Below are 257,272 nucleotides of genomic sequence, written 5' to 3'. Positions count from 1 at the left end.
TGCCAGATCATTCTAGACTTGAATATATGTTTCTTCTGTTGGCTGAGTGAGAGTATGGTTTAACGCCGCTTTAAGCAATATTCCAGCAATATCACGGCGGGGGTCACCAGAAATGGGCTTCACACATTGTACCCAAGTCAGGAATCGAACCCGGGTCTTCAGCATGACGAGCAAACCCTTTTACCACAAGGCTACCCGACTGCCCCTCTGTTGGTTGACAACCGTCTTATCATGACACATGTCCAAGTCTTTAACATGATCAATACTTCAACATGTTCAAGGCTTCAACATGTCCAAGGCTTGGCTTCAACATGTCCAAGGCTTCAACATGTTCAAGGCTTCAACGTGTTCAAGACTTCAACATGTCCAAGGCTTCAACATGTACAAGACTTCAACATGTTCAAGGCTTCAACGTGTTCAAGACTTGGAAATGTTCAAGGCTTCAACATGTCCAAGGCTTGGCTTCAAAATGTCCAAGGCTTGGCTTTAACATGTCCAAGGCTTCAACGTGTTCAAGACTTCAACATGTCCAAGGCTTCAACGTGTTCAAGGCTTCAACGTGTTCAAGACTTTAACATGTTCAAGACTTCAACACAATCTCATTAAAATCAGATCTTAGTTCTCGCTACCGCTAAACAAAGATCTGAGGACATCCGATTACAGGTCACATCAGAAAGACCTTTCATCCAACCAATCAGAGTGTCGCTTACCAGATAATGAAAGTTACAGTCGGAATGTGTTTTCTAATCATGCAACCACGAAATATTTAACACGGGGTATTCCGAACGACAGTTACGGGTTTTAGGATTATATCCATACAATCTAGGCCATCAATAAGCCATTCTAGAATGTTCTATTTATCAGTTTCAATTTTTTTATTCGAGAATATGTCTAAATATGTTTTTGAAGCGTAGTCGCCTGTTTGAAACTAGTGTCGTAAAGCTGGAGAAAGCTGCCTTCTGTTTGGCTAATGTCATTTCATTCGTCGGTCAAAATTCACGAAAGGTCGTTCTGACGTGAGCCGTAATGGGATGTCCTCAGATCTTTGTTTAGCGGTAGCGAAAACTAAGATATGATTTTAATGAGATTGGACTTCAACATGTTCAAGACTTCAACGTGTTCAAGACTTCAACATGTTCAAGACTTCAACATGTTCAAGACTTCAACATGTTCAAGACTTCAACGTGTTCAAGACTTTAACATGTTCAAGACTTCAACATGTTCAAGGATCCAACATGTTCAAGACTTCAATGTGTTCAAGTCTTCAACATTTCAATAGACAATGGTATCTCCACTAAATGCTGGGTCACTAAAACACCCACTACACACACACACTCGCCTCACTATATGTTGCTTTGTCATTATGGTGAAATGGGGTTTAATGTCGCGTCCAAGATTATTGCACTTACATAGTGACATGCATGCACATGTGTGTGTGTGTGTGTGTGGCTGCTTGTACTAGTCCGGACTGATGCCGATTTATAGTGCTAACCCACTGAGATACCATGCCGCAGTTTAACATGAATACCCCACTCAGACACTGTCTACTGACTCCGAGCCAACCCGTCAACGGTACAACAAGTACCATCTTTTAACATCTTTTGGTATGATGCGGCTCTCCAGGCGGAGGCTCTACCACTAGACCACGGAGGCGGTCACTTTGTTATGGTGTAATGTAGACATTATAATGCTTATGTAACAATATAATGATGAATTACAGGTGGTCTAAATAAGCGTAATCCTTAGCCAGGAACCTACGTAACCACAGGATCATATGTAACTAAAAATACCGTATTTGACGTAATAAGCGCTCAGGGCGCTCTCAAAATTAGAAATAGTGGGCTCTTATTCGAATATTATTTTTGTGAAATAAAAGAGTTGAAAGGTAAATTTCGTGGTTTATGCTGACAGCCTGAAATGTTTATATACGAGAGATATATTTTTCCAGAATTTAATTGCCCATAATTAAGGGTGCATATAACACACGAGTGCGTATTATACGCGAATAAATAAGTCTTGTGTACATTGATCAATCGGAAGGGGTGCTAATTGGGATTGTTCACTAGCCAATATATTAGCAAATATCGGCGTGGGCGCTTATTAGAGCGGGGCGCTTATTACGTCGAATACGGTAATATCAAACTGACAGACTTCTGCCTCGACTGTGAGTTTGTTAGTATTATTAGCTACATGTTCCTATGATGTAACAAATATTCTATACCAACGAGATCGCATTCTAGGCCAAGGTATAGTATCTCAGTTACATAGCCCTGTGGTCATTCGTATTGAATGCATTGAAAAGACACAGGAAAATTATTAATGTCATTCAATTTTTTCAGTGAAGATCAATCCTTTCACGCAATATTACATCGTATTGAACGGTTGATCTACATGACACCTCTATAACACTACCCATCTTGTACATTGGCTTTCAAATGAAAGTCGTTGGGACATAAGGGTTAACTGTATTTTAGGATATCTGTTTTAATGAAACAAACTAGAATCTGTTCGAAACGCTGACCTACCTGGAGCCTCGTTAGTGAGCTATTTTTAAGTCTCTGCCTCGACTGACAGCCGCTTGATCCTGCTTCTCTGCAAGACGTGGTTCCTGAAAGTTTCCACTCGTTTCACTTCCTCAAACAGTCTTCTCTCTGTCGCTGCCCTGCGAATTCCCCGGGCATATTTATCATTGTAGCGATCATTGCTAAATATAGAACATACCTGGTTGTTATTGCAGTTATCGCCCGTGTCGCCTCCCATATATGGTCAATAACAATCTACCTACACATTGACAGGCAATCTAAGTGAAGTTATTGCACCACTAATGACTCAGTGCAATTAGAGTTACGTCCCTTGGACCTTAGCACAGTCACTAACACTGACTGTGAGGATAAAAATAGGCCATACTTGGGGAAAGCCTACAAAATATGAGGAGTATTATTAGGGACTATCTGTCCAGAGTAGTTTGATTTTGTTGGTACCGAGCGCCTTGGTGCGAGTACGCTTCAAAATTAGGGCGGCTTAGACATTTTTATTTTTTTTAAATAATTGTTTGTTTTTGTTTCTTTTTTTGTTTTGTTATTTGTTGTGTGGGTTTTTTGTTTCTGTATTTTTGGTGTTTTGGGTTTGTTTTTGTGTTGTTGTTTTTTGTTTGTTTTGCTTTTGTTTTGTTTTGGGTTTGTTTTGTTTGTTTGGTGTTGTTTTGTTTGTTTGGTGTTGTTTTTGTTTGTTTGGTGTGGGTTTTTTTAGGGTTTTTTTTGTTTGTTATTTTTTGGAAAGGGGTGTCCTCTTCATATTCTTGTACGTTTTTTTCATGATTCTCGCCGAAAGGACAAAATGCAAAATCACTATATATTTTATTATATAATGTCAATTTTATTATGACCCGCCACAAATATGTGTATTACCTTTTTATAACCCTCCCCTAGAGACTGTCATATTTGTTGGTGAACAACCTGACTCTCTCTGACCCCCCACCCCACACCACTTTATTCTTTGAAACCAAATAGAAACATCAGGCGAATATTATTTACGCATTAGCAGTGGGCGGTACATAATTTCTCTGCCGCCCATAAATCATGGTAACAAACAGTGGTCTGTTACACACGTGTCTGTGTGTTCCCTTTCTGTGTGATTAACAGTAGTTGTCTAGCATATAGCACACATACATCATCACACATATGTATACACTCCTGCACTTTTGATAGGGATATTTGTATTTTTCCGAGATACACACGAACGCTTCTCATAAAATGTCAAGTGTATGTTCAAATAGAACGACGTACATAGCTGATTATCCTTGTGAAAAGTTGAGTAATATGTTGTGACTAACACACTGCCTGTGATGAATACGACCCGTGGAGATCCGGGCTAGAATAGGTCTTCAGCAACTCATGCTTGCCGTAAAAGGCAACTATGCTTGTCGTAAGAGGCGACTAACGGGATCGGGTGGTCAGGCTCGCTGACTTTGTTGATGCATGTCATCGTGTCAAAATTGCGTGGATCGATGCTCGTGATGGCAATCACTGGATTGTCTGGTCCAGACTCGATTATTTACAGACCGCCGTCATATAGCTAGAATATTGCTGTGATGAGTACACCATACGTGGTATTATTTTTAGATCCGCTTGTTTTGGTAATGATTCAATAGCTGTTTTGAAAAAAACAAATGCCTTAATTAGTTTTTCCTAAGTTTGATATTCATCATAACATCACAAGATGCTAACACAATAACCACGCTTCATCAATCCGCTACGTACGCACAAGCCATGGGTCGTCAAATGTTATACGTCATCTAGCGCTGCGCTCAACAGCAAACAATAAAGGCATGATTATATGGCTGCTTCTATGACTATGATGTCATAAGCAATAATGCGAACTCACCAAGACTGGAGGCGCCTAGCATGGATTTAACACAGTGAGTGAGTGAGTGAGTTATCTTGAACAGTATTTCCGTTACAGCACGTGGTATTAGCTTGTCGTGGTAGCAAGTCTGAAGGAACGGTCGAAGACCACTTTTATGTCGACCGCGAGCATGGTTTTGATGTTGTGAAATACAATGCTCATTATCAGGGCCAATCTATGATTCGATACATCTGCGCATCCTGGCACGGCCAAGGGATGCAACTCTAAGCCACTGAGTCAGCCGTGTCTCCATTACGAACTGCTGGGAAAAGAAAGTACTTTGTATGCACAGCCATGTTTGATGGTGGCTGAAAATGGAACAAACAAGGAATGGCTATTTAGGTGTCATTTTGGATATCACATGCATCATATCAATGAGTATATCACAACGGGTCACGTGCACATGACGTCTCAAGGAACATGTGGATCGCAATATCGGCGACTGTTTACAATTGTCTACTTTCTTTTGCCCGACAGTTTATTTCAAGGTTGATGCTGCTACCCATCCTCTTGTGAGTGAGTGAGTGAGTGAGTATGGTTTTAGCAATATTCCAGCAATATCACGGCGGGGGACACCAGAAATGGGCTTCACACATTGTACCCATGTCGCGAATCGAACCCGGGTCTTCGGCGTGACGAGTGAACGCTTTAATCACTAGGCTACCCGACCGCCCCTTTTAGGCCACTTTTAGCAATATTCCAGCAATATCATGGTGGGCTTCACACATTGTACCCAATTGGGAAATCGAACACGGGTCTTCGGCGTCACGAGCGAACGCTTTAACCACTAGGCTACCCCCCATCCTCTTTAAGAAAGGTCATGTGTCATGTACCAATTCTTAATCAAATGAAGAAGAAATCTTTTTGAAGATTACATCCGTGTTTTGTTTGTTTATATATTATACAATGATGTAAGAAATACTTTTATTACTCCGTATGTACGTAATTTAGAAAAGCAAACCAATTTAATCAACATCTTTAGAAACAAAAATGTGGCCTATATGTATTGGAAATAAAATGACGACCAGTAACAAAAATGACAATCTCATTGGTATGACGCGGCCGGAGAGAGGGGGTTCTAAGTCTCATAGGTACTATATAAGTGCCTAGGTTACCTAAAACAAATACTGTGACACATCATGTGATACCATCGATACATCCAGGAACAGGAACACTGTATGTTCCTCCAGGTGGTCGTAAGTACTGTGACACATGATGTGATACCATCGATACATCCGGGAACAGGAACACTGTATGTTCCTCCAGATGGTCGTAAGTACTGTGACACATGATGTGATACCATCGATACATCCGGGAACAGGAACACTGTATGTTCCTCCAGATGGTCGTAAGTACTGTGACACATGATGTGATACCATCGATACATCCGGGAACAGGAACACTGTATGTTCCTCCAGATGGTCGTAAGTACTGTGACACATGATGTGATACTATCGATACATTCGGGAACAGGAACATTGTATGTTCCTCCAGATGGTCGTAAGTACTGTGACACATGATGTGATACCATCGATACATCCGGGAACAGGAACACTGTATGTTCCTCCAGATGGTCGTAAGTACTGTGACACATGATGTGATACCATCGATACATCCGGGAACAGGAACACTGTATGTTCCTCCAGATGGTCGTAAGTACTGTGACACATGATGTGATACCATCGATACATCCGGGAACAGGAGCACTGTATGTTCCTCCAGATGATCGTAAGTACTACCCCGAGCACCAGCGCAGCAAACCCAGGGAACCAGACTGCGCATTTAGCTGTGCAGAGTTGCGTCCCTTGGCACGCCAGGAACCTATGATTGTGGGTTCGAATCATGTTTCTAGTTTTGTCGGCGCCATACCAGTGTTCGTGGTATGGTCTGAGACCTGCGACTGAGAATTGTTTCATTTCGGGAATTCCTCACTTCTCAAGCTGACACGCCGTGCGAGGTAGCACTGGGATACTGTAGGAGGGGCGTTAAACCCTCTGACTCACATTATATACTACTCAAAAGAAGTGAAGGAACACCCGATTCTTTCATATTGGTAATGTTAATCTGTCATGGCATGAGAGATTAACTATTCTAATATGAAAGAATCATGTGATCCTTAACTTCTTTTGAGTAGTATATGTTGTGAACAACGTGATTTGTATAATCAGTTTGAGTGAAAGCGTAAATAATGGACACTTTAAAAGGAGCTAAAGCTTTCACCACTAGGCCCAATACAACTCGACATGCTATCATTGTACATCTACCAGACATGCTATCATTATACATCTACCAGACATGCTATCATTGTACATCTACCAGACATGCTATCATTGTACATCTACCAGACATGTTATCATTGAACATCTACCAGACATACTATCATCGTACATCTACCAGACATGATATCATTGTACATCTACGAAACATGCTGTCATTGTACATCTTCCAGACATAATATCATTGTACATCTACGAAACATGCTGTCATTGTACATCTTCCAGACATGTTATCATTGAACATCTTCCAGACATGCTGTCATTGTACATCTACCAGACATGCTATCATTGTACATCTACCAGACATGTTATCATTGTACATCTACGAAACATGCTGTCATTGTTCATCTACCAGACATACTATCATTGTACATCTACCAGACATGCTATCATTGAACATGTACCAGACATACTATCATCGTACATCTACCAGACATGATATCATTGTACATCTACGAAACATGCTGTCATTGTACATCTTCCAGACATGATATCATTGTACATCTACGAAACATGCTGTCATTGTACATCTACCAGACATGCTATCATTGTACATCTACCAGACATGTTATCATTGTACATCTACGAAACATGCTATCATTGTACATCTACCAGACATGATATCATTGTACATCTACCAGACATGATATCATTGTACATCTACCAGACATGCTATCATTGTACATCTACCAGACATGCTATCATTGAACATCTTCCAGACATGATATCATTGTACATCTACGAAACATGCTGTCATTGTACATCTTCCAGACATGATATCATTGTACATCTACGAAACATGCTGTCATTGTACATCTACCAGACATGCTATCATTGTACATCTACCAGACATGTTATCATTGTACATCTACGAAACATGCTGTCATTGTACATCTACCAGACATGATATCATTGTACATCTACCAGACATGCTATCATTGTACATCTACCAGACATGCTATCATTGTACATCTACCAGACATGTTATCATTGAACATCTTCCAGACATGATATCATTGTACATCTACCAGACATGTTATCATTGAACATCTTCCAGACATGATATCATTGTACATCTACGAAACATGCTGTCATTGTACATCTACCAGACATACTATCATTGTACATCTACCAGACATGCTATCATTGAACATCTACCAGACATACTATCATCGTACATCTACCAGACATGATATCATTGTACATCTACGAAACATGCTGTCATTGTACATCTTCCAGACATGATATCATTGTACATCTACGAAACATGCTGTCATTGTACATCTACCAGACATGCTATTATTGTACATCTACCAGACATGCTATCATTGTACATCTACCAGACATGATATCATTGTACATCTACCAGACATGATATCATTGTACATATACTATTCATTTGAAAAAGGATAAACTACGATTGATTATGTATGAATGTGGTAACGTATTGCATATGTCACCACTCACATTCTGTAAACTGTTATTTGATGCACACAGTGGCCTGGAGCCTTCGTACGACAGACAACGCACTATGACACAAGCTCACGGCAACATGTACTACACGTCATACCAAAAGACGTTAAAAGATGATACTTGTTGTTACCCAGTCTGGCGCTCGGCATTAAGGGGCTAAAACAAGGACTGGTCGGCTCGGAGTCAGTATACTGTGTCTGAGTGGGGTATTCATGTTAAACTGCAGCATGGTATCTCAGTGAGCTAGCACTATACATAGGCATCACACACACACACACACACACACACACACACATACACACACACACACACGTGTATGCATGTCGCTATATAGGTGCAATAATCTTGGACGCGACGTTAAACCCAATTTCACCTCACCTAACTCGGACGGAAATCATAGACATATTTGGTGCAGTCACTGAAATCTGTCTATTCATAACTTCGTCCAAGCTGTTGCCCCGAATAACAGTTTGTTAAATTATATTTTTTTGCATGTGGAGCAAACTGGTAATTCAGTATAAATAAAATACATATATCATTGCTTTCTGACAGGTGTTTCGATCTGGCGGCGACGTGTGGTGTTCACGAAGAATGTTTAGTTGGGGACGTCAGAGTTGGATTTGCCGCAGTAAATGAGTTGGCTTAACACTGCTTTGAACAGTATTTCAGATATATCACGACGTTTCAGATCGATGTGAGGGGAAAGCCGGAAATGATGCATGGTAGAACATGTTAACATTTGGTACCAAATTAATGTCATTCTTGGATTTGTTTGTTTGTTGTTAAAAGTCGCACTCAGCAATATTCAAGTTATATGACAGCGGTCTGTAAATTATCGAATGTGGACCAGATAATCCAGTGATTGACATCATGAATATATATCTACGCATTTGGGACACAGTGACATCAACCAAACACCCGATCGCTTTAGTCGCCTCTTACAATCATGGGTTGCTGAAGACCATTTCTAACCCACGGGTCTTCACGGGTTGTCATTCTCTGAAGCACCCAATGCAGCAACGATCAAATTGATAACCCAAACGTAACGATACGGGACTATGGGATTATCATGACGAGGCCTGTGGAAGTGTGTGCGTGTGGGTTCTCGGTTGAAATGTCGTGTGTGTGTGTGTTTGTGTTTGTGTTTGTGTGTGTGTTTGTGTGTGTGTGTGTGTGTGTGTGTGTGTGTGTGTGTGTGTGTGTGTGTGGCTGTACATAGTCCATGTGGAACAGTACAATACATATAATCTGCCCAGCACAATACAGCATATATACAGTCCACATAATACAGTCAATATAGTAGCTTATAGTCAAACTAGTTTTGTATAATATGTACAGTATTTTTTAACCTAATACATATATATGGCAACGGATGCCTTGCCCAATATTTTTTTCGCTGACATAATATGACACTGTGTATGTGAACTTAAGACGACATAACTGAGAGTATAGTTTACATAGTACAGCACAGTCTTAAAACAGGCCTAAGAGTACAGCATAGTTCCTATACAGTCCATATTGTATGGTAAAGTTGTATTGTCAATAGAGTACAGTATAGTTTATATAAAGTTCATATAGTACACTATGCAGTATATAGAGTCCATATAGTCATCTAAAGTTTGTATAGCTGAGTATAGTTCCTAATGTACGGTATAGTTATATTGTCAATATAGTACAGTATAGTGTATATACAGTCAATATAGCACAGCAATATATTGACTATATATAAGCTATACTAGTTTCTGTGTAGTCAATATTGTACAGTATAGTTTGTATAATAGTCCTTTACAGAATAGTTGAAAGTCAATATAGTATAGTATAGTTTATGCAGTACAGTATAGTTTATATATAGTCAATAAGAGTACTGTAGTGTATATATAGTCAATATAGTACAGTAGGGTTGATATAGTACAGTATAGTTTATATATAGTCAATAAGAGTACTATAGTGTATATGTAGTCATTATAGTACAGTAGGGTTGATACAGTCAGTATAGTACAGTATAGTTTACAAATAGATAATAAGAGTACTATAGTGTATATATAGTCAATATAGTACAGAAGGGTTGATACAGTCAGTATAGTACAGTATCGTTTATATATAGATAATAAGAGTACTGTAGTGTATATATAGTCAATATAGTACAGAAGGGTTGATACAGTCAGTATAGTACAGTATCGTTTATATATAGATAATAAGAGTACTGTAGTGTATATATAGTCAATATAGTACAGAAGGGTTGATACAGTCAGTATAGTACAGTATCGTTTATATATAGATAATAAGAGTACTATAGTGTATATATAGTCAATATAGTACAGAAGGGTTGATACAGTCAGTATAGTACAGTATCGTTTATATATAGATAATAAGAGTACTGTAGTGTATATATAGTCAATATAGTACAGTAGGGTTGATACAGTCAGTATAGTACAGTATCGTTTATATATAGTCAGTAAGAGTACTGTAGTGTATATATAGTCAATATAGTACAGTAGGGTTGGTACAGTCAGTATAGTACAGTATCGTTTATATATAGTCAATTAGAGTACTGTACTGTATATATAGTCAATATAGTACAGAAGGGTTGATACAGTCAGTATAGTACAGTATCATTTATATATAGTCAGTAAGAGTACTGTAGTGTATATATGGTCAATATAGTACAGTAGGGTTGATACAGTCAGTATAGTACAGTATAGTTTATATATAGATAATATGAGTACTGTAGTGTATATATAGTCAATATAGTACAGTAGGGTTGATACAGTCAGTATAGTACAGTATCATTTATATATAGATAATAAGAGTACTGTAGTGTATATATAGTCAATATAGTACAGTAGGGTTGATACAGTCAGTATAGTACAGTATCGTTTATATATAGATAATAAGAGTACTGTAGTGTATATATAGTCAATATAGTACAGTAGGGTTGATACAGTCAGTATAGTACAGTATCGTTTATATATAGATAATAAGAGTACTGTAGTGTATATATAGTCAATATAGTACAGTAGGGTTGATACAGTCAGTATAGTACAGTATCGTTTATATATAGATAATAAGAGTACAGTATAATTTAAATATAGTACAGTATATGATGGAGTAAGTATATACTCCGACACGTTGTGATCCTCATGAGAAAGAAGTTAACACTGATAGATTCTCTTCCTTATGTGTATCACTTCCAAATGCCTTTCGGGGCGGTCGGGTAGCCTAGTGGTTAAAGCGTTCGCTCGTCACGCTGAAGACCCGGGTTCGAATCCAGACATGGGTACAATGTGTGAAGCCCATTTCTGGTGTCCCCCGCCGTGATATTGCTGGAATATTGCTAAAAGCGGCGTAAAACCATACTCACTCACTCACTCCAAATGCCTTTCAAAGACTAGTACAGTATAGTTTATATAAAGTCAATGGATTACTGTTTAATACATACAGTATGGTGTATATACAGTCCGTCTAGTACAGTGTGATATACAGAGAGTATATAGATGCTGTCTATACAGTACAGTATCACATATTCATAGTGGTTTGCTATAGAGAGTTCATATGGATCAGTATATGCATAGAATACTAAACCAGCTCCTTCATGTTGTACTGATTTAATGAAACAAGTTTTATTTATTACTTGCCGTTGAAACCTTTTTATAAAATTTCACTGCAGTGTCTAAAATAGCGCCAGACATAAACGCTATGCACAGCATGATCTAATTGAGTTTAACTGAAAAATACTTCAAACACATTTAAAGTTGACACGTATTAACTCAATACCATATGTGATGTCAGCCCAGCAACAGGATTGATGGGGTCATCAGTGTACACAGCCTCCTCTCAGTGATCTGGTGTGAGTGAATTTGGTTTTATGCGGCTTTTAGCAATATTCCAGCAATATCACAGCGGGGGACACTAGAAATGGGCTTCACACATTGTACCTATATCAGGAATAGAACCCGGTTCTACGGCGTGACGCTACCCGACCGCCACTCTCAGTGATCCATCATCTCCACAATAATAAGCCCAGGGATGTTGGGAGTTTTCAAAATTTCCTAGTGTCTAGTTCCAGCAGTACATTAGCATGGGCTTTTGTCCTAAACACTGTGTACTCCCAGTGAATTGTTACAAAACAGTGGTATCTTCACAGGCCAGTAATAAATAATTATAGTGTCTACATATGATAGTACAACACAATGTACTGTATTCGAGGATATAAGCGCCCAGGGCGTTCTCAAAATTAGAAATAGGGCGCTGTTATTAGAATGTATTTTTGGTGATAAAAAAAAACAGAGTTGAAAGATCGTAAATTTCGTTGTTTATGCTGACAACTTGAGTTGATACAAAAGAAAAGTCTGTGAGTATTATACACGAATAAATAAGTCTTGTGTACATTGATCCATCTGAAGGGGTGCTAATTGGGATTGTTCTAATTGGTTGCTTATAATGGCAAATACGGTATATGATTTATATACATGCAGCACAGTACAGCTGATCAGCAACAGACAGCTGTCAGCCCTAGTTGTTTAACAGATATCAAATTCTGCTCTGGTATGACTGTGAAGCTGATCAAACAGCAGTCAGCGCTATTACAGCAATATCATGGCAAGCTGTAAATTCCCCATCTGGAGGAGATAAGACTGATGGAAATAGCCTGCTCAGTGGGCCATGAAGCTGAAGCAAGAGACATGAGCCAGATAACCAAGTTCTCCTGCATCAATCCTAATGACATATTTTGGCACCGGGGAATTCTGCTGTGATGTTAGGGAGTGAATATTCTTTTACACCACACACAGCAATATTCCATCTATATTCTTGTTCTTAAAAGCCAATAGAGTGCCCTTTTAACTTGACTTTTGCATTCTTAAATTTGAGCCGAAATTACTACGAAAACTATATTGAAAAACTAGTCCATTCATGCAGCTTGTACACTGGCATTTATGGTTGAAAAGGGACAAGGGGAGGTGTTTGTCCATGACAAGGAGTGAGTGAGTTTGGTTAACACTGCTTTTAACAGTATTCCAGTTATATCACGGCGTGTCAGAATAATTTGGGAGGAAAGCCCGAAGTGATGCAGGTCTCGGATGTTTACCACTTCGGTGAAACCCACAAGCACGGGTATGGTGCTGACAAACCTAGAAACATAATCATGCGAACCGGGATTCAAACCCACAATCATAAGTTTCTGTGTGCCCAAGGGATGCAACTCTGCACAGCGAATCTTGGCGCCTTTGACGACTGAGCCACCCGTTCCCCCTCCACGACAAGGAGCAACAATATTGCACTTATACTGCAACATTCACGAACCTGTGTTTGCCCACGCAACCATGCAACTTTTGAACATGGATTCCCACTCAGACACAGTATACTCAATCTGAGCTGACCTGTCCTTGTTTCAGCCCCTGAATGTAGAGAGCCAGGCAGGGTAACAAAAAGTACCATCTTTTTAAGGAGATCCAACCGACAACCTTCCACTCTCCAGGCAGATGATCTATCCACTAGCCCACTGTTAGGATAAACAGAATAGTTTCATAAAAAACAAGAGACAAACTGAAGAAATATTATTTATTGCCTATTGGGTTTACAAAATGCATTAAAAACATGATATCAAAGAGATCTAAATAAATATAGTTCCACTGTATACACAAGTAGTAAAAGAGAGCTGTAAATACCGTCTCCCATCCAACTACTGATCCTAATTACCGGTATTATGACAGGTAGCACTCAAACAGATTATCCCAGGCGTCTGTCACAATGAACTGATGCCCAAATAGTGTTTTTTTGTGAAACAAATCAACAATATATTTATTTCAGCCACTCTTTCTGGGACTAAAGTCAGCAAGCCAGATCTATGAAACCTACCTGGAGCTTGCGGCCTGACACGGCAGACAAACAAGCAGTAAGTAATAGTGTACAGCCTCAGGTCCCAACAAACACACTACATGTTCCATGGGTAGACTGCCTCTCAAAGGATTTACTTACTCTAAGTAGTGTGGGTGTGGTAGGGTGGTAGGTGTCTGGCTAGCAGTATCGGTTGATCACACAAGAGTAACACTTATCAGCAAACATTTCTGTTTTTTAAGTTTGTTTAACAACTAGTTGTAGGGGTATTGGAGGGAAGAGTGAGCAAAGACAAGGGGAATGTGAGGACAAGATGATTGACGCTGTGATGATTGACAGTGACGATTGACAATGTTATGATTGACAGTGACAATTGACAATGACAACAGACACTGTTTCGATTGACAGTGATGATTGATAGTGACAATAGACACTGTTACGATTGACAGTGACACTGTTACGATTGACAGTGATGATTGATAGTAACAATAGACACTGTTACGATTGACAGTGACAATAGACACTGTTATGATTGACAGAATGATTGATAGTGACAATAGACACTGTTACGATTGACAGTGACAATAGACACTATTATGATTGATAGTGATGATTGATAGTGACAATAGACACTGTAACAATTGACAGTGACAATTGACAATGACAATAGACAGTGTTACGATTGACAGTGATGATTGATAGTGACAATACAGTGAGTGAGTTGGGTTTAACGCCGCTTTTAACAGTATTCCAGTCATATCACGTCGTGTCAGCTTAATGTGGGAGGAAAGCCCGAAGTGATGCAGGTCTCAGACGTTTACCACTTTGGTGAAACCCACGAGCACGGGTATGGTGCTGACAAACCTAGAAACATAATCGGGGCGAACCGGGATTCGAACCCACAATCATAGGTTTCTGGCGTGCCCAAGGGACGCAACTCTGCACAGCAAATCACGGTGCCTTCGACAACTGGGCCACCCGTGCCCCCAGTGACAATAGACACTGTTATGATTGACAGTGACAATAGACACTGTTATGACTGACAGTGACAATAGACACTGTTACGATTGACAGTGATGATTGATAGTGACAATAGACACTGTTATGATTGTCACTGACAATTGACGGTGACAATTGACACCTATGATTGACAGTGATGATTGACAATGACAATGTTATGATTGACACTTATGATTGACAGTGACGATTGACACAAGGATGATTGCAAGTAAAGATGCATAACAAGACTGAGGATTTCAACAAGAAACTGGACCTGTGGAAGTACTACACATTGACTGGGGCTGTTCCCCTCAGTGAGAACCATGACAATGTTTGGATTCAAAGGTAATAGTTTTGTCATCCTTCCTTCAATGCCTACAGAACTAACCTATCTTACATCCTCCAGCAACAACCAACAATGGGGGAATTCCGTACATGTCAGCACACACTTCTCCTCCTTGAAAGGCATATTATCTTACCAGGATACTCAAAACTGATTGTCACGTTAAGTGTATAGTATACTTTTAGTTACATCAGTACGCACAATAATGGTCATGGTGAATGTAGTCGTCCGTCATTGCCTGTATCAAAAGATATGTACATGCATTTATTAGATTAGTCAGTGTGATAAATCATGCAGATTTTAGTACGTGACTGGAAACAGTGCTGTACAGAAAATATATCACAAAAATAAAAAACTATCTGGAGTGATATTCATCATTCATCAAAAGGTTCAGAAATAATAACTTTCTGGGTGTAAATTCTTTTCAAAAGAGTGAGTGAGTGAGTATGGTTTTAAGCCGCTTTGAGCAATATTCCAGCAATATCACGGCCGGGGGACACCAGACATGGGCTTCACACATTGTAGCCACATCAGAATCGAACCTGGAATCTTAATAATCAAGCCATTAACGTCAGAAGCATTAATCAAATATCTATCACTAAGATAAGTCTGCCAAAATGGCAGATGCTGTGTCATGTCAGACCTTCATTGGTTTGGCTGACAAGCTCACAGCACAGCAACTATTATTATTTCCTTCGTGTTGCCGCTATGATTGTGTTCTGCAGACTGGTGCTAGATAATATTTGTTACGATTGTGTTGCCGCAAGAGTAAAGCAGTTGACATTACATGGTATCCATGTGCCACTGCACTGAGATCAAAGATGGGATTGAGCAAAGAAAGCAGTTTGGTCATGGGCTGGGTGATTACATTCAAGGGCCCCAATCCCCAAAGCGTTCGCAGTGCTACGACCTATATAATGCCATAGTTAGATTACTGGAAGAGTGAGTGAGTGATTTTTGGTCTAAAACCTCTTTGGCCAGTGTATCAGTTCAATAATGGCACGTCAGCTTGATGTGGCCTAACCACATGCAGATCCAAAGATCCTGCCCTTGGTGATGTATTAAAGACCATGTTCAACAAATATCCCCATTAATCATAAAAGCATCCCAACCCTCTAACCCCATTCTAAAAATCTGGATCTGTGCTTGTAAAATGATGCAGACAAGCCAAGTAACAATCTGGACAAATCTGGTATTGACCCAGGGGTTCAGAAACTGTCATATGCGCCGGACATGTCCGATTGGGAATCTCAAATGTCCGGTTTAAAATATTGCTTACCGGACATTTAAATTTTTCTGTCCGGACATTTTAAAAAGTATTGTCCGGACATTCTTAAATTTTGACCGGACATGATCAACAGTTAGGACTGAGCAGTTTCTGTCTGCAGTTGTAACACAATGAAGATTATCTACACTGACAAGCTTTGTTTGTTTTGATTGCTGTAAATACATCGTACCTACATGATAGTCCAAGCGGACAAATCACTGTAATAGGCAATAAGTATTCAGATATATAGAACAATTAACAGTCTGAAGACATTAGTGGATTCACACAGGTAACAATTATCTGGCCAGGGACACTAGTTGATTCACCAGGTAACAATTACCTGGCCAGGGACATTAGTGGATTCACACAGATAACAATTACCTGGCCAGGGACACTAGTGGATTCACACAGGTAACAATTACCTGGCCAGGGACACTAGTGGATTCACACAGGTAACAATTACCTGGCCAGGGACACTAGTGGATTCACACAGGTAACAATTACCTGGCCAGGGACACTAGTGGATTCACACAGGTAACAAGGCTGCTGAAGTAGTCAAGTTTCTGGGACTGACAACACATCAAACACACAAAGTTTGGATAAATAGGTTCAGGAATCACAATGCTTACCACGCAATGAAGAGGATAACATATCTTTTTCATTTTACCATTTTTTTCATTGGTCCCAGTGACAGCAGTCCCCAAACAAGGCCTTGACATCATGCACTATTGGCCAGGAGATAAACAAGCCTGAGCTTCATACAGAGTGCACAATTTTCAACTTACGATATGTCCCAGGACATCCAGATGTCCATGTTATCTGTCAGTAGGCTGTAGTAGACTTCTATGACTGGCCCTCCCAGGACATCTGGATGTCCATGTTATCAGTCAGTAGGCTGTAGTAGAGTGACATATGCATGACAACTGCAGAAACACATCCTCTGAGATTTACAGTCACCATCTGATCTTTCAGAAGACATGATACAAAAGGTGTGTGAGGATAAAGGTATCGTCCAAAATCAGTTTATCCTACCTAGACAAGAACAGTACATGTTCCTGTGTGAGGATAAAGGTATCGTCCAAAATCAGTTTATCCTACCTAGACAAGAACAGTACATGTTCCTGTGTGAGGATAAAGGTATCGTCCAAAATCAGTTAATCCTACCTAGACAAGAACAGTACATGTTCCTGTGTGAGGATAAAGGTATCGTCCAAAATCAGTTTATCCTACCTAGACAAGAACAGTACATGTTCCTGTGTGAGGATAAAGGTATCGTCCAAAATCAGTTAATCCTACCTAGACAAGAACAGTACATGTTCCTGTGTGAGGATAAAGGTATCGTCCAAAATCAGTTTATCCTACCAAGACAAGAACAGTACATGTTCCTGTATGAGGATAAAGGTATCGTCCAAAATCAGTTTATCCTACCTAAACAAGAACAGTACATGTTCCTGTGTGAGGATAAAGGTATCGTCCAAAATCAGTTAATCCTACCTAGACAAGAACAGTACATGTTCCTGTGTGAGGATAAAGGTATCGTCCAAAAACAGTTTATCCTACCTAGACAAGAACAGTACATGATCCTGTGTGAGGATAAAGGTATTGTCCAAACACAGTTTATCCTACCTAGACAAGAACAGTACATGTTCCTGTGTGAGGATAAAGGTATCGTCCAAAAACAGTTTATCCTACCTAGACAAGAACAGTACATGATCCTGTGTGAGGATAAAGGTATTGTCCAAACACAGTTTATCCTACCTAGACAAGAACAGTACATGTTCCTGTGTGAGGATAAAGGTGTCGTCCAAACACAGTTTCTCCTACCTAGACAAGAACAGTACATGTTCCTGTGTGAGGATAAAGGTATCGTCCAAACACAGTTTATCCTACCTAGACAAGAACAGTACATGTTCCTGTGTGAGGATAAAGGTATCATCCAAAAACAGTTTATCCTACCTAGACAAGAACAGTACATGTTCCTGTGTGAGGATAAAGGTATCGTCCCAAAACAGTTTATCCTGCCTAGACAAGAACAGTAAATGTTCCTGAAAAACTCTGATTCTGCTCATTGCTTTCAATCTTTACATTATTTCAAATCAAATCAGATCAATCCTTCTAAGGCTCTGTACTCAGTGACTAGCTTCGATGCAACAAATTCTATTGTAAGGTGCTAACAATTAACAATGAAGTTGCCTATAGCACCTTCTCAAAGGTAACGTCGAAACCTGATGATGACCATAATTTCAACCCACTTTTCTATTACTAATGCCCCTATGATAAGACACTTTGTTGTCTTGGCAAGGTAACAATCTTACTAATATTCACTAATATGAATCTGAAATCAGATGTTCTTTTTTATGTTTAATTTAGAACCTTCAGTTGGTGCCATTATTTTACACTGGTTACAAGGAAAGAACATTGAAACAAACCAATTCAGTTGAATAAAACTAATGCTTTAATCACTGACACACAAATAGGGATATAACTCAACATTCCCAACGTACCACATGACATTAAGTACTCAGAACATGGACCTCCTATCTGACATACTGTTATTTCAACAGATTCATCACCACAGTAGTTACTGAAACGTAACCATGGCAACTGTTTTCAACAAAGAGGTAAACGACAACAGACTGCGCCATCTGTCACCGTGCAACCAGTGAGACGTCGGAGGGGGGGGGGTGTCTATATAATCCTAAAAAAATTATTTCAACAGAAGTTGAAAATTCGCTTTCTCTTACAAATGGTAAAATCACATGTGTGAAAGACATGCTACATATCATCCATCAACAAATATTCTCTGACAATCTGAATGAACCAAATGATATTGGTGATATTCCAGAGTACAGACAGGAACATAAGAATTATATTATAAAAAAATATCGATGATGATGGTATGGCCAATGGCAGCAGTTTTTGGGGAAATATTTTCATTGAATACAAATTATTAGTTCTCTGACTCATGCCAATTTGTTTTCTGGCAGAATATCTTATTTGCATTTTTATAAATTCACATGTGACAATTAGTCATATTTTCCCTATCGAGCATATACATAAGTTAATGTATATGACATGAACTACATGTGAATGAACCAGATCATTGACTTTGTATTACTGAGCAGCAGTCATTCAGGCACCAGGGTATTCTGTGACCCATAAGCAAGTATTCAAATTATTCTGAAGCAGAGAATATAAATGATTTATAATACACCTTTTTCATTCAGCTTCATCCATCAATATATATGTTCGGGAGTAGTTGAAAATGTAAAATGTTCAGAAGACGTCGACTGACTCAGATATTCGTTCTTCAAGCCCCTTTAACCAGATTTGTAGTTGACAAACATGAAGAAATCATTGATGTTGAAAATACATCGAATAATGGATATAAATGCAATAAACTAAAAAGTCTTCATATTACCATGATTACAGCAGGAGATTCCTAAAAAGGGTGTTTCAGTAACCATTTTGAAGAAGCCCTGAATTATCCATGCCATTTTCATCACACACATTAATGAACAAACTCGAACGAGTAATCATGGACTAACATAACATATTAGAAAAAAGTGATAAAATACAACAACATTATCCAGTCTGTTCTTTCTCTAAAAATGTAACAATCATTCCTTAATTACACACTTTCTGCTTTTCGCCATTTTCTTAAGTAGTTGACAATGCCAAGAGCTCCACCGACGCCAAAACGAACAAAGTTGTCACTGACCAGAGGTCCTAGGGCAAAAAGTCCAGGTTCATAGACAGATTCGTATGTGAATGGGTTGATCTGAATCGGGTTGTGTTTACTGTCAATTTGCCAGTTCTGAACCACCCCCAAATGACGCCCACCGTTTGGCAGAAATGACAAGTCCGACCTCGACCCAATCATGACAACAACCATTGAGGTTTCGAACGAGGAAATTGTGTCGCCCTGATCGGACTGTATCAGCACTTTCTTGTCATATTTAATTTCCACAACTTTGTGCTTGGAGTATGGCCTGTACAGTTCGGTTTCTGTTTTCCCTCGCATCATGGAGTGCACGCGGTGGTACTCAGGATACATGGACGATGGCAGCTTCCTGAAGATCAGAGACGGGTCATTGGGTCCGCGGCGGAACACATGAATTACCGGAATATTGTTCTCAGTTGCCATGAGAATAGTGTCCGCTGCACTCAGACCGGCACCAATCACCAACACAGGATCACACGATCCTATCAGCTCCCCCGACTTCATGATCTTCTCAAAGTCCGGTAAGGAGTGAACCACGTGGGGCAGGGTCTCGCCCGTAATTCCAAGACGGTTTGGAATGTCGTACGTCCCGGTGGCCAGTATCACATAATGAGACACGAAGCAAAACTCCTCTCTTATTGTGTTGCCATTTTCAAAATCACCATCTTCAGCACTAAGTCGGTAGCCTCGAACCTCCCACAGGAAGCCATGATTCTTCTTGACGTTCTTACAACATGGTTCCACCTCCCCACTCTCGCTGTCGGCACAGGTTCGAACCTGGAACACCTTCTGGACTGACGTCACAGTATGATAGTCATAGAAATGGCGTTGCAGACGCTTTTCCTTCACAAACTCGGAGTAATAATCTTTCACGTCTCCGACCGTGGCTCTCCCTGAGTGATTACCCATATGTAGAGATGAACACTTGCGGTTGGCCAGCCACTCTCGGAAGGGAACTGTGGGTAATTCCATCCAGTTGTTCTGACTCACCGTTTGCATGCTGCCATCCATTCGCTGAGGGATAAAAATAAACATTTTAATGATAATGATTTGGATACAATCAGAAATATTCTTGTTTTCTAGTTTTAATTTGCAGAAAAAAACCTGAACTGTCATGTTAAGGAGTTCGTCGACAACTGGCTACTGTTACGAGATTTTACATGTACCAGTACCTTCTGGAATTATGCCGCTCAAAATAAGTTAAGAACACCCAAAATTGGAAGGCTTTGTGTTGCAATACCCACTAGACATGACAGATCAACTAAAGTCATATGACAAAATGGCTGTCCTTTAACTTGATTTTAGTTGTATGTACTGATGAAGTTTGATTATTAAACCAAGTGCAAACGTACCTGCCATGATCCCCCTGCACGAGTCTTTCCTAGTACTACATGAGGTATTTCATACTGCTCTTCGTGCTTCCAGTCCAAAACAGTGGAGTTATCTGCCCCTAGATCTGCTTCAGGATGACTCAGGGCATCGAAGAGTAAGGCCACAGGGTTGGGGGATCGGCCCTCTAGACCCTCACATAAAAACTCCAGGTCCTGCAAACAGAAAATGATGGTAACACTGAATGATCAAAAAGCACATGATTCCGTGGTATTATATTGAAACCATAAACACACAAAAAAAGGTCAGCCCACTGACAGCCTACTGTCTGCTGATTGGCTGAGAGTAAGGGTGGATCTAGCATTTATAAAAGGGAGGGATTTAAGATTTCAAAATCCAAAATCCTCTCTCAGTCAATTTTACTGCTTACTACATACCACATTTGGGGATCATAGACTTGGCTGTCATGCCCATAATAAGGGGCGTTACAAAGATGGTTGATCACAGACTGGGCTGTCGTGCCCTGGATAAGGGCTGTTACACAGATGGTTGATCATAGACTGGGCTGTCGTGCCCCGAATAATGGTTGTTACACAGATGTTTGATCATAGACTGGGCTGTCATGCCCTGGATAAGGGTTGTTACACAGATGGTTGATCATAGACTGGGCTGTCGTGCCCTGATAATGGTTGTTACACAGATGGTTGATCATAGACTGGGCTGTCGTGCCCTGGATAAGGGGTGTTACACAGATGGTTGATCATAGACTGGGCTGTCGTGCCCCGGATAAGGGATGTTACACAGATGGTTGATCATAGACTGGGCTGTCGTGCCCCGGATAAGGGCTGTTATACAGATGGTTGATCATAGACTGGGCTGTCGAGCCCCTGATAAGGGCTGTTACACAGATGGTTGATCATAGACTGGGCTGTCGAGCCCCGGATAAGGGCTGTTACACAGATGGTTGATCATAGACTTGGCTGTCGAGCCCCGGATAAGGGCTGTTACACAGATGGTTGATCATAGACTGGGCTGTCGAGCCCCGGGTTAAGGGCTGTTACACAGATGGTTGATCATAGACTGGGCTGTCGTGCCCCGGATAAGGGCTGTTACACAGATGGTTGATCATAGACTGGGCTGTCGAGCCCCCGATAAGGGCTGTTACACAGATGGTTGATTATAGACTGGGCTGTCATGCCGGATAAGGGTTGTTACACAGATGGTTGATCATAGACTTGGCTGTCGAGCCCCGGATAAGGGGTGTTACACAGATGGTTGATCATAGACAGGGCTGTCGAGCCCCCGATAAGGGGTGTTACACAGATGGTTGATCATAGACTGGGCTGTCGAGCCCCCAATAAGGGCTGTTACACAGATGGTTGATTATAGACTGGGCTGTCATGCCCGGATAAGGGTTGTTACACACATGGTTGATCATAGACTTGGCTGTCGAGCCCCGGATAAGGGGTGTTACACAGATGGTTGATCATAGACTGGGCTGTTGTGCCCCGGATAAGGGATGTTACACAGATGGTTGATCATAGACTTGGCTGTCGAGCCCAGGATAAGGGCTGTTACACAGATGGTTGATCATAGACTGGGCTGTCGTGCCCCGGATAAGGGCTGTTACACAGATGTTTGATCATAGACTTGGCTGTCGAGCCCAGGATAAGGGCTGTTACACAGATGTTTGATCACAGACTGGGCTGTCGTGCCCCGGATAAGGGATGTTACACATATAAGTTGACAACAGATGGGGCTGTGGTGTCCAAGACAAAGGGTATTAACCAGATAGGTCGACAATAGACAGGGCTGTGTGCCCAAGATAAAGGGTGTTACATAGATGGCGGACTATACCTGTTCTACGAGGGAGATGTCCTTGGTATTCTGCAGCTTCTTGGTGAGGATGTCATTTGGATGTGTTGCACCGTTGAAGTAAGGCCGGTTCCCCGAGAGCATAAAGGACAAGCTGATGGCAGACGGTCCATTCCCTGAAAGAAACAAGACATCCGTCTTGGGGTGAAACGATTCATTGACCCATATTGACATTGCAATAAGTAAGCTGCAATCCCTTGCATTCATGTACGAGTCAGTCATACCAAGCCTTTTTATTCAGAAACCACACACTAAAAATTTCAGTTTTCTTGTTAATTCAAATAAACTCATCCACATGCAGTAATCCTCTTTTTTACCCAACACATTCATTCTGACTTGCATTTTAAGTTTTCTTTCCCTCTGAGGCACATATCCCAACCTCTACTTTTGTTTCATTTGTACACAATGCCAATTTCTTAGCAGCATATGTAATATCAGCTTAAATGGGCAGAGAGAAAAAACCCAACAATGACTAAGCATGAAATGATGCAGAAACCGGAGTAAGACATGACTCGACAATTACCCAGTTGCACAACACACCAGGTACGGCCACAGCATTGCTAAGCATTGCAAGGAAACTAGAGCAATGTATATACCATGTCCACAGCATTGCAAGGAAACTAGAGCAATGTATATACCATGTACACAGCATTGCAAGGAAACTAGTGCAATGTATATACCATGTCCACAGCATTGCTAAGGAAACTAGTGCAATGTATATACCATGTACACAGCATTGCAAGGAAACTAGAGCAATGTATATACCATGTACACAGCATTGCAAGGAAACTAGAGCAATGTATATATCATGTCCACAGCATTGCAAGGAAACTAGAGCAATGTATATACCATGTCCACAGCATTGCAAGGAAACTAGAGCAATGTATATACCATGTACACAGCATTGCAAGGAAACTAGAGCAATGTATATACCATGTCCACAGCATTGCAAGGAAACTAGAGCAATGTATATACCATGTCCACAGCATTGCAAACTAGAGCAATGTATATACCATGTACACAGCATTGCAAGGAAACTAGAGCAATGTATATACCATGTACACAGCATTGCAAGGAAACTAGTGCAATGTATATACCATGTACACAGCATTGCAAACTAGTGCAATGTATAAACCATGTACACAGCATTGCAAGGAAACTAGTGCAATGTATATACCATGTACACAGCATTGCAAGGAAACTAGTGCAATGTATATACCATGTCCACAGCATTGCAAGGAAACTAGAGCAATGTATATACCATGTACACAGCATTGCAAGGAAAATAGTGCAATGTATTTACCATGTCCACAACATTGCTAAAGAAACTAGAGCAATGTATATACCATGTACACAGCATTGCAAGGAAACTAGAGCAATGTATATACCATGTACACAGCATTGCAAGGAAACTAGAGCAATGTATATACCATGTCCACAGCATTGCTATGCATTGCAAGGAAACTAGAGCAATGTATATACCATGTACACAGCATTGCTAAGCATTGCAAGGAAACTAGTACAATGTATATACCATGTCCACAGCATTGCTAAGCATTGCAAGGAAACTAGAGCAATGTATATACCATGTACACAGCATTGCAAGGAAACTAGTGCAATGTATATACCATGTACACAGCATTGCAAACTAGTGCAATGTATAAACCATGTCCACAGCATTGCAAGGAAACTAGAGCAATGTATATACCATGTACACAGCATTGCAAGGAAACTAGAGCAATGTATATACCATGTCCACAGCATTGCTAAGCATTGCAAGGAAACTAGAGCAATGTATATACCATGTCCACAGCATTGCTAAGCATTGCAAGGAAACTAGAGCAATGTATATACCATGTACACAGCATTGCAAGGAAACTAGAGCAATGTATATACCATGTCCACAGCATTGCAAGGAAACTAGAGCAATGTATATACCATGTACACAGCATTGCAAGGAAACCAGTGCAATGTATATACCATGTACACAGCATAGCAAGGAAATCAGTGCAATGTATATACCATGTACACAGCATTGCAAGGAAAATAGTGCAATGTATATACCATGTACACAGCATTGCAAGGAAACTAGAGCAATGTATATACCATGTCCACAGCATTGCAAGGAAACTAGAGCAATGTATGTACCATGTCCACAGCATTGCAAGGAAACCAGTGCAATGTATATACCATGTACACAGCATTGCAAGGAAACTAGTGCAATGTATATACCATGTACACAGCATTGCAAGGAAACCAGTGCAATGTATATACCATGTACACAGCATTGCAAGGAAACCAGTGCAATGTATAAACCATGTCCACAGCATAGCAAGGAAACCAGTGCAATGTATATACCATGTACACAGCATTGCAAGGAAACCAGTGCAATGTATATACCATGTCCACAGCATTGCAAGGAAACTAGAGCAATGTATATACCATGTACACAGCATTGCAAGGAAACTAGTGCAATGTATATACCATGTACACAGCATTGCAAACTAGTGCAATGTATAAACCATGTCCACAGCATTGCAAGGAAACTAGTACAATGTATATACCATGTACACAGCATTGCAAGGAAACTAGAGCAATGTATATACCATGTCCACAGCATTGCAAGGAAACTAGAGCAATGTATATACCATGTACACAGCATTGCAAGGAAACTAGAGCAATGTATATACCATGTCCACAGCATTGCTAAGCATTGCAAGGAAACTAGAGCAATGTATATACCATGTACACAGCATTGCTAAGCATTGCAAGGAAACTAGAGCAATGTATGTACCATGTCCACAGCATTGCAAGGAAACCAGTGCAATGTATATACCATGTACACAGCATTGCAAGGAAACTAGTGCAATGTATATACCATGTACACAGCATTGCAAGGAAACCAGTGCAATGTATATACCATGTACACAGCATTGCAAGGAAACCAGTGCAATGTATAAACCATGTCCACAGCATTGCAAGGAAACCAGTGCAATGTATATACCATGTACACAGCATTGCAAGGAAACCAGTGCAATGTATATACCATGTCCACAGCATTGCAAGGAAACTAGAGCAATGTATATACCATGTACACAGCATTGCTAAGCATTGCAAGGAAACTAGAGCAATGTATGTACCATGTCCACAGCATTGCAAGGAAACCAGTGCAATGTATATACCATGTACACAGCATTGCAAGGAAACTAGTGCAATGTATATACCATGTACACAGCATTGCAAGGAAACCAGTGCAATGTATATACCATGTACACAGCATTGCAAGGAAACCAGTGCAATGTATATACCATGTCCACAGCATTGCAAGGAAACTAGAGCAATGTATATACCATGTACACAGCATTGCAAGGAAACTAGTGCAATGTATATACCATGTACACAGCATTGCAAACTAGTGCAATGTATAAACCATGTCCACAGCATTGCAAGGAAACTAGTACAATGTATATACCATGTACACAGCATTGCAAGGAAACTAGAGCAATGTATATACCATGTCCACAGCATTGCAAGGAAACTAGAGCAATGTATATACCATGTACACAGCATTGCAAGGAAACTAGAGCAATGTATATACCATGTCCACAGCATTGCTAAGCATTGCAAGGAAACTAGAGCAATGTATATACCATGTACACAGCATTGCTAAGCATTGCAAGGAAACTAGAGCAATGTATATACCATGTACACAGCATTGCAAGGAAACTAGAGCAATGTATATACCATGTCCACAGCATTGCAAGGAAACTAGAGCAATGTATATACCATGTACACAGCATTGCAAGGAAACCAGTGCAATGTATATACCATGTACACAGCATAGCAAGGAAATCAGTGCAATGTATATACCATGTACACAGCATTGCAAGGAAACTAGTGCAATGTATATACCATGTACACAGCATTGCAAGGAAACTAGAGCAATGTATATACCATGTACACAGCATTGCAAGGAAACTAGAGCAATGTATGTACCATGTCCACAGCATTGCAAGGAAACCAGTGCAATGTATATACCATGTACACAGCATTGCAAGGAAACTAGTGCAATGTATATACCATGTACACAGCATTGCAAGGAAACTAGTGCAATGTATATACCATGTACACAGCATTGCAAGGAAACCAGTGCAATGTATAAACCATGTCCACAGCATAGCAAGTAAACCAGTGCAATGTATATACCATGTACACAGCATTGCAAGGAAACCAGTGCAATGTATATACCATGTCCACAGCATTGCAAGGAAACTAGAGCAATGTATATACCATGTACACAGCATTGCAAGGAAACTAGTGCAATGTATATACCATGTACACAGCATTGCAAACTAGTGCAATGTATAAACCATGTCCACAGCATTGCAAGGAAACTAGAGCAATGTATATACCATGTACACAGCATTGCAAGGAAACTAGAGCAATGTATATACCATGTACACAGCATTGCAAGGAAACTAGAGCAATGTATATACCATGTACACAGCATTGCAAGGAAACTAGTACAATGTATATACCATGTCCACAGCATTGCAAACTAGAGCAATGTATATACCATGTACACAGCATTGCAAGGAAACTAGAGCAATGTATATACCATGTACACAGCATTGCAAGGAAACTAGAGCAATGTATATACCATGTACACAGCATTGCAAGGAAACTAGTGCAATGTATATACCATGTACACAGCATTGCAAACTAGTGCAATGTATATACCATGTACACAGCATTGCAAGGAAACTAGTACAATGTATATACCATGTACACAGCATTGCAAGGAAACTAGTGCAATGTATATACCATGTCCACAGCATTGCAAGGAAACTAGAGCAATGTATATACCATGTACACAGCATTGCAAGGAAACTAGTACAATGTATATACCATGTCCACAGCATTGCAAACTAGAGCAATGTATATACCATGTACACAGCATTGCAAGGAAACTAGAGCAATGTATATACCATGTCCACAGCATTGCAAACTAGAGCAATGTATATACCATGTACACAGCATTGCAAGGAAACTAGGGTAATAATTATAATGCAAGGCACCAATTTTTTATATCAGTCTTGACAAGTATCTCTTAGATAATCAAGCAAACTGTCCTTCATAATGTAACGTTAGTAGTTTCTGAGAAAGGTTGTCCCCTTTGCAGACAGCCTGCACTAAATTGACAGCATGGAGCAAGGACCATAACTATGTCAAGAAATAATTTACGGCACCAATTATCAAACTTAGTCTTGACAAGTATCTAAGATACACATGCTTCCATTGCTTTAACTTCAGCACTTTCTGAGAAAACTTGTCCCCATTGCACACACTATGCACAAAGTTGAAAAGCACAGAACAAGGGCCGTAACTTTGTAAAACATGAAGTTCACACACACACACACACCTCTGCCCCACAGGATAAAAATAACACTGACTTCCATATAAATGAAAGACCGCCTTATCTATTCCTATCTCATATGACTTAGCATATTTTTGTATAGCATTTTTCAACTACCCAGGCTGAATGAACAAGCAGCATTCTTGATGACTCAGTACAAACACACTTAAATGTACGTCCAACCCTATAGATCCTCTGTGGTTTCTATCATAACAAAGGCCTATTTGATATGGTAGTTATTCCAGCTGGCAGACCACACGTGTTGACTGTGGACACGTGCTACCAAACATACACTACAGCTGTAAAACATGGGTTCCACTGGGTGGGTTTTATCAATGCTTATGTCTTTTTATAAGTCAGGACCAGCTGACTGGTTAAGCGAAGCATTTCTTCTTATCTTATCAAATCCAGACATCATACTTGCCTTGTCATATTTCAGAACACTGCAAACAAACACATAATTATCATATGCCGTTTACTGGCCCCAGCATGTAATTCTCTTTTCAGCTATTTCAATGGGTTGTTTTTTTACATGGACAAAGAAAGTTGGTACATTTAAATTTCTTCATTCTAACACTGCTGAGTCAGAATGACTTGCAGCGGCAGGATTACTCAGCATTCCACAGCCAACTTGAAAGGTCGTTAAACACACATCTGTGTCAATCACACATCACCCATACCCTTGTCATGTAATTAAACACATGTCTGTGTCAATCACACATCCCCAGTGCTTCCACACTGGTGATGGACGTCTCAAACTTTACTTCTCTAATATTGAAGTCTTTACACCATGGCAAGGTAACACTTTCTTCTATCATATTTATGGTTGGTTAGTGAAAAGAAAAGATAAAAAGATATTTAAAAAAAGAAGAGAAGAGATTTGCTGATCTCAAAGTTTTTTATTTGGCAGGTTTTTGTCAGTCCATTTAGGTTGGTAAATATTAATGCAAAATGTAGTATGTTTACAGGCATTTATCAACAATTCAAAACTGAGTTTCCTTGGAACCAGAGAACCAAGGACCCTGAGAACCAGAGAACCATGGCACCAGAGACCCAGGGAACTAAAGAACCAGAGAACCTAGGAACCAGAGACCCAGGGAACTAAAGAACCAGAGAAGCAGGGGACCAAGGAACCAGAGAACCTAGGAACCAGGGAACTAAAGAACCAGAGAACCAGGGGACCAAGGAACCAGAGACCCAGGGGACCAGAGAACCTAGGAACCAGAGACCCAGGGAGCCAAAGAACCAGAGACCCAAGGGACAAAGGAACCAGAGAACCTAGGAACCAGGGAACTAAAGAACCAGAGAACCAGGGGACCAAGGAACAAGAGAACCTAGGAACCAGGGAACTAGAGACCCAGGAAGTAAAAAACCAGAGAGCCAGAGAACCTAGGAACCAGAGACCTAGGGAGTCAGAGAACCTAGGAACCAGAGACCCAGGGAGCCAAAGAACCATGGGGACCAAGGAACCAGAGACCCAGGGAGCCAAAGAACTAGAGAACCAAGGAACAAGAGAACCTAGGAAACAGAGACCCAGGGAACAAGGGAAATCAGAACCAAGAGATACTTCAAAGTTTGTGTGTGTGTGAGTGTGTGTACACTAGTCAGGAGCAATGCCCATTTATAGTGCTCGCCCAATGAGATACCATGCTGCAGTTTAACATGAATACCCCACTCAGACACAGTATACTGACTCCGAGCCGACTTAATGCTGATCGCCAGACAGGGTAACAACAAGTACTGTCTTTCAAACCCTGGACCTCCCGCTCTCCGGGCAGACTCTCTTCCTGCACATCGGAAGAATGTTGAGTGAGTCATAGTTCCAGACGAACGGAGTGCTGCTGATATATATATAGCTGATACAAACTGCTGAATAATCTGTCCATCAACCAACCAGTCTATCAGCAGTGGCAACTGAAAACTATGTTTAAACTGCACATTTTATAAAGTTAACATGAGGAGCATTCACTAGACTGTGGAAGTGGGAATATGCTTTCTCAGTTGCCATAGGAACCCTAATTACAGCGTAATTTTCCAATCTATTACCACAACACATGGTAGAAGTTTGTGTTCCTTTACTACAGACAAGTCCCACATCTCCTAGCCCTGATGAAGATACAGGTTACAATTAATCTTCAGCAACTCATGTTTGTCGTATGAGAAAATGAACAGGATTGGTTGATCAGGCTCGCTGACTTGGTTGACATCGTCATCACAATCCATCGATGGTCATGATGTCAATCACTGGATTGTCTGGTCTAGACTATTTTTTACAGACAGTAATACAGCCGGAATATTGCTGAGTAAGACATCAAACAAACAAACAAACAAACAAACAAACAGTTCCTACACTGCCAACAGGTAACACTTTTGCAGCATTGGCTCTTACATAAAACCAATCAAAACTGAAACTGTTGCAATGATCTGCCTGGTTCCAACAAGACGACAATGAATACACAAGGGAACAGATCTAAAATAGTTGTACTGAAGCTGACATGTTCCCCAAGAGAGGAAACACTAAACCCAATGTAACATACTGTTCATTCAGTGAAATCAGTCATCCAGGCTTAAAGGAGATAAACAGTAACTTAACACTGGTAGCTCCCGCCCCACTTGTGAAGCGGCATGTCAGGGGGTACTTTCTGTGTCACATGGCAAACAGTGATCTGTTTATTGCATCATAAAGCTCAGTGTACGTAGCAGCTATCTGCCTTTAATATTATCTCTGGTGTCAGCAGGCCATGTTATACAGGCTATATTACCCCTCAGGTGTCATCGGTTATACTATCCATGATATTATCATGTTAGGTGTTGGCTGGTTACACTAGGTGTTACAGGCTATACTATCCAAGGCCATATTATCCCATGCCAGGCGTTACAGGCTATACTATCCTAGGCCTTATTATTCTATGCCAGGTGGTCCAGGCTATACTATCCTGGGCCTTATTATCCCCTGCCAGGTGGTCTAGGCTATACTATCCCAGGCCTTATTATCCCATGCAAGGTGGTCCAGACTATACTATCCAAGGCCATATTATACCACGCAAGGTGGTCCAGGTTATAATATCCAAGGCCATATTATCCCATGCCAGGTGGTCCAGGCTATACTAGCCCAGGCCATATTATACCATGCCAGAAGGTCCAGGCTATACTATCCTAGGCCATATTATCCCATGGCAGGTGTTACCGGCTATACTATCCCAGGCCATATTATCCCATGCCAGGTGGTCTAGGCTATACTATTGCAGGCCATAATATCCAATGCCAGGTTCAGCAGGCAAAGGGTTAAATCGACCTACTGAAGTTGAAATGTCATTAGTCTGATTTATTGGCAATACACTTCACCTATCACGTGTCCCTTATCTGGTTCAGGTGTTTAAGAACATCATTTTCTTGACCCATGATCCAGTAAATCCACAAAACTGTACATTAGGAAGATTAAACTGACAACCCTAAACCTTTGTCAACCTAAGCCTCTGTAGGGAGCCTGGATACACGATATTTGCATTAATTTGAACAGTGTGCAATGTTAAAAATGTCCATTGATAGGCAACTAAATCTGACATAAATCCAAAGTCAACATATAACTGTCATAAAATGTCAGAGTGAGTGAGTGAGTGAGTTGGGTTTAACGCCGTTTTTAACAGTATTCCAGTTATATCACGGCGTGTCAGCTTAATGTGGGAGGAAAGTCCCAAGTGATGCAGGTCTCAGACGTTTACCACTTCGGTGAAACCCATGAGCACGGGTATGGTGCTGACAAACCTAGAAACATAATCAGGGCGAACCGGGATTCGAACCAACAATCATAGGTTTCTGGCGTGCCTAAGGGACGCATCTCTGCACAGCGAATCGCGGCGCCTTAGACGACTGGGCCACCCGTGCTCCCTAAAATGTCAGAAAGCACCTCTGGCATCTTACTAATATTTCATTGGTTAAGAATCCACCTTCTCACATTATTTACAAATGTAAAATAAAACTAACATAAATTCTCTTTTTTTCTTTTCCACCTTGTCTGTTCAGTGAGAAACTTTAAAGCGAAAAGAGCAACCAAACCTTATACTTGTTATTTTAACAAATGTAACAAAAATAATATTTTTTCATAAAAATCTATTTCCGAAAATGATTGAAAAATAGATTGTCCTCAGGTTGGACCCAATAAAATATCTTTCCCTGAGCACTGGGCATGTGAGATGTCTTGAAAAATAAACGTTGTGAGTCCCAAAATGGCCACCTCCTTTCAACATGTTGAAATGTATTATTCAGTACATTGTGTTTTGAAGCACCGACAAAAAAACAGGCCAAAAATGTCAAGGACTCCCCATCTAAAACTAAAAGCTTGTTCCCCATTAAACACCTAAAAAGAAAAACGTAATAAAATCGACCCCTGACCTGTAATCTTCAAAGCAAAAAAGCTCCAACCTATTTCATAAGAAAGTCAATGAAAAGGTCCCTGTAGGTTATCTAGGGTTCACCATCAGCTCATTTATTATTGCCTTGCATGGACTGGAAATCGAAACAATTTTAAATCAATACATACCGACAATGACGACATCCGTGTGGACAGCCCCACTGACACAGCAAGGCGTGGACGAGGTCATCTTGGTTCACGACTACCCACAATGCATCAGCAGAAGCAGCAGCAGCAGCAGCAGCACCTCACCACTCAGCACCACCACTGAGGCCCCAACGACAGCTGAAACAATCCAAACTGGCATAAGCTATTGGTGAATGTTATGAGCTCTGCACAAGCGAATCAAACATAACAAGCAATGTTGATCCAATAACCTCACCCGCCTTAATTTGAGCTACAACTTTAATGGGTTTTTTATAGTGGCACTCAGTGTTAGTCATTAAAAAACAAAGCACATATGAAACATTTATCAAACACAGGAAGTTTACAGTAGTTTTCCAACATAGCTACAGTGTTACAAAAATATTTAAAAAGACATACGGAAACTGGGTGTATGTAAAAACAGATGCCAAACTAGATTGGAATTTTTGGGTTCGATCGTAGTTTACTTGACTTCCTCAAGAAGTTGACATCCATATATCACCTGATGAAGGAGTAAGTATATACTCTGCAACGTTGTGTTCCTCATGATAAAGAAGTTGACATCCATAATTCACCTGATGAAGGAGTAAGTATATACTCCGCAATGTTGTGTTCCTCATAATAATGAAGTTGACATCCATAATTTACCTGATGAAGGAGTAAGTATATACTCTGCAACGTTGTCTTCCTCATAATAAAGAAGTTGACATCCATAATTCACCTGATAAAGGAGTAAGTATATACTCTGCAACGTTGTGTTCCTTATAATAAAGAAGTTGACATCCATAATTCACCTGATGAAGGAGTAAGTATATACTCCGCAACGCTGTGTTCCTTATAATAAGGAAGTTGACATCCATAATTCACCTGATGAAGGAGTAAGTATATACTCCGAAACGTTGTGTTCCTTATAATAAAGAAGTTGACATCCATAATTTACCTGATGAAGGAGTAAGTATATACTCTGCAACGTTGTCTTCCTCATAATAAAGAAGTTGACATCCATAATTCACCTGATAAAGGAGTAAGTATATACTCTGCAACGTTGTGTTCCTTATAATAAAGAAGTTGACATCCATGATTCACCTGATGAAGGAGTAAGTATATACTCCACAACGTTGTGTTCCTTATAATAAGGAAGTTGACATCCATAATTCACCTGATGAAGGAGTGAGTATATACTCCGAAACGTTGTGTTCCTTATAATAAAGAAGTTGACATCCATAATTCACCTGATGAAGGAGTAAGTATATACTCCACAACGTTGTGTTCCTCATAATAATGAAGTTGACATCCATAATTCACTTGATGAAGGAGTAAGTATACACTCCACAACGTTGTGTTCCTCATAATAATGAAGTTGACATCCATAATTCACCTGATGAAGGAGTAAGTATATACTCCGCAACGTTGTGTTCCTCATAATAAAGAAGTTGACATCCATAAATTCCTTCACTATCATCACTGTTCTATACACACACCACTTGTAACATAGATTGCTTGACTAAATTACTGAGATGTCTTTACTGCATACCATATTCAACATAATAAGGACCCAGGGCGCTCTCAATATTAGAAATGGGGGGGGGGGGGAGAATATTATTTTGGTGGAAAACAAAGAAAGTTAAAAGATAAATTTTGTGGTTTATGCTGACTGCCTGTTTAAGACAGATATATTTTTCCAGAATTTAATTGCCCATAAGGTGCATATAACACATGAGTGTGTATCAAAAGCGAATAAATAAGCCTTGTGTACATTGATCAATCTGAAGGGGTGCTAATTGGCATTGTTCACAGCCAATATATTAGCAAATATCGCCATGGGCGCTAATTAGAGCGGCACGCTTATTACATCGAATACGGTACTATACATGTGTATTGAAATTAACAAAGTATGTGAGACAGATTTGTTTGCTCATAGCGAGTTCTCAAGTCGTAAATAACAGACTCGGGTTTTGCTAAAACCGACACAGTCTTGAGTACCTCAGTAGTCGTTGGAGCTCTGATTGGGACTTAGATAAGTATGGTTGACCGACATGATTGTATGGTACATAAACCTCATTTCATACAAAGATATGTTTAGATAGTTTTTCCTCTCTAGTGTCAGTGCTGTGGACACCAATGCCAGTGTTATATGGACACGGTGACCCATGAATAACATTACTGACCAATATCCACAGTAGAACGGAGAAGTATTCCAATGTGTAGCAATAAATCTGGATCTGTTGGAGATGACATATCTTCTGCCCACAGGGTCATGGATATTGGTGACATTATGAATATAATTCTCAATGAGCATCATATGTCTGCTTCATGGTGATTGGCTACTTACTGATATTTGCTCCTTTGTTATTTTAAGAGGCCGAGCAACATGAAGTAATATCAACATGTTTGTCTTGTCTGTTTGTTGTTTAAGGCCACATTCAGCATGTATACATGTATATGACGGCTGTCTGTAGGTTTTCGAGTCTGGACCAGACAGTCCAGTGATCCATATTGTCAACAACACTCACGTCATCGGGTACATCAAAAACAAGTCACCTCTTACTTTGGGCATATATTGCTAGGGACCAATGAGCATAGGTTGCTAGGGACCAATGAGCATAGGTTGCTAGGGACCAATGCGCATAGGCTGATAGGGACCAAGGAGCATAGATTGCTAGGAACCAATGAGCATAGGTTGCTAGGGACCAATGAGCATAGGTTGCTAGGGACCAATAAGCATAGGTTGCTAGGGACCAATAAGCATAGGTTGCTTGGGACCAATGAGCATAGGTTGTTAGGGGCCAATGAGCATAGGTTGCTAGAGACCAATAAGCATAGGTTGCTAGAGACCAATGAGCATAGGTTGCTAGGGACCAATGCGCAAAGGTAGCTAAGGACCAATTAAATTATTAGAAACAGAAATCTTTTTCATTCTTACCTTGTATTATTCTCTAAGTACCCATAAAACATATTGTTTTCAAGCATTATTGACATTTTATTTTTACATATTGAGAATAAGAAAACACTGAATTTTTTAGACCAAAACAATTGCATGTTTATGAATAAAGTGATGTTTGAATTCTTTTTTAAAAACAAAATATTACTTGTAAGCATTTTGAAATTTCAATTAGACAATGAATGAATATTTTTTAATGCAAAATTTGCAATGTTACAGTTATTTGCAATAAGGAAGAATTGATATCTTGAAAAAGAAACAACTGCAATACGTGACGTGGCCCCTATCACAGTCTGCATTATGACCAGGTGAGCTAGGTTATCACATCCAGCTGCCAATATGCTGACAAATCCCATGTAAGTTGTCTGTTGCCGTGATAACCTCGCTCACCTGAAGTAGTTGTTATCATAAACTGCGTCAACTTTGTAATAATTAATTCTTCATACCAAAGGGCAATTGCTTTACAAGGCTGTGGACTCACAGAACTAGTCTACCCTGAACTGACCATCAATAATCCTCCATTGTTTTCCCTCAAGTTAGTTCCCAAAGAATGCTGAGTCCCAAACCCACGACCCTGCAGATGGAATCAACATGGTAGAAACGAATGTAATAACTATAACCAATTACCCCATCTCCATGCATCCTGGCTTCCACAATAAGAGGGGTGAACATCAAGCTTTCATTCAGCTCCATCATCTTTGTAATTGGACCACCATCTGGTTGCTAAGAGCATTGTTTTCGGACTGTTATGTATTCAAAGATATTACCAATACCCACAAAGGTAGAAGGATCAAGTGTGGTGATGATATTTGCACATATGCATTTTAGCAACACCAGATGCTGATTGGTCAGTTGAATCGAAAAGACGTCAGAATGATTCATTGTTGAAACAATACCATGACTTAATCCACTGTTCATCAGACGTCACAAATTGATAAAACCATGCAGGGCTCGATTTAGCGATTTAAAACATGCACCAGTGCAGCCCATTATTGAAAAATGTAACCTAAGATATGTCAACATGCACTAAGTGCATGTAAAAAACATCACTCATCTGTTACGTGTCATTTGTTATGCTTTCATGGGCTTGACGTTATCAAACTGTGGGTACTTCAAGATAATGTACACATGTTCCTGTTACGTTTTACAGCAATGTTTCGTAAATTAATGTGACACAGGCAGCAGACCAGACTATGTTTCTACTTGGATAAATTACTGGGACCAGGGTGCAACTGGGTTTTGTCTAGTGCAACTAGGTTTTGCCTAGTGCAACTGGGTTTTGTCAAGTGCAACTAGGTTTTGTCTAGTGCAACTTGGTTTTGTCTAGTGCAACTGGGTTTTGTCTAGTGCAACTAGGTTTTGTCTAGTGCAAATGGGTTTTCATGTCAACATGCACCTGGTGCAATTTAAATCCAGTTCCTTAAATCGTGATCTGCTATAAGAACACAACTATAGACTGACTTCAGCAGAGTTTCTTGTGGGATTAATTTTCATACATCTTCTTCATTTTTTCTCATACATTAAGTAAAAAATAGAATAAGCCATTGAAACTCATCATCAAATGTTTCTCACCAATGAATGCTTTCATGTGGAGGTGTTCATTTATGATTGACTACATACATAATAAATGTAAATTAATGATGACTATCTTAATAAACATGCATGCATTCTTACATAACAATTTAATTACTTAAACATCAACAACTGTCAAAACTTGTGGTTCACATTTCACACCATCAGACTTAACAAATACACATATACATTCTGAATGCTTTTCCAAAACATTTTCAAATATGTTATATGCAGTCAACAAGCCATTCGTTAAATTATTTATGAGTGATGTCTGCTACATTACATGAATATTACAAGCAGTTACTAATCACCAGGACAACATTCCAGCATAATCAATCTCTATATCTATAGTCTCCTTTCTACCTCTGCTATAAGAATACCTTCGTTTCTACTTTGAGCATGAGCTGGGGTATAAAGCTGACATACAATAAGGTTTCAGGGGTTTGGGTAGGTTTGCATTCAGGTATGAGACAATTTCATGATTGGCAAAAGAAATTTAATATTTTCTTCATTCAGGCAATAATATTTCATATTTCCCCTCCAGGGAGTGTTTAACAGGACAAGCACAGAGTAAAAGGTTTGTATCCTGCACAACTCTTTTGCATTAAATGCACTGCTAAATTTCTTTTTAAAAATTCTCATTCAACGATGCTTTTTACCCATTTGTCTGTCATGACCCATTAATTTTTTTTTTTTGAGTTTATCTGTTAATAATTAAAAAACAATTATATCAAGAATGAACAACCAAAATTACTTCGAAAAGTATCTTAATCACACTTATCTGGATACTAATAAATGCTGTTGATATTTCTCAAAGAAATATCTTACCTTAAACACAAGCGGAGTTGTGTGTCTGGGAAGACAGTCACAATATGAGGACAAATTAGCAGCAAATGACGAATTCTCTATGATAAACAGCATGTACCCAACTCCCTCAGCACACACAGGAATCCTGTGTCTGCCAATCAATGGCTGATGCCAAGCAACAAGCCCCGCCTTCAAACAATGATTGACATCAGCGACTGACCCACCCTTCAGGCAAATGTGCTTACTCATGTTGTAAAAGTACATGTGGTATACACTGAACATTAAACATGGATAAGCCAGTCTGTTTGGGTAGGCTTCACTTAATTTGTAGATGAGGGTTAGACTTAAGAACCAGTCACTGTAGCATGACAAGAGGAAATCTGTAAGCATTAAGAACAGCTCATTTTCACAAAATCCATTTATGTTACATAAACTATAAGTCAAAACTGAGCTGTAGACCAGACGGCTGATTTGTATGTTTGTTTCTTGTTTAATGCCGCACTCAGGAATATTCCAGCTGTATGACAGCGTCTGAACATAATGCAGTCATGACCATCGATCTACGCAATTAGGATACGATGACATGCATCAACAAAGTCTGCGAGTCTGACCACCAGATCCTGTAAGTCGCCTCTTACGACAAGGATAGTCACCTCTCACGACAAGCATAGTCGCCTCACACGACAAGCATAGTCGCCTCTCATGACAAGCATAATCGCCTCTCATGACAAGCATAGTCGCCTCTCATGACAAGCATAGTCGCCTCTCATTACAAGCATAGGTTCCTCAAAACCAATTCTAACCCGGATCTTTATGGGTCACTAGATAGATGAAACTTATTGTGACCACCAATATAAAAAAATTAAATTCATTTTTATTGATTGGTTAGTGGATGTCGTAAAGTAAGCAAATAAATGTAAATAAAATGTTACAATTTAACAGAATAGAACTTGGTTCCACCCAATACTATGCTATAAAGTGTATTAACATGTTGATGTTACCATGTCAACAGAAGAGCATTAGTTATACTCACCCTACATGTATGAGCACGTTTCACATCACCCACACATGAATTCACATTCACATTCACATTCACATTCAACACACTGTGTAAATAATACAAAGTTAAAATAGTCATGTCAGCTAAAACAACAGATTCCAGTTCTAATGCTTAACCATGACTGTTTTAGATCAATATAACAATGTAGCCACTGATTATCAATGACAAGAATATAATGAGGCTTGTTTAGAACAGAAAATCATTCATGAAATTATAATAATGCATCCTTTCCATTTCTTTCAAAAATTGGGCCAAAAGTTTCTATCTGCAGGTAAACTTAATTATGGAGAAATAAAAGCGGCCATGTTTAAAGTCAGAATAGAATTCAATGTGCAAATTTTCAAGAGACCAGACTGGGATCGTTCATACAAATTTCAACTCCATAAGCAGAACACTAGAAAAATAGGGTAATGTGAAGGTTAAAAGTCATAGCTTGATGGAAAATCAAAAGATAAACATTCAATGTTATGTCACATCCTTCCTGCATATCAAATTTCATAATGATACATGCAGAATTGGCTGAGTAAGTGGCAAAACTGACATTTTCAAGATGGCAACCATGGCGGCCATGTCTAAAGTCAGATCGGAAGTTTTAGAGACACCAAAGCTGGGATCATTCATACAGTTAGTAGTTTCAGTTTTATGGGCATTGTAGCAATAGAGGAGATGTAACAAATGTAAAATTTCACAATGGACGTAAGGACAACTATTTCAGCCTTTCATATGACTTTCATAGAGCAAAATGATCCATTTTATCATGGCACTAGTCCAAGAATTTGAATCTGTGCCCTCGTATAAATAGATTGGGTACGCTTCATACAACAGTAATTATTCAGCCACTTCTGCAATGTTGAGTCCCTCTCAAGGCCTATTGAGTCTTACAATGTCCATCTTCCAGAGCATGAAATATCAAGTTAACCAAAATACTATACTATTACTGCAGTCAACCTCACATTTAGTGCTGCTCAACGAAGAATTCTCAATGACATTCAACAACATTCAATTATTGAAGGCTATTCGATATTTCAAAGACTGTCCCAGTTCTCGGTAAAATACATTTATTCAAATGTAAACATATTCATTCAATGTTTACAACAAAATAAATAAAACCTTTTTCAAGCGTACTCTGATCCAGGAAGAAATAGAATCTTATATCTCTTGGATAACACAGAAACCACAGACGCTGGTTTTGCTGTATCATTGTTTAAACAGCGTCGGCCTTGGTGGGGTAGAATGTAAACAGGTGCAGCTCTTGGCTTCCTTCACTTCTCATGGCTTGCATATCATTATTTTCAACATGGTTACTAGTAGGGCTGGGGCGAGTCCAAATTTACTGCCCGGGTACCCCCCCTATTACTCGACCCTACCTGGGTACCCACTGTAGGTCTCAAGAGATAGGTAAAACATGTCCCCTTGGGAATAGTTTGACCGTACTCCTGTCAAAATAAATTTAGATACACATATAATCCGATCTGGTCATACATACACTGACGTTGACTGATGTTTTATCATTATGCAATCATATAAGTTCAAAAGGAATGTGTGCAAAGTAAGAAAGAAATGAGTTCATTTATCACTTATAGCGTAACCATAGAGTTCTAGATAATTTGTGCCCTTAAACAATATAATCACGTGACTAACCACAGGTCCGGGTAGTCCTGTGGGTACCCGGGTCCTACTCAGTACCCACCCGACCCGGGTGCCCGAGTTATCAATCCCAGCCCTAGTTACTAGGCCATGCTAGGCTAGTTTCTTGTTATTCTTATCACATTTCTGAGAAATGTCAGGTGTCGCATATTTACAGCGGCAATGCTGACACCTAGTCATGCACAGATCAAGGCACTCATCCAATCAGACGTCATCATTACAGCACGTGAGGCTATTTCTATTTTAAAATAAGTACTGACATGTTTATCATGATAAGGAGGGCATGCTGAAAGTGATTTTCCTGCTAATGATAGATCTGGTTGTGCTTTTCGACATGGGGTATGATGGACTGACAAAATAATCCGGTCATCGTGATTCTCAAAAGCGTGACATCATTTAAAATGCTTACCTACAGGTTCTAGTCTCACGAGTTCGACAGTTTACAACATTGTGACAATTTACCTATTAACAAACTACCACATTTTGTTATAATGTTTAACAGAATAAATTACTAAGACCATGTGCAAATTAACAAGATGTTTATAACATCATGACTACAGTACAATAAAAGAAACCCTTTCCATATTCATAAGAAATCAGTGTTTAAGAAAAAACAGTTTCGTTTTTCCACCCAAACAGATTCCATGGGGCATAAAGTGAAAAAAGGAGTGACAATTATATAGATGGATAACTAAACATCAGTGATGACACCAGGGCACCGTTCCACAAAGCGATCTTAGCGTTAGGACTATCGTAAGCCAGTGTTAGAGTATGGGAGTTATGATCATCTTAGCGCTAAGATGGCTTTGTGGAACGGGGCCCAGGTGTTCCCCAAAAGGGTAAGCATGTCCTGCCCTAACGGCAGCACCTGCCCACTCGCCACTAAAGAGCATCAGTGTACAATGCTATAACTGACATGGTGAGGTTGAGGATTAACATTCAGTGATTATTCAATAACAGAGTTGAGCAGGTTTAATTGTCCTATTGAGTGACTCACCAGACACTGAGAGTTGTACAAGTTCAGGACTCGGTGGTCGTCAGAGGGTCCGTTGGAAGACTCTGAAGCTCTCTACCCAGTGCTCTACTCCTCTAGACACCATGTAAATATAGATCACTATCTGACCAAAGGCCTCTCTTCAAGTCCCTGACCTTCCTTATACAGCCCATCTTGACATGATCTAGTTTATACATAAATGTCCTGCCTCATTTAACCAAACCTGTGGTTTATATTCAGGGACATCTGCAATGGACATTAAGGTTGTGTATTATTCATTGTTCATTGTCTTCTTGATCACAGGTTGGCCCAAACTGGTGACCCAACATGAATACGTCCCCATCTGTGTGTGTTATAGTGAGGGGGAACCTGCTGGATTGACATAAGCAGTGTTGTAAAGGGTAAGCATGCACTGGCCACTCAGTGAAGAGGTATCCATGGTCATTGACTCCATTGAGGTCGCGGGACAGGTCAAAACTACCTCAGGTGTAACAAGTCTTCAGCACACAACAGCTGCTCTAGTTTCTGTGAGTGAGTCAGTTCAGTTTAACACTGCTTTGAACAGCATTCCAGTGATATCATGGCTAGTTGGTTTAATGTGGATGGGGTGTTTGCTTAAGTTGGGACGAAAGCCTGAACGTTTAATACTTTGGGAAACCCATGAGCACTGGTACTGTGCGGACAACCTAGAAACAATAATTGGGACGAACCAGGATCATAATCCACAATCACAGGTGCCTGGCATGTTCAAGGGACATAACTCTACACAGCGAGTTGCATTAGATGACACACCACCACCCACGTAGCGGTACACGCATGTGGGAAAGAAACACTATTTTCTCAGAGAGTTAGGTAGTCCTCTTAACGAGTTATCTTAAAACTTGATGTGATTATGTGAATTTACTTATCTGATCTGTTATCAGTGAAACAAATTAGACATTTGCAAGAATAAAACATTCCTTATTAATATGTAAGCCTAAATTACAGGGATAATAAATTCCAACCAACCTGTGCTGTACAAATGGGAATGAACATCGGCCTCAGTCACTGAGAACCAAGATAAATCCCTAGATGTGCAACCAGACCTCCACACAATGAGGAGAGGTGAAATGGGCTAGCTCAGTGAGATACCATGCCCAAGTTTAACATGAATACCACACTTAGACACAGTACTTAGTCCCTTAATGCCTTGTGCCAGACAGGGTAACAACAAGTACCATCTTTTAATGTCTTTTGGTATGACGCGGCCGGGGATCAAACGCCAAACCTCCGGGTGGACGCTCTACCACTAGACCACGGAGGCGGTCTCCACACAATGAAGTTAGACTGGAAGTTTCAGAGGGTTGCGGGTAGGATGATATTGATGATGGAGTGAGTGAATGTTGTTTTATGCCACATTCACTATGTCAGCAATATTGCAGCTAAGCTACCACTGAATGTCAGCAATTAAGTCGGGGACTCAGTAAGGCAACCAGTGACTGAAAACATGAGCATAAATCACCAACAATACTACAAACAGCAAAGTGTTGCTATGGACCAACCATAACCCACATCCATACAGAGAAATAGAGGGATTCTACCAAAGTTGATATCATCTGAGATTTTTTTAAATAGCAATGCCAAAGAAGCTAATTCAAAAACATAGGCCCCCTAAAATACGTCTTTTTGGGGGGTTTTGGCAGAGATTTCTTATGAATATGAACTTCCCAAAATATTGTTGGTTGGTTGTTTTTAGGGCGAGGAAGGTACGTTTGTTTTTCTTTGAAAAACTATAATTTGCACCACATCAGAAGAAGACTCCTTTCAAATAGATATAATGACTGTTTGATCTTGGAAGAAGTGCAAGCAATTTACACTAGTGAGGTGAAATGGGCTTCAAAATTATTGAACTTATATTGCGACGTGCCTAGGCCGGCCTGATGCCAATTTATAGTGCTAGTCCACTGAGATACCATGCCACAGTTTAACATGAATACTAGGGCTGCAACGAATACACTATGAGGCGAATACGATTCATATCACGAATATAGAATACGAATATTAATTCACAACTACAATAACAACTCAGCACTTTAAGTATTATTCATTATATTCAGTGACACAAAAACATCATAAATTATTTGACATGGTTTGTTAATTATACATTGATATACTGCACTTATCCAGGTACTAGTATCTGCTCAAATGCGACAATGACCAGTGAAAACACTACTATCAAATTTAATATTATAAGAGTGTTGTCATTGAAAGAAATCTCATCTTCCCTAGGCAAGAGAGTTAACTGACTATAAAAGTCCAGTTTCCACCCTTGCCGAACTAGGCACAACATAGATCTTGATTATCGATCAGATCGTCTTGACTGGGCGACACCGTTTTGTTTGAAACAAATGCAAGTGATAGAATCTGATTGGTCCACAGGAGAGGCTTAGAAGGGACATAACTCGTAATAACCACTGGTGGCGCTACGATCGAGCCCAGGAATTCCAGCCAACTTCGACAAGGGCGGAAACTGGACTTTTAAAGTCAGTTAACTCTCTTGCCTTAGGAAGATGAAGAAATTTATGCATATAATATGTTGTTATGGATATTTTTAGGTACAGGGTATGTAGATATACATGATAGCATATTCATAGATATTCGATTCTAGTGGCCATGAATAACGAATTCAATTCATGAATTGTTACGGTTCGATTCATCGAATATGCGAGTGATTCGTAACAGCCCTAATGAATACCCCACACAGACATAGTATACTGACTGGGACTGTTTTAGGGGGTGAAATGCAGCACTATGCTATACTGATCACTGTGTAATCATCGGTTACCATGACACCCCAATGAAATGACATCACCAATCTCTCTGCCCCTGAAACTGGTTAGTTTTACTTTTCACTCAAGACACTGGTTATTACTGTTAATAAACAGAAAAAGTTGGAAGAAAGATTTTGGATGATAAACAAGATCTCCCCCTCATGTTTATTGGAGTTTCTGTATATGTGCAATCAACTTTGAGTACCACTTACGACAAGAATTACAACTATCCAGATCCCAGGTGACTCAGCAGCACATGCGAAATAATGTGACATGTTGCACATTGTATAATAACTCATATTCAGGTCTGACCTCACACTGCCTAGCATAGCTACAATCAATATTCAATTCATAGTTTGTATCCCACTAGACATGCTTGATAAAGCATATCTTTCACCCTATGAAATACTACATATCACAATGCTTATTATCAACCATCCATTAAGGGTGAAACGATACACCGATATTCCGATGCATCGCGATACTTGACCCACGATACGATATACGATACACGTGGGCCCATTTATCGATACGCCACGATACGGAACGCAAATCTCAAGTAAAGCGTTTCCTCGCTATTGTGCCTTTCAATAAACCGCTAACTTGGTTATAGCGCGCGGTAACGCATGGCTCCCCAAAACGTACTTACATTTTTAATAAGCTCAGGTTTTACACCGACATGTTTTTCCCCATCTCAAAAAACATTATCAGCTGATCCCCGCAAGCACATAACACCGGAAATACCTGTCAGCAAATCCGAACTGAAGTACGCAATTAAATACCGTTACTATACTATCTTGTTATTAAAACGTGTTCATTATATATCTGGAGTTGTGTTTGTAATATATTTTATTAATTTTATTCAAAATTTCATTTAATATTGTTTTCATTAACAGGGGGTTAATCGTGAAATCGTGTGTGAAGAGATACTGCAACCACGGTCAGATTACCGCTTTTGACGTATTGAAACGAACTTTAGTTGCTAGAGAATGGATACATATATTATAAATGCCATACTTTGACTCCTTAAAAGTCATGTGTGTGGCAATTTGGCGAATATATGTCAACATAACGTTTTCGCAATCGAAATACATGTAGCACGGGAAGTCCCTAGGGTGACTGATCAAATTGTTCCATACGTAAAAATATCCTGCAACAGCAATCACCAGTACCAAAATGCTACACTTGTGGTTCTTATAATTTGAAATATATATATATATATAGTAAAAGCTACAGCTAAGGTAACACGATATTGAAATATATTATTCCTGATAAATAGCTTTGGAGTTGTATCACCGGTGGAGTACATTAATTATTTTCTGGTGCTTGAACTTTGAATTGTTTTTAAGGAAAGTTAGAGAAAGTTCCAACTTCAGTAGTCTTGTTATTATAAAATAATTTTGACTGTTCCAAAATCATGAAAGGTTCCATCTTGACATGCTTTAAGTCTTGTTTTATTTATCATTGCGTATCGAGATACGTATCGTATCGTGACCAGAATATCGAGATGCGTATCGTATCGTGACCTTCCTGTATCGTTGCAGCCCTACCATCCATTATGAAGCAAAATGGATGTCATTGGATAATAAACCAATCTTGTTCAATGGACGCACATTTATTTTCAAAATAGCTGCAGTTGCATGTAATTTTTGTGCCCGGAAACAGTTTTGTTTGTTTGTTTTTTGTTTTGTCTGTTGTTTAACGCCGCACTCAGCAATATTCCAGCTATACGACGGCGATCTGTAAATAATCAAGTCTGGACCAGACATTTTAGTGATTGACATCATGAGAATCAATCCATGCAATTTGGATACGGTGACATGCATCAACCAAGTCAGCTAGCCTGACCACCCGGTCTGGAAATAGAAACTGGAGACTAAACTATGATGTGCAGACATATTCATCAAGCACCCTTAAGCAAAAGATAAGGGAGATATGGGTAGGGCAAGTGGGTTAACGTCCCAGACAGAGTTGTCTCCCTGAACTGCCAGGATCGACTGGTCACATGTTCAAATCCCAGACCTGTTGATGATGATCCTTTCTTGTGAGCAACATAGTCATGACAGCTGCGATGAATGTCCACTGTACCACTTCAGGCTTCCACAGACCCGTGATGATCCCGGGGTAGAAAAGGTCTTCAGCAACCCATGCTTGCCATAAAAGGTGACTATGCTTATCGTAAAAGGCGACTAACAGGATCGGGTGGTCAGGCTCGCTGACTTGGTTGATGCATGTCATCGATCCCAATTGCGTGGATCGAAGCTCATGATATTAATCACTGGATTGTCTGGTTCAGATTCGATTATTTACAGACCGCCGTCATATAGCTGGATATTGCTGAGTGCGGTGTTAAACAACAAACAAATCAGGCTTTCACAAAGTGTTAGAAATTAACTGGATATTAGCTGGATATTGCTGAGTGCGGTGTTAAACAACAAACCAATCAGGCTTTCACAAAGTGTTAGAAATTAAGCATGAGTGTTATGGATCATTATGATAACTTTTAAAGGTGCCCTAACATTTAATTGAATACTATAGCTCCAGAACCCAGAAGTCTCCTTACAACTCTTAACACTGCTCCCAAATTAAGCCTATAAGATTCTTAAACAACTGAAATACTGTTCAAATACATCCACTCATTTAAATGAATTCATTATGAGACTTACAAACCCAGAGATCAAATAATGAATTAAAAATGGAAAAGGGATTCTTAAATATTTGCGCTAACCTCTTGACATACTTAAAAACTCAGGCATTTTTCTAACTAAAATTGAAAATTTGTTGTTATTAGGACAGTCATAAATAAGGAACTATTGTGTTTCATGACACAGGGAGGGAAAATGCTTTATTGTTTCAGCTTATTTCCATTGTTGATTACCCATTAATCATCTTAATAGAGCTCCAGATAAGCTGCGTAACTGCGTAAAATACGCATCAGAAATGCAGAAATACACAGTAAAATATAATCCAAGCGTATCAAATACGCAACGAACATTACAGATACGCTACAAAAATAAAACTTGTGCGTATCATCAAAATATTGTGAAGTAACCCTGCGTATTCGATTAGCAAATCAGCAACCTATTTTGAAAAAAACGGGCATTCCGTCAACCTTGCCAAACTCCACGATGACAGTTACATCATGATCATTTGCCATCACACTTTCTTGTGGAAGTATCGTGGTATTTTTGAGTCCTATAAAGCTCTCGAACCCACACGGCACCAGTTTGCAGGGACTAGATGAATAGTGTTTTTTAATATTTAACTTAAATACCCACATGTGTAAAAACTAGTGGGTAACAGAAATTTGAATACGCAGATAGAATTACTGATACCCAATGATTTTAAAATGCGTGGGTAAAATACCCACAACACCAAAAGCTTATCTGGAGCTCTGTCTTAATAGGATCCCCTGCAAATCTGACACACAACACAATGACAGGTAGTGTTCCCGTTTAACGGTAAATACCTGTTTTTTACTGGTGAAATTGGGCCTGGACCGGTAATTCATGTGACTGCCAGTCCCTGTGGACCGGCAAATAGAGTACCTTATAAATCTTTGTTGTTGAACAAAACATCAGCGATATTCATATAAGTATATTTTTCAAATGAAGTCAGCTTGTCTTTTACCTTCAGGGATTCCCCTTGTCTATTTCTAGTGCAAGGAAATAACATTTTGCTTAGATTCGAGGTTAAATATTCATTTGAAGCAACTTAGTCTTGAAAAAGAAAAAAAAAGAAAATTGCCACTGAATTTTGTGTGAATGATGTGTAGATCTAACTAAGTAACTTCAGAGATGGTGTCATGTTGAGTGAATTAAAACCATATAATTTTTATACGTTTATTTAATTGTTGAAAGTTGGGAATGACAAAAATTAGGAGGGGACTGGTTTAGCATTGCCAGTCCACCAGGACTGGCAGTTTCAAAAGCCAGCGGGAACACTGACAGGGATAGCGTACCCAATAAAAGGTCGAATCTGATGCCAAAAGGACAATTGAGTTGAAAATTTCATTTGTGACTAATGGCTAAAAATATTCCTGGAAGGGATGATTTAGAGACTCTGACTTGAGAAAGCAAAAAGTTAATTAACAAGCACTATACTTAGTTTGGGGTATGATAACTCTGGTTTTGGTATGATTTCTTGTGCGTTTGGTCAAACTTATCTCCTCATCAGTCAGAAACCTGTGGTCTAAGACTCGTGAAGCTCCTCCTCATGTGCAATTCATCATCGAACCATTTTCTCTCTGAAGATGCTTAAACCATGCCAGTCTTATGTAATCAGTATGTATGACTATATACACACCAAGATCTAAGTTACAAACAAGCCTAAAAACAAGTCAGTTGCCAACGAACGGAGAACAAAAAAATAATAATGTTCCAGCTATTGGATCATTGTCATTATTGATGGGTACACCGTTAATTCCTCGTCAAAAGGCGACGGCCCCAAAACGGGTAACGGTCGAAGGATCGAAATTTACATCATACTTCTTACCGCGAGGGGTTACCTCCAGTTATTACATACGACGCAACTTAAAGCCAAACAATTCTTTTTCACTCTTTCAATTACGAAAAAACATAACCATTGACAGGACTGAGAAAGCAGTGATTACATGCGACGACAGCACATTGGCAATCATCCAAGTCAAAACGCTCGACTCACTGCTCGTCATGTCTGAGAGCCACACGCGTGTGTTCATGTGTAGCGCCTTATATACATGTCAGATTACGTACGATGCTGTCTAAACCTTACCCGCGAGTCATTCGAACCCTTTGTGTCCGTCAGCGTCACATTATGCTATATAGCTCCATCCACCCGACAAGTAAAGAAACGCCGCACATCGGAACATTGCCAAGGACCAGGTAGGAAGGATGACATTGCAACATTTATCACTGTCGAGCGCGATGATTGGTCGGTTTGTGACTGCCGGGTTGTATCGGAGTGGTTGATTGGCTGATATGCGGTGCTTATTTTCTCATATCGCTCGGCGTGTCGCTCTTACATAAGTTCCTTGTACCGCTGTTATATATAAGTTCCTTATATTTTGATCTGAGAGAATAAAATATCGTTCACATATGTGACTGGTACAGTTAGTTTGCATTCAGACATAGCTTTGTATGGATTTGTGAATTATAAGTAGAACGATTGTGTGATGTCACATACATAACCATTTCGTCACATTCGGCAACACAGTCAGGTCTCATATAGCACTGTTGCCAGTTATGATAATACACAACCATCGTCAATATGCATCGAAAGCCAAAGTAAGTTTATATGGAATAATATAAGTATGTAACGTCTTGATTTTATTAAATGTATTTTGAATCCCCTTAACAGAAAAGTTGATTCGGCAACCCTTAGTCCGGATTTGAAATGGTGACGGGTATACTTTATGGACGCTATATCGTTTTGTTTTGGTTTTTGTATTGTTGAGAGTTGGGTTTTTTTTTTCTTTTGTTGGTTTTTGAGGGGATGGGTGTGTGTGTGTGTGAGGGGGGGGGGGGGGGGGGGGGGTGTTGGTCTTCAGCGTTATCCTGTCTATTTCAACAACAGCGTCGTTCTGGTAAACCATGATTTAATGACATATCTTATATTGAAATAAAGTCGCGATTGTGACTGATCGTAAAGAAAACGCTTTATAGAGAGGTTGGATGACGGTGACTATTTGTAATCTTGGTATATGCGAGGTACATTATTTAATCGATTAATTTTACTTCTGCTCGTACGAATACAACACATGGATGGAGATTGAGGTCACCTTAATTCAAACATATTTAATTAAGAAAAATGAATTGGATTAGTCACAAGCGAAACACTGTGAGGACTTCTCCTATGAATTCACTTAAATTGTGGCTCCAGAAAAAGCTGTAAATAATGCAGATGAAGACAAGACTGTGATAAGCATGCATAACCGGCCCGAATGTTTATATATATATACATACATAATTATACACGTGGCTTCAAAGCCCTCTTAAAATTGAACACATGTATTTACAAAAAATATGAACTTACAAATACGATGTACGTAACTTTGGATGTTTTTTCGCTGACTGCGTCTTCTAAATATGGGTATGACATTGTTGCACCTCAATTGGAAATAGACGGCAATCCTTCACGTGACGTGTTGGTGGATACACATGCTCTTACTCTATAAATAGATCACAACAGCTGCACTGTGTATCAAGTGATTCCATTACAGTTTCGTCTAATGAGGTTGCAGTCAAATCATCTCCGAACGTTTCCCTTGGGTCAATAAACTACCCAATGTAACCGGGGAGAAAGAAAATATACAGACTCGCTTTGATTGTGAATCAGAATGAAAAGGTACATTTCCTTTAATGAAATCGAATATTTTTTATAGCAGGCAGGCATAGAAAGAATCACGCCAGATAAAAAAAATACCAGAAAAGACTTTCCACCCACGATGAACAAAAAAAACCGGATTTGTGAACTCGACTTTACCTAAACTCCAGTTCTTCGATATATCCATTAAACACTACGAATACACGACCTAGATATATACATTAAACACTGCTAATTCACGTCCTTGGTATACACATTAAACCCTGCGAATTCACGTCCTTGGTATACACATTAAACACTGCGAATTCACGACCTTGGTATACACATTAAACACTACGAATTCACGACCTAGATATATACATTAAACACTGCTAATTCACGTCCTTGGTATACACATTAAACACTGCTAATTCACGTTCTCGATATATCAATTAAACACTGCTAATTCACGTTCTCGATATATCAATTAAACACTGCTTATTCACGTTCTCGATATATCAATTAAACACAGATAATTCACGTCCTCAATAAACACATTAAACACTGCTAATTCACGTTCTCGATATATCCATTAAACACTGCTAATTCACGTTCTCGATATATACATAAAACACTGCTTATTCATAGATATCATAGATACAAATATGAAATTCTGGAGCTCGATAGTCACATGTTCGCGTTGTACAAAGGCATTGCAAACTGTCACATAAGGCCACAAGGTGGTGCTGAACTCAGGATCTCGTTTGACCGCCCCGGGCAGCAATCACGGCTCTGTTTTTCCTCGGCACTGTCTGGATAAGTGTACGAATTCTGTCCTGCGGAATTCTGCGCCGTTCGGCTTGTAATGCGTTGGTCAGTTGCGGGAGTGTCTGCGGCGTGTTCTGACGTTGACGTACACGTCGATCGAGTTCATCCCAAAAATTGAGTTGAGATCTGGAGATCTCGACGGCCAGGGCAAGACGTTGATGTTGGCATTATGAAGGTAGTCTACCGTGACACGAGCTGTGTGCGGTGGAGCGTTGTCCTGTTGAAACAGCTCCCTTTGGCGGCCAATGTTTGGAAGAAGGTGAGGTTGAAGAATTTGATTCATGTAGCGATTTGCTGTCAAATGTCCCTCAACGACACACAAGTCAGATCTCGTGGTGTAGGATATGGCCCCCAACACCATGACACTACCGCCACCGAAACTGTCGAATTCACGTATCCAATGTAGGGCAAAACGCTCATTTCGACGACGATAAACACGTTGTCCTCCATCTCGCCGGTGAAGAAGTCGTGATTCATCGCTAAACCACACTCGTCTCCAATTTCTCCAATTCCAAGAACGTAAGGTATGGCACCAACGCAAGCACCGCTGTCGATGGATCTGTTGCAAAACAGGGACGATAACTGGTCTTCGCGAAGATGGTTTCTGACAGTCTGGTCCGATATCCTCCTCAAACCAGGGATGCGTCCTGAAGTCTCCGTGGCTGTGGCATTGCGATGACGTAGGTGGAACAGTCGATTGTAGCGATCCTGTGCAGGGATGGTAACTCTTGGTCGACCGGATCTCGGACGGTCTGCAGTGGAATTGAACTGTGTATATCGGTCCCAAAGGCGGCAAATGTTGCTGTGGTGGACGTTGAAGTGGCGTGCAACAGAAGACTGCGATTCCCCTCTTTGGATACGTCCTGTGACAATGTTCCGATCGGCAGTGCAGAGTCTCAGCATTTTCGAAGTTGAAATATGTTGACAATTAAATGACAAATTATTGGCTTATGCTTGCCTTTTTACAGCCACTACCACGGGTTACGAATGCCATAACTTGCACGTGCATTTTGCTTTACTGTTTTCCTCCATGAAATTTGTGAACAAGTGTGAAAACAATGCCGTTTAAGACATTGTAAATCGACAGTGGCTGCGTTTTGACGCACCGTTTGTCGAATATAAGGCCACCAACCTTTTCCAATAACATATGTCCTATTTATATACGGGATGTTTTGTGTAGTCAGGTTCGATGAACTACATACTACCTGTGCGTTTCATTTTTTGAAGAGTGTATACATTATAATCATGGCATAAAATCGATAGATGCGTCAATGATCTGTCAATGTTAATTACAAAACTGCTGAATGTTTCCTTCATATTATATATATATGTGAATCGAATGTGCATAAAATGATAATTAAACTAGCTTATCAGTAACATATGTTTGAAACTATTTATCATGTTATGGTCAATGGTGTATCCTATCTCACACAATAACATAAAAACATCCTATCTCTCACAATCACAAAACAACATCCTATCTCTCACAATCACAAAACAACATCATATCTCTCACAATCACAAAAGAACATCCTATCTCTCACAATCACAAAAAATCCTGTCTCACAGTCATAAAAAAAAACATCCAATCTCACACAATCACAAAAGAACATCATATCTCACACAATCACAAAAAAACATCCTATCTCACACAATCACAAAAAAACATCCTATCTCACACAATCACAAAAAACATCCTATCTCACACAATCACAAAAAACATCCTATCTCACACAATCACAAAAGAACATCATATCTCACATACTCACAAAAGAACATCATATCTCACACAATCACAAAAAACATCCTATCTCACACAATCACAAAAAACATCTTATCTCACACAATCACAGAAAACATCCTATTCTCACACAATCACAAAAAAACATCCTATCTCACACAATCGTCCCGCCAGCAGGCTCATTTTGAGGATTCATTGTAACAGGTAGAGAAGTGGTAAACAGAAGCTGTTAACTGAAGTAAGTCACTCTATCAGGTAAGCTGCGTATTTGTGTTAGAGAATTATATGGAGCCCCTAATTATTTATCAATATTATTAGACCGCCTCCGTGGTCTAGTGGTAGAGCGTTCGCCCGGAGAGCGGAAGGTCCGGGGTACCCTGTCTGGTGCTCGGTAGGGGCTAAAACAAGGACTGGTAGGCTCGGAGTCAATATACTGCGTCTGAGTGGGGTATTCATGTTAAACTGCGGCATGATATCTCAGTGAGCTAGCACTATAAATCGGCATCAGTCCGCACTAGTACAAGCAGCCACACAAACACACACACGTACATGCACGTCGCTATATAAGTGCAATAATCTTGGACGCGACGTTAAACCCCATTTCACCTCACCTATTAATATTATTAATGCTGTATATATGTAATGGGTTGTGTCGTTGCAATAACCAAGTCTGATAAACTTGGTATCACGTTCCAATAAATATGCAAATGCAATATCCCGGCGGGGGACACCAGAAATGGGCTTCACATATTGTACCCATGTAGGGAAATCGAACACGTGTCTTCGGTGTGATTCATATCTCAATCGGAATGCTAAACGCGGTGATCAGTTTGAGAATGTGCTATAACAAAGATTTTATCCATGACAACCACAATGTCACTTTGACAAATTATAATACGGAAATTAAACAAAACAAGTTTACACCTTCATGACAAACATATAGGGCCAATTTGACATTTTAAAGGACGGAAATTGTTGATGAAACTACTTTTACCTTAAAATACAATGGGGTCAATTTGACAATTCGAATGACGTAAATTAAAGACAAAAGCAAGTAGCTGAACTTGAAAAAATTGACCGATATTACCTACCTCGACAATGAATCGCCACGTGCTTTGTGTTCATATACCTTTAGGCGGCCGCAATAATTGTGTCAGTGCATCTGAACCTTCCAGAAACAGTTCGAAAACAAGAACGCTTTCCCCCGAATCGGTAATAAAATAACACGTGACATCGCAATTCGAAGAATATAATCCGGATACGTATGACAACAGCCGGAGGTAGTTTGTCTTATATCTTAGGAAAAGGGGATTTCCCGTAAGTGGATGATGTAAGCAGTTTACTGTGGCGTCGCTACAAACAGAACATGCTGTAAACTACAAGTATAACGAACACGCTGATAACGAACTGACTGATATAACGAACTGGTTTTTTTTTTGTCTCGACATGTAAACCATTCTACGGTCGAAACGGCGTGAATGTCATTATTTGTCGTGTTATATTTCAATGGAGGTACAAAGTTCTTCTAAAGTTTGGGAATTGTAACGTCATACTTTAGGCAGTGGTTCCTATATCAAGACAGAAGCATGACAGTTATATGACACTGAATACAGGCCACGCTTTATTAATTTTTTGTTTCACGGATATATTCCACACATGGTCGGGCGAAATAAAAATATATAGCTATGTCATTTATTTATTTATTTATTTATTTATTTATTTATTTATTTATTTATTTATTTATTTATTTATTTATTTATTTATTTATTTATCTATCTATTTATCATTCTGCCGTAGAGTTAAATTGCAACTGGCTTCTTGAATCACTGATAGTGATGTCAACATGATATTTATGTATAACAATTTAATTATATTGTATAAAACGGTCTATATTACTAGCGGGGATTTAATAAAAATACATATTTTTATGTTTAATTTATTTCCTTTCCAGCTGCTTTTCAGAAGGGTCGGCGGGTCCGTGAAACGAAAAATAAAATTGTGTGGCCTAAATGTTCCGATTTTTTATGTACATTATATTCTACGTAGTATGAGGGGGTATGTGTCTCCTTGATGAATGTCACGGTACAGTTCAGGACATCATGTACGTGTATATTCATATACCTTTAGGCGATTCTTTAATCTGCTATAAGTCTCAATATGTGTCTTATTCATTGTATCTAAAACATGAAAAGGGATTATTCCGCCATTCCAAAGTCCGCGTTGGTTGCTGAAACAGTGTAGCTATTCCCGTTTGTAGCCTGCTATCAACAAGGTGTAACGGCTGCTGAAGACATAAGTAATTACTTATATACATGAACGAGTTACCTGACACGCAGTTAAACAAACTGGGATGTACTGACATACCACATGTTAAGAGATCGGGGTCATATTGACATATTATTCTCTATGTTTAGAGATCGGGGTCATATTGACATATCACCCTATGTGTTGAGAGATCGGGGTCACATTGACATGTCGTCCTTTTGGTTTAGAAATCCGGGTCATATTGACATATCATCCTCTTTATTTAGAGATCGGGGTCATATTGCAATATCGTCCTATGTGTTTAGAGATCGGGGTCATGTTGACATATCATTCTACGTGTTGAGAGATCGGGGTCATATTGACATATCTTCCTTTTGGCTTAGAGATTGGGGTCATATTGACATATCCTATGTGTTTAGAGATCGGGGTCATATTGACATATCATCCTATTTGTTGAGAGATCGGGGTCATATTGACATATAATACTATGTCTTTAAAGATTGGGGTCATATTGACATATCATCCTATGTGTTTAAAGATTTGGGTCATATTGACAAATCTCCCTATGTGTTTAGAGATCAGGGTCATGTTGACATATCACCCTATGTGTTTAGAGATCGGGGTCATAGTGACATATCATCCTATGTGTTGAGAGATCAGGGTCATAGTGTCATATCCTATATGTTTAGAGATCGGGGCCATATTGACATATCATCCTATTTGTTGAGAGATCGGGGTCATTGCGACATATCATCCTATGTGTTTAGAGATCGGGGTCATATTGACATATCGTCCTTTGTGTTCACATATCTAGGTTACACCGTCGTCCTTTGTGTTTACATATCGAGGTTATACCATCGTCCTATGTGTTTACATATCGAGGTTACACCGTCGTCTTATGTGTTTACATATCAATGTTATACCGTCGTCCTATGTGTTTACATATCAAGGTTATACCGTCGTCTTATGTGTTTACATATCGAGGTTACACCGTCGTCCTATATTTCACCAGAGACAGTGCTTATATTGACTTCTATAGGTATGGTTTCACCGGGAATTACTCCACACACAAACTGACTAGAATGCCTTGTACTTTCTTTTAAAAAACTATGTAATAAAGAACAATCTAATCGCTTCCTGGTATCCGTAGAGAGGATTGGGTGGAAGACCTGGCACCCGACGGTGCCGAATGAACGACTTGTCGCAGCGAGTACCCTTGAGCGTTGGAGTAACGCACCAGTGATGGGCACTCCACCTTCTGACCTGTTATACAAATTTTAAAATAGAAAGGCTTTCATCACTATATCATTTTCTTTGAGTTAGTATTGTTTTACGCCGCGTTCAGCAATATTTCAGCAACATCACGGCAGGGAACACCAGAAAAGGGCTTCACACATTATACATATGAGGGGAATCGAACCCGGGTCTTCGGCGTGACGAGTGTACGTTATAACCACTAGGCTACCCGACCGCCCCTTTATCAAATGCGAGAGCCAGACTTCAAGTCTACTTTGCCCCGTTGGGGTCACGGGTCGCCCAGTCGTCTAACGCGCCGCGATTCGCTGTGCAGAGTTGCGTCCCTTGGACACGCCAGAAACCTAGGTTGTGGGTTCGAATCCCGGTTCGCCTCAATTCTGTTTCTAGTTTTGTCAGCACTAGAACCGTGGTCATGGGTTTCACCGAAGTGGTAAACGTCTGAGATTTACATAACTTCGGGCCTTCCTCCCACATCAAGCTGACACGCCGCGATATGACTGGAATACTGTTAAAAGCGGCGTTAAACCCAACTCACTCACTCACTCACTATGTCAAATACGAGAGCCAAACTTTAAGTCAACTGTGCCTTGAACAGCTGATAAACACAAGTGACACACGGTGGCATAATCCCTTCATATACGTGTACCCTGCGCGAGTGGCAAGACCTGACCTCATTGCAAGCTCAAACGTCTTCCACATTTATAAGACTACTCGCACTGTATGCTGATGATCCCTCCCGACATTTGTGAAATAATAATAATAATAATAATAATAATAATAATAATAATAATAATAATGAGTATGGTTTTATGCCGCTTTTAGCAATATTCACACATTGTACCCATGTTGGGAATCGAACCCGGGTCTTCGGCGTGACGAGCCAACGCATTAACCACTAGGCTACCCCACCACCCCTGTAATAAGAAGAAAGACAATATCCTTTGTTCCGGTGTGTAGGCTCATTTCAAAGCTATATTGGTTTTCATGTTGGTCGGATTTTTTAAACAGTTATTTGATAACTATTTCTTGGGAAATGTATGGATTCCTTATAGTTAACAGGATTTTCTTAAACAGGATGGATATTTGTGTTCTTAATTTCACATTATTGTCCCCTGCCGTAATATGGACCTGGGTTATAGGAATGGGTGCTGTCCTTCCGTCACGTTTCGTTTCCGGAGCAGAACTCAAAAACCATGACAGCTTATCTTAACCAAACTTGGCACATAGATAGGACTAGAGGTGAACTGGTGCCTTTTGATTGTTTGTGATTTTTGGTGTGTTTTGGTGTGTGGTTATTGTGTGTTTTAGTTAAGTGTGTGTATGTTCTGAAATAGTTTAATGTTTAATAAACTGTTGTCATGATTTCGAACGTTACAAATATTCTTATGAGTTATCGACATCCTTATTCATCGATACGTAAAGCTGATAGTACTTTAAAATAGATATCAGTACGAAAAAGGATATTATTCAATGTCCTTGTAAAATAATCAATTAACCAAGTGAGTGACTGTTGTCAAATGCCGCTATCAGGGACATTCCAGCTGCCAGTAGCACCCCGGCCTATATGTTAGTTAATTGCAAGAAAAGTGTAATTTTTAGTCCAACATCAAGTCTTCACATACTTTTTTTTTTGTTGAACTGTCTCATGTTCTCAAAACACAAATTATAGAAACACGTTAATGTTACTTCATGAGTTCTCAAGCACATATTATAGAAACACATTAATGTTACTTCATGATTTCTCAAAACACATATTATAGAAACACGTTAATGTTACTTCATGATTTCTCAAAACACAAATTATACAAACACCTTAATGTTACTTCATGAGTTCTCAAGCACATATTATAGAAACACGTTAATGTTACTTCATGAGTTCTCCAAACACATATTATAGAAACACGTAAATGTTACTTCATGATTTCTCCAAACACATATTATAGAAACACGTTAATGTTACTTCATGAGTTCTCAAAGCACATATTATAGAAACACGTTAATGTTACTTCATGATTTCTCAAGCACATATTATAGAAACACGTTAATGTTACTTCATGAGTTCTCAAGCACATATTATAGAAACACGTTAATGTTACTTCATGAGTTCTCAAAGCACATATTATAGAAACACGTTAATGTTACTTCATGGGTTCTCAAAACACATATTATAGAAACACGTTAATGTCACTTCATGAGTTCTCAAAGCACATATTATAGAAACGCATTAATGTCACTTAATATGTAACTATTTTGCCATTTTCATTTAGAGTTTTGATTTTGCAGCATATTGTATTACCGACATTTAGCAGAAAACAGTTGGTCCCAAGGTAAGTGATACTTCGATTCTATAGGTTCATAAAAAACCTTTTATGCCTAATGTTTCATATATATTCATTATTTGTGACTATAAACACTTGCGAACAACAATTCATCATAAAAAAGTATAGTATATTTATCTATATGTTGTAGTGCGCCATTTGCTCTATTATTCCTTAAAAGAAATGTTGATGTTTGATAAACCCACATGTAAAAATGCTATTTGGGCTATTTACTACTTTCTGTTATTCAAATTGTTACTCAGCTTTGCCTAAGTCAACAATGCAGTGTCACAGTTGCAAGCCCTTAGTCAAATTAATCCCTTAAGCAAATGGCCGCCTTAATTAGCAAACCAAATATTTCATAAAATAAAGAAGGGGTCTTGTTGATTTGATTTAACATTAAAGGTGAAACTTGCAGTTTCAGTAAATGTATGGACACATGTTTTTCGAAATTAGGCAAATTATCAAATACGAACATTTTTTTACATGTTTTTGCTTCTGTAAAATGCCATTGTTAAGAAACCCAAACAATTCTTTAAATTCTGAATGGGAAAAGATATGTATTTTCAACATTAACATAACAACATGCAGTTTCAATAACAGAATGGACAAACATGGCAACAGGAAGCACAAAAATAGTAACAGTGTGGGCAAAAATGGTAACAGTAGGGACAAAAATCGGCAACAGAATGGACAAAAATGGTAACAGAATGGGACAAAAAACGTAACAGTGTGGACACTAATGGTAACAGTATGGATAAAAATAAGCAAATAATTCAATAGAAGTATGTTTGTTATGTTTTTGTAATGTTAGTAATCCTTAATGTTTTGAAAACGATGATATATAACATTCTATATGATACATGACAGCTTTATGTTTTATTAAAACCATACTCAATTCCACCACAAACAGGGGCGGTCGGGTAGCCTAGTGGTTAAAGCGTTCGCTCGTCACGCCGAAGACCCGGGTTCGATTCCCGACACGGGCACAATGTGTGAAGTCCATTTCTGGTGTCCCCCGCCGTGATATTGCTGGAATATTGCTAAAAACGGCGTAAAACCATACTCACTCACTCCACCACAAATACCACTGATGAGCCGTCAGCTGCCAGAAATGAGTATGGCACGGCGAAGACATTTCACGATCTTACGGCGTTATTACCAACGCCAGATGACCTACAGGACACATGTGTGCTTGCATTGTATGAGGGTACGCCAGATGACCTGCAGGACACATTTGTGCTTGCATTGTATGAGGGTACGCCAGATGACCTGCAGGACAAATGTGTGCTTGCATTGTATGAGGGTACGCCAGATGACCTGCAGGACAAATGTGTGCTTGCATTGTATGAGGGTAAGCCAGATGACCTGCAGGACAAATGTGTGCTTGCATTGTATGATGGTACGCCAGATGACCTGCAAGACAAATGTGTGCTTACATTGTATGAGGGTACGCCAGATGACCTGCAGGTCACATGTGTGCTTGCATTGTATGAGGGTACGCCAGATGACCTGCAGGACAAATGTGTGCTTGCATTGTATGAGGGTACGCCAGATGACCCGCAGGACACATGTGTGCTTGCATTGTATGAGGGTACGCCAGATGACCTGCAGTACAAATGTGTGCTTGCATTGTATGAGGGTACGCCAGATGACCTGCAGGACAAATGTGTGCTTGCATTGTATGAGGGTACGCCAGATGACCTGCAGGACAAACGTGTGCTTGCATTGTATGAGGGTACGCCAGATGACCTGCAGGACAAATGTGTGCTTGCATTGTATGAGGGTACGCCAGATGACCTGCAGGACAAATGTGTGCTTGCATTGTATGAGGGTACGCCAGATGACCTGCAGGACAAACGTGTGCTTGCATTGTATGAGGGTACGCCAGATGACCTGCAGGACAAATGTGTGCTTGCATTGTATGAGGGTACGCCAGATGACCTGCAGGACAAATGTGTGCTTGCATTATATGAGGGTACGCCAGATGACCTGCAGGACAAATGTGTGCTTGCATTGTATGAGGGTACGCTAGATGACCTGCAGTACAAATGTGTGCTTGCATTGTATGAGGATACGCATAGCCTGGAAAGGTTGTGATGAGAGAACTGGCCTGTGTGTTGAATGCACGCAACATATCATCGACAAAAGCAATCGTTTCTTTTGCCCTGGAATGAAGGATTGATCCTGGTACTCCCATGGCACCGGTATCTTATGTGTCATTCCTGAACAAAGAAGGAAATACAAATTCTTGGTTTTAAAGAAGTGGAAATAATTTTGGGTTATTGGCGAAGTTCTTCATAAATTTCTCATTATCACTTTGCGGGTTAATTACACATTGCTCTTAGTGGAAATCTTGTTTAACTGTTCACTAACATCATGTTTATTCGGTTTTTGTTGTGAGTTTACAAATTCTTGATTACTGGAATTGTAAAAAGCATTTAACACAGTTGTGCTATAAAGTATTAGTTACAATAAAGTATTTGCAGTCTGATCATATTACCTTGAGCATAAGGACTAAATGCTGAGTGTTCATACAGATATTGAGTACGTTCAAACTGGATGTTGCTTAAACAGTTGTTTCTATTAACTGTTCTTTTCTATCCAAGGGTGATATGAAAAAAAGTCCAGGCTCTTTCATATTCAAATAACTGTTTTCCTGTATGATTTTGCAATAAAAGTTATTTGTTTTAGTAACTTCAGATGTTTTAATGCATTTCACAAGAAAGCGCATAGCAAGATGCACTATTAAAGTGTGGTTTCTTAGCACTGAAATAGACCATGTGCATTGTCGTATGTGTCATTCAGCCCTAATGAAACCATTCTTAAAATTATTATTGCACCCCCCACCCCACCCCCCTCTCTCTCTCTCTCTCTCTCTCTCTCTCTCTCTCACACACACACACACACACACACACACACACACACACACACAAACACACAAACACACAAACACACACACACCAATACAAATAAAATATGTTCAGCTTTACTTACTTTGTAAATTACTTGCTTCGTGAAATTGACTCAAATACTATCTATTACTGCCCCGTAAGAGATCACCCATATAATAAACTAACAGTTGTATTGCACATTGTGTAATGCCAAAGGGTGTGCTTATGTACAACGAGAACAAGTTTCACGAACAATTATTGAAAACTCTCAACATCCCTGGGCTTATTCAAATTCATTGCGTGTAGAGGTGATAGATCACTGAGAGGAGCTTTTGCCCACTCGATGACCCCAGCGACACTGGAAATACAATCCCGCGTCCCACACAAGCCAGCGTCCCACTTAGACGTCCCACACAATCCAACGTCCCACACAATCCAGCGTCCCACACAATCCAGCGTCACACACAATCCAGCGTCACACACAATCCAACGTCACACACAATCCAGCGTCACACACAATCCCGCGTCCCACGCAATCCAACGTCACACACAATCCGCTTCCCACACAATCCAGCGTCACACACAATCCAGCGTCACACACAATCCAACGTCACACACAATCCAGCGTCCCACCAAGTCTGACCACCCAAACTAATTCTTGTTTGACCAATTCTTCTATGAGCAAAATATTAAACTTCTTTTCTTTCTTTTTTGATGTGCGTGTGCGTGTGCGTGTGCGTGTGCGTATGTGTGTGTATACCGGCTATATTTCATGTGCTTATATACCAGGTATTGTTCCATAGCGATTCACGCAAACATGAAAACGCTAAAATTAGACTGGCTGTACATGGTGGTTAAAAGCAGGTTCGCCCTATAGCTTGTAGGTCGGACATCCGCTGTTTAGCATGCATTATGTATTGTTCGACGAGAATCACAAGGCGAACAAATATAAAAAAAGGTCCTATTATGTATATCGCTCCAGGTTTATCGTATATTTACATCCGACACATTTGCTCGTCATTCATAAAGATTGAGTTGGCGAGTTTGGTTTAACACCACTTGAATATTATCCCCGTTGGATTCGAACCAATGACTAAGGTATGAAACTCTGGAGAACATTATGAATCATTGACATATGCTAGGAATAACAAACAATACAGCTGGCTTTGAATGAATTAAATATTCCAAACCTTTTGCAACACTGGGGTACATAAATTGTTCCATTAAGTTGAGTGAGTGAGTTGGAAATAACACGACGTCTTAGTTTAATGTGCGAGGAAAGCTCGAAGTGACGCAGGTCTCAGACATTTACCTTTTTGTGAAACCACGAGCGCGAGACATCTTCCCGAGGCAAGAGAGTTAACTGACTATAAAAGTCCAGTTTCCAACCTTGCCGAACTAGGCTGGTATTATGGAGTTACATTTTGGCTGGACTAACGAGTCTATGTATAGTCCAATCAAAATCGCGCACCAAAATCGAAATCAGGTTCGTAAACTGTGGTGCAGATTTCGGTCGGTTGCAGGATTTGCAGAGCTTGTGCACCGCCAACTTATTGTCAACAGATATTTTCCAAACCTTTTCATGTTTTTGATCAAGGTGCTCTCGTGATTTGATGCACTTAGCGATATTAGACCCGTTTTATCACAATATAGATCTTGATTATCGATTAGATCGTCTTGATCGGGCGCCGCCATTTTGTTTGAAACAAATGCAAGTTATGGGATGGAATTGGTCCATAGGAGAGGCTCAGAAGGGACATAACTCACAATAACCACTGGTGGCGCTACGATCGAACTCAGGAATTCCAGGCTAGTTCGGCAAGGATGGAAACTGGACTTTTAAAGTCAGTTAACTCTCTTGCCCCGGGAAGATGGTGCGAATATGGAGCTGACAAACCTAGAAACATAACTCAACCAGGATTCGAACACACAATCTTAGGTTTCTAGCGTGCTCAAGGGACGCAACTCTGCACAGCGAATTGCGGCGCCTTAGACTACTGGGCCCCCGTATCTCCTCATAACATTGTTTACACATATACTACTCAAAAGACGTTAAGGATCACCTGATTCTTTCATATTACAATAGTTAATCTCTCATGCCATGACAGATTAACATTACCAATATGAAATAATCGGGAGATCCTTAACTTCTTTTGAGTGATATATTTCAACTCTACAGGGGCGGTCGGGTAGCCTAGTGCTTAAAGCGTTCGCTCGTCACGCCGAAGACCCAGGTTCGATTCCCGACATGGGTACAATGTGTGAAGCCCATTTCTGGTGTCCCCCGCCTTGATATTGCTGGAATGTCGCTAAAAGCGGCGTTAAACCATACTCACTCACTCCCTCTACAACGGACGTTGATGATGATTATGTTGTAGATTTAACGAACGATTCCGGAGGTGCCGATTTTGCACTCGGGAAGTTAATATCTGCCGTGTGCACGTGGTAATGTTCAATTCACGCCAAAAACAAGAATTCGATTTTTTAGAATTTGGGAGGTACTCCACACCTTCATATTGCTAGAATATTTCGAAAAGCTGCGAAAATGTACCAAAACCTACATCACTCCATGACAACGTTTTTATGAACCACACCCTTCCACAACAACGTCGACATGGACACCAGCAGTAAATCTGATGCTGATCCCGACTCGTTCACGCATCGGGGAAGACGACTCGCTTGAAGCTTACATTTAATGATATAATGAAACAAACATTCCAAGAGATACACGTAAAAAAACAAATATTATTAAATATAAAAAAGCATATACAATTAAATAAACTGTGTTATTTCCATATGACTGATTTCTAATATGAAAGAATCAGTCAATTATCATATCCACATTTTTTTCAAATTGCTCTTTGTGACTCAGCCCTTGTGACGTCGTACCCGAAAATTGTATGATCACATTAATTGGTGTTAATTCAGAATAACCACATAAAAATTGAAAAACAATTTCTGTACTTCGAATTATACAAGTATAAATCTATTCTTAACTTACAACTGATCATTTCATATTTTTTAACGTTGCGGTGTATAAACCTGCACAAAATAGATCGATGAAGGTTTATGGACAACCTGTAGTCCCTGCCTACGCGGACATGTCTGGTTATGAGTGAGTGAGTATGGTTTTACGCCGCTTTTAGCAATATTCCAGCAATATCACGGCGGGGGACACCAGATATGGGCTTCACACATTGTACCTGTGTCGGGATTCGAACCCGGGTCTTCGGCGTGACGAGCGAACGCTTTAACCACTAGGCTACCCGACCGCCCCTTGTCTGATTATGAATATCGTGGATGGGTACCACGTGAATAGATATATCTCCACCAGTTGTCAACGCGTATGTTGACGGGGAAATTAGCTCAGATTGAAGACGAAGAATACGTTGAGTCCAAACTTCTTTAGTCGGCAATAAAACAAACAAATACAATTACTAATAGAAATATTTCGAGCGGAGATTCCAACTCATCAACTACAAGCGAAGTCCAGCAAGGAGGTGTACCCTGCTCGATGCTGTACGGAATACCAGACTAACTAACAATAAAGATGTAAACATATATACACTATTGGACAACAATAGACAGATAAAGAGACAACGGCGTTGCATTGGACCTATGGATGTGATAGATGAGTGAGTGAGTTAGGTTTAGCGCCGCTTTTAACAGTATTCCAGTTATATCACGGCGGGTCAGCTTAATGTGGGAGGAAAGCCCGAAGTGATGCAGGTCTCAGACGTTTACGACTTCGGTGAAACCCACGAGCACGGGTATGGTGCTGACAAACCTAGAAACATAATCGGGGCGAACCGGGATTCGAACCCAAAATCATAGGTTTCTGGCGTGCCCAAGGGACGCAACTCTGTACAGCGAATCGCGGCGCCTTAGACGACTGGGCCACCCGTGCCCCCTGTGATAGATGAAGATCTACTTGTTAATAAGACGTCCGTGTTGAAAAAGGGTCGGGTGCCCTCTCCGTCGAATTGAAAGAGTCGAGCTTTCCTGAGAGTGACAATTGAAGCTTTCAAAAGGATTTATTTTAGACATGGAAGGAAATTCAAGATTTGACGTCTCAGTGGCAAATAGGATGTCAAGTACAATTCCCTATTTTGATTTGTACAATACGTTCCCGTGTGTTTTTCAGGTTCATTTTGCATGACTTTGCATGTGTTTGTGACGGGTGCCACCGGTGGAGCAGGATACGCTCACCTTTTCGCGAACACCTGGTATCATTACTCCTTGATAGTGATTCACAAACATATGCTCATGATGTAGCCGGAATCGTACTATCAACTCTTCTTTCAGCATATATTTCTTATGCTTATGGAAAGGGTTTTCTTGCTTGCATTTATACCTTGGTGTAGTTCATATGGGCGTTCATTTTGTAATTACATAATATTTCCTAGAGTGTGCTTGAAATAATACTCTCTCCGCGTGCTCGTTTATGAATTCCATTAGCTGTGACATCATAGCTAGGTACTGCTCCTCGTTTACAATCAGACATCCAGTGGTCGCCAATACATTAAGCTAGGATTCACGCCTTCTGATTACAACGTCTTAATTACGCCCGACGCTGTCTTTGCACCGGCCTTCATAAGTTCCTACAAATTACAGCAATATCGGGGATTTTATACTCCTCCCTTGTTACAAAACCGCTTATCTTTATATCTTGCATGGTATGGACTCCACAAAGTTCACCGAATGCCTTTTGTCGTGCAGAACAGATTACAGACTATGTGATAAAGATGCTGATGACTTTGCAAGAGTGTGTGTAAAATATGTCAAGCCAATGTTTAAAATTGTGTTCAATTAAATCTGGCTCAATATATCGACATAACCATTCTGCATATTTAATGCAAAATACTATGTTATTCTCGTAAATGTTCATCTTTTTTTGTACTCTTCTTTATGGACGAATAACAGGTTATATATTGGTCTTGTTTATTGGGTCATGTTTCAGAAAGGTTTGCCTGTATTCAAAGGTGAACAGGATTGGGAACAAGGCAGATACACACATTTTCACGATATTCCGTCACTTTCATTTCACACAGTGTATTGTTATGAAGGCGTGAATGGTATATATACTAACGACAAAAAATAAGGGAACCGATGAAATGATAGTAAAGTGTAATGACGATACATGTCTGTGTAAAATTAATTTCGCGCGTGTAGACCACTTTGGTGTGTCCACCATGTTGGGCGATACATGCACGGAGCCTTGTCGACCTTGGTATTCCCTACCATTTTGCCTTGAGAGATATTCCTAGATGGGCCACGTTTGTGGATGCTTGGCATCTTGCGTTACACTCTCCGTTGGAGTGAGTGAGTGAGGTTTTACGCCGCTTTTAGCAATATTCCAGCAATATCACCAGAAATGGGCTTCACACATTGTACCCATGTTGGGAATCGAACCCGGGTCTTCGGCGTGAATAGCGAACGCTATAACCGCGAGGCTCTCCGTTGGAAAACATCCCACAGATGCTCTATTTGGGATATGCAGGGGAATTAGCGGACCAGTCTAATGTCCGTATGCCTTCTCGTCGGAGATAATCGGTGTCGAAATTGGTACAATATGGTCTGGCATTGTCATCTTGCAGTTAAAAAATCCTACGGATAAATTCTAACGAATGGGTCAACGACAGGACAGAACATTTTGTCAACATATCGCTGGGAGGTCAGATGTCCATCCACAATAACCAAATGAGTTCGCCTGTCATGTATGATACCGTCCCACTCCATGGAACTACTGCCCCCATACTGATCATGGCCGAGAATTAATGCACTTGAATACCGCTCGCCGCTACGTCGCCAATGGCGTTTTCTGTCTTCTGTGAATCGTAGGCAAAACCTTGACATAGTGTAACATAAACATAGTGTAACGCCATTGGCGCACAGTCCGTCCCTGGTATTGCCCACCCTAATCTTTGCCGCCTATGGTAACCCGTTAGGGCCAATCCTTCACAGGACGCCATGCCTTCCGACGGGCTGTACAGAACCGGGTTTGACGGCAGATGTTGAAATGCGCCTTCCTGTTATTGTCGGAATTCTCTATTGATAACTCTGAATTGTATATATTGCGTAGTGAAATTAATGTTATGATCCGATCTTGTCTAGGTGTCGTGTTTAGGCCTGTCAAGCCCAGGTCTCACTGCAACCCCATCCGTTTAAGACCCTTGAAGATTCCGGGGTAGAATAGGTTTTCAGCAACCCATGCTTGCCGTAAAAGGGGACTATGCTTGTCGTAAAAGGCGACTAACGGGATCGAGTGGTCAGGCTCGCTGATTTGGTTGATGCATGTCATCGATCCCAATTGCGTGGATTGATGCTCATGATATTAATCACTAGACTGTCTGGTCCAGACTCGATTATTTACAGACCGCCGCCATATGGCTGGAATATTGCTGAGTGCGGTGTTAAACAACAAACAAACAAACAAACCCATCCGTTTAACGGTACTTGTACTACAGTCGAGAAATTACATTTTAGCTTTGCCTCACCCTCTGTAATTGTGTATGGCAGGCGATCTTTCTACAAGGCAGGTGGACGCTTTCCTCTGCGACATGCAAGTTTGAAAACATCGTTTCGTGTAGCATTAATTTCGAGGGGGGGGGGGGGGGGGGGGAGGGGGGGATGCACAAGTATCACTTGTCCCCAACTTGTATTTTCATGGTTTTCATGATGCACATGGTGTGGCTTCTGTAGTTGTCATGTCTAAAATTGGAATTGGGCAATTTTCACGACATTACAGCTTGGATCATCCATACCAAGTTTCAGCTGGATACTGTTTAAATTGATTCCTGGTCAAAGGTCATTTAAACCCACTAACACAGGTGTGTTGCCGACAAGCAACAAAATCAAGGCTCATCTGTGGGTAAAAGATGCAACTCATCAAAAACTAAAATCTTTTAATTTAATAGGGGGCACAGTCGTCTAAGGCCCTGCGATTCGCTGTGCAGAGTCGCGTCCCATGGGCATGCCAGAAACATATGATTGTTGTTTCGAATCCCGGTTCGCCCCGCTTTTTTTCTAGGTTTATCAGCACCATACACGTGCATGTTTGCATTGACATGTCAATAAACTTCGAGTTGATACTATGAAGGCGCGGCAACAACAAATTGAATATTTGATTTTTGGCTAAAGAATACCATATTCTTTGTTGATGATTTTACGATTGAGCTTAAATGACTTTAATTAACTAGTACTTCTACAAATAGAAGGGCTAAAAGATCTTGATTGTAGATTCAGATTCTTGAACCCCAAATGGATGATGTATTGTCAACTTCATATACAGTAAACTACGGTTATAACGAACTCAAAGGGACCACTGGTTTTAGTTCGTTATAATCATAGTTCGTTATAAGCATATATATAGCATATCGACAGCAAATAGTCGGGACAAAAAGTAGGTTCGTTATATCCGTCAGTTCGTTATAAGCGTGTTCGTTATAAACGTAGTTTACTGTATATATATTTGTGTTCATACATATTCGTTCTAAGAAACAGGGTTATTCTTAATTCAAAGCCACAAGAGACACAATTGTGAAGCGTGGGACCCCCTTGCACTCGACAATACAATCACACACCAGTTAGCATAGGTAGGTATCATAATATCAGGCATCAGGTATTAGGGGTGACTATTGGGGCATTTTTGACTATTGCGATACTATTGCGATAGTTAAAACAACTATTGCGATGCTATTGCGATAGTTTTCACTTGCAATTATCGCAGGCTTTAGCAGCATATATTTCAGCATTTTGACTGACACCATCAAAATAATTATAACTTTCTGATACTATTTGTAAAGAAAACAAGAAATGAGAAGAAAACAAGTTCAAATTGACCTCTCAAAAACATTTTAATACAAAATTTCACTTCATGTAACTTATAAAGTCTTAGGTTACTGCAGTATTTTAGCACCAATGTGAATGAATGTGATTGAATGACTAGTATTTGACTAAACTGTCAAACTAATTGTCACATTGGCATTCACTGAATGACTAAATGCGATTCAACATATCAATTAGGAAACAAAGTTGACAAAAACTGACATGTGGCTTCCGCCATCTTGTCAATGTTGCATAGCGACGAGTAGCTAAGGGACGTAATTCTAAATCAAGCAGACAAAGTAGTGCAATCCAAAGGAAAGCACGGCAGAGGTTAGATGATCATAGGAGTTGTTTCTATGTGTTTTAAGAAAGTAAATGTACCAAACAAATTAACTATCGAAACTATCGATAGTTAGACAAACTATCGCCAATAGTATCGATTGTTTCAAGTTGCAATCGATAGTGTACTATCGTGAGACAAGCAATCGCAATCAATCGATAGTTCGATGTATCGTTACACCACTAGCAGGTATGGTGAATCCAAGTTTCACAAGTGTTGACAAGATTCAGAAGTAGTGCACACTGACCTTTCATTTGACGAAAATAATAATTTACCTGAGATTAACATTGAAATAATCGCACAGATTTTAAGAGAATGTATGGACTGTACAAAACTGTCGGCACATGAATTACGCCCTCGTGGTCCCCACCAACAACCACCCGCCCCCGTTCCCAACCCCAAAGGATTGATTGACGGGCCAGAAAGATTATATTATGAATGACATGCTCTTTGTAAGAAAAGTGTAATTTATACATATAAAGAGTTAATTAATACTTAACTCTCTCTCTCTCTCTCTCTCTCTCTCTCTCTCTCTCTCTCTCTCTCTCTCTCTCTCTCTCTCTCTCGCATATGTAAATATATCAATTGTGTACCTTGTGCAAGTATAACGTCTCTCGTGGCGTATGTGTTCTGTCCCCTCTGTAGAGTTCACGACTCTGTAGAGTTCACGACCCGCACGTCAGACGTTATGGTGACACACGTCCCACCTGTTGTCATGGGTAGTTCAGTTCGGGCCAGTTACTAGAGACACTCCCCATATATCTACATCGTGATGCAAGACCTACTACACACAGCTTGGGACATTGGCCTTGCATTGGCTTATCGACCGAGCGTCTTAACCATGGTCAAGGCGGGCGCCATGCATCAACTGAGCACGTGGACGGACTGTGAATAGCTTCTGTACGACCACAGTGTTATATTTGTCAATTACGCCGCTTTTCACAATATTCCAGTCATATCACGGCGTGTCAGCTTCACGTGGGAGGAAAGCCCGAAGTGATGCAGGTCTCAGACGTTTACCACTTCGGTGAATCCCACGAGCACGGGTATGGTGCTGACAAACCTAGAAACATAATCGGGGCGTAGTAATCATTGGATCCATCCCTTCTTAACGTGCATACTTCTCTATATGTTCCTATGGTTAGCGTGTCTTTGGCGGTAAGTATTGTCAACGCGCATGTTGACGGTGAATTAGCTCTTGGGAGAATAAAGGACAAAATCGAAATCACTGTCCCGGAACGCTTTATGCACAACATGTAAACAATAATTGCACAATGAGCGGAATATCTGCTCTGACAACACAAACACAGCGTTGAGCGGACCTTCCAACTCAGGTGTACAAGAGGTGAGCGGAGCTCCAGCTCACCTCAGGGCGTTTCCTGAGGATGCTGTCATGATGTGTACCGTCAGTCCAACAATCAAACACTGAATGTCTCTATCCGTAGCAAGCTGGGCTTGTGAATTTCATTCTCTAATGTCACAAAGTGGGAAAATACAGGAAACTAGTAGTCGGTACACATATATATCAAAATACATATATGCTATCAATATTCGACTTAATTATTTGTCAGTAGACCTTTGGCCAATATATATATATATATATATATATATATATATATATATATATATATATATATATATATATATATATATATATATATACAAGAAATGCAATGCCAATAATGCAATGGGAAGCACATTTCGTGGATTTTACGACTTCATGTCTTTTTTGTATGCATAATACACATAAAATTGCAGACGTTTTAATAACTCATCCATAAACTTTTGAATTTAAATATAGTTGCACATTTCCAATACAATCCTGGCAAATAAACTTTACCCAGTTCAGTGTAATGTTTACGGATCAATATGAAATGATATTTATCTTCAACAGACATATTGCAATCAGGACACATACGTAAACATGATTCAATAGATTGCCATTTACCCTCGTTCTGTCGTAAAGGTTAAGCATTACATCTTAATTTAATGAAAACACTGCGAACATGATTGCTATTGTAAATACTCAAATATCTTTCAGGTTCAAACAGTCTTTTATATTCTTTATACATCACATATCGGGTACTACTGTTAAGTGTTGACATCCAGTTTTGACGAAATTCATCTACAAGACACGTTTTAAGCACCCCAATGAAAGCTATAGTGTCCCCAACAGACTGGATTTACCATACAAATCCCAAACCATGCGAAAATAAAATGTTACGACCAGATGCTACCCAAGTATTATGACCTATGTTGTCGAGTTAAATCTATTCATTAAAACGCTTAACCAGTGGAGATCCGGTGTAGAATAGGTCTTCAGCAACCTATGCTCCCATAAAAGGCAACTATGCTTGTCGTAAGAGGCGACTAACGGAATCGGAATAGATTTTGTATATATATATACGTCTTTTGTCAATCAATGTGTATCGCATATCAGTTACCCAGTGCTATCACTGGTCAACTGGGGTTATACTTGGTCAACAGGGGTTGACTTGGGGTTATGAAATCCAACTGAAGCACTGCATTGCACAGAGGCAGCCTTCTTGCGTTATTATGGATACAGGCGTGGGTTTTGTATATAGGTCACAGCACCGTTCTAGCTCAAGCCTTGACCTGGCTGGGCAGATATTACACAGTGACTGTGCAGTTTGAATGTAAACATACCTTCCCTAGAACGCCGTATCATAGTTACGGCACAGCACATTGTTTACTTGTTCAAGGGCTCTCATGTGTTGCAGACGTGCAGCCATTTTGTTATCTTGTAGAGGTAACGATACGTTCAGATATATTGATATCTGTATATTTTAATACTTTTTAATCTATTTTATTTTTCTATTAGGTAAGAAATTACAAGTGTACATCTGTTTTAAAATAGTGTCTCATAAGCCTAGGTAGGCTGGCTGATAAATTTAATATGATGTAATCTTATTGTTTCATGCCATGTGACACTTTATTAAACTATGTCTGTCTGTCCGTCCGTCTGTCTGTCTGTCTGTCTGTCTGTCTATAAATATTCTCCCTGACGATACGAATGAAACACGTCGGAGGAAGTAGTTAACTTTGTGTTTTGTTTAAATTTTAAATATATTGGACTGGACACTTGAATTGCAACCAAGCAAGTCAGCTAGTCTGGCCACCCGATTCATGTTCTCAGAAAATATGATTTGGGGTATATATAAAAGTATAACCCTATCGCAACTCGGAATTACGGGTGACCTGTCCCTCGTCAATCATTGATGAAAGTTCATCGCCAAGGCTCCAAAATAATTCAGTCAGGACAGATAACCCGTCAGTTCTCGTAGTTCGTAGGTTAATCCATGTAGTTTATATATACTACTCAAAAGAAGTTAAGGATCACCTGATTCTTTCATATTACAATAGTTAATCTCTCATGCCATGGCAGATTAACATTACCAATATGAAAGAATCGGGTGATCCTTAACTTCTTTTGAGTAGTATATTATTCAAAACTAACGACGATGTCGCTTTAACTCTTACAGGAGTGTTGATCGTTATCGTGGTGTTCATAAACCAGTTCTGGAAGTGACTGTCAGCGCATGTCTGCGTCGTGCTCCTGTGAAGGTGAAGGTCACACTTAATGTAAATAGCGTAAATCTTTTCTTGGCGAAGTATTCCTGGTGACAGGTTAATGAAGGAGTCATAAACGACTGGCCCATTCTTTGTGTGGAATTATTAAAACTGAAAGCTGTACTTTGTCCATGAAATACACAATTTATACTGCGTTCTTTGGACCAGTACTGTCGCTAGGATCTCAATAGGATTGATATGTTAGTTTGTTACGTAATGAGCATCGATCTACGCAGTTGGGATACGATGACATGCATCAACCAAGTCAACAAACCTTTTACGGCAAGGATGTGTTACCCCGGATCTTCACGGGTCCAATCGGATTCATGAGGCACAAAGAGTGCGCTATAGGTCACGTCATAAACCCCAATACAGTGACTTACATTCCACCCCGTGGGGATTCCGGGTTAGGATAGGTCCCCTCCCAACTAACACGAAAATGTTATAAAAACACCCATAAAACATTTCAAGTAAAGTTCCGGAAATGTTTTAGTCACGTGAACTTGTATAGTTCCAGAAACGTTTCAGAAACATTTTCTGTTAACATTCGGTTATAACGTTCAAAGATGTTTTTGCGAAATGTTCATCAAATGTATTTGAAAACGTCATATTAACGTGATTTTGTATAGTTCCATAAACGTTTCAGCAACATTTTTCTGTGAACATGTAGTTATGACGTTTCAAAAATGCTTTTGAAAAAAATACCAGAAAAGCTTTTGAAAAGGTTTTATTCACGTGAATGTGTGTTATTCTGGAACCGTTTTAGCAACGTTGTCTGTAAACACTTACCTGTAAAGTTTCAAAAATGATTTGAAAACGAACCAGGGCGTCGAAATAGCCCAAACTTATAAAACTATACAAATGTATGAGGATCGGGTAGTCAAGCCCGCTGACTTGGTTGAAAGGACAGATTCAAGTTTACTGGCAGCGGTCATATAAACTGGAATATTGATGAGTGTGGCGTTAACGATACATCCAGAGGTTTGAAACACAGCTGGTTGCGGCCTTGATCCTTGAATTGATCTGTCGACACAACGCGACTGCTCATGACTTTCATGTCTGGTGTTGCAGAGAGAGGTTTGTCACTATAAGTGAAATATTATATCAATCATTCAAGTTATACAGGTATTTCGATATTAATTGAAGAATTTACTAATTTACTTTATTGTAGCGTTTTCTAATATTTTCATTTTTATGAACTACTACTACCACTACAACTACTACTACTACTACTACTACTACTACTACTACTACTACTACTACTTGGTTGCAATTCATGTGTCCAGTCCAATATATTTAAAATTTAAACAAGACACAAAATTGACTACTTCCTCCTGCGTGTTTCATCCATATCATCCGGGAGAATATTTATATTTGAATAGATATTTACCTCCACAAGATAACAAAATGGCTGCACGTCTGCAACACATGAGAGCCCTTGAACAAGGAAACAATGTGCTGTGCCGTAACTATGATACGGCGTTCTAGGGAAGGTATGTTTACATCCAAACTGCACAGTCACTGTGTAATATCTGCCCAGCCAGGTCAAGGCTTGAGCTAGAACGGTGCTGTGACCTATATACAAAACCCACGCCTGTATCCATAAAGCGCAAGAAGGCTGCCTCTGTGCAATGCAGTGCTTCAGTTGGATTTCATAACCCCAAGTCAACCCCTGTTGACCAAGTGTAACCCCAGTTGACCAGTGATAGCACACGGTAACTGATGTGCGATACACATTGATTGACCAAAGACGTATATATATATATACAAAATCTATATTCGTGTTTGGATTGACCTAACTCTGATTAGCCGACTCAGGTGACGTCATCATTAAAGCGAGTTTCATTGATTCAGTCGTGAGTGAGTGAGTTTGATTTTACGCCGCTTTTAGCAATATCCCAGCAATATCACGGCGGGGGACGCCAGACGTTCAGTCGTGAATAACAGCGTTTTAATGAATAGAATTAAATCGGTATTGATAGCATATATGTATTTATATGCCTCAGGGTAATTTAACTTTCGGTCGTTGTTATAAATACTTTAGGATCTATAACGCAACAGTGATGCATCATGGCTGCCAGGTGCATCACTCTCGTCGCTCAGGTTTACGCGTTATTTCAAACTTGGCATTAAATAGTTAAGATACAATGGCAATCTTGTCAAACAATGAACAATGAACACATGGCTGTTGTGCTTCCCCCTCTCCTGGAAGCCATGTTGTATTTATCTAAGGCTGCGTTCATAAGACAAACGGAATGTTTCTCTGCAAGTTACAACTGATTTTGATTTGAAGAATTTATTTCGATATGAAAAATTCTATTCCTCGTGTGGAAAGGCACATCACCCGCGTTGTATATAGTTTTTAGAAATAAGTTGTCTGAAGAAACCAATCGCCTGACAGAAGAGAGTTATGTAAGAATATATATAAAACATCTTTAAGTTCTATTTTCAGCTGGGGGCACGGGTGGCCCAGTCGTTTAAGGCGCCGCGATTCGCTGTGCAGAGTTGCGTCCCTTGGGCACGCCAGAAACCTATGATCGTGGGTTCGAATCCCGGTTCGCCCGGTTCGCCCCGATTATGTTTCTAGGTTTGTCAGCTCCATACCCGTGTGTGGTAAACGTCTGAGACCTGCATCACTTCGGGCTTTCCTCCCACATTAAGCTGACACGCCGCGATATAACTGGAATACTGTTTAAAGCGGCGATAAACCCAACTCACTCACTCACTCATTCACTCACTATTTTCAGCTAAGTCCTTGAACTGAAAGCATGAAGGTTCAGTAGTCATCCTGGCTCACACCATGTACCCGAGTGTATACACACAAATTGCATCATACATCCTTGATTCAACAAGTTTAAGTTTAAGTCAAAATTTGCTTAGCCACGAAGGGCGGTGTTATGTTGGTATTTCGGGAAATAGGACGGTTACCAAACTCGAAAAAGACAGATGAAAAACGTTTTTATACCATCGTAAACTGAAGTGGCACCTGAAATTATCGCGGCGCTAGACAGTGTGGGGTATGTCGTGATATGTTTAAATAACGACACCTATTTCAACAGTTTCCATGTACTTTGTAAGATTAAATTTTAAAACTCCTGCAATCTCAACACGCCCACACACAATGAATAAATGTATTTGTGTACAACTATCTCCCTTCTGTCGTTAGTCCTAGAGTAATCCCTTGCTGAAAAAAAATAATCATATTTTATTTGTGTTTAAAGGTCATTGCCCTCCGAGTGGAAATGATGTGTACCGTCAGTCCAACAATCACACACTGACTGCCTGTATCCGCAGCAAGCTGGGGCGGCCTCACGAGGTTACTTATCTCTGACATACATGGTGTACTTTAAGACCAATGGCAATGCTCGTTTTATCATCTTAAAAGCTTGTTAATTTCATTTTTAAAAGTCTTAAACTTTGAAAATGCAGGAAATAGCAGTAGGTATATAATCACGCGGATGCAGCGCCTTTTCACAGGAAATAAGACCAATGGCAATGCTCGTTTTATCATCTTAAAAACTTGTTAATTTCATTTTTAAAAGTCTTAAACTTTGAAAATACAGGAAAATAGCAGTGGGTATATAAACACGCGGATGCAGCGCCTTTCCACACGAGGAAAAGAATTGTTTATATCAGAATGAATCCTACAAATCAAAATCAGCTGTTACTTGCAGAGAAACATTCTCTTTGTCTTATAACGTTATCCATTAATAATAAACATGCCAAGGTTATATTAAGTAAATAATAGTCTTTTGTTCAACTGTCGTTTTCCCCACGATTTTCATCACGTTTGATCCACTTAAAGGGAGAATCTTCTGAGTTATAACTGTGAGCTCTAAGTTGTAGAGAAACATTCCCTTTGTCTTATAATGCAGCCTTAGTTAATACAGCATGACCGCCATGAGAGGGTTGGTTGGTTGGTTGGTTGTTTAACGCCGCACTCAGCAATATTCCCGCTATATGACGGCGGTCTGTAAATAATCGAGTCTGTACCAGACAATCCAGTGATTGATATCATGAGCATCGATCCACGCAATTGGGATCGATGACATGCATCAGCCAAGTCAGCGAGCCTGACCACCCGATCCCGTTAGTCGCCTTTTACGACAAGTGTAGTCGCCTGTTACGGCAAGCATGGGTTGCTGAAGACCTATTCTACCCTGGAATATTCACGGGTCCCATGAGAGGGAGAAAAACAACAGCCATGTGTATTGCTATAACGCACAACTGGAGGTCATTTCATTGTTTGACAAGGCTGCCATTGTACATGTTCTATTTAATGCAAGTAAAACGACAAGTTTGAAATAACGCGTAGAACCTGAACGACGAGAGTGATGCACCTGGCAGCCATGACGCATCACTGTTGCGTTATAGATCCTAAGGTATTTATAACAACGACCGAAAGTTAAATTACCCTGAGGCATATCAAAATACATATTTGCTATCAATACCGATTTAATTCTATTCATTAAAAGGCTGTTATTCACGACTAAATCAATGAAACTAGCTTCAACGATGACGTCACTTGAGTCGGCTAACCAGAGGACTTCGCCCTTGGGGTCAACAAGTGTGTACACCTAAGGTTAATGCAAACACGAATATAGATTTTGTATATTCATTAAACATTATACGTCTTTGGTCAATCAATGTGTATCGCACATCAGTTACCGTGTTCTAATATTGGTCAACTGGGGTTATACTTGGTCAACAGGGGTTGACGACTTGGGGTTATGAAATCCAACTGAAGCACTCCATTGCATAGAGGCAGCCTTCTTGCGCTTTATGGATACAGGCGTGGGTTTTGTATATAGGTCACAGCACCGTTCTAGCTCAAGCCTTGACCTGGCTGAGCAGATATTACACAGTGACTGTGCAGTTTGGATATAAACATACCTTCCCTAGAACGTCGTATCATAGTTCCAGGACTTAGCTGAAAATAGAGTGAGTGAGTATGGTTTTACGCCGCTTTTAGCAATATTCCAGCAATATCACGGCGGGGGACACTAGAAATGGGCTTCACACATTGTACCCATGTCGGGAATCGAACCCGGGTCTTCGGCGTGACGAGCGAACGCTTTAACCACTAGGCTACCCGACCGCCCAGCTGAAAATAGAACTTCAAGATGTTTTATATATATTCTTACGTAACTCTCTTCTTGTGTCAGACGATTGGTTTCTTTAGACAACTTATTTCTAAAAACTATATACAAGGCGGGTGCTGTGCCTTTCCACACGAGGAATAGAATATTTCATATCAGAATAAATTCTTCAAATCAAAATCAGTTATAACTTGCAGAGAAACATTCCGTTTGTCTTATGAACTCAGCCTTAGATAAATACAATATGGCTTCCAGGAGAGGGAGAAGCACAACAGCCAAAACAGCCTCTTATAGAGGTGATGCACCTGGCAGCCATGATACATCACTGTTGCATAAAATATTCTAAAGTATTTATGACAACGATGTCCGGAGATGCCCCATTTTGCGGACAGATATGAATACCCGTGTTTGCACATGGATGTATGTATTTAGCGCATGGAAAGACAAACCAATTACATTATTATGTAATAGCAGCGTAACAGTTGGTGCTATGATTACCGTAGTCACCTGTATAATTATCTTGAAATGTGTACGAGCAGATTTCTGTTAGGTATTATACCACTTTGAGTCCTCTACGATCTGTTGTTTTCCGACTTAGATCAGTAAGGTAATGCATGATATATGAAACAGTTGATTGATCAAGTCAAGTAGGAGAGGTGAAATGGGGTTTAACGTCGCGGCCAAGATTATTGCACTTATATAGCGACGTGCATGTACGTGTGTGTGTTTGTGTGGCTGCTTGTACTAGTCCGGACTGATGCCGATTTATAGTGCTAGCTCACTGAGATACCATGCCGCAGTTTAACATTAATATCCCACTCAGACACAGTATTCTGACTCCGGGCGTGTGGATCGAACCCCGGACCTTTCCGGGCGGACGCTCTACCACTAGACCACAGAGGCGGTCCTGTCAACTAACAGTGGAACGCAAATGGCCTTAAGAGCCACGGCAATGAACTGACTGCACTCATCAAAAAACAGGTAATGGAGCCGCATGTCATTCTAATACAGGAGACAAAACTCAGTGAAAAAGCCAAATTCATACTACCTGGGTACACCCAATATAGAAAAGACAGAAAAAGACTTATGCCTGGCGACAAGAGAGGAGGAATAATCACCCTTGTCCACGACAGCTGCACCTCCAAAAATACCGAATCAAACGTAGGAAACCTTGAAACCCAAGTAATCTCCCTAAAACTGGCAAATGGCAACGAATTACGGATGGCTAACATATATCACTGGGTAACCCATGAAACGAACATGGAAGAGCTAACAAGACTAGCTCAAATAGTAGGCAAAACAGGGGATAATCCTTGGTGACTTTAATGCCAACAGCCCTCTTTTGGAAGACAGGAATGTTCATGCAAAAAAGGCATTATGGTAGAGAAATGGGTTGAAGACGAGAATCTCATAACTCGAAACAACGGCAATCACACACGTTATGACCAAGTCCACACGTGGAGTTCAATTGATCTCACAATTGCCACCAACAATCTCGCCTCACATTGCCAATGGCAAGTCCATGACGACACTTGGGGAAGCGATCACCTTCCTATACTCACCTACATAGGTAGCCCAATACAATTAGAGGAACAGTCCAATCCTCAGCCCACATGGGACTATGTAAAGGGTGATTGGAAGGAATGTATATCATTCAAATCCTCAGAAATTGCCTCGGATAATCCTGATCTTTTTGCCAAAATCTCACCTTAGCAATTATTGCATCAGCTGAAAAATCAATTCCGAAAAAAAGACCACAAAACTGGCAAAGCTCCGGTACCATGGTGGAACAGGGAAATAGCAAAAGCTGGGAGAGTGAGAACGAAAGCCCTAAATAGGTCAAAAAGAGATAAATCAGCCTTCGCCCAAGTCCGAGCACCAGGACAAAAGTAAGACAACTCTAAAAAAGACGATTCTAAAAAAGAGTCATGGCAGACCTTCTGCAAATCCCTTAAGGAGAAAACAAATGCTGAAACAGTCTGGAGCAAAATACACACAATCAGGGGTAAGCGTAAACCCACAAAAATTACCAAGTAAGCCAACGCCACTACAGTCAAAGAAAAGGCCAACATTCTAGCTGAGCACTTCTCATCTGTCAGCAGCAACACAAAATGCAGCAAAGAGTTCAAACAAGAAAAAATGCTTATGCTTAAGATCTCAAAACGGCCGCAAAACAAGCATCTGGTATGCAATATACCATTTACTGTGACAGAGTTTGACGATGCTATACAACATCTGGTCTTGACACAACCAGTTACAAGATATTGAAAAACCTACCTGATCAAACCAAAAGCTTACCCACTGAGTTGTATAACACGATATGGTCCAAAGGAGAAGTCACAAAAGCATGGAAACATGTTGCAGTTATCCCGCTTCTAAAGCAAGGGAAAGACGAAGCCCTACCAAACTCTTATCGGCCGATCTGGTTACGAAAAGCCATGGTCATGAAAAGGCTCATGCATCACCTTGAAACTGGCAACCACATGAAACCTGACCAAAGCGACTTCAGGAAGGGACACTCATATCTAGATCATATTCTAAGACTGGAAAATGTAATTTAAAAAAGCTCAATTAAACAGACAAAACCTAGCCGCAGTATTTCTGGACATGGTATGGCATGACTGACTCCTCACAAAACTAGCACAAAACGGAGTAGAAGGGAACATGTCGAACTTCATAGACAGCTTCCTGCAAGACAGGTCGCTAACAGTTAAAATAGGGAACACTCAATATGATCCAATGTCACTGGACAATGGCACCCCACAAGGCAGCATTATAAGCCCAACCGTTTTTAACATCATGATCAATGATCTTTTTGATCATGTCAACTCTCCAACCCAAACTTTTAAATTCGCTGATGACGGAGCAATATGGCTAAAGCACAGAAATATTTCACAAATCCGACAAAAAACTCCAGTCAGCCCTGGACGGAGTAGAACAATGGTGCAATAAATGGGAGTTTACCCTTTCAAGTGAAAAGTGTTGGAGTTCTATTCAAACGCAGGGGGAAAGATGGTATTATACCCCGTGTCTCCATAAAAGGCAAACCAATCAAATTCGAAAAATCCGCAATATTTCTTGGGGTGATCCTTGATCAACACCTCATCACTTGGTGCAAACATATAGAATATCTGGAAAACAGATGTCAAAAAGATCTGAACGTATTATGGGCAATTTCGGGCACATCTTGGGGCACATCGACGGACCCTCAGCTGGACCTCTACAAATCACTTATCAGATCAAACATAGACTATGATTGTGAGGCCTTTCACTCAGCATCAAATACTATTTTGAGCCGCCTCGACAGAATACAATACAAAGCCCTAATGCCGGCCACAGGTGCAGCAACAGGCACTTCACTAGAAGCACTACAAGTAGAAACGGGAGAACACCAATTGAAACTAAGAAGAGAGCAGGCAATATTATCGTTTTGGGGACGAACATCAAACCCTTTGGTTAAACAGATATGGCAACACAAAAACACTCGAGATGAAGCCCTAGCTCGGAAAAATCCCTCACTAAAGCCATCTGGGATATTAGTACAAGAACTCATCCAAAGTCACAATTGTGATGACATTCAGCCACCAGAAAGTCACTACAAAGGGTTACACCCTCACTGGACTTTAAAAACTCCCAAAGTTGACACTGCTTTAACATCAGAAGTCACTAAAAAGGAAAACCCAAACCTACTATGATCAGTAGGTATCACTAGACTTCAAACCACCAGGGACAGCTGGGCCCATATATACATTGATGGATCCAATAATCCTATCAACAACAGTGTGGTCACGGGATCTATATCCACAGCTGCAAACCCCAAGCACATTAGGTTCGCCTGCCTGATCGTCAGTCACTATTCACTGCGGAATTAGAGACAATTCATCATGCACTCAAACTCATACCGAAATTTCCGGAAGCAAAGGCAGTCCTCCTATCAGACTCGCTAAGTGCACTTCAAGCCATCAGCGGCAGAAACTCAAACTCCAGGCCAAACACAGTCAATAATATTCTATACGAATGTACAAAACTATCGGACCAAGAGAAACAGGTGGAGCTGTGTTGGATCCCCTCTCACATAGATGTTCATGGAAATGAAAAAAGCAGACACACTGGCGAAGCTAGCTCCAGACAAAGCGGAGATACAGCCTATTTCCTTTAGTAATCTAGAGATAAAAATCAAAATCAAAGCCTCTATAGCCCAAAGATGGCAAGCCCAGTGGGACGCAAGTAAGATCGGCAGATGGCTATACAAAAGTCAACGCAAGATCCAACAAAAACCACTCTCATACAAATGAAAGGAAAGTTGAAATTGCCATCTCACGCCTCAGACTCGGACACAAAAAGCACTATGACAAGGTTTGTCCATCTTGCAATCAGGCTGAAACCATTGACCACGTGTTACTGGAATGTCAAGACCACACCGCAGCCCGGGCTAGGTTAAAACAAGAATTGCAGTTAGATCCGCTATCTGTCATAGATCTCCTAAAGCCAAGTGATGCAATAACGAAGGCCAAACTAACTCTATTTCTGAGAGATGGACAGCTACTCGCACGTATATAAAAAGAGCAGCCAGGGATACAAATAAAATTATATCAATCTACGAAGACAGACTTGTCAACACTGGAAATGCATCCATAAAGCCTGCAAAGGAGAATGTAAAAAAGTCTGAGACTTTGTACGGAATATCACAGACCACACCCATCCCTGTGAAGATGCCGACCGTCTCGAGTTTGTGAGCAGTTTGAGGAAGAGGGCCAGAGAGGAGACAACCCACATGGATGAGTTGTACAAGATCAGGCAACTATTGCCCTACTGTCCTCCTTCAGCAGTATGAGCAGTTCACTATACAGGCATCGTCAGAAGACCATTCCAATGCTGACTGAGGTATTGGACAAAGATCATGCACAGCCAGCCCTACCTTCTATTCAGTGACGGGAAGACAATAAAATCATGGCGTTCTCAACACAACGTCAACTGTGGGCACTTCAGTGTGGAGACCGCCTCCGTGGTCTAGTGGTAGAGCGTCCGCCCGGAGAGCGGAAAGTCCGAGGTTCGATCCCCAGCCGCGTCATACCAAAAGACGTTAAAAGATGGTACTTGTTGTTACCCTGTCTGGCGCTCGGCATTAAGGGGCTAAAACAAGGACTGGTCGGCTCGGAGTCAGTATACTGTTTCTGAGAGGGGTATTCATGTTAAACTGCAGCATGGTATCTCAGTGAGCTGGCACTATAAATCGGCATCAGTCCGGACTAGTACAAGCAGCCACACAAACACACACACGTGCATGCACGTCGCTATATAAGTGCAATAATCTTTTACGCGACGTTAAACCCCATTTCACCTCACCTCGCTTCAGTGTGGAGGATGACACAGGATCTTGGCTTAGGTGTCCCCTACGAAGGAGATCCCCATGTGAAGCAATGGATATGGCACTGCCACACCTCCCTCTTGGACAAGTACAAGACACCTGGTTGGACGCCATGGATGAGACACCTGAAGTTCCCTGTGCTGAGGGCTTCAATGACTATACAGTGATGAACTGGGTTGACTTCGAAGCCAGTTTTCCCCTTCGTCTTTGTAACCATCACCAGACAACAGGACCGCACACCAACAACGATCTTGAGGGATTTCACAACCGACTCAATCGAGAACTACCCCACAACCATACGCACATCATTGAAGTTATCCAGAGAATTGAAAGGGCTGACCGCTCTAAGATGTCCCAGACTGATTTTGGAGCCGCTCAACCAAAACGCAAGGGAGTCTACAGAGAGTCTGAAAACCATCGCGAGAGGTTGAAAGTATCAGCTTCGCCGGGGACTCAAGACTCCACTCCAGTTGCTCCAACTCCAGGGTTGGAGTAAACAAAGACTATTCAAAGACATTCAATTAAATTAATTAATCACCAGGGCTAATAAAGAATTTTAATATATTTATGGCATGATATGTCTTTGTGTGAATATACTTCACATAAATAAAGTACAAGTTTACTTTTCTACTTTTCTTGGATCACTCCATTCTGATAGTTAGGTAACATAGGGTAGACCAGTCAGTGCCTTCAGCCATGACCTATGTTGTTTTAAGGTGCGTGACAAATGGGACGTGTAACTAATAGGAGGATACCGAGAATTACGTACATAAAAACTTACCCGGCGTTTAACGGAGATCCTAGCGTGTATTCGGGGAAATACGGTACGTTGTGTGTCCTGAGCGTTGTGTTTGCCCATATTGCCCATGTTGGAATGTCTGTTGACCTTTCGAATGTCTGTTGACCTTTTGGAATGTCTGTTGACACGTAGACAGACAATGTCCCAGTCAGCATTAATTTGTGTAAATGAAAGTTGTACGCCGCAATCAATTCTATCTATACTGGAGCGACATGTAAAGAATCGAGTCTGGACCAGGCAAACCAGTGGTCGATGACATGAGCAACAATTCACGCAGTCGATATATGTGACCCACCAGGAGAAAAAAGGCCTTATTGGTTCTAGGATATAATTGTGCTCTGACGCCGTACAGAAAGACGTTTGGCGTCTACTAACTTCCGTAAATATTGCCATGTGTGCGGATACTACAAACATATCCTATTTTTCTCCCGTTAGTTCCTAATGTAATAAAACCATTTCAAAACATTTCAGCATCATGTCTACTTTCAATTAAGCAGACATTATATTTAAAAACTGCAACCATTACATAAACAGTTATAGGTCTGAAAATGGGACTTTCCAAAATATGAGTCCAAATATTTGATGCCATGCTTCTCAGTAATAAACATAAATTGAAGCTTCTGTATTATATATTATGGTTCTAGGATACCGGAGATTTAAAATATATTAAGAAATCTGATTTTTCACGCATAAGGTCCCTTTCTCATGGTTGGTCAAACATAATGAAAACACGCGATCAGCTAGGTCTACATTACACCAATATAGGGGCGGTCGGGTAGCCTAGTGGTTAAAGCGTTCGCTCGTCACGCCGAAGACCCGGGTTCGAATCCCGACATGGGTACTATGTGTGAAGCCCATTTCTGGTATCCCCCGTCGTGATATTGCATGAATATTGCTAAAAGCGGCGTAAAACCAAACTCACTTAGACCAATATGTTCCTGTGTGAGGTTATGGCAGGAAGAGGGGGCATGACAGGCACAGAGTAACCCATCTCTAATTCACACCCTCGTTCGTAAACCCCAAATCAGATGAGGGTGGCGCAAGTAAGAAGCACATCCCGCACGTTTCATCAGAATGCACCTGACGTGTGGCCGGTTTCCTCTAAATATATGTCTATATTCAAATATGCTTTGTGTGTACACATCACTGTACTGGGTACTATGTGTGAAGCCCATTTCTGGTGTCCCCCGTCGTGATATTGCATGAATATTGCTAAAAGCGGCGTAAAACCAAACTCACTTAGACCAATATGTTCCTGTGTGAGGTTATGGCAGGAAGAGGGGGCATGACAGGCACAGAGTAACCCATCTCTAATTCACACCCTCGTTCGTAAACCCCAAATCAGATGAGGGTGGCGCAAGTAAGAAGCACATCCCGCACGTTTCATCAGAATGCACCTGACGTGTGGCCGGTTTCCACTTAACATATGTCTATATTCAAATATGCTTTGTGTGTACACATCACTGTACACATTAAGCCCGAAAATCTGACTCTGATAGCCCCAATGTGTCACGTGATCGAGGCAGCTCTCCAGGCAGACGCCCTATCCACCAGACCACGGAGGTAAAGATCACTTAACAAGAGGTGTGCGCTCATAATTATATATGACGTTGCCTGCATCAATTATCTGTCTGCCAGACGGCATATCTATGTTGTATGACTCGATCATGAAAACCTGACACTCTCAACTTTGCACATCGAATCGCGACGTCTGAGACAACAGCATGTACCCCTGCGCGACGGTTTTCAGATCGGAACATAATACAGAATACATAGAACAGGTTTTTGTCAAATATGTTTTTATCACTTTGCCCTTCTTTTATGTGAGCAGTGACAGCTTTTATAGAGAATTAAAAACGCTGTGCACAGTAATTTATACCAGCCATATATAACTGAGGGTCGCATTTATAAAGCAAACATCTCAACAAATTTAGAAATAAGTTGTCTGAAAAAACAACAATCGTTAGTTTAAGTTAATATTTGCTAAGCCGTGAAATGCGTTTTTATGGTGGCATTTCGGGGAAAAGGACTGTCACCAAACTCGAAAATGACACATGAAAACGTGTTTATACGTGGCACCTGAAATTATCGCATCGTTAGACATGCATGGCCTAAACCGTGACATGTTCAAATACCGACACATACAGTTCAATATTTTTTATAGCGGTCGTGTTTACTTTGTAAGATTATATCCTTAAAATAAGTTGTCTAAAATGTTTTTTGCCTGATTTGATCAATAAAAGCGACAAAACTCTTTCCATATTCAATTGAAATCTCTGCTAAAAGCAGTATCAAATTACGATTCTGACTATATCATGAGCATGCGTTTATGAATCACTATCAGATAGTGATGAGTCCAGGTGTTCGCGAAAAGGTGAGCATATCCTGCCCGACATATGCCCCAAACTGCCAAAACAGGTTCTTGAAACTATGTCCGCGAAACGGACTCAAAGCTCGCTTAATCCAAGAAAGGCATCTCTCTAAATGTAGTTAAGATATCATTAAACAATTACCATCCTACAGTACATAAATATATTAAAAATAAATTCAAGATATCTTAAATTCAATTCAAGATATAAGCTATACATAATCACAAATGCATTACAGACATCTTTAATTCAATTAAAGATATCTTTAATTCAATTCAAGATATCATTAATTCTGACCGTTACTGATATAAAAAATCCAATTAAAGATATCATTTATATTTTTGATGATATCTTTATATCAATTATTGATATCAGTTATCTAATTTAAGTAACATTAATGTAACATCTTCAATAATGGCAACAATTGAAGATATCAATAATTAATTATTGATATCTGTATTTAGTTTCAAGATATCAGGACTTGAATTATTGACATCATAACAAAACATGACATTTTGATATCTTTAAATCATATCTTGATATCAATAATCGAATTTCAGATATCTGCAATCAATTTTTTTCAAGATATCAGTAATACGCTTCGTCAAATCCTTAATTCATTTCGTGATATCTTACATTTTATTGCAGATATCTACAATTATCTGCATTTAAGATATCTTCAATTCCATTCAAGATATTTCAATTCGATTCAAGATATCTTCAATTCAATTCAAGATATCTTTAAAACAATTGAAGATATCTGTAATTCCGTAAAAAATGTGAAAACGGCTTGCCATAGTTTCGTCTGCTTCCTGCGTCGGGTGATTCTTATATGACACCGCCTTACCTAGCCCAGGGAGTGATAGTAAATGCCAGGTGCGCATGCCTCTCTTGGGTTAAGCTTAAGAGAGCGTGGATTTCGTTTCAAGGACATAATTTTGAGAACCTGTCTCAAATCAGGCAAAAAATATTTTAGACAACTTATTTTTAGAAATTTTATCTTACAAAGTAAACAGGACCGTTATAAAAACTAGTGAAATCTTTGTGTTGTTATTTGAACATATCACGGTATACACCAGCACTGTCTAGCGCGGCGACGATTTCACGTACCACTTGAGTTTACGATGGGATAAATACATTTTTAAAAGACTCTTTCGAGCTTAGTAACCGTCCTATTGGACGACATATTTTTTTTATATGACACCTTTCATAGCTTAGCAAATATTGACTAAAACTGAACCAAGGATATATAATCCTATTTGTGTATATACACAGTGTGTGTCAGAGATGTTTACTAAACCTTAAATTGCTGTGTAGTAATGTGTTTTGAGTTTCAAACCTAGTTTTTTTTATAATTCAATTGTTGATTGTATACCATTTATTGCTTGTTTTTTTGGGTTTCACACTAAATTCTTTTACGTACATATTTCTGGGTTAACTTATTGTTTCAAATCGGGAATCGACAAGTAACAATATTAATGTGCTTATGCTTATAACTGGTACCCATACTTATATATATTGCTGTAAATACATCTTCCCGAGGTGAGAGCGTTAACTGACTATGAAAGTCATGTTTCCTACCTTGCCGAACTAGGCTGGAATTCCGGAGTTACATTTTGGCTGGACTAACGAGTCTGTGTATAGTCCAATCAAAATCGCGTAACGAACTAGACATCCGGTTCGTAAACACCATGGATTTCAACGTACAGAATTCAGTCTACTGCAGAATTTGCAAAGCAGGTGTACCATCAACTGGGCGTCGACAGATATTTTCAAATCTTTTCACGTTTTTAATCCAAGGTGCTCAAGTGATTTGATGCAATTCGCGGGGTAAAACCCGTTTTATTACAATAAAGATCTCGATTATCAGTTAGATCGTATTGACTTGGTGACTTTCTTTAAGGCATGCAAATGGTATAGAGGGTGTTCACCAAGTTTGAAAAGAATCTATGCAGTGGTTTTCAAGTTATAGCTAGCACGAAATAATGTCATCGGAAGGACGGAATTCCTTGGTATAACAATATACCCCCGCCCTTTTAGGTCTGACTGCACCTGCTACAAAAGCCACTAAAAAAAACAAAAATCATAAAATCAAAACAACTGACAGTAATAACCAAACTACAAACAGACCACACTAAGTTAAACTCCCACCTACACCAAATTAAAAAAAACACCAAACCGGTAAATCCCCACTGCAACTTAAAAGAAACTCCTGAACACGTACTACTAGATTGCACACGTTACAAGCAACAGAACAACACTACATTCCACACTAAACTGCAACAATCAAATGACACTAGCAACGCTAATCAAAACAGGCATAATCGGCCGCATCTAAAAACTACAACAGACAAGCTGTCACTAACCCTAAAAATCTAAACCTATAAAAGCACACAGCCACACAACCTCACAAAAAACTCCATTTAGTTTCCTCCACCATCTGCATGGCATATTTCAAAATTCCAAATTTGTTCTCCACAATTAAGTAAGCAACCCTAAAAGCCCCTTGGGTTGCCTCACCTTTTCGGGCATACCCTTTTCGACCAATCATTAAAAGGCCTGGCGGGCCCGTGCGCCATATACGCATATGTCGGAAAGCACACGTTAAATTCCCAATTTAAGTAAGTCATTATTCATGCTAAGGATCTATACCGAAACGTCGCCTTTTCAGTAAATAAAGGAGTTGTTATCCATAAACTGTGTCTACTTTGTCATCCGTCAACTTCAAAGTAATGCCTATCAAACACTTTCTTTGTATATTCTTCATTAAGCTATTGGTCTTCAGTTAACCCATTTTTCCAAAAGGATAACTTTGAACATTACCCGAAATAAAACACATAAATTCAACATTAGATGTCATTTCCAATTTCTGGTATGGGAATTTGACCGTTCAAAAAAAATGATGAAAAAAGTAAATATTGCAAATATAATTAGTGGCTTTCGGTCTTGTCTCGGCATGTATTATGAAGAACAAAATATTCAACAGGCACATGAAATACTAAATGGCAATAGTCATGTATAATTCTCTGAATATGATTTAGCCACTTCGGGGCACACTTACACAAAGCGATCTTAGCGCTAAGATGATCTTAACTCCCATACATTAACATAGGCTTAGCGCTAAGATCGTTTTGTGCAAGTGAGCCCAGGACATTTGTTGCGTTTACCGAAAACGACAACAAAGAGATTCCGCCAGTCTTTCGTACCGACTGCTTTTAATCTTATCAAACAGCATTACATGTTCAAATTAGCTACCAATCAACTATTGTATGCCATGTTACCAAATACTCTGTCATAAATTCCTATTGTGTATTGTTTACCACTAGACCTATCTATGTGCTAAATTTGGTGAAGAAATATTGTACGGTTTTATTAAAATAAATTCATTTTAATAATCGAACGCCCATACCGTTGAGAGGGTTCGACACACTGTCCCAGTTCGGCTTGTCCAGGTTCCGTGTGAAAGGAACCACGTGACTGCCGGCGCCATCAATCTCCTTACGTTTGCTTGGAGGTATATTTCTGCGGCGCTTCAATCACTCAAGTTGGGAGGGTGCAAGAATTAATTGTTGGCGCATTCTTGTTCACCCGTGTCAAACAGGAAGATGCAAAACATTCTGAATAACACTGCGATGAATGTTACTATCTGTTTATTTGCACATGTTTCGAATTCAAAAGAATAAAACGTTTAACTCTTATGTTTTAAAATCCAAATACTAAATAATTATCAATCACGCGAAAACTGTAACCTAAACATATGCAATCCTAGAAGGGACATTGTCGCTCTGTCACATTGTCACTTGTCGCCCTTATGATATCACGCAAAACTTTAAGTGTCAAATTAACCAAAGCCCGACAATGCGACCTTTTGACGATTTGTAGCATTGTTGCGTTTTAAATAGTATTTTGTATAAGGAAAAGAATATATGGATGTCAACTTCTTTATTATGAGGAACACAACGTTTCGGAGTATATGCTTACTCCTTCATAAGGTGATAGCATATACTTCGAAACGTTATGTTCCTCATAATAAAGAAGTTGACATCCATATATTCTCTTCCTTATTTGAATCACTTCTAATGCCTTTCAAAGACCTAGTATTTTGTACTTTTAACAAACGGCGACAATGCGAAAATGTCCCTTCTAGGATTTCATATTATGAAGCATATCGTATCTGGTGAAATATTCTTGACGTATATATATTTCTCTCCCTGTGTACACACAACCGAATGGCGACCAATCGAACTGAAACCATAACGTGGAAAGGTGGTATATCTAAGCAAAAGGTCTTGTATTAATAAGATCGGATATCGACTCGTCCCAATCTCGTGTATGTGTTATCACTCAAGTCAGTCTGACATTCTCAAGGTCGTTAGGCGATCCTTCACGCAGGTTATCGAATGGGCTTTTGGGGGTGCGGAATGTCGGTGGTGGGTCGAGGTGACCTCATCAGGGTTAAGCAACCACGGAAACCTGTCAACGGTCTGGTGGAAAAGATAAATGAAAAGACTAAATGGAGTTTACATTTTATGTGGAAAATTGTTTTAGATCTGATTATATCATCTATTCTGTTTTTATATATTAACCCACTGTCCACTCATACAGTATTCTCTGTCACGGACGATACGATAAATATGCAAATGAGGTAATTTAGCAGGAACCATGTTCAGTAGGCTCTAAAATAATGCCATGCCCACATGCATAATGTTCCGATAGAGGCTTCCCGATGTGTGAATGCGTATGTCAACAAACAACGCAGATCATTTGGAACTATATAATAAATGGGGCGGATCACTCACTTGTTATATCTTTACGCGAGGTCAAAATTTACTTTAGTGAATTAAACAATGTCTTTAACTTTGATTATTTCAAGAATGACATCAAATTATGTTGTATAATGGATACAGGAAATGCAGAACAAGGGTTTTAATTCACACAGATCACATGGCATACATGCAGGCAGACATATTGGAACTCCCTCTTTTCTTACTCCCTAACTGAAGAGTACATTTTATAACATAAGCTGTCCGGAGTTATCTCCCCTAGACCATACCATGAACACATTAAGCCGTCCGGAGTTATCTCCCATAGACCACTATATTGAGTGTACATAAAGTCATAACATATTATGACGAGATTATTAGCCGAGCGTGTTTCCGTTTGGTAAATTGATAGTGTAGGCTATGGATACATCCTTGCATGATACAATATGTATCAACAATCAATCAATCACAAATCAATATTATAATTACTTAATCACCAACCAATCAATGGTACTTTACCTAAAACAACAGCATCATTCAGAGATATGATGGAGTGAATGGCTTAAGAACATATATAGGAGACTAGTGCCTCTCTAATGTCATAAGAATGTTCAGAAAAAAACGAATTTAATTTACAAAGAAGTGTTTCGTAAAGTAATTTTTATCAATATACACTGGTAAATATTTAAAATAATAATTACAAAGTATAATGTAACATTCATAATGTAATAAATGATACTTATGACACTAAGGCACACCATGCATGCTGATAATATCTTTGTATCGCTTACGTTATGGCGATGTAACTTCATGATAGCGGTAGTGTTAATCCTATGATGAAACTAGATTCACATCATTAGCAGACTGAAATTAATTTAATTCAAAATAATACTGCATTCATTTAGAATATTTCAGTAGAATCTGTACATAAACGACGCTGGGATTAGAAAACAGGTCAGCGAATAGGTTATAGTTGACGGAACTTTCACAAGGCTCATGCATGCGTAACATTAAAAATGAAAGCTAATATTCCAATAATTCACAGCCTAATTGAAGAACTGATTTTCTAAAATAAAATCGACTTCCGGGCGATACACATTAGTTTTGAGTGCTGCGACGTTCGCTTCCTCAAATTTTCTAGCGGCTGGTATCGTAAAGCAACAGGTCGCATAGAGTGATCTCCCTTAGAGCGACTGCAAGCTCCTTCCCAGCGTGTGACACCTTCATTACACTCTCGGTATACAAAGCTCTGCGAACGGGGTATCGCTATGAGGAGCTTGAGTTGACAGTTCGTTATTTGGAGTATGTTTCAGAAGCAAATATTATGTTATCTTTTGAACCAAAGTGATAATGACTGATGGACCATCTTACGGTGTTGTAGGCCCATATCCGATAGCCGGGAGGGGTCCAACAGTCAAGACAATACCCTGCCTCACGTGAACTCGTTTGAGCTGTTGTTGGCAGCTTGTCTTGACTGTTGGACCCCTTCACGACTCTCCACTTGAGTGATTAGTTATGGTTCGTGTTGAGAGTATCACTACGAGTCTAAGTCAAACGCTGTTGAACAGACTACACTGATCACATGGTTTAATACTATGAGATACAGTTTACCTGTAGGCAAGTCAAACACCATATATGTAGATGCATCAGTTTACCAAGGAGGAAATGTGGGAAGAAAGCTGTTTAGGGTCCTGTTGGGGTATACTGTTTAGCAAAAAGTGACTAAAAACAACTGTCGAAAACGTAAAATGAGTCAAATTTAAAATGTAAAACATAACCCTCCTCTATAATAACTATATCTATATTGTTGATCATAATCGTGCTAAATTCCGTCTTTAGTGCAGACTCCATTATTACAGACTGCTGTCATATAGCTGGAATATTTCTGAGTGCAGCGTTAAACAGCAAACAAACAAACATAAACTCTCGATATGATTTCATTTCGGACTAATTTTTTTTTAAGGGGCATGCGAGGTGAGCTGCGATCAATGACTTTATGAAGCTGACAGATGAAGTTTTGCAAGGAGCAAAAAGTTTATGAGTCAAGAACTTGTTAAATTAGGTTGCATTATGGGCACTGGGTGATGCTCCAGTTCTATTGACCATGTTTCCACTTCCTCAATATTTTATGACTTCATGCTTCATGACTTCATACCAGTAGTTGGAACATTCTGGAAAATTAAGCGATATACAATGTCCTCCCACATCTTAGTTATTGCACCCGTGAACATCCGGGGTAGATTAGATTTTCCGCAACCCATGCTTGCCATAAAAGGCGACTTTGTCATGAAAGGCGACTAATGGGAGCGGTTGGTCAGGCTTACTGACTTGGTTGATGCATGTCATTGTATTCCAATTGCGTGGATCGATGCTCATGACATCAATCAGTGGATTGTGTTGTCCAGATTGGATTATTACAGACCGCTGTCATAGATCTGGAATATTTCTGAGTACGTGTTAAACAACAAACAAACAAACAAACAAACTTAGTTATTGCATCTCCTTTCTAAACAACGTGTTGTCTATTTAAAGAGGAACTGCTATAGAAACTAAGAAACAAAGCCAGCCTAGGTTTAGCTACCAGAACATGTAGCGCAGTACATGTTACATAGCCAAATAAAAAAGTTTTTTTTTTTTTAAGTTTGACAGCTTACAATGTTTTGTTTGTGTTTCAGGATTTGGACATGGATGCATTGCATAAAGCTATATGTGCTGGGCAGATTGATGCAGTAAAGAAGCAGGTTGAGGCGGGTGTTGATGTCAACCATGTATATGGCATGCAAGGAACAGCTCTGTGTAACGCCATTGCCTCGCATCGAACACACATCGCTGAGTATTTGGTAGGGGCTGGTTGTGATGTTAACGCTACTGATTTTGATGGAGAGCCGCCACTGTTGCTGGCCTTAAGGAAAGATGACTTAGCAGTTGCAAAGACATTAATCGATCATGAACTTTGTAATCTTAACAATGTCGACCCTGTGACAAAACAGACTGCTCTCTGCTATGCCTCATCGAATGGGTTAGTTGACATTGTAGTTAAACTAGTTGAAAGTGGTCGTTGTGATGTGACGAAATCTGACACTGACAACAATACTGCGATGCATCTGGCTGTGTTGAAGCAGCACCAAGATGTCCTGAAGATTCTGTCAAGAATTCCAGAGCTGAAGACTCTGTGGAACAAGGGTGGACTTGCGCCGCTCCACATCGCTGCACTGAATGGGGATATTGAAACTTTAGACCTGCTGTATCCTAGCAACACAGGAGCCCAACATACTCTGATGGAGCCATTATTTGGGAAAGTGGACTTTGAGACTAGCAGTAAACATCCAACCAAAGATCTGAGCATAAGAACTCGCTACACTAATGATACCCCGTTACACTACGCTGTGAGAGAGAGTCATCGACAAATGGTGGAAACACTCATCAAAAGAGGGGTTAACATCAATGCTCAGAACAACGTGGCTCAGACACCATTGCTAATTGCATGTGGGAACAATGACCTTGACATTGTTCTGCTGTTATTGGAAAACAGAGCAGAACCAAACACACCGGGCACGCTCAGCAACATCACAGACTCCGTGACCATCCTGTTGCTGAGAGATCGGCAGATCAGTCCACTAGGTGCTGCTGCATACTGTGATAACTTGCCTCTAGCCGAGACTCTGGTCCATCATGGAGCGGACATGAACAGGAAGGATGATCGGGGCCAGACCCCTCTCTTTGTTGCCTTCATTCAGAATTCTCCTGACACAGCCATGTTCCTGCTGTGCACGGCTCTGGAACAAGCCGTGGACATCTCATCCCACAACTACTGCGGTGACACCCTGCTCCATGCTGTTGTCCGGTGCACGGAGAAAGCGTATGAGTTGTCATGTTTCCTTATAGGGTTGGGATGCCCAACAGGTGTCCGGAATCGCCTAGGTAACCTGCCAATCCACGAAGCTATTGCTCATGAGAATGAAGATGTAGTCCGAGCTATTGTTGATGAAGGTGGTGACGTTACAGAACTCGACAGGAGTGGGACGTCACCCATGCATTTGGCAGCCTTAGTCGGAAATATAGAAATTGCAAAACTTCTCTTAGCTCACGGCGCTGACATCAATGAATTGTCAGACTGTGGCAAGACTCCTCTCTTCATGGCTCTAGAATCAGAAATGGTGACATTTGCCCAGTTCCTAGTCAGGAGTGGATGTAAACTGACAATGGAGAGGTACCTGTACCAGGATTTTGACTTTGATCATAGTGACGAGGAAGACCTTCCGATGATTCTCCTGGACGAGGAGGGCTTCCATGAATGGCTGAAGGTCCAAGCAGGGACTCCGCAGAGCCTGCTGACTCTGACTCTTGAGAGTATCAGGGATGTCTACAGGAAGAATCCAAGCACCTTCATCAACATATCATCCCTTCCACTCCCAGCCAAGCTGATTGACAAACTGCTGTACAGGGACCTTGTGGTGGAGGAGGAGATGTAGATCTGATGTCACTCCCAGCCACGCTGGTTGACAAACTGTTGTACAGAGACCTTGTGGTCGAGGAGGAGATATAGATCTGATGTCACTCCCAGCCAAGCTGGTTGACAAACTGTTGTACAGGGACCTTGTGGTGGAGGAGATGTAGATCTGATGTCACTCCCGGCCAAGCTGGTTGACAAACTGCTGTACAGGGACCTTGTGGTGGAGGAGGAGATGTAGATCTGATGTCACTCCCGGCCATGCTGGTTGACAAACTGTTGTACAGGGACCTTGTGGTGGAGGAGGAGATGTAGATCTGATGTCACTCCCAGCCAAGCTGGTTGACAAACTGTTGTACAGGGACCTTGTGGTGGAGGAGGAGATGTAGATCTGATGTCACTCCCGGCCACGCTGGTTGACAAACTGCTGTACAGGGACCTTGTGGTGGAGGAGGAGATGTAGATCTGATGTCACTCCCGGCCATGCTGGTTGACAAACTGTTGTACAGGGACCTTGTGGTGGAGGAGATGTAGATCTGATGTCACTCCCAGCCACGCTGGTGGACAAACTGTTGTACAGGGACCTTGTGGTGGAGGAGATGTAGATCTGATGTCACTCCCGGCCAAGCTGGTTGACAAACTGTTGTACAGGGACCTTGTGGTGGAGGAGGAGATGTAGATCTGATGTCACTCCCAGCCAAGCTGGTTGACAAACTGTTGTACAGGGACCTTGTGGTGGAGGAGATGTAGATCTGATGTCACTCCCGGCCATGCTGGTTGACAAACTGCCGTACAGGGACCTTGTGGTGGAGGAGGAGATGTAGATCTGATGTCACTCCCGGCCATGCTGGTTGACAAACTGTTGTACAGGGACCTTGTGGTGGAGGAGGAGATGTAGATCTGATGTCACTCCCAGCCAAGCTGGTTGACAAACTGTTGTACAGGGACCTTGTGGTGGAGGAGGAGATGTAGATCTGATGTCACTCCCGGCCACGCTGGTTGACAAACTGCTGTACAGGGACCTTGTGGTGGAGGAGGAGATGTAGATCTGATGTCACTCCCGGCCATGCTGGTTGACAAACTGTTGTACAGGGACCTTGTGGTGGAGGAGATGTAGATCTGATGTCACTCCCAGCCAAGCTGGTTGACAAACTGCTGTACAGGGACCTTGTGGTGGAGGAGGAGATGTAGATCTGATGTCAGTTCCATCCATGTTGAAATATATGAATTTAAGTTACCTATTTATCGTTGAGCTTAAAAGTGTTGTTCACAATTTTGTTGTTAGAAGTGTGAAGTTTGCTTTGTTTGGTTTGATGGTAAGATGATTTATCATGTTTATGACCTTGTTTTGATAGATGTGTTACAATGTTTGTTTTGTTTGGTTTCATGGAAAGGTGCTTTATCATGTTTATGACATTGTTGGACATTTACAATTGATATGCTGTGATATTTAGTCTAGCATGCCTTATTTGGACATCTTAACCCATTATTTATTATTTTTTTCACTTGCGAAGTTATAAAATCCCTGTTTGTTGAAGATTTTCAATCCATTGTCATGATTGTTGCCACTGTGACCTATTGAGATTATGGTAACATGGTGCTTCCATACATTTCTGTCTCTCTGAGTCTTCACACTCTCTGCCTCAGATTTTAAAATCTTATCACACACTCATTGGCCATTGGTCAGAATCACCCACACAATGGCGCATTGATGATTTAGTATTACACCACTGCCACAGGCTAATTTGCATATCATGTGACCAAACGTTTCTCTTGTTTGTAAACAAACACATTTATTCTGAAATTAGAGCAGACTGGCCTAATGCAAGCCTTTCAGTGCACTTTTCATATTGTTTCACATAATTATACAGATATATTACAACAGTGAGTGAGTGAGTGAGAAGGGTTTAACACCACTTTTAGCAATATTCCAGCAATATCATGGCTGGGGACACAAGAAATGGGCTTCACACATTGTACCTAAGTGGGGAATCGAACCTGGGTCTACCGTTTTATGAGCGAAAGCTTACCCCACTGCCCCTTGACCAGAACAGCAAAATGGTGAGCATGACTTTATGTCGCTGTACATCAAACTGACCGTATTGCAAACTCTCCCTAAGACTTTGACTGGACGTGGAACCGTACAACTAAGGCTATAATGGTCTTGGTTCTCAGGCACTGCCCACATCATCATAAAGTTCAATGCACGTGTCGTTTTTGTTTCCATTTTCATTTTTTTTGTGCATTGTGTTTAAGTATTAGGATTTTTAAAAATTTTTTAAATGGAAATAAAAACAAAATGTGCAGCAGACTTTATGATGACGCAGGTGGCGCCTGAGAACCAAGACTATTATTTTTTTTTAGCCTAAAGTAAACAGAATCAATACGCACATGGATATAGCATATTCTCAGGAACAGATAACCATTTAATGACATTTATTCATCTAAATGGGTAGACTTTTAAAATGTGGCAGAAGTATGAAGTTGACCTTGAGGAACACCATCTTCTTTTGTTTTGAATGATGTTTTCCATTGTGATTTTATTCTATAACTACAAGATTGTGTCTTGGGTGAGAATACCACCTCCATTGCCTTGTGGTAGAGTGACCGGCCAGTGAGCGCATGGTTCTGGGTTGGATCCCTGGCCTCGTCAGCCTAAAAATGCTAAAACTGATGCGCTCTTAACCCATTTCACCTCACCCCTGGTGAGACTCACTCTTTCCAGGATTCACAAGGATGAGGAAACCTAGTATTGACACTGCCTTGTGCCTTACATCATGTGTGCCATAAGTTCAGAGGAACTAGTTAGATTCACACTTAAAGGAATGTGTCGACAATCTGAGGCCAGCAAATCCTGTTGGACAAGACACTGATTTGTTGTGGCCTATTGTGAGACTTGTTACAAAGATTTAACCCTCTCAACTGTCTTCTTCCATTGTTCTCATATTTTGGGGATATGCCATATCAGCATTTACATGTGTAGAAAGCATGATTTCTTCTTGTGTTTTGTGGTGCTACATGGACATCTGTGTGCCAAATGTATTAAAAGTTATTTTTAACAAGTTGTGACTTTATTTTCAGTAAATATCTACATGGCTCCACTGTGGGGTACAAAACATATACAGTGTTGCCATGGTGAGAATGAATCTGGCTCCACCTTTTGGGAGAATGTGGTGTTGCCATGGTTATAATTAAACTGGTTCTACTGTTTCGGAGAATGTGGTGTTGCCATGGTAATCATTGACCTGGCTCCTATGTGGGAGAATGTGATGTTGCCATGGTTATTATCCACCTGGCTCCACTGTGTGGGAGAATGTGGTGTTGCCATGGTAATCATTGACCTGGCTCCTATGTGGGAGAATGTGATGTTGCCATGGTAATCATTGACCTGGCTCCACTGTGTGGGAGAATGTGGTGTTGCCATGGTAATTATTGACCTGGCTTCACTAAGGGAGAATGTTGTGTTGCCATGGTAACAACCCACCTGGCTCCACTGTGTGGGAGATGGTGGTGTTACCATAGTTATTTTAACCCTGATTCCGCTGGTATTAATGTTGTAATACACAAAGTTTGTTGCAACAAGGTGCAAACCACTTACTGGACGTTCCCATGTTCCATGGTATGCCAAAGACAACACAGGCTGAAGATCTTCACATTTTATTGCAGTGTCTCTCAACTCTGATACATGTTCAGCATTTATCGAAGGTAACTGCATCTCACACACTGAATCAAAGTGCAGGACATCACTGTCAATTATTGAAAGGTATCTTGGAGGGATCAGTGTCAGGAAAACCATCAATGATATTTAATACACACGCCATGATGCAGTGAATGGCATGATGGCCTGGCTTGTGGAATGCTGACAGTGAAATCCTTGAATCATACATTTGTCAAAAAGAGACAAAGATTCAATGATACTGACATGATAAAACCATGTCTATCACAGATAAGGGTCATTTAAAATGATGCTAAGCTAAGCCACTGGTTCATGAATCTCCAGCCATGTCTTGCCTGGGTCTTGGAGTCGACAGAAAACGCACAGAGTCAAATCGCGGAAGTTGTCCAGCTGAGCTATTGAGAAAGGCTTGCCGCATGTTGAACACTGAAAAATAATAATAATCACCATGTTAGAATAACACTGACCACTACCAACTGCCAAAGAGGTGCTAGGTCCCATCATTATATGACTATGACAAGATGTTCCAATTACTCTGAATAGACACTCCAGCAACCACTTCACATGAAGCATTCTACTAGGTACCCACCTGTCACAAACTTACTTAATTAAAGGTGTCTTTGGTACAAAAACCTTTATCATTTCCCCTGATTTTCATTTATGAAAAGAGGGTTGGTGCTGTTATATTCTCATGTAATCCTCTTCCTGAGGCAAGGGAGTTAATAGACTATAAAAGTCCAATTTCCACCCTTGCCGAACTACGTTGGAATTTCATACGAGTCCTGTCTCTTCCTACTGAACAATCAGATTCCACCTCTCACATCTCTTGCATTTGTTTTAAACAAAATGGCAATAGTTGTGTTGACCCTACCTTGATGACCTTGAGACCTATGGACTTCCTGTTCTCAAGGACAACAGGGATCTTGTCGGTATCCTCAACATTCCACAGTCGGACGGTCTCGTCCTGCAAATCACATATTGATTATTGTCTAAAATTGGTGTCCGTGTCATTGCTCCTTAAATGAGGAGTAACAATCAACCCCTAATCCCTAGCGACATTCTGATCACTGCCCTTCATGTACTATTTGTCGATCACCATTTCCATAGATAATGTTGTGTAGACAAGGGGTTATCAAAAAATGTAAAAAGCTCCATACTTTTTCCATTTGACAAACATAGAAGACTACAACATATCATTTGCAATCCAACATATACCTTTGAACAAGAGATAAGCCACTTCTGGTCGTCGCTGAAGCAGACGTCATTTATCCAGTCTGTGTGTCCCTGGAGTTTGAAAACAGTTACAGTATTGCATGCTACTACTAGTAAAACAACTTTCTTTTTGGTGTAAATTATTTCATCTAACATACATGAGGGAGTGGATGAGTGAGTGAGTTGGGTTTAATGCTGGTTTGAACAGTATTTCAGGTAATCATCATCATCATCATCATCATCAGGGCTGATCTGGTACACAAACATTATCACAGATCCTGGCCCTGCCAACAGATGCAACTCTGCACAGCAAATTGTGGCACCATAGATCACTTTGCAATTTGTGCCTTCTCTCAACATTTTCGAGAAAGTATCCTCGGAACTTGATGTAGTTCATTTGATTTATTGCAAGTCCTGACTGGCCAGTGATGTGCTCCCAATAGAATCATCAGTACTTCACAGGTTTCTTTGCTTACACAATGCTCCTTCTTTACCACTGCGTGTGTGCGTGTGCGGACTAGTTTGGTCTTGTGCCAGTTTTCTGGTGCCAGGCCACTGAGATACAACTCCGCAGTTTAAAATGGAAACCCTACTCAGACACAGTATATCAATATCAACTCCGAGCTGATCAGTCCTTGTTCTATTCCCTTTATGCAAAGCACCATTTAGGATAAAAAATTTTTTTCTAATAAACATCTTTTAACATCTTTTGGTATGATGCGGCCACATGGTTTATCGCTTTACAATTTTCCAACACACAAGGATTATAGACAGGACAAATCGTGGATCTGATCCCCGGGTGTACTGTGGTATTGTACCTGTAACTTGATCTTCTGGACATGGTTGTCCGTGTCCCACACCACCACACTATGGTCATAAGAGCCCGTCACCAACATCAGGCCTGAAAACATCACATGATTCAACATCAGGCCTGTAAACATCACATGATTCAACATCAGGCCTGTAAACATCACATGATTCAACATTAGGCCTGAAAACATCACACGATTCAACATCAGGACTGAAAACACCACACGATTCAACATCAGGCCTGAAAACATCACACAATTCAACATCCGGCCTGTAAACATCACACAATTCAACATCAGGCCTGAAAACACCACACGATTCAACATCAGGCCTGTAAACATCACACGATTCAACATCAGGCCTGAAAACATCACACGATTCAACATCAGGCCTGAAAACACCACACGATTCAACATCAGGCCTGTAAACATCACACGATTCAACATCAGGCCTGAAAACATCACACGTTTCAACATCAGGCCTGTAAACATCACACGATTCAACATCAGGCCTGAAAACATCACACGATTCAACATCAGGCCTGTAAACACCACACAATTCAACATCAGGCCTGTAAACACCACACAATTCAACATGAGGCCTGAAAACACCACAAGATTCAACATCAGGCCTGAAAACATCACACGATTCAACAACAGGCCTGAAAACATCACACGATTCAACATCAGGCCTGTAAACACCACACAATTCAACATCAGGCCTGTAAACACCACACAATTCAACATGAGGCCAGAAAACACCACACGATTCAACAACAGGCCTGAAAACATCACACGATTCAACAACAGGCCTGAAAACATCACACGATTCAACATCAGGCCTGTAAACACCACACAATTCAACATGAGGCCAGAAAACACCACACGATTCAACATCAGGCCTGAAAACATCACACGATTCAACAACAGGCCTGAAAACATCACACGATTCAACAACAGGCCTGAAAACATCACACAATTCAACAACAGGCCTGAAAACATCACACAATTCAACAACAGGCCTGAAAACATCACACAATTCAACAACAGGCCTGAAAACATCACACGATTCAACAACAGGCCTGAAAACATCACACAATTCAACATCAGGCCTGAAAACATCACACAATTCAACAACAGGACAAAATGAGTGTTTGTTGTAAGGACTTGTTTGTTTACAAGTAATGTGAAAGATATCAGCTTGTGTTGTCTGTATCATACCATGTAACAAGGGAACAACCAGAATGTGGTAAGCACCTTGTTGACCAGGCTGCAAGAAACTTTGTGTATGAAAGGTGTGTGGTTGGTGTGATTGTTGTTTAACAGCACACTCAGCAATATTCCAGCTATAAGATGGTGTCCTGTAAATAATCGAGTGATCTGTATTGTGAACAGCAATCCAAAACAAAACAACCACAAACCACATTTCCCAGAAGGCAACACACTTTCACACCAACACAACAGATTGCCAAACTGACCAAACGTCTTTTTGGTTCACTGTCTTGGCGACCAGATTATGGCATTTACTTTCAAAATGGATTGAGATTGTGGTGTTACACAGAATCTTACTGAAACTAACACACAAGTGTTTGTTAACAATGGAGGCAGCCCCAGGTCTGCACATTTGGCAGAGATGTGAATATAAAGGCATCATCAGGGATCATCTTACCATCTTTGCTGAAATTACAGCAGCTGACTGACCCCTCATGATGACCCTTCAGACACACCGCGCCCTTGGACCTGGAAGTATATTCACACACATAATTCATGCAACTTCCTGTTCACAGGAAGAGCTACTTGATAAATCACCAAGAACAATGATTTGGTTCACGTGGCAATGTCATTACCTGTACATCCCCGTGGCAATGTCATTACCTGTACATCCCCCTGACAATGTCATTACCTGTACATCCCTGTGACAATGTCATTACTTGTACATCCCCGTGACAATGTCATTACCTGTACATCCCTGTGACAATGTCATTACCTGTACATCCCCATGACAATGTCATTACCTGTACATCCCCATGACAATGTCATTACCTGTACATCCCCGTGACAATGTCATTACCTGTACATCCCCGTGACAATGTCATTACCTGTACATCCCCATGACAATGTCATTCCCTGTACATCCCCATGACAATGTCATTACCTGTACATCCCTGTGACAATGTCATTACTTGTACATCCCCCTGACAATGTCATTACCTGTACATCCCCCTGACAATGTCATTACCTGTACATCCCCCTGACAGTGTCATTACCTGTACATTCCCCCTGACAATGTCATTACTTGTACATCCCCATGACAATGTCATTACTTGTACATCCCCCTGACAATGTCATTACCTGTACAACCCCGTGGCAATGTCATTACCTGTACATCCCCGTGGCAATGTCATTACCTGTACATCCCCCTGACAATGTCATTACTTGTACATCCCCCTGACAATGTCATTACTTGTACATCCCCCTGACAATGTCATTACCTGTACAACCCCGTGGCAATGTCATTACCTGTACATCCCCCGGACAATGTCATTACCTGTACAACCCCGTGACAATGTCATTACCTGTACATCCCCCTGACAATGTCATTACTTGTACATCCCCCTGACAATGTCATTACTTGTACATCCCCCTGACAATGTCATTACCTGTACAACCCCGTGGCAATGTCATTACCTGTACATCCCCCTGACAATGTCATTACCTGTACAACCCCGTGACAATGTCATTACCTGTACATCCCCCTGACAATGTCATTACCTGTACATCCCCGTGACAATGTCATTACCTGTACACCCCCCCCACACACACACACACACCCAATGTCATTACCTGTACATCTCCCTGGCAATGTCATTACCTGTACATCCCCCCCCCCCCCCCTAATATCATTACCTGTACATCCCCATGACAATGTCATTACCTGTACATCCCCCTGACAATGTCATTACCTGTGCATCCCTGTGGCAATGTCATTACCTGTGCATCCCTGTGGAAATATCATTACCTGGACATCCCCGTGGCAACGTCATTACCTGTACATCCCCCTGGCAATATCATTACCTGTACATCCCTGTGGCAATGTCATTACCTGTACATCCCCGTGGCAATGTCATTACCTGTACATCCCCGTGGCAATGTCCCACTGCTGCACAGTCTTGTCCCATGAGGTTGTGGCAAACTTCCGCTCATCTTTCGAGATCGCACAGCATGACACAATGTTGAAGTGGCCTCTGCAGAGTTACACAAACACCGGTTACTGTCAAGGTGGAGTTTGGACCAGAAAATCCAGGGATTGATATTACGAACAACCTATGATTATGCAACATTATTGCATAAAATGTCCATCAACTGAATCACCCTTATATGTTCTTGGGAATCCTCTTCAGCAATGTCCACGGCTTTGGTGTAGGTTCTAACACTGTTATCAAGCAGTGATGTACAGAGTATGGTTGACAGAACAGTTGAGTGGAGTAGGATGTCGTACTACTCAACTGTATAAACACTGCCTCTAGGGATGGGATGGGTAACACAAATACTCAGGTCGTGTGGGTACTGACCCGTTGTTAGTCAAGTGATTTATTGTTCAATGACAAAAATTATCTGGAACTCTATGGGTACACTACAAATCATTAGTGTTCGCATTTATTTCTGACTATTCACCCATTCCTTCTGACCTCTAAAGGTCTGAATAAAGATAAAACTTCAGTCAACTTCAGTGTATGCATGACCAGATCGTTAGTGTTCGCATTTATTTCTGACTATTCACCCATTCCTTCTGACCTCTAAAGGTTTGAATAAAGATAAAACTTCAGTCAACTTCAGTGTATGCATGACCATATATCGTTTTATCTAAGTATCTAAATACATTTTGACAGGGCTGCCGTCAAACTATTCCCAAATCAGACATTTGTACCCAACTCTTCAGGCATGCAGTGGGTACCCGGGTAGGGTTGGGTAACGGGGTCGGGTACCCGGGTCGTAAAGTTGACCTCGTCCCAGCCCAAACTGCCTCATACCCGTTTATATATGCTGTCAACCATACTCTGTACATCACTTGCTTGATAACGGTGTAACCTAACGGTACACCGAAACGTTGCTACTACTAATAATAAAGAAGTTGTTCATCCATATATCTTATCCTTACTAAGTACTCCAACTTCTAAATGCCTCTCAAATAAGTCATGTCAAGTAGTCAATACTTCACAGGTTTGTAGACACTATCTTCCTCATCCCCAGGGAATAAATAGTGTTGATATGGTGCGCAGTTGTGACAGGTATTTAGGTTTAATCAAGTAATGAAATGAGCTATGTTAAACTCACAGAAGTGAAGTGAGCCTAGTATGGATCAGATAGTCGTTGCACAAGAAATAGTTGCTGGCTTCCCTCTCGCTCAATCTCATTAAAATCAGAGGGACAGCTTTGCAGTGTAATCGCTGTTTTGAATAACGCACCAAACCATGCCCTGGTTCCAGCGAGAGGCAATCTCATTAAAATCAGACCTCAGTTCTCGCTACCGCTAAACAAAGATCTGAGGACATCCGATGACTGGTCACGTCAGACCGACCTTGCGCGAACTTTGACCGACCAATGAAATGACCAATCAGAAGGCAGCTTTCTCGAGCTTTACGGCACTAATTTCAATTACGCTTCGAAACATATTTGGACAAATTCTCGATTACAAGTTTGAAACCTGAACAAGGGAATATTCTGGAATGGCTACAGTTGTTAAACCCATAACTATCGTTCGGAGTTAAAGTTTTTGAGGCTGCATGATCAGAAATCACATTCTGACTGTCACTTTCATAATCTGGTAAGCGATGCTCTGATTGGTCGGATGAAAGGTCGTTCTGATGTGGGATGTCCTCAGATCTTTGTTTAGCGGTAGCGAGAACTGAGGTCTGATTTTAATGAGATTGCCTCTCGCTGGAACCAGGGCATGGCTTGGTGCGTTATTCAAAACAGCGATTACACTGCAAAGCTGTCCTATGGTTTCAGGTGATGAGGAACATAGTGTATACAAACCAGTGATGTGTTCACGGTGGCCTTCACCCAGTCAACACTTTCTCAACTTGTTTCAACTCACACCATCTTCCTGAGGCAAGGGAGTTAACTGACTAAAAGTCCACTTTCCACCCTTACTGAATTATGCTGGTATTACTGGGCTCGATCGTAGCGCCACTAGAGGCTATTACGAGTCATATCCCTTATATGTCCCTCATACTGTCCAATCAGATTCCACCTCTAATATCACTTGCATTTGCTTCAAATAAAATAGCGTCGCCAAGTGTAGACCATCTGATTGATAATCAAGATCTATTTTGTAATAAAACGGGTCTTACTTTGCAAAGTACATCAAATCACGTGCGTACTTGATTAAAAACATGCAAATTTTTGGAAAATATCTGTTGACGCTAAGTTGTTGGTAAACATGCTTTGCAAAATCCTGCAATTGGCCCCAAACTGCACAGCAGTTTACAAACTGTTTACGATTTTGATTGGACTATGCCTAGACTCGTTAGTCCAGCCAAAATAGAACTCCATAATTGCAGCCTAGTGCAGCAAGGGTGGAAACTGGACTTTTATAGTTTGTTAACTCTCTTGCCTCGGGCAGTTCAACTCACTCCAGCTGAATGGTGGTCGAACAGGTCCTGAGATCGAAGAACTTGGTCACCCTATCCATGGATGTAGTGATGACTTTATCATCCTTGGGGGCGAAGATGCAGCTGGTGATGGTGCTGGAATGGTGGTCTGGAAAACACAAGGAACCGATGCAGAAGTTGAAACTCCAGGGGATTTGCCCAGTATGTCCTACAGGTTTGACAGACACATGGGGTTCACAATCAATACATTCTCTGTCACATTAAGACAAGAGGTAGCAAGATTCAGACATTGTGGTTTTTATGCCTCTCATAATAACATAATATTGTGATTATTAAGCATGATAGGGCATCAATTCATTCTGAGTGACTTCTTGAGTTTGGTTTAATGCTGCTTTGAACAGTATTCAGTCATATCACAGCGTGTCGGCTTGATGTGGGAGGACAGCCTGAGGTGATGCTAAGACAGTACCACTTCGGTGAAACCCATCAACCATTATGGTACTGAAAAGCATAGAAGTGTAAACAAGACGAACAGGGATTCGAACCCACGATAATCGGCTTCTGGCCAACCTAAGGGATGCAACAGCAAATTGAGGCACTGGAGACGACAGCCCCTTTTTCACTCAGATGTCCAATAATTGTTCACAAGTTGAACATCCACATACAGCACTGACTAAGATGGTGACATGACGCTTTCTATACCAACACATTTTCTCTATCCCTAGCAGATCAAGTTGATTGCAGTGTGTGGGGGCACGGGTGGCCCAGTCGTCTAAGGCGCCGCAATTCGCTGTGCAGAGTTGCGTCCCTTGGGCACGCCAGAAACCTATGATTGTGGGTTCGAATCCCGGTTCACCCAAGTTATGTTTCTAGATTTGTCAGCACCATACCCTTGCTCGTGGTTTTCACCAAAGTGGTAAACGTCTAAGACCTGCATCACTTCGGGCTGTTAAAAGCGGCATTAAACCAAACACACTCACTCACTGATTGCAGTGTCGAAATATTCATCTGCTACCTTTGAGGTTGTGAATGATCTCCCCTGATCTGGTGTCCCAGATTTTCAGGATGTTGTCCATGTCGGAGCCGGAGCACACCATCTTCTCGTCATGTGACAGTTTACAGCAGGTGACGACCCCGCCATGCTTCCCGGACCACTGAATACAACAACGTAAACCTCAGTGCACATGTACCAGACCAGAACAACATGTACTACACTAACTGAATAATCTGGAAATCCTGAAAACATGCCTCTTTTGTCAACATGAATATACATGAAACCCTGAAATGAAATGAGATAAATATGCTGTGTTTTCAAAGTACGGTCTGCGACTTTAGCCACTAGTCTGAACCTCAGCTAACACATGGTGGCCATTATGAAAATCAGATTTGAACCTCTTGAACAAATTGAGATGTCATCATTGGTGGAAACAAGGATATGAAGTTTCAGCATCATTTTCCTGCGGCTTCAGAAGGGAAGATGATAACAGATGAAGATGGATGCCAGGCAACCAGGCCATGACATACACTCATTTGACTTTCAGTCAGGTGATTTTGTTTGTTTGTTTGTTTGTTTGTTTGTTGTTTAACACTGCACTCAGCAATATTCCAGCTATATCATGTGTACATGACGACGGTCTATAAATAATCAAGTCTGGACCAGACAATCAAGTGATTGACATCATGAGCATCGATCCATGCAAATGGGATACGATGACAAGCATCAAAAAGTCAGAAAGGTTGACCCCTGGATCCCGTTAGTCGCCTCTTACAACAAGCAAAGTAACCTTTTACAGCAAGCAGGGGATGCTGAAGACCCATTCTACCCCAGATCTTCAAGGGTATTCAGTCAGGTGAGGTAAGAATATTAAATAATCAAACATAATTTGCCCTTTTCTCACCTTTTCTGCAACTTTCTCAGTGTCCCAGAACTTGACCTTTTTGTCCCACCCACAACTGACAAAACTGAAAAATAATCAAACTGTCTGCAACAAGAGTCACACTCATGTACACACAGTCTATGTCTTCTTCCAAGTTGAATCAATGCAGCAATGAAATTAAAATATGTAATAATGTTTTAATGTGAAGTTTACACAATATGGCTTTTCTATTGGTCAAGAGGTCCAATACTGAGGACCAACCGTTGTAAGAACAGTCCATACCTTGATTACATGGAAACTATGCAATTGTTAGTTTGTTACCAAATATATTGTATCATAAAAATACCATACACATGTTGCTGATACAGAATTATACATGTTATTAGATAGCTATGGGATAAATCACAAAAAATAATGAAGAACGAAGCAGTGTTTATTTGTTATTGTTCTATCATGATGTTGTTTCTGGAGATTTGAACATGCATTTGCAACTTGATGACGTTATTTTTTAGAGGGAAGTGTCTCATGAGTTGTTCCCCATATCGATGTAGGTGAGGTGAAATTGGGTTAAACATCGCGTCCAAGATTATTGCACTTAAATAGCGAAGTGCATGTACGTGTGTGTGTTTGTGTGGCTGCTTGTACTAGTCCGGACTGATGCTGATTTATAGTGCTAGCTCACTCAGACACAGTATACTGACACCGAGCCGACCAGTCCTTGTTTTAGCCCCTTAATGCAGAGTGCCAGACAGGGTAACAACAAGTACCACTGGGCATGTCTTTTGGTATGACATGGTCGGGGATCGAACCCGGGACTTTCCGCTCTCCGGGCGGACATATAGATGTAGCTTGACAATGCAGATGAATGCAACGGCCAAAAGATCGCACCCAAAAGTGGGAGACATATGATAATCGGCATTGGGAGAAGAGGTGCAGATAATTGACGTGAAAATTTTGGGAATACCAAACTTAATCCGCCTGTCCATAAAATGGATTTGTCTGACAATGACGAGGTCGGATTGCATTCAGGGAGTCATCATTATTTAAATATGGGTAAATGTTTTTTAAGCTTGTATATTTTATTGACATCCGTAAAAGGGCTGTACAAAATGTTGATATCTCATTATCTGAAGTTGAATGAAAAGGTGGAGTGTCAGTCACTTTATCCTAAAAGGCTAGTATCCTTGAAATCAAGAATGGAAATGAGATGAAATAGTTACATCAGTTCAATAAGTGTGTTGCAGTAAGTTCCATTTTCCTATACTTAATCCCAAGTACTTTTTTCACAAGGAATAAATCTGTAAAGTAGATTTTTTGTGTTTGGAGTTGATCACACATGACTGTTGTAATGCACAACAGATGTTGGTTACATGAGGAAATCCTGGAATGTGTTGTAGGAAAATAGGTTGCCATTCATTTTCTATCATTTGTACATACAGTAATCGTCAACACCCTGTGGGACTTGCTACTCAAAACCATGGCAATTAACACTCATAGAAATTAACTATGTGTAAAGGAAAGTAATAATCATCATTGTCTTTTTTTCACTTGAATGACAATCCTGCTATTTAGTCTTATCCGAGTGAAAAATGTTGTTTTAAAGACTTTACATTGGCAGCAATACTTAAGTCTGTTCTTTGAGTGTTGATAATTCATGCACTTTTATGAACTAAGTATATTTGACCAATGGTGACTTAACTTGATCCAGGCATTGAACTTGTGGTTTAGGTCACAGACTGATACATGTCGGAGGACCTGTGAAGATCTGGGTTAGAATATAACAAATGTCATATTTGGGATAACACTTTCTTAGTAAAGTACAGATTCTCGTACTTTTGGGGGTTGAGTCCCATGCGGGATTCGAACCCACACTGCCAGAGTCAGGCACCAAATTGCCAGCACACAAGTCAGCGATCTAACCAACTCAGCCACCGAGGCTTCCACAAAAATGAAAGTCTGACAACTGGTAGTCTAGATCATGTACTTTGTGTACCCCTCTGACAAGTGTAAATTGGCATGGTTCCTATCGCTGAAAGAAATGCCATTTAGAAAGTGGCCAAATGTAACAAATGCTATATTTGAGATAACACTTTCTTAGTAAAGAACAGATTCTCGTACTGTTTTGGGTTGCGGGATTCAAACCCACGCTGCCAGAGTGCGGCACCAAATTGCCAGCACACAAAGTCAGCGATCTAACCCACTCAACCACCTTTTTAGATCGCTGACTTTGACTAGTGGACACAAACTGTTAATTCCTAATGCTGGAGGATGATTTCTGGCCCCTTCACAAGGGGGATGTCAAAATGTCAATATTGTTGGTGTTTCTGGTGCCACTTCAATGTTATCAGTGAATGAATCACTCTTGCTTCATCTCTACAACTGTATCTGGTCATACTCTACCATTTTCCATCTGATGAGATCCTAGCTTCATTGACTGCCATGTCATGGATGTTGTCCAGGCTCTGTAGCACTCCCCCTGACTTGAAGCTCCACAGCTTGACGCTCTTGTCATCTGATGCCGTCACAAATTTGGTACCATCGTTGAAAAACTGGCAGCTGTTTACTCCTTTCGAATGCTCCCTTAAAACTCGCATACGTACCTAGCAAACAAAAGACACAGTGACATGGTTCAAAAGTAAAAGGTGTAATAAAATGCAAAGGAGTCATAAACTGTCAAAGGCTATGTATAAAGGACTATCCTATCAAGGGCTATGTACATACGAGAGGCGTTCAATAAGTCTTCCACGTAGGGCAGATTTCATTTGCTGGAACAGGAAATAGTCACTGGGGGCTAAGTCTGGGCTGTAGGGTGGATGATTTAACTGTACAACCCAGACTTAGCCCCCAGTGACTATTTCCTGTTCTGGCAAATGAAATCTGCCCTACGTGGAAGACACTTCCAGGATGACGAGGACATAAAGGCTGCCACAGAGGCGTGGTTAGAGGGCCTATCTGCGGATTTCTATAAAAGTGGTATTAAAAGCTTGAAGGACAAATGGAATAAGTGTATTGAGGTGAATGGAGATTATACTGAAAAATAAGTGCAAAAGATATTCTGCGACTTGGTCTTATATTGAAGTTGCAAAACCTATTGAATGCCCCTCGTATCAAGCAAGTCAGAGAGCCTGACCACCAAATCCTGTTTGTCGCCTCTTGCGACAAGCATTGTCGCCTTTTAAGGTAAGCATGGGTTGCTGAAGACCTAATCTTCGCCGGATCTTCACAGGGCTCTAGATTATTGGATAGAGGTTGACACAATGTTGAATTATTGCCTGTTCTAAAGTTCAATTGGACACAGCAGACAGAAAATTTTCTGACATGGTAAAAGATTTGTTTCTGAGTCAACTAACAATTATTCAGTTTCAAACATACATATGGATTTATTTATATTTATACTCAGGGTCTGTGCGGAAAGATAAAAAAATGTGTCCAAGCTAATCCAATGAGCCCTAATTTCCTTTTAAAGATGGTTTGGATGACCAATAATGACACTTGTTTCTATGCAACTATACCCATCGATAGTCACAATCATGTGCACAGATTATTAGCTACTTCCATGCAGTTTCACACAACACGTTCTCTCCTCTACCATAGTAGATGTTATCATAGCAGGGTTCCTGTCTTGTTGGGGCTGGAGTGAATTCGTAACTAAACCAATTCGCAGCCAATGGAGAATTTCTGGCCAATCCCAACTCGTAGACAAAGTGAACTCATAGATAAAATAAATACAATAGAGAAATAGAACTGAATAATAATTTATTCAATATACATATTGAACATTATGTGGCAAAGATATTTCAAGTCTAAAATTTTGAATGAAAATAAATATTGATGCATAATGATGATTTGGTTAATATTTCTTGCTCACATTTCACACAGCTAGTTTTGATTCTTATCTTTTACAGAGATAGATGTGGAAGCTATAATTAATCTCCTTCTCAGCTTGGATGCACAGTTCCAATTGTCCTCAACTTGGGTATACTTACCTGATCATTTATTTGTAATAGTAGTTATCCTGCAAAACCTATCACAACAAAATAATTATAATGGTAATAGACTTCACTCAGCAATTACGAATGATCCTCTTACCCAATTATTTCTTTATCATTCACATCTGATACTGTTGAGATAAGTGAAAGACAAAGATAGTAATTATCATTCAATTCCAGTATAACAATGGTGTCTACGATTTCACTTCTGGTTTGTCTACGAATTCACCGCAAATTGTGTCGACGAGTTGGCGGTGTCTACGAATTCACCGCATCCCTTAGTGGTGTGCTGCAGTTGTTTACAGAATCCTGAATGGAAACAAAGTTGTTAAAAAAAACTGTTTAAACAAAATATCGGTTTCTGTTAATTGGTCTAAAACTTAGAATATACCTGGGCTAAGTCTTCGTGTTCCCAGACGGCCTTGTCTTTCTGTGCATCATTTTGTGCTGCGAGATTCAGATCTCGACTCAGCTCCAGGGCCAAATCTAATTCATCTTCTGCCATGTTTCCAATAGTTTCCTTACTAATTACTTTTGAGCATGTCAAGTCGCCAGGTCTGGTTTATTTGTGACCTATACAGTTAATAAAATCTCACATGTTAAAGGCATTACAATATAACCTCATTCATGTTTCGCAAACTTTTTGCGTCTATCGTTACCAACCGGAAGTTGGTCGGTGCGAATCTGCGTGCGATTGTCGTAACAAAAGGAAATACCGTTAGTTAATTGAACAGTAAGATCGGGAATCACATTTTTATACTAACGATCTTGCATAAAGACAATACCTATTTCTAGGATTAGTATGGTGCTTTCAATATCTATCCTTGGAAAACGACGTAACGACATTCCCTCCAATATGGATGACCAAGAGGGACAGCCAGGTAAAATCTATCATTATTTTCACCATTTAACTTGCAATCTGGACATATTGATGTTGGTATATGAAATATACGGACATAACAGTATCTACTTTTCATCTGTATGTAGTAGCTACTCATATACAATCCATTGTTATCCAATACACGTTTGTTTACCTGATGGTGGTGCGAATCGTAAAGTTTCTGTTTGTTTGGTGACAAAATGTCTGCAAAAGCAGCACGTAGCAGTCTATTTGATGCCACAAAATGCTGTATTTGTCGTTATTCATTACAGTCAAGATGTGGGGATGAGGTTATCATCATAAAATTCTAAGTGGCTCGACATCTTCAATGCTAAGATTAGTCTTTATCAGTTCCTATCAGTAATGGATTCAAGGGGTATGTTTGTTTTTTAATGGGGTCTCTGGTAATATAGCCCATGTTATCATTGTTTTAATACGACCAGGTCTGAGGAAAATACCATTTGGTAGTGTTCATAAATTAGGGTATCAAATATGTTTATTTTTGGTTGATTTAAACATAATGAATCCTTGATATGCTTAGGATATCACCCAGCCTGGATGATACTGCCCACATAGCCTATTTAGCCTTTCTGGCCACTGTTGAACGTATGCTTGTGGAACTGCAAGAAGTTTGGACATTACAAGAAAAGATGCATGCTAATGCTATTTTCACTTCCTTGTGTAAGATGTCAGTAAAATTTTTATTGAAATAAACATGGAACAGCGAAATGTTTAATTTGTCTCTGCACACAAATTGTGATAGGATGAAATGCAATCTACATGATCTATGTAATGAATATCAGTATATGAAGTTAGAGATTTCTTTTTGCAGAACATCCTGATGGATACCTACATCATGTACATGAGCCAATAGATAACAATTTTATTGTCTTCCGAGATGTATGAAAAATTTTGATGCTCTCCTTTTTTTAAGCATGTTTAGTCATTATATTCAAAAATAATCAAGGTGACTGCTTAACATGCTTATGGGTTTGCTGCTAACATATCTGACAATCAGAGTCAGAATTGGTTTCTGCTACCTTACCATGCCTACTGTGCTTGTGAGTGTCAGCTAAAAGTAGGATTGCATAGTTTCAATGTGTGATTGATTATGATAGCAGCAACATATAAGACTTATACTTACACTTATTGTATTTATGGAAATACAGTGTTCCCTTGCCATTGCGCCCTTCAATATAGTGCTTACTCAGTTATCGTGCGTGGTAACGCATGGCTCCCAAATTTACGTTTTTAATTAACTCAAGTTTTTCTTTGCCCAAAACATTATCAGCTGATTACCATGAGATGGTAAAACTGGAAATACCAGTCAACAAATCCGTAATGAAGTATGCAATTTAATGCTATTATTAGACTAAAATGATATATATAATTTTTTTTAATCTCAAAATGTTAGCTCATTTGGAGAAAAACCCAATTGAGTGATTAATAGATGAGTGAAAAATATTGATTACCCAATGAAAAATGTACTAACCCAATTAAAATAGAAACCTTAGAGTAAAAACTCAATTTCTATTGAAAAAGGTTATCTGGCGCTCTGTTGAGGGGTAATGAATTGTGTAGTACCTCAGTAGGATCAGGGACAACTTGTTCAGGGAAAATAGTGTGTGTACATGTTGTGTGTGTGACCTGTTAATGTTGTTCTGGAAAATCAAACATGGATCCACATGATTTATCATGATGATGATGATTACCGTGATTACATTGTTAATCAATCAAGTCAATTGAACACCTAGATGTCACTAACCATGCTAGCCTAGACTACACCATGTAATAATAATAATAAAAAAATAAAAAGTAAATAGATAATAATAATAATAATAATAATAATAATAATGGACATTTCTGTTGCGCCATATCCACCTACAGCGCTACATAAAACATGGAAGCATAGCTTGAGGGTAAGATCCAATGGGAATCGGACGTAGTGACATCTGGAGAGATGGGTTTTCAGGATTGATTTGAAGGAGGCCGGAGAGGGAGACGACTTGATGTCCACTGAAGCATACCGTGCATGTGGTGCAGTAGCCGATACAGACGATGAGCCTTCAAAAATAGAAACAAATCAACATTTCATAAAATAGTGTGACCAATGTTCTGTGTCATGCATGTGGCAAGTGCAGTATGTGTAGACCATCTTTCCGCTTTTGAGGGGCGGTCGGGTAGCCTAGTGGTCAAAGCGTTCGCTTGTCATGCCGAAGACCCGGGTACGATTCCCGACATGGTAACAATGTGTGAAGCCCATTTCTGGTGACCCCTGCGGTGATATTGCTGGAATATTGCTAAAAGCGGCATAAAATCAGATTCACTCACTCACTCACTCTTTCCGCTTTTATCATGTTCACACTGATTCAGATATATCAAACTTGTTATTTTATTTTCAGATATTTGTCGGGTGTGTCGCTGTGAAGGGACCCCTGACAAGCCTCTCTATCATCCTTGTGTGTGTATGGGCAGTATCAAGTTCATCCATCAAGATTGGTGCGTGTTCTAATAATAATATTGATAATAATAATTAGTGTATTTGTTAGGTGCTGTTTCCATCCGCTATGTGGTTACTCAAAGTGCACTAAATTATTACCCCGGTCAATGGATCAGTGTGCACTCAACAATCATTCTCAGCTCCGTGGGGAGTATACAACTCAAGCTGCCTGTTAGCATGGTTAGGGGCTAGATGGTTAACAGCAACATTGCCATCTCATCCTACCGGGTACCCATTCACTGCTGGGTGAACCGAGGCACATTTTCTAACAAAGTCACTGGCCCAAGAGACACCACATGTGTTATATGTGTAGGACCAAAGCCCTAGAAACTCCTAGGAGCCAAGCTGCCGAACATGATAACCCATACTCTCCGCCGCCAACGTTGCTCAACCTCACCTGATTTGTGACCTGGGCTGGTGGGGTTGCCTAGTTGTTAAAGAGGTTGTTCGTCACGCCGAAAACTGGGTCCTATTCCCGACATGGGTACAATGTGTGAAGCCCATTTGTGGTGTCACCCGCTGTTTTATTGCTGGAATATTGCTAAAAGTGGCATAAAACCATACTCACTCACTGATTTGTGACCTGTGCGCTGTGCACAGGACCACATGCCATTAGTCACTTGATTATTTTTGTATACATTTTCGACAAATCACAGAGGATTGAAACATTATTCTCAGGTGGTGGAGTGTTTGGCATGTTTAGTGTATAGACAGTATTGGACACAACATGTTTCAGTGCCATTACCATGATTACTTACGTTTAGAGGTATCTCTCTCACATGTTTGTTTGTTTGTTGGTTGTTTAACGCCGCACTCAGCAATATTCCAGCTATATCACAGCGGTCTGTAAATAATTGAGTGTGGACCAGACAATCCAGTGGTTGACATCATGAGAATCAAATTACGCAATTGGGACACAGTGACATGCATCAACCAAGTCAGCAAGCCTGATCACCCTATCCCATAGTCGCCTCTTACGACAAGCATAGTCGCCTTTTACGGCAAGCATGGATTGCTGAAGACCTGTTCTACCCCAGGTCTTCACAGGTCTGCCTCACATGTTGGCCTTTTGCAGATATGCCTATGCTTGCAATTTGAGAAAGACCTTCATCATTTGAATCTATTCACTATCAAACAGCTCTCTCTGTGTAAATCATGATGTATGTACTTCGAAAGGTAGGTAGATAAACACTTTTTGACTTGAAATTTCCACATATTCTTCTGTGTCTACTGTGTATGTTATGGCCCGGACAATATTCATCAGTTGTACTGCTAATAATTCCCATGTTATTCACTTTCAGTCTTGTCCAATGGTTGAAATACAGTCGCAAAGAATACTGTGAATTATGCAAACACAAATTTGCATTCACACCAAGTAAGTATATGTTGATAATTTGTCCGTTTGATTGACATAAGTCATGTTGTTCAACACAATTGGTGCATGTACACTTCGATGTACAGTAAACTACGTTTATAACGAACATGCTTGTAACAAACTGATGGATATAACAAACTTATTTTTTGGTCCCGGCCATTTGCTGCATATATACTGTATTTTTGCTTATAACAAACTGCAGTTATAGCAAACTAACATTAGTGGTCCCGTTGAGTTCGTTATAACCATAGCTTACTGTAATTAGATTTTTCTTGTTCATGTGGATTCTAAATTGTGACCTTGTCTGATGTATTTCAAGTGAGAGTATTATCATGATTATCCTGCCACAATGAAGTTGGCAGAAATATGGAAACATTTTCCTATCTGTGTGGTCAGGCACACTTTGTTTCTCTTGATTGGAGACTGCAAGATATGCTGGTTCTCACTGTCAATAATACATGTAATGATGTTCATTATTTATGATATGCCAAATCCACACCCTAAAGCATGCTCAAAGTGCTTTGTTATTACCCCGTCAAAGGATCAGTGTGCAGTCGATTTTCATTCTCAGCTCCCTGGGGAGTATTGAAGCCAATCTGCCTGTAGTGCTAGAAGGTTAACAGTCATATTACAATCTGATCCTACCTACCGGGTAGTGTATTGTACGTTTTGATAATTACGAGGTGATGACTTTCACTGACTCAGAAAAAGTGTGCATGTTTTTACTTCGAAGCGGGGTATAAGGGATTTATTCTCCTGCTCAGAAATCCACGTGCAGCCTGTGTTGTTTGTGGCAGGGTATAAGGGATTTATTCTCCTGCTCAGAAATCCACATGCAGCCTGTGTTGTTTGTGGCAGGGTTTAAGGGATTTATTCTCCCACTCAGAAGTTTATTTCCTCCCAGGCGGGAATCATAGTATTTTATTAAGATCACATGAACCAATCAGATCTCATTTTTCTGCCATGAGGTATGAAAATGAAGTTAATGTGAGAAAAGACTGCTTGCATTTTCGCATTTAATTCACTCTCGCTTTAAATTCAAGATTTACAGTACCTGTCAAGTGTTGTGGTGTTGTCTAAGGAACGTTGTGTATGCATACCAGTTGTGGTGTTACCTATTCTCTTTTCTCCACAGTTTACTCGCCAGACATGCCGAAGCGGCTTCCTATCAAAGATATAGTGAGTGGTCTGTTGAAGAGCATCGCCCGTGCTGTCCGGTACTGGTTTCATTACACACTGGTGGCCTTTGCCTGGCTGGGAGTTGTGCCGCTCACAGCGTGTAAGTAACAATAGGTTGTGTCTGTAAACCAGTAGCATTAAGCTGATATTTCTCCTTTGCCTGGCTGGGAGTCGTGCCGCTCACAGCGTGTAAGTTACAATAGGTTGTGTCTGTAAACATGGTAAACCAGTAGCCACTGCAAACATGACAGGAGGCTGATATTTCTCCTGTCCACATTAAACCCATTTGAATGTGAAATGTAAGTACAATGCCTTACCATGCTGAATGACAGACTTCCTCCTGATCCCACATATATTCAATATGGATGTGACATGGGCATGATACTGTTATGGCTTGATCATGTTGATCAGAACGTCTGAGGGACCTGTAACACTGAGATGAATGTTGGTTGCTTGTATTGTGCTAAAAACATCTGTCCCAAAACTACATGCAAAGTGTCATTGATATCCGTTTACAAGTTTATTGATGTTATTTTTGAAGCATGTTTTGGTTGCTATTGCAGGTCGTATCTATCGCTGCCTCTTCACAGGGTCAGTGAGCTCCTTGTTGACGCTTCCTCTTGACATGCTGTCTACGTAAGTCACACACCAGGCCTATGATCAATAGGCCGAAGCGCTTTCTCAGTGCTTTCTTAGCTTTCTCCACGGACGTTCGGGTGCTATCGAACAATGTGTCAGCCACCTCCAGCAGAGTGAGCGAGTAAGTGAGTTGGGTTTAATGCCGCTTTTAACATTATTCCAGTTATATCACGGCGTGTCAGCTTAATGTGGGAGGAAAGCCCGAAGTGATGCAGGTCTCAGACGTTTACCACTTCGGTGAAACCCACGAGCACGGGTATGGTGCTGACAAACCTAGAAACATAATTGGGGCGAACTGGGATTCGAACCCACAATCAGAGGTTTCTGGCGTGTCCAGGGGACGCAACTCTGCACAGCGAATCGCGGCGCCTTAGACGACTGGGCCACCCGTGCCCCCTCCTCCAGCAGAGGGCATGGTTTTCAATATGGTGTTTCAGACTGATTTTAGTAATAGTGTTGAACATTGTGTATGTAAAGTATTATTGTTTATGATATAGATATGATAAACTTACCATTAGCTAAACGGTCACCGATCAGACAACAAAACTCAAGTTTACGGCATTATTGTGACATAAGCCGAAAATATCGAAATGTAATATTTGCAGGCTCCGCATTTGTCTAAGTAGCCCATCTTTGTCCCTCGGTGTGCCTCCTCTTCAGTATGTGCAGAGGCACTAGAAAGCGTGAACAGCATGCATTACGTTCATAGGGAATTATTTTCAGAGGCGCTTGCTGGTGCATCGGCACATAATGGCTTATTGAATGCACCTCAGTACTGCAGTTGTACACATCATAGCAATGAGGGGGCACGGGTGGCCCAGTCGTCTAAGGCGCCGCAATTCACTGTGCAGAGTTGCGTCCTTTGGGCACGCCAGAAACCTATGATTGTGGGTTCGAATCCCGGTTCGCCCTGATTATGTTTCTAGGTTTGTCAGCACCATACCCGTGCTCATGGGTTTCACCGAAGTGGTAAACGTCTGAGACCTGCATCACTTCGGGCTTTCCTCCCACATTAAGCTGACACGCTGATATAACTGGAATACTGTTAAAAGCGGCGTTAAACCCAACTCACTCACTCACTCATAGCAATGAATATTGTGTGGGTGGAATCTATGGTGTTTTCAGGCAGCACTTCAGCATGTTTATCCATAATGTGAGTTACAAACATTGTTAATGATACCAACAAAATGGCGGCCAGTCCCATTGATTATGATAAAGTATGCGAGAAATTCAACCTTGAAAAACTGAAAAACCTTTAAAAAAAACAACCTTAAAAAAGACTTTGATGCAAAGGGAGTCTTTGTGTTCATTAAAACATTAAAACTGGCGGTGGCAAGTCCCTTACCCATTTCCTTATCTTGATGTTTGATAGGTTTGTGAAATGTAAGTAAAAATCAAGTGCGGGTAATATTTGAGGTCTCGAAAACCACAGGGATGGATCCAGGAGTTAGTGTAGGTTTACCGAAATGCGAGTCTTGGAGATATAGACAATGCAGGCATCCTTAGGATGGGAAATATACATATCTACACTGTTGTTGTTTTGTTGTTTAACGCCGCACTCAGCAATATTCCAGCTATATGATGGCGGTCTGTAAATAATCGAGTCTGGACCAGACAATCCAGTGATTAATATCATGAGCATCAATCCACGCAATTGGGATCGATGACATGCATCAACCAAGTCAGCGAGCCTGACCAACCGATCCCGTTAATCGCCTTTTACGACAAGCATAGTCACCTTTTACGGCAAGTATGGGTTGCTGAAGACCTATTCTATCCTGGAATCTTCATGGGTCCATATCTACACTGAAGATACCTACAATAAATATGACTGCCTGAGCTAATTATTGTTCAGTGTTATTTGTATGAGCGTATGCTGAGAAGGATTGTATTTGTCCCCCAGGGATTAGTGATGAAGATGTAGCCTCATTATTGGTTTACAGCCTATATACTTATGTTGTCATGTTGTGTGTTTCAGGGAGAACTTGGCATCCGATTGTTTCCAGGGCTGTTTTGTAGTGACCTGTACGTTGTGTGCATTCATCAGCTTGGTGTGGCTCCGGGAACAGATCCTGCATGGCGGAGGGCCTGACTGGCTGGAGCAGGATAATCAGCCTGGGGGAGGACAGAGGGTAGGTGGGGACTGTGGGGTGTGACAGCCAGGTGTGGGACAGAGGGTGGATGGGAACTGTGGGCGTAGTATCCAGGTGGGGGACAGAGGGCAGGTGGGAACTGTGGGTGTGGTAGCCAGGTGGAGGACAGAGGGTAGTTGGGACTGTGGGCATGGTAGCCTGGTGGGGGACAGAGGGCAGGTGGGAACTGTGGGTGTGGTAGCCAGGTGGGAGACAGTGGGCAGGTGGGAACTGTGGGTGTGGCAGCCTGGTGGGGGACAGAGGGCAGGTGGGGACTGTGGGTGTTGTAGCCAGGTGGGGGACAGAGGGCAGGTGGCGACTGTGGGTGTGGTAGCCAGGTAGGGGAGAGACGGCAGGTTGGGACTGTGGGTGTGGTAGCCAGGTGGGGGACAGAGGGCAGGTGGGAACTGTGGGTGTGGTAGCCAGGTGGGGGACAGAGGGCAGGTGGGGACTGTGGGTGTGGTAGCCAGGTGGGGGACAGAGGGCAGGTGGGAACTGTGGGTGTGGTAGCCAGGTGGGGGACAGAGGGTAGTTGGGACTGTGGGTGTGGCAGCCTGGTGGGGGACAGAGGGCAGGTGGGGACTGTGGGTGTGGTAGCCAGGTGGGGGACAGAGGGCAGGTGGGGACTGTGGGTGTGGTAGCCAGGTAGGGGACAGAGGGCAGTTGGGGACTGTGGGTGTGGTAGCCAGGTGGGGGACAGAGGGCAGGTGGGGACTGTGGGTGTGGTAGCCAGATGGGGGACAGAGGGCAGGTGGGGACTGTGGGTGTGGTAGCCAGGTAGGGGACAGAGGGCAGTTGGGGACTGTGGGTGTGGTAGCCAGGTGGGGGACAGAGGGCAGGTGGGGACTGTGGGTGTGGTAGCCAGGTAGGGGACAGAGGGCAGTTGGGAACTGTGGGTGTGGCAGCCTGGTGGGGGACAGAGGGCAGGTGGGGACTGTGGGTGTTGTAGCCAGGTGGGGGACAGAGGGCAGGTGGCGACTGTGGGTGTGGTAGCCAGGTGGGGGACAGAGGGCAGGTGGGGACTGTGGGTGTGGTAGCCAGGTGGGGGACAGAGGGCAGGTGGGAACTGTGGGTGTGGTAGCCAGGTGGGGGACAGAGGGTAGTTGGGACTGTGGGTGTGGCAGCCTGGTGGGGGACAGAGGGCAGGTGGGGACTGTGGGTGTGGTAGCCAGGTGGGGGACAGAGGGCAGGTGGGGACTGTGGGTGTGGTAGCCAGGTAGGGGACAGAGGGCAGTTGGGGACTGTGGGTGTGGTAGCCAGGTGGGGGACAGAGGGCAGGTGGGGACTGTGGGTGTGGTAGCCAGGTAGGGGACAGAGGGCAGTTGGGGACTGTGGGTGTGGTAGCCAGGTGGGGGACAGAGGGCAGGTTGGGAATGTGGGTGTGGTAGCCAGGTAGGGGACAGAGGGCAGTTGGGGACTGTGGGTGTGGTAGCCAGGTGGGGGACAGAGGGCAGGTTGGGAATGTGGGTGTGGTAGCCAGGTAGGGGACAGAGGGCAGTTGGGGACTGTGGGTGTGGTAGCCAGGTAGGGGAGAGAGGGCAGGTTGGGACTGTGGGTGTGGTAGCCTGGTGGGGGACAGAGGGTAGGTGGGGACTGGGTGTGGTAGCCAGGTGGGGGACAGAGGGCAGGTGGGAACTGTGGGTGTGGCAGCCTGGTGGGGGACAGAGGGTAGGTGGGAACTGTGGGCAGATTCGAGACAGCCAGGTGGAGGACACAGAGTAAATGAAGTGTGTGTACAGTGGGTGTAGGAGGCAGGTGGGTACAGGGGGTAGGTGGGGTGTGTGGACAAAGGGGTGTGGCAGCCAGGTAGTGACAGAGGGTTGGTAGAGACTGTGGGCAGTGGTGAGATGGTGACAGGGTGGGTGTGGACTGGGAATTTTGTCCCGTGGGTCCCAGGTGGCATTTGGAGGACAGCAGGGTATAGGTCAGGACAATGGGTTTTTGGGTAGATAGTGATGAGACAACCAACTTGAGGATCACCTGAATCTATGTGATGAAATGTTTCAGAACTTCCTTGATGGAGGTGCCATGAATAACCTCATTGGTGGGTTTGCTGGCGGCAACCGAGGCGGAGGTAATCAGAATGATGGTAACCCTGGCAACCTCGGGGGGGACGATGACCGGGGAGATGAAGGGGAAGGTGAGATGAACGCCAACAATGTGGCACAGGGTGAGTAGCTGTAGAAGAGGGGTAGTTAGTAGTGTTTTTCATCCTTTGAATAGTGTGGACTTGTGTTTATAGTGTGGACTTGTGTTGGTAGTGTGGAGTTGTGTTGATAGTGTGGACTTGTGTTGATAGAGTGGACTTATGTTGATAGAGTGGACTTGTGTTGATAATATGGACTTGTATTGATAGTGTGGACTTGTGTTGGTAGTGTGGACTTGTGTTGATAGTGTGGACTTGTGTTGATAGAGTGGACTTGTGTTGATAGTGTGGACTTGTGTTGATAGTGTGGAGTTGTGTTGATAGTGTGGACTTGAGTTGATAGTGTGGACTTGTGTTGATAGTGTGGACTTGTGTTGATAGTGTGGAGTTTATATCACTGCAGTAAAACTGTCCTGATTAACAAATGTCTGAACTTATGAATCACAGTTACAAACCAATGTATGAAGACAATGCTGAAAGTATTAGATTGGAGGATGTATTTCCAGATAAACACATCAAACTCTTTTCAAAGCAGTGTTAAATCGAACTTGTTTCAGATGACAACAACTGGAACCCCATCGAGTGGGACCGGGCTGCTGAGGAGCTGACGTGGGAGAGGGTAGGCATTCTTGGCCATCTTTGTAGAGTCTGGGAACTTCTGCCTCGTGATATGTCCTGACAAATGGATCAGTTGTTTAGTATGGGTGCTATGTATGACTGTTGTGTGCATCCACCATGAGACACCTCCTGTCATTTTCATGCCAACTAGGAGATATGGATCACTTCTCTAGCTAGGAGCTTGTCAATCACTGGATTATCTGGTCCAGATTTGATTATATACAGACCGCTGTCATATAGCTGGAATATTTAAAAGTTATCAATCTATGTTTGTTTCAAAATGAAATTAAGATATTGACACGAAATATGCCACCAATATCATTAGTAACGTTTGTTGTTGCAGTTGCTCGGTCTGGATGGATCCCTCGTGTTCCTGGTAAGTTGATGATACTGATCAGTAGCTATCTGGGTACAGGCTTTGTTAATCTTTTTTGTTTGTCAGTCAGACAGTCAGTCAGTCAGTCAGTCAGTGTGGCTGACACCGCACGAATCACATCAGACATTTTTTTTGACAGATGATGAGGAACATTTTCTGAACTTTTCATGGTTAGCTTGAGGCTTAGTGACTTCACACCTGATACACAACCTAAGTAATCATGGGCTATTTTTCTGGCAAACAATGAATGTCATTGTCACTAATTATGAAATGTGTGTCAAGTTCCATGTGACAGTGAGACTGATAGGGAAATTGTAGAAAGATTTTATTTATGAATGTATCGTGGGAAAAGCTGTTATAAGCTGACAAAGGTTAATATTTAAGCTTCTTTTTATAACATATGTGAACCTTTGACAAAATATGGTAGATTTTGTATCATCTGCACTTCTGAACCCTGTAAAAACAATATATTTTCTTTTGCAGGAACATGTGTTCTGGGTCGTCTCACTCAACACCCTGTTTATTCTTGTCTTTGGTGAGTACATGCATGTTGAAGATCAATGTTGATGATCAATGTTGATCAAGCAACACTAATGGTTTGTCTCCTAAACATGGTAATATCTCCTGTTTAAGTTGGCCGCAATTGCGTTAATGGATGAAATACTACAGCTGTAGTACCACTGCCTCCATATAATACCCCATCATGTTTCAGGATGTCTCTGTGCCGTATGTCAAACTGTTTCTTTGTGTTTCAGCATTCTGTCCATATCATATTGGGCATTTCACCGTGGTTGGATTGAAAGCTGATGATGCTGTAAGTTCCTGTAAAATACCCCCGTGAATATCCCGGTTAGAATTGGTCTTCTGCAACCCATGCTTGTTGTATGAGGTGGGTGGTCGGGTTGCCTAGTGGTTAAAGCATTTGCTCGTCAAGCCGAAGACCCAGGTCCGATTCCCGACATGGATACGATGGGTGAAGCCCATTTCTGGTATTGCTGAAATAATGCTAAGAGCGGCGTAAAACCATACACACTCACTCACTCACTGTTGTATGAGGTGACTAACAGGATCGGATGGTCAGGCTCGCTGACTTGGTTGATGCTTGTCATCGTATCCCAATTGCTTAGATTAATGCTCATGCTGTCAAATGCTGGATTGTCTGGCCTAGATTTGTTTGTATACAGACCGCCGTGGCGGTGGGGTAGCCTTGTGGTTAAAGCTTTCGCTCGTCGTGACGAAGACCCAAGTTCGACTCCCCACATGGGTACAATCTGTGGCGCTTATTTCTGGTGTCCCCCGCTGTGGAATATTGCTGGAATATTGCTAAAAGCGACATAAGATAATACTCACTCACTCACTCAATACAGTCCACCAGCATATAGGTAGAATATTGCTGTGTGCAGCGTTAAACAACAAACAAAATCATGTTTCTCATACATTGGTCCATCTTCCCGAGGCAAGCGTGTCCACTAGCCTATATCAAAGCCTAGTTTCTACCCTTGCCACATCCAGGCAACTTTCTTGGCTCGACCCTGGCGCCACCTCGCGTAGATCACGAGTTGTGCCCCTTGTTATGAAAACGCGATATCACATCGCTGTTCTTATCTTGTATAGCTTCACAAAGATGGCGACTACCATAGGCGACGACCTAGTTGATCAGATAAAGAAAACATTCGCGATTTCATAACACAAAGCATACAAACATGGCAATCGTTGAGGAAGGGGAGGGGGTGTTGAGGAGAGAGAGAAAGGGGTTAAAAGATGAAAAAGACATAATTGTGTGTTACCAAAGTTGAAATATGTTAAACAACACTATGGGCTCATTGTGTTGGCCCTTTACAACCAGTTGTGACAAAGTGGTTTCCAAACTGATTGAAATGTTTACTAGGTCATCATTTTGTACAGGACTAATTTGTGAAATCAGTAAATGACCACACAAGATCAATGAATAATTTAATTAACAAATAATATTGAAACACACAGTTTTAGGTTTACAATCACAAAAGTAAATACAAAGGGTCAAATATGTGGCAGCAGTAATATGTAACAGGCCCTGTAACACTGTAACATCAGTCAGTGTAGTCAATAATGTCCAGATTCTGACACTGTTATGTCTTGATACTCCATTTTTGAATTTGAAAGTGTTGGAAGTTGGCAGAAATTCTGTGTTTTCAGATAGATATCCAATCCACACTTGGCAAGTAGATAAAATGCCTTTGTGTCACATTCAGAAACCTCTCTAACAATCATGTCTGTCCTGTGTTTGTCAACAACCAAGGGAGGTAACTCTAAACCACACTTCCAGTTACAATATGGCCACTCAGCCCTTGACATTTTATGAGCGTTTCAATCACACTTTGCCACTGACAATGACAACAATGTAAAAACAATCTTTACTGCCACATAATACAATTCACTAATGTGAACATGGTGCATGTGTTAATGTGGCACACTGACAAACACACATAGCACATGAACTCCTCCACAGCCCCCTGTTTAATAGAAATGGACTCTTCCGTTGCATGCAGAACAGCTACTGTCCCAAAATGATTAGTTTGTTAGGCAGTAGCTGAAATACTGTTGACCGTGGCATTCAACACTCACTCAATCCTTTGTACATTATAATGTGTTTGTTCCTAGATTCTGTCGTCCCACTTCGAGGGTTTGCTGACCACTTTGACGGGCTACGTGGTGATCGCACTGTCTTTGTTGGCTCTCTACGTCATGTGTTCGGTAGCCAGGCTGAAAAAGTGAGTTTCATGGTTTATAGCCTCCAACACTAGTCCTGCAGGCCGTTACAAGCGTCTCGAACAGTGTCTTTGTAAGATTTATATTTTGTTCATATCTGAGATATATTTAAGAAATAAAGTTTGCTCTGCCCCCATTTATAGTGATTTGCCCTGGACTATCATAGTTAAAGCACGAGGACGCTTGGGTCACCGATAAATTATGTGGATGCGGGACATTGTTTGACAATAATGAAAGAATGATGTTACCAAGGATACGTTAGATCACGGGGGAGATAGTCTGAACAGCGTCGTGATGTCAGCCAATTATGACACAACTAAATAGTGTACTTTATTATCGCAGGATAAAGTACAGTCGGTAGCGAGAACTGAGGTCTGATTTTAATGAGATTGTGAGCGAGGCATCTTAAAATTCCTGTTAATAAGGGTACCCTTGGCCTTATTTGTGATATTGCCTGTGTTTATTGATTACCATTTGTTGACAACATGTACCAAGTCTTGGAGACTTCAAAATAATGTGTTTTCCATAATATTAGATGATAGTCCTTATAAGGATTGTAACACATTTCAAAGTTTTGTTTTTGTTTCAGTCTTGACCCTGTTGAGGTTCTGTTTGTTGTACAAGGTTACATGTTACATGTTACATGTCAGTGTGGTCAGGCTTTGGGATTTAGTATGTTACATATCATCGTACCTTAATGATGTGGGACGGTGCTCATGATATCAACCACTGGTTTGTCTGGTCCCTACTCAACTGTTTACAGATCATATCGCTAAAAGTTTGCCGAGGGTTGTGTTGAAAAATATCAAACAACAGACAAACAACACATTTTCAATCTAACCTGTGACTCTCTGTATTGCTTGTGTCCCAGGTTCCGCCGTGTGTTGGGTCTGTGTTACGTGGTGGTGAAGGTGAAGTTGCTGGTTGTCGTGGAGATCGGGGTATTCCCACTCATCTGTGGCTGGTGGCTGGACATCTGCTCTCTGGTGAGTCGACCTGTGAAGATGCAGGGTAGAATAGGCCTTCAACAACCCATGCTTGTATCCCCCATGAAGACCTGGTCTAGAATAGGTCTTCAACAACCCATTCTTGCCATAAGAGAAAGGCGACTATGCTTGTCATAAGAGGCGACTAACGGGATTGGGTGGTCTGGCTCGCTGACTTGGTTGATGCATGTCATCATATCCCAATTACATTGATCGATGCTAATGATGTCAATCACTGGATTTTCTGGTTCAGACTTGATTATTTACTGACCACCGTCATATAGCTGGAATATTGCTGAGTGCCGTGTTAAACAACAAACAAAATCTCTTGTGGATCTTGAAGAAACTCTCCAGAGTGAGGGGTTAGGACATGCTTCAAAATCAGGGATGCAAGCCTAGTTTGATGGTGTGGTAGCTCACAGGTAAAGAGGCACTTCAAGGAGTTGCCGGAGAAGAAAGAATCTGGAATAAGATCTGATTGCTTGTACCCAAAGAAAGTGTCGTCAGTAGTTGGTATGTAGTTGATGTAATGGTGACCAGTGTCTATTTTAAGTCAAGTAATGAATTGAGCCTGTTTATAACATGCATAAGTCAAGAGTGCCCTATTCTGTGCATGAACTTAGATGCACCCTACCTAAAAATTTAGAACAGATGTTGCAAAGCAATAGCACATGGTTCAACAGAAATCATGTGCCCTATTCTGTGCATGAAGTTTGTGTGAACCCTACTGGATACTGAAACTAATTTAGAACAGATAGTCGCAAAGCAATAGCACATGGTTCAACAGAAATATAAGCAATGTAATCTTAGCACTCATTCTTCTAAGCTTCCCTGTCGCTGGACCTGGTAGTGACGCTATTCCTTAGTTGATAATTAGGACTACAAAACGAACCCATACATTCATAGGTGATGGAGGAACGTCATGTATACAAAGCCATGGAGTATTGATAATGAAATAGAAGGGACTTTTCTTGATACACTTCCAGCCCAACCAGCTGTAGAATGGGCACCAGAATGGGTATCTGAAGCAGTATAATGCCAGCATACGAAGACTTCTACTGCTTGGTCCTATCATGCCTATATTGATATTTTTATGTTTATTCCAAGCAGTTAAAAAATGATTATTGTTAGGTACTGTTTGTGTATTTTTGCTATGCTGAACATCTTATCTGTTTCTGCAGTCAATGTTTGATGCAACGCTCAAAGATCGTAAGACAAGTTTCCACCTGGCGCCGGGAACGTCGATGTTCATCCACTGGTTGGTGGGGATGGTATATGTGTTCTACTTCGCATCCTTCATCCTGCTGCTCCGTGAGGTCCTGCGGCCGGGGGTGCTCTGGTTCCTACGAAACCTCAACGACCCCGACTTCAACCCCATACAAGAGGTTAGAAAAACTGGGATACCTTCTCACATGCCTGGGGGGTGGGGTTGGATGGGGCGGGTACAATGTATGGCCTGGAGAATTGTATATCATTCATTTGTTGTATTTGCTATCATTATATGGCAAATAGAATATTTGTGGTTTCGTAAGAGATTTCTTTAAATTACCATAGAACGCTGTGTAGCATGTGTGTAAAGTTATTATGTAGTGTGTACATGTATAATGTGTGTAAAGTTATTATGTAGTGTGTACATGTATAATGTGTGTAAAGTTATTATGTAGTGTGTACATGTATAATGTGTGTAAAGTTATTATGTAGTGTGTACATGTATAATGTGTGTTGTTTCAGATGTGTGTACAGGTATAATGTGTGTTGTTTCAGATGTGTGTACATCTATAATATGTGTTTCAGATGATTCATCTCCCTGTGTACAGACACGTCCGCAGATTTGTGGCCTCCGTGGTGAGTTCCCAGGCTTGTTACAGTCAGCAGATATCTTGAAATAATAAGGGGGTGGTGGGGTAGCCTTGTGGTTGACAAGTTCGCTCGTCACGCTGAAGACCCAAGTTTGATTCCCCACATGGGTACAATGTGTGAAGCCCATGTCTGGTGTCCCCTGCTGTGATATTGCTGTAATATTGCTAAAAGTGACATAAAACCATACTCACCCATTCAATAATAAAGGTTGTCTTAGGGAGATTTTGTACAACATCTGGACTTGTCTTGTTGATAGATCGGTACACGCGTCAGTGTGGCCATGTTGGAATACAGAACTGACACATGATGCTAGCCTATTAGCATTTAGTGATGTAGTGCAAGTAAAGGCTTATTGCTTTGAAGACATACATGGATCCTGTTGGACGCATCCTACCTTGTATCAACACACACCATGTCATCGGTGTCAGCATTGATACTTCAGCATCATGGGGGAATTTAAGGAAGTGAATGATCAGATTCGTGACTATTCAGATGCATCTTGTTATCTGTTACCATCTTTCTTTGCCTGTTTTCAGATTATATTTGGTAGCACGGTGCTTTTGATGCTGTGGCTGCCAGTGAGGGTCATCCGGAAACTGTTTCCAACATTCCTGCCATATCATGTCATGCTCTCCAGGTCAGTGTGACCCAGTGATGTCAGTGTGACCTCGCTTCATGTCAGTGTGACCTAGCTTCATGTCAGTGTGACCTAGCTTCATGTCAGTGTGACAGGTGTGCGCTGTGTTGTAGTGATGCCCCTGTGAGTGATGACAGGTTTTCCGGTGTTGTAGCGATGCACCACTGAGTGATGACAGGTGTGTCCTGTGTTGTAGTGATGCCGCTGTGAGTAATGACAGGTGTGTCCTGTGTTGTATGGATGCCTCTGTGAGTGATGACAGGTGTGTCCTGTGGTTGTAGCGATGCCCCTGTGAGTGATGACAGGTGTATCCTGTGGTTGTAGCAATGCCCCTGTGAGTGAACATGTGTGTCCTGTGTTGTAGTGATGCCCCTGTGAGTGAACAGGTGTGTCCTGTGTTGTAGGGATGCCTCTGTGAGTGATGACAGGTGTGTCCTGTGTTGTCGTGATGCCTCTGTGAGTGATGACAGGCGTGTCCTATGTTGTAGGGATGCCCCTGTGAGTGATGACAAGTGTGTCCTGTGGTTGTAGCGATGCCCCTGTGAGTGAACAGGTGTGTCCTGTGTTGTAGGGATGCCGCTGTTAGTGATGACAGGTGTATCCTGTGTTGTAGTGATGCCGCTGTGAGTGATGACAGGTGCGTCCTGTGTTGTAGTGATGCCCCTGTGAGTGATGACATCCTGTGTGTTGTGTTGTAGTGATGCCTCTGCTAATGATGACGTGTCTCTGTGTTGTAGCGATGCCCCTGTTAGTGAGCTGTCGCTGGAGTTGCTGTTGCTGCAGGTGGTGTTGCCAGCGCTGCTGGAACAGGGGCACACCCGACTCTGGTTGAAGGGCCTCGTGCGAGGGTGGACGCTGGGTGTGGCCTACATCCTCAGTCTACGGTCATATCTCATTGGAGACATACAGTTTCAGGAAGGGGTGAGTAGTCCATATTACTGTAGTGGTCAAGTGGTCATGGGTGAATGAGACTCATACATTGAGCTCCTCCATGGGGAATTCAGGTTAGAATTGGTCCCCTAGCAACCTATGCTGGTCGTTAGAAGCGATCCATTTGGTCCCCAAGCAACATATGCTGGTCGTTAGAGGCGACCAAATGAATCGGAGGGTGAGGCTCGGTCACTTGCATGTCCACGCACCCTGATGGCGTGGATCACTGAGTACAATATCAATCACTTGATTATCTTTGTCCGGACTTATTTACAGCTGCCATCATGTGGCTGGAATATTGCTGAATGTGTTTGTTTGTTTGTTGTTTAACGCCACACTCAGCAATATTCCAGCTATATGCTTCGGTCTGTAAATAATCGAGTCTCAACCAGACATTCCAGTGACTGATATCATTATCATCAATCTATGCAATTGGGATACGATGACCTGCATCAACCAAGTCAGTGAGCCTAACCACCCGATCCCATTAGGAACCTCATACAACAAGCATAGTTGCCTCTTAGGGAAAGCATGGGTTGCTGAACACCTTTTCTTATCCGGATCTTCGCTGGTATGCTGAGTGTGGCGTTTAACAACAATAAACAAACATATGGAGTTGACAATGTTATTCTTCTGTTGCAGGATGAGGTTGTTCATGGAGATCATCCTGTGCCCCCTCCTCCTCCCCCACCCCAACAGGACAATGCTGCAGCAGCAGGTGCTCCTCCCCCTGCCCCACCCCAGCCCCCCCAGCAGGTTCCGGGGGAAGGTCTGGGCGCGGCACACCAGGCCATGCTGCAGGGGGGAGGGCCAACCGGTTTCCAGCCTTACATCAGACCCACACTCTTTACTCTCAAGGTGAGGCACACAGGGACATGCAGGGTCACATTACTTCCTCTTTTCAACGAGTATTGCAATAGAGAACATGACCAGTCACACTGAGCACCTCTAAGGAAGCCCATGTACCATCACTTATCACACGATCACAATACTAGTTGGTCAATAACCTGTTGTATAAGATATTCCCATATTGCAATAATATCACAATGAACGAACGAACGAACGAATCAGTATACTATCGCAATCTAGTCAACCAGTAACCCATTATGTAAGATACTTCACTGTTGTTATAATATTACAATAGTGTTTTTAATTATTCCAGTAGTTTCAATCCCCCTGTGGTCATAGCTGTATATTTGTAAGAGATGATTATGTAAGCTATCACATAGTGGATTCCAGGAACTACTTTTAGCAAGCTCCATGTAGCAATGCAATGTCTTCTTGCCTTATGATCCCAGTAAGTTTAGATGACTTTGTATCAATTGGGGTTCTCCAGCATTGTATTCGTATGCGGTTTCTAAAATGTGTGAAATACTATCTTAAATATGAATAATTTTAATGATGGCATTACAAGATAAATAGATTGATATTCCCATGTGTTTCCAAATCATAATATCTGTATAATCTGTATTATGCTCACCAAACAAATTTATTCTTAATACCGGCAGGTATGATATTTATGATATGGAATGAGTGAGTGAGTATGGTTTTTTACGCCGCTTTTAGCAATATTCCAGCAATATCACGGTGGGGGACACCAGAAATGGGCTTCACACATTGTACCCATGTCGGGAATCTTATGATATGGAAACACTGTGGGGTAGTAATCTGTATTTATGAGTTCTGACAAGGTATGTGTTGGTGTTGCAGGTCATCTTGCTGGTAGTACTCATGTGTGTGACGCTGTTTGGTGCTAGTCTTGTCTCACTTGTTCTTCCAGGTTTGTACACATATGTCTTGTCATGTAACAGGTTGATCTCATTGACAGACCTCCAAAGTTGAGTCTCCTGTGAAGATCCGGGGTAGAATAGGTCTTCAGCAACCCATGCTTGCTGTAAGAGCCGACTATGCTTGTCGTAAAAGGCGACTATGCTTGCTGTAAGAGGCGACTATGCTTGTCGAAAGAGGCGACTAATGGGATCGGGTGGTCAGGCTCGCTGACTTGGTTGATGCATGTCATCGTGTCCCAATTGCTCGGATTGATGCTCCTGATGTCAATCACTGGATTGTCTGACTTGATTATGTACGGACTGCCATCATATAGCTGGAATATTGCTGAGTGGGGCATTAAACTGTGTCTAAATCATTCAATTATAACTCATCTTGATTGTTAACAGTCTTTTCAACTTCCGGTTACTTGTAAACATTTTCTGGCTGCTGTACATGGCAAACACGTCGCCTTCTGCGGGAAATAAATGACTTAATTGTTGCTAATTAAACAAAATGGAGAGCCTGGAACAATAATCATTGTATTATAGACTGGCACTTCTCATTAATTAAAAAGTCCATATTGATAAGATTTCATTTAATACGGTCAGGTACACACTACAGACGGAAATAAGACTGCGAAATTGACAAAAGCACTGGAGTGTAAATAAATTTGTTTGCCAACAAACTAACACCATTTATGACAGTCGCAATTTCATGCCATGACTTTTGATATATTAAATTACGATCCAAACACGCATTGTCAAAGACCTAGAAATTTTATGACTGTAGATTATTGTCTTCTGCATGCTAACAAAATAAACAGCTTATGGTGGTAAACTGTCTATCAAATAATTTCTGTTCGACCTGTTTGGTGCAGTATTTGTAGGGCGGCGGTTGATGTCTATATGGATGGGTGATGCAAAGATCCATGAGCTGTACACGGCGGCGTGTGGTCTGTACGTCTGTTGGCTGATGCTCCGGATCAGCACAGTCCTCTACAACTGGATACCTCAGGGCTCGGCAGCCATTTTCACCAAGCTGAAAAACTGGGCGTTGTTGGTGAGCAAATATGTGTAACACTGTGTACATACTGTGTGTATACTTTGGGGGCTGCCCGTGAAGACGCCAGTGTAGAACAGGTCTTCAGCATCCCATACTTGTCGAAAAAGGCGACTATGCTTGTTGTAAAAGGCGACTAGTGGGGTCGGGTTGTCAGGCTCGCTGACTTGGTTGATGCATGTCATCGATCCCAATTGTGTGGATCGATGCTCATGATATAAATCACTGGATTGTCTGGTCCAGACTTGATTATTTACAGACCGCCTTCATATAGCTGGTTTATTGCTGAGTGCGGCATTAAACAACAAACAAACGAACAAAACTTTTGGGGCATATAATTGAGTTTTAACTATTATTGCAGTGTTTCAGTTTCATTGATGTTTGAACAAAGGTTGTTCACTTTCACTCAGTCTCTGAAAACAGATGTGACTTTGTTGTGTTGGGTTTTTATAAGCACCAATTTTCTGGGTGCTTATTATCGTAAATGGGGTTCTCATTCACTGAGATCAGAGCAAACATGAACTTTCATCTATATATATACCGTGTGATCCAAACTGTCATTAAACTCCATAATCTGTGAAGATTTGTATGATCTTACTGTGCTGTCTACCCTTGAAAATCTGGCATCTTATTGGTTCTCAGCAACCCATGATTGTCGTAAGAAGCAAGTAAAGGGATCGGATAGTCAGGTTCTCTGACTTGGTTGATGCATGTCTTCCATTGTATGTTGATCATTCACAGACTGCCATCATATTGCTGAATGCAGTGTTAATCGACAATCAAAACAAGACTGCTATGCTGTCCACGTTTATAGACTGCTGATGTATTTGTTCCATGTGCAGGCCTTGAAGTGTCTCCTCATAGCCGGCCTCCTCATTGGGATGGTGCCCCTCCTGCTAGGGCTGTTGTTCGAGCTGGTTGTGGTGGCGCCGTTACGTGTTCCGCTCGACCAAACACCTGTTTTCTTTCCTTGGCAGGTGAGAAGTCTCTGATTGCATGATTGTACATTGGCTGTATACTATTCAACATAATTTAAGGATCATTAATAATCCAGCAGGATGATATACATGGTATCTGGATTTGAAACCATTTCTGACCTTTTGGAGCATAATGGCACTGAAAAGACATGAAGTTTAAAGTGGTGGAAGAGCTTACATACTGTGGGCACACTGACTGCCAGATCGATGAGTACTCTCACTCCCAAGTCACTGCTGGTCACAAGCTAGCTCTTGTCTGCGAATATGTTGTCCTGAGCTGATGGCGTACTGCTTGTGTTGTTCTTGCCATTAAGAGAACAAACACATCTGTAGACCTTGTCAATTTTATTTCAGACCTCGCAGAAACAAATTTGGGAAATTATTTTTGCTGCTTGGAATTGACATAGAAAGTTGTGGAATGTGTGGAAATGAATAGAGTGATACGACTGTCTTCACATGTGAGTCAGAGGCATTTGAACCTGATTAACCAATTAGAATCAAGTGTTTTCCAAAGTGCTGTTGTTATCTACATGTTTGATGTTACCATGGTTACAGGACTGGGCCCTGGGAGTGCTCCATGCCAAGATCATCTGTGCTGTGACCATGATGGGCCCACAGTGGTGGCTCAAGCGAGTCATGGAACAGGTCGGTCGACTACACACTCTTTGTTCCTTGTCCTACACACACCTTGTTCCTTGTCCTATACACACCTTGTTCCTTGTCCTACACACACCTTGTTCCTTGTCCTACACACACACACCTTGTTCCTTGTCCTATACACACCTTGTTCCTTGTCCTACACACACCTTGTTCCTTGTCCTACACACACCTTGTTCCTTGTCCTATACACACTTTGTTCCTTGTCCTATACACACCTTGTTCCTTGTCCTACACACACACACCTTGTTCCTTGTCCTACACACACCTTATTCCTTGTCCTACACACACCTTGTTCCTTGTCCTACACACACCTTGTTCCTTGTCCTATACACACCTTGTTCCTTGTCCTAAACACACCTTGTTCCTTGTCCTATACACACCTTGTTCCTTGTCCTACACACACCTTGTTCCTTGTCCTATACACACCTTGTTCCTTGTCCTACACACACCTTATTCCTTGTCCTACACACACCTTGTTCCTTGTCCTACACACACCTTGTTCCTTGTCCTACACACACCTTGTTCCTTGTCCTACACACACCTTGTTCCTTGTCCTACACACACTTTGTTCCTTGTCCTACACACACCTTGTTCCCTGTCCTATACACACCTTGTTCCTTGTCCTACACACACCTTGTTCCTTGTCCTACACACACCTTGTTCCTTGTCCTACACACACCTTGTTCCTTGTCCGACACACACCTTGTTCCTTGTCCTACACACACTTTGTTCCTTGTCCTACACACACCTTGTTCCTTGTCCTACACACACCTTGTTCCTTGTCCTACACACACTTTGTTCCTTGTCCTATACACACCTTGTTCCTTGTCCTACACACACCTTGTTCCTTGTCCTACACACACTTTGTTCCTTGTCCTACACACACCTTGTTCCTTGTCCTACACACACCTTGTTCCTTGTCCTACACACACCTTGTTCCTTGTCCTACACACACCTTGTTCCTTGTCCTATACACACCTTGTTCCTTGTCCTACACACACCTTGTTCCTTGTCCTACACACACTTTGTTCCTTGTCCTACACACACCTTGTTCCTTGTCCTACACACACTTTGTTCCTTGTCCTACACACACCTTGTTCCTTGTCCTATACACACCTTGTTCCTTGTCCTATACACACCTTGTTCCTTGTCCTACACACCTTGTTCCTTGTCCCACACACACCTTGTTCCTTGTCCCACACACACTTTGTTCCTTGTCCTAAACACACCTTGTCCCTTGTCCTACACACACCTTGTTCCTTGTCCTACACACACCTTGTTCCTTGTCCTATACACACCTTGTTCCTTGTCCTACACACTCCTTGTTCCTTGTCCTATACACACTTTGTTCCTTGTCCTACACACACCTTGTTCCTTGTCCTATACACACTTTGTTCCTTGTCCTACACACACCTTGTTCCTTGTCCTACACACACTTTGTTCCTTGTCCTACACACACCTTGTTCCTTGTCCTATACACACCTTGTTCCTTGTCCTATACACACCTTGTTCCTTGTCCTACACACCTTGTTCCTTGTCCCACACACACCTTGTTCCTTGTCCCACACACACTTTGTTCCTTGTCCTAAACACACCTTGTCCCTTGTCCTACACACACCTTGTTCCTTGTCCTACACACACCTTGTTCCTTGTCCTATACACACCTTGTTCCTTGTCCTACACACTCCTTGTTCCTTGTCCTATACACACTTTGTTCCTTGTCCTACACACACCTTGTTCCTTGTCCTACACACACCTTGTTCCTTGTCCTACACACACCTTGTTCCTTGTCCCACACACACTTTGTTCCTTGTCCTATACACACCTTGTTCCTTGTCCTACACACACCTTGTTCCTTGTCCTACACACACCTTGTTCCTTGTCCTACACACACTTTGTTCCTTGTCCTACACACACCTTGTTCCTTGTCCTATACACACCTTGTTCCTTGTCCTACACACACCTTGTTCCTTGTCCTACACACACCTTGTTCCTTGTCCTACACACACTTTGTTCCTTGTCCTACACACACCTTGTTCCTTGTCCTACACACACCTTGTTCCTTGTCCTATACACACCTTGTTCCTTGTCCCACACACACTTTGTTCCTTGTCCTATACACACCTTGTTCCTTGTCCTACACACACTTTGTTCCTTGTCCTACACACACCTTGTTCCTTGTCCTACACACACCTTGTTCCTTGTCCCACACACACTTTGTTCCTTGTCCTATACACACCTTGTTCCTTGTCCTACACACTCCTTGTTCCTTGTCCTATACACACTTTGTTCCTTGTCCTATACACACCTTGTTCCTTGTCCTACACACACCTTGTTCCTTGTCCTACACACACTTTGTTCCTTGTCCTACACACACCTTGTTCCTTGTCCTACACACACCTTGTTCCTTGTCCCACACACACTTTGTTCCTTGTCCTATACACACCTTGTTCCTTGTCCTACACACACCTTGTTCCTTGTCCTACACACACCTTGTTCCTTGTCCTACACACACTTTGTTCCTTGTCCTACACACACCTTGTTCCTTGTCCTACACACACTTTGTTCCTTGTCCTACACACACCTTGTTCCTTGTCCTACACACACCTTGTTCCTTGTCCTATACACACCTTGTTCCTTGTCCTACACACACCTTGTTCCTTGTCCCACACACACTTTGTTCCTTGTCCTACACACACCTTGTTCCTTGTCCTATACACACCTTGTTCCTTGTCCTACACACACCTTGTTCCTTGTCCTACACACACTTTGTTCCTTGTCCTACACACACCTTGTTCCTTGTCCTACACACACCTTGTTCCTTGTCCTATACACACCTTGTTCCTTGTCCTATACACACCTTGTTCCTTGTCCTACACACACCTTGTTCCTTGTCCTACACACCTTGTTCCTTGTCCCACACACACTTTGTTCCTTGTCCTACACACACCTTGTTCCTTGTCCTATACACACCTTGTTCCTTGTCCTACACACACACACCTTGTTCCTTGTCCTATACACACCTTGTTCCTTGTCCTACACACACCTTGTTCCTTGTCCCACACACACTTTGTTCCTTGTCCTACACACACCTTGTTCCTTGTCCTATACACACCTTGTTCCTTGTCCTACACACACACACCTTGTTCCTTGTCCTACACACACCTTGTTCCTTGTCCTACACACACTTTGTTCCTTGTCCTAAACACACCTTGTTCCTTGTCCTACACACACCTTGTTCCTTGTCCTATACACACCTTGTTCCTTGTCCTACACACACACACCTTGTTCCTTGTCCTACACACACCTTGTTCCTTGTCCTATACACACCTTGTTCCTTGTCCTACACACACCTTGTTCCTTGTCCTACACACACCTTGTTCCTTGTCCCACACACACTTTGTTCCTTGTCCTACACACACCTTGTTCCTTGTCCTATACACACCTTGTTCCTTGTCCTACACACACACACCTTGTTCCTTGTCCTACACACACCTTGTTCCTTGTCCTACACACACTTTGTTCCTTGTCCTAAACACACCTTGTTCCTTGTCCTACACACACACACCTTGTTCCTTGTCCTACACACACACACTTGTTCCTTGTCCTACACACACCTTGTTCCTTGTCCTACACACACTTTGTTCCTTGTCCTAAACACACCTTGTTCCTTGTCCTACACACACTTTGTTCCTTGTCCTAAACACACCTTGTTCCTTGTCCTACACACACCCTGTTCCTTGTCCTACACACACCTTGTTCCTTGTCCTACACACACCTTGTTCCTTGTCCTACACACACTTTGTTCCTTGTCCTAAACACACCTTGTTCCTTGTCCTACACACACCTTGTTCCTTGTCCTACACACACCTTGTTCCTTGTCCTACACACACTTTGTTCCTTGTCCTAAACACACCTTGTTCCTTGTCCTACACACACCCTGTTCCTTGTCCTACACACACCTTGTTCCTTGTCCTACATACACTTTGCTCAACACTCCTGCTATAAGGAAAAGAATATATGGAAGTCAACTTCTTTTTATGAGGAACAGAATGTTTCGGAGTATATGCTTCCTCCTTCATCAGGTGATGAGTAGGTGAACCTGAACATGTTTCGGAGCATATGCATACTCCTTCATCAGGTGAATGAAAGAGTAAGCAAATACTCTGAAACATTGTTCCTCATAATAAAGAAGTTGACTTCCATATATTCTCTTCCTCATGTGTATCACTTCTAAATGCCTTTCAGACTCCAGCTTAGTCATGTAACTATGCCCACTAACAGATTGATAATGAATCATGCCCACATACATGTCCACATACATCCCACAATCAGACAGAGCACACAGATCCTACTTTATGTGAGACCCATGGGGTACCCTGGCCTTTATATTTGTTTAAGTCTAGTCACTAGATACATAGGGTTATAGATAGACACTAGGTTCTGAATATGATCTTGGAATAATCATGTTTCTCTGTTTCCTGTTCCAGGTGTACAATGATGGCTTGCGGAACATGAATCTCAAATACATCCTGTTTTCCTTGTGTTTCCCTGTGGTGTGTGTGCTAGGCATGTCTCTGTCTGTGCCCTACGTCATTGCCAAGACCATCGTGCCGGCATTAGGTGAGCAGTATAGACAACGCATACATTGCACTGATGTTTGCATCAGGCAGTTGCAAGTTAAACTGTTTGAGTGCAGTAATGCATTAACCTTGGTTGCCTGTTTGATGGGTATTTAGTATTAGTAGTAGTTTTTTAAGACTTTGTTTAACAGTAAATGTAGATACTACTACGTCTGTGATGAACCCGTTTTGATCTGGGTAAAAAGTCATCATCAACCCATGCTTGTCATAAGAGGAGACTAACGGGATCGGGTGGTCAGACTCACTGACTTGGTTGATGCATGTCATCATATCCCAGTTGCGTAGATTGATGCTCATGATGTCAATCACTAGATTGTCTGGTCCTAACTTGATTATTTACAGACTGCCATCATATAGATGGAATATTGCTGTTTGGGGTTAAACAACAAAACATCTCTGATGAACGTGCTGCAGGGGTGTCAGGAATTGTATTCGTCTTAAAAACAGTGTGATGTACTATTTGGCACGAATTGTGCTTAGAAACCAAAACAGGAAACAATTTCTTAAGTCTTTCAAGTTGATGTATCTTCACTCCGTGTTTGTATGTGTGCAGGTGTTGACGATGAGACACAGAACATGACGATGCGACGTATCTACCCCTTCCTCCTGACTGTTATTGTGATAGTGGCCGGCTTCACCTTCCAGCTGCGGCAGTTCCGGAGGCTTTATAACCACATCAAAGATGACAAGTAAGATCTGTCACTGATTCCCATGCCCCGTGATTAGATCCTTGGTTAGAATAGGTCCCCAAAAACTGATGCTGGTCTACCCTGTGATTAGGTCCTGGGTTAGAATAGCTCCCTACATCTAAGGCTGGTCTACCCTGTGATTAGATCGTGGGTTAGAATCAGTCCCTACATCTTATGCTGGTCCACCCGGTGATTAGATCCTGGGTTAGAATAGGTCCACAACAACCGATGCCTCTAGTCTGTGATTAGATCCTGGGTTAGAATAGGTCCCTACATCTTATGCTGGTCCACCCGGTGATTAGATCCTGGGTTAGAATAGGTCCACAACAACCGATGCCTCTAGTCTGTGATTAGATCCTGGGTTAGAATAGGTCCGTACATCTTATGCTGGTCTACCCTGTGATAAGTACATGGGTTATAATCTGTCCCCACATCTTATGCTGGTCCACCCTATGATTAAATCCAGGGTTAGAATTGGTCCACAACAACTGATGCTTGTCCACCCCCATGATTAGATCCTGGGTTAGAATAGGTCCACACATCTTATGCTGGTCTACCCTGTGATTAGATCCTGGGTTAGAATAGGTCCCCAACAACCGATGCTGATCTACTCTGTGATTAGATCCTGGGTTAGAATAGGTCACCAACAACCAATGCTGGTGTACCCTGTGATTAGGTCCTGGGTTAGAATAGGTCCCCACATCTTATGCTGGTCTACCCTGTGATTAGATCCTGGGTTAGAGAAGGTCACCAGCTATTTCAGCTATTTCATGTAAAGATCAGTCTTCAGATTCTACTTCAGTTAAATGTTTTTATCACTTGCTTGTAATAGGCCGCAATTCAGAAGAGGAACTTTGGACTTTGAAATGTGTTTGTTACTTTGAAATGTATTTGTTAATCTTCTCCATGTACGCTGTTAGATAATTTACTAAGACAAACATGTTTTATTTGCAGATACCTTGTTGGTCAAAGATTGGTAAATTATGATCCTTTGAACAACGTGCTTCATTCACATACAAGTTCCCCAGAACAAGAAGCAACATGATTGGTTAATGCAGCTCTCAGTTTCTTTGTTATGGAGATGTCCATTGGTTGCTGTCACTCATTGTTGTCATGGAAACATGCCCATCCACTTGCAAACAGTTTCGCCACAGGGGTCCATCGTTGGGACTAAATTAAGGAAAAAGTATGCCCTTTTTTACTGTATATAGAGAGAGGCTGTTTAAGAGTAACAAAAAGGCCTACACGTTTTGTCGGAACTTTGGCTTCCTGTGGTTTGACTGTCAGAGGGATGGCAGCCATTGTGGCAGTGGGGGCTGAGTGATGGCGGCAGTGTTTGTGCAATCTATTGGATGTTGTGGTCGTGTACATTGCAGAGGTGTGATAGAGACAGGGGTTGCTTCAACACTTTTAACTCATTAATTTGTATTTGGTTATGTTTCCAGAGACAAATTCTAAATAAATTTATTTTTACATATCTAGCAAAAAATCTTATATAGGCGAAGGTTTTCTTTGGGTAGCCTAAAGTTCAGTTGACACAACAAAGGCCAGGTTCGATTTCCCACATGCGTACAATGTGTAAAGCCCATTTCTGGTGTCACCCTCCGTGATATGGCTGGAATTTTGCTGAATGTGGCGCAAATGCCAACTCACGTATTCAGAGCTTTAGGCAAGAACATCACCCTTCTGAGCTGTCTCGGGGGCACGGGTGGTCCAGTCGTCTTAGGTGCCGTGATTCGCTGTGCAGAGTTGCGTCCCTTGGGCACGCCAGAAACCAATGATTGTGGGTTCGAATCCCGGTTCGCCCCGATTATGTTTCTAGGTTTGTCAGCACCATACCCGTGCTCATGGGTTTAACCGAAGTGGGAAACGTCTTAGACCTGCATCACTTCGGGCTTTCCTCCCACATTAAGCTGACACGCCGTGATATAACTGGAAAACTGTTAAAAGCGGCGTTAAACCAAACTCACTATGAGCTGTCTCTGAAACCTTCATGATGTCTGTATTTGTACAGATCTACGTACAATGAAACCTTTCATCAACATGATACCATTCTCAGGTATCCCAGACACACAAATCGATGGCAGTGATGTCCCTTTAATTATATATACAGAGGTACCAAATAGACGGTACTTGGACAGTGGGTTTTCTGGACTATTGAGGTTCCAGTGTAGAGAAGTTTTCTGTGTCACAACTCAGGCTTCATCATTTTGATATTTGTCAGGTCAAGACATTCGGCTTCATGAAAAAGTTCAATTCAGCAACAAAAATATGTTACGTAACCAGATGATCAGGAAATGCACACAGGTCGTTGGCATGATGATAGGAAGGTGTTGAGACAGTCCCTAGTTGTGTCTGTGATTGGTTTGCGTGTGTTAAGATATTCATTGCTTGGGCGGGAGGGGTCACTTCACAAATGCAAAGATGCTCAGGCCTTTTTAGCGAAATTCATTATTCCTGGGCCCAATTGCACAAAACAATCTTAGCGCTACGTGATCGTAACTCCCATACTTTAACATAGCTAACAATAATCTTAGCGCTAAGATCGCTTTGTGCAAGTGGGCCCTGGACCAAACCACAGTTTGAGGGTGGTTCGGTCCATGAATATGCATGAATTTCACTAAGATGTCCTGTGGTAGGTGCATGGAAGTATAAACCCGAATTTAGTTTTTGTTTTGTTTTTTATCTAAAATTACCTCAAGGCAGGAGGTGGAAATAAATAAGTAATGACTTCATTTACTACGGCTTCGTGTCCATTACTGTATTTCCTTTCTGAAATTTTGCAGTGTTTTTTTATGGAAATGGTTTTACCACAAGCTATTTAATTTGTCAGGAAAAAGTAACTGTTTGGCATCTACAGGTCATTGACATTTGTTTTCTTAGGATACCTCTTAGGGATATAGGGGGCACGGGTGGCCCAGTCGTCTAAAGCGCCGCGATTCGCTATGCAGAGTTGCGTCCTTTGGGCATGCCAGAAACCTATGATTGTGGGTTCGAATCCCGGTTCACCCCGATTATGTTTCTAGGTTTGTCAGCACAATACTCGTCCTCGTGGGTTTCACCGAAGTGGTAAACGTCTTAGACCTGCATCACTTCGGGCTTTCCTCCCACATTAAGCTGACATGCTGTGATATAACTGGAATACTGTTAAAAGCGGCATTAAACCCAACTCACTCACTCACTCTTGGGGATATAGACTGTATTGGTCTCCCAAACTAAAAGACTGACTTATATTGTTTGACTTCAGTCAAGACAAATAAAGGTTGATCTCATCAATTTTGTTCTCCATAAAAAAGCAAGTAAGTCCTCATCCCTTGTCGGTTTGAAAAGCAATGTCTGAGAAACATTTAAAAAAATTTTAAGTCAACTTACAATTTCCTTATTAATGTGTTTACATGTCAAAACAGATTGTTTTCTTATGATCAATATCAGACACAACCTCAGTTCAAATATCTGAATTCTTGAAACCCTCAGGGTGCTAAAAATGTTTAAAATGGAACTTTGAACCCTTTTCCTGCTTTGACTTAAACATACATTGTTTTGTATCAGAAGTTCATTCCCAGGGAATACTTATTATTTTCAATTAAGTACATGGTACTCAGACTCAATTTGTAATATATGGAAATACTAATGGTGAGACGATACACTGATGCATCGCAAATCTTTACTTTTCGATGCAAGTATCAATCACAGTGGCACACAATGTAAAACCTATTGTTTATCGTTTAAATGTTTTCTGTAATAAATGTTACACCAATTACTAATCAGTAGTGGAATTAAGTAGTCAAAACATTAATATTTTCTTCCATTGCGCCATACTTGACACTGCCAGCTGTAAATCGTCAGTGTGCCAGGTATTTGACCATGTCCTGTCTATAAACAAGATCTTTTGCACCACAGATAACAGCACATGCAAGTATCGAGATACCTTGTTCGCGATCCGATTAGTATCATAATACATATCGGATCGCACGATTGGTGTATCCTCCCAGCTCTAGGAAATACAAACACTATTTTTTACCTGTTTTGAGATCATGTTTGTGGAATTGACCAGGTGATACCTAGAAATTTGCCAAAATTTCTCAATAATTAATGTACATGTTATATGTATTTGTACATATGATGATAATTATTAGTATTATGAATGTGTCTTTTGTCCGAGGAGTCGGTGGTGTTGTTATGTTCATTTCAAATGGAAATAGACACAAACATGTTTTTATTCTGCCAAGACATTTGTCTTAAACCCTGTGTTCTTTTATTTCTTACGATGTGTAGGAGTTTGTTGACGTGAAGTGAATGAAAGGTGGACAATGACTCATTATTGTTACATAATCAGGACGTTTAGAATGCCTCTTTGTTATCGAAGCAAACTTTTTCAGAAAGTGAGAATGTTTTGTTCATTTGTACTTGGGCTGGGACAGGTAGCTCGGACGCTCGGGTCGGGAGGTTACTGAGTAGGAACCAGGTACCCACAGGACTACCCGGACCTATGACTAGTCACGTGATATATTGTTCAATGGCAAAAATCATCTAGAACTTTGACGGTTACACTATAAATGTATAAATGACTAATGTTCACATCTCCTTCTGACTATATGTTTGAATAAAGATCAAGCTTCTGTCAACTTCAGTGTATGCATGACCAGATCGTTTTATACGAGTATCTAAATACATTTTGCCAGGGCTATGGTCAAACTATTCCCAATCGGACTTTTGTACCTATCTCTTGTGTACAATGGGTACCCGGGTAGGGTCGGGTAACAGGGGGTGGGTACCCGGGTAGGGTTGGGTAATAGGGGGTAGGTACCCGGGTAGGGTTGGGTAACAGGGGGTGGGTACCCGGTTGGGTTGGGTGATAGGGGGTGGGTACCCGGGTAGGGTTGGGTAACAGGGGGTGGGTACCAGGGTAGGGTTGGGTAATAGGGGGTGGGTACCCGGGTAGGGTTGGGTAATAGGGGGTGGGTACCCGGGTAGGGTTGGGTAATAGGGGGTGGGTACCCGGGTAGGGTTGGGTAATAGGGGGTGGGTACCTGGGTAGGGTTGGGTAATAGGGAGTGGGTACCCGGGTAGGGTTGGGTAATAGGGGCTGGGTACCTGGGTAGGGTCGGGTAATAGGGGGGTGGGTACTCGGGTAGTAAATTTGGACTCGTCCCAGCCCTAATTCATACCTGGAATATCAAGAGCATAAAGTCATACCATACTAAGTTAGTTACTGGGCAACACTTGTGATCAGCATTAACTGTCTTTCACATAGACTTAACATTTGCTTGGACCATTGGGTTAAAGTCTCAGAAAACTGTATATGCTGATGGCATCATACCAAAGGGCCATAACTCTATTATTGCTGGAGTTGGGAGGAATCAAAGAAATCCTTATTTGGACACTTATTGGTAGAACAGCACAACACAGTAAACAGTGAAAAGCGTTTTAAGGCCCAAACCGTTGTTGGGTGAAAAAGCCAATCCAGGGCCAAACTGACAAAATTCTCAAGAATTATCAATCGAAGACAGCATTTTTAATTCATTATGTCTATATTAAATCTTTGCAAAATTTAGAAGCCCAAGTCTTTGATTAGAAGTTGGAAGAACATAAATGCATGACACCTCTTTAAGGATAACGTCTTTTATTCTTTGTAACAACGATTCCGAGTCACTTGTCCTTTCATCGGGTAAATGAAGAGGTAAGAAGCTGCTCTAAGACGTTCTTACACATTAAAAGTGTCATGTATTTAGGGCAAGCGTAAACACACAAACTGGTCTGATCTTATCCTGAGGCTTGTGAGTAACTGTAAAAAGATGCAGGAATTTGGTGGTGGATTACAAGAAAAAGACGGAGCGTTGGGGTGCTAGGTTGATAACCTTCTCTCCTTACTAACACTGGTGATGTTATTTGGCGTGGGAAGTAGAATTCTCTGTTCCACAGCATTTCAATTGTTTTAATAAGATTTATTCCCCAAAATATTTGAAAAAAATACATATTGAATAGTTTATTCAGTTTTGAAATCATTTATTATTGATTAATTTAAATAGTTGTTTTCAATTAGATCTGCTCATTTCACTTTGAAGGGAGATCCAAAACAATCATAAAGTATGCATGGAATAGAAGCGATAATTATGGATTTTTAATAGGAGTCTTATTGGAGTATTTAAGGTTTCATGTGTAGTAGCATTATTATTCGGAGTCCAGAGTGGACTATCTCACAGTGTTTCAGAATGTGTGCAATGTGGCACTGTGTTCTGTCGCTCAAGGCGCCTCCTCCTGTCTGGAAGCACAGGTAGCCAAGTTGTCTTAGGAGCCGCAACTTGCTGTGAAACCTGTGATAGCGGGTTCGAATCTCGGTTCGCCCCAATTATGTTTCTAGGTGTCGGCACCATACCCGTGCTCGTGGGTTTCACCGAAGCGGTAAACGTCTGAGACCTGCATCACTTCGGGCTTTTCCTCCCGCAATAAGGTGACATGCCGTGTCATTGGAATATTATTCAAAGCTGTCCTGTTGTACAACATAAGTGTGATTCTTGCCAGACTTTGTATACGAACGACGGAAGCAGCTAGTTGAGGCTTTTCTCCAATTCTTATGTTCATGGTAGCCAGAAAGTTGGAGATGTTTGATCGCGGAAATATCCCGGTGGTGATCAGGTGAGTTACAGAAACCGTTCGGCACCTTTGTGTGCTTGTTCTGAGGGTGTATATTGAGTACCAGAACAATTCAAAAGAACTGTTTGATTTAGCATGTTTACAAAATTGATTCTTCTTGAACAGGGCATTTGTAAGTAAATATTTCATATTCATCCCACCATATTCAAATGGCCTTAGACTGAAATATAATTCATTCAGAATTAAAATCGTGATGAGATTTCACACATAGATGAAGTAATAACCTCAAGTTGAAATTATCCACTGAAAGATGTACATGTGTTTGACAATGTGGAAATTTGAACAGGGGAACGGTCCAAGATAGCTTTGTTGTACATTCAGCAGCTTCATCACATTAAACAGAAGCCATCTGTGGCGACCAATAATTGATTCGGACCGACAGACATACTGTAATGACAAAACGTTGCTTTAAATGTCCATTACAGACAAAGATCAATTTTAGATGGACAGACATACTATCTGGGATGGCCAATCATTGCTTTAGATGAATGGACATGTGTGAAAATCAATATTGTACAATAGATGGACATTCTTCTTGTGATGATTCAACATCACTTTTGACGGACGAACATCCTATCTGAAGATCAATCACCACTAGTCCTGAATACCTGATTGATTGGCAGAAAACAAATTGAACCTGTGTGCTATTTATTCATGTGTGTTGTCCCGTCATGAAACCTGTACATTAAAAAATGGAATAAATCTTTAAATATGTTTTGTGGATTTTGTCTCCTGGAAACAAAGGCATAATGAGACGAGTGTGCATGATACCGAAATCATGAAACCTGCATGAGCTATTTTGTATTTCCTGAATCCCAAGATGGAAGATACTCAACAGAACAAGTTATTCATAATAAATCCTAAAACATTTTGGTATGTTGTTTTACGCCGCACTCAGCAATATTCCAGCTATATGACGGCGGTCTGTAAGATAATCGAGTCTGGACCAGACAATCCAGTGATTGATATCATGAGCATCGATCCACGCAATTGGGATCGATGACCTGCATCAACCAAGTCAGCGAGCCTGACCACCCAGTCCCGTTAGTCGCCTTTTACGACAAGCATAGTCGTCATTTATGGCAAGCATGGGTTGCTGAAGACCTATTCTACCCTGGATCTTCACGGGTCTAAATACACTCAAATCCTAAAAAGTGTCATGTCAGTTCCATGCAAGTAGTGACTTGGGATCACTGGCATGTCACCTTCATTGTGGAGGTGTAGGAGGAAATCCTGAAGTCTTTGATGACACCCAGTATGTTACAGCTTTATGATGACAGTCTAAATAATTGAGTCTGGAGCACAATCCAGTGATGATGAGCATGATCTTCCCAATTGGGACACGACGACATGCATCATCCAAGTTAGGGAGCCTGACCACCTGATCCCCTTAGTCACCTCTTATGACATGTATGGGTTGCTGAAGATCTATTCTAACCCGGATCTTCACGGGTATGAGGCGAACCCATCATAATAAGACTATGGCAAGTCTTGATGAGGTAACTGCATCATAGATGATTTATCCGCTCATATTGCTATGATTTTGTTTAATGTTGCACTCAGCAATATTCCAGCTATATGACGGCGGACTGTAAATAATTGAGTCTGGACCAGACAATCCAGTGATTGACATCATGAGCATCGATCCACGCAATTGGGATACAATGACATGCATCAACCCAGTCAACGAGCCTGACTACCCGATCCCGTTAGTTGCCTTTTATGGCAAGCATAGTCCCTTTACAGCAAGCATGGGTTGCTGAAGATCTATTCTAACCCAGATCTTCACGGGTCCATTTTGCTATGAAATAGGTGCAGACAGCCAATCTGTCTTAACTATTCAATGGAAAACTGAAAAATAAAAACATCTACATCAGCATGATCAGCGTACCAAAACAAGTCTCATTCACCTTTTCCTTTTATTCTCAAATAAAATCAGTCATGTAAAAGCACTACATTAATATAATATAAGTATACATCCATCTACTGACATCGGGAAACGAGAACAAAAACAAAATGACAATGATGAATGTCTGCACACAAGGTACACACATTGTATAACATATTGTTGTCTAACGCCACACTCGGCAATATTCCAGCTATATGATGACACCTTGTAAATAATCAAATCTAGACCAGACAATTCAGCAATTGATATTGTAAGTATCGAGCCTGATGAAGCACAGTTTGTTGTGGACTTTTTCTATCCCAGACTCCCCACGGGAATGGATGAATAGTCTCGCAGTAGTTGCCACATGAAGTACAGGTGATTTACAGCTGGCAGTGTCAAGTATGGCGCAATGGATGAAAATATTGTTTTCACTTCTCATTTTCACTAGTAATTAGTGTTTGGTGTAACATTTATTAATCTGTACTTCTTACTTTGTGTGCAATTGTGATCGATACTTGTATCGTGAAGTAAAAAATCGCGACCCACCGATGCATGGGTGTATCATCCCACTGCTAGTATCGACCATCTTCCCGAGGCAAGAGAGTTAACTGACTTTAAAAGTCCAGTTTCCACCCTTGGCAAACTAGGCTGGAATTAATGGGCTCGATTTTAGCGCCACCAGTGGCTATTACCAGTTATGTCCCTTCAAAGCTTCTCCTATGGACCAATCAGATTCCACCTCTCGTATCACTTGTGTTTGCTTCACACAAAACGGTGGCGCCTGGTCAGGACGATCTGATCGATAATCAAGATCAATATTCCTTCTTTCAGTGGCATTTAGAAGTTGGAGTGATGAAGTAAGACGAGTTCTATGGATGAACTAATTGTAATTGTAATAAAGAAGTTGTTCATCCATAGAACTTGTCTTACTACAAGATCAATATTGTCATAAAACGGGTCTTACATCGTGAAATGCATCAAATCACATGAGCACCTTGATTAAAAACATGAAAACATTTCGAAAATATCTGCTGACAACGAGTTGGCGGTGCACATGCTTTGCAAATCCTGCAATTGACCGAAATCTGCACGACATTTTACGAACCGGATTTCGAATTCGGTGCGTGATTTTGATTGGACTATGCATAGACTTGTTAGTCCAGCCAAAATGTAACTCCATAATACCAGCCTAGTTCGGCAAGGGTGGAAACTGGACTTTTATAGTCAGTTAACTCACTTGCCTCGGGAAGATGGTATCGGTGGGTGCATGAATGTGTTGGGGTGCACAACTCTCCCTTATTTCAAACTCCTTACCTGTGAACCTGTTCACCTTGTGACCTGGCTGTGCGTCCCCCTTTTTCAAAATGCTGGATCTGCCTCTGCAAGGCTCGGTAATTCCTTTAAATGCAGCGTTCACTTGCATAGAGTGATCTCAGCCAAGACTATTGTAACTGTCATACTTGAATGAATAAATGTTTGCATCTCATCTGATCCCCACAACTACATCAGATCCTTTCTGTGTGTGAGCTACGAGACTAACTCCCCACCACATACACATGTCATGACTGAAATCCAAGGGAGGTCATCACTATTTTGTTCTATTCACATTTATTTCACATTTCTTCACTTCAAGAGATTCAAAAATATATTGGCTTTGGTGATTTTATGATAATATTTGCACGAAGATGCCAAACACGAAAGTTTTGGTTCAACTCCATAAAAAAACAACAACAACTCAAACGTTTTTCTGTCGAATTGTCACATAAAGATTCCGACTGAAAGAAATACTCAAATATTGCCAACTAGGAGTCACATTTTCTGAAATTCATCCAATTGGAACCGCAGAATTAATACCTTAAGCCATTTTAAAGGACAAACTCCTTGTGGTGAGTTGGTAGAAAACTTCTTACATGGTATCCACACAAAACAAGGAATATTAGGCTTAAGAAGATGACAGCGGAATGCCAAAAATCACAATCAGTCAAATCCATAACAATATCTATCCAATAACATATCAGTGTTACATTTATGTAAAATTGCATGTTTATATTAATGATACAAAAAACAGCAAATTTCTCAAAATTGCAACCCCCACATTATCAGTGTACACCAGTCCAGTGATAGACACGAACAGTTTTAGTCCACTAGTCCTTCTAATGATAACATAAAGCAAAACCCTCAAAAATGGCAAATTTCTACTAGTCCTTATACCCTAACCATGGGGCAGTTTGGCAAGGACTACAGGACAAGTGCCAATTTGAACGCTGTTCAGTCTGATGTAGATCAACCCACCTACGTAGTCAACCCAACATGCCACAACGTGAAGCTCTGACTCTCATAGCGCCTACTTCAACATGGACTTGGGATAGTTGTGATGGGTAGTCTATGTTAAAGTTGAGGAGCTGTGACAGTCATAGTGTTAAGGCAGCTTTGTGAAGCTGGCCGTCGAGTCCTGGTGATCCGTGCTGCATGTTGAGACAATGTTTATTGCAACAATCCAGTTGTTTCACTCACTTATAGTTGAACTTGACCTTGAGTAGGTACCTCATTTTAATTTGTGCCGTGTTGTAAACGATGAACTCGTTGTAGTTGAGAGTGTAGCCATGAGGGTTTGTAGTCCCTGTGTCAATACCCTTCCCAATCGGAACCTTTGTACCACACGCCCTGTGGGAGAAGCAATTGCAGAACATATAATTAACTGATTAAATGAGTGAGCGAAACATAAAGTCAGCAGTACAGTCCCGTTAATCCGACATGGCTGGTTGCATATGAGTATGTTGGATAAATGAGTATGTTGGATAAACGAAATTAAGTCGTACCAATGTTTGTCGGTCATAGTTCGCGAAAGGTTCTTCTGACGTGACCTGTAATGGGATGTCCTCGACGATAACGAGAACTTGTATCTGATTTTAATGAGATTGATGAAATCTAAGCATATGATTAATCCTGTTTTCTTCATTTAAAGCATTAATTGTTTATTGTTAAGCAAAGTTTATCTCTGCAGCTTTGTAATATGCAGCTACCAGCCAACTCGTCTTGCATCAAAACACTGGCAGATGGCCATGGAGTATGCTGATCACTGTGTCGGATTAACGAGACTGATTAATGAGTGATTTCAGTAATTCGTTGCAAATTAGGTGTGTCTGAGTCGGAGTGAGAGACTGTTGGATTAACAGGTCTAAATAGCATTGATTTAATCAGTTCTCATCATTAGTTTCGGATAAAGCCGATTGTCGGATTAACGAGTCTTGACTGTATTTAGCCACATTGTGACAAGTGATTGCCTGACTGACGGTCCTAATAGGTTTTTAAAGTTCTCCATATTTAGCAATATTCCAGCAATGTTGCAGACTGTACGGGTTGTCACCAACAAGATGCTTCACACCTTGTACTAATATGGGAACTGAACCTGATCTCTTGCATGATGAACTAACACCTTAACCACAGGGCCACCACACCTCACTTTGACCACCCACGTGGTCTAGTGGATAGAGTATCTGCCAGGAGATTGGAGAGTTGGTGGTTTGATCTCCAGATGCGGCATACCAAAAGACGATAAAAGATGGTACTTGGTACCCAGCATTGGCATTAATGGGATAAAACAAGGACTGGTCAGCTATGAGTCGGCCGCGTCATAACAAAAGACGTTTAAAGATGGTACTTGTTGTTACCCTGTCTGGTTCCGGCATTAATGGGCTAAAACAAAGACTGGTCGGCTCAGAGTCAGTATACTGTGTCTAAGAGGGGTATTCATGTTAAACTGCAGCATAGTATCTCAGCGGACTAGCACTATAAAACTTGCATTAGGCTTGTACAAGCAGACAGACAGACAGACAGACACCTCCCTGATCATTGCCATATAAGCGCAATGAACACCCATTTCATCTCATCTCAGGTAGTCATAGCATACTTATCTACCAGTTCCAGCCCTTCAACACCATAATCGGCCTCACTCTATGTTCCAAACATTACATTCCTCTGCCACATACAATTATAGACAACGGGTCATGTGACCCTCAGCCTCTCAGCTGGTGACTGGACAATTCTCAGGTCCCAAGCAACATAACATTATTAAATCTCCAAGTCTGTGAGCTTTCTGCATTGGCGAGAATAAATATATAAGTCTCCACAACACAGTGAATGAGTATGGTTTTACGCAGCCTTTAGCAACATTCCAGCAAAATCTTGGCAGGAGACACCAGCAATGGGCTTTGCACATTGTACGCAGGTGGGGAAACAAACCCTGGCCTTTGACGTGATGAGCGAACACTTTAACCATACAGCCACCTCACCACCCTTCCACACAACAGGAGGCATGCTTATAACCCACATCATTAGCAGGTTCAACATGTCAGCATGTACACCAAATGCATTCTCTGCTCCCTGGGGAGAATACTTACATTGTTTTATGACACTTGGGGTCGGGTGCTATCTTCCCTGCTCCCTTCACACTGTGTTTCCCAGCCGGCAGCGAGGCGGCGTTGTAGTCAGCAGCGAGGATCTCGTTCATCGCGCCCAGCGACACCTGGTACACAAGGAAATATGCAAACATTGATCCATGACCTCCGGGGCTCTGTGTCTCAAATTTAATTACAGTGACACTCAGAACTGTCATACTTTAAAGGGGGTCTCTGTTCCATGGTGTGGAGCCAAACTTTGCCCAATCCAAGACACTGATATACCATGTGTGACACCGAGAAATTGTTACTGTGTAATTAGGGCAAACATTAACTGCTAAATTGTTACACATCATAAAACTGACACAAAAATAGTGTTTAGGGTCTTTTAAAATGCTGGGTCTGCCAATAACCCCGAGCCTAGTCTCCCTTTAACACAGGCCTACAACAGTTGCAGCTGGGACTGCCTTGAGGAACAGCCCCCATACAGCTGGGGCTGCCTTGAGGAACAGCTCCCATACAGCTAGGATTGCCTTGAGGAACAGCCCCCATAGAGCTTGGACTTCCTTGAGGCCCCCATACAGCTGGGACTGCCTTGAGGAACAACCCCCTTACAGCTGGGATTGCCTTAGGGAACAGCCCCAATACAGATGGGACTGCCTTGAGGCCCCCATACAGCTGGGATTGCTTTGAGGAACAGCCCCCATACAGCTGGGACTGCCTTGAGGAACAGCCCCCATACAGCTGGGATTGCCTTGAGGAACAGCCCCCATTCAGCTGGGATTGCCTTGAGGAACAGCCCCCATACAGCTAGGACTGCCGTTAGGAGCAGCTCCACTACAGCTGGTACAGCCTTGAAGAACAGCCCCCATACAGCTGGGACTTCCTTGAGGAACAGCCCCATACAGCTGGGACTGCCTTGAAGAACAGCCTCCATACAGCTGGGATTGCCTTGACGAACAGCCCCCATACAGCTGGGACTGCCTTGAAGAACAGCCCCCATACAGCTGGGACTGCCTTGAAGAACAGCCCCCATACAGCTGGGACTGCCTTGAAGAACAGGCCCCATACAGCTGGGACTGTCTTGAAGAACAGCCCCCATACAGCTGGGACTGCCTTGTGGAACAGCCCCAATACAGCTGGGACTGCCTTGAGGAACAGCCCCAATACAGCTGGGACTGCCTTGAAGAACAGCCCCCCCATACAGCTGGGACTTCCTTGAGGAACAGCCCCCATACAGATGGGACTGCCTTGAAGAACAGCCCCAATACAGCTGGGACTGCCTTGAAGAACAGCCCCCAATACAGCTGGGACTGCCTTGAAGAACGGCCCCCATACAGCTGGGACTGCCTTGAAGAACAGCCCCCATATAGCTGGGACTGCCTTGAGGATCAGCACCCATACAGCTGGGGCTGCCTTGAGGAACAGCCCCCATACAGCTGGGACTGCCTCAAGGAACAGCCCCCAATACAGCTGGGACTGCCTTGAGGAACAGCCCCCATACAGCTGGGACTTCATTGAGTAACAGCCCCCATACAGCTGGGACTGCCTTGAAGAACAGCCCCCCATACAGCTGGGACTGCCTTGAGGAACAGCCCCAATACAGCTGGGACTGCCTTGAAGAACAGCCCCCCCATACAGCTGGGACTTCCTTGAGGAACAGCCCTCATACAGATGGGACTGCCTTGAAGAACAGCCCCCATACAGCTGGGACTGCCTTGAAGAACAGCCCCCCATACAGCTGGGACTGCCTTGAAGAACAGCCCCCATACAGCTGGGACTGCCTTGAGGATCAGCACCCATACAGCTGGGGCTGCCTTGAGGAACAGCCCCCACACAGCTGGGACTGCCTTGAGGAACAGCCCTCATACAGCTGGGACTGCCTTGAGGAACAGCCCCCATACAGCTGGGACTGCCTCAAGGAACAGCCCCCAATACAGCTGGGACTGCCTTGAGGAACAGCCCCCATACAGCTGGGACTGCCTCAAGGAACAGCCCCCACACAGCTGGGACTGCCTTGAGGAACAGCCCTCATACAGCTGGGACTGCCTTGAGGACTATCCCCCATACAGCTGGGACTTCCTCAAGGAACATTCACATGCTTCTTGACACTGAATGCCATTTGCCACACATTCGCACATTATAGATTAATACTTTGGGAAAAAAGTGAAATCAATCAAAGATACAAAGGTCTTGATCTGAAGTCATCTGTAAGTTGTTCTGATAAATCTCACAATACAAGTGGCTGACTGATGCTATCTGACTACAATTTTACATCCAAGCACACATAAAGAGCTGCAGGACTTACAAACTCACTAGTTCTGTTCAGGCTGAACTTCGAGTGAGTGAGTGAGTTTGGTTTTACGCCGCTTTTAGCAATATTCCAGCAATATCACGGCGGGGGACACTAGAAATGGGCTTCACACATTGTACCCATGTCGGGAATCGAACCCGGGTCTTCGGCATGACGTGCGAAAGCTTTAACCACTAGGCTACCTCACCGCCCCAGGCTGAACTTGTCATAAAATGTCACCTTCCATAATGACTTACATCAGTGCCAGTTGCAAATAATTATTTCTAGCGAAAAGATAAATATTCTCAAGCTAAAAACTTACTTCACACAACAGGAGGAGACCGATATTTTTTGCTCTCGATGTGAAGCAGTAGTTTGCACTTTTACTGGACATGTCAGCGAAGTAAACACCCTTGCCAAACTGGGGGAGAAAAAACAAGTGTTAAAATACATGAAACATGAAAACGTTTATACAACTACAGCAGACGTAACAGTCAAATTTGGGCGAGACATAACATAACTAACTGGGGCCAATAACATAACTAGAGCTGAGTGTGTTTTTGGCACACGACATATTGAACGTTATTGAATGTCACGGTGACAGATATCATAGAATGTTATCAAATTGACACACAGTAACATTACAGTAGACTCGGCAGCCATTTTGACCATCCAATCCCAGTATTGAGACTGTTCCTACCATGTATCCAGTCACAGGAGCCTCCGGTGGTGCGATGCGTAGTCCCTGGCTTAGAATTCCGACCCAGTTGGTCAACCGCGATCCATGCCACAACAGCATTCTGGGAAAAGGCAGTGAAGAAATGGTTGAATCAGGTTCTACCAGGTGACACAGACCAGTGCTTACAGCTCTATGTTGAACTGTGGGAGTTGTTCCTGATATAATGTGAAGATTGCTCAGTGCAACTGGGCACAGCTGTAACTGATCAATACTGACGGAAGCAATTCCAGGATTCTATCTAGGAATTTAAATAAATAAATTGGACTCTTCGACAGGCAAATGTGGTCCTGTTACTTTGTTCTTAATTTCAGTGGTATTTTAAAATTGTATATTAACACTGTACTTCAAAATCATATACATGTATGAAGTCTTTGAATGGCATTTAGAAGTGATACACATAAGGAAGAGAATGTATGGATGTCAACTTCTTTATTATTAGGAACACAACATTTCAGAGCGTATACTTACTCCTTCATCAGGTGAAATGTTTAACATTACACCTGATGAAGGAGTCAGTATATATTCCAAAACGTTGTGTTCCTCATAACAAAGAAGTTGACATCCATAACCTCTCTTCCTTATCAAATATTAACATTGTATTTGAACACTGTATATTAAGATTGTATTTGAACACTGTATATTAAGATTGTATTTGAACACTGTATATTAAGATTGTATTTGAACACTGTATATTAAGATTGTATTTTAACACTGTATATTAAGATTGTATTTTAACACTGTATATTAAGATTGTATTTTAACACTGTATATTAAGATTGTATTTTAACACTGTATATTAACATTGTATTTAAACACTGTATATTAACACTGTATATTAACATTGTATTTAAACATTGCATTTTTAAGCTTAATGAGCAAACAGCGTAACCACTAAGCGGTATTACCAGTATATCAGTAAATTGAGGTTCATTCTTTCCATAATACCTATCACAATACAGTGGTCCCTCGCTACAACGCTACCAATGGGGTCCAAATAATTGGTGGGCGTTATAGACGATGAGCCGTTTAACCGAGGCCGAGGCGGGGGAGCGCGCTCGGCCAATCTCAAATCATCAATATGTGTTTATCTCACGTCACGTCAAAATATTATATATTTTTATGGACCTAGATCTACCTGTAATATCATTCATTTATTAAATCTGTCACATTTCACAATGTCTGAAATACGTATTCCATTTCAATTTATCATTTTTTATCGATAAATTAAAAAATTATTCACTATTTCCCGCGATGTTATTGAAAATAAAATTCTCGGACACACATTTCGACAACGGGTCCGCATCGAACATGTCAAAGAGCAAAATAAAGACGTTTTAAGCAAATCTTTAAATATATTATACAAAGTGATAAATAAAATCAACAAAAATATATCTAAAAGTAATCAAACTTACATCTAAGTTATTATTTCCATTGTTTCGTGCGATCGCGTATCATGTTTTAATGCTCGGTATATCGGGTGATTTCAAAATGCGATTCTCATCGTGTCTTTAATGTTATTTTCTTGCCAAATGCCTTTGCTGTTGTAGGCCTGCGTATTTATTGACTGAGTATACATCATGTTGTACCAGCATCTTGTTTTGTTCCATTTTCGAACTTCAATTTATACCTTAATGTGTCGGATTGCTTCTGAATTCAAAATTTAGAATTATACAATATATCGTGATACGTATCACAATATGGCCTTGAGCATCGCAAAATATTGTGTAACAATTTTAACCTCCAATACCCGTGCCTACTGCCCACCCAATTATTTTTGATCGACAGGACCAACCTGTTTCCATGGTCCACGAATTTGGAGGCCTCCCCGTCCTTCTGGCAGGTGAAGACGTCCATCAGCTGCATCTTGTACATGTTGTGTGTGGCGGCGTGCGTGGACTGCAGGTACTCATTCAGCAGCTGAAACATGTCAGTTAGTCAGTCAGTGAGTGAGTGAGTTGGGATTAACGCCGCTTTTAACAGTATTCCAGTTATATCACGGTGTGTCGGCTTAATGTGGGAGGAAAGCCCGAAGCGATGCAGGTCTAAGACGTTTACCACTTCGGTGAAACCCACGAGCACGGGTATGGTGCTGACAAACCTAGAAACATAATCGGGGTGAACTTAGATTCGAACCCACAATCGCAGGTTTCTGGGACGCAACCCCACCCATGTCCCACTAAAACAAGTAAAGGATTGTAGGAATGTAGACTGTAGACATTGTAGACATCTGCATACAAGCAAATATTGGAGCAGGACTGCCATGTTTCCCAAATAACAATTCATATTTTGAAAACCATCTTCTGTCAGGACTCCAAATCCTGACAATGCAAATCCTTCTTAGCAGCCATTTTGGTCATCCTAACCTCCTCTAGTCGCCACTTACAACAACGGTTGTCTGTTGTTTGTTGTTATGGTGGTCTGTAAATAATAAATCTGGACCAAACAATCCAGTGATTGACATCATGAGCGTCGATCTACGCAATTGGGACACGATGACATGCATCAACCAAGTCAGCGGCATTGACCACCCGATCCCGTTCGTCCTTTTCACGACAAGCGTTGTCGCCTCTTATGGCAAGTATGGGTTGCTGAAGACCAATCTTCAATACTCAGCAATTTCCAGCAATAAATAATCTGGATCAGACAATCCACTGATTGATAGTATGAGCAATGATCAATGCCAGAGTACGATGACATGCAATCAACTGAAACACCAAGCCGGACCAGCCGATCCACTCAGTGTCATCTTACGACAAGCATCCGCTCCGGGAGACCACTTCTTGTCTTAACGTATCATGGGTATGTCAAAGATTGTGGGAATACTGCAGCAATATCATTGTGGCCTACTATGCCTGAGCAACAAATGTAACATGACAACGCTTTTAGGGAAGAGAGCAATACTGAAACAGCAGTGAGTCTGTCTTCCATCATAATCGCTATTTGGGTAATATCCAATCTCATTATAATCAGATTTGAGGACATCCCATAAAGGGTCACGTCAGAAGGACATTTCATTCGACCAATCAAAGCATCACTTACCAGATCATGAAAGTGAAAATCGAAAACCTCGAAAATGTTAACACGGGGTATTCCGAATGACAGTTACAGCCCGTACGACTGATTCCATCGAAATTCTCGTCTATCTCTTGCCTCCGTGCGATAAACATTTGAATGGAGGAGGCGTTGAAAAGTACGTGGGAAGCACTGCCATACAATCTCAACCATATATTGAACATTTCGGAATGTTCATTTGTTCAGTTTTCAACATTGTTTTAAATGCTAGTTTTTAAGGCGAAATGGAAGTCGCCAGGTTGAAACGTGTGCCGTAAAGCTCAAGAAAGCTGCTTTCTAATTGGCTGATATCAACTTCTTGTTAGTCATTTCGGTGGTCGGTCAAAGTTCGCGAAAGGTCGTTCTGACATGACCGTAACAGGATGTCCTCAGATCTTTGTTTAGCGGCAAAGAGATCCTAGATCTGATTTTAATGAGATTGGGTTATCTCATACTCACATTTACAACAAGAATGAAGCAAAAGGGTCAGAGAGACTTTTGGTTTGGTTTGTGTTTTGTTTGCTTACCTTGAAGTCGTCGTGACCCTTGTCCAGTGGTTCAAGGCCACATTTGAGTGAATGGTAGTGTCTGTCTACTGGGTTCTCGGACATGTCTCCTTCCTTCAACATCTTGATTGCGATCTCTATGTCACTCAGGGCCTGGGAAGCACAATCATAAACATGGTCACACATGAACACACAAACCGAGATTCAATTATTACATTTTTCTCTTAATTTACAATACAAAGTCTCTTAGTACTTAGTAAACATGATCAGCGCATCCTGGCAGGGCTAAGGGACTTTCAGCTATGAGTAATAAATTCTGGGCCAGGCAAACTGGTGATTGACAGCATGAACAAAGCCCCATGGCGACAGGTCACAGTTGCAATAGGGGCCTACTCAGCCCGACTCACCACAGAGAGAGTGAGTGGTGAGAGGGAGTGTGAGATTGATGGGTGAGAGTGAGGGGTGAGAGTGAGTGGTGAGATTGAGGGGTGAGATTGAGGGGTGAGATTGAGGGGTGAGAGTGAGTGGTGAGAGTGGTGAGAGTGAGGGGTGAGAGTGAGTGGTGAGATTGAGGGGTGAGATTGAGGGGTGAGAGTGAGTAGTGAGAGTAAGGGGTGAGAGGGAGTGGTGAGAGTGAGGGGTGAGGGTGAGGGGTGAGAGTGAGGGGTGAGAGTGAGTGGTGAGAGTGAGGGGTGGGGATAAGTAGTGAGGGTGAGGGGTGACAGTGAGGGGTGAGGGTGAGTGGTGAGAGTGAAGGGTGAGAGTGTGGGGGTGAGGGTGAGTGGTGAGTGGTGAGAGTGAGGGGTGAGGGTGAGGGGTGAGAGTGAAGGGTGAGAGTGAGGGGTGAGGGTGAGTGGTGAGAGTGAGGGGTGAGAGTGAAGGGTGAGAGTGAGGGGTGAGTGGTGAGTGGTGAGGGTGAGGGGTGAGGGTGAGGGGTGAGAGTGAAGGGTGAGAGTGTGGGGTGAGGGTGAGTGGTGAGTGGTGAGAGTGAGGGGTGAGAGTGAGGGGTGAGAGTGAAGGGTGAGAGTGAGGGGTGAGGGTGAGTGGTGAGAGTGAGGGGTGAGGGGTGAGGGGTGAGGGTGAAGGGTGAGAGTGAGGGGTGAGAGTGAAGGGTGAGAGTGAGGGGTGAGAGTGAGAGTGAGGGGTGAGAGTGAGGGGTGAGAGTGAGGGGTGAGAGTGAAGGGTGAGAGTGAGGGGTGAGGGTGAGTGGTGAGAGTGAGGGGTGAGAGTGAGGGGTGAGGGTGAAGGGTGAGAGTGAGGGGTGAGAGTGAGGGGTGAGAGTGAGGGGTGAGAGTGAAGGGTGAGAGTGAGGGGTGAGAGTGAGGGGTGAGAGTGAGGGGTGAGGGTGAGTGGTGAGAGTGAAGAGTGAGAGTGAGTGGTGAGAGTGAGGGGGTGAGAGTGAGGGGTGAGGGGTGAGGGGTGAGAGTGAGTGGTGAGAGTGAGTGGTGAGAGTGAGGGGTGAGAGTGAGGGGTGAGGGTGAGGGGTGAGGGTGAGGGGTGAGAGTGAGGGGTGAGAGTGAGGGGTGAGGGTGAGGGGTGAGGGTGAGTGGTGAGAGTGAGTGGTGAGAGTGAGGGGTGAGAGTGAGTGGTGAGAGTGAGGGGTGAGGGTGAGTGGTGAGAGTGAGTGGTGAGAGTGAGTGGTGAGAGTGAGGGGTGAGAGTGAGGGGTGAGAGTGAGGGGGTGAGGGGTGAGTGGTGAGAGTGAAGAGTGAGAGTGAGTGGTGAGAGTGAGGGGTGAGAGTGAGGGGTGAGGGTGAGGGTGAGTGGTGAGAGTGAGTGGTGAGAGTGAGTGGTGAGAGTGAGGGGTGAGAGTGAGGGGTGAGGGTGAGGGGTGAGGGTGAGGGGGTGAGAGTGAGGGGTGAGAGTGAGGGTGAGGGTGAGGGGTGAGAGTGAGGGGTGAGAGTGAGGGGTGAGGGTGAGGGGTGAGGGTGAGGGGTGAGAGTGAGGGGTGAGGGGAGAGGGGTGAGAGTGAGGGGTGAGGGTGAGGGGTGAGGGTGAGGGGTGAGAGTGAGGGGTGAGAGTGAGGGGTGAGAGTGAGGGGTGAGAGTGAGGGGTGAGAGTGAGGGGTGAGAGTGAGGGGTGAGGGTGAGTGGTGAGAGTGAAGAGTGAGAGTGAGTGGTGAGAGTGAGGGGTGAGAGTGAGGGGTGAGGGTGAGGGGTGAGGGTGAGTGGTGAGAGGTGAGTGGTGAGAGGTGAGTGGTGAGAGTGAGGGGTGAGGGTGAGGGGTGAGGGTGAGGGGTGAGGGTGAGGGGTGAGAGTGAGGGGTGAGAGTGAGGGGTGAGAGTGAGGGGTGAGGGTGAGGGGTGAGGGTGAGTGGTGAGAGTGAGTGGTGAGAGTGAGGGGTGAGGGTGAGGGGTGAGGGTGAGGGGTGAGAGTGAGGGGTGAGAGTGAGGGGTGAGGGTGAGTGGTGAGAGTGAGGGGTGAGAGTGAGGGGTGAGAGTGAGGGGTGAGAGTGAGGGGTGAGGGTGAGGGGTGAGGGTGAGGGGTGAGAGTGAGGGGTGAGAGTGAGGGGTGAGAGTGAGGGGTGGAGAGTGAGGGGTGAGAGTGAGGGGTGAGGGTGAGTGGTGAGAGTGAAGAGTGAGAGTGAGTGGTGAGAGTGAGGGGTGAGAGTGAGGGGTGAGGGTGAGGGGTGAGGGTGAGTGGTGAGAGTGAGTGGTGAGAGTGAGTGGTGAGAGTGAGGGGTGAGAGTGAGGGGTGAGGGTGAGGGGTGAGGGTGAGGGGTGAGAGTGAGGGGTGAGAGTGAGGGGTGAGGGTGAGGGGTGAGAGTGAGGGGTGAGAGTGAGGGGTGAGAGTGAGGGGGTGAGGGTGAGTGGTGAGAGTGAAGAGTGAGAGTGAGTGGTGAGAGTGAGGGGTGAGAGTGAGGGGTGAGGGTGAGGGGTGAGGGTGAGTGGTGAGAGTGAGTGGTGAGAGTGAGTGGTGAGAGTGAGGGGTGAGAGTGAGGGGTGAGGGTGAGGGGTGAGGGTGAGGGGTGAGAGTGAGGGGTGAGGGTGAGGGGTGAGGGTGAGTGGTGAGAGTGAGTGGTGAGAGTGAGTGGTGAGAGTGAGGGGTGAGAGTGAGGGGTGAGAGTGAGGGGTGAGGGTGAGGGGTGAGGGTGAGTGGTGAGAGTGAGTGGTGAGAGTGAGTGGTGAGAGTGAGTGGTGAGAGTGAGTGGTGAGAGTGAGGGGTGAGGGTGAGTGGTGAGAGTGAGGGGTGAGAGTGAGTGGTGAGAGTGAGTGGTGAGAGTGAGGGGTGAGAGTGAGGGGTGAGGGTGAGGGGTGAGGGTGAGGGGTGAGAGTGAGTGGTGAGAGTGAGGGGTGAGAGTGAGGGGTGAGAGTGAGGGGTGAGGGTGAGGGGTGAGGGTGAGGGGTGAGAGTGAGGGGTGAGAGTGAGGGGTGAGAGTGATGGTGAGTGGTGAGAGTGAGGGGTGAGGGTGAGGGGTGAGGGTGAGGGGTGAGGGTGAGGGTGAGGGTGAGGGGTGAGAGTGAGGGGTGAGAGTGAGGGGTGAGGGTGAGGGTGAGGGTGAGGGGTGAGAGTGAGGGGTGAGAGTGAGGGGTGAGGGTGAGGGTGAGGGTGAGGGGTGAGGGTGAGGGGTGAGGGTGAGGGGTGAGAGTGAGGGGTGAGGGTGAGGGTGAGGGTGAGGGGTGAGGGTGAGGGGTGAGGGTGAGGGGTGAGGGTGAGGGTGAGGGTGAGGGGTGAGAGTGAGGGGTGAGAGTGAGGGGTGAGAGTGAGGGGTGAGAGTGAGGGGTGAGAGTGAGGGGTGAGGGTGAGGGTGAGGGTGAGGGTGAGGGTGAGGGGTGAGAGTGAGGGGTGAGGGTGAGGGGTGAGAGTGAGGGGTGAGAGTGAGGGGTGAGAGTGAGGGGTGAGAGTGAGGGGTGAGGGAGAGGGGTGAGAGTGAGGGGTGAGGGTGAGGGGTGAGGGTGAGGGGTGAGAGTGAGGGGTGAGGGTGAGGGGTGAGAGTGAGGGTGAGGGTGAGGGGGTGAGAGTGAGGGGTGAGAGTGATGGTGAGTGGTGAGAGTGAGGGGTGAGAGTGAGGGTGAGTGGTGAGAGTGAGTGGTGAGAGTGAGGGGTGAGGGGTGAGGGTGAGGGGTGAGAGTGAGGGGTGAGGGTGAGGGGTGAGAGTGAGGGGTGAGAGTGAGGGGTGAGAGCGAGGGGTGAGAGCGAGGGGTGAGAGTGAAGGGTGAGAGTGAGGGGTGAGTGGTGAGAGTGAGTGGTGAGAGTGAGTGGTGAGAGTGAGTGGTGAGAGTGAGTGGTGTGAGGGAGGGGTGACTCACCTCCAGCAGCTGAATCTTGTCCTTCACCTCCTGCTTGGTCCTGATGATTGGCGGGGTCTTCATCCTGTAGGAGACAGTGGTGTTAATCCCAGATCATCATCACAATCACAATCATCATCTTCACAATCATCATCATCTTCACAATCATCATCAGCATCATTTTCACAATCATCATCATCTTCACAATCATCATCAGCATCATCTTCACAATCATCATCATCTTCACAATCATCATCATCATCTTCACAATCATCATCAGCATCATTTTCACAATCATCATCATCTTCACAATCATCATCATCATCACAATCATCATCATCTTCACAATCATCAGCATCATTTTCACAATCATCATCATCTTCACAATCATCATCAGCATCATCATCACAATCATCATCATCTTCACAATCATCATCATCATCTTCACAATCATCATCAGCATCATTTTCACATGCTTAATCTTTGCAATCATCATTATCATCATAATAATCATCAACACCATCATCTTCACAATCATCATCATCACTATCATCATCATAATAAAACAAACCCGAGTATATGAGAAAATTGTTCTTCTCATAACCCTAATGTCAAAAGTTTCAGACTTGTGGTCCATAGAATAAAAGTCTCAGAAAGCCTTGAAGAACCCACGACCCTTATTGCTCTCAGTGGCGTACCTTCCACAAAGACGTATGTTCAGAGGGTTACAGTGTTTTAACAAATCACACACAATTGGATTCTCATCATATCCGACATTTCACTAGTGGACAGGTACCATGGTTCACACACACTACCTATCACAAGACATAAGTATACTGCAGAGACAAAGAAAAAAGTACTTTTCTACAATATTAGCTCCTGCAGTGATGCGGCAGTCAAATCAGCTGCTGCAATCAGAGGAGGTTATTTTGATTTAAAAACTGATAGACCAATCAGATTCACGTATTTTCGGTCATTGTAGAACCACATTGCCACAATCTGTTCAGCAGATTTTACAAATCATGATCTGATAATACAGGAAGATGCAACAGGATATATTTACTGTTATTTACCCAAAATTGTGAGGTATGCGAGTGTAGAAGTCGTTACAAGCATCCGTCAGCTTCCTGCTCATGTCCCCCTTGTTGATCAATCCTTCAATCACTTTCAGGGCCGAGTAGCCAAACTTGATCTGGTTCTCCGTAAGCTTGCCTACAACAACAGGGCATCACTGAGTCATCACGTGGATCCTCGATCTCAGTGTCACATTACATAAAACTGCAGGATTTCGCAAGCGAAAAACAGCATTTGGACATTGGTTTATTTAACTTTAGATAGGACGTTTTAGATCATTACCAAATTTTGTAAAATCTTTAGGACAATTCTGTTGACAATCAGTCCATATCCTAGAAGATGAATCGACCTGATACCCTGAAATGGTCTTGCTTAATCCTTTGAAGTGAGATGAAATGGTTGAATGTTGTGTTCAAGATTTCACTTATATTGTGTGCGTGCCTGGGTGCGTGCCTGGGTGCGTGCATGGGTGCATGTGCGTGTTTGTATGCGGCTGCTGGTATTAGTCTGAGCGAATGCTGGAACACTGAGATATCATGCCGCAACTTAACATGGATACCCCACTCAGACACACGATACTGACTCTGAGGGTACCATTCCTTGTTTTAGACCCTTAATGCTGAGTAAGACAGGGTAACAACAAGTACCATCTTTTAATGTGCTTGGGTATCACATGGCCAGGTATTAAAACAACTGACCCGTTCTCTGGGCAGATGCTAGACCATGGAGGCAGTCTTATGATGACTGAGGGAGAAGGGCTTATGTCACACTTTCCCAGCAGTGATACATCTAGCGACACCAGGCTTTACACATTGTACATATGGGGAATTAAACAGCAGCATCCTGTATGCTGCCCATTGTTTAAGATCTTGGCTACTACCGTCCTCGTCCTATGAAGCATGTGACATATGTAGTTAACAGATGTCATTTTGATCAGACAGTATAGTTTACCTAAACCCAGAATATACCACTGTCTCCTAGACGTGTTTGTAAATCTTTTCAAATTTTTACACCAAGAAAGGGAGAAAACTCTGTTACCCACCTAATGGAGCCTTCTTGGCATCGTACTTCATCTCTACGACGGCTTCCTCCATAGATTTGATATCACAGATCAGGTTGACCAGATCCTGCCAACACAAGTCAAATATCAGCTCATGTACTGTTTAGCAACATAGAACAGCGAGGTAATAGACAGGGTAACACTGATTTGTATGTTTGTTGTTTAATGCCACACTCAGTAATATTTCAGCTATATAACAGCAGTCTGTAAATAATCGAGTCTGGACCAGACACTCTAGTGATTGACATCATGAGCACTGATCCAGGCAATTGGAATAAGATGACATACATCAACCACTTCAGCGACCCTGACCTCCCGATCCAGTTAGTCGCCTCTTGGCAAAGCAGAGTCGCCTCTTACGGCAAGGATGGGTTTTAGCAACATAGAATCAATGCAGTGATTGTCCTGAATAGACAACACTCTACAGAGTCAGACAACGATTGTCAATACTATCCATACAATACACTTTGTCACAATTAAATCAAATTTAAAAAAAAGATTTTTTTGTAATTTAACATGTTAATGCCGCGCTCAGCAATATTCCAGCTATATGACGTCAGTCTGTAAATAATCAAATCTGGACCAGACAATCCAGTGATTGATATCATGAGCATTGATCCTTGCTATGGGATACGATGACATGCATGAACCAAGTCAGCGAGTCTGACCATCCGATCCCGTCAGTCGCCTTTTACGATAAGCATAGTCGCTTTTTACGGCAAGCATGGTTTGCTGAAGACCTATTCTACCCCGGATCTTCACGGGTCTAAATATTTAAATAGAGGGGACTAATCTGAGGCAGCTGTACCATCTTTTAGGTTCTCTCTTGTAGCAAGTGAGTGAGTGTTGTTTCACGTTCCAGCCAGCAATCATGAAGCCACATCATAACCTCACATAAAATACTGGACTGGGCAAACCAATGACTGAATGCATGTGTAAAGATTCACAGTAGTCAGCCACATCAGCTGTCTCACCAAGGGTTAGAAATTGGCACTAGTCCTACAGTCCTTGCCAAACTGCGAAATGGTAAAGGTATAAGGACTAGAAGAAATTAGCCCTTTTTAAGGGTTTTGCTATATGTTAGCATTATAAGGACTAGTGGACGAAAACTGTTAGTTTCTAACCCTGCAGTCACATCAGGTACTTCTAAGCTATATAGGTGGGGTGAGGTGAAATGGGGTTTAACGCCGCGTCCAAGATTATTGCACTTATATAGCGACGTGCATGTATGTGTGTGTGGCTGCTTGTACTAGTCCGGACTGATGGCGATATATAGTGCTAGCTCACTTAGATACCATGCCGCAATTTAACATGAATACCCCACTCAGACACAGAATACTGACTCCGAGCCGACCAGTCCTTGTTTTAGCCCCTGAATGCCGAACGCCAGACAGGGTAACAACAAGTACCATCTTTTTATGTCTTTTGTTATGACGCGGTCGGGGATCGAACCCCGGACCATCCGCTCTCTGGGAGGACGCTCTACCACTAGACCAAGGAGGTGGTCCTTAGCTATTTAGGAACAACAACCCAACCATCATGTGTCTGGTCCCGCCTGCTTCAATCGCCCAGTTTTATGGAGGCAACTTCAACCTGCTTGCCCGAAAAAATGTACAAACTGCACATGACACACGATAATTGCTGTGTTTTATGAATAGCTGCAAACTGGGTACTTCAGTCGCAGGAACAACTACGTTTTCCTCCAATGTTAATGTCATGCAGGGGTGGTCGGGTAGCCTAGTGGTTAAAGCGTTTGCACGTCACGCCGAAGACCCGGGTTCGATTCCCGACATGGGTACAATGTGTGAAGCCCATTTTTGATGTCCCCCGCCGTGATATTGCTTGAATATTGCTAAAAGTGACGTACAACCAAACTCACTCACTCACTCATGTCATGCAAATGAGCTTGCCTCAAAATGAAAAACAGAGAACACAAGCTGCATTGTTCAGTCATTTTACGCCCAACCAAAACACCAGAAGACCAGGGTCTTACCTGTAGCCTGGTGTCCAGGGTGCAGTCCGGCACTTTCACACTGTCTTCTTTCTTAATGCCAGGTGCGTCCACTGTGTCCTCTGCCTGTCAATATACAACATATCATCAGTGGATCATATTACGTATGCTCTCTTCTTCTATTGTTGGATGGTCAATTCTCACCTTTCCCCCATCGGTGGGAGCCCGTGGTCAGTTCTCACCTTTCCCCCATCAGCAGGAGACTGTGGTCAGTTCTCACTTTTCCCCCATTGGTCGGACACAGTTGTCAGTTCTCACCTTTCCTCCATCGCCCGGAGACCGTGGTCAAATCTAACCTTTCCTCCATCGCCATCAGTGGTAGCCCATGGTCAGTTCTCACTTTTCCCCCATTGGTCAGACACAGCGGTCAGTTCTCACCCATTTCCCCCATCAACCAGAGACAGCAGTCAGTCCTCACCTTTCCATTCCCAGTGGTGTAGTCCATGGTCAGCATGTCGTACTTCCCAGACATCTTCACAAAACTGTCACGTGACGCCCAGTCATTCTTAGTTTTGTCTGAAAATCTGAAAAAGATAAAACTATCAAAACCCAAACCATACATTATAACAGATTCTGTCCGATTTCAGGAATTGCAAAACATTTGTACTGCCACCTCAGCGTCAAGAGATATTTTCAGTCATGTTCATGTTGTCAGTCAGGGTGCTCACGCGATTTGATGCACTTTGCGAAGTAAGACCCGTTTTATCACAATATAGATTTTTATTATCAATCAAATGCCTAGTTATTTTAATACAAAATATAACGTTAAGTATGGGAAAGCATTTGGTTGTGTGTAACCTAGATGACTGGGCCACCTGTGCCAGCAATGATGCTAGGAAATTAAGGATTACAATCAATGAGAATCTGGAAGTCAGACCAACAAATTCAAACTCCAATGACTGGGCTAGCCGTGTCTCCAAGTCTAGAGAGCTGCAGTTAGATGTTTACTTACTTCTTACAGAAGATGTTCTTGGCCTTGTCGAGATCGCCACCACAGGGTACGAGGTTGTTCTGCCCCTTGTAGCCGACGCGCCCCCATCGCTGCCACACGTAGAAAGCCTTCTTGCCGTCTTCCTCCAGGATCTGGATCAAGTAGTACTTGTTGTTGTTGTTACCCACATTAGTCTGAAAAACAAACAAACAAACAAACAAACAATCAAGTTTTCTCAGGTTGTGTAACCGCGTGTTATTGTTGTGCTGTATATATCACCTCAGACCCGTGAAGATCCGGGGTAGAATAGGACTTCAGCAACCCATGCTTGCTATAAAAGGCGACTATGCTTGTCGTAAGAGGCGACAAACGGGATCGGGTGGTCAGGCTCACTGACGTGGTTGAAACATGTCATCGATTCCAATTGCGTGGATCGATGCTCATGATATCAATCACTGGATTGTCTGGTCCAGACTCTATTATTTACAGACTGCCGTCTAAAGCTGGAATATTGCAGAGTGCCGAATAAAACAACAAACCAACAATATCACCTCAAATACAAGAAGTTTTTCAGACCTTGCTTCGCACAGTGACACCTTGCTACTCTAGACACTGTTAGCCTGGACACTGTTAGCCTGGACCCTGTCAATCTGGACCCTGTTAGTCTGGACAGTATTAGTCAGAATCCTGTTTATCTGGACCCTGTCAGTCTGGACCCTGTCTGTCTGGACAGTGTTAGTCAGAATCCTGTCAATCGACCCTGTTAGTCAGGAAACTGTCAGTCTGAACCCTGTTAGCCTGGACAGTTAGTCAGAATCCTGTTAGCCTGAACCCAGTCAGTCTGGACCCTGTTATTCTGGACAGTGTTAGTCAGAATCCTGTTAATCTGTACCCTGTTCGTCTGGACAGTGTTAGTCAGAATCCTGTTAATCTGGACCCTGTCAGTCTGGACCCTGTCAGTCTGGACCCTGTTGGTCAGGACATTGTTAGTCAGGACACTGTTTGTCTGGACCCTGTTAGTCAGGACGCTGTTACTCTAGACACTGTTAGTCTTGTTATTCCTGATGAGAACACTGTATCAGTGTTAAACATTAGGTAAACTCAAACAACTTGGTTGTGAGGCTGATTCTGTACAGTAAAACCCTCTCAGTCTGAACAGTTCCCTGTAATATCTTCCAGATTAGCGAATATCCGGATTTGCAAATGTCTGGATTAGTGAATGTCCACATTAGCAAATGTCTTCGGGTCACGATGACACACAATCAACCAAGTCACTGAGTCTGACCATTAGTCACTACATCGGACCAGCATAGGTTGCTATAGACCAATCCAACAAGGCGTCGCCAGGGGTACAGCCTTCAGTAATCTCACCTGGTTGAGCATGCAATCCCAGACATCCTTGGCGTCAAAGTAAACGTGTGTCTTATGCATCATACTGCACTCCGGGTCCACAGGGGCTTTCCCCTTCACCACCACTGTCCTCACTGAAAACAGGAGCAGAGCTGTACACAACCAATCAATGCAGCCTGTAATCTAACGTGGATCAGTCTAACAAGGCTTTATCTAGATATGCTGCATATTTGCGTAAAATACTCCCCCGAAATATTCAAAACCCAATTACTTTCAATCATCTTGCATACAAAAATGCGTGTATTGAATGAAAAACTCCAATGTATAAAAACAGCATGCGTAAATACCCAATGAAGCTTTTGTATCATGCGTACAACGGAGCTAATTTCCGAAACACAATTATAAGCTAATTTACTTTCTGAGTCAAGCCTATATATTTAGAACAGTTATATACATCTAAAATATTATTTCATTTTTTTTAAATCTTAAAATGTTCACTAATTTGGGAAAAAACCAAAAGAGTGATGAATGGATGAGTGAAATTATATTGGTTACCCAATGAAAAATGTTATAACCCAATTAAAATAGAGTAAAAACTCAATTGCTCCAAAAGTTATCTGGAGCTCTGGGGAGCAGAGCTGAACACAACCAATCAATGCAGCCTGTAATCCAATGTGGATCAGTCTAACAGGGCTTTATCTAGACCTCCTCAGAGGCTGATATTCGACCACAAATTTGAAGCAAATGTCAGTATTAATTCCCATTTTACCAATTCATGCCATTATAGTCCAAACTAATGTTATGGCTTTGTAGAGGTTCCTGGTATCTGACTGATAACAGGACCAATGAAGGGTATGTCATGCTTAATTTTACATCATAATATTGAATACAATGTTGAAATACTATATTGAAAGTACCTGTGCATTTTGGAAAGCGATAACTTTGAAATAAATTGCAAATTTCCCAATTTGCCAACCATGGGCACTTAGTTTGGAATAGGAACATATCTTGTCAGGATCATAGTTTCAAATTGTGTGGTCCTTATGGCCAGCAGTAAATGTATGTGTCTAGCTATTTGTCCCTATAAGCTGCAGTGTTATCATGGGACATGCAGTGAGTGTGAGTGTGTATGGTTTTACGCCGCTTTTAGCAATATTCCAGCAATATCACGGCGGGGGACACCAGAAATGGGCTTCACACATTGTACCCATGTGGGGAATCGAACCCGGGTCTTCGGCGTGACGAACTAACGCTTTAACCACTAGGCTACCCGACCGCCCCCATGGGACATGCAATGCTAAGAGTTAGAAAGCCTTCAGGTCTTTGAAAGGCATTTAGAAGTGATACACATAAGGAAGAGAATATATGGATGTCAACTTCTTTATTATGAGGAAAACAATGTTGTGTTCCTCATAATAAAGAAGTTATCTATACGTTCTCTTCCTTAGAAAGCCTTGTTATGATTTCCTTTTCGTTCACCTCACATCTGATCTTAGTATCGCAAAAGTTGATGTGCAGCAGCAAGATATTAATGCAAACTGAATATGTTCAAGGCAGCATGTGATTAACAATACGTCAAAAAAACATCGGGAAGACTTGTCAAAAATTTGATTAAAAGGGTTGTTGTTAGAGTTCCAGAAGGACAAAAAGTCTTCTCACCTGTAGATTTTGTAGGCACTTCCTCTCCATCTTCTTCTTCCTCCTTCACTCTCCCCGACTTGCCACGCCCACTTTTACCTGCCTTCCCCCCACTCTTAGCAGCCGTTTTCCCCGTAGACTTGGCAGCTGCCTTCCCCGTGGACTTGGCAGCTGGTGCATCCCCTGCACTGGACACTGACGGCATCTCTTCATCCTCATCAGCATCATCAACAGCATCAACATCATTATCGGCGGCAATGGAATCTGCAAACACACACATGGAAGAGAAACATCATTTTGTCCACGAATCTGAGGACAGAATGAGCAAGTCCCTGTCTGTTAATTCACTGTTATTATACATCATGGTTATTTTGCGTTGCGTGATCCTTTTATAACATAGCTGGTAACTCAAAGAATGTATACTGTAGGGACAATCTCAGTAAAATCAGATCTCAGTTCTCGCTACCGCTAAACAAAGATCTGAGGACATCCCATTACGGGTCATGCCAGACCGTCCTTTCACGAACTTTGACCGACCAATTGAATGACTGACAAGAAGTCGACAATAGCCAATCAGAAAGTAGCTTAATCGAGCTTCACGGCACAAGTTTCAAACTGGCAACTAAGCTTCGAAACATACTTTGACATATACTTTGATAAAAAATCAAAACTGAACAAAAGAACATTCAGGAATGGCTAATAGATGGTCTAGATAACTGTTGTTCGGGATACCCTGTTGTTTTTTTTCGAGGTTGCACAATCAAAAATCACATTCTAACGGTCACTTTCATGATCTGATAAGTGATGCTCTGATTGGTTGAATGAAAGGTCGTTCTGACATGAACCGCAGGTAATAATTCAACATATGCCTCATGGAATCACATCAATTCTTCACTGCTTAGGAATAAAGGATGTAATTTAACCACTACAAGTAAACACTGCAACCAAGAAAATGTAGGTAAAAAAATAAATTGCAAGATTCCTTTGATTGGTTAACCAAGCAATATTTTAAGGATTTACACTGTGTGTACATTTGAATATTTACACTGCCATAAACACCAAAAATAAGGGCCCGTGAAGATCCAGGGTAGAATGAGTTGTTAGCAATCCATGCTTGTTGTAGAAGGTGACTATGCTTGTTGTAAGAGGCAACTAACGGGATTGGGTGGTAAGGCTCGCTGACTTGGTTGATGAATGTCATCGTATCCCAATTTCTTGGGTCAATGCTCATGATGTCAATCACTGGATTGTCTGGTCCAGACTTGATTATTTACAGACCACCATCATAAAGCTGGAATATTGCTGAGTGTGGCGTTAAACAACAAATAAACAAACAAAAGTTAATTTCGAAATAATATTTTCCTGACCAAAAGCCAACTATCTGCAATAACTTCACAGACAGTAACCAATTTCTGAAACAGGAATCATGTGACAATGGCAGACAGGTGATCCTGGTAGTCTGTGTAATCCTGAACACAAGAAGTAGCTCACCCGCCTTCTCCCTGGCCACTTTGCGAGCCACGTTCGTCGTAGTGTTAATCTGCTCCATGGTCTTCAGGTCGATGGCGTACGAGCGATGCTGTGCCTCGATGTCGACCGTTTCGTCGGTGCCGTCTCGCTGTGCCTGCTCCAACAAGAGGCTGGTGTCTGCAGGGTAGGGGTTCCACTTTCCATGCTCATTCTCCCACTGCCAGACATAAAAGTCTGAAAGCAGAACAAACTCAAATGTTAAAAACTTATAAAAGTTTCTGGCACGTGGAGGTGAGAATCAGAACATGCAGAAAGGGGCAATGTGATGTCTTAACGGATAGTACACTGGAGGCCAATTATGTTGACACGATCAGCAGCGGTAGAAACTAACATTTTTAGTCCACTAGTCTTCATGATGTTAACATATACTACTCAAAAGAAGTTAGGGAACTCTCCATTCTTTCATATTACTATAGTTAATATCTCAGATTATGACAGATTCACTACAGTAATACGGAAGAATCGTTTGTTCCTAAACTTCTTTTGAGTAGTATATATAGCAAAACCCTTAAAAATGGCACATTTCTTCTGGACCTTATGATACCTTAACTATTGGGCAACACGTGAAGTTCTGGGGTAGAATAGATCTTCAGCAACCCATGCTTGCCATAAAAGGCGACTAAAGGGATCGGGTGTTCAGGCTAGTTGACTTGGTTGATGCATGTCATCGATCCCAATTGCGTAGATCGATGCTTATGATGTCAATCACTGGATTGATTGGTTCAGATTTGATTATTTACAGACTGCCGTCATATAGATGGAATACTGCTGAGTGCGGCATTAAACAAAAAACAACCAACCAAACTATAGGGCAGTTTGGCAAGGACTACAGGACGAGTGCCAATTTCTGACGCTGTATAGTCAGCAGTGTCTGTGAAACAAACAAGGGTCTTACCATCCGAGTCGGCATCCTTCATCGTCAGCCGGATTCGTCTCTCCCAGCCTGTCTTCTTGTTCTTCTGCACCATCTTCCCAAACTGAGCTATAAGTGTGACTGATGAGGATACCTTGTACTGATACTGCAACAGAGAACAAGGAAGGGAGTGAAAGTCGCATCACATTACTTAACCTATCAAACTTTGTTTATTCAGGGAGGTCTTATCTCATTAAAATCAATCTTCGTTCTCGCTATCGCTAAACAAAGATCTGCGGACAGCCCTTCACGGGTCACATTAGACCGACCTTTCGTGAACTTTGACCGACCAATGAAACTACTGACAGGAAGTTGACATTAGCCAATCAGAAGTCAGCTTTCTTGTGCTTTAAGGCACTTTCAAACTGGCATGATCGCCCGATTGGTCAGATGTGACCCGTAAAGGGATGTCCTCAGATACTTGTTTAGCCGGAGCGAGAACTAAGATCCGATTTTCATGACATTGAGGGAGGTCTGAAATGGTGTGAATGAGTTAGTGAGTTGGGCTTAACGCCACATTGAACAGCATTCCAGTTGTATCATGGCATATCAACTTTGGAGGAAAGCCTGAAGTGATGCAGGTCTTTGAAGTTTACCACATTGGTGAAACCCAGGAGCATGTGTATGGCGCTGACAAACCTAAAAACATAATAGGGGTGAACCAGGATTTGAACCCATGATCACGGGTTCCTGGTGTACCCAAGGGATGCAACTCTGCACAGCAAACTGCAGCACCTTGGTGACAGAGCCACCCATGCCCCCCCCATCCCCCCTGAATAAACAAAGACCAGAAATATATTGACAATGTGGAAGTGAGTGAGAATGAAAATCACCTCTTTCTTTTTGCTGTTGAATGCATTTGTGACACTGATGTTGAGATTGTCTCCATACTGCGTCCACTTGCCACCATCCCCCTCCCACTCCCACCGCACACACACACCCTTGATGCTAGCCTCATCCAAACGAGCCTTCTTAGCTTCCTTGGGCGCATCGCCCTCCGCACTTCTCTTGGCTGAAAATATAGACGTAGAAAGTTAGCAGAAGCTTGAAGTTTTACCATTAATTCCAAGACCTGGTGGTGCAACAATATGCTAAGCAGTGACTTACGGTATTTTCTTGAGTATAGTAAGCACTTTTTTCCCAAAAAATCACAGCTGTGTAGTAGGTTTGGGACGGGTTACTCGGGTACTCGGGTCGGGTGGGTACCGAGTAGCATGCGGGTACCACAAGGACTACCCGGACACGTGGTTAGTCACGTGATATATTGTGTCATGACAAAAAATCACCATAACTACATGGTTACACAAGTCACTGATGTTCACATTTCTTCATGATTATGCACCCATTCCTTCTGACTTATATATGTTTGAATACAACTTCAGTGTATGCATGACCACATTGTTTTTATACTTGTATCTAAATACATTTTGCTCGGGCTGCTGTCAAACTATTACCAATGGGACATTTTGTACCTATCTCTTGAAACCAACAGTGGGTACCCGAGTAGGGTCGGGTAATAGGGGTGTGGGTACCCGGGTAGTAAGTTTCGACTCGTCCCAGCCCTACTGTGTAGAAGGGGGTGCGCATTATACACGCCATAATGAGTTTTGATATTTTTCCCTAAACGCAAAGACATTACCGTGAGCATGTAACACCAGAAATTCCATGTCAACAAATCTGTACTGAAGTACACAAATTAATCACATAATTACACTATCTGGTTATAAAAAGTGTTCATTGTATATCTGGACTTACATGTTTGTAACTTATTTCATTCATGTTATTCAAAATTCCTTTTAATATTGTTTTAATTAATTTGGGCAAAATCGTGTGTGAAGCGATCACAAGATCGCACAACTCACTGTTATTAACATCAACCACGGTCAGATTACTGCTACTGACGCCTTGAAACGAACCTTAGCTGACAGAGAATGGATAAATATATCATAAATGCCATACTTTGACTTGTTAAAAGTCATATTTGTTGTAGTCTATGTTAACTTAAAGTTCTTGTGATCCCGTGCGCGGGAGCCTTGACAGTGACTGGTCAAATTGTTCCATGTGAAAAATAATAACTGGCAAATGCGATCAGCTGCACAGAAGTGCTACGCTTAAGGTTATTATTTTTTTCATATATTTAGTAAAAGCTGCAACTAAAATAACATGACATTGGAATATATTATTCCTGTAAAAAAAAAGTTTCAGATACAATTTTTCACGATACTTTCGGTTAAACCAAAACATTTCTCCTGGGATAAGAATGGTTAGTTGGTTGGTTTGGTTTTTGACCCCGCACTCAGCAATATTCTAGCTATATGACAGCGGTCTGTACATAATCAAGTCTGGACCAGACAATCCAGTAATTAATATCATAAGCATCGATTCACGCACTTGGGATACGTTGACATGCATCAACCAAGTCAGCTAGCCTGACCATCCAATCCTGTTAGTCGCCTCTTACGACAAGCATAGTCGCCTTTTATGGCAAGCATGGGGGCTGAAGACCTATTCTAACCCGGATCTTCACGGGTCAGGGGTAATAATGAATTCCAACAACCTGAATTAAGAAATTCTTAATTTCATCTTGTGAATATTTAAGAGAGAGAATTTCGGAGCATATGATAAAGGAGAAAACACATACTCTGAAACGTGTTCCTCATAACAAAGAAGTTGACATCCATCAATTCTCATATGTGCATCTCTTCTAAATGCCATTCAAAGACTTTACAGACTCGTCGTAGACCTGAAGTAAATATTGGCCTCTGAGAAGGTCTCCATAAATCGATAGGTGTGTATGTGTCTGTGATACAATGTCTATTCCAATCCACCAAGTTCGTGACATCCTTCAGTTTAAAGGAATTTGATTCCACGGCAGGGATAGGAATGTCTTTTCTTGTAAGTGTGCCACAGGCGACTTTTATGTGTACCCTTTAAGATGGAAGTGTACCAACCAGAAGAATACATTTCATTGAAAACAAAATCAACTATTTGAAGTTATGTTCATTAAGCATGGTCACATGCTAAGCTAGGCTAATTCGTGAATCTAAAAAGCTAACACCTAACCATGGGTGCTATCACAAATAGGAGTGTTTGTTTACCAAGTTATCAGCACTGACTGTTTACCCTTATGGGCATGTTCAGAAGCCATTTTCCCCGCGAAACTTGAAATCTGATAAAAATTATTTGGATCTACTAAAATTACTCTAGATTAATTCGTTAAAATAGACAGCTAGGTCCATACCCTAACTCACATCTAACCCTTTGGATTGTAAGAGGGTGGCTACCCCTAAGGATCTTTAAGGGGTGTTTGGTCGTAAAGGGGTACCTAACTCTAATGATCGTAATCGGTTGCTTCATCGGAAGAGCCATCCAATGGCCAAGGATAGTGTTGGGGATAACCTATCCTAACCCAAAGATCGAAGAGGAATGTGCTATATGTGAAGCAAGAACCACAGCCGGCAGACTGCACAAATTAGTACGCTTGATAAACAGCAGATTGTTGCTTAAATGTATAACATGGTATAACGAGTGTTGGATGCCATCTTGATCTGAGTCAATTCCTACTTGCCCATCAAGTATCTGTTTTACTCTCTGAAACACTAAAAGGCACAATACCTTAAGTAGGATAACAACTAGTCTGTCTTATAGACCCTGATACAAATATATATCAAATACAGCTCATGCAAGTCTATAATGTTTGGCAAGTCTAGATTATTGCAGTGTCAGAAAAAAAGAAGAGAGTGTCACTTGCCATGGGCTCCCTTTTATTATATTTTTATTAAGATAACTGAACTGGTTTTTTTCAGTACGCTATGTTCATTTCAGAGCTTAGATGCTAGTCTAGATAACAGCAGCCTAAACCCAAAAGTGAAATTTTTAAGTCAAGCTGAAAATTAAATTAATAGATCTAGGCGTTGTTTAATTACAATGTCAGCGTGCACCACAGACCCAAACAGTAACACGAGAACATGTCACTTCTATGTTCGGAAGCCCGTCATTGTATACGTGCAAGCTGTTGCTGTCGTCCCACGTGACAATCGTGAAGGATGACAAGCGTGTGAGCTAATTAGCAACTCATGACATCCCCAATCAGCCTAATCCCACCACAAATAAGAGCTTCCTTCCTGAATCCACTTTGACAAGAATTGACAACTCTTTTTGTCCACTCTGATTGAGTTGTCATGGTCGTATTTTACTAAATATTCGAAATATTTCGGTACCGGTGCTTTCAGACGTACACACTACCTGGTTTAGATCGCCTCCCCATGCTTTATCAGCGTGTTGCAACTCTACTTGGCCTAAACTTGCTCTGGGATATTTATACCGACATTTGTAACAAGTTCCTACATGTGCTTGGGTAATCTCAAAAGTAGAATCGTAGTACGAACTTTGAATATCGTACGGTCCTCAATTTTCAAATTGTTCGTCCGTTTCTATTGCTTGTTTAAGATAAATATATAATATTTTGGCCATATTGGACCCTAAACTATACATTTTCAAACAGAAATGTCTATATCAAACAAATAAAACTATGTTAAATTGAGATTCCCTCTTTTATACGATATTGTGCAATTTCCCGCCATGAAAAATGAAAACAACGTGACGTCAAAGGTCACGTGGTGTCAGCGTAGCCCAGTCTACAACTTCGTGGAGGGGTGTGTGTAACTTGACCAGTGAGTACACTATTTACAATTTGCATTATAATTGCTAATTAGCTTACCGCTCTGCCTTAATTGGCCGAGACGCTTATCTGTTTCAAATCAATCAGTCCCGTATTGAATCAGCTGATCTTGAAATTAACACGAGCTGTTCTTGTCACGGTAAACATGATGCACTGTTTACATTTGCGTTTGCACGAATGGCACAGAAAAACAATTTGACCTGTGCATAACAAACTTGCCATGATCATTATTGAAGATTACGGCACTGCATTGTCATGACGGGCGAGGGGGGATTTATGTCACCTATGTATGTTTCTAGCTGTTACCTGTCGGAGTTAGTGCGTGCTGTATAGATTTGGCATTTGTTTGCTGAGTTCGGTGAGCGTCGAGCGTGTTACGTGTCGAGAGCAGTGATAGTGATTGGGTCGTGATCGGCGCTAGCGGAGACTAAGATGGTGACCTCAAAAACTACTCACATTCTTGAAATTCCAAAACTTTTCTGTCGAGACAGTCGAAAAGAAAGTTGCGAATAACTCTGTCACAGTATCGTAGGTTATGTCTGCTGAACTCACACTTATGAAAATATTGATTTTAATAAATCCAGGCCATTATCTCAAACCAATGCGTTCAGTTCAATATGCTGGTTGAGTTTCATGCACACATACGACACGCCTATTGTGTGAAGGAGTTATCCATCTTAACATGTCATTATCATTTTTTATATTGATGAGATGTTGAATATTAAGATCAGTGAATAATAGAATTTATTACCTGTAAACAAAGTATTATGATATGCAGTTTTCAACACTGTTGTAAATCATATCTATTTGAGTGAAAGAATTGTCTAGTCTAGAAGAATTTGTTTTGTTGTTTCATTTAACACGAGTCATTTTTAAGAAAAATATATGCAAATGACATGCTGTTTGACTGAAAACATGCTTTTCTTAAAAAATTGAACATTATTTTGTTTGTTTGTATTTAACATAAATCTGATAAAAAAATAATTATGTCAAGCTTTTTCTTCAGACATATGTCCTCACATAACCCCTTAAAACCTTTTAATGTATTTTTGTTATTATTTTTCTTCTTGCAACTTAACATATTCACCAAGAAAGTCAGTATTACAAGAAAACAATCTTTTTTCAGGCATGACATGCAATAACAGAACTGTGGTGTGGTTTCAGAAGTTTCCCTCCTTATTAAATTAAAGAAAAACATTTTTACTTAATTTTCTTAAACCTATTTTAAATGTAACAGAGGCAAGACCAAGTGTATTTCTAGTTCTAGATATTTTCGAGATTAATATGTGAGGGAGGCAGATATGATGATTTGTTTTCTCTTGAAGCCATTTACAACAAATGTTTAAGAAAAATTGGTAGCAGGATAATTTAGGGTATAGTTTCAAGTACCAGTATTTTGTTATTTATTGATGGACAAAAAGATAAGTCAAAGATTTCAAATCAGAATAACCACCTCTGATTGAACAGCTGGTTCGATGTCCATATCACCAATTTAATTTAATTTTACCACTCTTAAAAACTACTGGGAACAATTCAATTTAGCACAGTTAAATTGTACAGGTAACCTGGCTCTACCATAAACACAGTATATTTTTCTCTTTAGTTTCCCCTCAACATAAATTAATCAAGAATAAAACTACTACCTGATACATATGAAAGATGGGGTTTGAAATAAGAAATTTTTTAGTCAAACTCAATATTCATAATTGAAGTACTACTCTTTCAGAGCTCCAGATAATATACGCATCAGAAATGCTGAAATACGCAGTAAAATAAAATCCAAGCATATCAAATACGCAACGAACATTACAGATACGCTACTAAAATAAAACTTGTGCGTATCATCAAAATATTGTGAAGTAACCCTGCGTATTCGATTAGCAAATCAGCAACTTATTTTGAAATTCTATACGGACATTCCGTCAACCTTGCCAAACTCCACGATGACAGTTACATCATGATCATTTGCCATCACACTTTCTTGTGGAAGTATCGCGGTATTTTTGAGTCCTATAAAGCTCTCAAACCCACACGACACCAGTTTGCAGGGACTAGATGAATAGTGTTTTTAAATATTTAACTTCAATACCCACATGTATAAAAACTAGTGGGTAACGGAAATTTGAATACCCAGATAGAATTACTGATACTCAATGATTTTAAAATGCATGGGTAAAATACCCACAACACCCACAACACCAAAAGCTTATCTGGAAACTGCTCAAAGATAGATCTTAAACAACAGCTATGCTACTCAATATTTGATAAGGATCCAGAGTTCTTTTATGTAGACACGAAACAGAGAAAAACATTGTATAGAAATTGTGGTTATATCTCTCTATTTGAAGCTATAAATGTGGCAATGCAATGGCCGAGTCAAATGCTATTTGTATGACAACATCTCCAAAACATCAGTCAAATTTGGTCCTTATCAACACCACCAGAATATCCAATGTAAAGTAGTGTATTTTTCATAACGTTCCAGGGCCCCGTTCCACAAAGCAATCGTAGTGCTACGACTGTCATAAGTCTATGTTAAAGTATAGGAGTTACGATCACCTCAGCGTTACGATCGCTTTGAGGAATGGGACCCAGAACTGAACCATTTCTTAAGATATCATTGAAAGAGTGGATTTAAGGTGAATATATGTTCTGTGGAAACATTAAGACCCATTTTGACCAATATTAATATAATTTCGTCTGATTTATGAGTTGATCTGAAAAGGCTGCAGATGTGAAGAAAGCTACAGATATTGATGATGCTTCTCTCCTGCTTTGTCTTCCGAAACATTTGGAGTTGGAGCATCCACTCATTCATGACCAAAGAAAATAGTCTTCCTATTCACAAAATTCTTTTTAAAATTTTCAAAGATATGTGATGATCCAGGGTAGAATAGGTCTTCAGCAACCCATGCTTGCTGTAAATAGCAACTATGCTTGTCGTTAGAGGCGACTAACAGGATCGGATGGTCATGTTCGCTGACTTGGTTCATGCATGTCATCAATCTCAATTGCGTGGATTGATGCTCATGATGTCAATCTGGATTGTCCTGTCCAGACTCGATTATGAACAGACTGCCGTGATATAGCTGGAACATTGCTGAATGCAGCGTTAAACAACAAACAAACAACCAAACAAAAAAAAGTATTGTGAAATGGAAACAGACAAGTACGTTTTCTAAACTCCAGTAATAAATTTTATTACTTGCCCGTGAAGAGATCACCCGTTTAATAAACATACAGCTGTATTACACATTGTGTAATACCAAAACGCGTGCTTATGTACTCTCGGAACACGTTTCACGAACAAATATTGAAAGCTCTCAACATCCCTTGGCTTATTCAACGACACTGTGTGTGGAGTTGATAGATCACTGAGAGGAGCTTATGCACACTCGATGACCCCAGCAACCTTGTTGCTAGGCTAACGTCACATGGCATTGTTTCGCCGATGGATCAACTTGGAGATGCAAGGCCTGTTCCACAAGGCGATCGTATTGTAGCCCAACGACAGTCGTTAGTCTAAATTAAAGTATGTGAGTTGCGATAGTCGTAGCCCTACGATAATTTTGTGAATTCTAAAGGTGGACCGTTGTATGGTATTAAATTCATACGTTTCAACTTTTGACGTGTTTGAAGTATTATTCTGTTAAACTCAATTGGACTATGCTGTGCATCATGTAGGTGTCAGCCTATTCATACTCAACAGTATAATTAAAAAAACGTTATAAATGGCAAGTAATAATTAAAATACTAAACGAGCTCCCTTGTAAAACCAATTTTATGAAACTCGTGAATAGTTGTGGTATCTGACGAGCGACTATTCACTCGTTTCATAAAATTGGTATTACATGGGAGCTCGTTTAGTATTCTATATATTTACAATTTTTTATTATGGTATTCAAAACAATATAAAAACTATCAGGACAAATAGAAATAAAAATAGAACGAGTTTTGAAGGCCACCTGTTACTGAGTATGGTAATTGCCAGGAAGGTGACAATGGAGACATATGCTCTCAACACTACACTTCACCAACCGGGAGAAAATGTCATATCATCACATAATTTATAGACATATTGTATAAGAAGTGGCTCACAGTTGAGACAGTGTTTGTGATTGAATGACCTGTCATTGTTATGTTCCATCATCATCAATCAACAACTGTTTATTGCATTACCACATCAGAGAGGTGTATCGGCGCTGATGGCTCTGATAGGCTACCGTGTCCATTCATCCCGGATCATCCACTGGGTTTAAAGGCTTGTTTATCTCACCTCGCATCTGTGTTCCAGCCTGTGCCAGGAGCACAGCTCTGCTGTTACAATGCATATCCTGCTAATCAAAGGAGCCTGCATATTTTGGCGTACAAATAATGTAAGTTACACCACGAGATAGGTTGCTGGTAGTGATGAGACTCAGATTGGGGGTGATGATAGGCCTGAATTAAAGGTGCGGGTGATAGGCTGTACTTATAGCTTGCAAAGAAGGCTTTTGTCCAAAATTTAGGCCATTGGGAGATTATCATAAAAAATGTCCTCAATAATTTATTTTGGAAATCTGATAGGATATTGATGCATCTTGGAAGACCTCCTAAACCTGATATCACACAAATGTCCACATGTCCAAAGGATGTTTTTTGTCTGAGACAAATCCTTTTTAAAGGGGTGAGAATGTCTCTGTGTATAAGTTCTTGTCATGGTAATAATTAACTAATAATATCTATTTTGTTTACATATTTAAGCCAGACGGTTTTGTTTCTTGTTAAAAAAAAATATCTGGATCAGAGTCCTAATAGCAGGCGGCTTGAGAGGAGGTCACTTTTACAGAAAAAAAATAAAATTATAATCAGATTTTTTGGTATTAGATTGTGAATGCTCAGTAACTCAGTAACTATATATATTTAACTGCTTACTTTGTTCCCCGAGAGCCCTTGATGTGAAGGTCAGAGATGTATGAATAAGAGAGGGTTACTTTCAACAGAGCATTGATTGTATTTTCAGAATTAATTGTAGACGGCTGTCCTGTCAAACGGGGGAATCTGTCTTCACAATGTACATCACATATACACCATGTACACTTCACTCAGGATTCCTCCACAGTCAGCTTTGTGTTCCACTGTGTTCCATGGTGAAGCCGGACAGCCCTAGGTCAGTGTGCTATAGTACACACGTAATGTGGGTCAGGAAGTAGAGATTAGAGGAGTTGAATTGGTATCACATTCAATTAGTGAATCTTAAAAAGGGGTTTTAATTTTGATTTTACATTTGCACAATAAAACAGGATGGCTGTGTTGTCGAGTGAGTGAGTGAGTGAGTGAGTCAAGGGGTGAGTGTGAGTGAGTGAGGGGGGGAGCGGATGAATGTGTGAGGTAGTGAGTGAGGGGTGAGTAAGTAAGTGAGTGGGTGAGTGAGTATGCTTGGCGTCACTTTTAGCACTATTCCAGCAATATCATGGTAGGGGACACCAGAAATGGACTTCGCAGATTGTAACTATGTGGGGAATCAAACCGGGTCTTCGGCGCGACAAGCGAATGCTTGAACCACTAGGCCACTCCACCAACACCTTAAGGTGCAGAGCTTGAGGTTGATGTGGATAATTATGGATGAAGTCATCAATTACTTATGACAATGGGGTTGGGTTAGCCAGCTGCCTAAGTAATGGCCCTGTTCCACAAAGCAAGCTTAGCGCTAAGACGATCGTAACTCTGGTATTTTATCATAGACTACAACAGTCATAACACGGAGATCACTTTGTGGAACGAGTCCCTGCTCACAGACGCTTGTTATGAAAATGACAGACCTGGTATCAAAACTATGGTTCTGGGAGATTCCTATTATTCAGAAAGTGTAGAAATGTAATATTATTTGTCTTTTCAAAGATGTTGTTGTTTGTTGTTTAACTCCGCACTCAGCAATATTCCAGCTATATGACGACGGTCTGTAAATAATCAAGTCTGGACCAGACAATCCAGTGATTGACATCATGAGCATCATTCTACGCAATTGGGATACAATTATATGCATCAACCAAGTCAGCGAGCCTGACCACCCGATCCCGTTATTCGCCTCTTGCGACAAGCGTAGTCGACTTTTACAGCAAGCATGGGTTGCTGAAGACCTTTTCAAAGATGAATGCCTTGGCATGATTTGAAGTTGATGTCGGCTTATAAAAGATTTGCAGAAGATAATGATGTTAGACAGAGTGTCACTGACATAATTCAGATTGTACGTAAATATATCAATATAGTTTTGATAACTCTCTACAAATAGAAGCGAATAATGTGTGATCATTGTCATGACCACCAGTCTAGCCTGAAATGATAATGTCTTGATGGATGCCGTTACGAACAACCTGTTAGTGTTACATGAGAAGAATTCATATTTGGAATCCTATATTTGCCAACAGCATGGACTGTTCTTTTAAAATAATGTGATTTATTGTACGGGGAGGTTTCTTGGCAAGATAAAGGCAACAGATATCAGTATCCGTTGGGGTCAATTACGAATAAATATGCAAATGTATAAGGTCAGGTAGGTAGGTCTTTACAAACATGGCATCCCACTTTTCTATCGGCTATAGTGTCGGAGTTGACCATAGGGAATCTAGACAAGTTAGTGAGATCATTGTTGTCATTATCATAATAGTCGGGATATCAAACATCAATGGTGCATAGCTGAGATCTTGTACAAGTGTAGACAAGCGGTAAAGACGTAAAGCAGCAATGTAGCGTTTGTTTGTTTGTTTGTTTGTTTGTTTATTGTTTAACACTGCACTCAGCAATGTTCCAGCTACATGATGGCAGTCTGTAAATAATCGAGTCAGGACCAGACAATCCAGTGATTGATATGATGAGAATCGAGAATCCTTGCAATTGGGATACGATGTGCATCAACAAAGTCAGCAAGCCTGACCACCTGATCCTGTTATTCGCCTCTTACGCCTAGCATAGTCACCTTTTACTGCAAGCATGGGTTGCTGAAGACTTATTTGTGTTCTTTAATAAATTACCTTTGGAACTTTGCCCATTTGTCTTTTAAACCTGGCTAAAAACAAGTATTACCCGTTGTCACTGTCCGACAGACTAATCACGTAATATGTTTATGCTCACATTCAAGGAATGTGTGTTTGTGTGTGTGTGTGTTAGTGTGTGTGTTAGTGTGTGTTAGTGTGTGTGTGTGTGTTTGACTGGTAAATATCCTGCTTTAAGAATAAACACTATGAACTTAGCTTGCCTAGCCTGCAAAACACAATGTATATTCTTAATACAGGATATTAACCATCCCAAAGTCTGACAATCTTTGTTTATTATTTATACGAGAAAGCTCTAATCTGGTTGATCTCGAGACATTCCCAGACAGCATTGTTCTGGCTCAAGCTCCATGGTTTACCTATTGCCAAAATATTCCGGACAGAGACTAAAAACAACAAATTAATAACCCCCAAAGCTTGTGATACAATAGCTTGTTATCTTCTAGATACATACAATTTTATACAAACACATGCCAGCTTTTCATACAGCTGTTGCCTTATTTTTGCCCATGAGTATATTTTTAAAACCCCAGACTAGCGGGATGAAGGGATTTATTCATTGATGCACAGTGTAACAATGGTGTAAGGGAAGGGTTTCTTCGCAGTATGCATCAGTCTACGACACCTCTTTAGCAGCCTATTTCAGTTGTCGGAGATTGTGTGACCGAAATTCTTCTAAATTAGCATTTTCTGATGAAGGGAGTTATTGTCTGGGGAAATTCTATCCTAAAGGGCAAGTTTTCGTCTGAATGGTTTTCTATCCTGACAGCCACCCTGATGAGCCACAATCCTGGCTGAGTTACACTCCAAGCCTGCCACCCATGGCCAAGCCTTTCATTAGCTGCACAATACCAAAATAGAATGTTAACATGTTAAGTTAGACAGTATTGAGTGGCAGGCTTTGGTGTGTGGTTTCATTGTGTTTGTACAAAATCGGAGACTATTAGCTGTATAAGACTGTTACAGTATAATGAACCTGATCGGCGAGACCTGTGTGTGTGATGTTGATGTTTTAAGACATGATGTTGTTGTAGGCTAGTCATTTTGTGCTTGTTTGAGTAATCATGTGTCTGGAATAATATTTAATTTTGTACCTGGTTGATTTATGAACGTAATCATACGAGGTGACAGAGACTGTTGCTTGCACTATCGACTGCATGTTTTGTCTTGCTCTGACTGAATATCTTGATCCACTGTGTTACAATGGCCATGACCCGTGAAGATTCCGGGGTAGAATTGGTCTTCAGCCCTTGTTTGCCGTAAAAGGCAACTGTGCTTGTCGCAAGAGGCAACTAACGGGATCGGGTGGTCAGGCTCGCTGACTTAGTTGATGTATGTCACTGTATCCCAATTGCGTGGATCAATGCTCATGATGTCAATCACCGGATGGTCTGGTCCAGACTCGATTATTAACAGACCGCAATCATATAGCTGGAGTGAGTGAGTGAGTGAGTATTGTTTTACGCCGCTTTTAGCAATATTCCAGCAATATCACGGCGGGGGACACCAGAAATGGGCTTCACACATTGTACCCATGTCAGGAATCGAACCCGGGTCTTTGGCGTGATGAACGAACGCTTTAACCACTAGGCTACCCGACCGCCCCATATAGCTGGAAAATTGCTGAGGGTGGTGTTAAACAACAAACAAACAAACAAGCAAGTATGTAACTGGACCTCCTCATAGGTTGATAATCGACCCTAAGTCTGCACAATTTTCAGTAATAAAAGAATTAAAAATGTACTGTTTCATGTAAATATGGTTATCACCAATCTGATGGCTTGGTCGAGGTGTCTTGCATTCCCCTGATAACAGAACACACCAATAAAGGAGTTAATTTTACATCATTGTTTGGAATGGACAAGGATCCAGTGATCAATGATCATGATGTCAATCACTGGACTGTCTGGTGCAGACTTGAGTATTTACAGACCACCATCATATAGCTGGAATATTGCTGAGTGCAGCGTTAAACAACCAAACAAGCAATGCCGAATTTGATCCATGTGCATAACTGTCAGTAGGGATATAGTTTGTCAGTCTGTGGAGCAGGGGGGGGGGGGGGTAGCAAATATGTGACAATCACTGGTGCACGTCAGTGAAAGAGGAGGGGTGTGTTCAGCATTGTAGTTGAACCTACTTCATGGTCGTAAAATATCTCTTGCAAATTTAATGTGATTTACATTTTTTTATCAGAATCTTCTAGTCGTCCATGAAAGAAAGGACCCTTCCCTAGCAACCATATTCCATTAAGGGAAGGGATTATCATTATTTTTTTTCAAAAGAAGGCATTCTTTTGTAGTCGTTCTTGTCTAAGCCTCAATAAATACATCAATCTGGCTTTAACTTAAGAGCGCTTTCAGCATGTTTAATATTTTTTCTGCTCCCATTGAAAACAATAGGGTGACAGGCCAGTAAGAGTTTATACTTCATGTTATTTTTAACATGCTTATTGGCTGCCTGGCCCAGTGGTCTGACGCAATACAGTTGGCTGCAGGTTCAAAGCCAAGATTCACTGCAGTTACCATCCTTAGTGTGTCACTGTCATACCTGTGCTTCAGTGCTTCACCAAAGTAGTATGGAGGTCGGGCTAATTTTTACATACATTATTTTATTCAGGTTTATACATCTTCTTTTAGTTCATGTAAAAGTGTTGGAGATATGGCTGTTTAAAAGAGTGTAAAATGCGGCCATTTTGTTTTCCAAGATGCTGGCCATTAAGTTTACAATTATTTCAGGAATTAAAAGTCCCGGGAATGAAGATTGGATGGTGCCATTTTGGCAAATAGGTGCCATACCCTAGTTTTCTAAAGGAGCTGCATACGTGGCATTTGAATAAAATTTCTATTCATGGTAAAATAGCAAAGAGAACAAAACAAGAATAGACATAATGTTTTATTAAAACATTCTTCATAAGCATGTATCTGTATCCTCTTGTTATTTCTGTTAATGAAGCTGAAATATGGCCACCATACCTGACCTCCCTAAAAGTGGTATCTGATAACTGTTTGGCTTGAGGTGGCGCAAGTTGCACGATCATGTATGATGCTGCAAGTCGCTGTGCACAGTTGCATCCCTTTGGCGTGCAGAAACCCAGTGTGAGGGTTGAAATCTTGTTTGCCTGATTGTTTCTAGGTTTGTCAGCACCATACCATGCCATGCAAAGTGGTAAACTTCTATGACCTCTTTCACTTCAGGCCTTCGTCTGATATCAAATTGACACTGATAAAACTGAATACTGTTCAAAGCAGCGTTGAATTAAACTCACTCACTCACTTTTGCTCTCCTTCAACGAAAGCTGACACCCCGTGATGTAACCCATATATATTGAAATACTGATAAAAGCTACTTTAAGCTCCACGCATTCAGTGAGTTGATTCCATGTTAGAAGTGTTCCCCCACAAATGTTCCCACGGTCATTAGGGGGACCAAATGGATCAGGTGATGAGGCTTACTGACAAGGTTCGATGTGTGTCATCTTGTCCTGGACCATTGTTCACAATATTAATCACAGGATTGTCTGGTCCAGACATCATATAGATGCAATATCGTGGAATGCGGGGTTTAACAACAAGCAATCTCTAGTTTTTGGTGAGGCAAGCACAGTGGTGCAGATAATTTTTTGAGCAATTGAGTTTTTACTCTAGGGTTTCTATTTTAATTGGGTTATTACATTTTTCATTGGGTAACCAATATTTTTCACTCATCTTTTCATCACTCTATTGGTTTTTTTCCAAAATTAGTGAACATTTTAAGATTTAACAAAGATGAAATAATATTTTAGATGTATATAACTGTTCTAAATATATAGGCTTGACTCGAAAGTAAATTAACTCTGTTTCGGAAATTAGCTCCTTTGTACGCATGCTGAAAAAGCTTCATTGGGTACTTAAGCAAGCTTTTTTTTACATTTGAGTTTTTCACTTAATGCATGCGTTTCTGTATGTAAGTTAATTGAAAGTAATTGGGTTTTGAATATTTGGGGGGGGGGGGGGGGGGGGTATTTTACGCTGCTTATCTGTAGCCCTGCAAGCAGTAGCAACTGTGAATGCGGTATGCATACAAGTATCCATTTGATGGAAGCATAATTGAATATCCCTACATACCTACACACACAGCCTCTACCTATGCAGACAGGTAAGACAGGTGTTGTGTACCTGAAAACCACCTGTATTGACTCTACAGTCAACGTGACAGAACTTGTCGCTGTGTACATTTTCTGTTTATACTTTACGAGAATTGTTAGGATGTTAAAGCATTAAAGTGTAAATGGGGTTAGCTATCAGTGACTGCTTTAGGATAGACAGCCACTGTCTTTGTGAGGATGTGTTTTGTGAGTATTTTATGTAGGTAGGCTAGTGATCATTGAGCCGTGATCTGCCGAGCTGACTGACAGGTAGCTAAAGACGACAGATAGCTGGTGAGTGAATCACACGGGTATACGCTCACAACAGCAATTGTGTGTTTGGAATGTACTGCTACCTTTTGTGGAGGGCTCCTTCCGCCACTGCCCAATCTGTTCTGACGTGCGTCTGTTTGATGTGTGAGAGTGCCACCAGAGTGGCAGCCTGGAGTGCTGTGTCCGGCTGCAGTTGTCCAAGGAGTGCATCAGGGCATGTCAAGTGTTGTGAACAAGTCGTCCAAAAGTGAGTCATGCTGCTGTTGTTGTTTTTCATAGCAGATTTATACAAACCAGGATTGAAGTTCAGTGCTGATGCTCTGGTGGATGTATTGTACGCAGGGAGTTCTTACAAATTCATTGACATTGTTTTGTAGTCATGAGTAGGTGGCAGAGTTTCTGCAACATTTGCCGTTGTTGTGTGCCGGCAGTGGTGAGTGTATTACACAGTGAAGGCCACAGTAGCAAGACACTTGACTTGCTTCACACTACAGTAATGCACGTTTTATGCAGCATCAGGCTATAGATCGGCTTTAAACTCTGTTAAACTGCAATAAAGAGTGTTGATTCGTGTTTATCCTAATTAATATTATTCAATCAGAGTACATTTATCTAGAAGCAGATATTCGGCTCCAAATCAACAGCAAATGGCAGTAAAAATTCCCAAATTGGAATTAAAAACCTTCCCAATTCATTTTGATGTAATTATTAATACAGTTACGACCTTATACAGATTTACGCTACACTTACGTTGCCAGTGAACACGATAAAGAGGAAGGAGGGTTACTGCTAAGTCTTATACAGCTGCATTGAATACAGAGCTGGGAATACATCATTAAAATACCTTTGAATTTAAGGAAATAACTTTAAAAAATCCCAGTATTGGGCATAGTAATTTTTCCCCAATTTGCCTACCAAGGGGACTCCGTTTGAAATCCAAAGCCCTTGGAATGGTAGCAATAAGATGGTAAGTTATGGGTTATTGTGTCCATGTATATCCTATGAGAGACTGGGAGTGTTTGGGTAGGTACATATTTGTCTGGCTTATAGATTCCACGAGTCCATTAATCAGGAGTTGCCTGAGGCACTAGCTCCTCGCTTTGTACTTAATCCACCAATCTATATATACATGGAACACATCACACGACACCCTTCCTGTTAAAACACATTGACAACTTGGGCTCAGATAACACTGAGGTACTCCCAGCCAGACATGCAAAGTCTCAACGTTTTTCCTCTCAGACATGCTGAAGCTTAATGTATGAATATCCTTCCTATCAGACATCCTATGTCTGAACTTATTTCATATCAGACAAGCAGGGTGGTTGGGCAGCCTACTGGTTAAAGTGTTCGCAGTGTGTGAAGCTCATTTCTGGTGTCCCCCGCCGTGATATTGCTAAAATCAAACTCACTCACTCACTATCAGACATGCAAAGTCTGGACTTATGTCCTCTCAGACATGCTCAAGCAAAATAATTGATATCCTGTCAGACATGCTAAAGCAAAATTAATTTCCTATCAGACATGCAAAATCTGAATTTATTTCCAGTTAGACATGTTAAATCTGAACATGTTTCCTAATAGACATGCTAAGTCTGAACTTTTTTTCCATCAGACATGCTGAAGCAAAATTGATATCGTATCAGATGTGCTTATGCTGAATGTATTCCCTATCAAACATTCTTTATCAGAACTTATTTCCAATCAGACATGCTAAGTTTGAACTTATTTCCGATCAGACATTCTAAGTTTGAACTGATTTCCCATCAGACATGCTTATGCTGAATGTATTCCCTGTCAGACATGCTTATGCTGAATGTATTCCCTGTCAGACATGCTTATGCTTAATGTATTCCCTGTCAGACATGCTAAAGTGAAATGTAGTCCCAGTCTGACATACTAAAGCTGAACATATCACCCTGTCAGGCAGTTTCAGTCGAAACATGTTCGCAGCTCTGTTCTTATAAGGCAACTCAACCAGTTCAGGGACAGAGGGCGTCTGAGTGCATGCGATGGTCGTCTCCCTATCAAGAAGGCCTATGCAGTTATTGCAGTGTTCGAAACTAAGCATGATAGTCATCGCTTATGTGCCTTATTTCAAGTTTCATCATGATTTGGGTTTTCCTAGATTCAAATACCTCAAAGACAACAGGACCCCCCCCCCCCTTAATTTTGTATCATATCATATTCATTAACTCTCTCTCTCTCTCTCTCTCTCTCTCTCTCTCTCTCTCTCTCTCTCTCTCTCAGTCTCTCTCTCTCTCTCTCTCTCTCTCTCTCTCTCTCTCAGTCTCTCTCTCTCTCTCTCTGCTGTGTGGCTCTGTAGTGTGCTGCAGTGGTTATGGAAGTTGTCATTAACGTATGAGCGTAAATATGACAACACATCTGTCTGTGGACTACGAGGACTGTGTCACATGTCAAGGTTGACTGTGGTGGGAACTCGACCCTGATGATAATACAATGTAAACTATGGCACACTGAACAAATAGCTACATCACATCATAGCTCACCCTGTAATGAAGAGGTCATCTACCCAGCCGGCACCAGCCCACTGCAGCGGCCATGTTTGAGGAGCAGCAGACAGTTGCTCATTTGTACTGGCGATTTAACCCAGATTACAAAAGCATGTTTTGACTTGGTTTTTTTTATCTATCTAAGGCCAGACCAATTTTATTTCATGTATTGAGGATTCTTTGAACCTAATTGGCTGGATGGAAGTTATTTTGTTTCTTTTTTTCCTTAAATTAAAAGTGAAATTTCAATGTTTGAAGCTGGAAAAAGCCATTTTTTTGTTTCCAATGACATGCACCTGTTACATGACCTCTACCACTGACTATTGTAATACTGACAAATTGTGGACTGGAAACTTTATTTACTTTTGACAGCAGTGCCATGTTAAAACCACCACCGGCGGGGGCACGGATGGCCCAGTCGTCTAAGGCGCCGCGATTCGCTGTGTAGAGTTGCGTCCCCTGAACACGCCAGAAACCTATGATTGTGGGTTCAAATCCCGGTTCACCCCGATTATGTTTATAGGTTTGTCAGCACCATACCCGTGCTCGTGGGTTTCACCGAAGTGGTAAATGTCTAAGACCTGCATCACTTCGGGCTTTCCTCCCACATTAAGCTGACACGCCGTGATATAACTGGAATACTGTTAAAAGCGGCGTTAAACCAAACTCACTCACTCACTCACTGAAACCACCATCCATCACTGGCGTGATATGGGAAAGCGCTGACAAGTTGGTGGTGCGCCAATTAATCAATATCAGTCTGTTCAATGTTTAGCAGAGTTAGAAATATACCCTTCTGCCTAACCCTCCAAGATGGTCTGTTTTTGTTTCAGGCAGGTAACTTTAAGAATATGCATGTTTGAGTTGATATTTAAACTGAATATGTAAAATATTAAATTTATAAATAAATGAAAAATTAAGATGCATATCAGAGATAGAAACTAACCTTTTTAGCCCACTAGTCCTTATAATGATAACATATAGCAAACCCTTAAAAAGGGCAAATTTCTACTGGTCCTTTTGATACCTTAACTATTGGGCAGGTGGGACTATAGGACTAGTGTCAATTTCTAAAGCTGCATGTTAGCTGACATGATTTATGAAATAGTGACTAATTTATGACTGCATGAAATCTTGCTGTAGCCAATGTTAATGTTGAGAAAAATGCATGAAGTTTTGGCATGCACTCCCAACACAATGCATCAGTGTGTAGTACACATGTGGCATTGCAAGGCGAGGCTGCTAAAAGGGTGTGTTAATATTAAACCATTTAACTGACTGTGTGTTTACTATCATTTAGTTGGTCTGTTTAATTTACGAAATCTGGACTGGCAACTTTCTAGCTGGGAAGGTAACTTTTGTGAGTTGCCAGTCCGGCTGTCTGCCTAGATTTGGTTGGTGAATATTAAACACTGTATGTGTAGTCAGTAGATTGATAAAAGGATTATTAAGTGTTTGTTTAGATTGAAAAAACCCAGTTTTAGTCCACCAGTCCTTATAATGATGACACAGCGAAACCCTTAAAAAGGGCAAATTTCAGCTAGTCCTTATACTACCTAAACTATTTGGCAGTTTCGCTAGGACTACAGGAATAGTGTCAATTTCTAACTCTGTTATCCGTGAAATATAGTTTAACATGTTTTATTTGATAAAAAAAAAGATTTCCAAAGCTGGTGAAAACAAAGAAATGATTGATATTGGTAAAAAAACATGCATCCTCTTTTATGCTTTGATACACCAGCCCAGCATTCTTGAATACCAGATATGTTCAATCAATATATTGATACTTTTGTAAAGATATTACAACAGTAAGTAAAATGTATAATTTGATTAGATATGATGGCAGTGAAAGATTCATATATCTGGTGTAGACAGTGTACCATTTACCAGTCTCTTCATAAGTTTACAAGCTAAATTATGGACAAAGGTTTTGTACTACTGGCATCAGTTACAGAGGGTTGGTGGGGTAGTCTGTGCTAAAACCGTGGCTAGTCATGCCCAAGACTGGTTACCGTAAGCGCCCATGACGATATTTGCTAATATACTGCAAAAGAAACGCGAGATTGTAAAATATAAATTTTATATGGTAAAATGCGGAAAAAATATGTCAAGACTGTAGGTGTGAATATTCTGTTACGTCCTGATGCGTTTGTGAGACAAACATTCCATCGAACGGTACAACGCACAACGCCACAACAGAGCCTTGTCCAAGGCCATGGGTGACAGTTACCATGCTTTGCCGTGGACACCAACATGCACGTGTAACTCATGGAGGCTATGGGTATAAAAATCAACTTGAACTGCCTTTCTGGCACTCGTAATTTTGATGCGGCAGGTATGCCTTGATTATCCACACAACAGAGAGAACAAGCGATAGGTCGATTACAAGCTGGACAACGGTCCCAGGTTGTGGCCAACACTTTCAATGTTCACGTCAGCACCATCCACCGTCTGCAGCAGCGCTACAACATCACAAACAGTACTGCAGACCCCCCCTGACGAAGGGGGGAGGGGAACTGGACTTTTATAGTCAGTTAACTCCCTTTCCTCGGGAAGATGGGGTACAATGCTTGAAGCCCATTTCTGGTGTTCTCCAGTAACTAGAGGGGCGGTCGGGTAGCCTAGTGGTTAAAGCGTTCGCTCGTCACGCCGAGGACCCGGGTTCGAATCCCGACATGGGTACAATGTGTGAAGCCCATTTCTGGTGTCCCCCGCCGTGATATTGCTGGAATATTGCTAAAAGCGGCGTAAAACCAAACTCACTCACTCCAGCAACTAGATATGGCAGGAATATTGCCTCAAACAGAGTTGAACCCTGATCAATTCCATTAATGGTGACATTATGACTACATTGTTCTTTCTCTTGATGGGAATGTTGCTCTCCAGGGAGAGGACAATCTAGTTTGTGTTTAGTACTATTTTCACAGTACAATGACATTATCATGCACAGAAACACTTTGACCTTGCACCTTCTAACAACATGTTTTGCCCTGAAGATCCGGGTTAGAATCAGTCTTCATCAACTCATGCTTGTCGTAGTCACTGACTCGCTGACTTGGTTTATGTATGTCATCATATCCCAATTGCGTGGTCGATGCTCATGATGTCAGAAACTGGATTGTCTGGTTCAGACTGAATTCAGAGCTACAGATAAACAGCGTATTTTCGTAAAATAACACCCCAAATTATTCAAAACCCAATTACTATCAATTAAATTGCATACAGAAAAGCATGCATTAAATGAGAACCTCAAATGTATAAAAACAGCACACGTATATACCCAATGAAGCTTTTTCAGCATGAGCACAAAGGAGCCAATTCCGGAAACACAATTACGAGCTTATTTACTTTCCGAGTCAATCCTATATATTTAGAACCATTATATACATCTAAAACATTATTTGATTTTTTGTAAATCTTAAAAAGGTCGCTCATTTTGGGAAAAAACAAATAGAGTGATGAATAGATGAGTGAAAAAATATTGGTCACAAATGAAAAATGTAATATCCAATTAAAATAGAAACCTTCGAGTGAAAACTCAATTGCTCAAAAAGTTATCTGGAGCTCTGGAATAATTCATATAGCTGTAGTGACTGCTATGTGCATAAAAGAAAATAATCATTATCATGTCAACAATGTTAATCAGCATGATCAGTACTGAATCTGACCAATCATGACGCAACAAAACAATCAGGAACTTGGACAACAAACACCTGGTATTAATTCCTGCCATGATGGAATGTCTTAGTGTCACATTACGATAATCTAGATCAGAACAACAGGCATATCATATTCATGGTTTTTCTGTGCGTGCTTACTTGATCTGCTGTAATAAAAAGTTACAGTGAATGTAAGGATAATCGATTATACCCCGTGGTACCGCGGCATTCATCGTATCGCGGCATTTGTGATTTCCGGTAGTTCACACGGACACGCCTCTTAGCGGCTGTCTATTAATGCAAATCAGTAACCAGGAATGGCTCACTTCGTAAACAATTTCTATTTCCTCGGAATGTTCTGTCTGCTGTAAGTAAGGAGTTATTAATATGTTGATATCTACTTCTGGCATCTTTTTTAATATTGCCTTACCCCATCTATCAATGGCCAATGTTATAACCCGCATTTCCCCATGTAAACTTTCTCTATCCACCTGAACTAGATCATCTGCATATTTATTGTTGACGTTTAAGATTTTTCCATTTTGTGACAAATTATTATCATCCATTTTTTGTAAAAAACAATCTTAGAATATCATTTCTGATATTTTGTTGTTGATTTTAAAAATATTTTTCTCTTATTTTTTAGTAAATATGCATTGAATACCTATTACTGATAACACATTTAGAATTTTACTTGTGCCGTCTTTACACTTGTATGGACAAATCACTGATGTCTGGCATGATCATACCAAGTGGTTGGTAGAATTATGTCCTCTTTTTGTCCAATTCGGACCTCCATAACCTTGTCAAACAGAGCCTGAGGCCCGGCTTTTACTCGAAGCTACTAATGTAAATAATGAACTTTTATCAGTAAAATACACATTGTTAGACAAAATAAATGACATCTGATATAGAGAGCACAAATAATTATAAAGGATAGTGAGTGCATGTTGTTCCGTTTAGCGTAAATGACAAGTACCGCGATACCCCGAGGTTGCAGGCTAACTGGATATAATTGACTTATATAAAAGTCCTCTAAGGTGCAGAAAATATATCCACAGAGTTGTTTCCCTTGGTCTTGACAGGATCAACAGATCATAAGTTTGAATCCTAAATTTACATATATATATATATATATATATACGCTTACTGGAACATGTGGAAGGTTTCATAAGGTGGATATTTCAATGACCCCGCATCACTTTGTCATATCCGCGTTATAAATAGACATGTGACATATCTAGAAGATTAACTGCATTGTTCTGTATATATGTACAATCAGTTGAAAGCATCACAAGGAAAGAAATGTTCCATTCTTGAGTTTGTGGGGTGGTTGGGTAGCCTAGTGGTTAAATCATTTGCTCATCTTGTGGAAGGCCTGAGTTCGATTCCTCACATCTGTACAATGTGTGTGTTGAAATATTGCTTAAAGTGACATACTCACTCTCTCACTCTTGGGGTCTGGAACAGTCAGAACAGACAGATCCATGTCTAATTAGTCAGCTTTTAGACAATGACTCTGGTCCTGTAGTCATTGCCAAGGTTTCATCAGGACCAGTAGAAATTTGCCATTGTTAAGGGTTTTGCTATATCATAGTATATGTTTTCATTATAAGGACGAGTGGACTAAAAATGTTAGTTTCTACCGCTGTCAGTTTGCGAAATGTTTTGACAATATTGATCGTTTATTGCCATCAGGCCTGCTATCTATTGGAGTGAAATGAAGCCAAAGTGGCTTAATTGACATTCATATTGGGTGACGAATTTTGCTATGCGAAATGGAAACAAAAAAGATAGATCACAAAGCCATTGTATCCATACAATCAAAGCCATTTGTAATGGTACAATCGTACAATCACTGGATTGTCTGGTCCAGACTCGATTATTTACAGACCGCCATCACATAGCTGTAATATTGCTGAGTGCGGCGTTAAACAACAATAACTATATTTTCATTGTGTTCCTTGAAATTCCCTTTCTGTTCATGTGTATCGTCATGCACAGGGCATTGAGTGAGACTTTTGTTACACGGATTCATACAGTTTGCACCTTGGTTTTTTTCGATTCATACCTCAATAAACCGGAAAAAATACACAGTCAATCCTTAAAACAATCACGCAAACAAAACATCTTCTTGAGGAAGCCAAAGTACCTTCAACTGATGGTGAAAAAGCTCTTACAATGGTGAATTGGCACTACTTCTTTAATGTACAGTGTTTGAGTAAGTGGCGGACATGGGCAAAGATAGGGAGCAGGTAAGATTTCTAATGGGCCGTAAATATAGAATAACAAGATCTACAAAATTTGGACTGTCAGTGATAGTTTTACATATTTGTCTTCACAGAAATGTTAACTTGATGAATATCATGAACGTTCATTGCTATATTCCTGTATGCGGTGTTGGTCTGGTGGCGATTGCGAGTTCTTTTAACAATGTTTAGTTCCTAAATTCACCATGGGACCCTCAGCATGTTTATTTTGAGGCAATTGTTTATTATAACGTGACAGAAATGAAAACATTTTATTCAATGCTTTATAAACTAAATATAGTGGGTGGGAATTGGGAAACAGTTTTGGGGAATCGCTTGGAGGCAAATTCCTTGCCAAACGACATTCACAGTCTTGTCTTTACAGAAAACAGAAAACCTGACTGACCATTATGTTCAGATATTTAGACTCGCTTGTCATTAAATGAATCACTTTAATTAAAAATAATTCAAATGGACCAAGAACTTTGGAAAATAACGATTTAATGTGCACTGAAAATGTGGTTGTCCGCCATTTTCTTCTCGTTCCAAAATGGTGTGTTTGCTTGGCTAAGACGGATAACGGATGTGAATGTGTTTTCAGTGCAATCATCTCGCTGGTCGCAAGTGGTTGTGCGTGTGTACCACAGCGGATGTCTTTATATCCTATAATATTTCTGTGTGTCCACACTTTTACGACTTTCTAATCAAATAATGAGGTCTTTTACAAATGTGTCAAATGCGTCAGTAATTAGTTGCAATGGTCTCCCTTTCATTTTGATCGAAAGAAAGACCTTGGAAATGAAAAGCTAGATATAAATATATTAATATGCACTTGAGTGTAAATAAAGTAGCCTACATTGTAGTGTTAACCGCATTATGAGTCAGACCCGAGTCTGACAAATAATAGGATCCCGGGCTTGACAAACCAAGCTTAAAGTTGTCCCCTATTGTTGCTGTGGCTTGAGATGCCCCCTTGAGAGTTCTTACAGAGACTGCAAGCAACGTTGCTTTGTAGATTTTTCACACTGCTTTGTTTGTCAAAAAACCTTAGGTCCTGCAAGACATACTGCAGAAAAGAATCACCACTCCTCATCCACTTTAAGTGGCTATAATCTCCTGTTAGTGATGCTGTATGATTCGTGGGGATGTAGTATTGCTCCATACATTTGATGGAGGCTTTGTGGGATGACTGCAGCAAGCAGTGGGGTGCATGGTTATGTGTCTCATCTCCCACACAGCCGTGACCTCTGTCTTACTTTGGAGTGGGTTAGGGAAGATGAGGTTTCTTAAGATTGTTAACTTTGTTGTGTGACAGTGTAGCATGAAGCAGGTCATATACTGGGGTTGGGGGTTGGGTGTAGCATGAAGTGGCACCACAGTGCTTGTAGAGCATCTCAGACGGGTGGAGCAGGTCATATACTGGGGTTGGGGGTTGGGTGTAGCATAAAGCGGCACCACAGTGCTTGTGGCACTCCTCAGACAGGTGGAGCAGGTCATATACTGGGGGTGGGGTTGGGTGTAGCATAAAGTGGCACCACAGTGCTTGTAGAGCATCTCAGACAGGTGGAGCAGGTCATATACTGGGGGTGGGGGTTGGGTGTAGCATGAAGTGGCACCACAGTGTTTGGGGCACTCCTCAGACAGGTGGAGCAGGTCATATACTGGGGGTGGGGGTTGGGTGTAGCATGAAGTGGCACCACAGTGCTTGTAGAACATCTCAGACAGGTGGAGCAGGTCATATACTGGGGGTGGGGGTTGGGTGTAGCATGAAGTGGCACCACAGTGCTTGTAGAGCATCTCAGACAGGTGGAGCAGGTCATATACTTGGGCTGGGGTTGGGTGTAGCATAAAGTGGCACCACAGTGCTTGTAGAGCATCTCAGACAGGTGGAGCAGGTCATATACTGGGGGTGGGGGTTGGGTGTAGCATGAAGTGGCACCACAGTGCTTGTAGAGCATCTCAGACAGGTGAAGCAGGTCATATGCTGGGGGTAGGGTGTAGCATGAAGCGGCACCACAGTGCTTGTAGCACTTCACAGACAGGTGGAGCAGGTCATATACTGGGGGTGGGGGTTGGGTATAGCATGAAGTGGCACCACAGTGCTTGTAGAGCATCTCAGACAGGTGGAGCAGGTCATATGCTGGGGGTGGGGTGTAGCATGAAGCAGCACCACAGTGCTTGTAGCACTTCACAGACAGGTGGAGCAGGTCATATACTGGGGGTGGGGATGGGGTCAAGGGTGGGGCCTAGGGTAGGGGTGCATGAAGTAGCACCACAGTGCTTGTAGGACGCCTCAGACAGGTGACGCAGGTCATATACGGGGGAGTGGGTGTGAGGGTGGGGCCGAGGATAGGGGTGCATGAAGCGGTACCACAGTGCTTGTAGGACGCCTCAGACAACATGGCACAGGTCATATACGGGGGGTGGGTGTGAGGGTGGGGCCGAGGATAGGGGTGCATGAAGTAGCACCACAGTGCTTGTAGGACGCCTCAGACAGGTGGCGCAGGTCATATACTGGGGGTGGGTGTGAGGGTGGGGACGAGGATAGGGGTGCATGAAACGGCACCTCAGTGCTTGTAGGACGCCTCAGACAGGTGGCGCAGGTCATATACGTGGGGTGGGTGTGAGGGTGGGGACGAGGATAGGGGTGCATGAAGCGGCACCACAGTGCTTGTAGGACGTCTCAGACAGGTGGCGCAGGTCATATACTGGGGGTGGGGGTGGGGCGGAGGATGGGGGTGCATGAAGCGGCACCACAGTGCTTGTAGGACGCCTTAGACAGTTGGCGCAGGTCATATACGTGGGGTGGGGGTGGGGTCAAGGGTGGGGCCAACGATAGGGGTGCATGAAGTGGCACCTCAGTGCTTGTAGCACACAATGTTTGTCTAGCGAGCTATCTGTTAAAAGTCCATAAATTATTACTTAATACCAACTGTTGGAGACAGTGTGAATAAGTGATTGTGGAATAAACACACTGAATGTGAAGCAAATATAAGCCTAGTTAGTTACAACATAGTTTATTGGCGATAAAATTACTCACCATTGTCTCTTATATGTTGTTACTTCATAAATGAATTTTATTTTACGGGCACCAATTTGGTGTCGTACCGTGTAAACACAAAATGGCAACATGTGCTGGAGTTACACACGCGACCAATCATCGTAGAAAAAACAACGCAAGATAAACATATTTTTATTGCATATATAAGGTTTGTGTGCCCACTTGTGATGTGCTTCATTCCAGGTCGCCTTATACACGGAGTATAGGATTTTGGGTTGATTTTGAAGGCGTGTACAGGGGGTCGTCTTATACGGGGGGTCGCCTTATACACAGCGATATATTGTATACTAAATATGATGGTGATTCCAGGTGAAATTAAGAAACCTGTGCTCGTCTTGAGAAGCAGGTGGATTATCAGGTGAGCAGACAGAGCTCGAGATAAGCTGCATATTTGTGTAAAATACGCTTAAAATAAATTAAAATATGCAGACAAATCAAATCTTAGCGTATCAAATGAGCAACAAAAACTATAAATATGCTATTGAAATTTATTACGAAACAGGTTTTCAAGGTAAAATACCCAAATGTCAAGAAACAGGTGGGTAAAAAAAATTGAATTCCCTCTAAAAATTGTGGATACCCAATCAAAATGAAACCCCTGGGTAAAATACCCAAATAACCAAAAGCTTATCTATAGCTCTGCTCCGACATTGTTGTTAGTGTGTTATTGTATGCTGACGGCGTGGGACATTGCTCATGCTATCGATCAGTGGTTATCCTAGTTGATACTTTATAAGCAATGGCCCCTGTTATATTGCTAGAATATTGCTGAGTCAGGCAATAACCAACAAACACAGAAAAAAACAAGTAATTCAGATATTTCTCAATTAATCTTAGTAATATGGAATTAGATATGATTGAATTTTCTGCTAAAGTTGATTATTAACTCTTGTTTGTCAAATAACGTGACGTATTCATGTATATATTTTCTATGTAGAGTTAACCTACTAGTGTTGTGGGCTATCGGCTTACAGCTGAAGACTTGCAGTAAATGATACAAGTCACAGCATGAGATAAGTGGGTTCTCATTTGTTTTCAGAGCTGAAAATAGGTCACAATGATAATATCTTAAGTAAGTATGGATTCAATCTATTATTAATATTTTGTGGACAGTCCAGAGGCTTACCAGGTCAGTCGTGTTGTGTCCTGTTGTGAATGTGTTTGTGGGGCAAATGTTTGTGTTCCTGATGTGAAACTTATGCATGTTTAGCTGAAACTTACCCCTGTGAACACCCGGGCTAGAACTGGTCTTCAGCAACCCATGCTTGTTGTAACAGGCGACTATTGGGATCGGGGTGGTCTGAGGCTGAGGCTCGCTGGGTTGGTTGATACACGTCTACCTGTCCCATCTGAGTAGGTCGATGCTTATGATATCAATCACTGGATTGTCTGGTATGTTTTGAATGAATAGTTTGTTCAGTGGTGATCAAAATGAGTAGTTTGTTTACATTTTCAACTTTAGGTTTTAATAACTGTATTTTCTTGGAATCAAATTATTAGGAAAATAATTGGAAATATCCAAATTTCAAACAATTTGTTTTGCTAATGATGTTGATAGATTGTATACGATGCAAAGGAAATAAATAGTTTGGTGGATAGCCTGAGGTAAAAAAATAGGTCTATCTAACTCCCCCCAACCCCAGCCAAAAGATCAACTGCATACTCCTCCCTAAATGGGTCTCTGTTGCCTTTAAGACGTGAAACGTTTATGGACTTTTCAGTTCACTTGCTTACTTTATGTTTATCAAAATTTCATGTCTTCATCTTGTTCATGTTGAATGACAATAAAAGCCCTCTTTTTATTGTGTTTTCCTCCATATTTGATAATAAAAGATCTGTAAACAAAAACTTGAATGGTTGCACAATGGAAAATATACCTGATAAACCTGGGTCCTACTCAGGACTCACCCGACCTGAGTACCCGAGTTACCCGTCCCAGCCCTAGTTAACTGACTATAAACATCGATTATCCTCTCTTGCTGAAATAGGCTTGAATTATAGAGTTAGATATTGGTTTGACTAACAAGTCTGTGCATAGTCCAATCAAATTCGAGTAACAAAATCAACAACGGTTTGTAAACTGCCATGCAGATTTCGGATTGCCGGATTTGTGCTTTAACACGTGTCCTGCCTACTCTGCATCAACAGATATGTTCCAAATCTTTTCATGTTTTTAATCAAGGTGCTCACATGATTTGATGCATTTCATGAAGTAAGACCCGTATGTAGAGTTTGATTATCGATCAGATCGTCTTGACTGGGAGTTGCCATTTCAATGGAAGCAAATGCAAGTGATATGAGAGATGGAATCTGACTGGTCAATAGGAGGGACATAGAAGGGACGTAACTCGTAACAGCCACTGGTGGTGCTACGATCGAGCCTAGAAATTCCAGCCTAGTTTGGCAAGGGTGGAAACTGGACTTTTGTAGTCAATTAACTCCCCTGCCTCGGGAAGATGGGGTACAGTGCTTGAAGTCCATTTCTGGTGTTCTCCAGCCTTGGTACGCTGGGTTTCACCAAAGGTGTAAATGTCTAAGACCTTCATCACTTCAGGCTTTCCTCCCACATTAAGCTGACGCGCCGTGATATAACTGGAATACTGTTAAAAGCGGCGTTAAACATAACTCACTCACTTACTAAACAAGTAACTTTGAAAACTGCCTCCGTTCACCCAGCATTGAAAGAGTACCTGGTAGGAGGAGATGGGAATGTGACTGTTAACCTTCAAGTGCCTCACAGGATGCTTGGGTTGTATACTCCCCATGGAGTTGAGTAGTTATTACATCGAAAGCGTGCTATAAAATTCATCATATGTTACAGTGTTATCAGGCTTATTGCCTGTTATTCAACATATTACACTGGATTGTTGCTCATACTATCAAGCACTGTTTGCTTGATCAAGACTTGATTATTCGCAGGCCTCAGAATCTTGCCGACTGGCATATAATGATGGTAACTCACTCATAATAACGCAAATTCGTTTTCAGATTTTTGCATTGGGTTGAATCCATTCTGACAAAGCTGGGTTTAGCAGACGCCCTATTTTGGTATTCTATGCTTGTCGAAAGAGGCGACTAACGGGATCAGGTGGTCAGGCTCTCTGACTTCGTTGATGCATGTCATCGTATCCCAATTGCGTGGATCGATGCTCATGATATCAATCTCTTGATCGTCTGGTCCAGACTCGATTATTGACAAACGTCATATAGCTAGAATATTGCTGAGTGCGGCGTAAAACAACAAACCAACCAAATCCTTTTGTGAACCCAGTAAAATGTGCCATGTTTCATTGTTCTTTACCTTAACACGGATGACATGTATCGCATCTTAATCAAACTTTGTTTTTCCAGATATGGAGCCCTCAGTTATAAAAAGAAGGCGGAGTCAATATCCACGTGGTTATTATAAACGGGGCAACAGAAGCAACAGCTGCTCTTGATGTGGTAACCAAGGATACCACGTGTATGCTGTCTGAAGACAATGGCAGCATCGAATATCACATGAAATCTACTTAACTTCATCAAGAAAGCAAGTCTACATTAATCTCAGAAGCTGTAACAAAGTCCCCCAATCTGGATAACCCTTTTCTCCATAGAAACGGATCTACACTTTTTGTCTCCATAGCAACAGATCTACAGATTTTGTGTCCATAGCAACAGATCTACAGATTTTGTGACCATAGCAACAGATCTACATATTTTGTATCCATAGCAACAGATCTACAGATTTCGTTACCATAGCAACAGATCTACATATGTTGACTTCACAACAACAGTACTGCAAATCTTTTTCTGTAGCTACAGATCTTCGACTATGGTTGTCTACAAATGAGACAGCTCTGATTATTGGAACCCATTCTCTCCATGAACCTATTTTAAGTCTGTAAGAAGTTATTACTTAGAAAGTAACCTGATGAATTATTAGTTCTAAAATTCCTTTGCACGTTGTTACTGTCCACATCCGATGTTCATATGTGGAAATATAGACACATCATTTTTACATATCAATGATTCCATACCGTATATTGTCAGGGTTTATGCCAAATAGTTGTGATCCAAAAATAATCATGTTTCCATATTTTTACACACTAATCATTCCACACAGTGACTTCTAACCCTCAAGCCAAGAAGTTCTGGATTGTTAGTTTCTTGTTTTTGCAAGGATGTGTTAATCATTCATGTTCCATGAAAGGGAAGACTTTGCCAAAGACTTGTCATTGATTAACTCGTGTCGACAAATTGACTGCACTCAGTCTGTCAATCCTGTCTGATTGATTACTGAATTTCCATGCAAAACTTATTCATCTTTTGATGAGTAAGTAATTCGTTACCAGGTGCTGATACTCAAGAACAATAGGGCTCCCACTGTCAAGGACTGGTGTATTTAAGCCCAAGGGATCACTATTTGTGCGTTGTTTGATAGTGGCATCAGCTCAGTCCCAAGCTGTTGTATACATCGAGTTAGAGACTAATGTTCGTGATTGAAGGCTCCTGTTTTACGAGTGTGTTTATGGGACATAGCTAAAGGTCCGGATACTGATGGCTGACAACTGTTTTTCATTGGTTGCTTAGAGCATTGATATTGGCTTGTGATGATAGAAGCTTTGTTGACTTTGTGATAAAAATGTGATAAAAACAGACCATATCATTGACTCAATTATTCAACAAGCTCTGATATCCGGCAGATATTATCCGAATGTGTGTTTCATTTCCTTGGAGAAATTTGCCGTCTGCCCTAATCAAGATTAGATATATATTGGTGTGTGATTGGCACGTTAAATCAACATTGCCAGCAAGGAACAAACCAAAGGTGATTAAATGGGTATGAATTAATAGTAACCTAGGCAACAGACTGACTGAATACAGAGTTTGCTGTTTAGACAGTGAGATTACCCTCACAGATGAAACAATGGCAACAACTCACCTATGACGGAACTCGACAATATCGTGTGGACTACTGCTGTGAGGATTATGTTTGAAGCCTGAAATGGGTACTAAAACAAGATTGTGTTTCATTTTGTGTCCTTGTGTTTCGTATGGATTATATTGACAACGGTGTGGTATGGATCCGCAGTAAATTGGTTTCGATTTATTGAAAATCTTTTTCTGACAATGACACTGACGTGACCCCGTGGTGCGTCTGTGACTTCATTAATTGACATTGTGGAGCGTCATTGTAAGAGGGTTGTCTTGAACCCAGACACGGGAACTCTGCAACACAGCACAAGCAACCAGATGGTGATCGACTTACGGTGCTGTCAGACGAGATATACCATGATGAGAGTTATCTCCCTCTACTCAAGACATCTATACTCTGTGGCGTTGTGACAGTTGGCGCTGTCATGAAGTCGTCACTTGTTCTGGTGGCGCTGGTGTCGGCGGTATTCTGCCGTTGTTTCCACAAACAACCAGGTAAGATTGAACTTCCTGTATTTGTACCTTGTGAGCTAACCTGTGAAGATACGGGGTAGAATTTGTCTTCAGCAACCCATGCTTGTCGTAAGATGCGACTAACGAATCAGGTGTTGAGGCTGGTGACTTGGTTGATGCATGTCATTGTTTCCCAATTGTGTGGATCAATGCTCATGATATCAAGCACTGGATTGTTTTGTCCAGACACGATTATTTACAGACCATTGTCATTTCGCTGGAACAACAAACAAACAAACCAACCTTGTGAGCTTATGTGTTATGTGAAGATCCAGGGTAGAATTGGTCTTTCAGTAACCCATTCTTGTCACAAGAGGTGACTAATGGGATCAGGTTTCAGACTTATTTAACATATGTCGTTGTATCCCAAATGTGGAGATTGATGCTCATGATGTCAATCACTGGATTGTCTGGTCCATACTCGATTATTTAGACCATTATCATGTCATCCATTCCTTGGCCAAACAGTGGGTCCATCCATTCCTCGACCCAACAGTTGGTCCATCCATTCCTTGGCCCAACAGTTGGCCTATCCATTCCTTGGCCCAACAGTGGGTCAATCCATTCCTTGGCCCAACAGCGGGTCTATCCATTCCTTGGCCCAACAGTTGGTCCATCCATTCCTTGACCCAACAGTTGGTCCATCCATTCCTTGGCCCAACAGTGGGTCCATCCTTTCCTTGGCCCAACAGTGGGTCCATCCATTCCTTGGCCCAACAGTTGGTCTATCCATTCCTTGGCCCAACAGTGGGTCAATCCATTCCTTGGCCCAACAGCGGGTCTATCCATTCCTTGGCCCAACAGTTGGTCCATCCATTCCTTGGCCCAACAGTGGGTCCATCCTTTCCTTGGCCCAACAGTGTGTCCATCCATTCCTTGGCCCAACAGTTGGTCCATCCTTTCCTTGGCCCAACAGTGTGTCCATCCATTCCTTGGCCCAACAGTGGGTCAATCCATTCCTTGGCCCAACAGTGGGTCAATCCATTCCTTGGCCCAACAGCGGGTCTATCCATTCCTTGGCCCAACAGTTGGTCCATCCATTCCTTGGCCCAACAGTGGGTCCATCCTTTCCTTGGCCCAACAGTGTGTCCATCCATTCCTTGGCCCAACAGTTGGTCCATCCATTCCTTGGCCCAACAGTGGGTCCATCCATTCCTTGGCCCAACAGCGGGTCTATCCATTCCTTGGCCCAACAGCGGGTCTATCCATTCCTTGGCCCAACAGCGGGTCTATCCATTCCTTGGCCCAACAGTTGGTCCATCCATTCCTTGACCCAACAGTTGGTCCATCCATTCCTTGGCCCAACAGTGGGTTAATCCATTCCTTGGCCCAACAGTGGGTCCATCCATTCCTTGGCCCAACAGTGGGTCCATCCATTCCTTGGCCCAACAGTGGGTCCATCCATTCCTTGGCCCAACAGTTGGTCTATCCATTCCTTGGCCAAACAGTGGGTCCATCCATTCCTTGGTCCAACAGTGGGTCCATCCATTCCTTGGCCCAACAGTTGGTCTATCCATTCCTTGGCCAAACAGTTGGTCAATCCATTCCTTGGCCCAACAGTGGGTCCATCCATTCCTTGGTCCAACTGTGGGTCCATCCATTCCTTGGCCGAACAGTTGGTCAATCCATTCCTTGGCCCAACAGCGGGTCCATCCATTCCTTGGCCCAACAATGGGTCCATCCATTCCTTGGCCCAACAGTGGGTCAATACATTCCTTGGCCCAACAGCGGGTCTATCCATTCCTTGGCCCAACAGTTGGTCCATCCATTCCTTGGCCCAACAGTGGGTCCATCCATTCCTTGGCCCAACAGTGGGTCCATACATTCCTTGGCCCAACAGTGGGTCCATCCATTCCTTGGCCCAACAGTTGGTCTATCCATTCCTTGGCCAAACAGTGGGTCCATCCATTCCTTGGTCCAACAGTGGGTCCATCCATTCCTTGGCCCAACAGTTGGTCTATCCATTCCTTGGCCAAACAGTTGGTCAATCCATTCCTTGGCCCAACAGTGGGTCCATCCATTCCTTGGTCCAACTGTGGGTCCATCCATTCCTTGGCCGAACAGTTGGTCAATCCATTCCTTGGCCCAACAGTGGGTCCATCCATTCCTTGGCCCAACAGTGGGTCCATCCATTCCTTGGCCCAACAGTGGGTCCATCCATTCCTAGGTCCAACTGTGGGTCTATCCATTCCTGGGCCCAACAGTTGGTCAATCCATTCCTTGGCCCAACAGTGGGTCCATCCATTCCTTGGACCAACCTTGTGTCCATCAATTTCTTGGTCAAACTGTGGGTCCATCCATACCTTGGTCAAACAATGGGTCCATCCATTCCTTGGGCTAACAGTGGGTCCATTCATTCTTTGGTCCAACTGTTAGTCCATCCATTCCTTGGTCAAACAATGGGTCCATCCATTCCTTGGGCTAACAGTGGGTCCACCCATACATTGATATGGATGGAAAAGTGCTGATTTTGGTGTAAAACAACAAACACATATTTGTTTAATCACCAACTCTGTGTTCCCTCCCCTATGGGATTCAGTCCCCATTAGAGATGCCCAGGACTTGGTCATTAGAGATGGGGACCTCACCATTAGGGATGGAGACCTCACCATTAAGGATGGGGACCTGGTCATTAGAGATGGGGACCTGGTCATTAGGAATGGGGACCTGGTCATTAGAGATTGGGACCTGGTAATTTGAGATGATATTATGGATCGGGTGGTCAGTTGATTAGGTTCGTAGTATATCACTGTACACTGAATTATCAATCACTGGATTGTCTGGTTCAGAGTTTATTATCTACAGGCAGCCGTCATGAAACACAAACAGTCGTGTTCCCCACCCGTGAGTGGTCAGTGGTGCACATGAGCAGATTGTGTCTCCAGGTGTGTGTTGCCGGGCACTGACGCAGTGCAGGTGACAGCTCTACAGCAGTTTCAATAAATGACTGGCTCGTCAGAGAAAGACTCCTTGTTTTCAAGCTACCTGCTGTTTGGCAGCAGTTGCACTGACAACACTAACGTTGCCTTTCCAATCCTTGAGTTCTCAGACGGAGGGTGGTTGTTAACCCTTCGAGACATCATAGTGTCTGCACTAGTTAACCCCTTCAAGGCTGTGAGTGATTTCATGTGGTCTGCACTAGTTAACCCCTTTGAGGTTGTGTGTCAGTGTCTGGACTAGTTAATCCCTTCAAGACTGTCATTGTGTCTGAATTAGTTAACTCCCAAAGGCTGTGTGTGGGAAAAAAGTATGCACTAGTTAACCCCTTCAAGGCTGTTTGTGTCAAATAGTCACTTGTTAACTGGTTAACCCGAGAATTTAAGCTCAAGACAGTGAAACCTTGTTACTGTGAGAGTCAGTTTGTTCCCCCTGAACTTTTGTTCTGGAGTATTGGTTCTCATGAACAATATACCCGGGATGAGGACAGTACCGTATTTTCTTGAGTATAGTGCGCACTTTTTTCCGAAAAAACACAGCTGTGTAGAAGTGGGTGCGCATTATACACGAATTATGAGTTTGGATGTTTTTTTCCCCCCTGGAAAGACATTACCGTGAGCACGAAACACCGGAAATACCATCTCAACAAATCCATACTGAAGTACGCAAAATAATCATGTAATTAGACTGTCTGGCTATAAAAAGTGTTCTTTGTATATCTGGACTTACGTTTGTAACTTATTTCATTAATTTTATTCAAAATTCCTTTTAATATTGTTTTTCATAATTTCGGCGAAACCGTGTGTGAAGCGATCGGAAGATCGCACAACTCACCGTTATTAACAGCAACCACGGTCAGAATACCGCTATTGACGCCTTGAAAAGAACTTTAGTTGACAGAGATTGGATACATATATCATAAATGACATACTTTGACTCGTTAAAAGTCATATTTGTTTTTGTTTGACGATTCTATGTCAACATGAATTCTCGCGATCACGCTATCACGTGCGCGTGAGCCTTGATGGTGACTGGTCAGACTGGTTCCATGTAAAAAATAATACCCGGGAATAGTGATCAGCTGCTTCGCTTAGGGTTATTATTATTTTAAATATGTTTAGTAAAGGCTACATATAATTAAGAAAATAATGGAATATATTATTCCTGATAAAAAAAATTGTTTCAGATACAATTGTTGCCGATCCTTGCATTAAAAATCCTATAAGGTTATATCATTGGGTGTGTCTTGACCGAATCACCAGTCGATTCTAAGAAAACGTGTGTACAGCTGATTGCTGTTTCCGGCTTAGTTTACGAGAAAATACACAAAGTAATCTTAATCCCTAGATATAAAACAATGCCTAGCAGAACAATAAATACTATTTAAACGGTAAATAAACATGTCTGGTGATTTTTTATCTCAAATTTCGAATTTGTACTGACGAAGTTTCTCATCACCCGTTCGTTTTGGCGCTGAAAGGGTATGGTGTAATTTTTTTCTGCTCATAATATTCAAATTTCTTTTTTTCCAAAATATTGAACCCGCTAGAGGGGGGTGCGCATTTTACATGGGAGTGCACTATACTCAAGAAAATACGGTATTTCCTTCTCTTGGTCATTTTCTAAATATGAATTTTCATTCCTCCAGAGGGGGCACGGGCGGCCCGGGCGGCCCAGTCGTCTTAGGCGCCGCGATTCGCTGTGCAGAGTTGCGTCCCTTGGCACGCCAGAAAACTATGATTGTGGGTTCGAATCCCGGTTCACCCCGATTATGTTTCTAGGTTTGTCAGCACCACACCCTTGCTCGTGGATTTCACCGAAGTGGTTAATGTCTGAGACCTGCATCACTTCGGGCTTGCCTCCCACATTAAGCTGACACGCTGCGATATAACTGGAAAACTGTTAACTGTCACTGTCTGTTTTTAACACTCCCCCAGAATATTTATACCTTGCACTCATTCATCGTTCACATTAACTCTTAACCCTTGTGACTCAATCATGTCAATACAGTGCAAAAGTAAAGAGGGTCCAGGGGTCCTATGCACCTATAGTGTTCCAATCCAGGGACCCCCTAAATCTAAACATAAGGGGTTATGACAAGGAGCCTTCACATTCATGCACCCTTGAAATCCAGGTTAGAATAGGTCTTCAGAAACCCATGCTTGCCGTAGTCATCTTCCCGAGGCAAGAGAGTTAACTGACTTTAAAAGTCCAGTTTCCACCCTTGCCGAACTAGCCTGGAATTACTGGGCTCGATCCTAGCGCCACCAGTGGCTATTGCCAGTTATGTCGCTTCTAAGCCTCTCCTATGGACCAATCAGATTCCACCCCTCGTATCACTTGTGTTTGCTTCACACAAAATGGTGGCGCCCGGTCAGGACGATCTGATCGATAATCAAGATCTATATTGTGATAAAACGGGTCTTACATCGCGAAATGCACCAAATAACGTGAGCACCTAGATTAAACACATGAAAAGATTTTGAAAATATCTGCTGACAACGAGTTAGCGGTGCACATGCTTTGCAAAACCTGCACTCGACCAAAATCTGCATGACAGTTTAAAAAACGGATTTCGATTTTGGTGCGCGATTTTGATTGGACTATGCATAGACTCGTTAGCCCAGCCAAAATGTAACTCCATAACACCAGCCTAGTTCGGCAAGGGTGGAAACTGGACTTTTATAGTCAGTTAACTCTCTTGCCTCGGGAAGATGGCCGTGGTAGGCGACTATGCTTGTCGTAAGAGATGACTAATGGGATCGGGTGGTCAGTCCCGCTGACTTGGTCGATCCATGTCATTTTATCCCACTTGCGTGGATCGATGTTCATGATGTCAATCACTGGATTGTTTGGTCCAGATGATTATTTACAGATCACTGTCATATAGCTGGAATATTGCTAAGTACAGCGTTAAACAACGAATAAAGAAATCACATTCATGCTTTATTTCGAACACTGTGATATATTGGTGTGCCTGTTTCAGAGTACTACCAGCACCGGTCCCTGTATCACAACGAGAAGAACCTGTCCATCATCCTGGAGGGCAGCAACAGGTTCACCCACATGGTGGCCAACGCCATCCTCAAGATCCTCCTGGCCGAGACGATGGGGTACTCCGTCAAGGTCAACAACCAGAACTCCATCAACGCCACACAAATACTCAACAGAATCATCGGATGCCCAAACCTCCAACAGTGAGAATATTACTTTGTTTATTGAACTCTTTGTGTGAATTGTAGAAACAGTACTTCCAGTGAAGATCTTGTTACAATAGGTCTTCAGCAACCCTAGCTTGTCATAATAGGGAACTTGGCTTGTGTAAGAGGCGACTAACAGGATCGGAGGGTCAGCCCTGCTGACTTAGTTTATGCTTGTCATCGTATCCCTATGTGCGTGGATTGATGCTCATGATGTCAATCACTGGATTGTCTGTTACAGACTCAATCATTTAAAAACTGCCTTCATATAGCTGGAATAGTGCTGAGTTCGGCATTAAACAACAATCAAACAATCAAACAAACAACAGTCATTTGCAATGATACAATTGTTTTATTTTATCTTCTCACCTTGTAACAGTTACAGTTATGTTTATTAAATGCTATAGATAAACAGAAATGGTTTGACACTATGTTTTGGGTTTACAATAAAAGTGTATTGGTTCCAGCCTGACCTTACTCTTTCAGTTTGAATCTTAAAAACATTTACTTGGCTAACCCAACCTGATCATATCTGAACCCAAGTAACGATGTTCTCTTGATCGAAAAGGAAATGACCGCCTCCGTGGTCTAATGGTAGAGCATCCGCCCGGAGAGCAGAATGTCCGGGGTTTGATCCCCGGCCGTGTTATATTAGAAGACATTAAAAGATGGTACTTGTTGTTTCCCTGTCTGGTGCTGGGCATTAAGGGACTAAAACAAGGACTGGTCAGCTCGGAGTCAGTATTCTGTGCCTGAGTGGGATATTCATGTCAAACTGCGGCATGGTATCTCAGTGGGCTAGCACTATAAATCGGCACCAGTCCGGACTAGTACAAGCAGCCACACACACACACGTGCATGCACGTCGCTATTTAAGTGCGATAATCTTGGACGTGGCATTAAACCCCATTTCACCTCACCTCAAAAAGGAAATGAAGAAAACAAAATTTAAGAAGATATTCTCAGGTAATGGAAAGGTTATAAAATAAGGAATATATTAGGGGTGGTTGCGTAGCCCAATGGTGAAGGCGTTTGCCCATCCTGCCGAAGGTGCCCAGGTTTGATTCCCCACATGGGTACAATGTGTGAAGTTCATTCCAGGAGTCCTGAATAATATTGCTGGAATAATCCTCAAGTGGCATCAAGCCTCACTCACTGGAACATGTGTAGGCATATAAGATTCAAATGTAGTCAGGAAAAGAGGTCTGGAAAGGTTTGTGAAATGTGGAACTTATTGAATTGTGAATATGGATAACAAATGAATAAGTAGAACTCTCCCATGGAACAGGCAGGTCATCGAGGAGTATGTTTGTCCCGACAGGTGCAGCTTGCAGCAGATTAGCAAGGACTCCATTCCGGAGACCATGGTGAACTTGGAGGTGTGGATGCCGGCTGCATTTAATGAGGCGCCATGGATCAACACTGGGCAGGTGTTGGACTGTGGGCCGTTCGGGCCCTCGGGGAGGAGGTGAGGTGCTCCCACTGTAGTGTCTTACATTAATATGATGTTCTTCTCAACAAGAGTTGTGTTGGTGTTGAAATACTGTTGCCCCAAGTATCGAGTGGATCAGGCTGCCTACTAACTTCTAAAACTGTAAGAGTGATTTGTCAATAAAACCAATGATGTTTTGATGATGGTGTTACACCTGGATGTTGTAGATGATGGTGTTACATCTGATGTTGTATTTGATGGTGTTACACCTGGATGTTGTTGTAGATGATGGTGTTCCACCTGGATGTTGTAGATGATGGTGTTACACCTGGGTGTTGTAGATGATGGTGTTACACCTGATGTTGTTGTAGATGATGGTGTTACACCTGGGTGTTGTAGATGATGGTGTTACACTTGATGTTGTAGATGATGGTGTTACACTTGATGTTGTAGATGATGGTGTTACACCTGGGTGTTGTAGATGATGGTGTCAGACCTGGATGTTGTAGATGATGGTGTCACACCTGGATGTTGTGTTTGATGGTGTTCCACCTGGATGTTGTATATGATGGTGTTCCACCTGATGTTGTGTTTGATGGTGTTACACCTGGATGTTGTAGATGATGGTGTTACACCTGGATGTTGTAGATGAAGGTGTTACACCTGATGTTGTAGATGATGGTGTTACACCTGATGTTGTGTTTGATGGTGTTACACCTTGATGTTGTATATAATGGTGTTACACCTGATGTTGTGTTTGATGGTGTTACATCTGGATGTTGTAGATGATGGTGTTACACCTGGATGTTGTAGATGATGGTGTTGCACCTGGATGTTGTAGATGATGGTGTTACATCTGGATGTTTTATATAATAGTGTTAAACCTGGATGTTGTATACATAAGATGGTGTTACACCTGAAAGCTTAATTGTCACACCCATATGGTGATATTTGCCAAGGGACAGATAATTCCTCTTAGCTCGTAAATTGTCCCTTTAATATGTTATAACAAAGTTCACTCACCCACTTCACGGCCTCATGAGTTAAAATATTTTCATTCCAGGCTGGGCTGGTTCCTGGACACACACACTGTGCAAGAGTTCTGGAAGAATGGTACCATTATTGACCACTGGAGGGCACTGCAGCTCCCTGTGGTTGCCGAGACATTTCATTGGATGGACAAATTAAACATGTCAAAATATACAAAAATGAACAATAATAAAATATTTCATGGTCCTCGGTGTAGAGGGAAAGGGGCAGATAGTATCAAGTGTGCCACAATGTTTTCCAGCTATCAAGGTGAGCTACACAGATTTATTCAGTCAGGCTTAAAAAAATAAAAGAATTGGATCTCAGGCAATGGCTTTTGAAAATATGTAAGCAAATAAACAGTTGTGTATAATCAACCTGGGAAAGGCCTACATAAAGTATTCCTTGATGAGTAAAATCTGGAATACAGTATTTGACTACCCTTGGACTAAAAAAAAACTAATATAAAAACGAAAGGCGCAGCAAACCTTATGATGATGCGGGCGGTGCCTGAGAACCAAGACTATTATTTTTTTAGCCTAATAACAACATGTGTGTTCTTCATTACAATATCACAACTATGTTCAATGGTAAGTCAGGCCTTCTGAAAATGTCTGCAGACGGTAAAATAATGTTTATTGTTCTGTAAATATGTCAAGATAGAAGAAGCACTATAAAAAGGAAGCACTATAAAGAGGAAGCACTAGAAAGAAAAACATATATATGTCAAGATTGATTCCACCATGAAATTTTAGAATCGTGCATTCTGATTGGTCTGATTAGTATCTAATCTACTACATTACTGCAGAAGAAAACATTTTTTCGGAAGTATTTCTTTCACAACCTGCCTGTTTGACGATTATAAATACTGATCCTACTTCAATAACATTACAAAATAATGTGCTGTGGTCGCTTCAAACTCTGAAGTAAGCGTGGCAATATATTTTGGGCAAAAAACTTGATGAACAATACCTGTTTGGGGATTGTGAAATTCAGTGAGATCAACACGGATTGACTTTTGGCGCTTCTCGATCACGTACTGTGACACCATGTGACACCGTGTCACAATGCTGAGTTTCCGCCAGTAGAACTTTAGGACGTCACAGTAGTGGTGTGTACTTCAGAACAAAACATTACAATGTTTGGTTCATTTTCTCGAGGGATCTTGAATAATGCTTACAGGGTACACCTGCCAATGTAATTTTATTGTGTCTCTGGGAACATGGTTCAAGCATTATGTTAAAAATTATGGTTTGGGGACAGAGAGCTAACAGATATGCTAAATAAAACTGATCTTACCCTTTCACCCTAAAATATGAAGCTCTCCCGAAGCCACATGATGAAACATGTCTGCTGTACCGATGGAATTTGTGTTTGTTTTGTCATTGTGCCATGGTAGAATGGAGATAAACCAAATGTGTTATCAGTGTAGAGGCTTAGATCTTCAATTCAATACCTGTAAACTATTCAAATTCATAACATCCGTCTGTGTTCCCATTTAATTACCGGTAATTACCAGTTTTTTACCAGTAAAATTAGGCTTGGACTGGTAATTCATGACTGCAAGTTCCTGTGGACCGGCAAAGTACCTTATAAATCTTTGTTGTTGAACAAGACATCAGCAATATTTATATATTCATGTTGTATTTAGTATATTTTTCGAACGAAGCCAGTTTGTTTGTTAGGTTTACTATCAGGATTTCCCCTTGTCTATTTTTAGTGGAATGACATAACATTTCAGTTGCTTCGAGGTTAAATATATATTTGTAGCACTTTAGTCTCTTAAGCCACATACAATAGTCTCATCTGAGATTCCCTATCCGTGACATCCATTATTCACAGGTTTATTTAGCCCATGAAGATGTGGGGTGAAATAGGTCTTTAGCAACCCATATGCACCGTAAGAGGCGACTAACGGGATCCAGTGGTCAGGCTCTCAGCCTTGGTTGATGCATTTTATTGTATCCCAGTTGCGTAGTTCGATGCTCATGATGTCAATCACTGGATTATCTGGTCCAGACTTGATTATTTACAGACCGCCGTCATACAGCTGGAATATTGCTGAGTGCGGCGTTAAACAACAAACAAACAAAACGAGGTAGTTTTGTTCATGTTGTTGCAATTAAATTTGGTTCATTCCATCGACCCATTTATTATTTTGTCCAATATGAATAATTGATGCCTTGAGCATGATATGTTTATTTTGGTTTTCAGATTTGTCTGCCGAGGTTATTAAAGAGCAAGTTAAGAGACTCGACTTACTGGTGGATATAGTATGGTTAGAAGGAAATCTGAATAATTTTGTAAAGGAACAGTCCGAGAATAAGGCCCCGCTGTTGCTATTCAGCTGGCACCCAAGCGTCATCTTGGCTTGTAATAATTTTACACGAATTAAATTACCTCTCTGCAAACACGATGCTTTCAATTTACCGTATGATTGTGATTTCAATGTAAATCAACTTAATAAAGTTGTATGGCATAAAATCAAAAGTAATGCTCCTAAGGCTTATGATCTCATATCGAAAATGACGTTTTCACAAGACGATTATGATCACATCTTAGAATTACATAACCAAAACGTGACTGCGACAGCAGATGATATTGCATGTAAGTGGATTAACCATCACAACGCCACCTGGGAGACATGGATGCCAAAGGACTTATCCAACAAGACCAAAATCTACCTCGGGGGGTTGTTTCCCATATCTGGAGAGGTTTGGACGGCCCCTGGTCTAGTGGAAGGTACGTTGGTCATGGACTGTACTGTGGGATGGGTAGGTGATTTATGAACAGTTCTGTAGGGATAGGTAGGTGATATGTGAAGAGTACTGTAGGGATAGGTATGTGATATATGAACAGTACTGTAGGGATGGGTAGGTGATATATGAACAGTACTGTAGGGATGGGTAAGTGATTTATGAACAATACTGTAGGGATAGGTATGTGATATATGAACAGTACTGTAGGGATAGGCCGGTGATATATGAACAGTACTGTAGGGATAGGTAGGTGATATATGAACATACTGTAGGGATGGGTAGGTGATATATGAACAGTACTGTAGGGATGGGTAAGTGATTTATGAACAATACTGTAGGGATAGGTATGTGATATATGAACAGTACTGTGGGGATAGGTATGTGATATATGAACAGTACTGTAGGGATAGGTAGGTGATATATGAACAGTACTGTAGGGATAGACTGGTGATAAGTGAACAGTAGTTAGGGGATGGGTAAGTGATTTATGAAGAGTACTGTAGAGATAGGTATGTGATAATATTATATGAACAGTACTGTAGGGATAGGTAGGTGATATGTGAACAGTACTGTGGGGATAGGTAGGTGATATATGAACAGTACTGTAGGGATAGGTAGGTGATATATGAACAGTACTGTAGGGATAGGTATGTGATATATGAACAGTACTGTAGGGATAGGTAGGTGATATGTGAACAGTACTGTAGGGATAGGTAGGTGATATATGAACAGTACTGTAGGGATAGGTAGGTGATATATGAACAGTACTGTAGGGATAGGTAGGTGATATTTGAACAGTTCTGTTCAGTATAGGTTTTTAATAGAAAGTCTAAAAATGTGAATTTCTGACAAATGGTAACAGATGGTTTTAGTCCATGCATTCATCAAACTGAAGAGTGAGTGAGTGAATATGGTTTTACACCGCTTTTAGCAATATTCCAGCAGTATCACGGAGAGGGGACACCAGAAATGGGCTTCACACATTGTACCCATGTCGGGAATCAAACCCGGGTCTTCAGTGTGGCGAGCGAACGCTTTAACCTCTAGGCTACCCGACCGCCCCTCAAACTGAAGACCAAGGTGCAGTATGTGGTGACACTTCCAGGAGTCCAATGTCTTGATGTTACTGAAGTAAAGCTAAAAGCAGCATAGAACCTTATTCCCACAGTAACTTGCAGGCTGGAATAGAGCATGGTAGACTTTGCAAAGGGAGACAATTCAGACATAGGAGCTATCAATGAGCTTGACAATGGAATATTTTTTCGAATGGAAACAGTTTGTTCTAGAGAAATTGTTCCATGGGAAACTTAATCCTGGGATTGAACTGAATCTCAAATAACTTCACAGAAACTACTGAAATGAGTTAGCAGTGAGACCCAGTGTTGAATTGGCTATACATTGACTAATTATGATTTGATGAAAACTGGCAAATCCTTACATAGTTACTGAACAATGAATCAATCTGTTTCAGGTGGCCGGTTAGCTATTGAAATGGTGAATAAGGACCCCCGAATTTTACCGGAACACCATCTGGAGATGCTTGTGAGTGACACCCAGTGTATTGCAGACGAGGCGATGAGGGCTTTCATCAAATTCATCACCGAGAAAACACCAACTTCGCCCATGGCGGGAATATTAGGTCCAGGGTGCTCTGACACAGCGGTGCCCATCGCCGCTCTCTCCAAACACTTCAACATGGTGCTGGTGAGCTATGGTGCCGAGGCTGCCTCTCTCACAGACAGGGCCAAATACCCGTACTTCTTCCGCACCATCCCACAGATAAACTATCACAGGTGAGTACAGATTGAAGTCACACAGAGCCAACTGTCATATTCTATGGGCCCATTGACTGAGACTTTATGAAAAATCTATCGCTTAGTAGAAAGATCATTTCAAATAATCTCCTCAAGTATTTCGTAGATACAGCACTGCCTGCTGTCATACAGCAGTGGTGATGAGGATGATGATGTGAGACAGCTTTATGGATGATGATGATGATGATGTGAGACAACTTTATGGATGATGATGATGATGTGAGATGGCTGTTATGATGGGGATGATGTGAGATGGCTGTTATGATGGGGATGATGTGAGACAACTTTATTGATGATGATGATGATGTGAGATGGCTGTTATGATGGGGATGATGTGAGATGGCTGTTATGATGGGGATGATGTGAGACAGCTTTATGGATGATGATGATGATGTGAGACAACTTTATGGATGATGATGATGATGTGAGATGGCTGTTATGATGGGGATGATGTGAGATGGCTGTTATGATGGGGATGATGTGAGACAACTTTATTGATGATGATGATGATGTGAGATGGCTGTTATGATGGGGATGATGTTAGATGGCTGTTATGATGGGGACGATGTGAGACAACTTTATTGATGATGATGATGATGTGAGATGGCTGTTATGATGGGGATGATGTGAGATGGCTGTTATGATGGGGATGATTTGAGATGGCTGTTATGATGGGGATGATGTGAGATGGCTGTTATGATGGGGATGATGTGAGACAACTTAATTGATGATGATGATGATGATGTGAGACAGCTTTATTGATGATGATGATGATGATGATGATGATGATGATGCAATAAAAAAACTTCCAGCACCTGTAGGCAGCATTGGTTGTATACACCCCAATGGAGATGAGAATGATAACTGAAATGCATTCGGATCCACTGATTGGGGAACAACTACTGACCATATTTGAACAGAGATGTCTGGATAAGTGCAGTAAGTAAATGTATAATGTAATAAGTCAGTGTCTTGTGTTTAAGGTTTCTGTACGGGAAGCTATTCAAAGAAATGGGTTGGGAGAACGTAGGTGCACTGGCTGAGGGCGGCCAGGAGTTGCCGGACTACCACATACAGCTCCAGTCCTACCTCCAGAAGCAGGGCATCTCCGTCATCGTCAAGCGTCAGATTGTCCGGGGCGGCAACCACATCGACGTCTCACAGGTCAGTCATCCTCGTCCTTGCAACAAGGCAGACAAAGGTTAGGTATATTGTTCTCCGGGATATGCTTCAAGGGGGATCTGAACTGAACATAAAGAATGTTCGGTAAACGTTTATCATTTGTATGTGAAACCAAAGGCACCCGATGTTATGTGCAATTATTGTTGTATTGGCTGGGCCTGTCATCTAAGGGAGCTGGAATATTGCTGAGTGTGGTGTTAAAACAACAAACAAACAAATAAACAAACTGTCATCTAAGGGACTGCAATTTGCTGTGTACATTTGTGTTGATTAGGTGTGACAGAAACCTATGGTTATGAGTTCGAATCTCAGATTTGCTCATTGGTTTCACAAAATTGGTAAATGTCTGAGACTTGTACCTCTTCGGTCTTTTGTCCCAAATCAAGCTGAAATGCAGGGGATATATCCATCCAAGTCAATGTTATAGTGGTTGGTCCCAGGGATTTGAGTGAACAATGCACTGTGGTATGGACTGGGATGTGGAATACAATGTTCAATGATTGACACAAAATTGGGCAATGGGAGTTTATGTTGTGGAGGGAGTAGAGGTTGGAGGTTTCACGGTTGCAGCTGACTGCTGTCATCTAGGGGTGAAGTATGGGATGGTAACAAATGTTATATTTCGGCTCACACTTCCTTAGTAAAGTACAAATTCTAGTATTTTGGGGGGTCAAATCCCATCCAAGATTCCCATCCGGGATTCGAACCCACACTCTCAAATTTGAGCGATAGAAAGGAGAAGCCAAAAGTGATAGCGAGCGCGGCACGACGCTTTAGTAAGAGGAAGTGATGTAGGGAAGAGAACATGATGAAGGCATGTGAATGTAGCGGAAGTGACGTAGTTGCCATTACTGATTTACATGGAAGTAAATGGCGGATTGCATGTGCGATGAGAATTTTGACTATTAGCCGTAAGTTGCTTATAGGAGAAATATTTGATGGAATGTAAGATAAATGCTGCCTATAAACCAATCTAGCGAATTACTGCTAAATGTTAATAATGTTAAACCCAACTCACTCACTCGCCCCAAAATAGTTCTAGAATTTGTACCACTTTCTTTATGGCATTGCATATTCAAGAATGGTATAGGTTTATAGGACTTTAGGATGTGAAATTTTACAAAGGGTAACTTTTTGGTAGCTGCTCTGCCTTATTGCTAATTCTTGTATTCTTCTATGGTGAATGGTGAAGTATAATATGTGAATCATCATTTTACATACATGTACCGGGTACTGCCATCTGGGAGTGTAAAGAACTATCTCCCTTGTTTCAGATATTTGCTGAGCTGCGTGAACGCAATGTGAGGATCATCATAGCCGACTTCTACGACTCTGCAGCGCGGGCCATCATGTGCGAGGCGTACAGACAGGTAGGAGGACTCACCACATAGTTTGTCAGTAGTGTGGTCCAAGACACCAAGTCTTGGTATTGACTTTGATTACGGTAGCTTAATGAATATTTTGTGAGTAGTGGAACAATACACTGATGCATCGGTGGATCGCAGTATTTTACTTATCGATACAATTATCAATCACAATCACACACGTAGTAAAAAGTTTTGATTTTTACCTTAAATGTATACTTTGATAAATGTGACACCACATAATAATTAATTGTGGAAATGAGTAGTGAAAATGTAAATATGTTCATACATTGTGTCATACTTGACACATCTTTCCGAGGCAAGGGAGTTAACTGACTATAAATGTCCAGTTTCCACCCTTGCTGAACTAGGCTGGTATTATAGAGTTACATTTTGGCTGGACTAACGAGTAGATGCATAGTCCAATCAAAATCGCACACTGAAATCGAAATCCAGTTAGTAAACTGTATTGCAGATTTCGGTCGATTGCAGGATTTGCAAAGCATCCGCACCGCTAACTCGTTGTCAACAGATATTTTCCAAGTGTTTTCACATTTTTAATCAAGGTGCTCACGTGATTTGATGCACTTCGCGAGATAAGACCAGTGTTGTCACAATATAGATCTTGATTATCGATCTGATCGTCTTGACTTGGCGCCACCATGTTGTGTGAAACAAACGCAAGTGATACGAGAGAGGGAATCTCATTGGTCCATAGGAGAGGCTTATAAGGGACAAAACTGGTAATAACCACTGGTGGCGCTACGATCGAGCCCAGGAATTCCAGCCTAGTTACAGTTTACAGTCAGTTAACTCCCTTGCCTCGGGAAGATGTACTTGACACTGCCAACTGTGAATTGTTAGTTTTCCAGGTATTTGGCCATCCTGTCTTTGATAAAGATGGTTTATGCACCACAGATAAGAGCACATGCAAGTATTGTGATACGTACTGGATTGTGAGCAAGGTATCGTGATACTTGTCAGATGGCACAGTTGGTGTATTGTCCCAGCTCTAGTTTTTGTATTGTTATACAGTTCATGAATAAAGGAGTGTTAAAGAGACCCAACTATTATCAATGAACAAGCAATAGATATGTTTCCCTTGCATTCCTTTCTCAATCTGCATTGAAAGGACAAATCTCATTGACTGATGATTTGGGAATGCTACCATTTTGAGACTTTCTCAATTTCCATGCAGCTCTACATAACTTAAGTCAACATCCTCTGTGTTAAGCTGGAGTGTAAGTCAGAGTGCATATGTATAGATCACGTGATTCCTCGAGACCAATCAACATGCATCTTCCCGAGGCAAGAGAGTTAACTGACTTTAAAAGTCCAGTTTCCACCCTTGCCGAACAAGGCTGGAATTACTGGGCTTGATCGTAGCGCCACCAGTGGCTATTACCAGTTATGTCCCTTCTAAGCTTCTCCTATGGACCAATCAGATTCCACCTCTCGTATCACTTGCGTTTGCTTCACACAAAATGGTGGCGCCAAGTCCGGACGATCTGATGGATAATCAAGATCTATATTGTGATAAAACGGGTCTTTAATAATTTGAAAACTGAACCAAACAACATCATGGGATGTCTAATGGATGGCTGAGATTGTGTGTCAGTAGGTTACACACAACCATATGTTTTCCCATAGACTTCTATAGTAACGTTATATTTTTTTTTAAATAACTAAGCATTCAACAGCTATTACCTGTACGTGTGTGCACAGTTTGGCCTTAGAGCAGCAATAAAAACCAAAAAAATTACTAGCTTAGCCAGTTCCATTTCTGAGTACAGGAAGCTAAACACACCACCCCCAGTTTCGCACCAAATGTCACCTACTTGAAAATAGCTGTGGTCACATTCAGCATAAGTCATCATGTTGAAAAAGACAGTACTAAATATAGTAAAACATGGTCAGTTTTAATGACTGGATGGATGTACATTTGAAAGACATAAAAATCTTACAGAATATCCTCCAATCACAGCCTGCAGATATCTCTCGATCTGCAATGAAGGCTCCCTACAAAAACCGCACTGTCCAAACTGGTTCTGATTTGGTGAAGTAGAACCAGTACTTCCCACAGGCTATGGAGAGTCTCTTCCTTTTCAAATGTTTATCCTTACGAAGCAAGATATAGATGACGATTTTGGCGGATTCAAAATTCATTCATACAGTCCGTAACTGTCTTTTTCAATACCCCCTGTAACCTTTTTGAATTGCATGATTAGAAAACACATTCCAACTTTCACTTTCCTGTTCTGGTAAGCAACACTGATTAGTTGGATTTAAAATTGTTGTGATTGACCCGTAATGGGATGTCCTCAGATCTTTGTTTACCTTGAGCGAGAACTGAGTTCTGATTTTAATGAGTGTGTCTATGAACTGTTTAGTGATGATGACTGGTGTGTTTCAGAAAATGACAGCCTACGAGGGTTATGTATGGTTCCTGCCGGCTTGGTACCCTGCCCTGTGGTGGGACGTGGACTACTACAATGGAGAACCCAATCACAACGAGCCCGACCGGCAAGAGAACGTCCCCTGTAATCGCAAACAGATGGAGACGGCCATTGAAGGTCACTTCATCCTGTCCAAGGCCTACCCAGAGTCTGATGATATGAAAGAAAGAAAGGTGGCGGGAGGAATCACAGTCCGTCAATACCGGGAGATGTACCAGAACCGGGTGGATAATGCTGTGAGTAATGTGGTGTAGGGTAATGTGGTGTTGTAGGTTAAAGTGGTGCAGTAGGGTAACGTGGTGCTGTAGGATAACGTGGTGTTGTAGGGTAATATGGTGTTTTAGGGTTGCGTGGTGCAGTAGGGTAATGTGATGTTGTGGGGTAACATGGTGGTGTGGGGTAACATGGTGCTGTGGGATAACATGGTGCTGTTGGATAATGTGGTGTTGTAGGGTAATATGGTTGTGTGGGGTAATGTGGTGTTGTGGGGTTGCGTGGTGCTGTGGGGTAATGTGGTGTTGTGGGGTAATGTGGTGTTGTAGGGTTGCGTGGTGCTGTGGGGTAATGTGGTGTTGTAGGGTAATGTGGTGTTGTAGGGTAACGTGGTGCTGTTGGTTAATGTGGTGTTGTGCGTTATCATGGTGTTGTAGGGTAACATGGTGCTGTGGGGTAAGGTCGTGTTGTAGGGTAACGTAGTGCTGTTGGTTAATGTGGTGTTGTGCGTTATCATGGTGTTGTAGGGTAACATGGTGCTGTGGGGTAAGGTCGTGTTGTAGGGTAATGTGGTGCTGTTGGTTAATGTGGTGTTGTGCGTTATCATGGTGTTGTAGGGTAACATGGTGCTGTGGGGTAAGGTCGTGTTGTAGGGTAATGTGGTGCTGTTGGTTAATGTGGTGTTGTGCGTTATCATGGTGTTGTAGGGTAACATGGTGCTGTGGGGTAAGGTCGTGTTGTAGGGTAATGTGGTGCTGTGGTGTTGTGGGGTAACGTGGTGTTGTAGGGTAACATGGTGTTGTAGGGTAATGTGGTGTTTTAGGGTGATGTGGTGTTGGGGGTAATGTGGTGTTGTAGGGTGATGTGGTGTTGGGGGTAATGTGGTGTTGTAGGGTGATGTGGTGTTGGGGGTAATGTGGTGTTGTAGGGTGATGTGGTGTTGTAGGGTAATGTGGTGCTGTGGGGTAACGTGGTGTTGTAGGGTAACGTGGTGTTGTAGGGTGATGTGGTGTTGTAGGGTAACGTGGTGCTGTAGGATAATGTGGAGTTGTGGGATAATGTGGTGGTGTGGGGTAACGTGGTGCTGTAGGATAACATGGTGCTGTGGGATAACATGGTGCTGTGGGGTAACGTGGTGCTGTAGGATAACATGGTGTTGTGGGATAACGTGATGGTGTGGGGTAACGTGGTGCTGTGGGGTAACAAGGTGTTGTGGGATAACGTTGTGGTCTGGGGTAACGTGATGCTGTGGGATAACGTGGTGGTCTGGGATAGCGTGGTGGTGTGGGGTAACGTGGTGGTGTTGGATAACATAGTGTTGTGGGATAACGTGGTGGTGTGGGTTAATGTGGTGCTGTGGGATAACGTGGTGTTGTGGGATAATGTGGTGGTGTGGGGTAACGTGGTGCTGTAGGGTAACTTGGTGTTGTTTGGTAACAGTACTTTACATATAATAATTTGCTCTTATTTAATGCCCTAATGTGACAAGCATTATAACCTTTATATGGGTGTTAATGTCTGTGACCCCCCCCCCCCCCCCCCCCCCTGGTGTTTTAAGAGCCCTCTAGTGAGTGTCCACCACTTGTCAGACATTAGAACAGATCGTAGCAGACTGCCATTGATTTGTCTGTCAGAACTGGACAGACTACAGGCCGGAATGCTCCTTTATTGCAGGATGTGGAGGAGACCCCATTTGCCAGCTTTGTGTATGATGCAGTGTGGGTGTTCGCCCATGGGCTTGACTGCCTCTTTCGGAGCCAGCCCAGCGCCATCAGCACTCTGCATGAGAAGGCCACCACACTGTAAGTTACTTCAGATATGTGGAGTAGATTTTTTGTATGTAATAATAATAATAATAATAATAATAATAATAATGAGTCCATTTGTATGGCGCCATACTCCATACCAGCTCGTGTGCTCATGGCGCTTACATTATTACCCAAGTCAATGGATCAGTGAGCACTCGATTTCCATTCTCAGCTCCCTGTGGAGTATACAACCCAAGCTGCCTGTGAGGCGCTAGAAGTTTAACAGCCACATTACCATCTCATCCTATATAAGGCAAAGCTTGTGATAATAACGCAAGATAAACATGTTTTTATTGCAAATATAAGGTTTGTGTGCACACTTGTGATGTGCTTCATTCCAGGTCACTTTATACATGGGGTATAGGATTTTGGGTCAATTTTGAAGGCGTGTACAGGGGGGTCGTCTTATACGTGGGGCCACTTTATACACAGCAATATACGGTACTTTTGTGTATCATGGAAACATAACAATATACTAGTCAAAAGTGGAGAAGTTTAAATTACTGCTTTCAGCTCTCCCTGTTTCATTCATAACAATACTCGAATCACTTCTGCTTTGGTTGCATATATACCATTCAACATGAAAAGATAATTTGAATTATAAATAGTATTGTGTATAGAAGAACAAGAAACAGAAACATGAGTCAATGGTAGATACTAACATTTTTAGTCCATTAGTCCTTATAATGATAACAAAAAGCAAAACCCTTAAAATTGCAAATTTCAGCTGGTCCTTATAATACCTTAACTATTTGGGTAAGTCTTCCGCTTGTATCCCCCCTAAAAAATATATATGATTTGAGAATTGAGCAACAGTGCATACATGCATAACTTTTGGAAGGGGGATGCAGGTGGAAGTCTTTCCAACTAATGAGCAGATTAGCAAGGGCTACAGGACTTGTGCCTGTTTCTAACGCTGAAGATCCGGGTAGAATAGGTCTTCAGCAACCCATGCAGGCCGTAAAAGGCGACTATGCGATCGGGTGGTCAGGCTTGCTGACTTGGTTGATGCATGTAATCGATCCCAATTGCGTGGATCAATGCTCATGATATTAATCACTGGATTGTCTGGTCCAGACTCGATTATTTACAGACCGCTGTCATATAGCTGGAATATTGTTGAGTGCATTGTTAAACAACAAACCAACCAACCAATCTAACGCTGGAGTAAAAATGACTTGGGTGCACTTTACAAAACCGTGAACTTGATTAGTTATTGCCACAGCCAGACCTTGCAGTCTCTCTATCATGGTCTTAAACTATTCAACAACTCTCACAAAATGTTAAAATTTCTCAATGGGTAATAACCAGGTGTGGTTGTATGGTAGCTGGTCTATCACATCCTGCTGTTGAAGTGTTATATCACTGAAGGTGAGCTTCTGAACATCCGCAGGACCAAGTCAGTAGATTAGACCAGTATGCCATCATGTCAACTGCAGGAATTTGTACCAACTGTTTTGTACAAGTATCAAAACAGAGTCGTTTGGCCACATGTACTTTTCCAAACCAGAGTCATTTTGGCCATGTGCACTTTTCCTAAACTGTATTATCTTATTACAGGAAGCTAATGGAAGCTCTTACTGAAACCAGTTTCCAAGGAGTGTCGGGGCTTATCAAGTTTAATGGAAGTGATCGTCTTGGTAACGTGACTCTGCTGCAGTTTTTCAACAATGGGACCAAGGTGGTTGGCCATTATAATCCCCAGGTGTTGGAAGACGGTGGCTTGCTGGACATTTACAAGAACAAGATAAGATGGCTGACCAGGGACGGTCACCAGCCGAGTGATGGACACACAGGTCAGTAGCTGCAGTTCTGCTCTTTCATGTGGAAAGATTGAAACTGTTTATTTAATTGCTTGCAAGACATTTATCAATGTTGGTCCCCAAACACCGAATGTAGTTGTACATAGAGAATGTGGCCGATATCTGTTACCGTATTTGACGTAATAAGCGCCCACAGTGACATTTGCTAACATATTGGCTAGTGAACAATCCCAATTAGCACCTCTTCCGATTGATCAATGTACACAAGACTTATTTATTCGTGTATAATACGCACTCGTGTGTTATATGCACCCTTAATTATGAGCAATTAAAATCTTGAAAAATATATCCGTCGTGTATAATACACACAGACTTTTCTTTCTTTCAGGTAGAAGTTTAAGATTTTGCAACTCTGTTTTTTCTCTTACCAAAGTTATATTCTAATAAGAGCAAACCTATTTCTAATTTTGAGAGCGCCCTGGGCGCTTATTAAGTCGAATACAGTATATATAAATGCGCTCTGTCGTTGTATAAAATAATGGCTTGACCTTGCAGAAATACACAATGATAGAATTCCTAAGAAATCCTATAATATTCTTATGTACTATGATAATTGTCGATACCTAACCTATGCATCTCCGGGGCAGTCGGGTAGCCTATAGTGGTTTAAGCGTTCGCTCGTCATGCCGAAAACCCGGGTTCGATTCCCGACATGGGTACAATGTGTGAAGCCCATTTCTGGTGTCCCCCGCCGTGATATTCCTGGAATATAGCTAAAAGCGGCATAAAACCATACTCACTCACTCACTCACTATGCATCTCCTTTTCACATAGATTTGTATTTGTATGGATTGCTCAGTGTGTTGGAAATTAATTTGCTTTTCTTAGACTGTATAAGAAGGTTGCAGTTAATATGTATCATCAAACATTTAATAGTATTATAGAACATAGTTCAAGATATATATAACATGGATAAAGAGTTTAAATGCCTAATCGAAGCTGAGAAGTACCTCCCCATCACTGAATCTCTACAGAAACAATGTAATACAGTCACAATCATTGTTTCTGGGGCGGTCGGGTAGCCTTGTGGTTAAAGCGTTCGCTCGTCGCGCCGATTACCCGGGTTCCATTCCCGACATGGGTACAATGTGTGAATATTGCTGGAATATTGCTAAAAGCGGCGTATAACCATACTTACTCACTCATTGTTTAACAATAAATTACACTGCCATATAACAATACATATATATCTGTTATTAGATACGTAATTTGGCTCATTATTGTCAGAAACTGTAAACATGGTGACAGATAATATTTATGTTGTTAAAGTAATTATTTGCTGGAATGTATTAAAATAAATCTTTTTCGTCAATTTGCCTGAATTTTTTACAATCTTTCTCCAGCATTTTTTTATAGAAGGAGTATGTAACAGTAACCCTTGGGAACATGCTGTTTCTCACATAGAATCTAGGGGGCCACTGACTGTTTTGTTGAAATCCCTTCACGTCATCTGTGTGTATTGGTTGCCCCCAACTAATAATTCATGTAATCAGATCAGGAGCCATAGGGTAGCCAAGTGGTTGTGGTGTCGGCTTGTCAACCCGGGTTTGACTAACCGCATTGGTACCATGTGTAACAACGACTTCTGGTGTTCCCCAGGGAATATATTGCTGATAAAGTGGCATAGAAACCAACTTCACCAAAACATTATCTCAATCATCCGTGGGGCTTACAGGTTATGATTGGCCCCAGAAACCCATGTTGGCTGAGCAAATGTCCAACTGAGTCAGGTAGTCTGGTATGCAGGTCGTTGTGCCCTGCGGGCATAGATCGTTGCTCACTATATCAATCACTGGATTGTGTGATCCAGACTCGATTTTTCACAGGTGACTAAGAATCAACAAAAAAATATGTATTTCAATCACTGGTAAAGGCAATAAAAAATTCATGATTATTTCAGTTCCTTCTGAAGATTGTGCAATCGAGCGGTTTCGGGCTGTCCTAGGTGTGACGTCGTGTGAGATGGCAATCATCATCGCCAACGTCATGGGCTTTGTGGGGTTCATCATCATCACCATCATCAGCCTCGTCATCATCAAGTGCAGGTGGGTACACACTGTGAGTCCTCAAAAAACCCTATGCTTGCCGTAAAAGGCGACTATGCGAGTCCTCAAAAACCCATATGCTTGCCGTAGAAGGCGACTATGCTTGTCGTAAGAGGCGACTAACAGGATCTGGTGGTCAGGCTCGCTTATTTGGTTGATGCATGTCATCGTATCCCAACTGCATAGATTGATGCTCATGATGTCAATCACTGGATTGTCTGGTCCAGACTTGATAATTTACAGACCGCTATCATATAGCTTGAATATTGCTGAGTGTGGTATTTAACAACAAACAAAAACATAGTTATGTCGAGGCATTGGTTTGATTCCCCACATGGGTACAATGTATGAAGCCTGTGTGTCCCAATCGTTATTTTATATTGACATCGATCATTATTGTTCATGAACCTTGCTTTACACCATAATCATGATAATTGAGTGTACATCAGCTTTAGTTTAATATCGGACCCATGAAGATCCGGGGTGCAATAGGTCTTCAGCAACCCATGCTTGCCATAAAAGGTGACTATGCTTGTCCTAAGAGGCGACTAACAGGATCGGGTGGTCAGGCTTGCTGCTTTGTTTGATGTATGTCATCCTATCCCAATTGTGTGGATCGATGTTCATGATGTAAATCACTGGATTGTCTGGTCCAGACTCGACTATTTACAGACCGCTGCCATATAGCTGGAATATTGCTGAGTGAGGCGTTAAACAACAAACAAACACACAACAACAAAATTAGTTTAATATCATTAAGATCAGCATCCATTATGCCTGTGACAGGACAGTACTCACTATGCTGGTACCTGCGTGTTTCCAGATACGATTCGAAGGTGCGTGCAACACATGAGCGTATGAAGGAGCTTGGACTACTTTCACAGGACTACTCGCACTGTCTCTCACTTGATGACTGGGAGATTCCCAAAGAAAACGTAGTCCTCAATCGTAAGCTTGGTGAGGGTGCTTTTGGGACGGTTTATGGAGGTGAAGCCATCATTGAAGGAACTCAGTGGGTGTCTGTGGCCGTCAAAACTTTGAAAGTTGGAGCTATGGTTGAACAAAAGGTGAGTGCAATTTGTTTAAGTTTTTCTGTTTTTGTTCAATGGACATAAACTAAGTGCTTAAGATAAAAGGGTATTCATTCAGGAAGTCGGGAAGTCTTTTTTTTTGTTAAACCTTTTCAGAGCTATACAAGGGGCGGTGGGGTAGCCTGGTGGTTAAAGTGTTCGCTTGTCATGCCGTAGACCCGTGTTCGATTCCCCACATGGGTACAATGTGTGAAGCCCATTTCTGGTGTCCCTTGCCATGATATTGCTGGAATATTTTTAAATTGGTGTAAAACAAGACTCAATCACTCACCAGAGCTATACCTGCTCTTTCATAACAGAACTGTATATGATTAGTTCAACATAAAAAAATTAATCCATTTAATTCTTACGAAATACAAACATCTGTTACATCAGTGGCAAAAATTTCAGCTGTCATCACACGAAAAAACGTTCAGATTGTCAACAGACTTCCTCTTCACTGTTAACTATCTATAATGAGTTGTGCAAGTAATAGTATGGTGCTACCCACACTTCATGCACATGAGTGAGGCGGGAAGGTCTGACATCTTTCCTGTGTTTGCTAGTTATCAAAGAACATAAAAACCAAAATCTTCTTTTTTCCTCTCGCTTTTGGACCGCCTCCGTGGTCTAGTGGTAGAGTGTCCGCCAGGAGAGCGGAAGCGATGCTCGGCCGTGTCATACCAAAAGACGTTAAAAGATGGTACTTGTTGTTACCCTGTCTGGTGCCCGGCATTAAAGGGCTAAAACAAGGACTGGTCGGCTCGGAGTCAGTATACTGTGATTGAGTGGGGTTTTCATGTTAAACTGCGGCATGGTATCTCAGTGTGCTAGCACTATAAATCAGCATCAGTCCGACTAGTACAAGCAGCCACACACACACACACACATGCATGCACATCACTATATAAGCACAATAATCTTGGACACGACGTTAAACCCAATTTCACCTCACCCTCGCTTTTGAAACCGCTGAACAGGCAAAAGACTATACATGATTTCTACACTAACAGTGCAAAATTGTGATTCACTAACCCTTTGATGTTTGTGCTAAGATTACCAAAATGAATGTTGTTTTTTCCAGCTTGATTTCTTCAGCGAGGCTGATGTGATGAAGAGGTTCACCCACCCCAACATCGTGGAACTTCTGGCGGTGTGTACCCGTGGCGAGCCGATGTACGCCGTCATGGAGTACCTGCTGCATGGTGGGTCATGCTATTCCGACGATGCAGACGACCTGTTAGCTTCCCAGTCGGGATTCTGGTTAGAATTTGTCCCAGCAGCCTTTGTTGTCATGGTGACCAAATGGATCTGGTCGTCAGGCTCAGTTATTTGTTGATAGTGTTTCATTGCACCTTGACAGCGTGGCTCATTGCACACAATATTGATCACTGGTTGTCTGGTCCAGATTCTATTATTTACAGGCCGCTATCATGTAGCTGGAATATTGCTGAATGCTGCTTTGAACAACACACAAAAAATATCCATGTTGGCTCGAGGAGACAACTTAGCGTGGCTTATTTGGAGTCAGATGGTTCAAATGAAGTTGGGAATCACCAAGATATTTTACTATTTGTCATTTACAATGATATGAAATATTGTATTCAACAACAATGTATAGGAATGGGTTCTGTCTGTCCTTGCAATCCATCTGTCCATCCATCCTTCCGTCCGTCATATTTCGTTTCCAGAGCAGAACTCAAAAACCACGAGACATATCTTAACCAAACTTGGCGCATAGAACTGGTGCCTTTTGATAGTTTGGGATTTTTAAAAAATGTAATTTTTGAGTTCCTATGGTAACAACTTTGTCTTAGATTGAAAATGGAGGTAGTGCTAATAATTACAGTATTTCTTGCCTTGCATACAACCAGACATGCCATATTGGCAGGGGATATGAGTATTTTATGCTTGTTTTGACTTTTTTTTAATATTGATTAGAACGAAGCTATGACAGCAAATATGACCAGGTGGCTGTACACAAGACCTTGTTGTCGCTGCAGGTGACCTGAAGACATACCTGTTGTCTCGCCGAAACCTGGTGGGTCAGAATACACCTGAAGGGGAAGATGTCAGTCCCCTCACTCTCACCAGAATGGCGAGAGACGTAGCCAGTGGTCTTCAGTATCTCCATGATCTCAAGTATGTCCACAGGTAGGCAGATATCAAGTAAGTCCACAGGTAGGCAGATATCAAGTATGTCTACAGGTAGGCAGATATCAAGTATGTCCACAGGTAGGCAAATTTCAAGTATGTCTACAGGTGGGCAGATATCAAGTATGGCCACAGGTAGGCAAATATGAAGTATGTCTACGGGTGGGCAGATATCAAGTATGTCCACAGGTAGGCAAATATGAAGTATGTCTACAGGTGGGCAGATACCAAGTTTGTCCCCTGACTGTTACTGCTGCACATGTTCTGACCCTAACAGTTTGTTTCTGCAGCACATGTTTTGACCCTTGACAGTTTCGGCAGCACATATTCTAGCCCCTGACAGTTGCTGCTGCACATATTCTAGCCCCTGACAGTTTCTGCAGCACATATCCTAGCTCCTGACAGTTTCTGTAGCACATTTTCTGACCCTTGACAGTTTCTGCAGCACATTTTCTGACCCTTGACAGTTTCTGCAGCACATGTACTGACCCTTGACAGTTTCTGCAGCACATGTACTGACCCTTGACAGTTTCTGCAGCACATGTACTGACCCTTGACAGTTTCGGCAGCACATGTACTGACCCTTGACAGTTTCTGCAGCACATATTCTAGCCCCTGACAGTTTCTGCAGCACATTTTCTGACCCTTGACAGTTTCTGCAGCACATTTTCTGACCCTTGACAGCTTCTGTAGCACATGTACTGACCCTTGACAGTTTCTGCAGCACATGTACTGACCCTTGACAGTTTCTGCAGCACATGTACTGACCCTTGACAGTTTCTGCAGCACATGTACTGACCCTTGACAGTTTCTGCAGCACATGTACTGACCCTTGACAGTTTCTGCAGCACATGTACTGACCCTTGACAGTTTCTGCAGCACATGTACTGACCCTTGACAGTTTCTGCAGCACATGTACTGACCCTTGACAGTTTCTGCAGCACATGTACTGACCCTTGACAGTTTCTGCAGCACATATTCTAGCCCCTGACAGTTTCTGCAGCACATTTTCTGACCCTTGACAGTTTCTGCAGCACATTTTCTGACCCTTGACAGCTTCTGTAGCACATGTACTGACCCTTGACAGTTTCTGCAGCACATGTACTGACCCTTGACAGTTTCTGCAGCACATGTACTGACCCTTGACAGTTTCTGCAGCACATGTACTGACCCTTGACAGTTTCTGCAGCACATATTCTAGCCCCTGACAGTTTCTGCAGCACATTTTCTGACCCTTGACAGTTTCTGCAGCACATGTACTGACCCTTGACAGTTTCTGCAGCACATGTTCTGACCCTTGACAGTTTCTGCAGCACATGTACTGACCCTTGACAGTTTCGGCAGCACATGTACTGACCCTTGACAGTTGCTGCAGCACATGTACTGACCCTTGACAGTTTCTGCAGCACATGTACTGACCCTTGACAGTTTCTGCAGCACATGTACTGACCCTTGGCAGTTGCTGCAGCACATGTTCTGACCCTTGACAGTTTCTGCAGCACATTTTCTGACCCTTGACAGCTTCTGTAGCACATTTTCTGACCCTTGACAGTTTCTGCAGCACATGTACTGACCCTTGACAGTTTCTGCAGCACATGTACTGACCCTTGACAGTTTCTGCAGCACATGTACTGACCCTTGACAGTTTCTGCAGCACATATTCTAGCCCCTGACAGTTTCTGCAGCACATTTTCTGACCCTTGACAGTTTCTGCAGCACATGTACTGACCCTTGACAGTTTCTGCAGCACATGTTCTGACCCTTGACAGTTTCTGCAGCACATGTACTGACCCTTGACAGTTGCTGCAGCACATGTACTGACCCTTGACAGTTGCTGCAGCACATGTACTGACCCTTGACAGTTTCTGCAGCACATGTACTGACCCTTGACAGTTTCTGCAGCACATGTACTGACCCTTGACAGTTGCTGCAGCACATGTTCTGACCCTTGACAGTTGCTGCAGCACATGTTCTTGCCTTTGACAGTGTCTTCAGGTCATGTTCTAGCCCTTAACTCATGTCTTCCTCTTGTGTTGCAGGGATCTTGCCTGCAGGAACTGTTTAGTTCATGTCAACAAGACCGTGAAAATCTCAGATTTCGGAATGACAAGGCACACATTTGATTCAGACTATTACCGCTTTACTCGAAAAGGTAACGTTTGAATAGCTTCTTTATGTTTGTGAACTGCCACCATATCTGTGCTTGGTGCCCCAAATGCATAATGTCAATCAAATACACCCACGAGCAAGAGAAATGCTGTGCTATGCTAGTTGTACGAGATGGAGATGGGGCAGTCCATGATAAAGCTATGGTGGTGACTGTGTACAGTGTATTTATCATAATACCAACATTGCCAATAGTTAGGGTATCATTATAAAGGATATAAAGGCCAGTTTTAAGGGTTTGGCTAAATGTTATCATTATAAGGACTAGTGGACTAAAAATGTTATTTTCTATCATTGATAATCAAGGATAACCATATGTTTGCAGAAAGTGTATGTGTATAGTGACATAAGGATTGAGTAACAACAGCTTGTTATAATTGCGGATATTAACATACTGAGTGTCCATAGTGCCGCTGTACAAAACAACCTTAGCGCTATGGCTGTCGTAAGTCTATGTTAAGGAATAGGAGTTACGATCACCTTAGCGCTATGGCTGTCGTTAGTCTATGTTAAGGAATGGGAGTTACGATCACCTTAGCGCTATGGATGTGGTAAGTCTATGTTAAGGAATGGGAGTTACGATCACCTTAGCGCTATGGATGTGGTAAGTCTATGTTAAGGAATGGGAGTTACGATCACCTTAGCGCTATGGCTGTCGTAAGTCTGTGTTAAGGAATAGGAGTTACGATCACCTTAGCGCTATGGCTGTCGTAAGTCTGTGTTAAGGAATGGGAGTTACGATCACCTTAGCGCTATGGCTGTCGTAAGTCTATGTTAAGGAATGGGAGTTACGATCACCTTAGCGCTATGGCTGTCGTTAGTCTGTGTTAAGGAATGGGAGTTACGATCACCTTAGCTATGGCTGTCGTAAGTCTATGTTAAGGAATGGGAGTTACGATCACCTTAGCGCTATGGCTGTCGTAAGTCTGTGTTAAGGAATGGGAGTTACGATCACCTTAGCGCTATGGCTGTCGTAAGTCTATGTTAAGGAATGGGAGTTATGATCACCTTAGCGCTATGGCTGTTGTAAGTCTATGTTAAGGAATGGGAGTTACGATCACCTTAGCGCTAATATCGCTTTGTACAACGGCACCAATGTCAAAATTCTGCTGTGTGATGTAAGAGCTTTGTATGTCATAAGTCTGTGATTTATAGCATGTTCTGTCACCATGACTCGTACAAGATGACTAAATGATGTGGTCTGGCTCAGGGACTTTGCTGAATGACTGTCACTGTACCCGAATTTTGTTGGATGTTGTGCATAAGATTAATCCCTGTATTGTCTGTCCGCGCCTCGAATATTACAGGCTGTTGTCATACAGTTTGGCACTGTACAATAAACAAGCAAACAAACTGTAGCAGTAATCATACAAACTTGTTTACTATGCTTGTCGTAAGAGGTGACTTACAGGATCGGCATGGATCGATGCTCATGATATCAGTCACTGGATTGTCTGGTCCAGACGTGATTATTTACAGACCTACAACATATAGCTGGAATAGTGCTGAGTGAGACGTTAAACAACAAACAGACAAACAAACAAGACAGTAAACAACAACTGTCATCAGTAAGCATGCACCTACATGTTGTTTCCATGTCGACAGGTATGCTTCCAGTTCGCTGGATGTCCCCAGAGAGTTTAGTAGACGGTATCTTCACATCCAAGTCGGATGTGTGGAGTTTCGGTGTGCTCATGTATGAGATTGTCACGTTCGGCAGCTTCCCATATCAAGGATATTCCAACAGCCAGGTGCTGGACTATGTCAAGGTTGGCAACAGACTTGCCATCCCAGACAAATGCCCCAAAGATCTGTAAGTATTTACTGCCATATCCCTGTTTTATATAAACCAATTATTTTTAAACTTATCCTATCTCACACTATGTATTTCTTCCTTCTTCTTTCGATGCTTGTGTGAAAACGTGCTTGAACAAAGTTTCCAGCTTCTAAAAACATTTCCCCCGAACACATACCAGCATCACCATGGTAACCAGCCCAACAAATGCACTGTCATGCACTGTAATCCCATGCATTGTGAACTCATGCAACCTAATCACCTGACTACCCCTACCACATCATTCTCTTTTTCATCGTCACCCTGTGGAGACGTGTATTGAGTTTTAGGGAATCTATTTTTTTATTTGTTTTGTGTGAGTTCCCTCCTCATTCATAATAACATCTACAGCACTAATTGAAGAAAAGGATGGGAACAGAACATGAAAAGCGAGTGGCCTGTAAAAATTGCAGCAATAAGTACTCCAGTGCTTGTCCTCATGATCAAGATGCTGTGATTGTCGGGGCCTTTGCTCCAAGGACAAGGATAGTTTTATAATATACAATTTATTGTAAAATTTACAATTTCTACAATATTATTATTTTGATTCTATTAAATAACATGCAGTTACAGTTTGAAGCTTCATAAAGTGTATTTGTTGTTTGTAAGATTATAAAACCTTATTGATCTGGCAGACTCTTGGTAGCCCTGTAAACATCCGGGTTGGAAATGGTCTTCAGCAAACCCTGCTTGTGTTAAGAGGTGACAAACGGGATCCTGTGGTCAGCTCGCGTGACAGGGTTGATGCATGTCATCATATCCCTAATGCTCATGATATCAATCAGTGGATTGTCTTGGAGAGACTTTATGACATGTAATTAAATTCTGCCATTGTATTGCTGGAATATTGCTGAGTGTGTTGTTAAACAACAAACAAACAGAATGTTTGTCAATACAATGGTGTTATTATAGCAGCATTCTTCTTGAATCAATTGCTGTGAATTGCTGCAATATTGCTGATGTGGTGTACAGCAATGAATCTCACTTCATCTTGTATTAGGGGCGGTGGGGTAGCCTAGTTGTTAAAGCGTTCTCTCATCACACTGAAGACCCAAGTTAGATTCCCTACATGGGTACAATGTGTGAAGCCCATTTCTGGTGTCCCCCATCGTGATATTGCTGTGATATTGCTGGAATATTGCTAAAAGCGGCATAAAACCATACTCACTCACTCATCTTGTATTACCTGATATCACTCAAAGTATGTTCACTTGTGCTGAGGATTTCCAGGTAACAAGATTTCACTCCATATTTTATTCCTTACTTATACAAAATACCGTTGTTCATATCAAATGGCTTATAAATTTTGAAACACTAGTTGTCACATGAGGCTCTGATATTATTGATAGATATTTTAAGGAAAACTATTTCAGTAATTTTTGTTAGTGGGAGGGTAATGAATTTTGTTCATGACATTTTTGTTTTTGTTTTGATTCTTCCCCTTTTTTAAGAAACTTTTCTATTTCCAGGACTTTATACATCAATGAGTGTATGTCATACCAGCCTAAGTCTCGACCAGACATCACCCTGCTCATCAACCATCTTGAAGATAACCCAGAATTCCTAGTTCCATGTTTAGATGCACCAATGAGAAGTGTCGTTATGGAGGACACCAACTCACTAGAGATGGCCATGCCGTCGGTTCAAAACTCCATCACCCATTCAACACCAGTATCCTTCCTACATAGACGCTCCGCAACTTCACAAGAGAAGTTATCTCCCCTTCGCAAAACTCACGCAAGCCAAGGCTTCAAGTTCACTCCTCTTCGAAACACACGGACATATTTATCAGCAGCGGAGAAAAAACTGAGAAGAAACAGTGTAGGGACTCCACAAGCACTTCATCGCGAGACCATATCGCTGACAGCAAGCATTGACTCTCCTCTTCTGAGAACTAATTCTTTTCAGCGCCACCTACCATCAGTAACTTGTAGTGAGCGAGGCGAGAAGGACAACAGCAGTGATTATTTCAGTGACACGTCCAAGGAGCTCTGTCAAACCATCACGTCAGTTTGACGTTAACATTCAAGGAGGCCAGCCAGACCTTCTTCTGTCTCTTGTTGAAATGAAGCGCCTGTCAGTCTGATATGTATGTGTCCAAGGACCTCTCTGAGGTTGGCTGTCTATCTGATGTTTCAACAGCCAAGGATATCTGCCAGTCTAGCTGTTCAACTGGTGTAGTCCTAGAATCTCTGACAAACAATCACATCATGTTCAAGGCATTCATGGAAATCTGTCAAGGAATTCTGTCAGTCTGATGTTGAATTATTCAAGGAGCTCGGCCAGACTATCTGCCAGTCTGATGGTATGACCTCTAAAGGAGCGTTTAAGTAAACGTGAATATTATCCTATCCTGTTTTTTATCCCGGGGATGAAATTCTCCAGTGTCAGGATGATTCTCCCGAGTGAATTTGAACCCATACCAGTGTGGCACTAAGGTAGGATACTAGAGTAAAACTTCCCCCGGGATAATATATAGGTAGGATATGATCCTTGCTTACATTTACCATATCATGATCTCAGTCCGATAACTTGTAGTTTCAACAGTGGGAATTAATCAAAAGTAAATATCAGATACTTCAGCGCAAGCTAAATGTCATCTCTTATACTGCAAGCCTGAGGTTACACTAGGACAACATGGACACATTTGTTGTATGCAGCTCACTCACTCACTCACTGGTGTCTCAGCCTTAACAACTCCGCGGTATCATGTCAAGACGATGATGAAGACGTGTGTAGGGTACGAGTGTGATATGTACTTTCATGTAGTGATGGCGGACCATCCTGTGAAGGAGTCACTGTGCACATTTTGTCTTATCAGTTTGTGAACATGATGATAACAAGATGTTACAGACATATCATTAGGCAAACTGTTTAAAAAGTGTCTTGGACGACGTGTATTCAAATACTGTGTGTGGCATCATTGTGATACGTTTTCATGACTGGACTCTGTGCACATGCACTCAGACATTAGAACTGTGGGGTAACTGTGAACAGTGAAAGTTTTCTGCTGTGCAGTTAGTGAAAGCATTTCAGTTCATTACCATGATTACGGCATAAGTGGCACAGGTTCACATGTAGGTGGATTGTGTTCAGAGTTAAGGGAATCAATGTGACCTGTCATTTCAGCTTCCTAAACAATGACCAAGGATACCAGCAGGGTGTTGAAACCTCCTTGAAAGTCACGCACAACATTTCACAGTCCAGGGACATAAACATGACATTTTTGTTTCAAGGAAGTTACGGTTAGTGGAACTTGGCAGGACACTCATTCTGTGCTAAAAGCTTTGAGTCTACTTCCTGGAACTTTCACGTGGCATCATTTTCAGTAAACTTTGGTTTAATGTATGGACCTAAAACAGCAACGGTTTCTGGACCAAAAGACATTTTACTGGACTCGGGCGTCAGACTTGTTGCTAAAGTCAGAGACTGCACTCATCCCTGTTAGCATGACATCCGGGGTCCATTGAACTGAGCATGACATTCTGAAAGCCAAATGATCTTAGCGTGACACTTTAAGGTTGTTGGAAATAAGCATGACATTTTAGGTTCAACGAAAGTTTGCTTGTGTGTTACGGTGTGTGAAAGTTGCCATGATTTCCCAGGTCACATGATATCTTGTGGATGCTGAAATCAGCTTGACATTTTTTTAGTGCAAGCAAGGGAAAGCTAGACCTCTTGATCTATGTGTACAAGGTCTATTAGCACTGACTTAATGATGATCAGATATTCTGCCAGATCCTTGGACCAGGAGCCGTGTGGTCCAGGAGCCGTGTGGTCCAGGAGCCATGTGGACCAGGAACCGTGTGGACCAGGAACCACGTTGACCAGGAGCCGTTTGGTCCAGGAGCTGCGTGGTCCAGGAGAGGAGGCACGATGCAAGACTACTTTCACACTAATCCAAGATGGTGACCAAAGACATGGCAACAAGTGGTGCCTGCAAATTACATGCTCTTAATGCAAAATGTCTTTAAGTGTGTCTTCGAGTGAGTTGTTTCCTGATAATAGAGCTTCTACAATCTATTTATCGAATTATGCATAGTGCATGGAGCAGCAAGGATTGGATTTTGTAGTCCTGCTATTTTGTGTTTTGTGGAAGTGTTCCATTTCATCAAAAACTACTGTGTTGAAAGCAAAGCCACTATGAGATATGTGTTTAGAAGAAGGAATTGAATTTCATGGAAACAAATTCCTTCAACACTGTGATTTAGCAAGCTGATTCCTGGAAATGAAATGGGCCAATTTGATCCTGGGACATAGGTTAGATCTGCCATTGTTTATCCAACATGGGAGGGTTAATATTCTGTGACAGTGACTGGGTTAATATTCTATGACACTGAAAGGGTTAATATACCGTGACACTGACAAGGTTAATATATTGTGAAACTGAAAGGGTTAATATACAGTGACACTGACAAGGTTAATATATTGTGAAACTGAAAGGGTTAATATACCGTGATACTGACAAGGTTAATATATTGTGAAACTATAAGGGTTAATATACTGTGACACTGACAAGGTTAATATATTGTGAAACTGAAAGGGTTAATATACTGTGAAATAGAAAGGGTTTATGTTTGGTGACACTGACAGGGTTAATAGTTGGCTCATTACATGAAAAGATCACAGAGTTCATACAGATTTCAAAAGTGATTGAAAAATAAGTATTTGATGAAAAGTGCACATTTTTTGGTTTTGCATTTACTGTGCTTGAAAATGAGTTAATTAATCTCCAGGCCTTGAACAGTGCTGCAGTTTCTGTTACCTCTGTGAGCGGTCGGGTAGCCTAGTGGTTAAAGCGTTCGCTCGTCACGCCAAAGACCCGGGTTCGATTCCCGACATGGGTACAATGTGTGAAGCCCATTTCTGGTGTTCCCCGCCGTGATATTGCTGGAATATTGCTAAAAGCGGTGTAAAACCATACTCACTCACTCACTGTTACCTCTGTGTGTGACAAAGGTGGGAAGGGCACACCAACCAATTGTCAACTTCCTGTTTTCTGGCAGGGTATTGTTTTTGAAAGATGTTTTTCATGTTGTTCATGTTGTTCATGAAAGACACATCCTCTCCGGATCTGTATGAACCCTGCAAATATATCAAATATTTTTGTCTTCCATGTTACTTCTGAACAGGCCTTAAGAGGTACATATGTCTCAGATGTGTTGTTTCCTGACCAAGAAAAAAGTCTTTTGTTTCTAAGGTGCTGCACACATCATTTTCAAATCCCAGAATCTCCTCTCTCTCCTCCTCCTCCTCCTCCTCCTTCCCCCTCCTACCCCCTCCTACTCTCTCTCTCTCTCTTCTCCCCCTTCTCCCCAACCCAAAACCACCCACACCCCCACACACCAACCCCCGCCTTTTCCAAGCATGGCAACAGCAGATTATCCACCAGTTTAGTAGCAGGGGAGGTCATCCCCAAGATGTCGGGTCAAAATGAGAATACAAGTAAACTTCATACGCTCTCATAAATGGTATTGAAACCAATTACTCATCCAAGGGTTCCTCCCTCTCCAAAGTGTAACTACCTCAGAGGTTTTTTTTCATTAATTAAATAAGTTAGCAGATGCAGTGGGAAGATAACATCGTTTTCATATAATCGATAGTGTTATCAATGTTATAAACTAATCTGATAATCATTGTATCAAGATCCAAAAGCTCTGTTCATCATCTGAATTGTTTGATAGGCGTTACTTAGAAGTTGACGGATGACAAAGTAGACACAATTTATAGAAAACAACTTCTTTAATTACTATTTAGGCGACATTTTGGTATGGATCCTTATACCGTTTTCAAGCAGGGCTGAGTGAAGAACATGGTACAGTAGGTGGAGGATTAACAGTAGTTATGCCACACATGTATGCAATTGTTGTTACTGTGAATCCTCCACCCACTGTATATATTCTGTACCATGTTCCACATTCAGTCCCGGGGGCACGGGTGGCCCAGTCGTCTAAGGCCGCGATTCGTGCAGAGTTGCATCCCTTGAACATGCCAGAAACCTCCGATTGTGGGTTCGAACCCTGGTTCGCCCCGATTATGTTTCTAGGTTTGTCAGCACCATACCCATGCTTGTGGGTTTCACCGAAGCGGTAAACGTCTGAGACCTGCATCACTTCAGGCTTTCCTCCCACATTAAGCTGACACACCGTGATATAACTGGAATATTGTTAAAAGCGGCGTTAAACCCAACTCACTCACTCACTCATTCAGTCCTGCTTGACAACGGTATAAGGATCTATACCGAAACGTCATCTTTATAGTAATTAAAGAAGTTGTTATCCATAAATTGTGTCTACTCTGTCATCTGTTAAACATAGTGGTGTCCTGATGGGTAGGTACTGATGTAAACAAACATGCTGGTAAGTCCTTTAGCACTGTGTCATAAATGGGGCAATTCTCTCAGGCTTGTGGCTTCTGAAGTTACTGTAGTAGATAGAAACTTCAAATCTGAATTATTTTAAGAATGTCATCACATGATTAAGAAATTATTAGCCTTGTATGTTTCCGTATGGTAAATATCATGTATGAGGAATAAAACTATGTATTATGATAATTTTTGAGGGCATATCCATACAGAAGTAATTAATAACAAAGTTGGACTGTGTTCCAAAAGTGGATGTTTAGGTTAAGACACATGAGGCCAGACACATTTTAAAACTTCGTTTACTATTGCGCAGGCTCAAAAAAACATATGAAAAGCTGTTGGTTTCAGTAAATATATTTTCTGTAGCTTTTGATATAAATAAACTATTTTTGATATTCTAATTAAAGCCTGTTGAAAATGTGCAACAAACTTGGAAGAATCGTGACAGATCCGTGGTGATAATTGAAGGGAGGTAACTCTAAACTTGTTTCTTTCCCTATTCCTCCATTCCTTTCTCTGCTTACTTAACATTTGGAGGAAATAATTATTTTTTTTGAAATTGTGTATTTTTTGTAAAACATTTTGTTGACGTATCTATCTGAATTTTGGGGCCAAAATCAGTGTACGGTATCTGGGGAACAGCTGGATTGGTGTACGTCCCAAAAAATCACTTCAAGTTCACTCAGATAAATACCATGAAACAAGAGACTTTTTTGTTGCCTAATGTTGTCATGACGTTTGTTTTGTAAATATTGCATTTGTCTAGAGGAAATACTGGATATTTCGCTGTTAATGGAATGGTTGCTGACTTTGTGTGTGATGCATATTTGTTATGAAGTGTTTGTGTTGATGTGGCTCAATTGTGAATATGTGTACATATATTGTTAATTTACATATATCGTTAGTCCCAGCGGTGAGTGCTATGCAGTAGATGTGGCCCGACTGTGTCACATGTAAATACTATTTATAGAGGAGCCTGTTCCAGGTTTCTAAAACCTGTCCGGCCTTCAGTTACACGATAATGTCATTGTCTTTCAACCATTTCATTCCAAATACCTCGGATGCTTTTTCACATAAAAATTATTTTGATACCCTTTACAGATAGAATCTGTGTGATGAAGCATTTGTATGATGAAGCATCTGTGCGATGAAACATCTGTGCGAAGAAGCATCTGTATGATGAAGCATCTGTGCGATGAAGCATCTGTATGATGAAGCATTTATTAGCTGTGTTCGCCATCGGGTTTTGGTTCAAGGTCATCACTCAGAGACAGTTTAGGATAGCTCATTCACACATTTTGACCAAGACGGGTGGTGCCTATTGGCTTTCAAGGTTTGAATTCTTTTGTTTTTATCTTCATTGCAACAAGACAGCAAGGTTGGAATTCAGAACCATTTGTGATATTTGCATAAAACTTGTTGACTTGAGTGAGGATCAGGGTTAGAATAGGTCCCACACACTCTATTGACGCATGTTGATTTATTGATCAGTGGGAACAGGGTTAGAATAGGTCCCCAACACCATTGACACATGTTAACTTGAGGATCAGTGGGATCAGGGTTAGAATAGGTCCTCAACACTCTATTGACGAATATTGATTTAAGGATCAGTGGGAACAGGGTTAGAATAGGTCCCTACTCTCTATTGACACATGTTGACTTGAGGATCAGTGGGAACAGGGTTAGAGTAGGTCCCTACTCTCTATTGACACATGTTGACTTGAGGATCAGTGGGATCAGGGTTAGAATAGGTCCTTACTCTCTATTGACACATGATGATTTAAGGATCAGTGGGATCAGGATTAGAATAGGTCCTTACTCTCTATTGACACATGATGATTTAAGGATCAGTGGGAACAGGGTTAGAATAGGTCCCCACTCTCTATTGACACATGTTAACTTGAGGATCAGTAGGATCAGGGTTAGAATAGGTCCCTACATTCTATAGATTGCCATTAGAGTTGACAAAATTAAACTTGGAGTTGAGATTCAGTGGCTTGCTTGACAGTATGTCACTATGACATGGTGGAGATGCTCAGGGTGGTCCAAGGCATCACATGGTCAATGGATGCTGCTTTGTCATGACAACGGAAAGCATATCAAAACTGTAAACAGTTAAAACCTAAACCGTCACACTGAACTTTCTACTAATTGCTGAAAAGGTTGAACAAATAATACTGTATATTCTGCCAAAAGTAATGATATTAGTGTGCTAATTTCAACAGTTTCTTTTAATTAATTCTTCTTCAGTGGTAGTTCATTGAACTGATTTATGCATTTATCCCTACATTCCTAGGTGCCATTCCGCAAAGCAATGGCAAGGTACCTACACAACACTCTACTTAAACTCAGATGATAGGGTCGTCCTGCCTGGTTAACAGACCCAAATCAACGGTCTAGGTTCACTAGCATAGAAAAAAAACGCCCCTTAAAGGTTCCTGAAACTGAAGGCAAGCATTTCAAATGGGAACCTTCTACACCCAACCAAATAAAGGGTTCTGAAACTTCTGGGCCATACATTTTTTATTTTTACGCTTCACGGACCTGCCCTCACTAGTGAAAAGCAACTGGAAAAGACATAAATTAAACATAAAAAATATTTATTTTTATTGTTTCCCATTAGTAATATAGATCCTTATATAATATAAAATGTTATAGATAAATTCCATGTCAACATCACTGTCAGTGATTCAAGAAGCAAACTGCAATTTAACTCCATGGCAGAAGTAAAAATTGACAAAACTATCTATTTTTAATTTTATTTTTATTTCTTTATTTTTAATTTTATTTATTTTATGTGGAAAAGCTGGAATATATCTGTGAAACATAAAATTAAAAAAAGTGTGGCCAGGTAAGAAGAGTCATCCCAACCCAAAGTTCAAATTTAGAAAAGTAACCACCCTTCTGGATTTGCCACTGCCGCGACCCATATCATCAGCTTCTTTTGTGTTCTCCTGCTGTGTGGCTGTAGGTCGTCTTGCTATTTCTCTGTGGAAGGCTGGCCTCGCCATTCTGGTTGTGACTGTACTTGTCTCAGTTACATCTTACCCTTGTTACAAATACTATTTACTACATTGTCACAGGTTATCTTCCAACTGTATTTGGACGAGTTATATTTTTGTATACTTTGCTTTTTTTTACCCAGCTTGGCCAGTGTGAGATGATTGAATATTTCCTCCAAGGTTGACCAATTATTGAAAGACACGATATCATATTGTTGATGCCAAAATTTCAAAACAATTTATTTATTTTTGATTAACATTTGAAAGTTTACATTCCTGTTGCTATGGTTACCTGAACTGGCACTATGTTAATTGGCATTTTGAATGGAACTGCTGTGATACTGCTTGTTGAGTTGAGCTTGTTGATGGAAGTATGCACGACGTGTTGTAATGTGGATGTGCACTGTGCATGCTGTGGTCGGTGCCACTTGTACTTATTGTTATATTGTTTATTGATGCACTGTCTGTAAATCAGCCATTCCACTATACTATGTAACATATCATGTGATAAAAGAACAACAAAGATACTGCTGTGGTTGTGTTTCTCAAATGTGTCATGGCGTAGCACAGTGGTTTCAGTGTTCAGCAGAGGCCTGGGTTCGATTCCAAACATTGGTGGTGTTGTTCCCTGATGTGATATTACCAAGTCTTATCCTTCCTTTCAGGTGAGATGAAATGGGGTTCAACGTCACGTTCAAGTTTGGTGCACTTTTTTAGTAACGTGCATATGCGAGTTTGACTGCTTGTATAAGTGCAGACTTATGTCCGTTTTTCAGCGCTAGCCCACTGAGATACCATGCAACATGGATATAACACTACCACAGTTTACAGACTCCGAACTGACCGATCATTGTGTGAGGAGGCAGCCGGGATCGGACCACCCTCCTTTCAGCAAATGTTGGACCACCATTGAATTTGTTTGCTGTTTAAGACGGAACTCAGCAATATTCCAGCTATATGAGGGTGGTCTGTAAGTAATCAAGATAATAATAATTGGGATACATTGGGAAGACCTATTCTTACCTGGATCTTCACAATCATTGAAAGGAGATGCCGTGTCAGCTTTAAGTCCCGTACTTCATAGTAATTAACACAGTAATTTGGCTGTAGAGACAAACGCTGGTGTGATAAGCTTACATCATGCTGTCAAATGCTCCCTACCTTGTCTAGAACTCTTCTGCAAGATTCTGTTACAGGAGCCTATGATCTTGGCTCGGATTTCTTGATGATCCTTGGTCCATGAGGATGTGGTTGGTTTCAACAGTGTGGGTAACCTCAATTACCTGTGTAAATTTCCTTTGCATTAAGGTCACACCCACTACTGACATATTATTCAAAGCCACATTCGACCCGTGAAGATCCAGGGCGTAGAATAGGTCTTCAGCAACCCATGCTTGCCGTAAAAGGCGACTGGGCTTGTGGTAAGAGGCGACTAACGGGATCGGGAGGTCAGGCTCGCTGACTTGGTTATGCATGTAATTGTAGTCCAATTCCGAACATCGAAGCTAATGATGTTATGCATTGGATTGTCTGGTCCAGACTCGATTTTTACAGACCGCCCTCATAAAGCTGGAATATGGCTGACAGCAGCTTTGAACAAAAAACAAACTGTGACCTTGATGTGATGCAGAGGGATGACGTTTGTTGTTTGGATGAGAAATGTACCAAAATACCAGGGGTGGTTTAGTTTCAGCCTCTCACAGAAAGACTTGACCTAAAGACATTAAAAGTATTTATTTTTCAACTTTACCCCCTTCAACGTTGATAGACCTTTGGCAACGATGTTGGGGGGGGGGGGGGGGGGGGGGGGGTTTATCCCAGTTTCGTATCAGTCCGTCCACTTGGCTGTCAAAAAGGTTCTCCACACCTGCAATGACGTTACCGTTTGAGTCGAAATGGGTTTGGGAAGAGATGACAGTCTGACGGAGCTTGATCAGGATAATAAGGTGGGTTCTAAAGGAGTTGAAAGCCAAATGTGGATTGTCGCCATGGCTTAGACTGATACGTGCACTGGCGCATTGTCCTGTTGAAAGAGAGCTCACCTGTTATCAGCTCCCTACGTTTCGTAGTCATAATTGCATCCCGTATTTGCAACAAAAGAACAGCATAATATGCTCTGTGAATTGGCCTTTCGAAAGATAGTTTACCATGATGGCTACCTTTGCATCCTAGAACACAGAGGCCATTACCTTTCATGTTGTAGGGACAGTCTTTGCCTCTTTTGGTGGTGGTGATGTTAAATGCTTTTACTATTTATTATTGTTGTTTAAAAGTGGCGAACCCAGGTAGCCAGTCATAGTCACAAATCGTTGCAGGAACCTTTCTGGATCAGCTTCAAACAGAGCTAGATTGTCTTGTGCCTGATGCATTTTTGATCAGATGTCAGAAGCTTTGGTACTTTCTTCATTTCAAAAGTCTCTGTAATAATGGAGTGTACTCGATTGTGGGAAATGCCAAATGATCCTGCAATATAACATTCAGTCATTCGCTGGTCGGTCATCACCATATCGTGGATTCTCTGGATCATTTCTGGTGTTGCTGACGTGACAGGCCTTGCAGAACGGAGGTCGTCTTCGTGGCTCTACCTGTCACGTTGTAACTGTTGCCAACCTCTTCAGGTGGTCAGGCTCAGCGACTTGGTTGATTGCATGTCACCCGCGTCCCCCATCGTTACTCATAATATCAATCATTGGATTGTCGGCGTCATATAGGTGAAATATTGCAGAGTGCGGCCTTAAACAACAAACAAACCAACAAACAAAACGTTACAAATTCAAATAATGGTTTGTCTGGCTGTCGCGAACATTGCCGTGTGCGGCGAAAAACACAAAAGAAAGCACAAGATTCCATGATGTAACAGGAGAATGTCATCGCTTCCTTAACTCTCAGTTCCAGATACATACTATCTATGTGCGTATCCACTAGTGGGCTCAAGACTATTCCCCTATAATCCATGTTTGTTGTTTAACGCCGCAATCAACAATATTCCACCTAAATGACGGCGGTTAAACGTCGACACAAACAAGATATAATCTTCAGGCATCACAAGTCATCGTGTAGTTCTCTCAACAACATAATTGCCTCCAGGACTGGGTGATTGGCCGCCACTTGACAGACGTTTGTGGAGTCGTGACTAGGTGTAAGGACCAACTCATAAAGCAACCTATTTATTTGATCATGAAGCATTGACACAAAAGTATCTCCCACATCTTCAAACCAAGCATATTCAATTGTACAAGCATTTCAGAATAAATATTACAGCGACATCGATACTAAAAACAATTCCAGCAAGAATTGCTGGTATGTTCTCTGCTCATTCTCGAAACTGACACATGTATTTACAATTGGAATGTCAACCATGTTTCATGGAACATGAGGCCACATATTTTTTTTATATATTTCGTTTCACAGGCCCGCCACCATAACTGAAAAGCAGCTGGAAAAGAAAGAAATGAAACTTTAAAGTATTTATGTTTATTATGTCCCCCCCCCTCCTACTATAGTCCCTCTTATACCCCAAAATTTTATATATACTTGCCATGTCTACATCACCATCAGTGATTGAAGAGGCCATGGGCAGTTTTAACTCCACGGCAGAACGACTTTCATATACATAAATAAATGATTAAAAGAGCTATTTATATTCATTTGTATTTCGACTGAACTTGTTTGGGAATACATCCGTGAAACATAAAATATAAAAAGAGTGGCCTAACCAGCTGATCACGATGCAAGTAATCCGCAGCGTCTTCCAGTCAGCTGGTACAGAGGCCAGGGCCTCGTTCCTCAAAGCGATCTTAGCGCTGCGGTGATCGTAAGCCTATGTTAAAGTATGGGACTTACGATCACGTTAGCGCCAAGATTGCTTTGAGGAACAGAGGCGTGGGCAGCTTGTTACGAGGCATAGAACCTCTGACATGACACCCACATTATTTCACCTGCCTCTTGATTGATTGTGAGCTCATTCTTGATACATTTGGCATTCAGTGTGTTTGATATGTATGTTTGATGATATGCTTATGACTTCTCAGTAGTTATGCCAAGAACTGAACCCACCTGCAGGCAACTACAATGATCCATCCATGACCCTCTCATGATCCACACATTACCCACTCAGAACAGAATTGGGGAATTGTTCACATAACACAAGCGACTAAGCAGTCAAATGCGGATATGTTGCTGGCAGATCAACCACTATTAACAACGTTTTTCGGATAGTCGGATCCTGGCATAGTTAAGGGACATTACTCTACATTGAAAATTGAAGCCCGTTTGATCACTGGTCACCTGCTCTGCTGGACTAGACACAGAATACATGACAGCATATTGTTTACCCTTCACTAGCTAGACTAGTTTGTCCATTACAAATGACCGTCAAATTCAGGACTAAAAACGACAAGGATAATATAAAGCACCTCCCACTTTCAAACACAACAACAACGCAATAACAGGGCAACACATGGGACGGACGCAGGTACGGTGAAATGGAGTTTTACGTCGCGTTCAAGATTATTGCACTGATATAGCGACGTACATGCGCTGTGGGGGTCACGGGTGGCCCAGTCGTCTAAGGCGCCGCGATTCGCTGTGCAGAGTTGCGTCCCTTGGGCACGCCAGAAACCTCTGATTGTGGGTTCGAATCCCTGTTCGCCCCGATTATGTTTCTAGGTTTGTCAGCACCATACCCGTGCTCGTGGGTTTTACCGAAGTGGTAAACGTCTGAGACCTGCATCACTTCGGGCTTTCCTCCCACATTAAGCTGACACGCCGTGATATAACTGGAATACTGTTAAAAGCGGCGTTAAACCCCACTCACTCACTCACATGCGCAGTGTGTGTACCAGTCTGGACTGATGCCGATTTATAGTGCTTGCTCACTAAGATACCATGCCGCAGTTTAACATGAATACCCCCCCTAAGACACAGTACACTGACTCCGAGCCGACCGGTCCTTGTTTTGGACCTTTAATGCCGACCGCCAGGCAGGGTAACTACAAGTACCATCTTTTAACGTCCTTTGGTATGACGCGGCCGGGGATCGAACACCCGACCTTCCGCTCTGCGGGTAGACGCTCTACCACTAGACCAAGGGGGCGGCCTCGTACAAGGTACATGAACCTGGTATCAGTCAAGGCCGTAGATGTTGACCTTCTCTGACGTCGAGTAAGTGAGTGAGTACTTAAGTTATATCTCGGCGTGCTGGCTTGGTGTGGGAGGAAAGCCCGAAGTGATGCGGGTATTTACCTCTTCGGTGAAACCCAGGAGCACAGGTATGGTGCGGTCAAACAAGGAAACATGATCAGGGTGAACCGGTATTAGTAATGCCACGATTATAGGTTTCTGGCAAGCATAAGGGACGCAACTCTGCAAAGCGACTTTGAATGGCATCCATTAGTTGGAAGTTCTCATCATGAGGTTCACAACAGCTCTGGACAAAAATACAAACACAGTTAAGAGGATGCACACCGGATGGGAGTATAGTGATGAAGAAGCAACCCATACAGGATACAGCAACAGGATGATAGCTAGAAACGTGATGACAGAAGATATTTTGCAACGAATTATAGCTGAATAAAATAAAAACATCAAGACAGAAAAACTGAATTATAGCTGAATAAAAAAAACCCGTGATGACAGAAGATATATCAACGGGATTATCGTTGAATAAGAAACACGAGAATATAAGAGAAATCGAAATTATTAAAGTCTAAACATACGGTTCTTGTCCGTCATCATTTTATGACGCGAACATAAACATTCGGATAAATACATTAGCTTTAGGGTCCATTAGACATTGCGACGCACGTGCAGGTCATGCACAGGTGTACTTCT

The 257,272-nt window shown here is 41.7% G+C and overlaps 6 protein-coding genes across 7 annotated transcripts; 3 read left to right on the top strand and 3 right to left on the bottom strand.

Moving 5' to 3' along the window:
• Positions 1-19,280: 19,280 nt before the first annotated feature.
• Positions 19,281-50,177, bottom strand: LOC139453999 (oxidative stress-induced growth inhibitor 2-like). 2 transcript variants are annotated; one of them, XM_071235473.1, is made up of 5 exons: positions 50,080-50,177; positions 33,482-33,637; positions 23,508-23,641; positions 21,674-21,865; positions 19,281-21,335 (listed from the first exon to the last, which is right to left on the bottom strand). In XM_071235473.1, exons 2-5 carry the CDS (start codon positions 33,540-33,542, stop codon positions 20,229-20,231), a joined length of 1,494 nt encoding a protein of 497 aa, XP_071091574.1. In that variant the 5' UTR covers positions 33,543-33,637; positions 50,080-50,177; the 3' UTR covers positions 19,281-20,228. The 2 variants fall into 2 exon arrangements, with proteins under 2 accessions (XP_071091574.1, XP_071091575.1); XM_071235474.1 differs by lacking the exon at positions 50,080-50,177 and adding an exon at positions 38,838-38,879.
• A 45,575-nt stretch (positions 50,178-95,752) lies between these two features.
• LOC139445704 (putative ankyrin repeat protein RF_0381) lies at positions 95,753-97,580 on the top strand. The gene has a single exon (XM_071226907.1). It carries the CDS (start codon positions 95,753-95,755, stop codon positions 97,538-97,540), a length of 1,788 nt encoding a protein of 595 aa, XP_071083008.1. The 3' UTR covers positions 97,541-97,580.
• A 3,667-nt stretch (positions 97,581-101,247) lies between these two features.
• Positions 101,248-115,348, bottom strand: LOC139453995 (WD repeat-containing protein 88-like). Its single transcript, XM_071235468.1, has 11 exons — positions 115,088-115,348; positions 113,108-113,307; positions 110,729-110,792; positions 109,846-109,984; positions 108,852-108,978; positions 106,347-106,460; positions 104,885-104,955; positions 103,225-103,307; positions 102,410-102,478; positions 102,066-102,158; positions 101,248-101,620 (listed from the first exon to the last, which is right to left on the bottom strand). Exons 1-11 carry the CDS (start codon positions 115,199-115,201, stop codon positions 101,492-101,494), a joined length of 1,203 nt encoding a protein of 400 aa, XP_071091569.1. The 5' UTR covers positions 115,202-115,348; the 3' UTR covers positions 101,248-101,491.
• Positions 115,349-115,552: 204 nt separating this feature from the next.
• LOC139453996 (E3 ubiquitin-protein ligase MARCHF6-like) lies at positions 115,553-148,258 on the top strand. The gene is made up of 25 exons (XM_071235469.1): positions 115,553-115,577; positions 117,979-118,075; positions 119,378-119,451; positions 120,587-120,730; positions 121,194-121,266; positions 123,248-123,401; positions 125,409-125,571; positions 126,105-126,166; positions 126,509-126,541; positions 127,025-127,076; positions 127,297-127,355; positions 129,182-129,291; positions 130,161-130,275; positions 131,457-131,660; positions 132,070-132,120; positions 132,672-132,772; positions 133,510-133,693; positions 134,345-134,560; positions 135,413-135,482; positions 136,350-136,531; positions 137,374-137,508; positions 138,064-138,153; positions 142,659-142,791; positions 143,365-143,500; positions 144,455-148,258. The coding sequence occupies exons 1-25, from the start codon at positions 115,553-115,555 to the stop codon at positions 144,543-144,545; spliced, it is 2,754 nt and encodes a 917-aa protein (XP_071091570.1). The 3' UTR covers positions 144,546-148,258.
• A 3,801-nt stretch (positions 148,259-152,059) lies between these two features.
• Positions 152,060-182,106, bottom strand: LOC139453993 (poly [ADP-ribose] polymerase 2-like). The gene is made up of 18 exons (XM_071235467.1): positions 182,011-182,106; positions 178,599-178,777; positions 177,748-177,871; positions 176,814-177,026; positions 175,344-175,586; positions 173,706-173,818; positions 172,356-172,528; positions 171,822-171,927; positions 171,386-171,469; positions 169,375-169,459; positions 168,332-168,470; positions 167,280-167,343; positions 163,053-163,184; positions 161,267-161,391; positions 159,436-159,535; positions 159,058-159,156; positions 156,446-156,570; positions 152,060-154,709 (listed from the first exon to the last, which is right to left on the bottom strand). Exons 1-18 carry the CDS (start codon positions 182,030-182,032, stop codon positions 154,556-154,558), a joined length of 2,280 nt encoding a protein of 759 aa, XP_071091568.1. The 5' UTR covers positions 182,033-182,106; the 3' UTR covers positions 152,060-154,555.
• An 11,657-nt stretch (positions 182,107-193,763) lies between these two features.
• On the top strand, positions 193,764-247,799 carry LOC139453992 (uncharacterized). The gene is made up of 19 exons (XM_071235466.1): positions 193,764-194,123; positions 208,710-210,770; positions 216,712-216,922; positions 218,247-218,393; positions 219,421-219,656; positions 221,601-222,128; positions 223,617-223,938; positions 224,943-225,123; positions 226,416-226,511; positions 228,919-229,197; positions 230,849-230,976; positions 232,543-232,778; positions 234,706-234,850; positions 235,674-235,917; positions 237,005-237,125; positions 237,924-238,074; positions 240,114-240,226; positions 241,846-242,053; positions 243,544-247,799. The coding sequence occupies exons 2-19, from the start codon at positions 210,701-210,703 to the stop codon at positions 244,088-244,090; spliced, it is 3,963 nt and encodes a 1,320-aa protein (XP_071091567.1). The 5' UTR covers positions 193,764-194,123; positions 208,710-210,700; the 3' UTR covers positions 244,091-247,799.
• The last annotated feature ends 9,473 nt before the right edge of the window (positions 247,800-257,272 follow it).

This window comes from Haliotis cracherodii, unplaced genomic scaffold (genome assembly GCF_022045235.1).
Source record: "Haliotis cracherodii isolate W230 unplaced genomic scaffold, xgHalCrac1.p SCAF_10, whole genome shotgun sequence".
In the NCBI taxonomy this organism is placed as follows: domain Eukaryota; kingdom Metazoa; phylum Mollusca; class Gastropoda; order Lepetellida; family Haliotidae; genus Haliotis; species Haliotis cracherodii.
This window is presented reverse-complemented; position numbering and strand designations above follow the sequence as displayed.

What these genes read in the sequence shown, in the direction of transcription:
- LOC139453999 (XM_071235473.1), bottom strand. Translation starts at nt 33,542, where the DNA reads ATGACCTCGTCCACGCCTTGCTGTGTCAGTGGGGCTGTCCACACGGAT. An exon ending in ACATCTCCCTCGTAGAACAG is followed by an intron (nt 21,866 to 23,507) that starts GTATAGTCCGCC and finishes TTCTGTTTGCAG; the next exon opens with GACCTGGAGTTTTTATGTGA. An exon ending in GTGCAGGGGGATCATGGCAG is followed by an intron (nt 21,336 to 21,673) that starts GTACGTTTGCAC and finishes TTTATCCCTCAG; the next exon opens with CGAATGGATGGCAGCATGCA.
- LOC139445704 (XM_071226907.1), top strand. Translation starts at nt 95,753, where the DNA reads ATGGATGCATTGCATAAAGCTATATGTGCTGGGCAGATTGATGCAGTA.
- LOC139453995 (XM_071235468.1), bottom strand. Translation starts at nt 115,201, where the DNA reads ATGGCAGAAGATGAATTAGATTTGGCCCTGGAGCTGAGTCGAGATCTG. An exon ending in AACACGAAGACTTAGCCCAG is followed by an intron (nt 113,308 to 115,087) that starts GTATATTCTAAG and finishes TTTGTTTGCTAG; the next exon opens with GTACGTATGCGAGTTTTAAG. An exon ending in ATTGCCACGGGGATGTACAG is followed by an intron (nt 104,956 to 106,346) that starts GTAATGACATTG and finishes ATATACTTCCAG; the next exon opens with GTCCAAGGGCGCGGTGTGTC.
- LOC139453996 (XM_071235469.1), top strand. Translation starts at nt 115,553, where the DNA reads ATGGATGACCAAGAGGGACAGCCAG. An exon ending in AGTTGTGCCGCTCACAGCGT is followed by an intron (nt 120,731 to 121,193) that starts GTAAGTAACAAT and finishes TTGCTATTGCAG; the next exon opens with GTCGTATCTATCGCTGCCTC. An exon ending in GGCTGGACATCTGCTCTCTG is followed by an intron (nt 130,276 to 131,456) that starts GTGAGTCGACCT and finishes CTGTTTCTGCAG; the next exon opens with TCAATGTTTGATGCAACGCT.
- LOC139453993 (XM_071235467.1), bottom strand. Translation starts at nt 182,032, where the DNA reads ATGGGGAGGCGATCTAAACCAG. An exon ending in AGTGGCCAGGGAGAAGGCGG is followed by an intron (nt 175,587 to 176,813) that starts GTGAGCTACTTC and finishes GTGTGTTTGCAG; the next exon opens with ATTCCATTGCCGCCGATAAT. An exon ending in GGGATTGCATGCTCAACCAG is followed by an intron (nt 172,529 to 173,705) that starts GTGAGATTACTG and finishes TTTGTTTTTCAG; the next exon opens with ACTAATGTGGGTAACAACAA.
- LOC139453992 (XM_071235466.1), top strand. Translation starts at nt 210,701, where the DNA reads ATGAAGTCGTCACTTGTTCTGGTGGCGCTGGTGTCGGCGGTATTCTGC. An exon ending in TTGTTTCCACAAACAACCAG is followed by an intron (nt 210,771 to 216,711) that starts GTAAGATTGAAC and finishes TGCCTGTTTCAG; the next exon opens with AGTACTACCAGCACCGGTCC. An exon ending in GGCCCCTGGTCTAGTGGAAG is followed by an intron (nt 222,129 to 223,616) that starts GTACGTTGGTCA and finishes AATCTGTTTCAG; the next exon opens with GTGGCCGGTTAGCTATTGAA.